Genomic DNA, 284,468 nt, shown 5'->3' with positions numbered 1-284,468 from the left:
AAGGAACCACAGGTACAAACATGTTTGTTTTTTTTTACCCCGTAGTCACAAGCAGTAGAAATGGAGTCTGTGCATGCTGTATCAGAGGGATGGGGGGATGACCAGTTGCAGCATGAAAGACACTTGGTATATCAGTGTTACCTACAGAAGCACTGCAGCACCCTGTGAGGCGGCTCCCTGGGAGCACAGCCTCTCCCCAGGGTGATGCTTTTGGCAATGTTTACCTTGTCAGGTACTACAGCAATCTGGGAGTGCAGATACAGCTGGAGCATATTGCTGTCTACTCATCTCAGGCTGCATGCAGTAGCAGGCAAAAATTGAGAGTACAGTCAGTGAGATAGTCCAGAAAGCACATTCATAAGTTAAAAAGGTTCCCGCTGCTACCTAAATTCCAAGCGTGATTAATAGTGTATCAAAAGGTGTGTGTGACCCCTCTCCCTCTAGACACTAAGGTAAGGCAAGCAGTATTGTGTCACTGGGGCATCAAACACTAAGATATACTAAAGAAGATTCCTATGCAGTATTATTATCCTTATTATTAAAAACCCACCCTATAGTTATTGTTAAAAAAAACAGTGAACCCACACCCCTGCACAGAGCAGGTTCTGCTCCGTGAGGCAGAAAAATCGGGGTGTTTGTGTGCTAAAAGCAAGGGTTTGCTTTTACACCTCTGAGCAGCAGTGACCCTGCAGGGCTCGGAGGGGCTGCTGCCCTCAGCCCTCCCCACAGCCTTCTCCTCAATGCTACCTGCAGCTGAAGGAGCTTTTGTATCTGATTTCCTTGTCTGGGGCTCAGGAAAAGGAAGCTGATGAGAACAGAAGAGGCTGACCTGTGATGGAGAGAGGATGGAGAGGATGTGGACATGAAGCTGTGGGTTGGCAAGAAAATGTTGGAGGCTCAGGGGTTCACTCAGCCTGAGCGTTCACATGATGGAGAAACAGAAATCCTTATCCTGGTCCTGGGCTTTTTAACATTCCCAATAAAATACTCACTGCTAAGGGTCTTTGTATGGGACAACTTTGGGTAAATTCCTTAGGAATTTCAGTTTCTCTTTTAAAACTTACATTTTAGTCTTAGCAATAATGTTGCTGTGACCATGGTGGTCTGATGATATCAGGAAAATGAGGTGTCCAATGGCTCCCTCTTGGGAAAAGTATGAGTGAAGGTGTTTTTCTTTTCTCTTGGGCAATTATCTGTAAGGGGAGCACTTGTATCTGAGGTGATGCTCTGGCTTCTCAGGTAGATTATACAAACTTTTTCTAAAAATTCACATAATTTAAAATCTTAAAAATCAATAAAAATGTAAAAATATACCTATTTATCCGTAAATAGCAATGACCCTGCAAAATTTATTTGGACCTATTAAGCAGCATTTGAAACAAAATGCATTTTTAGAAAATCTGATCTGTCACATAGTCTGTCTAAAGAAATAGAATGGCTTGTTTGAGCTGGGTGAGAGGTTTGGTTTTGGTAAGCTCCTTGACATTTTTTGCTCTAAAAATTGTTGTTAAGAAAATGGGTCAACAAGGAAATTCACATACAAAATCTGCATTTGAGTAACATTAAAGTCTCTTCCCAAATATTGGGAAATTTGACTTATGGCTGTTCCTCTGTCTCAGGGTCACATTATGAAAGGCCACCTTGCAACATCTCCAGCCACATCTCCTGTTCAGAGAACTCCTCAGACCACCTCAAATCACACTTCGACCTGAAGGACCAAAAAACTTCATGTCCCAGCCCCAGGCATTGCTCCATCCTGTGGGTGGGCCACTTGCAGGATTTCTTTCCAGACCTAGACCCAGATTATGGGAAAAAAAAAAAAAAAACCAAACCAGAAATTTTTTGGAGACCAGAGCTCAGGCTGTGGTCCAAGGTCATGGCTTCACATTCAGCACAGACACACCTGGAACCAGGCTTGGGCACAGAGCCCAGTGTGGCCATGGGCAGCCATGGAGCAGTTCAGGATGATCTGCTGGAAATTTGGCTTTCACATCTTCAGCTCTCTTTGGACTCCTCTGTCAACTCTTGGCACTGCCTAGAACTTGTTTCTATCCTCCAAAAAATACGGAGTAAGATTTGGGAGGAAGAGGGAAGCAAAGAGTAGCCCAAGAGAGGCTCAGCAGAGGGACAAAGTTTGCCTGCCCAGCCTTTTAAAGGTCTTTGTCATCAGGACTGCCTTATCAGCAACCCAAAACTGATTTATTTTCTTGCAGTCTGGTGGTTCTTGCAGGAGACTGCCACCAGGAATGTGTGGTACAGACATGGGGGAGCTGAGTGATTAAAGGGAAGACTTTTCACAGAGTATTGGACTGTGATTTAGGGGAAGAATGAAATTATTTATGTCAATAAGCAACAAGCAGGACCTGTCATTGTTTATGCAGTTTTAAATAATTTCATGGAAATTATGAGTGTTATTTGTAGCTAATTCTAGTGTAAATTAATCCCAAAATCCACAGGCTTTTGCCTGGATAAATGAGAGATGATGATTTATGGCATGTTTGAAGGTGTGTAAGAATTTCTTTGATAGCACGCTACAGAAAAATACTTCTCATACCTTCAAAGAAAAATTCTATGTGAAAGTGTATAAAACTAGTTTTTTGCAATCACTGATTACAGGACAAATCCAACAACTTTTCAAGATACGAGTCAAAAGATCTTTATAGATTCCAGTGCAGGAAGTTGAAGAGGAAAAACTCAATTTTTCCCATGCAACCCCTGAAGATGAGCTTTAAGGTCCCTTTCCACCCAAACTATTGTGATTCTGTGAATGAATGATTCTGTGATTCTCTCACTAAAGACCAGTCATGTACCTGTGCTGCAATAGGACTGCATGGCATCATCCTCATCCTCATCTGGCATTCCTGCCTCTATATCATAGCCTCTGTTCCAAATTTCTAGCAGGCCTTGAAAAGTAATTGCAAACAAATAAGAGAATAAATCTTTTTTATCTCTGACTTGGACAAAATCTGCAGTGAGCAGCTGGCTGGAGCAATGTCAATTTTTGCCTCACCAAATGCAATTTCCATTCTTGTGGTGGGTAGAAAGGCCACACATTTGATTTAGGACCTGCTGACACTTCTTGTTCTAGCAGAAAGGATCTCATTTTGGGATACACCAGAGGCAAATCTGCACAATTTACAGCCATTTGGCATTTAAAGTTGTCACTGTGTGGAAGTCAAGGGCATCGCTGCGTTAACTCTGCACAAAGGAATCTGGAGGAGGAGTTTTGGAGCACAAACAGAGAGGGGAAAACTGCAGAAGTTAATAAAAACATTGTTCAAGAGGGGAAAGAAAGGAACGAGCATGGCTGGAAGCCCATTTTCTCCTTAAGAACAAGGTTTTCCCCTCCTGAATGGTGAAAAATGGTAGGAAAAGTTGTGAAGATACTTCCCCCTTCCTCATTCCATGATAAGACCTGTGTGCTGGCCCTGGGCACTAGCAAAATAATGGTTTTATTTCTTGTCTGCAAGTTGTCAGACTTCACCCACATCTTCCCTAAGGCCAAAATTATCCTGGGTCTCCCCCAGTTGCTGTGTTTGGTCAAGCAAACAGGACGAGAGAAAAAGGCTGTGAGTCTCCCTTCACCCCAAGCAAATCAATGTCCAACCTCTCAAAGGCCACACAGAAATGAAGTTGTCACCTAAATAGCCTTAACAGGCTCTTGATATGACACAGGGAAAATGTGGAAAGACAGGGCTTGAAATCACAGCAGAAAACACGCGTGGGATTTGGGCTGTGGATGCACAGCAAGGCTCAGAGGCACAATGCCAGCCATGGTGTCCCAGCCCTGGAAACACATCCCAAACCAAACTTCTCCTGATCCATGCCCTTGCAAATAAAACCCCTACCAACTTATCCATGTAAAGGATCACTTTGTGGCTTTGTTTTGGTCCCAAAAGAAGCCTGGAGCATCACTTTTCCCCTTGCCTTCTCCCAGCTGAAGGAGCTGCTGAGGTTCCTGGTAATGACACAATGACCTTTCCAAGAGGAAGTGCTTCCACAATAAAATGGAGCAGACTGGGATTGGCACAACTTGCAGGCAAGCACGGGCAAGAGGCTTCTGAAAGACCATGAAGAAAGAAAGAAAGCAGAGCCTCTTAACTCAGCTTGAGGGATCCAAACAAACCAAAGGATGTCCCAAAAATGGGGGGGTGAGATTCTTGGCAGGGCAGAAGAAGAAAGGAAAGATTTTCACGGGCATAGTGTGTGCAATAAAGTGTTCAGGCACAATGCAAACCATAAGAAAAGTGCCCACTCTGACCAACAGGGCTTCCAGAGGATGGAGCTCAGCACTTCACTCACAGCAAGGCAGGGACCACAGCATCCTGCATGTCCACCCTCTCCCTTTGCCTGGTGGCTGCGCCTCCCAATTGCTCGCCATGAGAATGGCTTGGGATTATGGCAGCCCTCCAGAGGGGTTGCCTTTCGTTCATCTTTGCTTTCAAAGCACCCCCAAGTCCCTTGTCAGCAGAAGGAGAGATAATTAAATATAATACATGGTTAAAAATATAAAATTCCATCCCCATAGTGTCTCGTCCTCCTTTTCTGTGTCATTTCTCTGCCCTCTGGATTGTCCCTCTTCTTGCACTCAAGCTCATATTTTCTGAGTTTTTCCCAAGATGGGATAATTTCCAAATTGCTGTGGTTCAGAGCATTACCCCAGCAAGTCCCACTTAAGGCCATGTCTCCTGCTCATGGAAATATCCCAGCCATCATCCCTCTCCTCCAGGAATTTTCCATGTATTATATTGGAATTATGTCACCTTCCTGACAGCTAATGAGGAACCACAGAGTAACAACCCCTCACTATTACACATGCCCTGAAACCTAAGCCAGAAACAGACACATATTCTGTCTCTGACTCCAAAATACCTAAAGGTGTGATCAGCTCCTGCCGTTACATATCAATTCCCACCTAACACTTGTCAGCCACCAGTTAATGCGATCTACAAAAGCCTTGGCTGGGTGATTTATTCCTGCCCTGCGCTTCTGAAGATTCCCAAGAAATGCAAATTGCCTACTCTGCGCCATGGAAGTTTCACCTAATGATCTTAGAAAGAGAGTATGAAAGAAATCTGGACTTCACGGCTCCAGTTCGCTCATCACCGTGACCTCTTCCACAAGTGCAGGCTCGGACCTGCTTGTCCCCCCCAGAGTAAGCTGCAAGAAAGTATCTGCCAGCTAAGGGTGTCCTAGAAAGAGGAAAACCTTAGCTGCCAATCTCCTTGAGAAGTTCGACATGTGGGCAGCTGGAGCGGGCAGCTGCCAGCGCTGGGACGCGGCGCGGCGGCTGCAGGGAGGCTTCACTGCCGGGGGGTTGACCAGCCCATGTCACTGAAGGGTCCCTCGCCCGTGGCCGACCTCGGCGGGGGACCACAGGGCGTGCACAGGTCAGAGTCGGTGTCTGACTCCCCTTCTGCAATGTAGGGTCTGATTTTGGCCACGGCTGCATAGCAACCGTTGTTAAGGATGTCCAAATTCTCTTTGGACTGGGAGATGCTAAAGCCGCTGAAAGAGCGCTCCAGTTCCTCGTGGTCCACCGAGGGGATGGAGATGGACGTGTCGCTGTCTCTCATGGCACTCTCGTGGTGTTTGGTTGTAATGTCTTCGTTCCTCAGGTACTCCGCGCTGCTCGCCCGGTGCCCGCCGCTGTAGGCGGACAGGGAGCGCTCATGGGAGGGCGGAGGCGGGATCCGGACCAGCGAGCCGGGGTCCCCGATGGGAGAGGAGCCGTGGCTCTGCCGCTGGCACGACGTGGAGGGCGGGCAGGCGTTGCTCGGGGCTGGCGGGGCAGAGAAGTTCTTCTGACCCATGGAGCTGGTGGACCTGATGATCTTGATGATGCAGCCGTTCTTGTCGATGTGCTCCCGGCTGTCTTCGGGGCTGTGGTAGGGAGGGGCCGGGTCTGGTTCTTTGGACCCAAAGTAAGCCTCTGTCTCCGTTGGTGGGATGCCCATCCGCTGCATGTAGATGTTCACCAGGAAGTCCAGCTTCTTCTCCATGGACTGAACCTGCAAAAACACCACAGTTCCAGCACTATGTGCAAGCTGAGGCACATCAACATCCTGAGTATAAGCAACTTCCATCCAGGCACAAGTGTGGGACTGGGCTTCATAGATCACCTCTGCCTACAGTGACCCACAGCATCTCAAACTTTTAGAGTATTTAATTGTCCTGTTCTGAAGGGTTTAATTCTCCACCTTGTTACAGGATTTTCCTTATGCTCCTCTAATCTTTATGACAGGCACCAAGTTCTAGAAAAGCAGGAGAACACTTGCTCCTTCCAGCTCCTTCCTGCACTTTGCACTCGTCTGAGCTCAGAAGGCCATTGGGATTTCTGGGCCTTATGCTCTAGGAAGATTTTAAATCTTCAGCAAGGCCAGCAGCTCCAGCAGCCAGGCTCAGGGATTCATTTGAAAACTTGTCCAGTGTGGTGGCAAAGAAACCAATGTGCTGTTTTCAAAAAGAACACAGGCTTTTTACAAACTCACTAAACTATAATTAAGATGCCTGGTTTGAAAGTAGCACTTAGGCTTCCAAGGCATTTAGTGCCTTTTCGTAACATCCACCTTGCTTCTTTTTCAAAGTATTCAGGGGTCTCATTTTTTTTTAACTAAAAGGTAACATTCCACTGAAAGGAAAAAGCCAAGGAAAAACCAACACAATGCATGCAACACTCTCTGACAAGACCCCCCTCCTGACCCAAGATACCTGTTTTTCAACTTTTCCAAGCCTGCCCATCATGCTGGGGTCTTCGGGCAGCTCCCCTTCTGCCGGCCCTTTGGTCCGATCCTTGTCGGTCATGGAGGATCCTCTCCCAACAATCTGGTCAACTCTAGCGGGATCAGAAAATCCCCCCACCCCCGGAAAAGGACCTGGAGTCAGTTGGAGGCAGCAGGTGAGGAGGGCACTGCTTGTTGTGCCTCCACGGGACAAAGCAACAGCCTCTCTCCCAGCTAACACTCCAAATTACTCACAGACACGCAGTGGCACTGAAGTGTTAATTCAGATGCAAAATTCAGAGCGGTATTAGCGGAGTTTGAAATTATCCATTTCTGTTTATACAGATAAAACCTGGCACATTATGCACAGTAAATTTACCCACTGCAAAGAATTTCTTTAGCTGGCTTTCTCCCAAATCGATTAACTTCTTATTTGCGCTGAGAAATTATTGTTTTGGGGGAAGATCAAGTTTTCTGTCTAGCAAATATCAATGGGATTTTTTTCAGTCTTTGCAGCAGTTACCTCTCCTCCATGCAAATGTCCACGTGTAATTCTCATGTCCATGAAAATAAGCTGCTTGTCCTAAGATCCAGACAAACAGGTGCAGTGATTAGTGTTTTAGTGGAATTACATCAAGGCTGAATTTGGCCAGAACTCACCAAACATTACCAAACTGTTTTCATCTCAATGCAGTTTACACTTGTACTGCTAGATTTACTGTTTTTTATTAGCAGGGCTCCCAGCTGGAAGCAGCAGAGAAGGCTCCTGCCAAATCAGCTGGGAAAGGTTACCAGGCACATAATTTGGTACTGAATTCTTTACACACGTCACATTTGCACTTCCTTATTCCCAGTATGGAAACACCTGGCTTGATTAACAGCTCCATAGGCAGGGAAAGGAGGAGAGTAGAACCAGCCTGGAAGTTGGAATTCAATTTTATTAGAGGCATCAAATATAAATTTCTGCAGAGTAAACAATGGAGCTTTTTGATCCCTCCAAAGTCTGGGGAGCAACTCATTTTTGGAATAACTTCTTAATGGCAGCCAGGTTTATGGACTAATTCTGTGCTGGGCAAACTTTACTCTTGCATAATGCACCAAACGTAAGGGTGGCAGGGGGAAAGAAGGGTTAATTAATCTGACTGAAACCAAGTTGAGGAATCTTGAGCAAAAACTCAAAATGCTTCTTACACAGTTCTGCCGTGTGGGCCATGGGTCCATGCACCAGGAGGAGGAAAAGGAAGGAGCTGAACACAGACAGACAGGGGAAAATGAACAAACAAAAACCAAGGAAAGGAATGAGATGTGAGGCTATTTCCAACACAAGAGCCATCTGTTTGCTTCACATTGGACAGGGACTTCATACTGATGTTGGCTGTTGACACTGAGGGACAGGTACCAGTGGGAATGGACCAGCGTGGCTCCCTTAGCTTATATTAGAGCAACAGCACTTTACAGCACCAGATCTGGCTCAAAGAGATGAAGTGGATGAGCACATCATACCAAAGACAGAAAATATAAGCCAACAATTGTTTCAGAGTTTAGCTTTGATCCCAGAAGCTATTTGATTTGGGCAGGGATGTGACAGAATTCTGTTCTGCTTAAAAAGCCATGTTTGATCCTTTGCTTAGCAATATAAGCACAGGAGTACAAGGAGCACCAAGTGCTGGAATTACAAGTGTGAGGAATATGCATGCCTTATTTCTCTCTTGTAATGGGAGAAGGAAGTCACTGACATTTACAGGAACTCCCCACGAGGGATGCAGTTACTGACAGGACATACAGCACAAGAAATCCTGGGACAAAGTCGTTACCATGTAAGCAAAGAGCTGTTAAATTGGGTACCTCGGGCTACCTTGGTGGGGAATCACAAGCCAAGGCGTGGTACAGCCATTGTATGACCTCCTCTCCTGTATGCACAAGCAAGTAGACTGGTAAAAGAATGAACATGAGTTTAAAGAGGCCCAAAGTCTAAACGTTATTGAGTATTGCAGAAGGCCGAGAACAATCGGGGTGCTCTGTCCTCCTGTCGCATCCAGCAGCACAGTGACACTGAAATATGTCCACTCATGGAAATGAGACGTCCCTCAGGAGCTGTGGAGTGGAGCAGGGAGGCAGGACAGACTGTGACACAGAGAGGAAAACCCAACATTGCATCCTAACCCTAATTCTGACCTTGCAGAAATCAAGGCAGGACCTCTGCTGTCTTTCATATCTGTAGAGAAGAGCTATCCAGTGAGTGACCCTCACATGGCCCATTTCAGGGGCCAGCTGGCACTTCACTGCTGGAGTGATCACTAAGAAGAGCATTCAGTTGTTGCTCACTTTCAAATTGCCTTTAGACCTGCTGGGATTTAGGAGCAGGGCTGAAGCCCTTCCCAGAGCTCACCCGTAAAGCATTCAGAAGCTCTTTCCCATTATAGAACTGACACCAGAGCCCAGAATTCCTGCTTGATTCATTCCCTTTTTGTCTGTACCTGAACACAGCCCTGACTCCTGGGGTGGTTGTCTCCCACAGCTCTGAGGAAGCAGAGCCAGATCCCTCCCTGGAGGCAGAGCAGCACCAAGGGTGGTGCAGGGGGCAGCTCTGGGCCTCTGGCTTCAGTGCAGGGAGGGGAGAAGGTGAACCAAGTCCTCCTTACTTTATGGGAGAAACCAGTGTCAAGGTCTCCTACCCCTTTGCTGCCCATGGCACAAGCTGGAGCACAGGAGAGTGCTCCTACCCTCAGCAAAGCCCAGATTTCATTTGTGACTTATCTGATATAAGAGAAAAGAGGAAATTCCTTGTGAGCTCCCCAACCCACCTGTACCTAGCTCAGAACCACCAAGAGCAGGAGGTCCTTTTAGCCATTACAAGATTTTGAGATTTTGTCCCAGCTGGGCAACAAAGCTCAAAAGATGAAGAAGAAAGAAGATATTCCACTATAGGAAGCAGAAGGGGATAATTTATGTTCTTACTGCATGACAAAGGACCAAGAATCTTCTGGGGTGCCCACCCCACTTCTACACTACAGGCCATGGGGAGATTTGTGTCTTCTCAATACTTATTTTTGCTGTGCCAAATACACTTGTGCAGAGGGAAGAATTCAGCTGAAGCTTTGGAAGAGCCAGCCCCATGTTCTTCCTTTCCTGGCAGAAGAGGATTCAGAGATTTCTAAGGATGCACAACCAACTGTGCCATCTGCTGTCCCTGGTTGGCTCTGCTGGGCCTCACTTTGGGAGGGAGAAAGAAGAGGGGATTGCTCTTTAAAGTGGACTTTACTGTCTTTCCTTCTTTCTAATGATACAAAAAAAATGTAAATTCTTGCATCAGCCACAGTGCAGGTTTTCTCATGCTTCATTATGCTTCATGCTAACAGTGCATGCAAAGAGGTGTAATTTGTCACCCTCGGGCCAGAAGCAGACATCAAAAGGTCAAACGGCTCAAATGATATAAAAATGAAGTGTTTGGGAATAGATAGTCAAGTATTTTCCTTTTTTGTCCTTTATCTCTTATAAACTTTTGTAAACAATCCAGGCATTGAAGCCAAACCCCCTTCATCCTTGTCACAGGACTGGCTACTTACCCCTTCATTTGGCAATGAAGCTTGCTCTGGACAAATTTAGATCAACAACTGTTTTCTAAAAATTACAGCTGAGATTGCACCTATTCTAGGCTAAATATTATCCAAATTGTCTCTGTGCAGAGCATGGAGCAAACACCACCAGCCAAACCACAGCTGCGGGCACCTACCAGGATCCCCCTGACTTTGCTGGGAGCTTCTCGCAGAAAGATTTTGGCTGAACTGAGCAATCCATAGGGTGAAGACAGCTCATGGGACATCCCTCCCATGGCCTTTCTCTGGGCAGAATTTGGCTAAAACAGGGGGTGCAGACTGAAAAGGAGAGGCTGGAGCCATCCATGGGGATCTCACAGGACAAAGACCATGGCAGCAGCTGAGCCTGACCCAGGGTTTTTGGATCAGAGCTCTGACTCCCATCCATCAGCCCCTTGAGCACCTCACAAGTGCTGCTGGTGTCTGTGGGAGGATAAAACTGCCAAAAATTAAGTGTAGCACATGCCTTTTCATGGGTGGGAACAGAGATTTCAGCAGCCTTCTGTATCCTGCTGCTTTTTGCAGGCACGGCTTGATAAGGGGGAAATGAAAAAAAAAAAAAAAACCCACTGGAAAAAGGAGAAATTACATTAAAAAGTCTAAACATCCCAGGAGCCTTGTGGGCATGGGCAAAGATTTTTAAATCAGTATTAGAAACTGTATAAATGGTGGGGGGAAAGTCATTAGCATGAAGCTGATACAGCAACAGTCTTGGACTGAATAAAATAAATATTCCATTTTGAGGCCTCCTCCCCTCAGATCCATTAATCACCTTTGCTATGTGTGAGGCACAAGTTTTCACATGAAAATCTTGCTTTTAGTGAAGGCTTGTTGGACGTATCATCTTAAAGATTAAATACAACAAAATCCATTTGAATATGTATTTTTAAATTTAAATATAAATGTTTCTGCAGATAGCAAGGTCATTTTGTTTTCAAAGACTTCTTTTGCCAGGGAGGAAGAATGGGAAAAAATACTTTTCTGAAAGCATTTTTTTTCCAAGCATAAAGCTTTGGGCTTCTAAAAAATTCAATTTTTTTTAATGTTTGAGCTAGCTGAGTGGGAAAAGGTAAGCTTTCAATATTCTTTTTACTTACATTTCTCTAGTGAAGATTACTCAGAGCAGCTTAAATAAAAATCAAGAGATTTGTCACATATTAGCTCTTAGGGAGGCAAATATATTTAGGGAAAGAAAATATTTGAGGCTAAGCTTACTGCATTTAAAAATCACCTACTATTTCTGCATGGAAAATTACTTTCGGGCAAATATTTATACCTGCTTTGGGCTCTACTGGTCTCAGTACAAGGAGAAAATAAAGCCCAGCTCATGGCCTTGCTGCCCAGACCTCAGAATGCCCTAAATTGGGAATTTTTGGGAGAATATATTCCTCATTGCATGAGCTTCAGATATGATTTTACTTAGAGAGAACTTAATGACAACTATCTCGCTGTGTGACTGAGGGCTGGGTTTGACTCCTGCTCCTTTTGCTTGGAAAATCAAGACTGATTTCTTATTTTTCAGAATATGAGTCCCATGGTTGTAGTACTTCAACACAATTTTTTCCTCCATGGTCAGTAAAATGGCACCAGGAGGAAATAGAGATCACTGTGTTCATCAGCTACAAAACACTTCATTCTTACTCTGCCCACTGAAATAAATTCATTTAATTGTCCCAAGAGCTGCAGAGGCTCCTTTGCTTGTGTGTGGATGGTGTCATCCTTTAGGAAGTGGATTGTTCACTTTATATTGGCTTTGTGGGTAAATATTCCACCTTCTACGTTTGAAGACAGCCTGATAAAATATGAGATCATTTAAAAAGACACAATTTAGCTTTCTAACACCTCGAAGAAGACTGAAAATAGGAAATAGGCTTGCTGAAGGAATTGATGGTTATTGATGACTGAACGAACATCCCCTTTTTTGTTCCCCTCTGGCTTGAAGGCAAATCAGAGCACACCCAGAGCAGCAAGTGAGTGTTGATTTAGCAGGCTGCACTGCTAAGTGAGAAATGCCGTCATATAACTGGCATGAAGGGGGTTTGACATTAAGCAAATGAAAAAAAAATTCCGGAGAAAGCGGCATTTTGGTGAATCCTAACCTAGGCGAGTATTGGGGAGACTCTTTGGAAGAATACATGGGTCCTTTGGTTGGATACTTCTTATGCCGGGGAGTTGAAGGGGGTGGGGGACCCACAATCATATCTATCCTGGCAAAGTAAATAAGAGAAAAGACACCAGCAAAATGCATAATGAAGCAACACGTAGAGAAAAGTTGGTCAGAGAAAAGTCGCGGAAAGAAACAACTTACAAACAGAAGGACAGGGAGAGAAAGAGAGAGAAATTGAAAATATATTCCGCTGAAAACAGAAGGCTCTCGCCTACCACCTGGTTGTTGGTGAAAAACCAGAGTCTTACCCACCTCAGGGTAAGATTTGGGGATTTAGGCACCACTGCATCACCATTAGGAGCTCCCCCCGCCCCAGATATAACAGGCACCATGCTTTACCCTCTGGAATATATTTGCATATGTGTGGCAATATCCCATTGAGGTGGCTGGACATGAAACAACATATATTCATCCTCCTTTCAGTTCCAGTGCTAGAGAGCACATCCTCAGCTAGTTCAGGGAAGTATGAGCTGCTGGGAGTCGGCGAGGAACGCTGCAGGGCTGGATAACTCAATGAATGGGAGACATCCATGGTTGGCAAGGTGTCGGGATGGAACACGAGACAATGTGAACACAACACTGAAAAGAGCACATTGCAGACACAGTGACAGAGGCTTTACTGATTAAAGAGGAAAGTACATGTAAACACCCCAGAAATGTGCTTGGATGCAGCTTTAATCCACCACAGCCCTGGCTAGGGGAGGTCAGAGCTGAGCTGGGCCGGCAGGCAGAGCGCAGGGCTCTGATGAAGGAAAGGGACACTAAAATATCTGTTCTCCAAGGTGCCCCATGACTTCCTCTCTGGCATCCACCATATGGATTCAGGGTCCAACACTGGCCATGGCCTTGTCTACAGGGGGCCCTTACAGTTGTACTGGGCAGGTGCCCAGCCATGGGACATGTTGGTGCCGCCCAAAGGGTGGCCCCAAAGGGGTCTGCTCCCATCACCACCACTGATCTCCTGCTCAGTGGGGACAGTGAAACCAATGAAGCTGCCTGGCAGTCTTGGATCCCAAACCCAGGTGCTTCATGCATTTGAAGCAGCTCCTGGTCCTCCTGGCTTCCCTGTGAGAGGATGGGTGGTGGCCTTCTCCAGCCCCAGAGCCTCATCCTCACAGTCCTCCGACAGCTAAGAGAAGAATCCAGTTTGGTCTTCGAAAGCTGCAATTCCTTACCCCAACCTCCCCAAAAAAGCAGACAACCAAACTGCTTTGTCTCTGTAGCACATGTCCCTGAAGGACTGGGGAGATCTGGATGGGTGGTGAGGCAATCTGCCACAGCCCTCAGGGTGCTGGAGACTCAGGCATCCCACCTGGAGCCAGCAGAGGTGACAATCCAAATGCCCAGGACCCACTGCAGAGGCGGCCTCAAGGCCTCTTGGTTCAGGTTACTAAAGTTAGGAAATCTCAATCCCTTCCTCCTCTCTTCTCCCTCTATATTCAGCTACACATCTTAGATCTATGATCACTGAATTTGTTCAGAACAGGAGTGAGAGGCTCACACAGAGGAAATTCTCCAGGATATTTTGGTCTCCATTGCAAGGGAGAATGTTCCTTCTGGGAAAAGCAGAGTGTGCAGCAGGGCTGAGAAAGTTACCTCTGCGTCTTGAACATCAAAAATAGCAGAGTTAAAATGGTCTCTGAGAGATTCATGGCAGAACAGAGACTCCTCTTTTTCCCAAGACAATTTTCCTCTTTCATTCCTGAGGTTCATGTCAGCTGTTTGCATATACAAACATTTCTTTTTCCTTCATATTTGCTGACTCTACTGGGGACTTAAATGGGTCTGAAATTAAAGGAAAACTTCCTCAATGGCTTCTAGGGGAAACTGGGCTGCCACAGCCATCAAGGGAAGCAATTTCATTCTCCAAGTGTAAAAGCAAATGGTGTATTTTTTTGACTGGAGATTGCCCATGGCCAAGCCCTGACACAGTTCTGGGTGTCCTTCAAACTCTGCAGACCTGGAGCCACTTCTGCTGAGCCAACACAACCAGGGCTGTTGGAGGCTTGGGGTCTGCTTTTCCCATCAGGGCTGAGGGAAAAGTGGTCAGACTGAAAGATTAAACTTTGATCCTCTGTTCAAGGAATCAAATGTTTGAGGGGTTTTTTTCTTCCAGGAGAAACATGAAAAACATGGAACCTTCTCGGTTCCATTTGTCGCTTTTCCACATTTCTTCTCCTCTTAAAATGAGCACATCTTGCCCTAAAATCTGAGTACAGAAGCTGAAATGCAGCTCAGCTAAACCCCACCTACGTTGGTGGGCTTGGATGAGACACTCCCATCTGCATGGATTTTCAGCAGACTGTGCCATCTGAGGAGGGATTCCTCCTGAAGCAGCTCAGCACCCCAACGGTGGGAGGGAGCTGCTACCTCCTCCTCACTGCTCTCTGTGTCTGTGGCAGCAGGGCCACAGCCAGGACATCAAATTTCATCTTATTTCACTCCCAGAAAGGTACCAAGTGACCCACATCAGCCTTAAACCTGGGGCACCAAACCTTTGCACCCTGCCAGGAGGACCATGGAGATATACATATTGGGATAAACCATATTGCCAAAAGCTCCCCAAATAAAGCAGGAGGATGAGCCATGATTTCTGTATGTCCTGAGATGGGCAGTAAGGGAGTTTCAGGGCAGTCCCTGCCCTAAAGGCCTGCTTATCCCTGTGGGTGCCAGCCATTAGCACTGATGTTCCGTGGGGATTTGTCTTAAAAAGGAAAAGAATAAGCTGTAGCTGCAAAGAGAAGTGTCTCTCCTGAAAAGACCTCCACAGTGAACAAAATGCAGTAGAAAATGAAGCAAAGAGAGGGGTCTCTTGCCTGGCCTGAAGGTTTTTGATCCGGGAGAGCATGTCCAGGTGCCCAGCTGAGTACTGCTCGATGACGTCCATCACGTCGTAGGGCCGGAGGCTCTCCTTAAACTTGCGCTTGGAGACCAGAAACCTCATAATGCTGCAGGAGACAGACAGCAAAATCATCACACATCCCTGGGTGCAGCCTGACCTGCTTCATGGCGGGTAAAAAACACTGCAGGGAGCTGCTCTGGAGGGAAAATGGAATAAATCCCAACCCTGTGGGTTTGCGGGAGGATGCAGCAAGAGGAGAGAGGAAGGGGATTGCGGGGGCTGGTGGCTGAAGCCCTGTCTGCACCAGGGGGTCCCTGATGCCCCTTGGACCGTCATCTGTGCATGTGCTCTCTGCACCACTTTTAGAAATGTCAGCATTACGTTCAGAGCTGGTGAGAACTGTCATTTGGATGCATCCCTGCGGGGGATTTTCCTGTTTCTCCATTTATTCCTTCCCTAAGCAAAAATTGCCCTTCCTGGCAAAATTGTCTGTAAAGCAGGGCAGGCCACCCAGGGGAAAAGCAGCCTGCAGCACACACATGTCAGCATTTGCCAGCACTTCTCAGGCTTTACACTTCTCATTTTTCTCTATAATTTATTTTTCTGAACTGCTTCCCCCCTCTCCCTCTCTTACCACACGGCCCTGATGCTGACTTTCAGCCCTGGTGTCAAATCTTCTGTCACAAACTCGCAGTTGCAGCTTTTGTTCTCATCAGGAATGTCTTCTCCAGGGAGGCTTGCTTCTGGGTTTGGGACAGGGAAGGAGAAACACAACACGTTACTGTTCCCTGTGCCAGTGCTGCACAAGGAAAGATGAGGCAGATCACAAACAGCAACCCCAGGGGATGCAGCAGAGAAGCCTTTGCTGAGCATCCAGATGAGAGCATTTCCCAGGATGTGCTTAGGTGACATTCAGCAATGCCAAGTGCAGCTCTCACATATCCCTGTATCAGTGAATCCCAGTGAATACCATTTGGGTTGGAAAAGCCCGCTAAGATCAAGTCCAACCATTCCCCCAGCACAGCCAAGCCCAGCCACAAAACCATGCCCCCAGGTGCCACATCTAGATGTGTTTTAAATCCCTCCAAAAGGTGACTCCACCACTGCCCTGTGCAGCCTATTCCAGGGCTTGACCACCCTCTTAGTCAAGAAATTTTTCCTGATATCCAACCTAATCCTCCCCAGTGCACCTTGAGGTCATTTCCTCTTGTCCCAATACCTGACTCTTCCTTCTTTCCCCATCCTTATATACAGAAATACAAACATTATAATGGGTATTAGAAGGGGTTTCCTTGCCTCTTGTAATCATTATTGACAAGTTTGGGTTGGAAGGGACATTTTAAAGGCCCTGTAGCCCAATCCCCTGCAATGGGCAGGGAAATCTTCAACTTGATCAGGTTGCTCAGCCTACTCCCAGCTAAAGGACTGGGAGGAGAAGGAGAAGGAGAAGGAGAAGGAGAAGGAGAAGGAGAAGGAGAAGGAGAAGGAGAAGGAGAAGGAGAAGGAGAAGGAGAAGGAGAAGGAGAAGGAGAAGAACACCTTGGCTGGCAGCTCTGCCCTTCTTAGGTGGGGAGGGACAGGATGTTGGGGCCAGCTGGGAATTTAGGATCCAGCATGGCATCCCAAGCCCTCACCTTCCGAGTTCTGCCGCGACGCCGCTCCCTTGATGCGGAAGGCTTGCCGGGCTCGGCTGCGGTCTCCGAAGCTCCAGCTCTTGGGCACTTTGCTTGGGCTGTCCTCGATGCTCTGGTCAGCACTGGGGGACCTCCTGATGCCCTGAGCCTGTGGAGAGCCTTTCCCTTTGGTGCCAGCACCGCGGGGACTGGAGAAGACACGATCTTTCAAACTGACCTTCTGACTGTTCAGAGAAACACGTTGAAACAAAGACAAAAAGGAGACAGCAGGAGGAGTCATTCTGGAAACCACGCAGTCCTTCCCCACCAGCCATTAGAAACCAAGAGCACTTCCAAGCAGCAGTGACATGTAGCTTTGCTGTTGGCTTTTCTTTTTTTTTTTTTTTTTTTCTCCAATATGTATTTTTTATTTTTATTTTTGTTTTAAAGAAAGCATTGTAGAAATGTTTCCGTCATCATGAGTGAAATGGGAATGGTTTGTAAGAGAGAGAAAATAATGAGGACTTAAACAGCAGCCCCTCATGGGATGCCAGGGCTGGCGGGACAGAATGACATTAACAATGAGGTTATGATTCCTTAAATCACTGATCGGCTCCGATCACCAGTTAGGAAGCTTTTCTTTCACAACTGCCTTCCAAAACACTATGGCTAATAAGAAAATACCAAGTAAAATAACCCCAAACCACCACCTTAAAACTTTTGTGCAAACTTCACTTCTGGTGCTCAGATCTGTCCCTTCCCTTTCTTCAGCTCCTGTATTTCCTCCCTCTTAAAACATGATCTGACCCCTTTATATATTCCAAAGAATTATTCTTTATCCAGTAACATGTTGAAATATAAATACAAACACTGTGCCACTCCTTTGCATCCTACAAAAATCCCATCTAAAAGCTATCTGCCATCTCCTTCGAGGTCTGCTATGGCTGTCATAAATATGGAAAGCAAAATTTTAAAACTCCAGAATATGGCACTTTCATGCCTTTTTTCCTACATGAGTCTTTGCAATTATGGTTGGAAAAGGAGGTCTCTCCAGAAACAGAGATCTCACTGGGAAATAGTGACCACCCAGCTCTACTTAGTTTCCAAATTCTGAAATTTGCATTTAAAGCCTTTCACCCAAATGGAGATGTTGAATTTTTATCCAAAAATTTAAGAACAAAGAGATTTTGTAAATCTTTATGAAACCACAAACTTTATAGAGACAGCAATGAGGAAAGCAGACTGCAAATACTTTTGGATCATTTCATATTTTCTTAATAGCAATCAATGATTAAACTCCACTGATTAGAGGTTGGACAACCAGTGCAAGATAGCTGCACGAATAGCCAATATTTTATATATAGACATATCAAAACTGAGTGAAGACAGGGATTGAATTCCCAGCATTCTGTACCATTGCAGCAGCCACTTATCTTTCTGCTGCCAACTCTCTGCCGCAATTTGCGGGAAGAACATTTCAGAAATTTCAATTTCCACATCACCAACCAAAGACCTGCTTTTTTTTTTTTTTTTTTTTGCTTTGTCTTTCAGCAACACCAACTTAAAAGTCAGAGCCCCACGGCCCCTTCTTTGCCTTCAAAACTGGCACACGAGGTTCTTCAGTGAGAACTTGGCTGCTGGTTTTGAAGCGAAGCAAAGCGCGGCTCCCTTTTCCCAGCCGCCGGCTGTTCCCTGCTGACAGGAGCAGACACCAGCTCTGGCCAGCCAAGGAAGAAGATGTGACTCAAGGACACTCAGGGAGCAGATTTGTCGACTAAGAAGGTGCTATTTTTACAAAGTCACTTTACATTGCGAGACAACAAACATTTACAGGGAGAGAAAGGTGCTTAGGCAGCATTTTGCGGAGTTGTGTGGGGAGGGCATCCCCTGGGCTGCAGGGAAGGGGTGGCTGCGGCCACAAGCTCAGCAGCAATTTCACATTGAAAGATGGGTTGGAGAGAAAATAAAATTTGCTCATGACCGAATTAAAAAGGTGGAATTATTCTAATTAAAGATGAATTTTAATTCAGGTAAGTGCTGGGGATTGAATTTCCAGTGTGGTGCCCATCTGCAGGGTCTGTCTGAAGGCCATGGGATCAACAGAGCTGAAATCCAGGTCAGATATACAAATCCACACAGGAAGCTAGGAACAAGCACGTGCCTAAACACCTTTCTGGATGTAAGCCTTCATTACTACTGCCACCAAAACCATTGCACATAATGTGCCAAAGGTTTAAAGGAAATTCTCACTCTGAGTTTCTTGGATTAGAAACCAGATTGAAATTTCATCATTTGATTCTAAATATGCCAACTGGATCTTCTTTCTTTATTTTTATTGATTTTAAAGAATAATATTTTTGAATCCACTGTGTTTCAGTAGTACTATTACTTTGAATTACCTTTTTAAAAAGTAAGCTTTATAAAAATGCTTTAGCAACACAGCAATATTCAGGAATCAAAGTGATCTTTTGTGCCCTATCCTCTGCTGAGTTTCTCCCATCACCAATCCCAGTATAAAACCAGTTGCCTTTCACTGAGTATGGCAGCGCCTTTTTCTTGAGCCTCTTTTCCATTCCCACAACAAATGTGCTACAAATGTTTGCAGGAATCACAAAAAGCAAAAAATAAAGGGTTGAACTTGGTGAGGGATAAAAGCAAAGAGTTTTAATCCTGACAGCATGAGGAGCAACACATTAAAAAATCTCATAGAAATCTGATGAACAATTAAGATCTGGGTGGGTTTTGTTCCCAAGTACTCACTAAGGAAAAAAACCCAACACTTGATGTAACTTCTTTGTTTTAACATAGATGACACGAGACACCATGAACAACTTAGAGAATCTTTCCTTCTGTCATGCAATTCCTCATTGGAAATGACACCTGGAATCACATGCAAGTACAATCCTGCAGAGGAGGGTGCTGTTGGGGTCTGCAGGGGCTAGTAGGAAAAAAAATCCCAAAGAAATACAGACATACATAGGGATATATGTTGTCAGCTAATCCAAGATCATGTTCTCACTCAACCAGAAAGTCATGCAGAGGGACAGGGATGCAGAGTGCCCCAGAGAGGTGGTGTTGGGATGTCACTCCAGGATGGTAATGAGCCTCAGCTGGGTGGGAGGTGTTGGCAACACGAAGGTGGGGACAGCAGGGACAGAGGGACACTCACAGTGGTGACAGTGGTGCGAGCACGGGGCAGGAGCTCTGCTCGTGCCAGGGGGAGGAAGGGAAAGGGATCTGTGGCTGTGCAACCAGAGGCACAGGTTAGGGGAAGCCACAACAGCCTATCAGGTTTAAATCACAGGTTTAAATCAGATTGTGATTTCATTCTAGGTCCACTCCAAGTGGCATCTATGAAATCAGATTTGATAGCAAAAAATTACCTTTCCAGGCTGACTGTGGGGAAGGTCTATAAATATTCAGGTTTTGACTTCAATTTAACAAAGGATAGAAAATGAGTTGATTTTTCTCTGTTGCCAGTCAAAAAATGAGAGTCCATGCTGGAGAAACTGGATGATGTTCACTGCTTTAGTGGGCTTTGCATTTTGGTTAAGTCCCAGCACTCAGCAGAGGAAGGCACAAGTACTGACCTTCAAAATGAGCTGCCATCAGCCTCCTTAGGATGCCAGGGGTTTAAGCTCCTGTTTGAAATGCTCTGGTTTGGGGTTTATTCCAGTTCCCTATAGTACTAAATCAGCACTTTAAAAAAAATGTGGACTCATTACATTAGAAGTAATTCTAGATCAATAAAAAGTATCAGTTGTAAGGTCTTGCCATTGATTTTAAACTATGCTTCAGCCATTACTTCATTTTCTTCTCAGCTAGCCAGAATGAGTCGGACTAGCACAGACCCAGATCCATCTCTGCACCCAAACTCAACCAGTATCTGTGCTCATTCTGGCCAGGAGAAAAAGACTGTCTCCTGATGGTAAATGAGGGGCTTTTTTAAATCAAGAGTTTGTGTTGAGCTTGTGGCATGTGAGAACAACTGATTAAAACCAGGCAGGAGTGCCAGGAGTGAATGATGGCCTTTGTGACTATCACAGGGCTCCAGTCTGCTTGCTGCTGTGAGTAAGAGGCAGACAACAATTACTGGAGACATGAAGGAAAGGAAAATAAAATTGTGTATACAAAATTTACCACAACTAAAACAAAAACCAAGAGAGGGCCCGGCTCAAGCCTGGTTTGACTCCAGTGATTCCAGAAAAAAACATTGCTAAAATGTGAATTCAGCCTAGAGAACGCAGTTTCTAAAAACAGAAAAACCTGGGTATAAGGGAAACAAAACATCAGCCAGTGATCCTGTCATGGTGAGTAATCCCTCTCCTTTTCCTCATCCACAACCACAGTGCTAGACTTGGATGGGAGCCACTGCTGCTGTGATAGTGAGGATTGGAGTTGCAGCATCCCTGCAGCCACCACAGGAGCACAGGAAAGCACAGGGATGAGTGAAGGGACAGTGGAGCACATCTCTAACCTTGGCTGTCCTGCAGCATTCTGTTATAATCACCCATCTCTTCCTAATTCCCAGCCCTCTTCTCCCAGACTGGTGTTGAGTGCTGTCAGACACCACATCAGCCCCATCCTGCATCTTCTCCCAGCCCTTTGCTGTTTGCCAGCTCGGCTGTGCTGCATTTTGGGAGGAAAGCAAAGCAGCCAGGCTGCACTCTGAGCTGGCTGATCATTCCCAAAGCAGCCTTTAAGGAACCTGCTCCACCCAGAGAGCCACAGGCCAGTCAGGGCTCTGCAAACACCTTTCCTTCACTGCTCTGGGTGCTCTTCCCACTGTGAGGTGCCCTCCTCTCTGAGCGTGCTGGGAAAGTCTCTTACAAAGCAGAATACGATAGAGATGATAATCTGGCTTGGTGTAGTTACATTACCGTCTAAAAATGAATGTGTAATTGCATTTATTGACTAAAGATCATTGGTTTAGTACATTAAGAAACCACAGCTCCTAAGGAGTTTCCTATTAATTTACCTACATTGAGTTTTCCATGATTGCCTCATCGTGTGCTGTTATTTCGTTATGTGCATCCTAGATGAAGGCTTTTAGCACTCAGCCTGAGCTGCATCAAAGTGCTGTCATCTGCCCCAAGAGTTTGTGCAGTGGGGATTGGTGGCAGATACCCAAGGGTCCACAGAAACAAGACATCTGAATTATTTTTACATCCCTTAAAAATTAACCCACAGTTCTACTAAAGCACAGGGTGTATAACACTACATTCAGGATGGATGCAGGTAACAAAGATGCCCTTGTAGCTATTCCAAAGTCCAAGGCTCCTTTTTGACTGGAAGAACCACAGTCTGTCATCCTTCTTTTCAGACTCTCCAACAGATTAAGAAGATATTGAGGTAACACTTTGTTTCATCCTCCCTTTCCCTTGCAGAACTCAAGACATGGGAGATGAAATGAGGATCACAGTGGGAAGGAATTCAGTAGAAAACAGAAAAAAAATCACACTGGCTCTAGCAATCAAAAATCCATGCCTAGGAAGACATGCAAGGAAGACATTGAGATCAGAGTGGCTGATTTTCCAGAAAACAGAACTAGACACGAACAGATGAGAGGACAGATTATGAATAGCACTGCTCATTTTCATCTCTGCCAAAAAACAACCTCAGTGTTAAGCAACTGAGAGGAGGCTTTCTCTGGGGAGAACTCCCTGCTCACACTACACCTCCACACATAAAACAACCTCACCTGGCAAATGGGAACACCACAGAAGTCAGGTTCATTTTTTCCAGCTAGACTGTTGACCAAATCTTTGCCATTTGTCTTGAAATGCTGCCTGTGCAACTGATGATCACCCAATATTTACCCCCACTTTTCAAGGCTAACCTTCAAGGAAGACCATAGCACCACCAAATATGTAGCAGGAGGCTGACTCAGAGGTTCAGGCTATTTAACCAGATGTAAGGGATTTCCTACCATGGAGAAACTGCTTTTTATGAACTCTAGATCATGACCCATTCCTCTTTGTTACCCATTCAGAGATGGGATTTACCACTCTACTTCTGAGCACCTCAGCCATGAGTCCTACCCTCTAGACTGACAGAGAATAAAAAGAGCCAGCAGGTCAAAAAATAGCAAGAAAAGAAAAGATACAGGTTGAAACAATTAATGAAGAAAATCAGAGATACATATACTGTTAGAGCTGCAGTTTTACAACTTTCAAAGCTGTAGTTTGTTGGCTTTCTGAGGGATACAGAGACTGGTGATTTTGAGAATTAAAACGGACTCCAAAAAAGAGCATGCAAAAATCCGAGTTCACAAACATGCGGCATCACTCAGTGCCCTGCCACTCCTGGGCTGTCCACCTGCCTGGCTGTGGGGCAAGGAGCTGGGGGTCCCCTGCCAGCATTCACAGCATGCAAACTCTGGGCAGAGGGAGATCAAGAAGGTGCATGTTTGCTGCCGAGGAGCAGGGGTGGGGGCAGAGACTCTTCTAGTGCAGGTGTGGAAAGTATTTACGCACAAGTAAGAGAAGATCTATGTGTCTGTGTATATGGCCGTGGGTGCACTAAGGGATGCTGGTTGGGAAGCCCCTGAAAACACCTAGCGGTTGGTCAGCTGGATGAAAAAGATGCAAACCCTGCTCGTAGAAAGCCCTGAGCTAAAGCTGTCTGTCCCCCTGGGGGTCTAGAAACAGAACCATTCACAAGGCCAATGTCAACGCTCAGGGGAGCCCTGTCCCCTACGTCTGGCGGGACAGGCTGAGATTAGTCCTTCTCTAGCTGCGTAGTAGAGGTGCTAGATAGGCAAGCTGTGGCTTCCAAAGGCCACCAGGCTAGGAAAGGTCAATTTGTCACGGTCAGAGAGCCAAAGGAATGGTGACTGAGCAGAGGCAGGAAGCTGGTATTTCTCAGGCTACTAACTGGACATTGCTGTACAGTGTAAGTCAATTTGCAAGGATTCCCTGGACCTTGAGGAGGGATGGGGTGATAGGGAGGAAGGGATCTTTAAAAAAAAAAAAATTAAAATTTTTCATTTTGACTTTTTTTGAAAATTTTCCATGATTTGTTTAACTTCATTTCCTGGCCTCCTCCCTTGCTGAGCAGACACTGGCTTGGCTGGCCCAGCCCAAATTCCCCATCCTCATCCGTTCGCTTTGTGCGCTCTGCACAACAGGCAAGGCTCTAATTTCGGGGCGGGCAGCGGGGAGGCTCTTCCACCTTTTTTTTACTCATCTAGTACCTCTATTAAGCAGAGAAGTGATCAGAACAGGTGGTAGCAGGGTAGAGGGAGAATGAGCCGTGCAGCTTTTGATTAGTTTCGTGCGACGCATTTCCCGTGGTACCTAGAGTTTCCTGAGCAGCATCCGCATAGTGACTCTCTGCACGGTTTGCTTTTACTGGAAATGAGGGGAGAGTAAAAATTAGACCTGGAAGCAAATGCCAGACAGGAAACTTTTGATTATGGACTCTGGGTTTAAAAGACAGGTGTTTTGAGGGCCGGGTTCATGACAGGATTGTTCTGTTTGAGTGTTCAGTGAGGAAAAAATAAGTAAATCAAAAATCATGAGGGTTTCTGAAATTTGTTTCACTGTGGTCAGTAATTTTAATTATTAGACATGAGGCATTCTGCTCATTGAGTTGGTGGTGTTAGTTTATCTAAAATTAACTACAGAAAGATTCTTCATCTTTGTATCAGAAACAAAAAAATACTCTGTTCTTCCTCTAAAGATATTTTTTAAAAGTAAGATTTTTCAAATTGTGTAAACCATGGAAAGCCAAAACTTTAACATGTTTTGTCAAATAATATCCAAAAATCTCAAATTTCTTCTTTTTTTTTTTTTCCCAACAATAAACCCACTCACAAAAAGAGCTAGTTATTCTGTGAATTATTTGATATGGAAAATACCATTACATTAAGCCTGGCACTGAAAAAAACAAAAATAGATAAAAAACGGTGTGGTGCAGTCCCTTATGGGAAGGGAGTTGAACACCTGTGTTCACACGTTTGGTTTTTGTAATGATTTTCAGACAGGGCCTACCACTTCTGGGGAGTTGCTGACTTTGAGGAGGCACCACCACAGCTCCATCCCAAATGGCTGCTCAGGCACTGCCCTGCCAGGAGATCCCCACCAGGACCAGGGTCCTCCACGCCATGGAGCAGCCCTCTACCTGTGGAAGGGGAATGACATGGCCCCATCACCCCACCAGGCCACCAACCACCAGCAGGCAGCTCTTGCTGAATTCAGGGCCAGACTGCAAAGGCTGAAGGGCATCAAATCCCAGTCGTATTTTACATTGAGTGGGTAATCAGAGGAGCTGACGGGCACAGCATCCCATGCAAGCTCAGCTGACGCCACCCTCGGCATCCTGGGGACTCCTCAGGTGTCCACAATGGGATCCTGCATCCCCAGGTAGCCCCAGGGGCTGGTGGTGCTACCAGGGCTGTCCTGGAGCTGGCGTGGGAGTGGGACATTGAGCATGCAGAGCCTCAGGGAGACACATGGGTTTCTGTCCTCTCAGTCTCCTCTGCAGTCCCTCCAGAAAGATGCAGTTCCTTCCGTGCAAATAATCCGCTCCCCTAAAGGCAACTGATTATTTCCAGATTACTGTCAGTCCCAGCATGAGTCTCTGACACCAGATAAATTGGTTAGAAGGCCAAACACCAGCCCAGGCTCATGTGGCCCATGGGGTTCCCATGATTGACCCTGGTTTCCATGGGCAGTAGAGGTTTGGGACACCTTGGACATCCTTGGCTGGATGAGCAGGGGCCCACTGAGTCAACCAAAGGCATCCTCCAGTGCGTACAGAAGCCATAATCACACCCCTGAAGAGAGATCTTGGGGTAGTGTGTATCTCAGACAGACATATACACACACTGAGAGAGAGATATACACACAGATAAACACACACGGTACAAGGACCCAGCCCAGCATTCACCCAGAACACAGCCAAGGTCCTGCTGAGCTCACTGGGGTCAAGGACAAGCCACAGCTGAGAACAACCTTCCAAAAGGTTCCTCTCATCACCTACAGCACTGAACTCATGCTGGACAAAGTAATCTGAGTTTTAGCTTCCCACTTCCCTGGAATCCTTCTGTTTCTTTTTCTCTGATATGAATGTGTTATTATGATCATTTGGTTCATTAATTTTAAGCTTCTCACCCAATTGTATTTTGGAAAATGCAAGAGGAAGAAATGTGGTCGTGGATGCCTTCAGATGTTTCTCAAACCATCTGTTAAAGAGCACATTTCATACAGCAGCCTCCAAAGCCCTGGTGAACCATGTGTCTGTCTTTTTGACATTACAATCAAAGCAAAACAAACAGAAACGAGATGCCACAGCTAATTTTCAGCCTGATTAACAGAAGAGTAATCACCCCCCATTACCACTCTGATCTGCTGGCTCTCTGCAGCAGGAGGGGTGAGAAAAGCCCTAGTACAGAGCAGGCCCCCTTCCCTGGGGATAGGACGGACAGTGGATTTGTGTTTGGACCCTGCACGGCAGTGATGGGGTCTCAGAGGTGGGATGGGCAGCACAGCCAGCCTGGGGAGGGGCAGGGGGCAGTGCTTGGCTGGGGCAGGGTGGACACAACACCCAAAGTGATGGGCAACAGGAGGCTCTGAAAGCGTTTGTTTTTTTAAAGGGAGGAAAATAAAAAGGGGGAAAGGGGTACATGGCATGTAGGAAAAGGCCAGCATCTCTTCTGCTCATCACAGCCCAGGCTCCACCTCTGGGGGAGGTGAGCTCCCCAAGCGAGGCAGCACAGAGCGTTCTCAGCACTCGGATGGGGATGCAGACAAGCTCATGGTGGAAAAACAAAGCAGAAACCACAGAGAAAGGACATAACCTGTCTCTCAGATCAGCTGTCCCATTTTGTGCCAAGACTAAATCAAAAGCCGCCCAAGAGAAATTGCAGGTGACCCCGAGCCTCTGCCACACTGACCCCATCACCTCCTCCTGTACTCCCAGAAGCTCTGCCAGTGCTGTGTGGGCAGAAATCAGCACGGCCACAGCAGCACTGGGGGCAGAGGGCAGGACCCCAACAGCCACCCCTCTGCTCTGGCAGAATGCTTGGGATGCTCCCTGACCTTGCAAGACAATGTTTATCCTGCACAGCATAACCCCATGTGCCATGCCAGCATTCCTTCTCTAAATTGAAATACAATAAGGTGAAAAATAGTGAAAAAGCTCTTTCTGTTCCATTTGCTGCAGGGGGTTTGGGTGCATCAGTTATGGAAAGAAGGATGTAGGAAATCAGCCACTCCCTACAAATCACTCAAACAGGAGGAAGATCCAGCTCCCTCCAGGTGTAAGACTGTTTCCTTACAGCAATGGAAATGCAAAGGGGAAAATCCTTTCCCAAGCTGAAGCAGTAAAAGTGTAAAGCTGGGGTCTGCTAAGAGAGACAATTCAACCCCAGGAACTTCCTGAGTGAAGCATCAGCAGCAAGTGGGTGATTAACTGTCAGGTGGGCAGAGAAACAGGATGAGTTCTCTTTTCTAAGGGCAGGATGACACACTGAGCATCACCGAGAGGCTGCTGGAAATTCGAGTGGGTGGAAGATTTGGGATGTGAATGTAAAAGACACAGAAAATTTTATTGGGGGAAAATAGGCAATTTGGGCCCCCTTGAACACAAAAATCCTTCCTGAGGGCTGAAGAATTATCAGATGGAAGGAAAAGGACAGTGGGGACAGGTAGAATTGGTATTGCCCTAACAAATCAGAAGGAAGGAGCTTTGGTGCTGCCATGGCAGCAGAACTGAAGGATATGGAATAAACTTTAAAGCTCTGCACAGCAGCTGCAGACCCTCAGCTTCAGCCCTCCTTGGGCTGGGGTTTAGCAACAAAACCCTTCAGTGTCACAAGAGACAGATGCACCACAGGAGCAGGAAACAGCACTTGGAAATGGCACTGATGAAGGACCTATAAATAGTAAAAACTACTCTGAAAAAGCACAGGGAAGGACTATTTTTACTTCTTTCTGTGACATAAGGTTGAGAAAGTAGAAAATTATCAGGGAAAAACCTGCAACCTCTATGAAGAAATACTGTACTCAGCTTCAGGTGTCAAGTAAATAAATATGAACCCTGCAAGACAGGACCAAAATTCAAAAACAAAAAAATAGAAAAAATAAGGCTAGTGACTCAGAAATAAGATTGTGTAGTTTGATTAGATTGCAGGGATGCTGGCTCAGGAAAGGGTCTGTCAGACCTCAGATTTCCTTGGCTATGGAGCAGAATAGGGATTTTGTCTCATTGCACTGTAAGAAATGTGGATTTACCCTTTGATGCATCCAAAGTTTACTACTGGCTGAGGCAGGGCAGCAGAGCAGCCAGACTGTGGGATTAAATTCTGACCCTCCTGATGCCACAGGCAGGTGGCCAAGATTTCAGCCTTGGTCTGGTACCAGAGAGCTGTTCCCAAGTAATGCTCCCTGCTTTAATAATGCTGGATGGAGGCTGCCTTCGCTCAAGCTGCACTTAACAAAAAAAAAAAAAAAAAAAAAAAAAAAAAAAATCTGGATAGTTGAAACATGATCTTGGAGATTTGGGTTATTTGGCAGGAAAATAGATGGAGTGCTACAAAGGTTCTGCTTGCAAAGAAAAGCTCAAATGAATGACAGGGAAAAAAAAAGGGGGTGGGGAGAGGGAGAAGGAAGGAAGGAAAGATAAAATTTTCCACCCTTTAGTCAGCAGTATATCTACCCAGATATCTTTGGTTGGCTTTTATGCCAAGGAAAAATTAGCTTCTGGCCTCTTATAAGCTAAGAGGCATGGCAGAGAGGTACATCTGCAGAATGCCAGGCTCTAGCTGTACTTCTGAAAAATGTATTCATTGTTTACAAAATTCAGGCAGTAAGCTGTGTTTTGAGGAATGAGATGGAAGATCAGAAAGCCAAGCAGATGATCTCCACTGATCATCAGTTTGTGTCTCATCAGAAAAAAAAAAAAAAAAAAGAAAAAAAGATTCAGTTCCAGAACTATTCTTTAAAAGAACTGGAAAATACCGGATGAAAAAAATCCCAGAATTAAATACTTCTAATCTAAGTGGATGAAGAGTGTCCTAAAAGTATCCCAAACACCAGCCCTGCTGCTTTCCCTGGGGAGTTGTGAACGGAGAAAAGCTCTACCACAAGTGAGATTTGCAGCCGCCCTTGGAAGGTGCTCGCCACGACCCAGAGCTCGCTCTGCACCGTGGGCTGGAGGCGTGGAGGGAAGATGGAGCAGGGAATGTGCCTCCTCCCCAGCAGCGGGGAGGACCAAGGGTGTCTCTGCCATGCCACCCTGTGCCGTGCCACAGAGCCCTCCTGTGTCCCACGGAGAGCAGCAGGTCCAGGCCGTGCCCTGCAGCGAGAGGAGCTCAGCAGGAGTTGCCAAGGCGGCGACGCGGCGATGGCTTCGTGTCCCCCACGTCACCTCTGCCCAGCACGGGTGACAGAGACACAGGCAAAGCCTCACCTGCCCTGGGCACACGTTGAGCCTGTGTTACACCGAGTTACTCAGCTATAACCCCAGCACCAAAATAAAATAAAGAAGCGTAAACCAAAGCCCTGCTGTCACCCCCGTGAGTGTCTGCCAGCTCTGCCTGTGCTGCCACCAGTCTCCATTCCCCCCCAGCCTTGCTGCCCTGCTCCAGCCTGAGGCAGACTGGAGGGAAGATATGATTTAAGGTCCAGCACACACGTAGATAACATCGGACTGCACAGCACAGGAAAAGCACGGTAATACCTAGGAATGCTTCCCTCGATGGTGCCACGACATGGTACACACACTCACACACACAGAAATCTACAGGGAATGCATGGGGATGGCGTGTTGGCAGTGATACAGACCTTGGCGATGGTTCAGGCTGCTGCTCTTTCCTTTAAACAGAAGCAATAGTACATTAGCATGGTGTCAGGTGGCAAAAGATGTTGCTGCTTCACTGTTAAAACATAACGAAACGACAATACCAACAGTACAACTAAGTGGAAGTTGTGGACAGAAGAAAGGGAAAGGAGCACTTAATTCCTGGAGTTTCTGGCCTGGACAGAAGATCACTGGAGACTCACACAACCTCAGAGAAGACACATACAACGCACAGGGTTGAAGATTTCATCCCAACCCATCCTTGTGCCTACGCACCACTGAGACACCTGAGGGCTGTGTGATTTGTGTGAGCACAGGAGGACTTCTGTGGGCTCAGAGAGCAGCCCCCTTCCTTTGGAAATGCACTGCCCTCATGTTTTGCACAGGGGGAAGGGTTTGAATGGCTCCCATGACCTCGGTGCATTCACTTTTCCTCCCTGGCCTTGGGGACAGAGCTCATGTCAGATCTCTGAATGCACGGATTCACACCAGGTGCTGGGATTGGACATGGGTGGGAAGGAGCATGGACCCCTTCCCTGGCATCCTGACACCTCAGGTGGGGTTTGTGCCTCCAGACTCTTTGGCAGCTACTTTACCAAAGCAGTTGGCAAAGGCAGCATGGAGGGAGTGGGACACCACAGTCTGTGTTTGCAGTTTCGTATTGAGATCCGAAACTGGATTGCCCTGAGAAATCATTGAGGACAAAGTGAGCTGAATGCCTACAAAAGAGCAGCCAGGACACTGCAAGCCATGCTAAGGCCACACTGAAAAACACCCCTCACCTCCACTGAGCAGGCATTATGGTGGTATTTCCCTCCAGCAATGAGGAAAAGCTGCTCTGATTCACAACCCCTGCACTGGGGAATGGTGTTTGGTGGGGGCCCGACCAGTCCTGCCCCTGCAGCCCCCCAGAGAGGGAGCAGACAGTGTTTTCTCAGCAGATACAGCTCTGCCTCCCCTAACACAGGTGTCCTCTGAGTGTGATGCTGCACCAGCCCTGGCCCTGCTGCTGCTCAGCAGTGACCACTGAGACCTGCACAGAGCCCGACCCCTCTCCCTCAGCTAAAGGCAGCAGCCTGGAGACACTAACAAAAATCTCCTTCCCCCCACCTCTGCTTCTTGCTCAGAAAAGCCTGGAAGCCCAGCCTCAGTCACTAGCTCAAATACTCACGTTTAAACTGCTCAGGCTGACCCAGGGGTGGATTCTTTGTGGAGGGCAGGCTCCATCCCACACCCCCCCATCTGGCCCCGATGCCCACTGGCACCTCTCCATCCCTCCCAGGGTCTGCACACTCCCCATTCACCAACAGGGCAGCCTGGAGTGCTCAAAAACCCCAGGAATTTCCCCTCCCAAGCAGAGGGTGAAGGTGCAGGACTCCTGCCCCTCTGGGGGGTTCATGTAAACCCTTCCACAGCCAATTTAGCAAAAATGTCTCACTGCTGCACCCTTGCCTGCTGTCACTGGGGGGAACAGAGAATGAATTAACATGTCATGGGCCTGAGGGTCCTCTGAGTGTGGTGAGGAGCAGAAAGGTCAGAGGAAGACTGGGATCACTACCTCCATCAGCCCCTTTGAGAGTATGGCTTTGAGTTGTCAGTCAAGCACTGTGACATTGCTCCAGAGCCAAGTTAGGCTGAAGGAATTCATGTAGAGCACGGGAGAGGGGCAGGGAGGAGGTCACTGAGTGACCCATGTGGGACCAGCTGTCAAACCTCTTTCATCTTCAAGGATGTCCATATGCAAAAGGCAGGAAGGAAAAAAAGAAAAAAGGAAAAAAAAAAAAGAAAAAATACTGCAAAGTGTGTGCGTTCCAAACTCTCTTAACTCTGCTGCTAACCTGAATGTCAGTCCCGACTTGCTCTTCAGGTTCCTCAGGAGCTCCAGCTGGTTCAGAGGAGGGATGAGTCTAGAGGGAGAAAACAACAGGCATTAATATCCACTCAGAGCTGATTGCAGAACCTCCTGTCTCGGCAACTTCCCCTGCTGCCCCATCCTTTCAACCAGAACCAGCTCTGTGCCACCAACTGCAGCTGGGGGACAGCTCGGGAAGGATGGAGAGGGGTTTGGTGCCACTTCCAACAGTGTCCTGAGGCAGAGCAGTGGGGTAAGAGAGAGAAAGTGACAGCGAGAGAGAGAGAGAAACTTGTCTGCACCACTGGATTTTGAACCTCCCCAAAACCAAGCAGCTGCCAGGGTTCCTGGGCAGCCCGGTGGTGTTTTGGCAGAGCTGTAGTCTGGCAGGTTGGCATTGCTAAATGGAGAGAAACTCCAGCTTTGGGGGGAAATAGGAAAACTCAACCCTGCTGCTCTTGGGAATGTGGGAAGGCATGGGGAGGAGAAGCAAAGAAAACAAGGACCTGGAGAGCATCCCAGGAGAAAGAGCAGTGGGCTGCAATGCCCTACTCTCCATGTCAGGTTTTGCCCTAAAATGAGACAAAATCTTGTGTCACTGCCTTCCAGAAACCATAGGGCTTCCTTCCCTTATCAGTTAAAAAAAAAAAAAAAGAATCTGACAATGGGAATCCTGGTAAGAATTAAAAATCCAGAGAACATCCTTTGGCCTATCCTGCTTAAAAGCCATGGAATAAGTTCCACATCCATTTTGGAGTTCTTCCCTGAGAACCTGGGAATAAATGTTGCTTGGTCCATAAATATTTCATATTGATATTCCCAGCCACGTTTTCAACCAAGAGAAACATAGGATGGAGGTGTCAGGGAGGAGATTATAAGAAATGAGCTTCTAATAATATAAAGGGAGAGATATTCATGTTCACATTTTTTCAGTCATGATGAGACCAGTAGTTTCACACTTTAACTAAAAAAAAAATCCAACTCAACTGAAAAAGCCTCTTCTCTGCAGGCACAAAACTCTTCCTCAAAACCACAGTGGTTCAGCAGAGATTTTGTGTTCACAAGATTGAGGCAATCAGAAAATTTTCCAATTCTAAGTATGGAGAAAAGAATAAAAATAGGCCTGAAAAATTTTGGCTCAGCTCCTCAGTCGCTTCCATCCACAGAAAAGCACATCCTGATCTGCTGAATTAATGATCCTCTTCATTCCAGACATCAGGAAGAAGCTGACCTTGATGCAGTGGAGCTGTGCATGAGTGCTGGGCTGTCACCTCCCTTCAGCTGGGTTTGGAGATGCATTCCAGGTTGGCAGAGGTGGTGCATAAATCCATCACAGGGTGTACTCAGCAGCTAATGAAGGGTGCACGGCTCTTCTTTGGTGAATTAATTCCTCAGGGAGGTCCATAGCCCAGCAGAACACAGGAAAATCACCCCATTTTCTCCAGCTGGGATTACAAATCCCAGGCTCTCACTGGTGGAAGTCTCAGCTGAGGAGCTCAATAGCTCAAAAGATTGGAGGATTCAGGATTCCAAAAGGAATGACTTCTTTTGCATCAGCCCATGGTCTGCAGTGGCACCCACCTCTTGGGCCACCACAGATGCTTCCATGAGGAAGTACAGGCACACAACAAACACAGAAATTCACCATTTCTGTGGTTGGCTCATGGGCCTGGCACACATGAGGTGGAAACAATGAGTGTTTTAATGAAATAATTATTACTAAAAATGAGTGAAAACATATACTTGACCTGAAATTTAATCTCAACTAAGTGCTCAGCCTAACCTGTCACTGCAAGAGCAGCTTGAGTAACAGCTACTGCACCACACCATTTCTCCAGAACCTTAAAAAAAACACCAAAAAAAGGCAAAACTCTGCACAGCTCTTGAACTGAGCTTTGCTGTGGAATGCTGGGTGCACAGGGCACACAGGTGCCAGGTGCAGGAGGAACCTCTGGCTGGGGCTCCTCACGTTTTCTCTCTCTCCTCCCGCTCCGTGCGTCACTGGTTAGCGAGGGAAGCACGTTTGGTTAGGGGGGAGCTGGCTGAGGAATGTGCACACCACGGGACACACACAGCTCATGCCACCCACCACAGCAACACTTGTGAGCTGCTGCAGGTCCCCCCAGCTGCCTCCACCACCCCTCCCAGTACAGCACCAAGGCCACGCTAACTCCAGCTGCCGGCTCCCGCGTCCGCAAGGAACGGAGGATCCGCTGTTCCTGGGAGCACAGAGAACTGTTCAAGCATCAGGGGACAGGAGGGAGGCCATGCCTCGGGCCAGGACACCACCAGAACCCCACGACACGAGGAGGGCAGCAGCACACGACACGGTGGGAGCCACAGGGACACACCACGACACGCTCGCGGACGCCACGATGATTTTTTGGAACAGTCCCAGGATGAACAGTTAAGGAGATGGTGACAAGGAGAATGGTGCTGGAATGGGGTGGGAACCTAAATGAGCCTCCATGCAGTGCTGGAGTTTCTATGAGCAGGCAATTTTTGCCCTAACCAGGACTTTATGTCTCCAACTGAAGCTATTTTTCATGACTGAGAACATTTGTGGAGCTTATAAAATACTTCATTACGACAAATGGAACAGAAGTGGCACATTCTTATTCCTCTGCCAGTAGTAGAAAAATGTCTGATTCTCAAAACAGGCTGTTGTTCAGCACAACAGGAAAATATATTCTTAATATTATACTTGCAGTTCATTGATGCAATTTGCTATAAATTAAGCACATAGAGCAGTAAGTGTGATTTACTAAGGCTGTAAAACTTGCATCTGTGAAAAGTGGAACTGGGTTTCGAAATCAGGCACTAAATCACATCAGCTCTAGTGGCATTACAGCATCTAGGGAGGATTTAAACTGCTCTAAGAACAGAGCTTGTCCTGCAGTCTTGAAATGAAAGTCATTTATTCCCCATCTTAAAATATTAACTTGACTACACCTTCAGATACCCATCTCATATAAAATACTCCTGTGATTTGCAAATCTACTCCTTTCTGCAGAACCTGAGATAATATTATTTATCATAAATCTTACACAGCCATATCCAGGACTTTGCATTTGGATTGATCCCAAAAGGTTAAGTCCCAGATTGAATAACTGTGGCTAATAACTGCTTAGCTCTAGGTGGGTCTTGGAACTCAAAACTGAAATGGAAAAGTCCTACTGAGATGAAGCATTCTTTCACCAAAAAATCAGATTGGATTACTCGAAGAAATGAATGATCATATCAGTTTAACATTCCAGATCTTTCTCTTCTCCGGGTTTTACCCTTAAAAGCAGGCACAGCTGCTCTGGAGGTTTTATTCTGTGCTACCACTCATGTGCCCTGTGGTGCCACCACACCAGCAAACTCAAAGCCAGCATCACCAGGTGGGCACAACTCCTGCAGCTCAGAGCCAGATAAATGACAGAATGAAGGATGGGAGAAGAGGGCTGAGAGAGGGAACACAGGGGAGTGAGGGCAGAGGGCAATGGAAGATGAATGGGGATGTTTTCTTGTTAAGCGTTGCATGGATCGGGGAAGGTTGGAAAGACCATCAAGAAATCATCCTTAACAAAGCAAGCTTATCAAGCACGCTCCCCTTCTCCTTCCTGACATCATCATTTTGGCAGTTTCCCAACACTTGTGTGTACCAATAGCTAAGATGTACATGGAGGTGCAGGGTTAGTCTGTAGCAGCAGCAGGGCGTGTCTGCTTTGGGCTTTCACTCATTCCTTGGGGAAAAAACTCATCCTCAAAGGTTTCTGTCTCTTTTTGTTTGTTTGTTGTTTTGGCTTTTTTTTTAAATTCACTTTACAGTCCCAAATGAAGAACAAGGAGTGACATGACACACACTTTCAGAGTCACATGCACTTCATACCTGGAGGCACCATACGTTTGCGTTTGCGTGCTTTTCAAGTGTTTTCACCAAAGAAAACCAAAGGGGTGAGAGAAAGAAAAACAGGGGGGGAAGTTGGGGTGGAGGAGAGGGGGAAAGAAACAGAATAAAGAAAATTAGCATATGAACCAAGTGTGTCCCCAGGAGCAGATGCTGTGGCCAGGCTCACAGGTGGGCACAGGAGCAGGGGCTGAGCTGGCTCCTGCTGTGGCTGGCTCAGGAGCCATGGCATGCCCATGTCACCCTCGGGGACAGGCAGCTGGCACCTTGCTCTGAGAGCAAATGGGCACCACGGGGCAGGGAAAGTGTGGGGGCCTCCCAGAGACCTTCCATGGGACATCCTCAGCTCCACCAGTTGGGGACACCCTGGGCTGAGCTGCTGATGGGCAGGATGTTCCCATGGGTTTGATTATTTTAGTGAAGGCCAATATATGATAGCAGTTCAGAGCAAGGCTCTGCTGTCATGAGTGACAATAAGAGCATTTTTTTTTTTTTTTCCCAATAAATCCAGTGGCTGATGCAGAACTGGTTATTTATGATGTCTGGGTGCACCAACCCAAACCACACCTGCACACACAGAAGCCTTGTACATATTTCAGAATTTGGTCCTGCCACATTTTGGTTTTAAAGATGAAATCTGGGATTCTCTCAGAGGCCACCATATTTTCCCCCAAACAAATCAGAGTAGCTCTACTGCAGTGATTGGAGTGATGCTCTGGAGCCACATGAGCTCCTCCAAGGCACTTGTCATAATTTTCTCACATCAAGCAGCCAAGCCTTTTCAGAGATGCCTTGGGAAGAGAGATGAGCTAAAGGCACAGCCTCCTGCTATGAGGGATGAGCAGCTCAGTGCTGAGCAGAAAGGATGCCAAGGTAGTGGTGACTGCAGACCATCCCCAGGCACCTGAGAGGGGATTTTGTGTTCCTCTAGCCCACTTCCACACCACACTGTGCATTGCAGCCACATGTCAGCAGCCACAGCCTTAAGGGGCTGCTGGGCTTGATGTGCTGCTGTGGCTGCAGCAGGACCAGCAGCAGCACAGGGCTGCCAGTGCCTGCCCATGGCCTGGGGAAGTGGGGAGGCAGGAGAGATGGTCAGTGTGAGTGATGCAAGCTGCAGCCAGAACATACAGTTACTCCCTTTTTTAAAAGAAAAAAATCTACTTAATTTGACAGGATTCAAAATATAGTCGGGAGTTCACTGGTTTTTGGTAAAACAATTTCATTGAGGGCTGAATCCATTGGTGCACCCACAGCTCACTCGCCCAGGTGATGTTCACTTGATCTGAGCACAAACAGGAGCTGGGGTTTAAGGGAGAAGCTGAGAGCTCAGAGAAATCCATTTCTAAGGAAGCCCAGGGTGTGGGGCTGAGCAGCACCCACAGCAGCAGCCAGCAAAACTGCTACAACCCTGCTAAAAACCTCTCCTGACTTTTTACTCAAGATAAGCAGGCTCTCCAAACTACATTTTTTTTTCCTCTTTCTCCTCCCCAGAGTTTCTATTTAGCCTTTTCTGGAGATCTTTAGCTCAGATTTCTTCCTGCATATTAGCTCTGTGGAAATACAGGTTTTAACAAGGGGGTTGTGTAACAGGTAATCAAAAGGGTGTCACTGCATGTCTGGCTGCATGGTAAATTCAGTATTTCAAAGAGCAGTAAAATCTGGCAAAGTCCACTGAAAACAAGCCCTGAAAGCCTGCATTTTGCAGTGGATTTTGGGCCAAGCTCCATCCTCATCCTCTCCAGTAGCTGATCCCAGGCAGTGCTGCAAAGGTACAGCCAGGAGGTCAGGTACTGGGAGGGAGAGCTTCAATGGGTGGGTTTAATGCTATTGGAAAACAGCTTTGTTCTGTTCTGTTGGGTTGTTGTTGTTGTTGTTTTGGGTTTTTTAGATAAAACCTTCATGTTGGTTCATAAATTTCTAGGGGAAAAGCAACCAATCAGACACACACTGGGAATGAATCCAATGAGAACTTACTGACCACAACAATGGGACTTCCAACAGGTTTTTATGATGGGTTAAGAGGCTGGCTGCTGTGTATGAATTACAGGCTAAAGCTTACCCCAGGAAATACATCCAGGCTGTCTGCCTGAGGGCTAGAAGGCACCAGTAATATGGGAAATCAGGAAGGGATTATTCCTGCAGTGGCACAGCCCAGTGCTGGCCCACAGCCCTGAGTGGGAGCAGGGAGATGGGGCACAGGGAGCCCCATCACACCCAACAAAACCCCACAGAGCTACAGGAACATCTAACAAACATATCCAACCATTCTACAAACACAGAGAGTCATGGATAGGCTCCAAAAATACACCAGGAAGGGGCACATGGCCCTGCCCAGGATACAGGGAGGTGTGGGGTGAAAATGAGTACAACATTTTGTATTTTAGCTTCTGATGAAGCCACCAGGCCCAAAGGGAACATGAAGGATGCAGTGCTTCCCCATGTCCTGGAGGGCTGAGAGGCATGGCAGGGGACTCTGTCCCCAGCTCCATGGAGCTCCAAATCCCAGGAGGCTGTGAATTTCCACAGCACTGCTCTAACCTGAATGGTTTCACCATAAAAACCTGCCTGGTTTTACTGCAGGTAGAGCAAGGCAGGTGGGAACTGCTAGAACACTCTGGTGCTCAGCAGCCTCATCCATCATGGCTCCAATGTCATTCGCTGCTTGTGTCAACTCCCTGGGACGGATAAATGAGATACAAGAAATGGGAAAACGCTCCCTGAATCCCGAGTTAGTTTTCCTCCTCTTAGAGGTAAAAAAGGAAAAGAAAGGAAAGGAGGACCCAGGGAAAATGCACCTGGGAGAGGGCCAGGCTGGTCAAGGGTGGGAGAGAAGTTTGCTGAAAGGCAGAAGGACCATTAGAGACCAGTTGGACCAGCAAGGAGAGCCTGAGAGGGCACAAGGAGCTGCAGGTAGGGTGAGGGTGGTGTTTACCTATGATCCAGGGCAGCTTGGAGGGAAGTCTTCACACCTGGGCACGGCAACTGTCACAACACAATGCAACTACCAGCAGGCGTGGAGAAATAAAGGTGAAAAGAAGAGCATGTACACACACAAAGACATGGGAAGAAAAAAAAGAAAACACAAAGCAACACGGAAATTAAAATCAAGTCAAAAAAGAAAAACAATGAAAAAATACAAAGCAAATAAAACCACCAAAAGCAAAAGCATATACCAGCCCTTAGGAGCTCAAAATCAACTTTAAAAAAAAAATTAAATAAATAAGCAAAATTATATATTCAGATAACAAAAATAACTATGGAGACAGTGGCATCACGAGGAAGGCAGTGGAGGAGGAAGCTGGAGGAGGAGGTACCTGTACATGGGGACGGTGACGGTGCGTTCGTAGTACTGCCAGGTGGAGTGCAGGTCTGTCCGGGACAGGTTGGTGGCATAAAATCTCCAAGCCGCCTGTGCAGGAGAAAACCCAGTGGGATTGTGCACCCAGGTAGGGCCAGAACCACCCCTGGGTTTATAAACCTCAACCAACACCCAGTCCTATGGGATGGATCCAGCATTCTGCCTTCCCCTTGATTTGGTGACAAACGTGGGGTGGTGCCATGACACTCCTGACCATGTGTGCCCAGTTAAAAATGCTGCAGGTCCCAGGCATTCACTGCCAGGCTGAGGTAAGGATGGGTGTTGTTGGCCATTAAGAAGTGAAAAATACGGAGAGAGAGGAGCAGGGGAATGTAAAATGACTAATTTCAATTCTCCAAGACATACAACAAGGCAAGCCTTCTGCACGGACATCTGTTCTTGTGAAGAAAATGCTCCCAACTCTACCTTTATATCAGGATAAATATTCTCTTTGGGGAGAAAAAAGGGTGAAAACAGACTGTCCTAATGCATTTGTCCTGCTGAGCTGGCTGCTTGCTGAATTCCATCTCTTTTCTCTCTAGATTCCCTACCACATATGCTGTTTCCCCATAGCTGATTTCCTGGCATTTATTCCCAGACAAAACCAGTCACCGCCTGCTGTCTCACACCTTACACACATGGCCCCATTTGTCTCCTTCCCAACTTCTAAAAGTCTATGAAGCCCCCTAAAACCAGGATGGGGCCACCACAAGGCTCCTTGGACGTGACCCTCACCTGGATCAGGCCCGCTGCTGGGTTTCGCCTCTTCTCAAAGTGTTTTTGTCGATGCTGCTCTTGAACCTTCAGAGCAAATCCCGAACCCAAGATGCCCTTGGGAAGAGAACAACAGTTTGCCACTAGCAGGGGTTTAGTTAAGCTTCCACTTAAAAATTGTGGCCAGCTTTCCCTCTAAAGATTTTTTCCTGGCTCATTTTTTGATTCAAACTAGAGGAAGGAAAGAGCCTCCATCCTAGTAATCAATGGCATGCACTCTCCAAGGGGCAGCTGACTTTGCTGGCACTCACTGGAATTGCAAGTTTTCCCAAACTATCTCCAGTCAACTGATAAAATACAAAAGAACCCCAGTGTGCTGGCATTCAACAGATCATCCTCACAGGAATTCTGATCCCACAACACATTGAAATGCACTGCCAAAGGGACAGGGGGAATTTGCTGAAATGGTGTAATCACAGAATAGCAGACTGGTTTGGGTTGGAAGGGGCCTTAAAGCTCAATTCATTCCAACCCCCTGCCATGGGCAGGGACACCTTCCACTAGGTCAGGTTGCTCCAAGCCCAGTCCAGCCTGGCCTCGATGGGCAGCCATATCTGCTCTAGGCAACCTGTGCCAGTGTCTCTCCACTCTCATAGGAAAGTATTGCTTCATAACATCCAATCTAAACCTACCCTCTCTCATCTTAAAGCCATTAATTACCCCAAGGAACAGCCTTCTGGGGAAAAAAATTACTTTTTATTGCTTCCATAAATATTTGTGCAAAGCCAAATCTAGAGTCCCCATCCCATTTGCTCATGCACACAATTCCAAGTTGGGGATATTCAAATAGGCTTTCTATTTTTCTCCCCCGTTTTCTGACTCAAAAGCCATAGAGCATTACAGTCAGAAGGTCTCTGAGTGCATGACACTGTAGCTGTTAGAGTGTCCGCAGCACCAGGGGCTGGGGACAAGGCCCAGGTGAGCTCAGCACACACTTACAGCAGGAAGGGCGAAGAAGGAGACGCCGATGAGTGTGAAGGTCGCCGCCAGCAGCCGCCCGTTCCAGGTCTGTGGATACTTGTCCCCATAGCCAATGGTGGTGAGAGTGATCTGCAGGGAGGAGATCAGTGCCCAGCCCTTGGTCAGACAGCCTTAAAACTGAAACAACTCAGCCAAAACTCCCACAACAGCTGAGTGCCGCACAGAGGAGCTGGGTCACAGTGCAGCTTGGGGAGCTGGGGTACCAGCAGGGATGGGCAGCTCCACGGGATGCAGAGACACCCCAACACTCGCCCTGCTCACGTGCTGGTTTCACACCAGCTGGGAGCGTTTTGGTGCCTTTTGCTGTCACAGAGAGAGCTGCCATCTGGTGCAGAGGCTGGCGGCAGCTCGGAACCTCCCCCAGGAGGGGTTGTGCCTTCGGCAGGGGAAGCAAACCAGCTCTGTTCCCCCAAACTCTCTCTCAGCAGCTCAGGAAAGCTATTGGCATGCACAAAAATCTGCTGCTGTTTATTCCCAACCTTCCCAGCAGTGCCCATCAGCTGGTCTCCACTCCCCTATTTAACAACAGCCTGTTAGGCTGAGAGGATGAATTACAGCTCCTTCACACCACCTCATTTAGAGATAGGTTTTGTGTTATTGCAGTGCACCAGGAGAGAGCTGGCAAGATGCTGTCTGCATTTTAGGGAAGGACTTGAGAGATTTGTTGGAGATAGAGGCCCCTGAATTCCAGAATTCCAAATTCCAGAATTCCAAACTGCAAGGGAAGACACTTTTTCCCACTTCAGTCCATTGACACCACAAGTAGGAAATGCTGGCTAATCCCCCTAGGCTTCCAAGGGGATTTGGAGAGCCTGGGACTGGCAGGACAAAGCAGAGAGGAATGGTCTGATCAAAAATATCTTTGAGACTTCTGATCCCAAAGGCTGCCCCTGTCACACATGGACAGCACTGGCCCCAGAGATGGGAGATGACACCATGCTGATGTGGCATTGGAAACATGCATTCCATTTAGAACAAAAAATCACTTTTACACAAATGGAAGTAGGATCCCAAAGCGCCTTTTAATTTGGCTCACTAAAAGCCTTATCAATTAGATGGTATTTTGACCAAGTGGTTAAAAAATGCATCAATGTGGCTAATCCTTACTGAAACGCAGAGTCGGAGCAAGGCTCTCTCCATAATCACCGCAAAGCTGGTTTGCAATATCTTTGTAATTTCTATAGACAACAAGAAGTGTTGGATACACTAAGATCAACGAAGGGATGAGCTTCTGAACCTAAAATTCGGTTTGGCTCATCTCTCAACATCTGCCCATATTGGATCCATGAGCTGGACTCTGACAAAAACTGTTTATATTAATGAAGCTCAATTTTTTTTCTGAACTTCTCAGTGGCAAAACAGTCTCAGAAGCAGAAGGGATAAATCTGCCCATGGTTCTCCCCAGACTGATCTCTAATCTGGGCTGTCACTTTTCCTTCATTCTTTATTTTCTCGTTATGTCAAATTGGGCTTTGTTTTTATTTTTCTGTCCTAACTAAGGGGCTTGAAAAGCAATTTGCTGCCTCTTTCCCTTTGTTGGAATGGAGGAGCCGCTTGATCAGCTGATTCCTCCCCAAGCCTGTTATTGGGATTTGATCAGATCGGGGATTTTCATTACATGCTTTGTAATCAAGGCCAAACTAGTGATGGAGCAGAAGAACAATAACGCAAGAAGATTAGAATGTCATTAATTCTCTCTTTGTTAATCGGGTAATCCAATAATTCACATGCACACACACAGGCACAGCAAACCACAAATACTGCCCTTTCAGCAGAAATGTGATGGGGAGTGCTCACCCCACTGGAGCCTTTCAGCTACTTAGGCCCTATTAATTTTATGAAATTTATTCCAGCATATTCAACAGCGCCTTGCCCAAGTGCAATTTAAATAATTAAAGGGCAGCAATAGTTGTCAAAACAATGATCAAAGCACCCTGTGGTGTGGGATCTCTCTCTGACCTGCCTCTGTCACGACAGAGCTCAATCCCACGACTGAGAGCACACCAGTTCTCAGCTCCCCTGCAGCTCTAGCCAGTTCAGAAATGTGATCCCGCAACACTTTCTATGAGGTTTGTGTAAGAAAAAGAGCTAAATGGAACAGCCTGAGGCCATTTAATAAAAATGTTAACTAAGCACTGCCTAAGTCGATACCTCACGTAAGTGATAGAAGATGGAGGGTTAATGGACATTTTATTTTAATAACCAGCAGCTGCTCTATGGAAATTACTTACCAGACCCCACCAGAGTGCATCTGCGTATGTATCAAAGTGCTCATTTTCTCCCTTCTCAGCCAAGTACACCAGGAAAGAGGCCAGGATGAGGCACAGGAAGCCAATATACCAGGCAGTAATCAGCTCCTGTGAGATCATTAAAAGCAAGAAGAGAATAATTGCAGTCCTGGTGCGCATCTCCAAATGCTGAGTTTCTTCCTTGCTGCTGGGTCTGAACTTTCCCTGCAGTTGTTTAGGGTTTGGGGCTTTAGCTGGAGATCAGTGATGGCACTTTCTGTGACGGGACCATGGCTCTGCCAGGTATGAAGATCAAATCATCCAAACACACGCAGCAAATGGAGAATTGAGTGTTAAGAGCTCCATTATTGCAAGACCTGGAACTGAGACTTTAAAAACTCTGATAATTTCCCAGTTCACACAGGGAAGTGGAGCTGAAACTTAAATAGGAACCTCAAGATCTCTGGAGATTCTACTTAGGTCAGGTCCAATCCACTAAGGGAGGAACTGTGAAGTTGGGGTCTGGATGGACTATCCCCCAAATTTTAATTCAGAATTCACAGGAGTGATTATTTTTGGATTAGATTAGTGCAAGGGTGGAAAAGGAGACACACAAATTTCCTGTGATTTTCACACAGTGCTGGAGAAGCTGGCTAAGCTTCTCTGGGGAAAAGAAAGTGAATGAAGCAGGAGAAATGTTAAAATCATAAATATAGCATCAGGAAGCAAAAAACTACCAACAACCTCTTCCCAAACTGATGCCCTTACACTGGGGATTGGTTCCATGACTGGATTCTCTCTCTCCCTTCCCTTCTTGTCTGGTGGAGTACTCCGTCAAACCTTGTGTTGCTCCCCTGTGTTACCTACAGTGTCCTTCCAATCTCCCCAGGCCTGGAAGAGCTTTGTGATGGAGAGCTGAACCAAAGCAGTGTCCGTGGTGGGGAGAACACAAAGAGCAGCCCCACATCGCTGCCTGGGCCTTGCTCACCTTGCTGTGTGCGTAGACCACGGAGCCCAGGAGCTTCCAGGTGCCGCCGCGCCGGTCCATGCGGATCATGCGCAGGATCTGCAGGAACCTCAGACTCCTGAGGGCCGAGGTGGCAAAGACATTCCCCTGGGAGCCCGCTGCCAGCACGGCGATGGATGCAATCAGCACCATGATGTCTGTGGGAACACAAGCCAGGGAAAGGTGAGGAAGCGCTGCCAGGTCGGAAAACTGGCAACCCCGCAATGGAGGGAGGAATGATGAGGAGGACGCCATGGTATCAGAAGGCTCATTAATTACTTTTTTATACTATAATATTCTATTCTATATTACACTACATCTAAACTGCACAAACACTCAACTGAACAAAATCTCGTGACTGTCTGCTGACCAACAGTCTGGACACTGATAGGCCAAAGAAAGAAAACACCATCACTTTGGGTAAACAGTCTCCATATTGCATTCTGTTTTGGCACAACACAGGAGCAGGGAACAATGATGAGGAGGACTCCATGATATCAGAAGGCTAATTATTACTTTATTATACTGTATTATTCTATACTACATTACATTACATCTAAACTGAAACTGCAGAAACATCTAACTGAACAAAATCTTGTGATTGTCTGCTGACCAACAGTCTGCACACACACTTGGCCCTGATAGGCCAAGAAGACAAAATACTATTACTTTAGGCAAACAATCTCCACATTGCATTCTACTTTGGCACAACACAGGAGCAGCAAATGAGATAAGAATTGTTTTGATCATTCCCTTCTCTGCTTCTCTCACTGCTTCTCTCAGGTTCAGAGAATGTGAATCCCACACTGCCAGATCAATACTAAAGGGAATGGTGTTGCCACTGCCTTGGGCTGTGCGTGACAGGGGTCCCCTACACTTGTGTCCCCAGCTGGAAGGACACAGCACTAATCTGGAACTGGAGGAAAGCAGCCACTGCACACCTTGTGGGAACATCCTGGTTTCCTTCTCCATGGTCATCATTCCCATAGAAAATGGGTCAAATGCTGCAAATGGATTTTGATCTGACTCAGTGTTACCACTGGATTAAATCCTTGCCAAAGGCTCCTTCTTTTATTAGCCATAGCTGCCTGTTACACAGAGCATGGAATTCCCCCATCTAAATTGGGAATGAAAATCCATACATCCTCCATAGTAATCCTAAGGTGCTTAAGGACAAAGAAAGTCCAACAAATTTTCCAAGAAAAAAAGTCTTGCTCAATACATATCAAAGATCCCATAACCTTCCCTATTCTCTGATTTGCTACACAAATTTTATAGGAGTGTTTTTCTGTGGAATAAACTGAAATCCTGCATATGACCATTACCAGCTCCCAAAGGCAGCCTCCATAGTGAAGGGCATGGCCATTCTGTCCATTTCTAATCCCAGAAAATATCACTGCTGTGCCCAGATGGCCCCTCTCACAGGAGACTCGCTGAGTGCTTTACAAACAATAATTAATTAAGTCTCACAGCTCCCTTGTGAGGCAGCTCATCAGCACCAGGGAAGGCAGAGTGAGACACGGAGTCTCAATGACTTGGGAACAATTTGGTGTGGAGGTTGGATGCAGGATTGCACGATTCCAGTTCCTGTGCTCAGCTTCTCCTGGCTAAACCCAGTTTCTGTGGCTGTGGACATCTGTCAGTGGCACCTGAGGTATGCAGGGCACTGGGATGGCTCCCAGGTTAGCAGAAAACAGGGAGAGCCCTGTGACAAATAACAAAAAGCATTGCCATTGATTTTGACTTCTGCCTTTGGGGTTTTTTCCCTTTCTCAAGGTGACCATGAAGCAGCTGAAATTTAACCCCCAAAACACGTGCAAGACGCTGGAGCACCATGCAAGCCAGTGCTTGGAATGGCCACCCTGGGCTGGGGAATCTCAAGCAGGGGCTCAGCTCTTACCAATGACACAGAAAGGCTTGCGGGCAAATTTCAAGCGTCCCCTCCAGCCCCGGTAGCGGCAGCAGCAGCCGGCGGCCCAGATCCGCACAAAGTACTCCACCCCAAACACCACGATGGTGACAATTTCCTGCAAGGAGGACAGTGACATTAGCGGGGGGAAAACTAGCATGGAGAGCATGCTCTAGAATCCAGGATAAACCCACGGCCTCGGAAAAATGCACCTCAGAAAATGCAGCACTGAGCAGTGTGCGCCGCTCGACAGAGAGCCCAGGCTGGAGAGATCATCAGATCTCTGCTTCTGTGTCTTCCCTCCCCCTCCCCAGCGTGATGAGAGGTGCTGCACGTTGCAGTCATGAACTGGAGCTTTACACCTCCTCATATTGTGCTTGTTCCCCCATCACAGGACTGATGAACACCTCGATGTCTCCCTGCCACCAGTCTCCAGGACTCAACTCAGTTAATGCAGAGGGAAGAGCAGAGATGGGAATCACTGAACCTGATCCTAGAGGATGACAAAAGGGGATTTCAGCTTTTCTCCTATAAAACTGGCTGGTTGCCTGTGTGTGCTGGGAGATCTGGGGCAGGCATGCTGTAGATCCTCCATCCCTTGATGCCACACGAGCTCTTTCCATCTCCACCTGAATATCCTGTGCATGCTCCCTTCCCTCTGAGATCTTGTCTCACCTTTCTCATGTGTCAAACCCAGTGAAGCCCTAATTAGTCCGGAGCACCTTTTGACTTGATGTAGGGCAGAATTAGGGAAGAGAAAAACAGATGAAAGGAGAGGAGAGAGGTGAATCCAGCAACCTCGGATTTTTAAAAATTTTTTCCCCATTTCTGATCCACAGGCCTAAGTGGTCCCCTTCTCACAAGGGACAGCTTAAATTCTTGCCTCAAATACCTCCAGTCTCAGGGGTTTTTGTGGTTTTGACTTTATTTTAATACCTCACTGTCAGCCCCCACTTACCAGGATGTAAAGGGCGCCTTCTGAGCTGTTCTGGTACTCATCAATGGTGGAAAAGACAGACAGCACCAGGCAGGAGAACACTAGTAGAAAACTAAAGCAGACAAAAAGGGAGAGAGAGAGGAAGTCAGTCTTAATGGCAGTAAATTTTCATACTCATCCAACAAACTCAGAGAGCAATTTTGGATATATTTCTCTCTGAGTATTTACTGCACAGCTGCTACACCACCATGTAAAAAGGGTAAGTCAAGTTTTGCTAACTGGAAGGGTTATTTGTGGATGGACCCACTGGACTATCCCCAGTTTGGCCAGTGCCAATCCAGTTCCCCTTCCAGCTGGCTGCTCTGATCACTTCTGACGTTTTTTTCCCTAAGAAAGTGTCAGCTCTTTCATCAACACACATCCAAAAAGCACCCAAACGAGCAGGGGCATTTCTAACAGGGATAAGAGGGGAGCAGACTGGCTGAGGAGCAGGAGCATGGCCGGAGAGCATGGACTCTACTTATGCATTTACCGCCACAAACACTCACACAGAAGTGGTGCTGCGATTTTTGCCAGAATAGGACATTTTTGGGTGGATTTAATGTTCCTTTCTCAGCCAGGTACTCCACGTTAACTCCCCACTGCCTGGAAAGACTGGTGATTTTTTGGGTTTGCTGGAGCATCACCAGGAGGTGGGTGGTTGTTACTCTGCTCTTCTGTGGCCAGACATGGGTTTGATCCAGCCCAAGGGAAAGTGATCTTGGGGAGGGAGCTGGGCTGGTCTCTGTCCCAGCTCTCCAGGGACAAAAGAAGCCTCATCCTGCCATAAGCTGCAGGGATACAACCTTGATATCATCTCTCTCAGTCTCTAATTTACCACAGAATCAGGGAGATGCTCAAACCCCAGCTCTGTCACTCACTGCCTGCCCCCACCAAGGCTGCCCAGTGCTGGATGTGCTGATGCAAATCAAAGGGCACAGGATGAGTGACGGGAGCTCGGCTCTCTCCTGACACTCAGCGCCTGAATCCGCAGCTGCTGAGGTGTCCTGGCATCTGCTCAAGGATGGAGGCTGTCACCCCTGCCCACTGCTGGCTCCAACAAAAGCAGGGAAATTAATTTACTCAGGATCGATTTACTAATACAATAAAGTAGGCCAGTGCAAGGAGAAACTAAAAGCTGCATTCTTTAAGAGCATTAAATAATTCATCTGTCTGACTTTGTCTCACATTCCTACCAACTGCATTGTGAATATTTATAAGGGTTGGTTCTGCTGGTGGGGGCTGCTGCATTTTGGTGAATAAAGAAAAGGAGTTTCACACCACCAGGTCGTGCTTGTGGCTTTGCAGTGACCATTAATGTCACAGTAACAAGTAAAAATAGGGAGATTTGCAGTATTTATTTGAACCACAGGCTGAAACGTGGTGGTGAGGAAGAGCCTGCTGGAGGTGAGGGACCTTCAGAGCCATCTCAGCCAAGGCTGAGCTTTATCAGCCGCAAGATGAATCCAGCACCAAGCAGGTAATTGCCTGATTTCTCACTGCAAATTTCCCCTTTTTACATCAGATTTGGTGTGCAGACACTTGAAACCGCCTCAGGAGAGTAAGAAAACCTCACTTGCAATCCCACTCATGATGTCACTCAATGTCTTGTCTAGGTTCCACTTCAATATCTTTTCGCCCCAGGCTGGTCTCTTAAAACCCGTGCCATAAACAATCTCTGCAGTCAGATGGGCTCCATCCATCCATCCATCCATCCATCCATCCATCCATCCATCCATCCATCCATCCATCATGCCCCGGGAGCTGGAGAAGGTCCCCACTGCTGCCCACACCATGGCAGGGGGATCACAGTGCCACACTCCAGGAGGAGAGGAGCTGCAACTAGGCTGCTGCACTCCTGGAATGGCCCAGATTTTGCTGCAAACTTCTATGCTGAAGTGAGAAACAAATGAATAATCCATGAGAGAAGAAAGAGGGCAACAAACAAATAAATAAACAAAAAAACTGTAACGGAAAGGTATCAAGGGAAAAAAGAATTCTACAGTTTCTGATTAAAGAAGTAGAATGTGAGCTGCATTTATTTTTGTGACCAAACATCACTGTAAAGTGCCTGAGGAAGGGCTGAAAGCAAAATGTCAATATCAGGGCAGGCTTGTACACTGTGCTTACTCAGTTGATCACCTTGGATTGATCCAGAATAAAGCCAGTATCAATTCATGATTCCTGGCAGGGACACACACCACAAAAAAAAAAAAAAAAAAAAAAAAGGAGGAGGATTTCTGTATGTTAAGCTGACAGATATTAATGGGAGAGGGGGGAAAAAAAAAAGAATATAAATTGCTTTATCACTTCAAATCCGAAGGATGGATTGTGTGGATTGTGTGAGCCGTGGTTATGGGGAGAGCTAGGGCAGCTCCAGGTGCTACTGGAGCACTTGGACACCTGGGTGCTGCTTCTCCCCCTTCCAGCACATCCCTGCAGCCTCTTCCCCAGCCTCTCTGTGCTCCCCAGCTCCCCAGGGCCAGCTCAGAGCTGCTGCAATTTGCACTCTGGGCTCCCCAGGGCTTCCATTGCCAGGGAGACCTGATGCAGATCAGGCCGGCAGGGCCAGCATTAATTACAGCTCTGCCGAGCGCAGGAGGCAGCAGGGAATGCACCAGCTCCTCCAGCAGAGCGTGGGGGATCCATGGCCAAACCCCACAGGGACAAAACCTGCCCTGGCTCAGCCCCAACAGGTAAGGGATCTCCCTGTCCCAGCAGTGCTGCCAGCAAGGGATGCAGGCTCTGGATCAGCACGAGATCCCAAAATAGCTGCATGGTGTTGCAGCTCCTCTGCCTGAGCGTGTGGGTATCCTGTGCATGCTCCCTTCCCTCTGAGATCTTGCCTCACCTTTCTCATGTGTCAAACCCAGTGAAGCCCTAATTAGCCTGGATCACCTTTTGACTTGATGTAGGGCAGGAATGGGGAAGAGGAAAACAGATGAAAGGAGAGGAGACAGGTGAATCAGCAACCCCAGATTTTTAAAAAATTTTTTCCTATTTCTGACCCACAGGCCCAAGTGGTCCTCTTCTCACAAGGGAGAGCTTGCCTCAAACACCTCCAGTCTCAGGAGTTTTTGTGGTTTTGACCTTATTTCAATACCTCACTGTCAGCCCCCACTTACCAGGATGTGAAGGGCCCCTTCTGAGCTGTTCTGGTACTCAATCTCCCCACCAGCCTCTATGGGTCTGCAAAAGGAGACTCAGAGAATAGCATCTTTCTGCAAGGAAGCTATATTTGGGGGGCTGAGGTCTGTCTGGCTCCTGGGAGGCCTTGAGGGTCTGCTTTGAGGGAAGCTCAGAGGTACGTGCACATCGGGGCATGCATCCTCTGAGCTGTCACAGAGGCAGGGCACTGGGGAACAGGAAGCTGCACTCTGCTTTAATTCCACCTAATCTACCCAGACAGATCAGGAAAGGGCTTCAGATAATAATGGATAGCTAAGGAAAGGGAAATAAGCCAATAAATAGTGTAGCAATTGGGATGAATCTAATTTTTAAAGCTACATATCTAATGAAAGTAAATTACGTCTGCAGCCTGACTCTGGGAAATGTTAGTTTGCAATAGGGAACATTAATTAGGTCCCATCTAATGATTTTTACATTAAAGATGCCAATTCTGCTTGGAACATTGGAGGAGACACTGTCCTTCTCCTGAGCAGACAGACCCAATGCATGGATGGAGTCAGCAAGCACCAGCATCCCCAAAACTCAGGGCAGCTTCAGGGTGGTTTGGCACCACTGTCTCCTCCCCAGAGTGACAGGAGGGAGAAATCTGGACACCTCATGGCATTTTCTCACCCACCTCTCATTCCTGCAGGCCCCAGCACCTTCTGCTGCTCTGACATCCCCCACACCTGTTGCTGAGACCTTTAAGCTCAGCCAAGACTCAGCTGTGCAAATCTGACTGCTGCTAATGCCAGTAAATCCAAAGACCTCCAAAGTCTGACTTTACATCCAAAGGTTATGTTGACTTAAAACTCCCGTGCAAGCTTCTTATTACAATTTTTAAATCCCAGCACAAAATCTGCATATCCACATTTCATATCCACTGTGCTTCAGGTTAGCAACAGAAAAAGGAATGACTGAACTCCCCCTTGGAAATGAAAACACTTAAAATGCATGAAACACGAAAGATTGTCCTTCTCTTTTTTTTTTTTTTTTTGTTCTTCCTCAGTGAAAGCACATGATGGAATCATCATAAACCTTCTCAGGTTAATCATCTAATTTGCCTTCCAAAAGAAACCCCCTTGGAATCTACATGCCCATTTGCATAAGAATTTTAAAAAGGCCTCTAAATCTATTCCTGAAATACTCCTATTCAAATAACATTCACTGACATTCAGAAATGTTGGGGTTCCTCTGATGGAGCACCACTAATTACATCTGGGTTCCTGGATGTGATGGAGATGGATACAACACAAGGAGGTGACAGAAGCTTGCAAAAAGCCACTGTGCTTGTTGCCCACTTTAATGGCTTTCCCTGGAATTGGGAAAGGCCATTAATGATTTGTTTAATTAGAAAGGGCAAAGCTGGAAAGGAAGGAGCATTTCACTGCAGGCATTCAAGAGCTGCACGATGAAAAGCAACTTAAAACATTTAAAACACTGGAAAATTACTTTGGGGATGTAAACAAGGCATTGATAACTGTGCTGAAATAAAACTGATGTGCTTATGTGCAATCCCAGGAAATCCATTTGCTGTGGGCTCTGTAAAACCCTGCAGTTCAAGTACCTAAAACTTTGATGTAAATCAAAGGCCAGGAAAACACAGAAATGACAATAAGTGAAGGTGAAAGGGCATCCACAGCAAAGAGGAACAGAAGTTGGCAAATGTCTTTTAGGGCTCAGAGAGCCTCAAAATCAGAATGGGAGTATTTGCAGCTCAGTTTAAACCTCCATTGAGTCAGAAGCAAAATGCTGAGAAAGCTGTGACTTTTCCAGGGATAAAAACTTTGTTGTATGGCACCTACCCCTAGCCAGGAGCATCCATCATCTTTATTCATGTAAGCAATCCTGCTGTGACTTGCAACCTGGCTGCTCATTTCCAAGGCTGAATAGAAGCCTGAATACCTCACTCTGGGTTCCCACATCACTTGGTCTCAGCCAAAATCATCTCCCAAGGCAAATTCTGTCGCTAGAAGAGCTGGAAATAGAAGTGGAGACTCCCGCGTTTTGGAGGAGTCTCCACTTCTATGCCTTAATAAATGCTCTCCTTCTGCCCCAAAATAACTCCTGATGGCATCTCAATCCCCTCAGGTTTGGCCATGCCCAGCCCCGTCCTCTGTCCCGGAATTTTGCTCCTTGGATGAGCCTGGGGGATCCCTGAGCATCCATGTGGGTAGGAAACGTTGTTTGTGACGAGCACAGTGGCTGGCTCCAAGGCAGGGACTGTCATGGTTTATAAACTTTTTAATAAATCATTATCAAAGGCCTGTCTGGGATAACATTTACAGCTCCTGTGCATTCTGAGTGCACTCAGGTGATGCCTGAGCTGCCTTGATAGGAACCCCCTTGCTTTCCAAAGCCACAAAGAGCACTGAGGACTGTGGGGTGAGCTGTGGAATGGTCTGGGCTGAAAAGGACCTTAAAGATCATCTAATTCCAAGCCCCTGCCTTGGGGATGCCACCTTCCACTGGAGCAGGTGGTCTAAAAGGAGCACTGGAGCTTCTCCAGAGGACCAAGGCAGTGTTCCAGGGCAGGCTGTGGTGTGCACAGAGAGGCTTTAGGTGGTGTGCTGGGAGGTGAGAATTCATCAGGCCACAGAGAAACAGCTCTCAGGGATCCATGTTAAAGGGCTGGCCCTGGGATGGGAAGGAAAATCATGGAATGATTTAGGCTGAAAAAACCCTCCAGGATGTTTGAGTCCAACCCTTCCCCAGCACTGCCAAGGCCACCACTAAACAATGTCCCCAAATGCCAAATCTACAGATCACTGCAATCTTCCTGTAAGAGCATGGCAAAGTGGCACAACCCAGTCACAAGAAAACCTCTTGCCCTGCCTTCCTTCTATAGGAAGCACATTTCTCAGAAATAAAAGCAGGATTTAGGAAATTTTTCCTTCAATATCCACTACTTCTGAAATCACTTGTCACTCCAAAGGCTCCTCCAGCCTTTTGCCCTTGCTTGTAACAGAAGTGCCAGAGTCCTGACCCAAACTCATGAGCTGCAGGAATTTGATCTGAAATTTGGTTTCCATGAAATAATTTGTTCCAAGTCCAGCAAAGGATTGTGTATCCTCACACTTAGGAGCAAGAGTGAGCTTAAGAGCTTTTCTGGATTGAAGCCTCAAAGAACAAAAGCTGTCTGGAAATGCCAGGGAATGGAGATCAAGCTCTGAACCCTTACAGTGGGAAAAGGAGTTAAACGTAAGGAATTGCTTGGGATTTTTACAGGCTGGCTCCAATCATTTAACTCAGGCTGAATAAAAGCCTTATTAATAACAATGACTGCATGCAAAGTTCTAGCTCCAATGTTCTGCTTTGTCCTCACCCAGAATGAATCACTTGGAAATGCTTGTCTGCGTATTCTCCTCTCCCTGCACACGCAGCCTCAGAGGAGCCAGATGTCTGGGGGAAAACCCAAAGTATTAATCAAGCCTGTGCACCTGCCAGAAGAGTCTGTTCCTGCTGGGATCCAGCTCTGCTGGGCTGAGGCTTCCTTTCAAAAAATTTGGTGGGGGGAAATATATTCATGCAGCTGCAGAAATGGTTCATGGGAGAGAATCTTAAAGCCCACAGTGCAATTACAGTGCATTGGGAGGTAAATTAAGAGTATAAAATATTGGACATTTAAGTAATTCTTAAAATGTCTGTGCAGGCATTTATTCAGATCATGTTCATTGATTTCAATGTGAGGGAAAGTTGCTGTCTCATGCAATACCCACATTATTCAGATTGAAATCTGAGCACTGTCTCTCTTTCATCCCACAGGGTATTCCCCCAAAAGTGCCTCTGCTTCCTCCCCACCCTGGAAAAATCATTGCTAGTGAGCACAGAATACAAACCTTCCTGATCCAACCTTTATTTGAAGATCAAGATATTTCTGTTTCTTAAGCCTTGTTTTTCCACAACACCTCAAGGAAAATAAATCTCAGAAGCCAAGGAAATGCTGCATGGTCGGAGCATGCAGGAATTAAAATTTTTCTTGCTGAGGTCAAACTCCTCTGACTGACCTGGGCAAGTCACTCGATCTGAGGTGAGCTCTAGAACTGGGTTAAAAGAAAGCTGTCCCTATAAAATGTAATGCTGCATCTCATCTAAACATTCCTCGAGGGAATATGATATACAAAAATAGGCTCTGGTCTAATTGCAGATAGGAAGATAGTCTCCAATTGGGCTGGTTCCTGCAGCAGACAGGAATAGTAGCTGGTTTTTCAAGGGTCTGTCCCAGAAGCAGCAATTCAGCTGGAGCCTGAGGTTTCCTGCCCACAGAGGATGAGCTCCATCCCCCTGAGCTCCTGCAGGTTCCCTTCCCCATCTCTGACTCTGCACTGGTTCCACAGCACCACGAATTCCAGCACCTCAAATCCAAAACTCCTTGCTGAGAGCATCCTTGGGGAGCTGCTGCCACAGGGGCTCAGCAGCTCTCAGCACTCACCTGAACTGCCCCAGACCCACAGAAGGCAATTAAATGGCTCAAAATCCTTGTGCTGCCTTTAAAAACCTCCATTTCCCCATGGCTGAGGCCCTTGGCTTGTGCTGCTGTAAAAGCAGGACCCCAGAACTGCTGCTCTTGGGCTCCGTCCCAGCTAAGAGAGAAGGAGAATGGCTGAGATATTGGCAATTTTTAAGGCACTCAGATGCCCCAGTCACTTCCCAGGGCCCATCCCCAGCTTCATTCCTTGATAATTAGAAGACAAGGATGTGGTTTCTGAGAACCAGAGGCTAATGGATAACACCAAAGTGTAAAATGCAAGAATTACCAAAGCCCCGCTCATTTCATTTGTTCATTTGTTTGTTTAATTAACAGTGTCTTGGGGAAAATATGGAAATATTTGCAAACTGACCATATAAAATCTAAGAGTTGGTAATTTCAACACCTGTATAATTTTACCTCTTGTCCCAGGTAGTGAGCAGGCGTTCACAGCCAAGGCGCAAAAGAATTGGATTTCAGCCTTTTGATTTCAGTCCCCAAAAGACTGTGACCCCCAAACTGGATGAAAAAAATGTAACCTGAGGAATAACAGGAATGCCAAAATTATCAGGATTGATGTTCTCTTTTATCCATTCCAGCACAAATCAGGAATAATCCTTGAAATCCAAGGGGGCTGCACTGCCACAGGAGAGGCTCCAGCTCGGCTGGGTCCAAACCCTGCAATGCCCGAGTTTGGCAAAGAGAATGCAGGACTAGGTCCAACAGACAGAACTAAAGGGCCAGTGCTGGTTTTGGAGCTCTGCATCCCCTCCCCACATTGCCAGCATATCATGGTGCAACACAGCAGGGGCGGCAGAGCACAGCCCTGGTGTTCCCATGCCTGGGAAGCTGCTCCTGTCAGCATGGGGATGTTTTTTCCAAGAGAAGCATCTGGGCCATGCAGATAGGCAGCCCAGAGGAACTGCCCAGGGTGAAGGCACACAAAACAAACTTGGATCTTTGAAGAGATCAGCATTTAGAAGACAGAGCTCTTTAGCCCTAAAAAATTGCTGATCCATCCCAGTTATGCCGCAGGGAGAGGAGAACATCACACCAGCTGCCAGTCAAGCCCTGCTCAACTTCAGCACTAACAGAACTATTTTGAGTCTCCCAAAACTGCAAGTCTGAATTTAAAAGTCCTTTTCCACCTTTTCCTCTCCATCAGCAAAGTTTCCCTGAGCAGTTGGCAGATTTGTGCTCCCCATGGGGGAGCCATGAGGACATCACCATCCTGCCACCACCCACATGGGCACCTCCTTGGCACAGACCGTGCCAGCTCTGCCAGGGCACAGCCTCTCTCTGCACCTGACACAGGAATCCCCAGCACCAAAGGACAATTAAACACTTCTGTCACCTCTCACTTCTTCCCTGGTACAACCCAGGTACTGCAGGTGGGTGGCCAGGTGTGGCTGGGAGCAGGAGAGCACAGCTCACACACTGAGAACCTTCTGCAGAGGGAGAGGCTGCCCAGAGAGCTGAACCTGCAGAAAGGGGAGGGAAGGCATGGCCCTGCCACAGGAAATCAGGGTGACCTCAGTTAATGAGGGAGCCTCGTTTGAACTGAGCAGCTCTGGGGGCTGCTGCAGGCAGGGTTGGGTTGAGAGCCAGCACATTGAAGGCTTTTGTGCTCACCTGGATACTCACAAAAAAGGTGCCATTACCTCACCCAAAACCTCCATCAGTGGAAGAGGGGAGGAATGCATTTCCCCCCAGCTGTCCCTGCACTGCAGCAGTTCACAGGTCAGCACAATCCCTTCAGCTAAGGCTACATTACCCAGCCAGTTCCCAAACCCCACACCTGTCCCTCACTGCTGTTCATTGCTATGAACCACCCAGACATGGGCAGATGGGAATCAGGCTCAGACAGCACCAACCAGGTGGTGACCAAATAAATTTCTGACATCCCTGACAATGGATGAGCCTCACACAATCACCCTGTCTGCCTGCCTCCCTGTCTCTACCTAAAATTTGGACCTGCTGGCCGATTTTCATCAATTTTGCCACAGTGATGGGCAGCAGTGAGGGTAAGAACCTCTTCCCCCATTTCTGCCCCTCCAAGGAGGCTGCCACAGGAGCCCCATGGGGCTGGCACACCCCAGCCAGCCTGGGAAAGCCACGAGCTCCCAGAAAGCAGCTCCCCCATGTTCCCCCGCACAGCAAATGACAGGTTTGCTCCCTCTCCTTATTTCCCTGTGCCAGTAAACACAACAATAAATAGCAAGCTGCAGGAGGCAGATGATTGTGTGGTGAAAGGTGGAAAGCATCTAAAAATGATTTAAAGCAGGGAGGAGAATAGGAAGAGAGCTCTGTGGATTATAATCTCTGAGGAGGAGGAGCTGCTTGGCTGGAGAAAAGCAGCAAAGGCAAGGAATTTTCCTTACCACCCTCCAGCTCCTTGCTCTGGGTGATGCTCAGGTCTTTCTGTGCAGGTCCCTCTTTGCAAAGGTCCCCAGACCCAGCCCTGGCACCCCAGCAGCCCCAGCCCTGGGACAGGAGCAGGGGCAGCACTGCAGGGGCTGGAGCCTTTAAAAACTCCTAAGGACAAGGGACACATGGCATGGACAGAGAAAAGCTGAAGAGAGATTATCTAGCTGCCATTTCAACACGCTGGTAAATCAAAGTCGATGGAAGCCATATGCTCTGCTGGGAAGCATCCATCTCGTTGCCAGGGAAACATCCTTCCCGTTTAAAATGGCAGGCAAAGGCTTGCAAAAAACCTGCTTTTAACCCCCTTTTCTCAGGAATGATCATCCAAGTCCCCCAGCAGCTCCCCCAGCCCTGCGGCATCGCTGTGGTGCTGCTGCTGCCTGGAGAGCTGCTGCAGCCCAGCCTGGGAACAGGAGAGGAGATGCTGCTGCTCCCCTGGGCTCCAGAGGAAATCAGAGCCAGCCTGGCAGCAGTGAGATCCCACATCCAATTCCCAGCTTACTCCCCAGTCAGCTTTCACAGCCCATTCTCTGGAAAAGCAGGGAATCTCCCACCTGGGTCACATCCAGCAGCTCCGCTCGGGGATGCTGCAGGTGCCTGGTGCAGGCACACACAGATGTGCCCAGATGTGTGGCAAGGGAATGACCAACAGCAGGACCACAGCTGGGTTTGTGCTGCTCAAACCATCTCCTGCAGAGCTGCAGGTACCACCCATCCCTTCCAGGCAGCGAGCATGGTCTGACCTTGGGAATTACAGCAATCTGCAGCCAGGACTGCAGGCTCCAGGAGCCACAGGAAAGCAGCACTGAGCTCAGCAGCTGCAGCTGGCTCTGGGCCTCCTGCTCTGCATCTGCACCTTCTCCTTGCCCCCTCTAAGCCAGAGCTACAGCCCTGGGTCTAACACGGCCAGGCTGGTTTGCCAGGGCCACCGTCAGCTGCAGGAGGAGCTGATGGGGATGTGGGAACAGCACAATTTATAACCTGGCCCCGTGGAAGTCACAGCATTTGGAGTCACAGCATCCTCAGCCTGCTGCTAAAGCAGCAGCTCCACGCTGGTTGTGTAACCCAGCCTCGCAGGACCTTCCCCATAATGAGAGGGCCTTTCCCTGCAGTCCCATGGGGGCCATATGCTGCACTCCTGAAAGGATGCTCAGAGCTCAGCTTCCTCTCCAGCACCTATTTTCAGTCTTCCCTAGAAACAGCAAAGAGCAAGAGGAAGCAGGAAGGAGGGGGAAAGAAAAAAAGTTTAATTAATCTTAATTTAATTTCAGCTGTCTTTTAGCAAATGGAAAATAAGTGAGCAAGGCCTGTGCTTGATGCTGCAGCCCTGGGCTCGTCCAGAAGGGATGTACATCCCACTGCAGCCATCACAGGGTCAGGCTTGACTCCAGCCACTCTTCCCAACACATCCCACAGGGATGTGGCTGCAGGGCCTTCCCCAGAAACAGATGGGGAGGCAATTCATTACCTTCATGAATTTCTCTGTGATTTCCACCTCCCAACGGGGGAAGAGCAAGGCCAGAGAGGACTGAACTCCTCTTGGAGGTCCAGCCTGTTTACCTACAGCAGGCTGGGCTTTGGGCAGGTGCTCTCTGCCAAACACATACCCACAAAAGGCTGTCTGCAAAGAGGGGAACCAAAAATGGCAGGTTTGATGGAGATACTCCACAGGTACCCAAGTTCTTGCATATGGATGGGCCAAATCCAGGCAAAACCAAGCCCTGAATTATTAGTAGGTCTCCTAGGTTTGGCTATTCTAAATCTTGGGTGGAGACCCAAGGTTGGGATATGCCCCACATTCTTGTAGATGTTTACATCCCCAACACCTGCTAAAAACAGTAGGAGAGAAACAACTTTAGAGTCCCATTCATTTGTCTCATTCAGACACTTCCATTACCTTTTCCTATACTTACAACCCCAAATCATTCTCTCAATACTTAGACTGTTTAAAATCACTGCCAATTTAAAACCAAGTTTCATACCTACATGGTATTATCTAAACTAACAAAGGACAGGATTAGGTTAGATATTAGAAAGAAATTCTTCCTTATGAGGGTGCTGAGGGCCTGGCACAGGGTGCCCACAGAAGCTGTGGCTGCCCCATCCCTGGAAGAGTCAAGGCCAGGCTGCATGGGGCTTGGAGCAGCCTGGGATAGTGGAAGGTGTGGGATGAGATGGCAGGGGTGGAAAGAGATGAGATTTAAGATCCCATCTAATGCAATTCTATGATTCTATTTATCCCATTAATCTGCTGATCCTCACACCAAGCCTCAGCAGCTCTCTCTGTGTCATTTAATATGGCTTGAGGCGCTCCCACCACCCACAACAGCATCAGGAAGGGAGGGTGCAGCCTCTGGGTCTGGAGGGGCAGCTCAGAGAAAGTTTTAAATTACATCTGTTTTCTGTTGCAGAAAAGAAAAACATCATCAGCTACAAAAGGTCAGTGCAGAAATTCTTCCTATCCCTCATTAGCCAGCACAATAAGCAAGAAGCTGCTAATTAAGAATAGTATTAAAAACATCACAATGCTAAAAGAAGAAGAGGTGAAGAAGAAAAATTCAATACAAAATTCTGGTAAATTACAGAGAAAGAGCTCAGGAAATTCTCCTTCTGTCTAAGATTTTTCCCTTCCTTACAGGAATTGCCATAACTAAGAAAAAGACCATGCCAGAGATGTGCATCCCCTACCCACAAGAACCCAACCAGAGATCACATTAACCAAGTTTCTTTAGAGCTGATACGGATTAAATGCTCCATTCCCTCAGGCTGTGGAGACACAGCCCTCATGAAGTGCCAGCAATTGAGTTCAAGACATAATGACATGAGGACTTGTCCCTCTGGCTCAGGGTGATGCTTAATTGGGTGTGAAGTCAGCTTTTGGATGAGCACTGCCATGAGCAGGCTGGCTGCTGTGCAGGTGCCAGAGAGGTGCTACTCCTTCCCCCCCAAACCCATTGCAGGGCAGCTTCCTGCAGGCATGGGGAGTGTCTGGAAAGGCCCATCCTGGGGAAAAGGACACAACAAAATCCCTGCACTGGAATGTCTCAGAGGAACCCACCCAGGTTTGCCCATGGCACCTCCAGTCCCTGCTGTGATACCAACAGAGACTCACAGCCCCTCAACACCTCATCTCTGCTAAATAATGACAACCCCACTAATCAAAAAACCCAGCAGGACCAGCAGAGAAACCTCCGGGGAAAAAGAAAATGGTACAAATCCCACCTCCCCCTCAGCCATGAGCCAATGGACAGCAAGAGCTGCTCCTGGACAAGCACATGCAGCACACTCAAGTCCCCAGGAGCTGTCCCAGCATCTCCACACCCTGAGATGGACAAACATCCCATGCAAGCTCCTACCCATGCTCCAAACAGCCATGCCCCTGCAGCCAGGAGAGATGGGATCAGCAGCACGGATCTCCCAAAGGATGGAGCCAGTTTGAGGGTTGGCTTTGTTGCTCATTCAAGCCTGGAGTCTTTATATAGTGTCAGGGCAGGATCCAAAAGCGGAAGAGAGACACCCACTCCCAGGGAGTGTAACACACACACTGAAATAAATAGCTCCCTGCCTAAGGGGATGACTCAGGAATCTCACCAGTCCTTAAAGCACAAATCATCGCTAATAAACCCCAGAAAGCTTGGAGGAAGGCCTAGCAAGAGGTCAACTGGGCAAGACTTGGCATTTCCATCCTTGCCAGGCATAAAGGAAGAGGAAGGATGAATAACCACTGAAAAATAACAGTGTCCAACGTTGAGGCAATGGTCACACCAGCCCCAGCTCTTCCTGCAGTACACCTGCCTCAAGAGCACTGAGTAGTCCTTGTTATTGGGGAGAGGTTTTGTTTTTTGCTGCCCTTCCTGGAAGCACTCAGGCTTAACCACCATATGGCTTGAAGTGGCAGGAGGAAACAGAGCCTCACTCTCTGTTTGTCCAGCTAAATATACAGATATTTATATTTACCTATTTTGCTCTCCTCTTGAGTGAAAGATGGAGTGCTCTTCTATCCCTTATTACATTCTTCAGATCAGGTAACGAACCTCCCAGCAAGCATAAACCCAATTAATGGCCACTCTGAGACTGTGACTTGAGCACAAGCCCATAAACATGCAGGAGAACGTCTCCCAGAGCTGTCATTCCACTGCCACACACAACACCCCAACAGGAGAAAGTCAACAAGAGCCACTCGCAGCCCTCCCCGTGCTGCATCTGTAATGAACAGTGAGATCACAGCAAACTGTGCCTCTGAGGGTGACCCATGGCACTGGGAAGGTGCCACCTCCATCCTCCCAGCCCAGTGCCAGCCCTGCTGAGGCTCTCAGGCTGGCCAAAGCCACCCCCACCTTCCTTTGCAAGGAGCACAGACAGAAACCAAACCACCAATCCAAAAGCAAATCAGGTGACAGGAAATGCTGTTAAAAAGCAAAGTGGAGCAAAGATAACACTTACCAGCACTGCCCCAACAACTGGTTTATGCCTTTTCTGCGTCTTGGATGCTCAGTACACCAAGTCTTCCAGCAGGGATTGGCTCTTTTTGACTTGATAGGCAGAACAGATGCTAGTAGAATTCTCCTCCCCTTAGGGGTGCTTACACACTGCTGTAACACTAACAGAATAATATTTTTTCCCTTTCTATTCAATTTAATTATTCCTTGACTGATTTTTTTACTTTTTCCTTGCACCCCATATTAGTTTTTTCCACCACACCAAACCTTCAAGAAACAGGCACAGCAGGTACCCAGACACAACCTACTGCCCTCACACAGGAGACACACAAGGTGTCCACCAGTCACCCTTGAGCCAGGACTCCTGATAGCTTATTTTTATATTTTTTTCCTGGGCATCATGATAACTTCATGGGGAGTGACAGGCTGGCTGTGGAAGCCCTGTCAGGAGTGCCTGCCCTGCTGTGCTCATCCCTTGCAGTGCGTGACAGCAGCTCTGCTGCCACCCCAGCCCTAATTTGCTCCCACACTGTCACCTCCCCAGGGCTGGCAGAGCTCTAAACGAGAGAGCAGAACTGCCAGGCAGATCAGCGTTTGTTTACAAATGAGGAATTTGTGAATGCTTGGGAAAGACCCTCCGCAAGGCAAAATCTGTCCTGAAGAGACCAAGCACCAGCCATGATGGAGCTGCCAGGACGTGCAGACAGAGAGCAGTCGCCTCCTAACTCAGAACTTCCTTCTGCTTTTGCCTGTCCTCTTGTTTCTTTTCCCTGTCCCACCCTCCTAGGGGTGGCAGTAAGAAAAGGAGGATTTCTGAATGGAGATGGCAACTGGGCACTTAGGCTTGGTGGCTTCTGATTTTTCCCAGTCTTGCTTGCAGATCACAAGAGCTGCTCAGGGCTTGCTACACAGATTCCTTTCTCAAAACCACTTCTCAAAGATCTCAGAACCAGGTCATTCCATCTCAATGTGGATCAGCCTCATCTCTCCCTTTCACCTTACCTGGCTGGGGTGTCCACAGTGCAGCTCTGCCTTTGAGCACTCCAGTTCCCACAGGCTGCAGCAGGAGGTGGGAGATGCCTACTCTCACTCCTATTTTTCAGTTTAAAATCATGCAAAATCTCTCTTCCTGGCCTGCACTGGTGCCACCCAGCTCTCACTAAGGTCTGCAAGGTGAGTTAGGCTCCCTGTGCCACCAACAGAGGGAAATGGGCACCTGCAGAAGGCAAACCTGCCCACCTAACCCTGCACTGGGGCTGCTGTGGGATTTCCATGCAGAATCCAGGACACATCTGAGCATCACCAAATTCACAATGAAAGCTCACTGCATCTTAAACATCTGGACATTATAGATCCCAAGAGAAATCAAGTGACTACTCAGTCCCCCAGCAACCCCACTGACTCTGATGTGGCTCTAAATCACCTCCCTACATCAGCAAGAGAGAGAGGTGAGAAGATTCCAGAGGTTTTCTCGCTTCCTCTCTTGGAAAAGGCAGCTCTTTGACATCCGATCCACTCCAAAAAAAATCACCTTATGGATGCTTACCAACACCAAAACTTTTCCGCACATCTAAAAAGCACATTAAAAGGCTGGAGTGATGCCAAAGAGAGACCAGAGAGTTCTGCAGGAGCTCTCTGCTTTCCCTCATTGATTGGCAGCTGTAGAGCCAAGAAGCCCCGAGGCTGTAAGGAGGCAGCTCCTGCCACCCCAGCCAGTGCTTGGTGTGACACTCCCCACACAACAGCACTAGTAATTATTTCAGTGCCTCACAATGAATGCACAGGACGCCCCCAAGACACCTCTGCTGTCAGTGTCACAGGAGGCTGAGGTTGCAGCTTTGCCAGGAGAAGGCCACAGGAGCCACATGAGGAGCCCAGGTCACCAAAGCTTCAGCGAGCTGAGCAAGCTCACACAGCCTGCTCACCACACAGTGATGGTCTCAGTGCAAAACATTTTACATTGAAATATCTACTCCTGAAGTCCTGGGGGAGTCATCTTTCATCACAGGTGGCTGCCAGAAGAGCCCAAATCTTTTTGTCTTGCAGCCTGATTAGGAGCATTTAAATGTGTGGTGTGGAGAATCCTGCACCCCCTGTCCTTCTGCACCATCTGGTTGTGCCATCATGTGCTCACTAGTCAAGTACATCTAAATACACTCTAAATGCACTCTAAATACATTAATGAAACTCTGTCCAGGCCACCACAACAATCCGGTTTTGCAATGTAGTTCCTTTTGGACCATCAGGGATGAAAAATTATTGCATTATTCTAAAGAAATGTGTGTCCCAGTGCTAGAGACTCCTCTCTTTGATGTGCAGGGACATCACACCAACAGGGACATTAATCCTTGTAGGAACCACTCCCCACCTTCCTCAGCTCTACCATATCTGTTCCACAGGAGATTACATGGCAGGAAAAAGGACTGGCACAGCTCCCTGTCACCACAATTTAAAGAACAATCTGTTCCTCAGGAACTCAGAAACCAGTGAGCATTTGGGCTACCTTAAAAAGGGTTATGCAGGGCTAAGTGTTTGCTACTTAACTCTCAGAAGCTGAACACTAAATTTACATGCTTTATATCCTTGTGAGCAGCACTGATGCCTGGCAAACCCTGTGCTCTGCTCACCCTGGGCACAGTGTCTCACCCTGCCACCCCTTCCTTGTGCTGCAATGCAACCAAAAAATCAACAAACCTGATTTTTGTAACTATATCTCTTTGAGCTGTGCCCATCTTCCCTTTAGTAAAGAATTTGGAGCTTGCATTTTGGGTGATTCCTCCTTTAATACATCAAACCACAGCAAGACTCATCTGAGGTGTGTTGCAGCACAAAAAAAGGAGGTCACCCAGGGGATCAGCTTGTTTTTCATTTCCTTAATGTCAGTGTGGGGTGAATATGATGGCTGGAACGTGACACATTAAAGCAACTGCAATCAGGCTGCTCCCACCAAGCTCTGACTAAGCAGCTGGAGAGGAGCTCGTGAGGCGTCCCAGCAGGAAGGTGCCCGGGTCCCTGGGGTGGGCAGGACCCCAGAGCTCAGGGCAGAAGCCCCGGAGGGCAGAGCCCAGCAGGTTTATTAACCTGTGGGAGATCTGTCCTGGCCCCTTCATCCCCCTCAGCCTGGAGTGGGCAGGGAAACCCAAGAGAGGTCCCTGCACATCACTGATGGATGGGCTGGGTTGGGTGGCATCTTATCTGCCCACAACCACCCTGTGTGAGGGTGTTCACAGCGGTCTTAGGTTGAGGGAAGAGATGAGGATCTGACTCCATGTTTCAGAAGACTTGATTTATTATTTTATGATATATATTACATTAAAACTATACTAAAAGAATAGAAGAAAAGGTTTCATCTCAGAAGGCTAGCTAAGCTAAGAATAGAAAGAGAGTGATAACAAAGGCAGCTGTCCCAGACTCTCTGAGCCAGCTGACTGTGATTGGCCATTAATTACAAACAAGCACATGAGACTAATTACAGATGCACTTATTGCATTCCACAGCAGCAGATAATCAATGTTTACATTTGTTTCTGAGGCCTCTCAGCTTCTCAGGAGGAAAAACCATAAGGAAGGGATGTTCATAAAAAGATGTCTGTGACACCCTGTCTGGGGGCGAGGGCTCGCCATGAACTCCTCAGGGTTTGGGGATGGACAATTGACACTGCCATACCACATTCACCCTGAATTCTGGGTTAACAGATTATCTGGGAATGGATCTATGTGAAATAACTATCAGTTCCGAGGAGTGAAAGGAGTCACAAAAGAGGCCACATCTGCAAAGAGAAACCCTGGAACTCCAGGGAAACTCCTCACCCACCCTCTGTGCTCCCCCTGAGCCAGCCATGGCCATGCCAGCATGCAGGGCACTGGAGAGAGGGGCAGCTTGCCTGGGTGAAAAGGGAAGAACAAATGGGATGGGGATGGCACAAGGAAATTTGAATGGAATTAGACAGGGAGGAAATGTTCCTCCTTATTATAATTTAAGTCCATGCACTTGCTTAATTAACTAAATGTATGGTGCACAGTATGAAGACGAAAAATGCACCCAAACTATTTTTAACACAGTTAAAGAGATGCATCAGGGTTGTAAATTCTAAGTAGGAAATGCAAGAATTATGTTGGTTCCTGTGCACACAGCTTTAAAAGTGCCTGAATCCAGGCTGTTTCCTTGCCACTGTTCCAAATGCAGCCCCCCCATTCAGCTCAGGGACCAAAGCTGAGCAGCTCACCCAGGGATCAGCAAATGTGTCCCCAAACACCTCAGACCAGGGGGGTGCCCAGGGTGAGCACCCTGCTTAGGCTGGCACAGAACAGTGATGCCTCCTGAAATAAGATGGAAGGTAGGGACAAAAAAATCACATTCAAGTATTACAGCCCTTTCTGTGCACATGACAAGTGACAGAAAGCAAGTCAAAAGGACTAGAAGGAAAAAAAATTATTCAGAGTAATAAAATGGAAAACTTTTAGGAGCCAAATGCCCACCTGCACAGAGAACTAAATTGAGGTCTAAGTGCTGTTGCACCCCTCAAAAAGCCTGACCTGCTATTTAGATACAGCTCAACTTTTCAAGTTTCAGTTCAGCCTTGAACAGAATGAAGCCATATGCTGCAATGTAAAGAATCCGTCACAACAAAAAAAAAAAAAAAAAAAAAAGGAAAGGAAAAAAAAAGGTGGGGGAAAATAGAAAAGAAAGGTATTGACAGAAATATTGGGAGAAGGTGAGAAATAAAGCAGGCTCAGACTGCTGTGAGCCAGACAGCACCTCTATCTACACTCAAAAATGGGACCCCCAATGCTCAGTTGTCCATGGGGTTATCCAAAATATACATTATATATCATATATGTCATACCCACAGCTCCCAAGAGCAGGTCACCCAGTTGTGTCAATGTAGGAAGAGCTATTAAGTACAAAAATGAATCATAACACAGAAATATAAAACCCTGCTTTTGCTCACAGAGGTAACAGCTCTGCTTTTGGAGAGGCAACATCTGAGATGAGACCAGGGCTGGGGGAGTGAGAGATTCCCTGGTTTGAATTTCCCTGATTTCTTATGCATGAAATGGTGAGAAAGGGAATGATCGACAGCAGGAAGAGGTGGGGAATGAAATCAGATGGATTGGATCTAGGATGCAGCACTGGAAATAAATGCAACCTGCACAGGCTTCTCAAGGCAGAGCATCAGAACCAGCCTGGGCCTCTGCAGGCAGGAATTTAGCAGAGGTATTACCCAGAGGCACCTCTCATATTTATTAAAACATCTCCGTGCTGGCAGAGCCCTAATAGTTTTGTCTTGGCTTTGGGTGCAGGGAGCTGCCCGAGCAGCCCTGGAGCAGCTCCGTGCCTGCAAAGGCAGCTGGGTCTGCAAGCATCTGTGAGATAAAACCCAGTCTTGCAGCATCACAAACTCACTCACACGGGAAATAAATCTGCATGCCAGGAAGCCCCTGTGAGCAGCAGAGCAGGGAAATAGGGGTGCTGGCAATGGAGAGGGCTGGCTGGAGCCAGGACAGTGGCAGGACAGGGCACCCTCATGCACAGCCTTCTTCAGGACTCCCATTCCTGCAGGATGAGGGCTAAAGGTGCTTTTGTGCCCAAGGATTTGGCACAAAATGAGGTTTGGGGCATGAGGAGACAGAAGAACCCAAATAGCACACACAGGGCACTGCACTGGCCTTTGGGACATGGGAATGGCTCCAGCCCTTCCATACAAACTTTGTGACCTTGAGGCAGGCTGGTCATCCTCCCACACCTTTGAACAAGCTTTTTATCTGTCCTGTCTGTCTGCATTACTGACTTCCAGTTACAGAACCCATTCCAACAGCCCCAGAGCTGGCACAGGCCATGCCAGGCTCACCTGGGCAGCAAGGGGGGAAAACTGAGCCATGAGCTTATCCTGGCAGCTTTGTGTGAAGGTTCCCATATCCTTCAGCTCTTCCAAAGCTGTAACTGCAACCTGCCAAGGCTAAACCTGTCCTGGGTATAGTACAGAAAACTGCAGGCCATAGAACTTCCCAATACACTGTAAAAAAATTATGAGATCACCAACTCTTCACAGACATTGGTGCGATTACCACCTCAGCCCAGAATTCAGCCTCCATTTCCCAGCAGGTGCGTGAGGGGAGGGGGCAGAGCTGGTTTTACAGGCTCCCCGTGGTGCCACAGCAGATACAAGTGGAGTCACAAGCCCAGAACAAACGCAGCTGCTCGGGCTGGGGGGAGGCAGCTCCGGGGTGAGAGCCAAGGGGCACTGGGAGCAGGACAGTTTGGGGTGGCCCCGGGAGCACCCCTGGCTGCCCAAGCAAATGCAGAGAGCCAAACAGGTCAGAAGTTAAGACAGAGCAGCTGAAGAAGCCCAAGATGTTTGTAAAGCCCTCACAGCCAGAGCTACCCCTGCTGTTTGTCATTTGGCGTTCAGCCCCTTCCATCTTTGTCACTGTCACCCCAGTGTCCCCAGCTGGGGTCTCAGCTGTATTTAACAGCACACTGCAAACTGCATCCCCACCCTCAGTGCACACACAATAACCCAGCTCCCAGCATGGACACTTGGCCCCTCCACACCGTTCTGGAAGATTTTGTGACACAAACCACCCACAACTCCAGAGCATGGATGGGAGCATGAAAGGTGCTCAGGATGCCCAGTGCTGGACTTCACACTCCTCCTCGTAGCTGCAGCTGAGCTCCACAGATGCTCTCTCTTCTCCTCTCCCGTTTCCCAGGGGAAATGAGCTTCCCCAAGGACCCCAGCTCGCTGCAGTGCTCAGCAAACCTCCCCCTTGCACCCAGCAAGGATCTCCCCTCTCCCATGGTCCCACCAACACCTCCAAGGAAGGCCTCAATGTACAAAATGGCTGAGGAGCAGAAAGCACATCCCAACTCCTTATCTTACAGCAGCACAACAGCAAAAGGATGGAGGGGGAGGAAAAAAAACCGAAAAGGCCCCAAAAATCCTTTTGCCGTGGCTGACAGAGGCCCTGGCCATGAGGAAAAGCACAAAAACAAAACAAAAAAAGCATTGGCACCAAGGGTTGGAGCAGCTCAGCCCGAGCCCAGGCCTGCAGAAGAGCCCGGTGGGACTGTGGAAAGTCCCAGAGGGAAGGGAGTTGCAGTAACACCGAGATTTATCTTGACCCTCCCTTGGCGAGCCTGGGAACAACGGGAAGTCATCTGCACTCCTATGCAGCAATGCTTCAGGGATTCGGGGAATCCTGCTGCCAAACGCGGGTCAGCGGGGCCATTCCTGCCCAAAACCCGGGGAGGGGATGAGCACCCAGGGATGCTCCTTTGTTTACCGCTCGGCCGTACAGGCTGCGAGCCCCAGACACTGATTAGCATTTCTTTCTAGACACATCTCCCATTCAGACGCTTCCCACCGGGGACAAGAAATACCTCCAGAAGCCTGAGCAGAGCCCCAGAACCAACCCCGGCCCCAAACCTTTACCTGCAGCCACCCAGCAGGCAAAGATGGGGCCGGGGAGGGAAGGATGCTGGGGGGGTGGGGGGGAGGAGAGACGGTGCCTGAGCGGAGCTTTTTGTTCCTCTGCTCACAGCATTGCTATGGTGATTTCAAGCAAGACGGAGGAACAGTCGCTACCCATCACTCCCGCTGCACCGACCGCATGAGCAGCCCCTTCCCCCGCAAGCGGCAGCGGGCAGGGGGAGACAGGGGCTCGGTGACTCTCCTGGGAGCCTCCCCCCAGCTCTGCAGGGACAGCTCCTTCCCCGGATGGCCATCGCCGCCCCGATCCCGGGCACCGCCTGGGCTGGGGCGAGGGATGCGGGATGCGGGATGCAGCGGCGGTCCGGCCGGCCCGGCTGATCTCGGGGAGGATGAGGGGGAGCGGCTCAGCCTCCGCCCCCCGCAGCATCCCCCGGGGCTCCCCAGCCAGCCCTGGCACCCGGCATCCCTTCCCGCACCCGCTCTGCAGCTGGAGCATCCCCGCTCTCCGGCGCATTCGGGGGCTCAGGGGATGCAGGAGGGCACCTCGACCCAGGGAGGGGTCTCTGCCATCAGCTTTGCCCCCCACCCTTTTACTCACACGTATGCGTGGTAAATGAAAGCCCATCCCCGCGGTCTCTCCAGCACATTGTAGAGGAAATTCTGCAGCTTGCGGTAAAAAGCATTCCTTTTGGGGGGCTTCCCGCTGCCCGAGACCCCGGAGCGCGGCTTGCTGAGGATGCTGCCCCGCTTGGAGCTCTCGGAGCCGGCGATGAGCAGCGCTCCGTCCCGGCTGGAGTCCGGGGCGCCCGGGTCCAGCCCCACGAAGCCCACCTTGAGCTTCTTCTCGGCGGCGGGCCCCGGGTAGACGCCTCCGTTGCGGGATTTCTGCACCATGGTGGCGGCGGGGGGCGGCGGGGGGCTCCGGCGGGGGCTCCGCCCGCGCTCCCCGCCGCTGCTCCGCGCCCGGCGCAGCCGAAGCCGCAGGAGCCGCTGCAATCGGCTCCGCCAGCGCCGCCCCGCCGCCGCCCGCCCCCTTAACCCTTGGCATCCCCCGCCGGCAGCAGCCGCCCGCACCCCCCCTCCCCCCCCCCCCCACACACACACTCCTAAAAATCCGGGCTTGGCGTTCCTCACCCCCTCGAAATTTAAAAAAAGCCGCTCCGACCAAGAAAAGCAGTGTTTGGTACTGTTCCCCTAAATGTAGGTCCCCTCTAATGCAGGGGGGACATCCCACCTTCAAATCAAGATACAACATGTTCCTGCTGCCCACAGTGCAGCTCCCCAAACCAGGCTCTGGCACCCCCTCAAAACCCCCATGGAGGGGGCTCCTCCTGCCCCCGGGTAGGGCTGGGCAGTGCCCTGTGATGGGATGACATCTGTGTTCCTACTGGCAGAGGTTGCAGACACTGCCAGTGTCATAGGGGGACCCCATCTCCATGAGGCCACTCAGCAGCAGACCTGCTCAACCCCTCCACAAATCCCACTGTGCAAAGTCATTCCCTTCTCCACGCTTCCCAACCTCCTCCCAACCTATCCTCTCGGAAGACCAAATTCAGCTTCCATGCTGAAACTGCACCATGACATGGTCACCAAGCTGTTCAGAAGGTCCATCTCCAGATGTGCTGACACAAACCAGCTCTTTAATACCCCACTATTTATAGTCCAGCAGCAGCATTTTCCCCCCTTACACCGTTGGTGGATTCTGCACCAGGGAATATTTCCTGCTGACACACCTTCACTGGACTCAGGAGAAGACAGGCAGACTGCAGAAAACAGGACAGAGGTGCCTGCCCCACATAATTATCCTCCATGGAAAGGGTTCTTTGAAGTGCAATGGGAAGACCTGCAACCAAATAAAATCAAGCCCAACATCATCATCTCCTTCCCAGTGACATTTCTATCCCTTACAACCAAAAAATTCATAGGTGATCTGTGAACAGCACACCTCTGAGTGTTCTTTGTATGTAAAACAAGGCTTCAGGACAAAACTTTTTGTTTGTAAATTAAATAGCAAGCTCAGGTAAGCTGCGCCTTTCATCACAAATGCCTCAACACAATGTTAGTAGAGAAGCAGCAAAATGGTGGCCCTGAATTCTATGCCTGCAGGAGCCACCCAGGGCTGGGTTTTGCTGGAAAACCAATCTTACCACTCTGTATTGTTGCCAGCTTTCCCTGAAATTCATATTTAAAGGAGAAAATCAACATAACCTTTCAGAGTGCTCTTCTCAAGTCCTGGCTTTTTGGTCCTCTCCTAATTTCTCAGGAGGATCCCAGTGAGAGCTAATGGATAAGAGGAGCCCTGAGATTAAAGCTGCTGCCTCTCACTCCCCAAACCCTGTCATGCACGTTGAGAGAAGAGTGAGTGTGGAGCAGCCCTACATTTTTTATGAACAGAACGTTTCCTGTGACCCATATTCTCTCCAACACATGGCTGAAAGAGAATCCATCTCTGCAAGGCAGGCAGAAAACTAAAGCTGGGTTAAATACTGGAAAACCAGATCTGCAAGTATGTCGGTGAATAAATTGCTCAATTCAATGAGGGGCCATTCTATTCATTATTTGTGAACACTTGTAAGATCATTAGTGTTCTTTAATAGGGTGGCCAATTACAAATGTGCCTGGCACTAATGTACAAAGTGCATTATTATAGATTCAGTGACGCAGTCCCAAAGCAGGAAATATCCCCCTCCACAAAAAGGCCAACAACAAACAAAGGAAGCAATTTTCAATTAACAAATTCAAGATTACAAATAGTCTGTGAGCCCTAAAGAAGAATCTAAATTCAACACACTCCTCTTTGCCTAATTAGTTGGTCATTCTCAGTGCCATACTGCAGCACAGCTCTGGGTGCCCTGCATTTCTGAGACCACCAGAAATGGGGAGTGGGAAAGGCAAGGGGTGGGATCTCACCCTTTCCAAGTCATGGGCTGAGGAAAGGCACAGTGTGGTTGCAGGGACTGTCAGGGATTGTTGCTTCACTCAGAAGGGAGGCAAAACCTCAAAGACAAACAAGACCTTGAGAGCAAGTGCATCAAGGATTGCCTCTTTTTGTGAACAGGGTGCAGTGGAAAAGGCCTGAAATTGAGGGTGAAGACCTCTTCTAGCCTCATCCCTTTTCTCTTTTTACCATGGACTCTTAGGGCATCTGTAACTCATTTTTTATGGATTGGCACCACCAGATGCAGTTGAGTGCTCAGAAGCACATGGCTTCACCCTTTCCACCTCCACGTGTCACTCACAGCAGCTGTCCCTTGATCCAGTGTCCAGTGCCCGGCCAGTTTCAGCCCTGAGGAGCAGCAACTGGTTACAAGCACCGAGCTGTGATGTCCTGCACAGAGCCTGCAGCAGGTAATTTTGGAGATGAAGTCACTTGTGTGTCACTTGTGCTGGGTGGCACAAGACAAGACACAGCCATTAACACTGGGAATTAATGAGGTATATAAAAGCAGCAGTGGGAAGGTGCTTTTATCTGATCCAAGGACATTATGTCTCCACAAACAAACAGAATTACTGAGTCAGTCCTTTGCTTTCAACACTGGTGATGGCTTTAAAACACAAACACCATGGCAGATAGCTTAGACCCTGAAGGTAGGATGAAATCCATCAATCCATGTTAAGATACAGAAAGTCCATGCTCCGTCCCCTGGTGATTTTTGAGATGTAGTAAGAAATGACTGGTGTGAAATATCTAGAATGACTCCAGGGATAAATTTCTGCTTGAAACACTGAACGAGAGCCCTTTCTCCATCCCCACCCAGCTGGTGGCTTGTGTGAACTGTGCTACCCATAGCCTGGGTTTTGTCACTCACAGCTCTCTCCCAGAGCTATTTTCAAACCCTAAAGCAGATGGCTTTACCTCCCCTTGTACAGGATGCTGCAACATCCCAGCAACACCAACCTGCCAAGGGAAATACATGAACAGCTCGCTCTCTCTGCACCCCTTGTCCACCCATCTCACTCTGCTTCAGCTCCCCCTCACCTCCCACCACCCTCATCCTCTTCTCTGAGGAGAAAACAGCCCTCAAGAGCCCCTGCCCATTGATTATTCATGTCTCTTCCCTGCCTGACTCTTCCCAACATGCCAAATCAGTTTTGGCTTTGAAACCAGCAGCCCTGACCCAAGAGAGGTTGGTTCATACAAGGAACTTGACCTGGAAGGAGTTGCTTCCCCAACATAAGGTGGAGCCTTCAGGGGAAGAAAGCTGTAGGAAAGATAATTCATGCGCACAAATGGAGAAATCTATGTATTTCCAAAGGAGAAAGGCGAGTGGGACATTTCTGGCTGGGATAAAAGACAATGCTCAGACAAAGCTTCCACGTTTGGGATGAAGAGATGTGGTACAGCTGCAGAGGATGTGCAGGGTGGCGAGGGCACTGGTGCAAAACCTTGAGAGCAAGAGGGTTCAAACTGGCAGAGATCAAAGATTGCTTTTGGCACTCAGTCACAACCACAGCATCAGCACTGATTTTTTTAAACTTTTGTTTTTAATCACCTGAAACGAAGGTGCACCAGATGGTTTTCCAGTCCTGATCAAATCTGACAGTCATCTGTTTCAATGCTAATTAAGTTTCTATCCATTTTCATCAAAACTAGAAGCCCTGATAGACAGAGGCTCCCCAATGGTTCCTTCTCCCCCTTCAAAGGTGATTTTAAAGTGAATTCTCCTCTTTACCAGGCACAGGAAAAGGTGCCCATGAGGAGGCCACGCCTCCCAACCACTAAAAATCTTTAGATCAATCAGAATTTGCAAGCAACATGCTGATAAGAAGAAACCAGGCTCCCTTCATCCTGCTGCTGACAGAGCCGCTTATTTTATATTACATATTTATTGGATGCAAAATTTCTGTGCCACCATCCATCTTCCTGCCCTGTTCTTAGACAGCACCGACCTTATTGGAGGCTGCTCCAGAAAAAAGTCAGGACAAATCCTGCTGTATGAGATCAGCTTGAGCTGCAGCTGGAAGCGTCTGACTGTATGAACAGAAATCTCTCCAAGTTATGCTGAATTGACTTGGGAGATACACATGCTCCATTCTTAACTAGAAATTTATGTTCCTCCTTTCTAAGGGTGATTAAAATTGCTGAGGTCTAAATATTAATTTGTGCCGTGGAGGCCTGACTTTAAGGAAAACTGGTTTCTGGAAAGAACAGCTGCTTGGCTAGGCATGTGGAAGGAGAAACAAGTGGAAAAACACCCAAAATTAAAGAAAATTCTCTTGAATTAATAAATTGTGTTACTCTTGGAGCGCCCACGAAGCTGAAAGTCACAGAGGGATCAGCGCCCAGCCCAATTCCCTGTCACCTTTACACTGCTCTGCTTCTGCCCCACTCAGTGCACACAATCCTGGCAAATTCCCCACTGGCCAGGTCTCCTTCCCCATCTCCACTCTCCACCCTTCCATCATTGCCCTCCAGCTCCTTCTCCTGCCCTCGCCTCCTTTGGGACCACGTGTAATTTCTTTTCTTCATTTATGCCGTTACCTTGAAGGTATTTTTAGCCCGTGACCACAGTTGCCCCTGAGCCTTCCTTTTCCCAGACTCTGTAAATTTAGCTCTCTTAGTCATCCCTCACGTCTCCCAGTGCTCACATTGTTCCTCCTGACCTCCTTGGGTTTCCACCTCCTCCTCCTGCACCCACAAGGACCAAAGCCACACCGTCAGATTGCCATCACCTCAGTGCTCTTTGACCTCATCCCCCAGGACAAGGAGGCTCCAGGACCTCGTCCCACACCCTGATGGCCACCACAAGCTCCTTGGGGACGACCACTCAGAGATGGAGGAGCCTTGCCACCAAGAGCCCCCTCCCCAGTGTCTCCAAGCCAACGCTGTGCCCCTCACAATACACAGCTTACAGCAACAAAACCAAACTGGGTCTCACCTGGGAGCTCTTCCAGCCTTGCCTGGGTTCAGGAGCTTGGAATCCAGCTCAGGACTGGCTCTGGTCCCAGCAAAGCACCTCCCAGAACCATAACTGCATCCTGGCTCAGGCCCAGTCCCACAAAGCCCATTAGGTGCTTTGTTCCCATTCAAGCACCTGCCTCCCACTGACTTCAAAGCTGAATCAAAACCTGCATGAATATTTAGGGACTGGAGGTTGTCATCCGAAAGAAGCAAGCCCATACTGAAATAGCTGATTCTGACACATCATCTCTGCAAGGAGGGGCACATCAGATTGATCTGTGCTCTAGCCTGACATGGAAGGGAAAGCAGCTCAAATAAATATATTCCAGATGGTCCCAGGTGTCCTGGGTTAGGAGGGGAGCAGCATGAGGAGATGCTAAAGCCCTAAACCTGCATGGAGGAAAAAATAATTTTCTTTTTTGGATGCAAAAGCTTTTTTTCAATTCTTTTTCTTTCTTTCTGAAATGTCAAAATCTACAGAGTTGGAAAGTAAGAAAACCAAACACAATTACTAAAATACTGAAAGGCTTGAAAGCTAATTATTTTACCTCTTCATTGTTGAGAAAGATTTAAAAAAATCCTTCCAAATTAAAAAAAAAATCTGCATTACATTTTTTCCATGTAATTTTTTTCCATTTCAAAAATATTGAAGAAAGAATATTAGATTTTGATTTTAGTTGGGAGGGCTGCTTTTGATCCATGTTTCAGGTTTAAAAAAAATGGAAGTATTCTGCTGGGAAGCTGCCACGCAGACGTGGCTGTCTCCATGCTCCTGCCTCTGTCACAGCATACCATGTGTCATCTGCAAAGAAAAACTCTCAAAGTAACTACATTCATAGTTTCTATGCACCACGGGCTTTTGCTGCAGGCTTTCGTCAGTCTTTCAGCCTGGACACCTGGGAAATCAAAAGAACGTGAAAGGGCAAGGGTTTATGATTTATTTATCTTTAACCTGAGGTTTTAAGGAAAGCTGGTGTACGTGCATCTGCATCTCTCTTGCCTCCTTTAATAACTGCAGAGCTTTTGGGCATTTTTTATCTTCTTTATTAAAGATTGGGGGGACATTTCAGATTGCTTTGAGTGAGAGTATGTGATGAGAGAGAGGACAGAAATCTCCTCAGTGCAGGAACTGGTGATGCATGGACACGATAATAATGGGCATCAGAGAACCCACAGGCTATTATTAGAAACATAAAACCATGGGAAAATGGGCACCCCTGGTTCTACTGGTGATGAAATTCTCTCTTTGTGGGCTCACCTTGGATCCTGCATGGGAAGCACCTGCTGAACATCTGGGGTGTCAGGGCAAGATCAAGCACTTTGGGCATGTTTCCCCAGGTGAAAATGTGGGTGCTGTGCCTGCAGGGTGGCTTTTCCTCACTTCCAGCCTGATTTTCCTGCAACTCCTCTTTTGTTTTCCCAACTTCGCCTTGCTCATGCTGTCCCTGTCCTTGGGGACCCATCGATCACTGTCACCTCCTCCTGCCCTTTCTGGTCACCACAGTCCTTCAGGGTGGGATGGGGACAATTCCATGCTGTGTCCTCGGAGAGGATCCTCTCACTGCACTGATGTGAGGGGTGGCAGGGCTGGCACACACACTCCTGTGTCCCCTACACTCCCGGCTTACCAAAACCCAGCTCAGACACCCCAGGTGACTGCTGTCCCACCCATCACATCCCCACAAAGCTGACATTTGGGGATTGTCCTCTTCTCTTTGCCCTGCTTGTGTCCCCATCCCAAAGCCTGGCTGCTGCCAGACTCATCACTCTGAGTGCTGGGCTGTGGCTGGCCAGGACTGCAGAGAGCATTCAGCAGATAGCAGGCAAGAGAACAGTGCCAGACTCGGGGTGATTACAAATCATTTAGACTTAGCAAAACCAGGCCATCCTAAATTTGCAGGCAGCAAAGGAGTGTTTGTGAGCAGAGCTGAAGTGAGTTATTTGAAGATGCTGCAGTACCTCTACATAAAGCATCAGAGTGGTGGCTAAATGCTACCCGAGGCAGAAGGGACAGTCTGGCCCAGAGCTGCACCCTGGGCTGGGCTACAGCTCCAGTTTCTCTTCAGTTCAGCAATATTCCTGCACAGGGTAAAGCACAGGCCAAGAGGAGGATGGGACGTGCCAAGTGGTGCATTGCCCTGGCCAGAACTGCTGCTTTGTGCTCCCCTGGCTGCAGGTGCACCTGGATCTCAAACTGGGGAAATGCAGAGGGAGGTGGTCAAAGGAAATCAGTCAAAAACTCTCAGGTTTGGCCCTTAGAGAATGTTGGGGGAGAGCCTGGCTTCCCTCCCTCTTTTCTGAATTTATACCTCTGGGGCCAAGGGTGGCTGATGGATTTTGTGAAGGGGGTGTGATGGAAGCAGGATGGAGAGACGAGACCCCCCCAGCCATGGATGTTCCCTGCCCTGATCTGCCTTTCCCCAGCTTCTGGTCTGGCCCATCTGCTTCACAAAAAGGTTTAGTCTGAGGGATGTGTGTCCAGCCCCAAGGGCACGAAACCCAGGGAGAACTCCTCATCCCCAGGCAGTGCCCAGGCTGTGGGGATGGCCTCAGCCCCTTCTGCTCTGACCTGGGTGCCCAACATCGTGCAGATCTGCTCAGGAAAGAGGCCAAGCCCAGACACTTGGGCTGGGGAGCAGAGCAAAGGTGATTTACACCAGGGCTGGATGGAGAGCTGCCCAGGGCAGTGCAGCTCTGTAAGGGAAATGGGCTGTGCAACTGCCAAAGGAGAAGAGAAGCATCTGCTGGGGCACAAGGGAAGATATTGTTCAGGGATGAAGTCACTCTCTGAGGTCACACAGTCACTTTGTGCTGCATGTGCATCATTCCCACTGCTACCACAGATGATTCAGCATCTCCATCACCAGCAGTGATGGCAGGACTCCCTTGGGTGATGTCCTCTGGAAATTCTGAGCTGAACAGCACCTTGGCCTCCTTGGCAGTCAGTGGCATTGTCTTCTAAGGCAGCAAAACCAGGATGGGAGGTCAGGAGATCTTTGTTTGCTTTTTTCCCTCAGTGGGGTGTATTTTCAAATGCTGTGTAAATGCTTCAGTTGTCACCAAGACTTTTGAGTCAGCGTGACACAGGCAGGACCTCAGTGCCTGTGTGGGGTGAAGGTTCAGCAAAGTCTGGTGACAGATGAGGGAGCCATGGGAGAGGAGCTGCCCTGACTGGAGAGGTTTTCTGCATGCCAGTGATGTGTGCCCTGTGCTGGGTGTCTGCAGGGACCTGCCCAGGCTGACAAGGTGCTGTGCCTGATGCTTTAACTCCCCTCCAAGTGCAGAAGGGCAGCAGGCAGTTCAAATTCCCCCAGCTCAGCATATGCAGCCTGGATTCCACTTGCAATCTTGAAAAAGCCTTATACATTTTTTAGAGCAGCCCCAAACGCCTGCTGAGTCGGCCAATCAGCTCCAGTGGATTAAGAAAACTTACTTTAAATTATTAACAGCACCCAGCCAGACACGAGGGTAGAGGTGGGAAGGGAGAAGCGCTCATTCCTCATTCCAGTGGATGCCACCAGAGCAGTCAGCACCAGGTTCGGCAGAGGATGTCCATTCACACCTAAAGGATGGTGCCATCTATGGGATTTCCCTTCTCCACCAACAGTGCCATGCAGTGCACAGGGTGTGCTGCATGTGGAGATGATGTCCCTTTGGGAAAGCTGGTCACATCCAGCCCCCACACACCTCCCTCTCCTTCCCTCCTCTTCCAGGCCCTTTGGATTCTCGCCTCTTGAGGAGCTGATCCCCAGCTGTACAGCAGAGCCAGCCCTGATGGCTTCTGACTTTCCTACAACCTCAATTAATTTTCCCTCCGCCAGCTTCAAATTTCAGGAAATACAATGACATTTGCAAACTCTGGTCCCCAAAGAAACGGCAATAAGCACTTTGCACCTCCCGAGGCTATTCCTTTTGCTTTGGACGTCCCTGCCAGGATCGGGGATGCGGGTCTGGATTTCCTCTGCTCGGCATCTGTTCCTGGAGGATTTTGTCCCTGTTTCCACGAGATGGCACCGATGAGGCTGCCACGGGATGCAGCCACCGCGACGCCTTCAGGGAGGACCGCAATGGAAAATGACTCCAAAACAATAAAAGTTGCTATAAAAAAATGCCTCTGGTCTCCAGCTTGTAGTGTCCTAGCACACATCCTGGCCATGGCAAGGAGGAATTGGAGGAGAATTTGGTATTTTAAAATCCATCTCACCAACACAGCTCTGTCACCTGCCATGGGTCACACACACCCACCTGCTCCAACATGGTGCTGGTGGTTCCAGAATTAGCTTGAGCTCGCTGCAAGGTTTGCCAAAACCCACCTATGGTCCAGTTCAGGGGGCTGTTGGGTTGTTTATAATTTTGGTACGACCCCAAAGTGGATCATGTCAAACCAAGAGCATCACTGCTTGTGTTTCTGCAAGCCCTGTGGGTCCTGGCAGTGATTTGCACATGGTGGGTTGTTGATCCAATCCCAAAACACAGATCCACATGGATTCAAACCCAAGGTTTGGCTGGAGGCAGGTTGTGGCCTCATGGGTACTGTGTTGAGATGCCCAGAAATTCATAATATTTTTCTTTTCTTCATGCTTTGAAGTGGGTTTAAATAACAATATTTCTGTTAATTCTGTTTCACTAAAGATCCTGACCCAAACCTCCCAAAATGCTGCTGCTGCTGCTGAGATCTCACTGCAGGCACCATCTCCTCTTTCTGCTGCTGCAGATCACCTTGGGCACCAACCCACATTGAAATGAGGCTGAAAGCTTGGCCCTGCTCTGAGCCATGAGCAAGTCTGAGTTAAATCCTCTGGGGTTTATATTTTTGCTGTTCTGCAGTTCCATCATTAATTACCTCACCACTTGTGCAGTGCTACCAGAGTCTCTTTCACAGCTCCCCTGGCATATTTCTATGGAAACGAAGCCGTGGTTTTTGTCAGGCCTGTTTTTGCTTTTAAAATAGCAGGAGAGGTGCAGACTTTGCTCCTGCTCTTCTCTGTCCCCCAGGGTTGTCCCCACTGCCAGGGGTTGGCTTCCATGGGGCACAGGAGCTGGAGGTTCCTGAACAGTGTGGGAGGGATATTCCCACAGGAATTCCTGTTTCTGCTGCTTCTAAGGATGCAGGAAGATCGTGCACATGAGGATGTTCTCCTGCTTGGAAATACCCAGGAAGAGGCACAAGCTGTCTCAGGGAAAACATGCCTTGGGAGCTGGGAAATGCAGGAGGAGCTGGAAGATGAGATTAAACCATCAGTGGGATAACAGCCTTCTCTTGTGGCTGTGCTGTGCCTGCAGGGATCCCCAGATCCCCTTCCAATTTGTGGCATGCCAAGGACACGGCACTTCAGAGAGTCCAGGTACCGCAAAGACCTTGGGAATCAAATTGATTTCTGTGTTGGTGGATGTGGGGTGTGTGGTGAGGGATGATGAGCCTTGGTGGGCTGTGCAGAGTTTTGGGGATCTTGGCCCAGGGAGCCAGCCTGTGTCTGTCAGATGCAGAAATGGGATGGGAGAGTTTTGGGGAGCAGACAGGGTGAGATCATGCAGAGCTCTCTGTAATTCAGCTGCATGTCAACTCCTCGAGGCTCTGCCTGGGGACACTCAGCACTGCAGAGCATCAGATGCTAATTAGGATCATTAAGGGCTTTGTGACACAAACAGTGATGATGATGATGCTGGTGCCTCTGGAGCTCTCCTGGGCAGGGCCTCGCATGGTGCTGCCCTTCACAGAGGCTGTAGAGCATCTGTTCCCAGCACTGTCTCCTCCTTAAGGCCGAGTCATGGGCACAGACAAGCTCAGGATGCCCCAGCACGCTGCTAATGCCTCCTCCAGGGAGGAAATGTCCCTTGGAAACATCCCTGGAATGATGCAGTGGATGTACAACTCTCACACCGCCTCCCTCCTTCTCCCTGCCCCACTGCACCTCCTGCAGCTCCCACTCAGGCCCCTCACAGCTCCTGGCTGGGGCTTTTTGGTCAATCCCAACCACTCAGCAACCACAACCCTTTGGGCTGGGGGAGCTGCACTGGGTGGAGCTGGGAGAGATGCACACCTTGCCTGGGGCTGCAAGGTTGTGATGGGAGTCAAGACACTGCCCTGGGTGAAGACTATGAGTTTTGGGGCTTCTTGTGAGACCTGAGTCGTGTCTAGGCTTCAGTGAGGAAGAAATGTTTCTTTGTGTTGTTTGGAAAGGGCTGGGGATCCACAATGTGTGAGGCAGAGCAGGATGTGGGGAGAGAAGGCAGTCTCAGTCACTGCTCCCAAAATGATGGGGGATGACAAAGACCCAAAGTGATGCTGCTCACCCTTACAGAGACATGGGGTGCCCTATTTTCCTTTCTTTCAGTGGCATAACTGTAAGAGCTCAATTTAAGCCTGTTTTGCATGAATAAAATATAATAATGACCTTGGAAAATTATTTTAGAGGCTTGAACTGGTTAAGTAGATCCTCAAAACTGCTGTGAGAGCTGTTGCTGCTTCTGGCTGGGGGAATCACCTGGGCCAAGTGGTGGAGAAGGGCTGAGTGCAGGCTGACACCCTGAATATGGGCTCCCAACTGTCCTCTTTCCTCCTTATTTCCATCCCAGCCCCTCCTGTGCCCATCCCCACCATCTACTCTGAGTGAGACTACACAACCCCAGCCAACCCAGCCCCTCTCAGTAACAGACACACACACACAGCTCCACACCTTTTGGGTTGGTTTGGTTTTTTTTTGGGGAGGGAGGGGGGATTTGTCTGGTTTTGGTTTGTTTTTGTTTTTTTTTTCCACTGTGGATGTTGTACCAGTTTTATTGGTAAAATTAACATGAAGCCTCACAAACGCTGGAACATGCTTTTCCTTTTAAAGAATTTCCACTGGACCTTAATGGTGAGCATCCAGTCGTTGACATATAAACTCTTACAAGCTGATGTGCACACGTGCGCCCGGGGGAGTCGGTGGCAGCGTCCTGGTGTCAGGGATGGTTTCTGCGCGATGCACTGGGAGCCCACGATTCATTTGCCAGCCTTCTGGGCCTTCTGGGCAGACTTGGTGACCTTCCCAGCCCCACCACTCTTCTTCTCCACGTTCTTGATGACGCCCACGGCCACAGTCTGCCGCATGTCACGGACAGCGAAGCGGCCTGAGGGACAGACAGAGGAGGAATGCCAGTGAGACACCGAGGCTGGGCTCTCAGGGCTTGTCCCTGCAGGAATGCCAGTGAGACACCGAGGCTGGGCTCTTCGGGAGGGTGGTGGTGGGATCTACATCCTCCTACTCATGGTGCCATGTGCTATCCTTGCCCTTGGAGCAGGGACAAGCCCTGAGATATCAACCCTTGCTAGTCCTAATGCTCCCCTCTATTTAAATTACTGTTTTTAAACTTAAACCTAATTTCTTATTTGCAAGCTTCCATCACTGCTAAACTTCCAGATGTGCAACATCAGCCTGGTCTAGTTGGAGGTGTATCTGCCCATGGCATGGGGGTGGAACAAGATGGCCTTTAATGTCATTTCCAATACAGCCATCCTAGAACTCAAGTATGGCACTTCCCTGCATTAAAAGGTGGCCTCCACTGAGCAAACTTCCTTCTTTCTTCTCCTGACCAGTTGTTTTAGGGCAGAGAGGTGGAAATGTTTCTGTGCTCAGAAACTATCATGGTTTAGTAACCATAAAGGAAAAGTCTTGCTGCTCCCAGAGAGAAGCAACCCAGCCTTTGGAAGCCCAGCTCAGAAGCACATGGGGGAGCAAAAAACCATCCTCAGCTCCCTCCTCATCTAGCTGGGAGAAGCTCAGCATGCCTGGTGTGAGCTCTGCACCCACAGAGCCCTCACAATCCTCCACAGGAAACCTCCAAAGCGCCATTCCCTTACCAAGAGGTGGGTACTGGGAGAAGCTCTCCACACACATGGGCTTGCCAGGGATCATCTCCACGATGGCTGCATCACCCGACTTCAGGGACTTGGGGTTGTCCTCCAGCTTCTTGCCGGAGCGCCGGTCGATCTTCTCCTTCAGCTCGGCGAACTTGCAGGCGATGTGTGCGGTGTGGCAGTCGATGACGGGCGAGTAGCCAGCGCTGATCTGGCCAGGGTGGTTCAGGATGATCACCTGGGGGACAGAGCAGTGTCATGGCAAGGCTGGCTGTAGGAGCATCAGGGGTAGGATGGTGGGGATGGATGGAGATGAGAGATCTCTGAAGCCAGGTGGTGGAACTTGGGGTTTATTGCAAAGGGCCTGGGTGCAGGGCCCTGCTGGGAGCTGCCAGCCACAGCTCAGAGCAGGGTCGAGAGAAGAGAGGGGTAGAGAGGATGAGAGGATAAGAGTGTAAAAGGGAAAGAGAGCAAAAGTATAAGAGAGCAAAAGTATAAGAGAGTAAAAGGGGTAAGAGAGCAAAGTTCCCTTTACAATACAATAAATTGTCTTCTGTATTGAATATTCTGATTCTCACTAACCAATCTAGTACAATATACAAATTCTATAGCATTTACATACAGCCTATAAGAATCACTATATTACCATACTGTGCTACATTTTAAACCCTAAAAACTCCTCTTTGGGCCCCTTCTGCCAAGCTAGTGGGATCTGCTCTGACCCTTGGATCTGCCTGCAAGCAGAAGGAATTGTTTCATCAAAAGGGGATTACCTTCAGCTGGCCACACCTTTGTTTTCCCATTGTTCAGTAACTAAGGGATCTCAAAGCTTGCTTTCATTTCAATCTCACTTATAGTTTCCATATTCTCAAAATCTTTTGCCGCGCAATCATATTTATAAGGCTTTCCTGTTTCATCTTCCCCAACAGCGGGCAGCTGGGGGACAGCAGCAAGCCAGGCATGGTTGCACCACCAAGCCCTGCTCACCTGAGACGTGAACTGGGCAGCCTCCTGCGGCGGGTCGGACTTGCTGTCCCCGCAGACGTTGCCGCGGCGGATGTCCTTCACTGAGACGTTCTTCACGTTGAAGCCGACATTGTCACCGGGCAGAGCCTCGCTCAGGGCCTCGTGGTGCATCTCCACGGATTTCACCTCAGTGGTGATGTTCACAGGGGCAAAGGTGACCACCATGCCGGGCCGCAGGATGCCGGTCTCCACTCGGCCCACGGGAACGGTGCCAATGCCTGCAGAAACAGGGACAGAGTGCAGCAAAATTCAATCTGCTTGGTATATCCCTGGGCCAGAACCTGGGTTCAGCAAAAGTAAGATTTCTACACTGGTTGTCCCCAAAGAACATGTTTGATCCTTGCCAAAACCCCCATGTTTTCAGCAGATCAACACCAGGATCTTGATAATCACTATGAGTCCATCCTTCCTACTCAGAGGTTTTTTTTTTTTTAATAAGTAACCCTGAGCAATCTGCATGCTCCAAAAGTTCTCCTGGAGCAGCTGTGGCATCTCCTGCATGGAGGACTGGGACATCCCAGCATGTGTGCAACAACACTGTCCACATCCCTGATGGCCACACCACCAGCTGTGACAGAGAATGAGGGTAGCTCATTACATGACTGGGGTCTTTTGTACCCTGTGTCACCAGGAGACTTTGGGGAAATTCCCCTTTGAAGGCACATGAAGAATGATTGAGAAAAACAACATTGAAAAGAGATTGAAGAGGCTGGCTGGACCCATCTGCTCCTCCACATCCACCCAGCTGCCCCCATCTCCCCTCTTCCTACAGTGTTTCTCCTCCCCAAAGACCTGCCTCCCAGTAAAACCATATCCCTTTGCCCCAGCTGAGCTAGGGGAGGACACAGACCTGCTCACCACCTTTCATGTCCACTGCAAACAACAGCAGCCTGCATTAAAAACCCAGCTAAAATCCCACATTCGACCCCTGCAGTGCATGTGTCCTTGGAAAAGGGTGGGAAAGAGCTGGAAAAGTCTGTGCCGGCCTGATCCAGCAGCCAGGGAGTCAGCAGTGCTGTCCACTTATGCCAGCAGGTCAGAGAGCTCACAGAGGGGTATTTATAGCTGAGCGAAGTGTCCCCACCACCTCTGCAGAGGAAAGGGGACACGCGTCAGCCACGGTGCTCCCTACATGGCTGGCACAGCTCGGCAGGAGGAGGTGCCAGTGATGGACACCAGCATTTGGGAAGCCTGGGCAGGTCACAGCCAAGCTGCCATGCACCAGCCTCAGTGGCCCTCCCTGCTGGTCTTGTCTCTCACCTGGGTCACAGAATGTGTTTTGCTGCCTCCAGCTTGCCTGGCCAGCCATGACCTCTGGGGACACACAGATTTGCAGCCGTTTTGGCATCGTGTGTTGCCTGGGGGAGAGCTCACAAAGCTGCTGCTCCTCTCTGGTCCCTGGGCACCTTTGGGCATGTCCACCTCCACCCCAGACAGCCCAAGCTCAAATGGGGTTTTTGCCCTGGGACTACCACCCCTTTTCTCCAACATTATCTCTGGCTTGAAGAGTCAAATCCGTCCAGTTTCCCAACACCTGGAAATGTCATTCCCAAATTTCTGTGGAATGATGACTCAGTTAAGGCAGAGGAGGGGCAAGGCTCACCTCCAATCTTGTAGACATCCTGGAGGGGCAGGCGCAGGGGTTTGTCTGTGGGGCGGGTCGGGGGCAGGATGGTGTCCAGGGCCTCCAGCAGGGACACCCCGCTGGCGTTGCCTTCTTTGCGCTCCACCTTCCAGCCTTTGAACCAAGGCATCTGGGGAGAGAGCAGCCAGAGAACCATGGAATCACAGGATACTTTGGATTGGATGGGACCTTAACAACCATCTTTTTCCACCCCTCTGCCATGGGCAGGAACACCTTCCACGAGACCAAATTGCTCCAAGGCCCATCCAACCTGGCCTTCAACACTTCCAACATGCCCTGGGTGTGCCTGTCCTCAGCACCCAGATGTAAATGCAGAGAGCTGTCCCACCAGGACAACATCCACAAAGTCATTCCTCCCAAGTCCTGGCTTTATCAGGGTGCTGGGGAGCTCCTTCCACTCCACCATCCCTGCAGGTTTATCTGCTCCTCTTTGCTCAGTCTCCCTCTCTCTCTTCTAGAAAGCAACACATCACTAACAGGAGAAAAAGGATGGAAGTGGTTAAAGCCAGCAAACTCACAGCCCACTTCCAACACCAACCCCTGGGCACTGCACCAGCTGCCTGGATCCCACCCTCCAGGGATGCTGCCTTCAGCACAGGGACTGCAGGGTCTGCAGCCAAGCACCAGCTACAAAGTGCTCAACCAAGGTGCTCTCCAAGGCAAGCCCCAGAGAGATGCTTCTCCCCACCCTCTCCTGTTATCATCCCTCCAGGGTCTGGATTCTAAACCCTGGCTTAGGGAGGGTGCTGCAAACCCAGCTGCCAAGAGACAGCATTGCTTTTCACAGATGTTCCCTTCTCCTGCCTTAAAGTGGGTTTTGAAACTAAAATATTGCCCAGAAAAGAGGCAGAGAGGGGTGGAAATGGGCTCAGGTACCATGGTTGAATGCAGGGAACTACAGTGCTTTATTGGGGTGATGCTGCACATCTGGAAACTGTAGCAACACCTGGAGCTTGCTGGAATCAAAAATTTAGTCCTGGGTCTGAGGCAACCCTGACATAACAAACTGTAGCAACACCTGGAGCTTGCTGGAATCAAAAATTTAGTCCTGGGTCTGAGGCAACCCTGACACAACAAGCAGAGGTCAGAGTCTGCAAGGCCATTCCCTGCCTCTGCACAGAGAGGGTTAGACAGTATTTTCCCATTATAATGTCAAATGCTTCCTGTGTGTCCCAAATCCATCACACATTTTGTGGATGTGGCTTTTTTCCCCTAGCACCAGCACCAATGGCACAGAGCAGTGGGCATGGGGCTGGGGTGAAGCAAGACCCCAAAGTGCCCCCAGCTTCACAGGCATCCCTGCAGGATGTGGCTATGCCAAGTCTGGTTTCCTATCTTGCAATCTGCACCAGCTTTGGGAAGGAGAGAGGGAAAACATGCATCCAGGGAACTCAGCTTGCATCCAAAGCATTCAGGCCAGCCCCTTCAGAGGGTCACATCTGACACCACTTGTCTTTCCTGGTGGCAGTGACAGGAGGAGCCTGGGGACACTCTTGCAGTGGGATCTGCCCAGGGCACTGCAGGTCTTGCTGTGCAGCCAGACCCAGAGCCAGGCACAGCTTGGCAAAATGGGAGCTGCATCCAGGCACTGAGGGAGCCTCGTGCTGTGTGCAGGATGACTCAGAGCTTCCCCCACCCTGCTGGTGCACGGCCCAAATGCCAGGCAGGGCCCTGTGCCAGCAGCTGCTGGTGGCCACCTGCCCACAGGCTCTGCTCTCGAGGATGGTGACCACCAGGTACCCACAGCTCCTGTCCCTCTGCCCCGCACAGCTCTGGCACACAGGAGAATAACAATCTCTGCCCATGTCCCTCTCTCCAGGGGACTGCTGACCTGCCAAGAATCAGGTAAAGATGAACTTAGAGACCTTCTGGGAACAAATCTCTGCAAAACCTCAGCACAGCCTCAGGGTGAAAGGCATCTGCAAAACCTGGTTTGTGCTGCCTCCTATGGCCATCCAAATAAAACCTCTGTCATGAATTCCCCAAATCTACCCCCAAAGAGCAATTCCTACTCCATCACTCCTATGGCAAAAGCAGGATCTGACCAAATCCTGCAGGCAGAGAGGCTCCAGCTCCCCAGAATAACAGCTGAGCTCCAGCTCCTTAACACTCAAAGTTTATTTTACAGAGCAGTTGCCTTTCCCTGCTTTTCCCAGCCCATGAGCACCTCAACACCCCCACACACACACACTGCAGTGTTGAGGCTGCAGCCCCAGGCAACCACACCAGAGACTGGGAGTGTTTGGGTTGCAGCATCCCATGGGGTGAAAATCTCCCACACCACATTGGAATGGCCCAGTTCTGTCAGCTGGAGCATCACAAAGCTTCTTCACAGAATACCCCACTTCCCAAAAAGCTCTCAAATGCCAAACTTTGATGGAAGCACAGCCCAGCTGTCATGTTTTCAGTTGGCCTTGGGATTCTGTGCAACAGGGCTGTGGGCTGGAGTCTCCCACACAGAGCCAGCTCCACCACACCACCCTTGCTCAGAGGCAACAGGAGCTGCAGGGACATCATGGCTCTAATCCCCATTTTCTGATAAGTCCCCTGACAGACAGACAAGTCACTTGACTGCCTTGTGCTTCAGTGAAACCTGTCCAGGAATTACAAGTGAAAATAATCAGAGCTTTTTCAGGCGAGGAAAGAGAGAAGAGACATCTACACCAGGTTCCTGCTTAAGCTCTCACAGAGATGATGCAATATGAGGAGGAGGAGTCTGTACCCAACCCTCTCCAGAAGAGCTCATGCTCTTCCAGGCCAGGTTTTCTTCCCAATTCCCTAGGAGCCAGCTGGTTCCTTAGGACAAAGGAGAGAGTTGTTTCATGCCCTGGGAAGTTGTTTCATGCACATCACACTGGGAACCTGCCCTGAGACCCCTCTGGAGGAAGGGGGGGTCACAGAGCCCCTCCTGCTCCGTGCCTCCCCTCTGCTGCCTATTTATAGGAGAGTTGTTCAGGATCATCTTCCCAGCCCAGCAGCTGCTGACATTTAGAGCCTGCCTGATTTGAGGCACTCAAGAACCTCGGGGCTGGGTTTGGCATGGCCGTGGCTGACCTTTATCCCAGCTCTGCTCCTCAGGGAGCAGGAATCTCCCAAGCACCCCAATAATTCCTTCCTTCCAAGCCATCCCAAGTGAGCTGCCTTTCCTGTGCAGGGCAGGAGCTGTGTTTCACGGCTGTGTGAGTTTGCATTGCAGCACTCCCCTTCCTCACGACTGTGATCCCTGAGCTCCCTCAGTTGCTGCTGGACTCAAGGATTGCCTCACTCACCACAGAGCCCTGCCCTCACCCACAGGTGATGTCCTGAAGTCCCCCTAAGCATCAAATTTCCCATTGGTTTCACAAGAGATTCCTGGGGTGTCTGATCTGAGCAACTTGATCAAGGTCACACAGAAGTCACCAGGAGAGCAGGGACCTTCCCCTGGCCAGAACTTTCCAGCCCATCATTTCTTTAAAAGATTAACCTGAGGTAGGTTTTCTCCAACAAAAGCAGTGTCAGAATAGTTATGGGCAGCCTGTCTGCCAAAAAACTCCATCTTTCTTAAGCTGGTGTATGAAATGATGGCATGGGCACACCCAGAGCACCCTGCCTTTGTCTCCCCACCGTCCTCATCACAGAGGGAGTAAAAACCAACCGGAAAAGGAGCAGCCTCAAAGGGATACTGTAGGGAACTGTGGTTTTGGCATGGGAAACCTGGTAATTCCTGAAGAAAACATCACCTGTAGGTGGTTTTGGCATGGGAAACCTGGTACTTCCTGGAGAAAACACCACTTGTAGGAGTGAGATCCCAGCACTGGAAGAGGAGGTTTGGCCACTGCAGTGACACAGAGCATGGATGGAATAGGGGACCTGAGACCCAGCTGCACTGTGGGAGCTGCTCCAAGCCTGACGCCAGATTGTTTTACTCCCCCTCAGAAAACAATGCCCTAAAAAACACACCCTCTGCTCCTGCTGAGAGTGACAATTGCTGCTCTAATGTCACCATGAGCTCTGACAAGTGAAAACTTCAAATCCAGCAGAGCCAGGCAGATCATCTCCTGAAGATGCCCATGTTTAGCTGTTGGGTGCCTGGCCTGGGCACAGCACCCACGAACAGGGAGCCCATCCATCCTGCCCAGGGCCAAGCAGAGCTCCATGGCACATCACCTGCTGCCTTTGTGCACAACGGGTGCATGAAATGCTTGCAGAGCACAGAGCTCATCTTCAGCCCAGGTCAGGATCCTCAGGGTGGGGGGAGAAGTGCAACACAAGGCACACTTACATTGGGAGAGGGCTCCAGCATGTTGTCTCCATGCCAGCCCGAGATGGGCACGAAGGGAACTGTGGCCGGGTTGTAGCCGATCTTCTTGATGTAGGCGCTGACCTCCTTGACGATCTCGTCGTAGCGCTTCTCGCTGTAGGGGGGCTCTGTGGAATCCATCTTGTTGATGCCCACGATGAGCTGCTTCACCCCCAGGGTGTAAGCCAGCAGGGCGTGCTCGCGGGTCTGCCCGTTCTTGGAGATGCCAGCTTCAAATTCACCCACACCGGCAGCCACGATCAGCACAGCACAGTCAGCCTGGGGATGGAGAGCAAGAGAATTGCTGCACAGCCCTGGTGACACCCCAAGGGCTTTGAGCACCTGCCAGCTGCTGATCTGCCTTAAAACTGAGCCAGCTGTGCTATTTCAGACTTGCCAACCTCACACAGTTCTGCATTGTGGGTGGGAAACCAGTGTGGATCCCTCCTGGACTCTGACCAGGACCTCATCTTGATCATCTACAGACAAGGTTTTATTTAAAACCCTACTGAAGTCTTGCAAAAAACCTTCCTGGGTGATGGGTGTGACTCCAGGAATGGAAAGTGTTCCCTAGATTTGCTTTTGTACCAAAACACACAGCAGAAGCTGCCTGGGTTTGGCAGATAGCCATGCCCAGTCCAACTGGTACCTCACTGGAAATCTCAGTGGGCATGCAGTGGGGTTAACTCAGCACCCATCAGTGACAGGGAGATGCAGGAATGTCCCACAAAGCAATGAGGGGAAACCATCCTACTCAGGAAGGGTTGGCCATTGCGTTTGGCAATATAATATGGGACAAAGAACAGTTTGAGGAAAAGGAAGGAGAAAAGATCTGTGGAGCCTCCTTTATCCAATAAAACCTAGGGGATTGGTGGAATTTTCTTGTCTATCTCATCTGGCTGAGGCTAAAGTAGTGAGGAGATGCCCTCACACAAAGGGCTGTAGCTCGCAGCATCCCAGCCACCAGGCAGGCCACATTCATCCCACTTTCTCATGTGGGTGGAAATGGGGTGGAGAAACCACCTCTTTGTGCCCAAAGAACCCAGGGAGGTGCAGGACCGTGGTGTGCTGGGGCCCCTGGTGCCACCCAGTCTCTGGGGTGGACCCTGCTGAACACTCCTCCATGTCTGCTCTCTCAACTCCCCACCTCCCAAAGGACTCCAACAGCACCTGCACGACCCTGAGCTTGTGAACAGCCCCAGCCTCTCCCCTGCAGCAGCCCTGGGCCCCATCCCTCACCTGGGAGGTGCCGGTGATCATGTTCTTGATGAAGTCCCTGTGGCCAGGGGCGTCGATGATGGTGATGTAGTACTTGGTGGTCTCAAACTTCCACAGAGAGATGTCAATGGTGATGCCACGCTCGCGCTCGGCCTTCAGCTTGTCCAGCACCCAGGCGTATTTGAAGGATCCCTTCCCCATCTGGCCAACACAGAGGCAAGAAATAGTGAGAAATAGTGAGCCCACAGCACTGGTGATTGCCTCCCACTCTCCAGGGCACTTCCCAAGCTCACACAGCAAATATTTAAAGGTAAAATTGCCTAAATTCAAAATCTATTGGTGGTCTTTTTACTAAAAATTACAGCTGAAAGGATATACTGTTCTCAACATGTTCCTCAGCAGGATGCAGGAGAGGCTGGAAGAAGAGCCATGAGGTGAATTTGTGAGTGGGGCTGGATGGGCAGGATATAAAGGCAGCAGCCCATGAGGTCTCCTCCATGAAACACCCATCATGGTTCTGCACTGCTGCTGGGAAATCCTGTACAGAAACAAGGAAAGCTGCTTCTTGTCACACTAAATGTCTCTGAGAGGATATTTATATACTTATCCCATTTCCTAATGCTCATGGAGCTATTGAAAAATGGCTGTTTATGAGATTTATTTAATTTCCCCTCAAAGAGATGCATACACAGGAATGTGGTCTAGTGGTGGGTTTGCCAGTGCTGGTTGGACTCGATGATCTTAGAGGGATTTTCCAACCTAAATGATTCTCTGATTCTGTGATCTTAATCCATGACTGAGACCTGTGAGGCAGCTGGTTAGTGGGAAAGGGCATTGCTACATGAGTGAGCCCAAAACTGGCAGGGGGGGAATGGGTTAAAAGAAATGAGAGAGGGTTGCTACAAGCAGAATAGAAACGTGATTGATTTTTGCCACAGAGTGTGCAAATTCACAGGAAAAGCTTCTGTGAGCTGCAGCCAGACCAACTGTCGTTGCCAAATGGCCAAAATCTCAGCCAACATTGTAATGCAGGAAATCACGCTGGGGGAGATTAGCTCCAGTAAATCTTCATGCCCTGTGATAAAGCACATTCCCTGGTAAAACCACGGTGGCACTTCTGGAGGCCTTCTCCTTGGGGCTGGAGCCCTTTGACGTCACTGCACCAGGGAGAGCTGGATTTCCCTCCAGCCTGGAGGTCATGCTCCCAGTCTCAGCTGGGATCCTGACAAGGCGGAGATGGGGCAGGAGGAGCCCACCCTTGCTGACCACACTGTGAGCTTGGCCAAAGCAAGGGGTTAAAATGGGCTCCAGTCATCAGCTCTTGGCCTCAGATACAAGGAGGTTTTAAAGTAGAGAAAGGAATTTAGGCCATTTGCAGATGATTTAATGGTCTCCTATTGTTCTGCAAGGTCAGAGCTGTGATACCCTGCTTCCATCCATCCATCCATCCATCCATCCATCCATCCATCCATCCATCCATCCCCTGCAATCACAGTTTCTCCTGGCCCATTAGCAATTATGGACAGAGGGAAGCACTTCTCGATGGCAAGTACTGAACACTCCAGTGATGAGCCCCCCTCCCCGGAAAGAGCACAGCATCCCACCCACACCTGCCCTGCCCACACCCTGCCCAGGGGCTGGTCTGCTGCTCTGCTCCATCTCCCACACTCCAGCCCTGCTCCCAGCCAGCACAAGGAATTAATGGTGACAGCCTGTTTCGTAACAGCTGAGCGCTGCGATGACTTTGCAGCTTGCTCCGGAGGATTAAGGGCAAAATCCTAAAGCCAGGGGCAAGACTTCCCCTCCTCAGAGGGGAGGCCAGGTCGAGGAGGTGATGCCCCATCTCTGCTGGGAAGCTGTGAGCTCTCGCTGGCATGGAAAAATCCAGAATCAAGTCTCTGCTCCTGAGCATCCTCCTGACACTGGATTTAGCAAGGGGGTGGAGGAGGAGCTTGGAGGATTTTAGAATCGCCAAATAGTTTGGGGTGGAAAAGACCTCAAAGATCATCTCATTCCAATCCCTCTGCCATGGACAGGGGCACTTTCTACTAGACCAGGTTGCTCCAAATTCCATCCAGCTTGGCCTTGAACACTTCCAGGGACGGGGCCACGTTAACCCTTTCCAGCACTCACATCAAACTCCCCCTTCCCAGGAAACAGGGAGGAGTCATCAGAGTGTGCTCATTCACTGCTGGAAATGGAGGCACAGCAGGGAATGGTGCATTTGTGCATTGCATTAATAATGGGCTCTTCTCGGGCAGGAGGTCAATCTGCACATCCCACAGCCTCTCCCCCATCAGCAGCGTACTCCCTCCCTTCTGGATGGGGAAACTGAGGCACAGAGCAGAGCCCAGGATCTCCCACGGCAGCTGAGTGGGAATCAGCCCCTTCTTGCCATCAGCCATGTCCACATACCCATAACCATCTTCTCATCACGTGTGTGACCCCCCCAGAGCTCGGCACCACACGTAACATGAAGACAAACGAGATCCTTTATTTAGCAAACAGTTTCCCTCCTTTCACAGGGTGTATTCAGTTACCCAGGGCTAGTGTTGAAAAACCCAGGGTATTATCTAGCTCTGCACAATACCTTCCCTGTTCAGTGCCAGAAATAGCCTGAATTTCCCTCATCGAACCCCAGTGGAGGGACAGCTTTCTATTCGGAGGCCACAAATACTGATTATTTAATTTTTTAAAAAAACAGAACAACTCTTCGTTCAGAGATACTGTTACGTCTGCCCTTGAATCAAAAGGGAAAAAAATAAAGAGAGAAATCCTCGCTCTTTTCTCTTAAATAAAACAACAGACTCTGGGGATTTTTTGTTGGCCTTTTGGGTGCACGCAGGCCTCCATTTCCTGTGAATGCCACCTAATGGAAGCAAACCCTTCCCCAGCCCTGCATCAGAAAATGGAGTCTGTAAGCTCAGTCAATAGGCTATTAATAGCAGCCTCCGGTGCCCGCGGATCCTGGCAAGGCAGTGAAAGTGCCTGTTCAATTAAAATCACTGCAATCACATCGATAATATCCTCACCATGCCTTATCTGATCTTGTAGGTAAAGGGGGGGAATTCGTGGAAGGATATCAGCAATCATTTTAAACCAGGGGAGAGATATAATTCTGTATGGAGGAAGAGGCTCTTTGGCTTACGGATGCAAAAATAAAGGCTGAAAGTGAGGCAGGAAAATAGGGGATTAAGCTCAGATGCTATCGGAAAATGAAAAAGGTTAAGGCAGACAGACAGAAAAATGTGAAATCAAAAGTAGCAGCTCTGTAAATCTCTTTTTTTTTTCAATTAAATGTGAGATTTTGACCAGAAAAAAAATTGGAAAAAAAAAAAAAAAAAGGAGGGATATCTGCATTCCCAGAGCGATGACGACAAGCCATCTTCTGAGTGACAGGAGCTGCCCCATGGATAACACAGCCAGGCTGTTCCTGGCTCACCCACCTCTCTAGAATTTACCATCATCAATTTTCTAGCTCTCCCAATTGACATTTTTCTTCCCAAGACTGTTTTTTCCTCTTTAATCTTGGGGTTTGCCACATTACAGGTATCAGGTGCTGTTTTGCTGTATGACAGCTTCTAAATGCATGCACGATAAAATGGTTATAAATGCCACCATTGCAAGGGTCAAACAAAATAATTTAACTGCAATGTTTGGATTTCCAGCCAGTTTTCTGTATCACAGGCTGCCAATCACAGTTCACACCAGACCACCTGCCTGAGGAAAATGGGAATGAGGTTTTTCAACTGGATCAAATGAGTGGTCCAGCTGATGCTGCACCTTGCCCCCAGCAGGCGCTGGAAACTGATGCTTCAGAGTGAAATTCAGGCAGCCCTGACCCATGCAGGGAGGGATTATCAGGTTTTCCCCCCTCACACACCATATTTAGAAGGAATTTCATGCCTTGAAGCACCATGGTTTGTGGCTTTTCCAGAATCCTGGTGATTTCTGCATCTTGCAGACCTCGGCGTGCCCCTGCCCTCATTAACAGCCGGCAGCAGGGAGTCCCCCAGCTCCGGAAAAAGAGGGTGGCCAGCGCCCAAATGGCCTAATTTCCCAAGGCCACAGAAATTGGGAGGACCCAGAGGCACAGAGGGAGAAAAATAGATGCGAACAGAGGGAGAAATGGAATGCTAGAGAAGGGCAGCACCAGCAGAAGGGGAATATTGCCCGCGGGATGCCGGCGGGGATCAGCGCGGAGCATCCCCGCGGGTGGGAACGCGGGGCGGGGGCGGGCTCCTCACCTCGGCAGCCTCCTTCTCAAATTTCTCAATGGTCCGTTTGTCGATGCCCCCGCATTTGTAGATGAGGTGCCCGGTGGTGGTGGATTTCCCAGAGTCCACATGCCCGATGACGACGATGTTGATGTGCGTCTTCTCCTTCCCCATGCTGCTGCTGGGCTACGCGGGGCTGGCCGGGGCGGGCGGCGCTGGGGAGGGCGGTGGGAACGCAGCTGCCTTTTTTTGGGGGGGAGGGAGGCTGCGAGGGGAAAAGAGTCAGGAGAGTCAAAATGAGCCCCCTATGTGCCAGCACCCTCCCAAACCTTCGGGACAGGATGATCTCCCCTCGCCCCACCTTCCCGCTGGACCATGAGCCCGGGGGTGCCCGGCCTCGTCTGGCAGCTCTGGGTCAGAGCCAGCGTGCCCTGGAGGAGGCCAGCCGGGCTATTTCGGGCTGCCATGTCCAGCCTCCAAGTCTCGGCAAGACGCCGTGTGTTTATCGGCATCTTGCCCTCCGCCTCGGAGACCCCCAGCTCCCAGCGCTACGTCATCGATGCTTCGAAGGTGCCCTTCCCTCCTGGAAAACCTTCCCGACGCTCAGGGATGCTCTTCTCGCTCTTTCCAAACCCGAGGGCATCTCCTGCATGCCCTGGGAGGAGCCGAGGGTGCCCGTCCTCCTGGGCTGCCCCCACCGCTCCCCAGCTGGGCACAGTTCAGGTGACAACAGAGTGTCTGCAAAGCGGGGCGGACAAAAATAGCCCTCGCCTGCTGCCCCGAGCAGGGCTGGAACAGCGGGGCTGCCCAGGGCTCCTCTGAGCCTGCACTTGGGGGGGTTTATTATATTTTGCTGGATGGAACAGAGGGAGGAGGCTGAAAACGCAAACGGATATATCCGGGGAGCTGTCCTGGCATCTCCCGGCGTTGCCATGGCTCTGCAGCCGCACACAAACCGGGCACAATTAGGAGCTTTAATCTGACGTCTAAAAAAAATCCAATTTCACGAATCTGCCCGTAGAAGTAAAGGAGGTCAGGAGGAGTTTGCGGCTCTAATAGCGACTCAGTCATGCGGGTGGGAACATTCCCAGCGAGAAGCTTCCCCGGGCAGCAGGAGCGGCGGCTGCCCCGTCCCTGCTGCCCTTGAGCCCTGCCAGCCCCGATCTGGCCATTTTGCGGCTCCACTGAGATGCTCTGTCCCGGAGCTCCCAGTGCTGGGTGCGGGTCCCTCCCTGTCTGCCCTGCAGACCCCTGGCACACGGGGGGAGATGCAGGATCGCCTTGGGAATTGGGGAATTATTTTTTTTTTATTCCTTCCCCAAGGCGCTAAAGGCATCCCTGCCCATGGCCGGGGGGTTGGAAGGAGATGATCTTTAAGGTCCTTGCGACCCAAATCATTCGAGGATTCCGTGATTCTAAAGGCAGGGTGGGGGGAGGGGAGGGGAGGGGGGAGCTGAGGGGGGGGGGATTATCAGGTTTTCCTCCTCACGCACAACATTTAGAAGGATTTTCACGTCCCGAAGCACCACGGCTTGCGTGCTATTCCCCACCTGCGGCAAGGACGCACCTGCGGGATGAAGGAATGGTCCAGCCCCATCCTTTCCCTCCCGGGGGTACCTGAACAGCACCCACACAGGGGAGGGGGCACTGATGCCCCGCAGCCCCTGGGGCAGGGCACCCCCCCCGCATCCCCGCTGTCCCCCCCATCCCGCCGGGGTCCCGCAGCTCTTACCGGGGCGGCGGTCGGGGCGGCCAGAGGCTGCCGGCTTGGGCTCCGCCGGCTTTATCTCCGCGGGAGGGGCCCACCTATCGACGGCGGCAGCGCAATGCAGCGGCCCCCCCGCACTACGGCAATGCGGTACCGGGCGGGGGAGGAGGAGGAGGAGGAGGAGGAGGCGGCGGCGCGGGGGGGGGGGACGGGGGGAGGACGACGACGAAGAGGAGGAGGAGGAGGAGGAGAAGGAGGGAGAGGCGGGGAGGGAATGTGTAGGGATGGGAAGGAGGTGGAAGGATGGGAGATAAAGGGATGGAGGAAGATGGAGGGATGGGGAAAATGGAGAGGGATGGGAAGGTGGAAGGCCGAAGTCAGGGGGAGGCGGCAAGATGGAAGATGGAGAGATGGGAGGAAGGTGGAAGGAGGAAAGATGGAGAGACAGGAGATGTGGAAGGTGAAGGCTTGAGAGGGAGGTGGAGAGATTGGAGGCAGAAGGATGGAAGGATGGGGAAAATGGAGGAGAAATGGAGAGGTGGAGGGGTGGAAAATGGAGGGATGGGAAGATGGAGAGATGGAAGACTGAAATCAGAGGGTAACAGCAGGATGGAAGATAGAGGGAGGAGGAAAGATGGGAGGATAAAAGATGGAGAAACAGGAGAGAGGGATGATGAAGACATGAGAGGGAGATGGGATGGAGGAGATGGAGAGACTAGAAACAGAGGGATGGGAGGAAGACAGGTAGATGGAGGGAAGGATTTGTTTGGAAGACAGGGGAAATGATGGAAGTGCTGGCCCAGGGAGACTTGGACTCCCTGTGGGAACCTGGGAAGGGACAGGGCTGGCTTTGGAGGGGGCCACCAAACCCCACATCCCTTGCTGTGCCCCAGTGGTGAGAAGGGCTGTGCTCCCATCCGGGCTGGGAGGAGAGGGGTCCCTGCAGGGCACGACACGACCCTGGGCAGACCCTGAGCGCACTGCCCCTCATCTCTGTCTCATCAGTCCAGGAGCAAGTGACAGAGCAAGGGGCAAACACAGCAGAACAGATTTCTGCATCTGCAACATGTGTGGGGGCTGCTCAAGAATTTGTGATACAACAACAAAATCTCATTTTTAATTGGAAATGGGGTTCAAGTCCTAGGAGGACAAGGAAACCATAAACCTTCAGTAATATAATGACATTTTCTTTGCATAAAAAAATAATATGTAGTGGTCAGAATATTTATGTCTGTGTCAAGTGTGGATTTCCAAGGCCAATCCAAAATTTTCTGTGTCCCAAAGCCAAATATAGGTCAAAAGAAAGCTAATTTTGACTAAAGCTATGAAATAACCCAGAACAATTTTATGGCCCAGACCATCCTTCCAGTGAATTTAACAGCTAATTTAGATACTCTTATGAAAATACTCTTACCTTCCTAGGCTAATGGCTAAAAACTTACTCATTACGTGGATAAAAATGTTCCTAACTTCTCATTAGAGCTTAAAAGGAGGCCTTTTTTAATGAATATTATAGCTTATTGGTATTTTCTTAGAAATATGATAGTCAAGCTATCCTTTGTTTTTATGAAGCATTCCATGCACAACATAAAATGTACTGAGTGCCAGGAAAAATAAAAAAGAAACTTCCAAGGAGAAGCTCTAAGAGGATTTAAAGAGATTACCCCAACCTTGTTTTGGGACAGGGGTGGAAGATTTTCCACAGGTCTGGATGGGCTGGAGATGGACAGCAAGTGTGATAACGTGGAGAGGGAGAGGTTTATAACTCTCTTATTCTTTCTATCCATATTTTAGTGCTTTGCCCTTTTTTTACACAAAGGCTGAGGCAGCCTGGAAACAGTAGGGCAATGGCTGAGTTTAATAATGAAGATGGGATGGAGTAAATCCTGGTCACCTCTGCCAGGTGAGCATGGGATGGGCCTCTCCTGCCTCCTTTCCTTCTCCAGTAAATAGAATTTTTGTTTCTACCGCTTTTCCCAGGCAGGAAGAAGGGAGCTGGGCAGTGCCCTGTTCTGCACTGAAATAGAGCCTGACGGCCCATCAGCCTATAAATAGTGCAGGACCTGAGCAGGAGAGAGGGCTCTCAGACCTGGCTAATCCCGGCTCCCTTAAGCCACTTTACCCCAGCCTGGAGAGGCTTAAAGCCACAGCTGTGTGCCCAGGTTTGGGCACAAAAGGCTCTTCCTTAATGCCAGGTTTGGCTGGCACCCGGGGCAGAGGACTTCACTGAGCACATGTGGTCCTGGGGACCATCAAGCTCAACAGCCACGCCTAAATGGAATAATCTTCCCTCAGAAAAAATGGTGTGGATTTGCCCTTAAATGTTCAGCCGTGTGAAATTACAGAGACCCGAGGAAGTGAAATCCGAGGGTGGCTGAAGTTTAGCGCCTTGTCTGCCTCCATCTGGTGTCAGATCCAGGGCCCCCAAAACAATTCCCCTCCATCACACTGGGGCTTGATTCACCCTCCCTGTAAGCCACCACCAAATGATTTAGGGTGACTCAATAAAACAGAAATCCCCTTCCTCAGAAGGGATGGGTGTCGCAGACATCTTTTCATGAAAAATCCTTTCTTTAGGATTTTTCCTCTTGAGAAGCTGAGAGGCTTCAAGAACAAAATGTAAACATTTATTATCTGCTGCTGTGGAATGCAACAGGTGGATCTGTGATTGGTCTCATGTTGGTTATTTCTAATTAATGGCCAATCACAGCCCAGCTGGCTTGAGCTCTTTGTCCAAGCCACAAACTTTTGTTATCATTCTTTTCTATTCTTAGCTTAGCTAGCCTTCTAATGAAACTTTTTCTTCTATTCTTTTAGTATAGTTTTAATGTAATATATATAATAAAATAATAAATCAAGCCTTCTGGATTTATCTCACATGGAGTCAGATCCTCATCTCTTCCCTCAGCCTGAGACCCCTGTGAACACCATCACAGATGGGCAGCCTGCACATAAACATGGCAGGGACCTCTTTAATCATCATCACCTCCACCCCACCCAGCCCCACAGCCTCTGGGTTGAGATTTGGTGCTTTAAACTAAGCTAAAATTTCCATTTGCCCAGACATAACAACTGGAATTTATTTTTTCCCCCAAGAGGCCCTCACAGTGTAACTGGGAGAAGGAATAATCCGCAGTGCTGGTAATTTGTATGGATCTGGGATGTGAGCACCCCAGGCCGCCTGCCTGGATTTGCCTGGCTCTGGGGGTGTTCCTGCCCATGAATGTTCAGCTCACTGAGCAATTGTGTGTTTGTGGTTATAAAATGCAGCAGGTCGCCTCTGAAGGAGGGGGTTTGGGCAGGGCAGATGGCAGCCACGAGGAATGCCAGCCTGGATGTCACCCCAGGAGCTCTGGTCTCACAAGGGAGAAGTTGGGGCTGGACAGAGGGATGGCTGTAAATTGCTGCTTTCTTTCTATGCAAAGAAATAGAGTCCTTGAAAGGAGGAAGTGCAGCCTGGCCTCATGCAAGAGCCATTGGAAAAGCAGATCCAAGGTGGGTAGGGCAGTGGTTGTCCTTTAAAAGGCAGTTTGTGGACAGAGTGGAGGCTGTTAGGTTTCCTTCTTGCCATGTTCAGGCTTTCAGCTCCTTCCACACCAGCTTTGGAGGCTTTGCCAAGGTTTTGCACCCTGATATTTCAGCATTTACCATCTGCTGGGAGTGGACAAGCTCTAAACACCAAGGCACTGACCATCCTCTGCTCATGTACACATCCTGCATCCCATGGCAATCCTGACTGCTGGTGCACACAAACCAGGCATTCCCATTGCAGCTAAACCCAGATTAACTGGTGTTACAACAGGGTGGGATCTTCTGCTGTACATCCCAGGGGTTTCTAGAGCATGTTTACCTGGGGCTGGCTTTGGGGTCACACTTTCCAGGCCCCTGTGTTTACATGCCATGACCCTCCCAGTGTGTTTGCCTGGCAGCACTCCTGGCCCAGGGCACCAAACAGGAAAATATCATATGATTATAGAAACCCAGACTGCTTTGTGTTGGAAGGGATTTTAACCATCATCTCATTCCAACTCCACTGCCGTAGGCAGGGACATTTTCCACTGGACCAGTTTGTTCAAAGCCTCATCAAACTGGCCTTGAACACTTCCAGGGTTGGAGTAGATTTCATGAACTTTTAACATGAGCAGGTTTTTCAGCTCATGCTCGTGTTGTAAACCTGGAGAGGAGAGATAAAAACAGGATTTATGGGACAGAAAGGCAGGAGAAGGAGGAGAAAGGGAGTATTTTAAGGTCCTGCACTCAGCTCATGCTGCTGATACCTTTAAATTGGAGCCAGAGATTTAAAAATAAACTTTGGAAGTGATAACAAGACATCCAAGTCCTCCAGCCACTTGGCCATCTGGGGATGGAGTCTGGTGTCACCCCTGAAGGGACAGCAGAGTACCTAGGGCAGGGTGGCTGCTCCTCAGGACCCACCACAGTGCTCACATGGGTTTGATCACAGCCATTGGTGATCTGAGGTAGCAGTGCTGGAGGGACAATGCTTAAAGGCCTGGAAAACTGTCCCCATTCCTCCTGGGTGTCAGTGGTAGCACACAGCTCCAGGGATGCTCTTCCAGGAACCCCTTTTCCACCAAATATCTGAGTTATGGGGTTGAGGCTGTGGAGGATAAAGCTGCTCAGCCTGAGCTGCTGTCCATCTGGGAAGCAGCCAGGATGAACATTTCCATGCCCTGAAATATCTTTTAGCACCAGGGAAAGAGACAGGCACCATTTCATCCACATCTCATCAGGGACACTGTGACATTTCTGCTGCCTGGATGCAGCATCTGTGGGGGCTGCAGACTCTGATCCCTTAAATCTCCCTGTGAGCTGAGGATGGGGCAGAGCCCAATCTAGGTCAAGCCCAAATGAGATAAGGCACCTCTGCCCTGTGTTCAGTGCTGATTGCTGGATGCTGCCTTGCCCTGGACCATGCTAGGTTTTCAGCAGAGATGTCTGGTGCTGTGTCAAGCTGCACCAGATTGATGTGTTTGTTTTGGCAGCTGTGCACATCTCCCACTTAGGAAAAGCCTGATTAATCCCAGGGATGGCTTTTCCTATCAAACCACAGGCACTGAGTGAAAAGAGCCCTGGCTGCCCACATCTTCTGATGGCTTTAGTGGAAATGTTAAAGGAGATATCTGGATAACAGCATGAGCTTTGGGTGCATCCAAAGGGTGAAAAGAGGATCAGAGAATTTAATGAGAAATTTTTTTGCTGAACCAACCCCTGTAAAAGCCCTAGGATTTATATTGGTGAATAATTTGTTTTCATGTGAGGATAGTGACTGGTAGTGGCATCTCCCCTGATCCCACAAATGCGGGTCTGGGAGTTTTCTGCAGACATGGGTCCTGCTCAGTGTTGCTGCTGGTTTCTGCAAGATGATTTTCCAGTTTTTAGAGAGGAACAGATGAACCATAAGTCAGGAACTTGTGGAAGCAAGTTTACCACAAGCCTCTGGATTGCAGCAAGAGGCTGTATTCTCTCTTCACTGGCTTTTCCAAATTGGAGACATCCCTTTTGCACAGTAAATCAGACATGTTGTGACTCTATCTAACTCTCTCCACAATGTATTTTCAGATCAGACTCACAGCTCTGGGGGTCCTGATGCCAATTCCCTGTGCCCTTTGGGAACTCAGACTGCAGGTGAGCAGAGCTTCTCCCATCACCGTGGGGACAGTGATCCATGCCCTGATCTGACTTTGGTTTATTCTCCTGCCAAGGAGGCACTTGGGTCATTGCTGCACATGTCCCAGAAAGGCAGAGCACGAATTTCACATGACAGGTAAAATATGCTGCTCAAGCACCGCGCTTCAGGAAGGTCTTTCCCTGCATTTCCAGGACATTTCCCTTTCCAATTTAAACCATACAGGCAGGGGAAGATGTCCAGGCATTTCTGTCAGACAGAAGCATGGGCTGAGCATGGGCTTGGTGACACAGCCGCTCTGGCTCTGACAGAGACGGCCCCAGTGTGGCATCCAGGATGAATATTTTGGGTATGTTTTATCCATAGGTGGCAGCAGCTGCCTGCGCCGGGCGGACGCTGCCCTAATCCCAAACCTGGCACGGAGGAACAGGCAGGGGAGGAGGAGGAGGAGGAGCGAGAGGAGGAGGGGAAAAGGAGAACAAGCCTGAACGCAGGTCCTGCCTGCTCCCTCCTCTGCAGCAAGAGTGCCTCAACAGAGGGAGAATTAGGGAAACGCCTCCATGGGGCAGGACCAGGCTGAACAGCGCTGTGGAGAGCTCAAATCTGTCACTGACCAGACTGCCCAGAGAAGCTGTGGCTGCCCCATCCCTGGAAGTATTCAAGGTCAAGTTGGACAGGGCTTGGAGACCTCTGGGTTAGTGGGAGGTGTCCCTGCCCATGGCAGGGAGCAGGGATGAGATGGGCTTTAAGGTCCCTTCCAAGCCAGTCTGTGGTTCTGCTGCTGTGCCAGGATGAAGTGCTGCCTTCTTACCCAGGAAGAAAATTGCTGCATACTCTGGTGGGGAAGGGGCTGCTGGGCAACCTTTTATTGACCAAATTCCTGAAGCCACTGGGGTGTCACATCTGGTAACAGCATTGGGGTACCCCAAACACCCACTGATGCTGGCCCATGCATGCTGGTTCCTTCAGCAGTTCCTTCAGTTCTGGGGCTTTTGCTGGCTTCCAGAAATTTCTGCCAAGTTCAAAATTACACAAAAGCCTCTTGCTTAATGGCCCACACAAATGGCGGATAACAAAAGCTAGTTGCCAGAAGCTAAAAGCCAGATTAAAAAAAAAAAAAAAAAAAAAAAAAAAAAAAAAAAAAAAAAGAAAACACAGAAACCTTGCTAAAAAGCAAACTGGAGACACTTGCAGTCCTGTGCAGTCCTGGCCTCTAGCCTAGAGGCTCTAATGAGAGGAAAACCAAAGAGAAAAATCTATCCAAATCTTGTCATCTGCTCATTTTGAAAGTACAATTTCTTGATCAATATAAATGAAATGTATCTTCCTCTTTTCAACACACCTGATACGAACAGGCTTTGTCCTGGGAAACCAGACTGGCTGCTCAATCTCCCCTGACTGCTCTGTCCTACCCATGCTGCTCCTGCTGCATCATTAAAGGCAAAATGGAATTGATAGTGAGAGGAAAAGCAGAACAAGGCACGATTTTCTGGAGACGAATCCCCCTGAAGCAGCAAAGCCCCAGTTCACCCCTCATGGCTGTGGGGGCAGCATCACACCTCCAGTGTTATCTGCTTAATGAGGTGATCCTTTAAAAGCAGCCCCAAATGTGGATGTAAGTGGTGAAATTGCACAAAGGGACTGGGGCAGGTTTGTTCATTTCTGCTCTATCATTAATTAAAGCAATTAGCCTGTTCAGGCTCGGTGGGGTACACAATCATCCTGTACCTGCTGGGGAGAATATAATCCATTATGGAATATAATCTTTCTATCAATACACTCTAATTGCTCTGTACATTATTAGGGGGGTGGAGGATGCAGGAATTCATCTCTAGGGAGCTGAGGAGGAACCTGAGAGATGACACAGGCTACACTAAAACAAAAGTGACTTTTCATGTCTGAAGCACTGACTTTTTAGCCTTCTATCATTCCTTTCCAGGCCAGGAAAATCTCCAAGCCTGTGCCCTGGAACTCTCCATGCTGTGTACCCAGGCAGGACTGGGAGTGTCAGGACCCCGAAATCCAAGCAGTGCTCAAACCCAGTCACACAGCACAAAAGCAAAGCCTTATGCTGGGCATGAAAACAACCACGTGGCTGTTTAAACTGCCTGTTGGAATTTGTGTATTCAAAGTCCATCTCAACCTTTAGCCAAACCCTTCCCTGGAAAGCGCTGAGTCAGTATTATCAGTGGGGAAACTGAGGCACGGCTGGAGGAACTTGGTCCCCAGCTGGACCATGCATGTGCTTCTGTTGGCCCTTTAACCTCTGGGGTAAATTTTGTAAATAATCTATTTATTTACAGACTTTATTTACTTCATCTATTTATTTACTGCCAAGGCTTTCCCTGAAAGCTGTGCTGGCTGCTTTCCTCATGCAGTGTCCATGCCAGTGGCCATGGCAGTGGTCACTGTGGCCTTCTTCTTGGGTCAGCTGGGGACAGGGCTCACATGGAGTGTCCCCATGCTGGGGTGGTCATACCCCACTGAGAAACACACCCCTGAGGGCAGCTCGGCCTTTTTGCTGTCCCATGAGCTGTGCAGGGAGGTTGATGTCCTGGAGCAACCCAGGGCAGCCTCCCCTGGCACTGGGTCCTTGTCCTGAGGATTAAAGAATAACTCCAGATGAATAAGGAAAAAACCAGACTGGGGAGGAATGAAGCTCATTGCATGGGGAGTTTGTGACAGAACCACCGCAGGCTGGCATGTGGGCTCCCTTCTGCCTTCAATCCCTAAAACTGTTAAAGCATCACCCTCCAAAAATGTTCTTTTCCACAGCTGCACCAAAACTGCAAGGTTTTATCGCAGCCCTCAGCATGCTGGGCTGCAAAGCTCTGCTCTGGAGCATTGCTGAATTTTAGGGGAGAGAAAATGAGCAATATTTTAGGTATAACAAGTACCAAACTGCCTTTGTGGAGACACCTTAAGGCTCTGGCATCTCTTAGAGCATTTTGTGCTCAACCCCATTTCCATCCCAAACAGAAGGAAATTGTCTGTAGAGTTTCTGTTCCTCTTCAACACATCTGCTTCCTCTTGCACATCCATTGCCTTGGCTCCCCCAGCCTCACAAAAGCAGTGGTTCACGGAGCAGCAGCACCTGTACAGGATGCTACCCTGGTACCCAAACACAGCTCTGTGCTGTGGGTTGTACTTTGGCCTTGCCACAAGCTTTTTCTCTGAAATAAAGGGTTCTTTTCCAAAAGTCATAAAGCCCAGCCAGCTCAGAATCCTTCGAATCCCTATTTATTTAGTTTTCATGTTTACCCTCATTTGGAACGGAGCATTGTTTGAAAGGAGAAAGAAACTTCTCCAGCTAGGATCTGGAGCTGAACCACCTCAGAGATGAAGAGATGAGGGGTGGGCAGGATTTTTTGGGAGTATCATTACTGAAATTTAGAGGAGAAAAAATGAGGAACATTTTACGTATACCAAGTACCAAACTGCCTTTGTGGAGATACCTTAAAGCTCTGGCTTCTCTTAGAGCGTTTTGTGCTCAACCCCATTTCCATTCCAAACAGAAGGAAATTGTCTGTGGAGTTTCTGTTCCTCTTCAACACATCTGCTTCCTCTTGCACATCCATTGCCTTGGCTCCCCCAGCCTCACAAAAGCAGTGGTTCACGGAGCAGCAGCACCTGTACAGGATGCTACCCTGGTACCCAAACACAGCTCTGTGCTGTGGGTTGTACTTTGGCCTTGCCGCAAGCTTTTCCTCTGAAATAAAGAGTTCTTTCCAAAACTGATAGAGCCCCGTCGAATCCGTATTTATTTATTTTTCACGTTTACCCTCATTTTAAACGCAGCATTGCTTGAAAGGAGAAAGAAAGGAGAAAGAAACTTGTCCAGCTCGGAACTGGAGCTGAACCACCTCAAAGGAGAAGGATGTTTGGGCGGAACCCCCTCTCTCCGCGCTCCGGGCGCTGTTGCGCCGTCCCTCCAGCCCTCGGGGGTGTCCCCTGTCCCGGCCGCGACAGTCGCGCCCCGAGGCTGTCAGGGGCGTGTCGGGCGCGCCCCCGCTGCCATTGGCGGCGCGGTGCTGGGGCGTGCCCGGCGCGGATAAAGCCGCGGGGCGCGGGGGCGGCTCGGCAGCGCCGCGGCTCAGGCCGTGCGGTGCGAGCGATCCGCGGCCCCGCGCCGGACCCCGGCCCTCCCTGCCCTGCCCTCCCTGCCCTGCCCGAGCCCGCCGGACCCGCACACGGCCCAGGTGCGCTGCCGGGGAGGGGACGGGGGGCCCCGAGCCTTTGCTTTGCCAGGGGGTCGCTGTGGGGTGGAACTTCGCCGTGCCTCAGTTTCCCCGCTAAGGTTGATTCCCCCGCGTGTCCGGCAGCTGTTGGCAGCTGGCGCTGTGAGCCCTTGAGCGGTTTTTAGAGATTTCTTGGAGAACAAGGGGTCGGGCTGTGGGAAGAGTCAGCGGCTGGCAGGAAGGTGCTTTGTACCCGGAAGAGGGAAAGAACTGGAGCTCCAGTTCAGAAAGAATTTCTCCGGTTCAGAACTGGGGCTGGACCGCATCAAAGGTGAAGCGGGCGGGTTTATCCCGGCTCTGGCTGATGGGGAGGCTGCTGGGGACACGCTGGGGCTGGAGTTTCTTGCAGGAACACCCTCGGTGTGTGCCCCAGCTCAGCGTTTCTCTGTTTCTTATGCAACGTCCGCCTGGGATTTTGTAACTCCAGATGTTGATCTAAGGAGGGGAGCTGGATTCCTGCAAGAAAAACACCCGGGGAGGGGCTGCGGGGTCGGGAAGGGGCTGTGCCAGGCTGTGCTCTGCACAGGCAGTTGTGTAGGACGGAATTATTTTGGCTTTGCACGTAGCTCTTGGAGCTCTGTGGGTTTAATCCGTGTGCAGCGAGCCCCAGCCGCCGTTCCCAGTGCAGGGCTAGGAATGGAACTCTGTGAATGGTTCCATTTGCACCCCTGCAGCATTTGGGGGTGCAGGGCTGGGTCGGGGTGGGTGCTGACAGCTGCCTCCGTGCTCCCAGGTTCAGATCTGCACAAGAACCAAGATCAGGAACCATGGCATCCATCCCATCCAGCGGCTCGCTCATGGCCACGCACAACTATCGCAGAAGTAAGGGCAGGCTGGGGCTGGGGGTGCTGGGTGGGCACATGGGGGTCTCTGCCAGCTGTGGGGGGATGCAGCTCCAGCAGAGATGGAGCTGAGCTCGGGTCTGTGCTTTCAGCTGCATCCCCATGGGAGTGTTTGGTGAGGAAAGGGCACAGCCAGCAATGTCCCTGCTGCTGCCCACACCCTCCTTGGGCCCCCCAGCCCGTCTGTACCGGCTGCTGAGGGGACTCAAATCTCTTCATTTGTTACTAAGATTGTAGGGGATGGGGTGGATGGTTTCACCTTGCACTGTTGCTTCAGAAGTGAGCTCCAAAACCGGTCTGGGCAATGGTTGCTCCTGGTTCCTCATCCGGGAGAGAGTTTCTGGTTTAATGGATTGCTTAAACCAGAGGGAATTAAAGGATTCCCCCGAGATGAAAAAAGCAGCAGGCTTGGAGCTGTTGTACTAAAAGCACATGGATTATACACAGGAATTTGCATCCTCTTGGCCTCAAGTCATCTCTCAAGGCGACTAAATTTTATCCTTGGGGTTGCAGGTTTTTTCCTGCAGAGGTGTTAAGGTGTTTTTCTGCTCCCTATGATTGGAATGTCTGTTCCCTTCCTAGTGGTTTTTGCTGGCCTGGCACTAAACTGGGCACGCAGTGGAGTGAGTCAGTGATGAGGCTGAGCCGTATCATCCAGGCACAGCCTCACCAAGGCTATGTTTTCCTTCTCATGGCATGACCATGGGTCAGCAGTGGTTCTGATGGCCGTGATTTTTCCACAGGGCGCCTGAGCTCCACATCCAGCACCAGCTCCTGCAGCTCAGAGTACTCTGGGGAGGTCATCCCCCATGGCCCAGGTGAGTGTCACCTGTCCTGGCTCGTGGGAGCTCTTCCTGGAGGTGACCCAGCCCCTCCTGTGGGGTGAGGTTGGGGTGCCCAGGTTGCACTGACCTGGACTCTCCCTGCCATGCCCTGTTCCTGTTCCTCAGAACTGCCCAAGTCTGACCCTGGCCAGTGGTGGTCCAGCTTCTTCTTTGGGAAGACATCTCACCCAGCCATGAGAACGGTGTCAGAGTCCCAGGAGAGGTGAGTGCCTTGAGGTGACAGGGGTAGCAGCACCAGGGGCCATCCCTGCTGCATCCCCAGGGCGCATCCCGACCCCATGGACCACATCCATATAATCCAGGAATAAACGCAGGGCAGCAGTGCCACATGCGGGGGCTGGCACGGTGGCTGACTGTCCCTGTGCTGTGTGTTACAGCCTGGGAGCCCTGCGGGTGGCCGCAGCACCGATGGCCTGCGGGCTGGTGGCGGCCCCGGGCGCGGGACGGAGGCGCCACGCCAGCGAGTCGAGCATCACGGCCGCTCCCTCCCACCCGGCGGGCACGGCCCCTCCTCCCCTGTAGAACCCCGGCTGCTCCAAGCAAAACGCGCTGCTCTCTCGTGGAAAACCGCAGCAACCCCGACGATTCCGCTCCAGCCTTTTTTACTCTCTCCCGGTGTAACTAAGCCCTCTCGAAGCACATGCAGGAACACGTTTGTATTTTACCCTCAACTCGTACAATGGCAATGAATAAACTTGAGCAGCCTTTTAAGACGTTGTGGGTTGTTTTTTGTCCGCAAAGCGGTGCTGGGGGTGTTGGTGGGGCTGGACCAGGATGTGCTGGTGCCAATATCACGTGCCAGCCTGACTCTGTGTTTTGCACATGAGCAGGATCTGGCTGGGCCGTGCTGGTGTTGCAAACGCCTTCCCTCAGCCTCTTCTCTCCTTACTTGGCTACGCAGCCTGTCCCTGCTGGCAGGGAAGTTGTTTTGTTCCCTGAGCACACGGCTGCTCTGCGCTGCTTTGGTAGCTCCAGGGGCAGGAGCGAGTGCCAGGGCCTGAGCAGGTGTGGCTGGGGCTGGGGAAGGATTTGGGTAAACAGTGACCCCTCCATAATGAGGAGAGAGGTTAAACTTGCTCACGGCATGCATTTATGGACCTGGATATCAGGCTGGAGCTCATGGTGTGGATGGCTGCACTGGATTTGCAGCCCTGGATCCCAGCTGCCCCAGGTGCTGTTTCCCCTGATTTTTGTCTTCAATTATTCAATTTGGCTGTTTGATCTTTCTGTGACCAGCCCAATAGCTGGGAAAACAAGAGCCTGCATGAAGGGAGCGCCTTTGTTCCTGCTGGAGGCAAAAAAAACCACCTTGCAGAGTTTTATTTAAAGGTGCCAAATCTTCCTGTCTGCTGCCAGCCACAGCACGAGGTGTGGGGCTGTCCTGTGGGCACTGGGGGCTGCAGCTGAGGCCATGGGACCCCTGAGCTCTGCTTTGCCTCCTGGTGTCCCTTGCTGGCAGGACAAAGGGCAGGGAGCAGCTGGGGCCAAGTGGCTGCTCTGCTTTGTGGCTGCTTGCAGGGGCATCCAGGGTCATTCCAGTTCTGTTGTTTTTACGGCGGAAAGTGTTGAGTAAGCTTTTCCCTGAGCTCTGGTCCCTGTCAGGGCAGAGTGTCTGTGTTCCCTGTCCCTCCGGGGGGCCAGGGCAGCACTGGCACCTCTGCTGCCCCTGTGTCAGTGTGTGCACCCGAGGGGGATGGCTTCAGGGCTGTTCCAGCACTCTGGGCACTGCCAGCACCCTGAAGGTGACCCCCATGTCCATGGCAGCAACTGATCTGATGTGACTTCCAGCCAGGCAGAAAACTGCTGTTGTTGTTGTGGGGCTGCCTTTGAAATTCAAGAAACACAGGAAAATCACGATAAAATAAACCATTTCTGAGTAAGACAGGCAAGGTGGGCTGGCTGGCTGGGACGTGTGGTTGTGGCACTGCTTCAGGGTCTTCCCAGGGCCAGAAAAGCTCTTTGGGTGCTGCTCAACCCCAGGTGCCTCAGGGATCTCTTCTGCTGCTGGTTGCCAGCAAAAGCCACGTATTTTGGAGAGACAAATACTTTTTTTCAAGCCTGAGAATCAGTGTGGACACACAAAGGTAAAGTCAGTATTACTGTATTTGCTTGTTGGTCTTGTGATCATGGAGGGACAAATCCAGCAACTGTCCTCAGGCACCCAGGGGAGGCAGTGACAGGGCAAAGGCACCAATGCCACATCCCTGGCTTTCCTCTGGGCACGTTCCCCAGCCTGGTCCAGCTCTAAGTGAGCTGCTCTCTGATGCCATGAGCACATGGATGCTCCCCTATGCAGTGTTTGGATGCTGGATGAAGGTTAAGTTCATTCCCACATTGCTCCAAGGTGTTGGATTTACAGCAGGGACTGCAACACCTGTCAGTGTCTGCCCTTCTGCCCATGGTTCCCTGTCCAGTGAAGCAAAACTGCCTGGAAAACCCCTGCTGAATTAAAGGCTGTTTTTCTGAATGTCTGTGAAGTGTCACAGACTCAGACTCCTTCTCTGCTGGGAGTGGAGATACAGAGAGAGTCCAGATCCCCCAAAATGTGCTCCTAGGCAGCTTCATGGCATTTCTGAGAGCAAAGTCCTTGGCATTGCCTTTTATTGCTTGGGATTGAAAGGCTTTTAGGGCCTTTCTTATCCTTTCACAGCCTGCAGACATTTTGGAAAAGCATCTGACAGCCAAGCACATTTATTTTTGTTCTGTTTCTATCTCCACTGCTGTGGGTGTCTCTCTGCTCAAGTAACAAGTGATGAGAGAAAACTCTCATTTCACAATTCTATGGAGCAGGCTCAAATTGTGGCAGGAGAGGTTTAGGTTGGATATCAGGACAAATTTCCACACTGAAAGAGTTCCCAAGCATGGGAGTCCCCACCCCTGGAGAGTTTAAAAGCCCCATGGATGTGGCACTTGGGGCCATGGGTTAGTGGTGGGCTCAGCAGTGCTGGGGGAATGATTGTACTCAATGATCTTAGAGGGTTTTTCCAACCTACGATTCCAGCTGATTTCCTGTATCCTCATGTTGCTGCTGTGGTGGGATAGCAAGGGAAACACTGTGCAGTAGAAGATAATGAAAGGGGTTCCCCATACACTCCACACCTCCCTAATCCATCCCCTTCTTCCTGTAGGGAGGGACAAGCACCCACCTCCCATGGCATTCCACAGGGGCTGATGTCCCCCCCTCTGCCTCCTTGATGGTGTTTTAACTGTTGATTAATGCAGATATTTGCTAAAAACTCGTGCTGCTGTTTTCTGCTCACTCGTCCTTTGCAGCAGCCCTCGTGCCACCCCGCCGCCTCCAGTGAGAAATATTTCTTTTCATTCCCTGCCTCTTGCTGCTGGGGGCTGTTTTGGTTTGGTTTATTTCCCTCCAGCAGCTTTGCTTCCCCCTCACCCTTCAAACGCTGATGTGGGCCCTTAAAAATAGAAATGAGCTGTGCAGCTGAAATACATTGCGTTAGCCTGAGGCTGCTTCCAAATGCCACTGGGTCAAGGCTCCCATCCTTGAATCCTCACACGGGCACATGCCAGGCTGCAAGTGGAGCAGGAGGCACCTGTAACAACAGGATTTGCAGTGCCCTCTAACAGCAGGATCTGCAGGAGGTACCTGTGACAGGATTTGCAGTGCCCTCTAACAGCAGGATCTGCAGGAGGTACCTGTGACAGGATTTGCAGTGCCCTCTAACAGCAGGATCTGCAGGAGGTACCTGTGACAGGATTTGCAGTGCCCTCTAACAGCAGGATCTGCAGGAGGTTCCTGTGACAGGATTTGCAATGCCCTCTAACAGCAGGATCTGCAGGAGGTACCTGTGACAGGATTTGCAGAGCCCTCTAACAGCAGGATCTGCAGGAGGTACCTGTGACAGGATTTGCAATGCCCTCTAACAGCAGGATCTGCAGGAGGTTCCTGTGACAGGATTTGCAATGCCCTCTAACAGCAGGATCTGCAGGAGGTTCCTGTGACAGGATTTGCAGTGCCCTCTAACAGCAGGATCTGCAGTGCCCACTACGGAGCAGTGCTGGAGGGACTGGGACCCCAGCACTCCTGCCTTTGTGGAGTGGATTAAGGAAAAGCCTGGTGCAGATTTTCGGGGAAGGGTTGCAGTGCCCAGCTCAGGCTGAGATCCTGGGAGCAGATAGGAAAATTTGGGTTCCCCCCCTCACCACCAAGTTTATCTACTTTTAGAAAACAAGTAATGGCTCTGAGAAATGCCAAAACCCAGCAGACCGTGCTGGAGGGCACACCCAGGCTGTGGATTGGCTTTTCATGCAGCAGAGGAAGAGGAGGAGGAAGGAAAACTGCTGTGGACAGCACCGTGTCATTACATCCCCAAATTCCCTCTCCTCATCCCCAAGAGCTCACTGTGACTGCTGAGTGAGCTGTTTTGGGCCATGTGTGTGACAGGCTGGTGGCATCTCCAGGTACCCCACCATGGATGGCTGTGCCCCACACCAGCCCCGTCACCCCACGCTCTCCCCTCTCCTCCTGCTTATTTTTGAGCTCCATCTGGTGGCAGCCAGACCTGCAGATTTACTGTTTTATTGCCATTTGAGCAGCCTGCTCTAGGGAGGTGGAACAAGGCGAGCTTGAAGGTCCCTTCCAACCCAAACCGTTCTGTGATTCTGAGGTGCAGCAGCTCCCCACCGTGTTCCTGCCCTTCCTTAGTGTGCCACAGCCCTTCACCTGCTGGATGTGCCTTCAGTCTTTATTTTCCTGCAGGATAAGACTAGGGCTGGGCATAGCTGTGCTCTCTGCTCAGGTGTTTGATCAGGCTGCAAAATGTTTGTGCAAGGAGAGGATTTCCTCTTGCAACCATGTCCAAACACAACCTGTTGCTTTTTCCATCTGGGAATACTCCAACCAGGAGCTGCTGGGACAGGGACAGGAACAGAGCAGGCTTCATCCCACCCCTAAACCACATTCCTGCCTCCCCTTTCCAGGCCCCTTGTGTTTGGAGACTTGCTCAGCCAAGAGCCAGACTTGTTTCTGCTGCTCTGCACAGCATGGACACTGCCCAGGCGTGGGGAATGTTACATAAACTTTATTAACTTTATAAATTCCAACGTTGCTGTTGGCTCAGTCCCCCTGGTCACCTGCAAAGGGGCAATATGAGCTTGTCAGGAGGAATTCTAAACCTCTGCCAGTTGCCTTTCACCCACAGCCTGTCTGCTGCTGCTGCCACCACAATTGTGTTAGGGCTCTAACAGCCCCACTTGGGCTGCCCCTGCCTGCACCAGCCTGGAGCTTTGACATTGTTCCAATTCCTGCTTTTCCATGTGTCCTTCCACTGCTGCCAGGGACAGTCCAGCCTCTGGGAGTGTGCATGGGCAGGGGGCAACAGGAACTTGGTGCAGCAAACTCTGCCGTGGCTAGGGAGGGACAAGAGGCTCAAGGTCCCCCTGCAATGCCAGATCCTGGGATTAGGGAGGAGCTGGGGGTGGTGGGAGCATCTCTTGGCCTTCCCCATGGGTGGGATGAAGAGTAAAGTAGGGTGATGCAGGGTTTTACCTTTGCTGCCTGCACCTGGGATAAAGAGGCAGTCAATATTAGAACACAGAGATTCATTTTTCTTGGAATTACCACAGGATGGTGAGTGAGACAAGGATCCAGAGCAGAGCAGCCCAGTCAGGAGCTGACTCTGCAGAGTCCTCAGGGCCATGAGGGGAAAAGGGTGGCCGAGGCACACAGGGGTACTTGGGTGAATAGAGTCCAAAGAGACACAAGAATGGTTTTATCTGTGGTTGCAAGAGTGGGGCTGTTTGCAAATCAGTGCTTCCTTGAACCCATCCTTGGTGGGCTCTTTGAACCTATCCCTGGAAGTGTTCACACCCAGGTTGGACAGGGCTTGGAGCAATCTGCTCTACTGGAAGGTGTCCTGTCCTTGCCAGGAGGGTTGGAACAAGAGGAGCTTCAGGGCTGTGCCCACCCAAGCCATTCCATCATTCCTGGGAGGGAGTGGAGCAATGTGCTGAAGGAGGAGCATCCAGCAACGCCCTGTGGATGCACACATTTATTGATAAATACACCGAACACACACTACAAGATAAATCAAGCAGAGCCACAACTGAACATGAGCTGCAAACCTTCACGTCTGTGTGGGGAGCAGCAGGGGCCTCCCACCCTGCTGAGTGAACGAAGATGTAAACTTTGAGTGATGCCTCCATGGGGCTTCTCCAAACTGTTACACAGCCAAGCGCTGGCAACGAGTTCTGCACAACTTGTTGCTTTCTGCCTTGGCCACCTCCCTGCACCCTGGCTGTGAGGGACCACAGGCTGTTTTCTGGGGGAATGTGCTTTCCTTGTAGCCCTGTCAGAGGGCAAACCAGAAGGAAGGAACTTTTTGGCAAGAGCTGGCCTGGAGGGGCTTGTGCAGGAAGGATGGTGGGAAGGGGTCCCTCAGGAGAGGGAGCTGAGCAGCCGCCTGTAGATGAAGCCCAGCTTCTCCCTCAGGGCCAGGAAGGTGGGACGCTCCTCTGTGTTGCCATTCCAGCACTCCAGCATGATGCTGTAGATCTCAGGAGGGCAGGGGCTGGGCCGGGGCAGGCGGTAGCCCCTGGTGATTTGCCGTACGGTTTCTTGGTTTGTCATTCCTGCAAGGAAGGAGGAGAAACCCCTGAGTCTGATGTCCCCAAAGGATGCCCTGAAGGTACACCTGCAGTGGCCAAGATGTCACTGGTGATGCTGTGGTGTCTCTGTGCCAGAGGGGTGGTAGAAAAGAGGATCTGGGATATCCAGACCAACTTTCTGCCCCCAGCTCCTGCACACACTCTGCAACCACTGAATATCCCTCTAAGACATCCCTGAATGGACAATAACCTGCTCATGCTCCAGGAGCTGCTGCCATATCCCTTAGGGAAGGGACAATATCGCATTTCATGGAGTGGGGCAGCAGCCCTACCTTCATAGGGGATCTGTCCATATGTGAAGACCTCGTAGAGCAGAATCCCATAGGACCAGACATCGGACTTCAGGGAGTAGGTGCGGTAGTTGGCTGCCTCTGGGGCCGTCCACTTCACTGGGATTTTAGTGCTGCTGCTGGTGGAGTAAATGTCATCCTGAAAAGCAATGGCAGACAGGATATGAGGGATGGGGTGAACAGCACAGACACAGCTTTAAGGGATGGCAGGGATTGCCTCCATCACGGGACAGCTCTATGAGCTCGAGTGGTGGCAGAGAGGGACCAGAGCATCCCCTGAGCTGACCTTGAGGAGCCGGGCAAGTCCGAAATCAGCGATTTTGCAGGTGAGCTCCTCTCCAACCAGGATGTTTCTGGCTGCCAGATCCCGGTGGACAATGTGCTTCTCCTCCAGGTACCTCATCCCATCCGCCACTTGGCAGGAGATGTTGAGCAGGTGGGAGGTGCCCAGGGACTTCCCTTCAGGACCTGTTAATCCAGACAATCCAAGCATTGGGGGCAATCTACCAACACCTTTTTTGGTGTTTTGGTTTGGAAGGAGACCCTGTGCTGGCACTGTGGGACATGAGGATGATGTAAAACCTCAAATTTGTGCTCCTGTCTAACGATCCTTGTTGTACTGTGTGGGAAGTTCAGCACAGCCATGTGCTCCTCAGGCATGGGACAGGGGTGGGCTCTGAGGAGCACCAAGGTCACAGATATCCATGGCTTGTTCAAAGCCAAAGGTGACCTTCTGCCATACAAATCTCCCTGCAGGCCTCTCAGCCTGCTGTACCTGTGAGCTCCAGCTCTGCTGCTGGAACCTCAACCAGAAACAAGGTCAGTGTAGGTGGGAAGGGGAGCACCCTGTAGAAAAACAGGTCTTGGTGGGAGAGGTTTGTTTGGTTGTGCTGGGTCAGGGAAAAAAAGGCCAAGAAAATTAATCTGGGTGATGAGTGGTCCATGGCATGTTATGAGCTCTGCACATGCACCAACCCACGGGGAGGTTTGGCTGTTTCATTCCTAAAGAGGGTGGAGTTGTCCAAACAGAGCAGTGAGATTCTGTCCCCTGGTGGGAGTGGCAGACCATAGGGAGCTTGAGGAGGGATGAAGCTCCCTACCAACGGGATTGGGCTCCCAGGGGTTGATACAGACCCAGCCCACATGGACACCCAGAGGATCATGAGAGACTTCGTGTCCCAAGACCATCTCCACCCATCCATCTACCCATGGATTGCGCTGTGTTACCACTGATCAAACAGGGCAGAAACCAGGCTGGCACTCTGTTAGGGTCCCCATTCAGGTTCATAGGGCCCCTCTGAGGCACAGGAAGCAGTGACCCAGCACTCACTGTTGAGGTAGCTGTGGAGGTTGCCCTTGCGCATGAGCTCGGTGATGATGTACACGGGCTCCTCCAGGGAGCACACGGCGTGCAGCTGGATCAGCTTCTCATGCCTCAGGCGCTTCAGGTTCTGAATCTCCTTGGTGAAGTCTTCTGCTTTCATGTCAGCTGTGGGACAAAGCCAACACAGCCCTTGTGAGCCACTTTCTCATGTAGACATTGGGACTTCAGTGACTCCAATTGGGATGAGGACCTTTTTTACCTCCTCACAGCCCGTCCCTGCTCTCAAAGCTCTCAAAGCTCTGCACAACCTATGTTTCAGAGCCAAAGAGATGTTTTCCACCATGTGGCTTTGGGTCCCATTTTCAGGTTCATAGTCCCATCAGGACTTGATGTATCACAAACCCACTTGATTTGATGTGATGTCACTTGTCATACACTCAGTGGCTGGAGCCATTTATAGGGATACAGCCCAAAGTTAGGTTTGTGCACAGAAATATTCCAATGGCTCCTCACCAGGTCCTCCTGCCATTTGCATGATAAAACAGTCACCGTGGCCAAGAGGATGAGGAAATAAAGGAGGGTCTGTCACCCTGATTTTTAAGATTTTCTAAGCCTTCTGATGTTGACATTCTTGTAGTGAACTTTCTCACACACTTTCTGTAAATAACTCATTGTTTTGCATTCCTTTATAGAAGAGGAGAAAGTTGATAGACTGTCAGTTTGTCCAGTGTCATTGGAGAGGTGGCAGTCACCCTCCAATCCACTGTCACTTTTAGAAAACTATAAATGTTAGAGTCAGAAAATAAACTTCCCTTTTCTTCACCTTAAGAACAGCAGTGTGCGCTTGTGTTCTTTTGTGTCCTATAGCGACAAGGGTCAATGATAATGGCAGTGAACGAGAGACTCAGTTGGCTGCTGTTAACATTTGATTCTCCACGCACCTTTAATGATCTTGATGGCCACTGGCACGGTGTTCCTCCACAGCCCTTCCCATACCTCTCCAAAGTAGCCCTCTCCCAGCTTCCTCCGCAGGGTGAACTCCCAGCGCGGGCGCTCCCAGCCATCCCTCTCGGGGGGAGTCTGTCAGGTGGACATGGAATGGCACACTCGGACCAGCCAGACAGCCAGGACCTGCTGCTGGGGCCTGCAGCAACCCTTGGTGCCCACAGAGGAGCAGGACATGGTGCTCCACCAGCCAGGGCTGAGCCTGAGCACTGCCCTTCCCTCTGTGCTCACTGCGGGCACAGAACACACGGGGCATCCTCTGCATGAGCCCTGCTGGGACCCCAGCTGTGCAAGCAGGAGAGTTTGGAGACTACATGGAATACCAAGAGTTCAAGTCATGATTCACTCCTCATCAGACTTCAAAAGTGGCTTTTCTCCATCCCCACCAATAAATAAAAATTCGTGAATTAATATTACTGCATATTATGTCTGATTTAGATTTTAGTTCATTGAACATTTCTTTTGTCCCACACCTTTCAATTTCACTCTTGGATTATTCACATGGTTAATTGCTGTTTCCAAGTCATAATCAGTAGATGGAACTCTAATCAGGAAATGAGCTGGCAATTTGAGATTAATACTGTAATTAGACTTATGAGCACTGCACTAATTGGTATGAAAACTTTATAAAAGCCATGTGTTTTGTCTTATATTCTCAGGAAAAAATTGGAAGGGCAGGTATTTCCAGAATCTGTATTGAATGGAATTGTAACAACTTGGTTTCCAGTCTTTGAGACGGACAACACATTTCAGAAAATTCTGCTCAAACATACATATAAATGCCTTAACGTGGCTGATTAAAGTCAATGCTGGCAGCTATACTAATGGTGGGCTTTAAATTTAGTTTAATAAACTCAAAACCCAAAGGGACAGACTAATTATTTCTAGTTTCCCTTTCCCTTTTCCCACCCCGGGGAGAGCTGTGCCCGTACACACCGCGGGGCTGCAGGGCTGCAGCAGGGGGCTCTGGATGACCTTCCAGTGCTCCGTGTAGAAGGCGAGCAGCTCCTCCATGTTGGGGAAGGGGTGTCCCTTCTGGATGTAGAGGCTGCCCCGGGGGCTCTTGCAGATTCGGAAGTGGCTGACCTTGGCGTGGTTGCGCACTGCGGGGAAGCCCAGGTTGGGGAAAACTCAATTTGTGCAGAGATCAGTCCCTCCCCACCTCCCTGCTGGCTCCACCTTCTCTCCTTTAAAGATTCCAAGTCTTCTAATGAAGCTAAAGCAACACAACTCTCCCTTGGACTGCTTCATCTCACTCCCCACGTCCCTTCTGCTCCCACCTCCTGGCCCTCATTGTGAGCCAGGCTCCTTTGGACCACAGAGGTGATGCTTTATTATCAGGTGTAATTAATTAGCTTTATTGCTAGGAATAACTCCACCATGGACTGCTCAGACAACATCAGAGCTGCTCCAAGAGGATAAACCAGGAGTGGCTGTGACTCCCACAGCTCAGGGACTGATGGTGGGATGTAGAGTTTGCCATGAATTTTCCTAGGATTACTTTTATGGGGATTAAAACAAATTGTAATAGTACTGCCTGGTCCAAAACCCCCTGAATTCAGATTTCAGTATGTGGGAGCAGCCCAGGCCCTGGTAATCTGGAGTGGCAGCATATTTTTAAACAACCCTCAGATGACAAAAGCTGCTGGAATGAAATCCTGGGAGTTAGTGCCACGGAACCATAATTAAGCTGCAGTGAAATGTTTATGGCTTTCATACCCCAGACAGGAGCCATGCACTTTCCTTTGCCACAGTGATTCAACAATCCGTCCCTGCCCTGTAAACTTTCCCCTCACCCTCAGAAAGCAGACCATTCCCTTCAACAAGGTGCTGAAAAACGCTTTAAACTTATTCTTGTTTTCACCCCATGCTAAGCAAGCCAGGAGCTGTTCCTAAGGAGCAGTCTGCTTCCTTTCCTTGTGCTAATTATATCTGGATGATTGCCACAAGGTCACCTGAGAGAGAGTATTCGCCCTTGCTGCTCTCGCTGTCCCGGACGAGGAAGGAGCCGTGCTGGTTGGGAGGTGAGAGGAGGAGCTGCTCCGCTTCATTTCGGCTGATCTTGCTGAAGTACCAGCTGGGGAGCAGAGCAGAGGGGTCACAGCAGGGCAGGGGAATGCTGCACTGATGGGTCTGCATCCATTTCAGGGGATTTTGCACCCTCTGAGCTGGGGAGGGGGAGCAGCTGCTGGGATCCCACTGTTTGCTCATTCCTGCAGCCACCAAGCAAGTGGCACAGTGGCTAGGCTGTGTCACAAAACCTGTAGACCAAAGCTGTTTCCATTGGGTGGGCTTTACAGGCACTTGCTGCAGTTTATTGTAGCTCACTGCCTGCAGACCATTTCACAGAATCAGAGAATCCCAGAATGGTTTGGGTTGGGAGGGACCCTAAAACACCTCCTGCCGTGGGCAGGGACACCTTCCACTAGCCCAGGCTTCTCAAAGCCCCTTCCAGCCTGGTACTGAACACTGCCAGGGATGGGGCATGTCCTTCACCAGTCTCTGGACACTGCTGTCCGGGTCTCAGCTCCATCCCAAGCCCTGAGCTGAGGTTTATACTCTTGGGCTGACAGCCTGTGGTAAATAAAGCACTGAACGACCTGGCGCTGTGTGGAAAATACTCTGGAGAGGTTGTCCCTGTGTCCTGCCATGACACAGGGACATCTGCAGGCACAGGATTCCTTTGCCCTTCTTGACCTGCAGCTCATGGGCAGAACCAGCTCTGAGCCTGGGCATCAATGGAAACACCTCTGGCAATTGCCATTTGCTGCTCCAGCCTTGGCAGTGCTGGCTGGGATCTTCACAGCACCAAGCCAGGGGAGGACCCAGCCAAACCCCTTTTCTCTGTCACCTCACTGAGATTCCTCACTGAATTCCTGTGAGGAAAGGCAGGTTGGCTGGCTGGATCCCGACACAGCGGGATGCACATTAAGACGCAGCTCCATCCAGCCTAAGGCAGCCAGGACGTGAGAAGCCAAAAGTTTCATTAGCTGGGATCGCCAGCGTCTGAGAAGCCGCGCAGGAAATTATACGTGATGGGGTGAACAAATTACCGGGCAGCTGCGAGGCGGCTCCGCGCAGTCTGCCTGAGCGCTCACGGCTCGCTCGGGCGGGGAAGCCGCGCACGGTCCGGCCCTGCCCCGCCCCAGCATCGGCAACGTCCCGGTCCGCAGCACGGGGCTGGGCAGCGGCTGCGCACGGCTGCTGCTCACACGGGGACACACACACAGGTACACACAGGTACACACATATGTGCACACACACGTACACACACACAGGTACATACACACAAGTACACACACATATATACACACATATGTTACATACACATGTACACACACTGGTGTATACACACACAGGTACACACATATACACATGTACACATACACACACACAGGTACATACACACGCACAGGTATACACACACAAGCACACATGTACGCACACAGGTACACACATACACACGTGTACACAGGCACACGTACACACAGGTACACTCACGGGTACACACACACACATATGTACACACACAGGTATACACACACAAGCACACATGTACGCACACAGGTACACACATACACACGTGTACACAGGCACACGTACACACAGGTACACTCACGGGTACACACACACACATATGTACACACACAGGTACACACACATGAACACACACATGAACACACACATGAACACACACATGTACACACATATGTACACGCACAGGTACACACATATGTACATACACACAGATACACACAAGTCCACACACACGTACACACGTACACACACACAGGTACACACACGTGTACACACACAGGCACACACACACAGGTACATACATCTGTGTGTGTGCTACATGCTCCCCCGTAGCCTGTCCTACTCTTCCATGCCATGGGAATAAGGCAGGGAGGGAGCCGACCCCGCGGTCCACACCGGTGTGGTCCCAGCACAGCCCAGCCGGATGGATTTGCCTTCCTCAAAGGACACGCAGGGAGGGTCTCTCCTACCCCACCCGCACATCGGGGACCCTTCCCGGGCTTCTCTCGCTGCTCTCCTTCACCCCACCCAGCACAAGGCTGGCGCGGGGGCTCCCCGGGGTGCCGCAGCCCCGCGCTGCCCGCGCTCGGTGACTCAGGGCACGGAGGGAACAGCTGTGGCTCGGGGCGCTTCGCCCGACGTGTCGGGACCAGGTTGCCTTATGCAACGAGGAGCTGGGCTTTTCCCGGCTGCCAGAGGGCTGAGACATGCCCCGAGCTCCCGGCCGGCTGGGAGAGGCACCCACCGGGAGGAAACCCCCAGCCCTGGATAAGCAGGATGGCAGCAACAGCTGGCCCTGGGCTTCCTGGCAGGTGCCAACCCAAAAATGCTTCTTCTCGTGCTCTCAAGCCATTTGGAGCTGGCAGGGGTCAGGTACAAGCTCCCCAGCTCCCTCTCTTCCTGCTGGGTCCCCTTTAACAAGACGGAAAGCAGTAGAAACAAGCAGGAGCCTTTGCAACCCTGCCCAGAGCCAGCCCAGCCCGTGCCAGGGTGATGCAGCCAGGAAGGGACACCGGCATCTCTGGCGCATCCCCCAAATCTCTCTGCCTCTGCCAAACACCTCCACCCTCCTGCCACGACCTGCAGGAGCTGCAGGGGCTGCAGGGAATGCAGGGGTGCCCAGGGGATTCAGGGATGCTCAGGGAAAGACAAATCCCCGCTCAGTCCCTAATGACCAAAGCAGGGGACGGGGATCTGGTGCTCGTCGCCGCTGTGGAGGGTGAGCGCTGCCTCTCCCTGCCCGAGCCCAGCCTCCATCCATCCCCCGGTGCATCCAGAGCCGGGGATACTTACGGGCGGTGAGCAGAGGTGCCCTGGCTGAGGTTGGCCACGTAGGCAGCGGGGACGTAGCCCATGGCCGGCTCCCCCAGCAGCCGCCGGGCTAAGACATACTCGCCCTCCTCTCTGAGGACACGCAGTTTGTCCCCTGCGCTTATGCTCAGCTCCTCGGCGCTGCGGGCTGTGAAAGCGTACAAAGCGATACAGAGAGACGACTTGGGGATGAAGGAAATGGAAGTCGCCTCCGAGTTGAGCGAAACGGAATCAGAGCCAAGATACCCCAGCGAGCAGCTCTCCGTCACGGAGCGGGGACGGAGCTTGTTCCAGAAGGATGTCAGGAAGGTCAGGCGCTTCCTGACGAACTGCTCCATGCCCGGCGATGCTCTGGATGCGTGGGCTATGCCCACCGGGAGGCCGGGGGAAAGGGGGATGCGGAGCTCCTGCCGCCGGCCGCGGAGCTCATCCTGCCGGCCCGCGTTACCCGCACGCGTCTGGGCGCTCGCCGGCCCTTCCCGGCCAACTTCCTATTTCTGAAAGTGAAACTGGTTCGTCTGGTGCGACGAGTCTGCCGGCGGGACGAGTCTGCAGGCAGGAGTCCCACGCTCAGACCCACGGGCACATCTGGGAGACAGGCACAGCTGGAGCCGGGCTTGCTGCTCTCGAAGAAGGAGGAGAACCGGTGTTGTTTTATTTAATCATTATTTTAAAGTGTGCTCTTTGCTTCTTACCAAGGCACCATAAACACAGCTCTCTATTCTTCGAGCAGCTCTTGTCACAAGTGGCTGACTCCAGCTAATAGTCTTCATTTCACTTGTGTGGGAGGATATTTTTTTTCCATAGGACAATAATTGCACCCACAAATGTGGGAGAGTTAAAACAGAATTAAGGAAATAACCTTAGAAGAGATCTCAAGTGTTTGGATATTTCCTGGTTGGATATTAGGGGGCTTATAACACAAGATCCTTTGTTCCTTCAGTCTACAATGACCTCCCAGAGTGACCCCACTAAAGCATTTGCCTCCTCACATTAATTCCCTGTTGCAGAGGATTCCTAGGGAATTAGCATCTCAGATCCACCAGGATCTGGTGCTCACTCAGCTTCCACCAGAAACGGGTCCCTCTCAGAATCAGGAGATCTTTTCCTGATGCAGGGTCTGAACTAGCCTCAGGTGCTTGCAATGCATCCACAGCCAAGCCCTGGAATGCAACCCCCAGCTCTCAGTGTCAGCACAGCCCTGGTCACACTTGGGCACTGACATGCTCCAAACCCCCTCCCAAATCCCACCACCCACAGCCATCACCCAAAAGACCCATTACCCCCTCACATCTTTCATGTGACTTTAGGTCACCTAAAGATTGCTCTGGTGAGAAATCCCAACTCAAATCCCCCAGCCCCCACCTAAACTTTGTCATTTAACTGTTCCATCTAATTAGTGGGAGTTGTTCACCTGGCAACCCCACTCCTGGCCTTGAGCCCATTATTTTGATTCTCCTCTGCTTGCAGTTAGTCTGTGTAGCTCATTTTGGGCATGTAGTTGGGATTTGAAAGAGGCTACTTAAAAAGATATTTGAAAAATTAATTGTAGGGGTCTGGGCTGCCAACTGCAACCATGTGGGGTATGAGGAACAAGCTGGACCCACCCTTGGGTCAACAGCTCTAGACATGCTGTGTCCTGCATCCTGGGTGTCCCATGATGGCCAAAAAATTGCAAAAGGATTTCCTTGTCTGGGTTTTGGACTCAGCAATTTCCTCACCCTCTCCAGGCAGAGATGCCCAGGGCAGAGGGCAGGAGTACAGAGCGCTCCTCAGCGTGGCCTGTGCATTCCTGAACTGATGAGAACTGGGAAGAAAGGGAGTCTTTAATAAAATATTCTGCTCCCTCCTTACCCAAGCAGCACCTGAATACTTGGGTGAGTCCCCCAAGGTCTCAGCTCAAAGCCTTGCCCCCAGTGCCACACTGGGTGTGCAAAATCTCCGTGCATTTTCTGAGTAATGTCTCCGTGCATTCTCCCCACTGTGTAATGTCTCTAATGCGCATTTTTCTCACTTCACCATGAGGAGGGGAACTGAGGATGGAGCACAGAAGGGTTTGCAGACCAAAGGAAAGGGACACCCCCTCTGCTGTCTCTCTGCAGCCCTTGTGTGCTCCTCACATCACACTCCATCAGGAGCAAAAGGGGCTGCCTGGTTATGCCCTGAAAAAAAATCTGATCAGATGCAGCACAGAGAGCTTGTGCCTCACTGTTTTAAATGAGGTCTCACTGAACTTCTGGTGTGCAAAAGGAGACTGTGAACTGATTTACCTTTATTGACCTTTGCCAGATTAGATCCTCCAGTGGTACCAGCGATAGACGAGTGCAGCTGATTTCTAACAGCAAGGCTTTGGATCTTGATTTGCACCTAAATGAAAGAGTACTTTCAAATGACAAACATCCCTGAGGACTAAATACTGCCTCTGAGCTGAGCCTACCAGACATGCAGAGCACACACTCATCCCTGCAAACCTCTGTCTGCACAGGACACACACGCACAGCTCAGCCCCATGCCAGGAAAGAGATGATAAATCACAATCTTTTTCTAGTATCTTTTTTTATTATTATTTTCCTATTCAGTTCCAGGAGCATTCCTGCTGCTTTGAATCCCTTTTAGTACTATAAAACACCTAAAAAAAAAAAAAAAAGAAGAAAAAGCATGTTCGTAGAAGTTTCTGGTCCTTGTGCTGTGGGAAAGAAAGTGGGAGTATGCAGTAAAAGTGATAAAGATAAGGAAGGCACAGATATCTGATGGATCAAGTATTTCCTCTTCAGTCCCCGTGACCAGCTTACAAAGATATATTAAAAACCAATCTGTCCACAGATTTGGGGTTGTGGTGGGCACACAGGGACTTCAGTTCTAGCACCACTAAGGAGCACCTCCAAAGAGCACCCAAACCAGCAGAGCTGCCTGCACAGCCCTGGTTTGGCTGCAGAGCACCAGGGAGCCACAAACACAAACAGCATTTTGCATCCACCCAAAACCCACAGCGTGGCCTCCCAGCCTAATTGACAGAAACCAGCAGCTCCCCTCCACTAATGAGAGCACACATTACACCTAATTAGCTGAGGTTCTGTGCCAGGTCCTGTTACGTTTCCACTCAAAATACATCTTCCAGCAAAGAGCCTTCTTGGAGGAAAAAAAGGAAGAGGAGCATAATTCCAATTCAGCCTCTAAATGGGAAGAAAGTTGGAGAATGGAGGTCATGCTGAGGAAAATGGCTTTGAGGAATGGCAGGTGACTCTGGGGCCATGGGCTGTGCCACTTGTCACACACAGCTGGCAAAGCACAGCTGGAGATCCAGGGGGGCCACACCTGGCCCCCAACCCTGAGGTTCCTCTTGGTCTTTTTGTTGGCATCAGAAGATGGCTGGGGTTTCCTCTGGGCTTCATGTGTCTTTGTCTTTTATTTTTTAGTGATTTCTCCTGATGTTTCCTGGCACCACAATGCCCTTGAGGAAGGTTTAGCCTCTTAATGAATTGTTTTGGATGGGTGTCCAAGGGACAGCTTACACAAGGGCTGGTGGGTCATGACAGCAGTGCACGGGAAGAGGAGCAGAGTAGAACGGTGGCATCAAAGCAGCTGCAATTTGTCTCTGTTTCCTGGGGGCTGTGGAGGAAAGAGGCACCTTGGCAGACTCTGGGCTGTCCCCATCGAGGGCAGAGCCCATCCCTGGGAGGCTGACAAGGGCAGGAAGGGTCCAGGGGCTGAGGGGCTCGTGGACAGTCAGTGCAGAGGGTTCAATACAGGCAAAAGTACAGTGGTCCTGGGACAGGGGGTGGCACAGGAGATGTGAGAGCAGGCACAGCACCATGGTGGCTCTCTGAGCCCTGTAGGGGTGGCTTGGACTGGCTGGTGGAGAGCAGGAGTGCAGGTCACAGGGCACCTGAAATGGCACAAGAAAGCAGAAAAACTCTGTAAGAGCAGCTGCAGGCAGAGTGAGCTGTTTGTAGAGTGCCTGGCAGATCTGGGGCAGGGAAACCTTTAAACCCACAGTAATACTTTTCAGGGAACCTGTAAACCCAGGCCTCATCAAGGATCTGAAACGATGGCAAGGAAAAGCCAATTCATACATCATCCTGCACTCTGTCACATCTCTGAAGCAGAGTCTCTGTTTGAGTGGAAAATCTGTAAAGACCAGAACACCAACTCATGCTGATAAACAGCCTGGCCAGCCTCCAGGCTTTCCTTTTCTGCTTTTTCCTGTGTTTATCAGCACAGACCAGCCTTTGCTTGCCCCATCCTTTAATCTAACTCCCAGAGAATGAATGCTCCTCCTAGCACTGACTGCCTGGCAGAACTGCACTTCTCAAAACTCCTCTACTCCTGTCCCTGAAGTAATAATTTGCAACACATAAAACCCATTCACCTCCTTCTTCAGATTGGCAGGTGCCAGGGAGCTGTTCAGCCTCTCTGCAAGGCTGCAGGGATCTCTATGGGAAGCAGGAGAAGGGAGCTCAGGCTGTGTTCCCCATGCCCATGAGCACCTGGACTGGAGTTGTGGCCAGGCCTGTGTCACTGCTGAGAAGCAGGGGGAGTCCCCAGGCTGGCAAGGGCTGACAGGGACTCTACACAGGCACCTCACAGCTCTGCTGCCCTGGCTTGGGCTCAGCAAACAGAGCACTGGTGCCTTCAGGAGTGAGGAGCACAGTGACTCAGATGGGCAGGGGGAAATCTCTGCCAGTTTATAAGCAAATGATGGATTGCTCCATCTGCCCAGATGTCCTTGTTCCCCAGGGGAGGAACCAGTCCATCCACTCCATCACTGAGCTTTGTGATATCCCTCCCCACAAAGGTCCTTCCGAGGCTCTTGGATTTGGGGTTATGACATTAAATGTTGTTAGAATAAACCTACCCAGAGTCCCAGGAGAATAGGCCCAGGAGACGTCACCCAAACCACCTGGTCCATCCTATACTTATGTCTTTCCCCATCTTTGCCAAACCAGTTCCTAAAGGACCTCCAGGAATGGATACGCCACCACGTCCCCAGACAGCCCATTCCAGTGAGTCACTAATCATTGCCAGCAGAAACAAGTGTCTAACCTCCTCCATTTAAGGCTATTACCTCATGTCCCATTCATCCCCTCATTGCTCCATCCTCCCTGCATGGGAACACTGCTGAGGTGTCCCCCACACTGACCCTGTGGGGCCCCAGCCCCGAACAAACACACTGACCTTACACAAGGAGACAACATGGTCATCTTCTTCTCCATTTGTCCCCAATCTTCCTGCCCTGTCCACGTGTGCTGCTGCTCCTGTGGTGCCACCTCAGCTGGCTCTCTAGTGCATTCATCTGGGGGGGAGAAAACAGCAGCTCTGAGAGGAGTCTGCAAAACTGCACAGGTAATCTTTAACCTGTCCCAAATGCAGGGAGTCTGCACCACTGCACAGGTAATCTTTAACCTGTCCCAAATGCAAAGAGTTTGCACAGGTAATCTTTAACCTGCTACAAATACAAGGAGTCTTCACCACTGCATAGATAATCTTTAACCTGTCTCAAATACAAGGAGTCTGCACCACTGCACAGGTAATCTTTAATCTGCCCCAAATACAAGAAGAAAATGCTGGCTCAAGTTTTCTTTGCTGAGGTTCATGACGCCATGAAAGACAAACATTGGGGCACCAAGTGTTACCTGTTTCCGTAGGGAAGTGACTGTCTTCTCCAGTTCAGCCACAAGGGACTCGAGGTTCTCTCTGGAGGAAGAGCTTGGAGAGGGTGCCTCGTCTCTAGGGTCAGGGATAAAAAGTGAAAGGGGTTATGCAAACTGCAGCTTCCTAGGGGAGGGAATCATTTTGCCTTCTCCAACATCAGCCTCCAAGTGAGCATCAAAGGGAAGGGCCCAGCTGCCAAAGAGTCCCTCAGCCCAGGTGTGTACACATCAGAGCTGGGCTCTGCAATCAAGTGTGGAGGACTGGCTGAGCTCAGCACCTCTCTACTGACCCACCCCTGACCCCAGATCTCTGCAAAGAACCAGACTCAGAGGCGTGGATGGACTGAGTTATTGAAACTTCTGTTTCATAAACTGCAGGAAGAAGGGGTGATACTGCACCTGGGCAAGGCAGGCTGGTGCTTTGCAGGGTTTTCCTCTGGGTAGCTGAAGCCAGGAGACCTCTTGCTTCGGAAGCGCTGCGAAAGAGCCCTGAATTGCCCTCGTGTCCTGCAGTCTTGGGAAGGAAGGGAAAGTCTGCAGTGAGCACTGCTGTTTGAAACAGGACGGTGTGAGCTGCACAGCACAAGGCAGAGCTGCTCTCCTGCACCATCCACCCTGGACACATCTCTTGGGCCAGAGGGAAGGAGGCAACCAAGGTGTGCAAAAGGGTGTACATCACTCATGGATGACCATGTCTCAAATGGACATCTGAATCAGAATGCAGCCCAAGGGGATCATGGCAAGATCTGAGGTTTAATAGCAGAGATTTAGGTTCCCAAATGAATCTGTGAAGTGGCACGTGGTGGGGATCATGTCCTGTTTCAGTCTCTTCCTCAGTCAGAGACCGGAGCCCTCAGTGAGGTGGGCTTTCAGACAGATTAAATGAAGCTAACAAAGTTAACAGGCTTCCTAGAGAGGTGGCCAATGTCCTAAATCTCTCAGTTTGGATATAATAATAAGACATAATTAATAATTTGCTTTAACTTTTGATCAGCCCTGAATTGGTCAGGAGATTGGACAGGAGGATTGCTGCAGGTCCTTTACAGCTGAAATACTTTATTCCATTCCATTCCATTCCATTCCATTCCATTCCATTCCATTCCATTCCATTCCTATTTTCCATTCTCTTTGCACCCATTTGGTGACGAAGGGGTCTCATGGTACAGCCAGAAACCAGCTACAATTCCATAAAAGCTGCTGTGGCACATGACAAATGCCACCCAGAGTGGTGCCCACACCAGGCAGTGCCAGAGCATCCCCTCCTTACCCTCACAACAGTCCTGCCACAGGCGGAGGTCCACGGCAGGGATCTCCTCACAGCTGACCATGCCCTGCAGGTAGGATGGCATCTGGAACACGTCCCTCTGCAGCTGCTGGATGTGGTCACTGTTGTCACAGATGACACGAGCCAGGGATGCCTGTCTGATCTGAGTCAGCTGCGCCGGCGTGAACACTCCAGGGTTCTCATACCAAAATCTGCAGTGGGGTGTAATCACAGCATGACTCAGGATGGGAGAGGAGGGAGGGAGGGAGTGAGCGAGCGAGTGAGTGAGCGAGGCTGGGAGAGGAAGATGAGCTCCCTGACATCTGTGTAGCAGCACCCACACCCCTCAAAATGAGCGTCTGCTCTGGTGTCAGGTGGCTGCAAACACAGATGGCTTTTTCTGAACCACAAACCCCTGTGCTCCTGCCCTAAGTGCATCACCAGGCAAAGGTGTCTCGTTCACACAAGCAGCAAACAGGGAGAAAGAAGCTCCCGTGGACATTTTCTACAATTTTCTTGAGATACTGGGAACATCCTCAATGATTCCCAGTGTTTTGTAGTGAAATGAAAATCATTAAATCAGGAAAGGACACCTTGACAGTAACTGTGACAAGAGTTCTTGCAAATACACTGGACAGAGAACACTGTTCCTCATATCACAAGACAATAAATAAGAAAAAAAATACATATTCTGCTTTTTCCTGTAAGGCAAAAAACCTCCCAAAGAGAATACCAAAGGATTTGGGATGATTCCGATGGCAATACCTGTCTCCATCCCTCAGCCTTCTGAACTGAGTCGTTAACAGGCACATCAGTGTTGGTCCCACTCTGGTCCCAGGGACAAGATCCTCCACCATAAGTGCTGGAAACAGGTCAATATTTTTGGTAGTTCCATATAAACTGCAGGATAACAGATATTTTTAAAAAAAAGTTAAAAGGCTCTCAAAGAGTGGGGATAATATAAATCTGATACCAACATAGAAATTTGTATGTCAGGAACTCATCTGGACAATATTTTTAATGGTTTTATCTAAAAGACAATAGGATAAAGACCTGCCTTGGAAGAGGCAGATAGGACGCAGTTTAATCTGACTGGAAAATAGCTCCAAGGCTCAATCTGCTCCCAAACTACACCACAGCAGTGCCTGACAACATTCCACCCAAAACCAGACTGATCACTTGGAGAAACTTCATTTGTCTAACCTCATTGTTGAACCAGTTATTACCCTATCTTAACATCTGTGGGGGGCAATATCTGGGAAGGTTAATCCATGGGTGTACTGGAAGAAGCAGGAACTTTCAACTGACTGGTCTCCAGTAGTTTTGATCCTTCCACATCCAGGCTACAGTACCTCCTGAGCTTTTCTCTGATCTCCAAGTTCTTGATCTCATTTCGAAGGTCCTCAAATTCCTGTGCTGAGGAGAGGTTGCAGAAGACCCTGAAGTCGTTGTAGGGTGGGATGCCATGGTCTCGCCCTCTCTGGATGTTGATAGCAGCCAAGTCCAGTGACACAGAGTGTGCCATGGAGAAGAGTTTCTCTGTCAGCTCCATGTTGAGGAGTTCAGAGGGCACCCTCATTTTCCCAGGAACCCCAAACAGCCCACGGAGGAGGGGGTCGATCCCCCCTTCCTGCATGATCCTGAAAGGGGAGAAGAAGGCCTTGTGCAGGGGGATGTGGCCTTGTGGGATGGGCTGGAAGGTCTCGTTCAGCCGGTACAGGATGGGGTTGATCAAGGTGTGCCCAAAACGGAACGCGGCCGTGGCAAAGGCGTTGAGAATCCCCGCGTTGACGTTGGGGTTGTAGCCTTTGTACTCACCCAGCATCTTCATCCCAGCCTCCCCGAGGATCTTGGGCAGCCACTGGGCATAGGTGATGTGCTGCATCTGGGCACCCACAATCTTCCTCGCCTCGTGGTACAGGAGATCCCCGTCCCAGTGCGGGTTGAGGGCGGCCAGCTCGGCGGCAACGCGGTTGTGCTCCCTGAACCACAGCGTGTGCATGGCCGTGAGCCCCAGCTGCTCGTTGGCACGGTGGTCTCCTGCCAGGAAGCAGGGCACAGGGCTCTCATTCTCATCCCTCATGCACTCTGTGGGTGGCCCCACAGCAAAGGGAAGGAGGTGCTTCCCCGAGCTGGGCACAACTTGCCCTCTCTTCAGCAGCCCTCTCCGGCCGCTCAGATCCCGCAGCTCCCACGATTCCTGCTCCGTGCTGCCGTAAACGTTGGAGGCGTCAATGTAGGATGTCAGGTGGTTGATCTGCTCCCTGGCATAGACAGAGTTCATCAGCAGGGAGGTCATGCCGCTGCCACACACGGGGCTGGAGCGCACAAAGAACATGCAGCGCCCATTCCGGACGCGGGGGTCGTTGGCAGGGACGGTGATGGAGAAGCAGGGAGGGTCGTTGGTGCACACCTCGCTGCAAGGGGCTCCGTCTGAGAAACGGGACATGCTGATGGCTGCCACAGTCTGGTCCATGTCGTGGTCCAGGAACTGGCCCCACTGCATGAGCATGTGCGTGAACTGGTCATCAGGGGTGATGGTTTCAGTCCCAATCATGGCGGTGGAGACAAGGCGAGGTAGAGGAAGGGGCAGATCCCTGGCATCTTCTGCCAAGGAAAACCCTCGGGGCAGGTTAAATCCGTTCTGGTAGGCAGGTTTGAGGAGCCTCTGGAAGGCTGTGAGGGATGCACCCCACATGGGGTGCTGGAGGTTGTTACAAGAGCCGTCGTGGGTCCTGTACTTCTTGTGAAAGCAGATGTCGGAGCAGTTGGGCGTGCGGCGGTGCGCGGAGCAGCCCGACAGGTTGGCGATCATGGTCAGGTAGTGAGGGGACACCAGGTCATTGTAGCGATAGCCTGCAGAGGGAAGGGCAGAGCACCAGGTCAGGCATCACCTGCAGCCTCCTGATTCCCACTGTCTCATAGGAACAGCTCTGTGTGAAAACCCCTGTTGGGATGGGCATGGCACGGCTGGGTCTCTGAGCGTGGTGTTGCAAAGGAAGCACAGGATCACATCTGACCCACAAAGCAAAAAAGAAAGGGAAAAGAGTTTAACTGCACAGAGCTGGAAAACAGAAATGTGACTGGCAGAGCAAACTGTGGGGGTGGTCTTGGTCCCTATTCTAGGTTTATTTTATGGCTCCCTGGGTTTTTGCTGCCACCACGAGCTCTGTCACCCACCCAAGCTCTACGTGACGAGCAGCAGGAAGCCGTGGGTGACTGCCAGGGCACTGCTGGCCCATGTGAAAGCGCTGAATGATGCTGCATTGTGTGGATGCTGACAGGGCAATGAGGAGGAGAAGCTGGCAGTCCAACCAGCCCAGACCAGACCTGCTGCCTGGAGAGACATTCCTTGCACCCTGGAATACATCCAGGCAGGAAAAAATATTTACAGGCCCCAAACACACAATGCCTGCTACATGATGAATCACACGTACAGGTAGAAGCACACAGTGTACAAGAATGTTGGTTGTATATTAAGGAAGTGCCAGGTAGGAAGTTTTGGGGTCCAGCTGCTGCATGATTAGACCTCATTAGGTATTTTTGATGTTACACTGCTTTGTTGTTTGCTGTCTTACCTTGATAGAAGGAATCTGAGTTGCTGGGACTTACCTGGGTTTGTAGCTAAGAGGTCAAAGTAGTAGAGACAGAAAAGGGAATCCCACTTCCTCTGTAACAGCACCCAAATGCCTTAGAGTTCACAGCACTGTTCTCGTTGCCATTTGGAGGGCAGGAAACACCTCAGACTGTCTGTTGAGGGTCTGAACTTCAGACCCACAAAGATACTCCTTTATCAGTGAGATGGCTGATACTTTTTTAAAGAATAGAGCTTTTATAGCCATCTAAGAAACCTTTACCAAAACAGGAATTAAAATATTTTCCTGGGTATCAAATTGGTTCAGTGAACATAAGACCAGCCCTTCAGCTGTTAAAAAAAAACATGAGACATAGAAAGAATTGCCACCCAGACAACACATTTCTTGATAGAGCCAACATTTATCGGGATTTTTGATATACCACTGCACATTTTAAACTTCCTGGATGTCTACACATCATTGTTTTCATTTCATCCTGTGCACAAAACTAAGGGAAATAAAATCTCTCCTACCTGTGACATTCATGTCCACAATCAGCCCTTGCTGCACGTGCTCCTGAATCAGCTGCAGGGTCCTTTCAAAGATCTCCCCTGCCCTGGCTGTCTCGAGGGTGTAGGGGTCCCTCGGGTAGCGGAACAGAGCCAGGAGGTCATTGGGAGTCTTGGGGCGCCTGTTTCCAGGAATTAAAAGTGATGCAGGATCATTAAAATTAATCAACTCTGCCCAGGGCAGTGAGACCCTACAAGCAGCAGGAGTCAGGCTCTAAGCTGGTCTAGTGCTTGGCCCCCAAATTAGTGCATAAGACCAACATGGCTTGTCTGCACATTGCAGATGATTAAAGAAAGGATATTTTTCCCCAGGAAAATGTACATATTTAATTCCCTTAGTTTCTCTGGGTTTTTTTCTGTGATAGTAACTTATTTTTCACTTTTCAACAGCTGAAACCCAGAGGGTTTCTGGCTTAATACAAACTATCCATCCTTCCAATAAAAACATATATTGGGGTAGAAAAGGATTGAATCATATTCACTCGAGAATTTATTTTTTCTTGAGGAAATGGTTGGAATTTTTATATTATTATTTCTGTACACTCTCCACAAAGTCAGTTGCATTCATAAAATTACTCCTTTGATAATTTTCCTTTTTATTCACTATCTCCACAGCCAACTCCAGCTGACAAAATGCAGATAGAAGTGACATAAGAGATCATGCTTATGTATCTCACTTTTCCAGAATCCCAAATCTGTTGGGAAGCTCTATCACATCCTACAGGGTGCAGCTTCAACCTCCAGCACTTGAAAAAATCCTGTATCTTTGCTTTGCGGGCTGCCAGTGCTAAAATGAGCTTTGAGAAATCTTCATCTCTTGTGGGTTTTTATCACTTTTCTGCCTCAGGCCTCAGCTCCAGGCCCTTCCCACACTCACTTGCTGAAGAGCTCGGTCCGTGTGGAGTTGATGGCGTGGTCCACGCTGCTGATGGCCTCGCGCAGCGACGTGGCCACAAATGTGTCCCCGCTCCGCCCCACGTCCGTGGCTGCCCAAAGCACAGAGAAACAACAAAACAACCTCAATTTGCTTCCATATTAATGGGGCCTCCCAGCTCGTGAAAATCTGTGCAGCAGCACCAGCTCCAGGGACCGCGCTGCAGAACAAACAGCTTTTCTGTTTGTAATATAAACAACATGGGTTTATTTTATTTATTATGAAGAATGTGAACTGCCTGAAAAAGGAGGTGACTTTTTCAGGAGATATCTATGGGCACACATACAGAGTTTTCTTCTGTACAGCTTTCCAAAAAAAAGGTCTGTTTTGGTTAGTGGTTAAACTGCAAAAAATCACAATGGGTTAATCCAAAAGAATATATTTGCTTCCCACAAAGGTACTTGTCAAATTAATGAAATTAATTTAAATATTAAATTGGGCACCCACATATATTAATATATAATCATATATTAATTTTCTGTTTGTGGAAGGCTTTACTTATTAATTATTGCTAGTATTTAATAGATATTTATGATAATAATAGTCCAAACTTAGTGTTAACACATTTGCTACATCATTTTAGATAAAAATACCAAAGTTGTTGTTGGAATACCTTCAGAAGTACAGACATCACTTCTTTAAAATTACTACAGGATGCATTTTTAAGCCAGGGCCTTTGTCACAGCTGAACAAACCAGTTCCCAGTTGGCAACTGGTGTATGCTACAGCCAGCTGGTGAATGAGGCACCAATCAAGAACAAACCACAGAAATTATCTCAGGAACTATTTCAAACAACAAAGACGTTTCTGACTATTTTCAGCTCCTTGCTTACAGCCCCTGTATGGCATATGTTACTAAATTAATCTAATAGGCCACTCACTAGCCACTGTGGCTATTGCTGGAACAGCTCTTTACTTATATTTTAAACTTTTTGTTTGCCCTTGATTTCTTTTTTCCTTTGCCAGTTTTCTTACCCTCTAAAAGGTACAATTTCCACTCCTGAGCTCTGGTTTGACCAGCAGAGGAGAGCTACTCCTCCTTGTTCATTACACCTTCCCTAACGCACAGAGCAGGAGATGGAAAACCAGACCTAGTTCCCGTTCCCAAGAGTGGTGCACAGTCTAAGGCTGCACTTGATGATCCTGAAGGTCTTTTCCAGCCCCACTGATTCTGTGAGTCTATGATTCTGTGGCTGAGCAGACATTTACACCCCTGCATTTGCAGTGACAATATTGTTCTGCTCCTCCCTTCCCCGGTGTGTGAGGTTTTGGTCAGATGATGATTTGTGAGCACATTGGCACATTTTAATAAGTTTCTCCCTCCCAGCAGAGGCAATAACTACATGGACACTGACAGCTGGGCTTGCAGGAGGAGGTTTAAGACAACACCTTTGGCTTTGCAGGGAGCAACTGCAGCTCAGCTGAGCAAACAGCAAGGGGCAGCTGGGAGATGCGTGGGCTTTCTCAACAAGGTGACTCCAATCCAAAAGGACCTGTCTGCAAAGAAGCTGAAGAAATCATTTCTTACATAATTATCTGCTCAAAGAGTAGCTGTCAATAGAGCACAGCAGGTCCTTACAGGGGAGCCAGAGAAGGCTCAGGGGGAGATACAGTACCGGTGATAGTGAGCTGCATGGCACTCGAGGTGAAGCCAAAGGGGTTCCTTGCTATGCACTCGTATCTGCCCTGGTCAGCCACCCCCAGGTCCTGAATGGAGAGGGTCCCATCCTGGCTGATGTGGAACTTGCCGCTCTCTGTGATCTGGATGCCCTCCTGTTGCACCATCAAAAGACAGAAGCTGTGTCAGAGCACGGAAAGCTTCCGACCAGCCCGGCCTTCAGCCTGCTCAGCAAACCCAGGGATGGATGTGATGAGCAAATGTGGCCACCAGATGTTAGCATTGCACTTCCAGAGAAACCAGAGAGACGTCCAAACACACCTGTTCCTGATGGGAACTACAGTGAGGAGGTCCCTGCTCAGCTCCTTCCCCAGGTTTTCCCCACAGAACATCCCACACAGACACCCCACACTGCCAGGCTGGCTGGAACAAATCCCAGGCCCTCACGCCCCCACAGAAGTTTCATAGCACAGAATTAAGTTGAAATATTTTCAGTTTTAGGACAACCTGAAACTGATGGATTTTTGCTGGCCTTGACCTGCAAATCCCAGCTTTTGCTGGCTCTGACAGCATCACTCAAACCCAGCCTCTCAGCCTGGCTGGTGGCAGACGTGACTTCAGGTTTTACTTTTTTATTCTCCTACTTCTTACCATCTTTCTGCTGCCCTGCCACAACCTAAAGCTTGCTCTGCTGCCCTCTCAGGCCTTTCCTTCTGCTCCCACTGCTGGTTGAGTGATGTGAAATCACCACGTACCTTGACCCAGGTGATGGTGGGCCTTGGGTCTCCCTGGGCAGCGCAGGAAATGGAAACGTCCTGGCCTGTCTCTGCCACCAGGTCTTGGGGGGGATGGAGGAACACTGGGATCACTGTGCAAAACAGGGAAAAAAAGTCAATGGGGTGAAAAATGCACCAAGGAAAATAAAGAAATCTGTGTGTAAAAAAACATCTCAGCATGGGGAATGCTGAGCTGCTGCTCTTGCAAGGGCTCTCTAGAGGGGCAGCAGCAGCTCACCCTGTGCTCTCTGTCTCACTACCAAGCTCTCTGTTCATAAATTTATGTAATTTATGTTCATTATTTTCTGCTCCTCTGCATCTCTACTTGGGGCAATTACACAGGAATGTGCTGCACCATTTAAAATCCTTAATTCAAAGGCTTTCTAGAAAATATGCTCCTATTCTATTCTATTCTATTCTATTCTATTCTATTCTATTCTATTCTATTCTATTCTAAAACTATACTAAAGAAAGAGAAAGGATACATTAGAAAGCTAGAAAAGAATGATGATAAAAACCCATGACAGACTCAGAGAGTCCGACACAGCTGGCTGTGATTGGCCATTAATTATAAACAATTCACATGCTGGGTAAACAATTCTTCAAATCACATTTCAGAGGAGCAAAACATGGAGAAGCTGAGGCCTCTCATCTTGCCAGGAGAAGGAACCCTGGTGAAGGGATTTTTCATTAAATATCACAGTGACAGTAGGTCAAATGCAGTCTTCCCTCGCGGGTCTGTGCCTTTCAGCACAGGAAGTTTAACATTCTCAGCATCCAGGGTTCCAACAATTTACCGCAAAAGCAACGTCACGGCTCTGCCAGCCCAGCTCACCTCGCGGGGTCACGGAGAGCTGCACGGGGACGCTCGCGCCGCCGATGGCGCTGATGGCGTGGCACTCGTACTGCCCGTGGTCGTGCAGGGCCACGCGCCCCACGCGCAGCGTGCCCGTGGCCAGCACACTGTGCCGCCGGTCGCTCGGCAAGGGCCCACCTGGGGGACCAAACAGCTCGTTAATTCCCTCATCCCACTGATGACAAAATGATTTTTGCTTTGGTGTGGTTTTCGTATCTATCCGCGGCTCTGGAAGTGGTTGTTGGATTGTTATAAAGTTTCCTAACGCTAGCGCTTTTCCTATTACGCCAACAAATTTCTGAGGGCTGGTTCTGATCTTGCTTCTTATGGGAATCAAGGACAAGACACCTTCCCAAGGCACTTCCTTGTTTATTAGACATGAACAACTAGCAGGGATGGAGGCTTCACAAGGGGTTGAACCAAGAGGGTTACCTGTGTTTCTAACTAGGGATTCTTGTCAATTATGCAAATTTGCTGAATTTATAAAACTGTACTTGCCCCAAGTCACATGTGCTTTGACACGTGTGCATTTTCAGCACATTTTCACCGTGCAATTTGCCATATTTGCACCTGGATGTGTACAGTTAAAGACCTGCTTTTATATTACTTCCTATGTTAATATTGTCACAAAAGTGTTTTGTGTTGTTTCTAGATTCACTGTAGGGGTTTGTGTGATAGTCACACATTTCATTTCCTTCCCAGCATCAATTGCTCTGAAATACCACCTTTACACACTGAGTTGTCTTGTCTGATCAGCTGGGAAGAGCTGGAACCCTTTTTCTTTCTTCCTAAGTATTTTCTTAGTGCAACCTGTAGATTTTTTTGACCCTTGATGGATAGCAAATCACTCTTCAATTCTCCAAACTCTCTGTTTCATCAAATAAATGGTAACATTTGGCATTGTCTTTCTAAATTTTTTTGTCTGATTTTTTGGTCTGGAAACAATTGTTTCAATATTTTCTCTATTTCAGGAGAAAAGCTAAAAACTAAACTGCTTTAACAAACCCAAATAAAATTACCAAAATTTGTCAGGCTAGCAACTTTTTTTTTAATATACTCCATTTTCCTCCATTTATTCATACTCTAGTTGTTCATCCCAAATACCAAAACCCCCTATGTTCTCAAAAGTGGCTTTGAGATGAGCAATGCTCATCTTGTCTTGCTTTCAGCATGTGAAAGCACTGTAAAGCTCCATTGTTTTTTTATTTTTGGAGTGCCGAGTGCAAACCTGGTTACAATGCACTTATGAACCTCACTTCTTGTCACTGTGCTCCTTTCCATGTGCCTAGGATATATTTTCTGGGAAGTGGAGGAAAACAGGTTAAAGGAGATGGAGAACATGCTGGCAGAGCAGAATTTCAGCTGGTCCTTCTTAACTCTGCGTCAGGGCCATTGCTGTGGAAGCTGGAACACAATACCCACAAAATCTCCACAGCCCTAAACCATTAATTATGGCTTGTGAAGCATAAGGAAAAGTTGGAGGACCTCTGGGCCAAGCATTATTGGCTTCTGTCCCAGAAAGTGTTGGATGAGATCAGTTCAGTGGAGCCAGCATTAACAATTATTTGAGACTTTAAAAGTTCACCACCACCTGTTGTCCCAAAATCTTTTTTCCTAAGCTATGAGAAAACTCTGAGGTGTGCCAGTGAATGGTGCCCTTCTCCAACGTGCTCCACAAGGGCAGCAAATCAGGGACAATGACACAGAATTGGCACATGGTGGTACTGCAAAAGGAAGTGGTGGAATCATCCCCAGAAGTGTCAAAAAAAAAGTGCAGATTTGGCATTTAGGGACACGGTTTAGTGGTGAACATGGCAGTGTTGGGTTAAAGGCTGGAATTCATGGTCTTAGAGGTCTTTTCCTACTCAAACAATTCTGTGATTGACATCCATTGATTTGGAGGTTCCAGACCTTGCCTTTTCAGAGGAGGTGGGAAGCCACTGCAGGAAGAAGTGTAATGCTTTCCATGGGTTTCATGCTGATGAAAACCATCACACTCTTTCCTTGTGACAGAGACTCATGATGCTCCTTCCTCAGTGTTCAACACCATCCTTGGTGATCTACCACACACCTCCTAGTGGGACTGGGTCTCTGCTGGTCACAATTTGTCCTGTGCCACCACTGCAAGCCACCACCCTGGGCCAGCAGCTCAGCTGTTCCCACCCACACCCCGTGGATGATGGCATGGGAGAGAGAAGCCACAAATGAAGTAAGGCAGTACCTGCCCTTGTCCAGGTAATCACTGGGGGAGGGTGACCCTCAGCAGAGCAGGGGAAATCCACACTTTGTCCCTCAGTTACTGTCTGATCCGTGGGAATAACAAGAAACCTGGGAGAATCTGGAAGGGAAGGCAATGACTGAGGAGCAGGAAACACTCAGGGAGCTCATGGGAGCAGAATCGGCCACAAGACTCAAACACACCCCACTGACTAAACACAGTGTCCCAGAAATGTCCCAGAACCCTTCCAGGCTCAGCCTGGGAGCCCTGACCTTGCACTATGATCCTTGCTGTGGCCTGGATGGAGCCCTCAGAGTTGCTGGCATTGCAGTTGTACTGCCCCTGCTCCGAGAAGGTGACGTTCTGGATGAAGAGTCCTCCAGAGCTGGTGATGGTGAAACGGGAATCCTGTGGCAGAGGAGAGCCCGAGCCAAGAGTCCAGCTGATGCGGGGCTGGGGGTGCCCAGAGACCCCACACTCCAGGGTGACACTTTCCCCAACCAGCACTTCAGTGTTCTGGGGCTGTATCACAAATGTGGGCTTGGCTGGAAGGAAAGGAGAGCTTTAGGAGCCAGCTCTGCTGCTCACTGATGGGCAGAAGTTGCTTGGGCTGCTCTGCAACCCAGCAACCCACTCTGGTTCTACCCTGACATCCAAATCCTCACTCTGAGCAATGCCCCCAGCATCTTCCTACACCTCCTCACACCCACTCACCCAGTGCTGGAGCATCCCCACACCCCTGTGCTGCAGAATTGATCCCAGACTTCACACTCCCTCTCCAGTCCCAAATTACCTTCAATCCCTAAGTACCCCTTTTCCCACTCCAGTGGGAACCCCTGAAGTTCAGACCTGCCTCCACTCTCTCCCCCAGCACACCAAGAATAACTTGGCACATACAAAGCTGGGACTGGCTGATTCAGCTCCATTCCCATCCCCAGGTTGTAAAGGGGTGCACAAAGCTCAATTACATGGGGTGCCAAAATAGCGCAGCACGACCTCCTGTGTCTTGACCTCCCCAGCAATGTTCTTGGCCATGCACTGGTAGATGCCTTTGTCCGACTCCTTGGTGTTCTGGATCATCAAGGTCCCATCTTGCAGCAGGTTCAGGCGGTTGTCATCTTTCATGTCAATTTTATTACTGAAAAAACAACCACAAACAGGCAAAATCTGAAAGGAATAAAGACTGGTAGTCCCCCCTCTGGAGGGATCTGGGGGCTTTGCATTGCAGTAGGTTGGTGTTTCTTGGAGCTATTCTGAGACTTCATGAAATTTGCAGCAAGAATTCTGACTCACAGCACTGAAGTGCAGCTCCAGCTCTGATTTGCTCCCTGGGTGAGCTGCTTTTTCTCTCCCCACTGATTACACAGGACATTTACAGCCTATCAGGAGAGCACTCTGTTCCCGTGTCACAGCATTGCTGCCATTGTCAGGACATCCTGGCCCGGAAAGCCTGTTCCCCTTACTCACTAAGTGCAAATTTAAAAATGAGTTAATATTGTTCTTGTGTGCAGCCATTGCTATTCAAACTCCAGACTCAAAGGCCTGAGAGGAGCAAAAAGCTCTGAGAAGTCACCATGGGACCCCAACACAGCTTGGACTCCAACCCAGCCCGAGAGAGCTGTGAAACATCTTCCTTTTCTCTGCAGTGACCTGTGACTCCTGGATCCCAGCCCGTGGCAGAAGGTCCCAGTGCTGCATCCCATTTGTCCCAGCACGAAGGAATCTTGGATGGCTGCTGATGATGGAAAGGGAAGAAGAGACCTCTCTCCCCCTAGGACAAAGGCTGAACCCACTATGCAATCTAATCTGCTTGCTGGGCATTTATTTAATTCCCCTGGTGTCTCCTCTCTCCAGCCATATCTCGTTTGTTGAGCATTTATTATCATTATCCTTCTCACAATGCTGTCTTTGGGAGCTTGCCAGCATTTCCCTAACACAACCTTCCTTCCAAAGGGACTTAACTCAGCCATAAACTTTTGCTCTGGGCTGAAACTCTGCCTGGTGGGGGGTTTGCTGAAGAAGCACACATTGATCATTTTTAGTAATAACCAAGCCCTGCTCAGGCTTCACCAGACAAGAAGCTCATAAAGCAGCAAGGCAGCTTCACTTCCACAGTGGGCACAGAATATTTTATTGTGCAGCATTTCCCAGAACACTCTGGGATCTAGCACATAACCTTTACAAGAATTTGCAAATTCTGTCCTGCAGTGGAGCACAGCAATTTTTCCCTTTGGAAAGAAACCTCATACCTAGCACAACCAGCCTTTAGTGAGAAGCATCTCAGCAGTTAACAAATGGCAAGCATGGTGGCCAAAAGGAACATGAAACTCTAATTTTATTTTTTTCCTGATCAAAAGACAACTGCTTTCAGTCTGCAGAATGTGTTTATAGGAAAGTTATAAGCTCTTGGAATCCATTACAAACGCAGATGAAATATTTCAAATGCAGATGAAAACACCACTTGGATTACGTGGTCACCAGAGAATGCTGTTAAAAGGAAGGTAAATATAACCCATGAAATAACCATTTCTTTTTTTCTTCTTATTTTTTTTTTAATGTTGTGTGAAACAACTTTTGTAATTACAGGCAGGCACTGAAGAGCTCAGTGCTTGAAAACCTTTGCCACCCCAGGGCTCCTTGAATGTGACTTACTTGTTGTGCAGCCAGATGATGGCAGGCTTTGGGTTTCCTTCTGCCCTGCACGTGAAATAAACTGTGTTTCCCAGGAGCACATCCACGTCCTGGGGCTCTGAGGTTATTCGAGGCCTCTCTGCAAAACACAATTTGAACACAACCCAGTCCAAAGCAGCACAAAAATTCAGCCCAGCTGGGGTGTGGTGGGGCCAACAACACCTATCCTGCAGTGCCCCAAGGAACAGGCACAGCCTCAGGCACAGCAGCATCCACTCAGAGCCAACCCAAAATTCACTAACACCTGAAAATATCATGAAGGAGAAGCACCTGTAAAGGCCCTGGGGAATTGCTGCTGTTCCTATTCGCAGTAGCTGGGCAGTGGATGAGTTCCCACAGCCCTGACTGTACAGGGGTTCATTACAGAGCTGGTCCCTGCCTCCCCCTGAAGAAGCAAAGTCAGTAGCATCCTCACTTGGGTTGTTTTTCTGCCCTTGGCAGCCTGCAGCTTTCTGCTCCACCTGAGCACAGAGCCAGCTCCCTGCAAACCAAACCACTTCCTTCCCAACAGGATTTCATTCATTATGGCCCTAATTCATCATCCTGTCCCTATCCAGCCAAGCCTTTCACTGTGTTCTTCACTTTGAATATACTCAAGCACCAAGCAAGTTAAACATTGAAAGGATGTGCTAAAACAGGGAGGAATTTATGGACAAGCCTGGAGTGCCTGATCTTGATTCAAAAAGCCATTCAATTTCACAATCTGCATGCTCACCAGTGATCCAGTAAAACCAGCTGGATTATTGCTAAAATTGAGAACCTGTCACCCCCTCCAATGGAAGGTCAGTGTCCTCACTCCTCATACCACAAATTAATGGCTCAGAAAAAATCCCCAAAGGCAAGGCCAGCACAGCCCAAACCCAGCACAGCCCCACAGTACAAAACACTGACCCAGGGCAGATTTGCCCCTGTGGCTCACAGCTGCTCAAAGCCATGGGTTAATGGTACCAGCAGCTTTCAGACTGACTCGAATATCAGCCACCTGCATGGGTAGAGCTCTGTGCTGAACTCTGTATCATTTGTCTTCCCAGCTGGCACACCACCAGGGTGAAAGCCAAATGCCAGCAAAATCTTCCCACCAGGTGCTCTGGTAATTTGACAGACACCCCACTGTGTTTCCATGCCTAAACCAGAACAAATTTCACTAACAGCTGTACTGTGGCACTGGGAGTGTGTTGGGGAGAGCGTGCTGTGTGGCACAGCCACTCCATGTGTCCCCAGCTGCTTTCCCTAGGCCCTTCCTATCCTCCCTCCCCTGAGGTCACAGACCTGTTTGTGCCAACTCAACTCTTTCCATGGCTGTGCCCTAAATTAATCTGTGAAATGGTCAAATTTAAAAAAAAATTAATGAAATCATAAGAGAAAAGCTGGATTCAATGGAGAGCTCTTCAAAATCCAGCTGATCTCACACATTTGGCTCACAGCAGGGCCATGCACAGCTGGGCTGGCATATCCAGGGGGGATGCTAACAGCCAGCCCACGTGGGTGGGAATTTCTCAAACTGACTCTGCCAGCAGCAAAGCACCATGGAACTACAGCCAATGTTTGTACCAACCTCAACTTAAAAATCAGAGTTTTGTCTCACCTCCACTTAAAAGTCAGAGATTTGTCTTTTTCTATATGAAATAACTAATTTTAAGATTTTTTTTCAGAACAAAACCCAATTTAAAACTCTAAGTTTAAAGAATAACAGCCTAACAAAATCCAACAGTTACACCACAGTCAAACACAGCATTCAGCTCCATATCTACGATGCTCTCCCTCAGGTTTCCAGTTGTGTTTCCTGCCACTGCAGCTCTCCCAGTGTTCCCCTTCTGTTCAGCCTAATGTAGGGTGTTTCCTGGTTTAGCCACTGGTGCAGCAGATCCCTTACCAGGCATACTTTGTGCAAAAAGCCAAGACCTATATGAAATAACTAATTTTAAGTTTTTTTTTTTTTTTTTTTTTTTCAGAAAAAAAAATAATTTTAAACTCTAAGTTTAAAGAATAACAGCCTAACAAAATCCATCAGTTACACCACAGTCAAACACAGCATTCAGCTCTGTGTCTATGATGCTCTCCATCAGGCTTCCACTTGTGTTTCCTGCAGGCCTCCCAGTGTTCCCCTTCTACTCAGCCTAAGGTGGGGTATTTCCTGGTGCAGCAGATCCTTTACCAGCCCTACTCTGTGCAAAAAGCCAAGACAGCACCCACCAGCCAAAGCGGAGTGTCGCAGACATTTCTCCACAGAAATCCTTTCTTTCAGATTTCTGCGTCTTCTGGAGGCCAGAGGCCTCAGAAGACAAGGTAAACAATTATTATCAGCTGCTGGGGAATGCAACAGGGACACCTATTTTGATTGGTGATTGGTTCATGTTCCCATGTTTACAATTAAGGGCCAATCACAAGGAACAAGCTAGGGACTGAGTCCTTGGCCACAACTTTGTTTTAGATTTCTTTCTATCTATTCTTAGCCTAGCCTAGCTGCTCTGCAAACCTCTCTCTATATTCTATTAGTATAGTAATAATGTATTATATATAATATCTTAATAAATCAAGCCTTCTGATTCAAGAAACAAGATTCACCGTCTCTCTCTCACCAGCTGCGACCCACTCAGGCGCAGTAATAGTGGAGCTGCCTCCAACACCCCTGGGAATATCAGCTTCCTCCCGCAGCCCCACTGGGATTTCCCCATTCCAGCAGTGAAGGAGGGAGAAACCAGGATGCCAGCAGAGGGAAGAGGGAGGCAAAGGGCAGGAGGGAGGAATTGCCAGCCCAAAGCACAGCTGCAGGGCTGCGATCTGGCTCACCACAGTTGAACTCCTGGGCGGTCAGCGTGGCGATGGAGCGGCCGTGCAGGTCCCGCGGAGCCTCGCAGGTGGCGGCGCTCTGGATGCTGCCCTGCTCCGCGTGCTGCTTCAGCAGCTCTGCCAGCCACAGCAGCTCACAGTCACACACCAGGGAGTTGGAGTCCAGCCTCCTGCAACAGCAAAAGGCAGCTAGCTGAGTGCCCAGGCTGCAGCTGCTGGGCTGCCTCCTTCTCCAGGGGACACAGCCCTCCAGGGTCACCTGGGTGGTTTGCCCTGCATTTGGTTACATCCCAAGTGAAAATCTGAGATATTTCATTGCCACGATGGTTAGCTAGGATGCTTGACCAACACTAGAAACTATTCCAGTTTCAAATAGAAATTATTCAGTTAAACTGGATTATGCAGTTTTGGGATACTTGAGACACTGAAATGTTGGGGTTTATCCTGGGATGGAGATTTCAACTTTTACTGAATTCTGTAAGAACTGCCTCTGTTACAGCTTTCCTCTTTCATCTCCACCCCCCTCCCCCCATTTACTTATGTGTGGATGGGATCAGACCCTTCCTGTAACCAGCTGTGAGGAGCTGCAGCATTTCTGCATCACTGGAAGAACTTTTATTACTGCAACACAAGCCTGAACCACAGCAAATGGAGCTCCAGTGACCTCGCAGTGCCCCCATCTTCTTCCCTGCACTGACCTCATTCCTACAAGCAGTGCTCTCCAGAAGGATAAATGAGGACTACAGGGGTATTTAGTTTGTTACTGCTTCCCCACTGACAGTTTTACAGTCCACGGGTCTGAGCCATTGTCATGGTTTTCAAAACCAGGACAGCCATCCAAAAACAAAGTACAAAAAAAAAGCCTAAACAAACAAACAAGCAAAAAAGGAAGAAAAATCTAACACTTTCAGGGTCACATATTTGAGAATGCGAGATTTCACACAGGGCCATGACCGAGTATTTTATAGACATCCCATCTTTTTCTCTGGCACCTACAGAGAGCATTTCACAAGATATTCCCTCTTAAAGAGAAGTGAAGCATTTAACCTGCTTGCAGAAATCACTGAGGGCAGCAGTGAGAAATACATTACTTTACTGTACTTGAAAATCATGGCAGAACACCAAAATTCTTTACCTTTTGAATTTATTTTTTTCCTCCCAAACACGTCATAGAACTTATTCCCAGAGATCATAAAACCAAAGCAAGAAAGAAGTAAGCTGAAGAGACAGGCAGGCTATGTGGGAATGGCACTCTGGGGAATTCCTGCATGGAAAGGGAATCATGCCCCTTGGCACTCCTCTGACTAATTTCAATCTAGAAAACAAGCCTTTTCTTTTATGACTATGATTCTTCTAACCATGCTAGATACTGATCTACAAACATGTTCAAGGTCATATCCATGACCTGGACTTTCTACATTTTTCAAGGATGTTTTATGGGTTCAAAACCTTGTGAAGACCTTCCAGGAACGTTCATTCCTGTGGCATTATTAAGCTGTAAGCTGATTATAATTAGACACTAGCATAAAGAAACTTCTAACTGCTTAAATAAGCTTTCAGGTCAAATCAAAACTGTTTTATAAACTAAGCAGTGGCCTTAGAAGTGCAACAACTAAAAGCTTTGCCAACCAGGCACATTCTTCCTCTGGTCCTGCCCATCTGATTGAAGATAAACAAGTCCTCTTTGCAGGCAATATTTTTTACTTACAGCCGTTTGAGGGATTCCAGTTGAGAGAATGTCCCTGGATGAATCCTGGAAATCTTGTTGTTGTGCAAGAATCTGCAGTGGGAGAAGCCATGCCAGAACATTATTCAGTATTTGCACCGTGAGGATGATAACACCCCAGGTCACAACTCAGTTTCAATGCAAAGGCCACTCATCCAAACGGAGCTCAGTGTTTAAATTCCATGTTTGTTTCCATGAGCTGGAGGGATTTCATCCCTTGGTGGGTGTGACGTAACCTGCCAAAGGCGAGAGCGGGCGTGGGCTGCAAATTGTGACTCAGGATGGGATGCGACAGGTTGGAACTGGACCCTTCCAGTCTCCCTGTACAGGGAGGAGAAAGGGCACAAAATCCCCTCAGACTGGGCCCACCCTCTGTTTTCTGGGCCTGGGTCAGCTCCAGTTTAGAAGGGATCTTTTCCTTCCCCCGTGCAGATGATGTGACGATTCCACAAGGGCAGCCATTGGTGTTAGGCAACTCCTGCATTGGACTCCATGTAGTTATTAGCCCAAATCCATGAGCAAATCTAATTCAGACAACAGCCACGTGAACTGAGGCAAATTCTCACTTCCAGAATCTTAGCACACACATAAAACTCTCCAGTTGTTAGGGAGAAACCCTGCTTGCACTAAAATGCAAATATTAGTGGAGACCAAGAGGGGATCATTAACTCCCCATTCCCATAGTGGTGGGGGAATTTACTTGTGTTGGTTACATCTAAAACTCATAGGAGACCATTGATGAAAGAGATGAAGTAATTTTAGTAGGTGGTGGAACAGGAGAGCACACAAAAGCAGCACAGCTCCAGTGCAAATGTCTGCACACACACGTGTGCACCAGAGTCCAGCCTGGTTGCCCAGCTTGGAGGCTGAAAAACCTTCCTTTAAAATTTAAATCCAGAATTTTTGTTGGATCCAATACAGTGACTGAGATCAGCCATATGCTGATCCAGGTCTGAATTTTCCTAAGGGTGTGGGATCCCACAGTTTTATTTCTTTGGCATGTATGGATATAAGGCACATTTCCACACAACCCAGGAAAGTCTGCTGGTTTCTCCATGGGGTGGGAACCACACATGGACTGTTGTGCTGGTGGCTCCATTACTGCTAGAAGCAATCCTGGGGAGCAGGAGACTTCATTTCCTTACTTCTCTCAAGAAGGATGTGGTGTGTTTTTCTTGTTAGACTTTCTTCTGACTTTATCCCTTTTCCACCCCCTTTTTTTAGCTCACTCTGCCCAACAGTGACTAACGTTGCTGACCTTATGCTCAGAGTAAAATTTCACTTGGCTTGACCAGCTGTAGGACTTTCTGCAGATTTACTCCTATTTAGATGGAAACCTGAACATTACATAAAATGGGAAATTCCCTTCACATCCTCAGTCACCCTCCCCCTCGGCAATTATGTAAAATCTCTTTCTTTAAAAAAGTTTCTTTTTGCATTTTGGAGATCACACTCCATGCTAGCAAAACTGCTACACTAAATAAAGGGGTTTTTCCCCTTCTCCTCACCCTCTTAGTCCAAATAAATATCCCATTTTTACTCACAGCCTTTCAAGTTTAGGCAGGTCACTAAAAGTCTCCAGCTCCAGACTTTCCAGGTTGTTGAAATGCAGGTACCTGTGACAGAAATCACACACAGATTGAATTTAAGAGACAGAAGATCTTCCCAGATCAACCCACCAGTGCCCCCCAGGATGTCATCACTCATCTCAGGGCAGATGTGGAGAAGCCAGCATCCATGTTAGTGTCCCCAGTTTCCACAGGCAAACATAGAGGCCAACATGCTTTTCTGCTAATACAGACTAAAATTTGTAGTTCCACTAAAATCCAAAGTGTGACCTGCCACTCCAGAGGCCAAGGGGACCTCCTGCCCATCCCAGGTCACCCCTTGCCATCAAGAAAAGAAGTGTGGTGCCTGCAGAGCAACTCACCACAATACCTGAGCCTCCCTGTTGCCATGAGCTGTGACATTCACCAGCACAACTGACACATTCCTGACTTTCAGATGGATTTTTTTACAGTCCCCAAATTGCCTAAACTATTCCCCTTTATTTTACACAGGCATAAATTTCACAGCAGACACAGATTAATCACAGATCTACAAATACTCATTCTGCTATTGTAGCTGACTGCATTGAGAAATAATTGCCTAAGCCTCCACATGGCTGCTTGATTTGTAATGGAAAGATTCATGATAAATGGTGCAGTATCAGAGAGGGTGACTCAGATTCTGCACTGGAGGGTCACAGTGGGGAGGACAGGGACGTGCTCCAATCGCTCTCAGATGCCTGCTGAGATTGCTTTGGACCTTGAGGAAAGCATCTGATCCTGTCCATCACTTGGGTTACACTTTTTCTTGAAAAGCTGCCTTGTGGGGACAGGAAAACGGGGTAGGATTTGAGCAAAGCTATTTCTTCTGGAGTTAAGCCTGCCTTGATTGAAAACAGATGGGACTTTCAGCGGGTTGTTTGTTGGTTTTGTGGGTTTGTTGGTTTTGGTTTTTTTTCTTTTATTCGTGACATCAAGTCTGGAACACTCACTGCTGAAATATCCCTGTGGGCAGCTTCAGCTCTCTAAGCTCAGCTTAGAGCCAGTTTCAGCTTCCTAAATTTTCTCCGAGGCATCCTTGCTGAGTTGGCTGATGAAAAACCACATTGTACACAAGCTTGGTGGCACACCTATTGTTAGGATTGCCTGAAACTTCCAATTATGCTCTGTCCTCTTGTGCTGTCAACCTAGAGAACAAGCTGGATCTTATTCCTTTTACAGCAAAGTCCTTGGTCACATTCCAGCCCTATAAATGCTGCAGCTGGGAACAATTCAGGAATTAGACCAGTTTCACCTTTGGTCCCTGCTCTCCAATGATACAAGCAATTCCTGTATTTCAATTATTTAGGAAGAATAAGTCATTAGGAAGGAATTGTTCCCTGTGAGGGTGGAGGGTGCCCAGAGAAGCTGTGGCTGCTCCATCCCTGGAAGTGCCCAAGGGGTTGGATGGGGCTGGGAGCAACCTGGGATAGTGGAAGGTGTCCCTGCCCATGGCAGGGCATTGGAATGAAATGAGCTCCAAGATCCCTTCCAAATCAAACCATTCTGGTATCTGTGATTCAAATATCCAAGCTCACACTCTCTCCACCAGTCCCAAGTAAGAAAAATCCAGACCCAGTTTAGGAAGGCACTTCAGAAGAGTCAAACCTCAGTCTGCCCATCTCACCTCGAGAGTGGCGCACTAAGAGTCAAAAACCAAAACTTCTTTGAATAAACAGCAGAGTTTTGCCCTAGACAGAAAGGGAGCAAATGGGGACTGTTGGAGTGATGGACTCCAGCTGCCAGGAAAGCACAGGAGGCTCCCTCCAGCCCAGACTCAGCACAGAGTGCCACGAGGGAAGGTCAGGACTGTGTTTGTTTGGATCCTTCATCTTCCCCCACTGCAATTTCCAGATGCTTTGCAGCATGGGAGCAACCATCACCCTGGTAGCTCCCAGGAATACTTGGCAGCCCCAGCTCCCAGCTTGTACTGCATCCACTCATTTCCAGCAGAGCTCTGGATGAGAGAGAAACTCAACCAGCACCCCCAACTTAAGTAAAGGACCAGATCTGTCTCTCTGCTTAAAGAATCCCCAGACACAAACCCAGCAGAACATTCTGCTCCCAGCCCTCTCTCCTCCTTCATAAGGTCCTTGGAAATAAAGGCCATCAGAAGCACAGCTGGGTTCTTCTATGCTCCAGAGATTTGGGTGCAGGAGAAAACACACGGAACACCAGTAGGAAGAGAGCTCAGCTCTAACTAACCAAAACCAATACCCTGAACAGCTGGTTTGCAATGAACCCAGTGTAGTCTGGTGATCTGGATGAGGAAAGAGCAGCAGCTCCATCCTACCCCTTGCTAAATGCCTGCTGCTCCCCAAGCCTGGCAGCACAGCATGCAAACAAGGCTCATCTGTACTTACAGCTGCTCCAGGGAATGCAGCCCATGGAAGGCATGTTGCTGGATGCTCTGGATTTCATTTTTATAAAGGTAGCTTTCAAAAGGAGAGAAAGGAAATAGCATCAGGGGAACTGATCAGCAGTTGTGTTCTCAAAAGTCACAAGAAACAGCAATGACCCTCTACTCAAAGCAGAACTTGCTGCCTGGGTTCAAGGGCAATGTTTTATAGCTCTGACACTCAACTCCAAACAGTACATCCTTGACTGGCAAATATTAAAAGTGGGTAGCTAGATTTTGAAGAGATCAAGAAATTATTGAGCCACCAACTCACAGGTATTTCAGGTTCTCCAGATCTTCAAAGGATCTTCTCACAATTTGTTTTATCTGGTTGTTGTTCAGCAGCCTGTTCAAATCAAGAAAGAAAAACTCAGCTGGTGAAGTCAGCACGTGTGAGATTTGTGGCATTTCTGTTCTTGGATGCCCACTGAAAAATTCTGAGCCCAGGTGTCACAGAATTAAAGATTTAATGGGGTTAGCAAGTCAGGGTTTGGGTCCTCACACCAGCCAAGGCAGTGAGAAGGTTTCTCACCCAGAGGTGCCACTTCCAATATTGCAGTGTTCAAAGTATTTTCCTTATCTTTTGCCACAGTTTTCATCCCAAAGTGACAAATTCATCCAGGAAAGGGATGAGGGGATGGGAGACAGGCAGAAAGAAGCAGTGGGGAGTAAGATATTAAATCATTGCTGCCACTCTCGTACAACCACAGTGGGTTTTGGAGGTGCCTGGTTGTGTTCAACAAGTGAGCAGGGGAGTGCAGAGCCAGTTTTTAGAAGTAAAAATGCAGTTTAAAACACCAGTTCCCAGTGGAGTTATAGGAGCCACAAAATGCTAATAGCTTTGCTCTAATCACTTTGTAACTGATACCCACAAATAAGAAATAAATTCAACGTTGAGTCCTGAGGCTGCTCACAGACAACCTCTTTCGATCTCAGGAGCTTTGTGCCAGATTTTAATCCAAAACCTCTGGGCCACGTGGCACTGGAGAGCCGTGTGACACTGGTGTGTGCAGTTGCCATGGCTGTGTGTGCAGCTGAAGGCTGGTGCCAGTGACCAGGAAGAGCCCAGCTCTGCGAGAGCCACGCTGTGCAGCAGTGGAACCACAGAGCTGAGCCCTGCAGAGCTCTGCTGCAGCCCCTGCCAAGCCCAGCACTGAGAAAACACAATAAATCACTTATAAATAGCTCCCTAACACACAGAGTGAGCTGCTCCTCGTGGCTGCACTCCCACAGGTCCCTCGCTGTGGCTCTCACTGAGGTTCAGGTCTGGCAAAGCTCAGAGCTGGTGGAGTTTTTAGTGCTGAACAGCCCAGAGCAAGGATTTCAACAGGCACCACTCGTTTTTAAATTTCCTAAATGGAGCTGTGGGCAGAGAGGGAATTTGTGACTCTGTCCTGTAAAGATTTCTTTTTCAGGTGTTGCAGGAAAAACAGCAATTTCTGTGCAAGCAGCCAGACCTTACTGCATTGGGTCACATTAAATACATGTGCTGGATGTGCATTTTACAAGCTGATTTTTGCCATAGATCTGCTCCTCAGGAACAATCTGCCACCAGGCAGCAGGTGAGAAGACAGTTCAGCACTTTCCCTGCAGCAAAACCCAATTTTCTGCTTTTCTGGACAAAAAAGAGCAACCAAGCCTCTGTCATTACAAGCCAAGGTCTTTTCCTGGTCAAAACCAAGATTGTGTAGGTAAAGGATGGAGAGAAAAGACAAAGAGATGGGGAGAAAGGGTAAAAAACTTGTGGGAAAAGAAGATGAAGGTGAAATCAAACACCTCAAGGATCACAGAAGAGATAGAAGATGTCAGAAGCACACACACATGTGATGGCAGCTTCACAAGTTCTCTCCAGGCAGCTGATGGAGCTTTCCACCGCCTTTTTCTCAGGTGGAGAATTACACTGAGGGTCAGAAAAAGCATGTGAGAAACTCAAGAGCAAACAACTTTGTACATCAGGCAACGAGTGAGGGGTTGAGAAAAGCCTCATTGCCCTGGATTTGCCCATCCTGCCTGGAGCAGGGGTGTGGGTGCCACTGCCAGGGTGCACAGCCCAGGGCTGGGTTGAGGCAGAGGAGGCTGGAAAGCTCCTGCACAGCTGGAAGCAACAGCTCCACACACACAGCCGAGGTCAAACAGCCCGGGCTCACTCCTAAGGATGCAAAAATGATGTCAAGTCCTTGGAACACACCATCCTGCTTTGACAGCCAGCTATGCTGAGTGGAAATACAGTCCCTGAGCATCAACCCCAAAGCTTATTTGATGACTGAACACCCCAGGGCTGGCAGTGACTGCCTGAGGGCAGTGTGGGAGGGAGCTTTTGCCTATTTACCCACAAGACAAAGACAACCCAGGCACCAGCCCTGCTTCCCTCCCTGCCCCATCAGCTTCCATCTCTGGCCAGAGCAGGACCAGGCAGCTCCTGCTCTGTTATCGGAGCCCTGGCCCCAGTTCTGAGCATCATTGCCACAGATGTGAGCAGCTGGCACACACCTGCATTGGCCATTTGCCTGCCAGGGGACAGGTGGCACTGACCAGGTGAGCAGGGTCACACCAACAGCCTGAGCAGCCCCGTGCAGCAGCACAGCCTGCAGCCCTTTGCTGATTGTTGTCTTTAATGCTCAGAGTTCAGACCAGGACTGATCTCCATTGGGATTTCAAATTCCATCATGTTGTCTGGCTGTGTTTTGGGGCTATTTAAAAGCATTATCCCAGTCTGTTTTGTTGTCTTGGCTATTTTGTACAGTTCAAGGGAGTGTAATCACTGAGCCAGCCAAATTAGATGAATCCTGGAAGTTCAGATGGCAAGCAGCATGCAGGGCTCTTATCTCATCGTCTGATACTTAAAAACTTGTTCATTGCCTGATTTAGGAATAATAAGTGCATGGAAGAAGTCATCTCTGCTTCCTGTCTCAGGATTCCCCATTGTAATGGAAGGATAAGTCCTGGAAAACACTGGAAAGTGAGATAATGATGAAGTCCACAATAGCCCACTTATTCCAAACTGCTGCTTTCAGAGAAATCCATGGACAAAGCAGCACAGCTGGCTCCTAGAGAGAGTTTGGATGGCTCCTGCACAGCTGTCTGCTCCCTGACTCCTCTGCAATTCACCAGGCAGAGCAGTGTGCCAAATCCTGCCATGGCCTGGCTATTGTCCCAGCTGCCATCCACAGCAAAAATGCCCAAATTCCTGCTGCCCTTAGAGGGCTGAAAGCTGGGACCCAGATCTGCTGGGAATAAATGGCAGACCGAGGCTGGGAAGACAATTATCTCCCTCATTATCTTAACCACACCCTGTAGCAAACCAGGCTAAATTAAAGGTACCAGAAGCACATTTCCTGGCAATAGGATGGGGCATTTCCCTTCATGCCCCATGAACTGGACTCCACATGAGTAGGAGAACTCACACAGGTTTTATTCCTGCCAGACTCTTCTGGGATGTTTGAGATATACAAGCACCATGAGATCTGGCCCAGATTCACCAGGAGAACATTTTACATTCAGTTTCCTCTAGATTTTATGTGTGACTGCCTCTCCTTTCTCCTTCCCCACCCTCTCTCTAGGTTTCCAGGCACAGGCTTAAGTTCCATTAAATGAGTGGTTTTCTGTTTTGAAGAATGTATTAAATGATGTGACAGGACAGAATTCAGACTCAAACCATGTTCTCTTTCCTCCTTTCATTTGACAATCCACATGCTGCAGTCATTGTGACAAAACAGCCATTTTTTTCCTCACACCACTAATAGAAATCATCACGTAGTGTATTTAGAGGGGGAGAAAAACGGAGTTTTATGTTCAACCACACATTCCCCCTTGTTGACAGAATGATCTGGAATAGTTATTTCCCATATTTAAGGGAAGAACTTTTATTCTGAGATCCAGGCAGGCTCTGACATCCCCTCCTTGCTGGCAGGAGCACATTCTCTCAGCAGTTACTAGAGAGTAAAAGACAGAAACTCCACATTGCTGCTCTGTTCACTCTCAGACTCTTCACCAGCAGCAGCACCTAAAGCAGAGCTGCAGGACTCACCAGGAATGTTTTGCTCTCACCTGAGCAGAAAGAGAAACATGATGTGAGCAGTGGCAGGGCAAAGGGCCAGGCAGAGGCACAAGCAATGTGGTCTCCACAGAGTCCCTGTTCTCCAGGGTGCCTCAGGAATACCAAAATACACACTGGGGGTGTAAAGAAACTTTGGTCCCTGGCTTGGACACTTCTATGGGGGATGCTGGAGAGACCCAGGGAGCAGCAACCCTGTGAAAATACAGCAGGGAACCAAAGGGATTGACAGGGCAGCACTGACTCCCTGGGAAGTCAGGGCTGTCATCATCCATCCCCACCCAGAAATGACCTAAAGGAGCAGAAACTGGGAAGCAGGGAGAGGCTGTGCCTCACCATGGGCCCACAGCATTTCCTCTCTCTCCCACAGCACCTGCTCTGAGCTAATGCTGGCTTCAGCCATGCAGCAAGTGATGGCAAACTGCAGCTGGACCTGGGGGAGCTGGGGATGCCATACATGAGCGGTTTGCCTCACTCTCCCTGCTACTTTGGTTTTTTTTTGGTACCAAGGGGAAATATTAAGAGTTTAAAACTGCCCAGCACCGTCAGCACAGATGGGAACAGAGCAGAGCCAGCTGGAGGGGACAAGGAAATCTTACAACTCTCTGAGATGTTCAGCCCAAAAGAACTTCTCCACCTGCGCACAGGAAGTTCCCAGTGGTGCAGGATTTGGGTTAACTGCTCATTCATTCCCTGTGGTGCTGCACCAGGAGTGCCCACAGTGACTGTGACTCTTCCACACACAAAGCTCCTGTTTTTAATGCTAAAGTAGTGCTCTGTGATTTGTCAAATCTCCCACATCAGAAGAAAGCAGAGGGAAGGGTCTGAGCTGTTGAACAGCCCCACTGGACATCCACACAGGCTGCTCTCCTGTCAGCATCTCAACCCATCTCCCTGCATCCAACACAGGCTACAAAGGTTTCCTTTTCAGGGTGGTTTATAAACTGTCAAACTTGGACACAGAACAGCCACCCTGCCCTAAAGGAGATGGAGAACAGAAGCTTCACCAGAATCTGTTGCTCTTCCTCTGCCATTAGTGGGAGAAGCTCTTTTAAAAACATTTATTTGCTTATGGAAGATTTATTTAAATTCAATGGCAGAAAGCTGCAAGCTCAGATCTCTGCACATGGAACCTGAGCTATTTTATCTTCCAAACTTCTCACTCCAAATTTTCTGGACAAATTTTCCCAGGAAGTCTCTCAGGGATTTTAAAGGATTTATTCTCTTTATCACTTGAAACACTATCTAAGTCGTCAGGCAAAATTTACCATCTAAGAAACACCAGCAAATTCTTCAGCTCTTGTCAGTTTTGATGTGGGAATTGGACAAACCAAAGTTCCTGGAGAGAAATTTCCTTCAGGAGTGTGAGGTCCAATGTTCTGTCAGTCAGTTATCAAACTCCTCAGCTGTGGGAGTTTATTACAAGTGTGAGAATAACTGAGTGCTCCAGTCTGCTGGCCAGATAAGGAAATACAACTAAGCATAAGAAGTACTAAATGGAAAGGTTTCCTTGGCAAATCAGGTTGATTTTCAGAATGCAAGTATAAAAATGCGGTTTTGTTGGAGCAGTGTTTCACCTGGTCCAGTATTCCAGCTCTGACAATGGCCACAGGACACTGTTTAGGAAAAGCAGGAGTGTCTGCCCACCATCTGTGAAAACACGCTGTTCTTTCTGCCCTGGCATCCCAAATCATGAGCTCAGGGATGGCAGGGGTGCATTCTTGACTATTCCCTCTAATATCTGTTCATGACTTGCTGTCCTTGAGGTCTCAGTCCAGGAGACAGAAAGGAAAAAGAACTGGAGACATTTGTGGAGCACAAACAGGTGTTAGAGAGAGAGTCAGGTCCTTCTCCTCAGCCTGGCTCTGTCTGTATCTACTCTGCACAGAGTGGAGGAGTCAGAAGACAGAAGCAAAATCCTGCAGAGGTCTGAGAGCTGCCCAGTCCAAGGAGCTGGCAGGGCAGGAATTGGGACCCTTACAGAGCTCAGCAGGCTGGGTGGAGCCCCTGTCCCAGTGAAGCCCTGCCAGCATCCTCCTTTTCCCCAGGGCTCTGCTGGAACTCGCCCGGTGGTCCTGGGAGCTGCTGCCAAACATCTGCCTGCAGCACACTGATCTGACATCAGCTGGAACCCTCTGTTTCCTCACTCAGGAGAGCTCCAGGGGTGGAAGAGCAGGGCTGGAGATCAAGAGGCCTCAGCAGAGCTTGGTGATAAGACAAAACCCTGCAGATTTGGACTCTATTATCTCTCTAGATAGTGTTCTCTCATTTCTCGCTGTATCTGACCCTATCTCAAATGACAGAAATCCATCCAAACCATCCTTTCTTCTCTATTATTTTTGGCAACTAAGTGCCACACACTGTTGTTTGAGAGACTAACCTGGGCTGTTCTGGATGAACAGCACCAGTGGCAGTAAAGTTTTTGAGCAGTCCATTTGAGCCACAGCCAGGGTACTCTGAGCATCCTGCACTCATGGCTTGGCCACTCAGCCCCAGACACAGATTGCAAGGATCTTGGGCAAATGCTGATTTTTCAAGGATAACACTTCAGCAGGTCTCAATAATAAAGTCCTGCTGTAATCCCAAATCCCATTTTTCCTACAACTGCTTCGTGTTGACTGAATGCCTTATTGCCCAGGTCTGCCACCTTCACAGGATCAGGGACTTCAGATCACTCAAGGCCAGAGAGAAAAAGACAACCTGAATTTCTGCTACCATTTGAGATCATGGATGTATGAACATCTGCCAGGTTCCCAAAGGAGCTGCTTTGCCTCACTGAGGAATTTCAGCCTGGACCTGGAAATCCTGTGGCTGTTAGCACCACGTCACAGCGCGAGTAATTACATCTGAGCCCCAACATCCCAACTGCATCCAGCACAGTGCAGTGCTGACACAGCTGCTGGTTCTGATCTGGGAGCTGGGGTGTTTGCAGCTCCTTGGCTATGGGGTGCAGATGCTCTCAGATCTGTCTCCAAGCCCTCAGCCCTGCAGCAGCCAGAAGGAGCAGAGAATCCCAGGGTTTCCCTTGGGAAGAGTGAGAAGCTGGTTAGGGCAGCAGTGTGAGCAGTGATGAGAGTGTGATACAAGGCTGGAGGGGCAGCTTTGCACCCCCATTCCTACCTGGATAGGGCAGATGTAGGCACCTCTTCTAGGGAAAAGGGAAAGATGGCATTTGAAGGATGCTCAGTGGAACTCACACAGAGCAACTGATGTGGTTCATGAGTTAGAGGAGACCATGGAAAGGAAGATGATTTTAATCCACCCCTCCACTGTCTTGATACCAGATGAGAACTTCTTTTATGGGCTACTCTAAGGCCATACCTGCTCAAACATCTTCTGTCAGCGCTAGAGCTCATTATATTTTATTTTTAAGCAGAGAACTTAATTGTGAATAATGAAAGTTATTAAACACCACATTTTTTAAAAAAAGAAACATGACACAGGGTGGAACAGAGGGAATTTTAAAGCTTTGGCTGGATATGCACGACTTGACTGAAATAAATAAAATCCCAAGGCCACCTTCAAGCCACGTTAGGGGACAGTACTAACACAAGTAATAAATGGATATCCTTGAAGTGCAACTTACAGTGTGTTGAGGTTCTTCAGTCTTCTGAAGGCTCCAGGTTGTATCTCCTTGATGTGGTTGAAGCGTAAATCTCTAAAAGCAGAGGATATAAACAAGCCATTAGAGCAGGGAAGGGAGTGGAGAAGGATAAGGGACAATGGTTGGGGTCTGCTCTTGTCTGTAGAGTCAGGCAAAAGCTGGGACAAGCCTATAGTGCTAAAATTCTTTATTCTGATTCCACAGAAAACCAGACACTAAAAGGAGTCAAGGAATCATTCCCATGAGAAAAGAGTCTGCAGCAAAACACCCCAAGTTCACATGCAATTACTCTTGCATCTCATCCTGATTTATAGAGAAACACACATCATCAAGTGGATGATTTAGCTCCCTACTAAAACTGTCTCTGCCTTACAATGGTTAAATCTGCTCAAATAACCTCATATAACAAGAATTTCCCATTTTGCTCTGCAATGCTCCAAGACTTACAACAGCTTATCTCTGCCTGCATTTCAGATCTGTGCCAACTGCAATTAGAATTACTGGAGTCCAGGGGATTCTGGCAAATTTCAAGGGCTGCCCATGGAACTACATCAGCTTGGAACCCAAAACCATGGGGTTTGGCTTGCTAATGGGATAATGAAATAAGAGCTAAGTGGTTTAACCTGGTTAACCAAGGATAAACACATCTATAGGGAACGTGGTGCATTGATTTGGCACCTTGCATGGCCCAGTGTATTATAACAAATCACAAAAGCTGACAAATGGGGATTGCTGCAAGTTTCTGTCCAAAGCACACACTGAAGTGTATTTTTTTTTCTCCTGCACTGCTTGATCTATCACATTTAGGGAATACACAGATATTTTTCCATGTTAAGGCAGCCTTTTAAGGGCATTTTCTTTAAGACGAAAAAAGCAGTTTGCAAAACGTAGTCATTCTATGCTAAAAAAAATCATTATAAATTTTCTTACTTTTTAGGCAGAAAATGTTGGGTTTAACTTGCGTTGCTTCAAATGTGCATTTCTTGCCCCTTTTTTCTCAGAGGGAGTTCTGCATCTTTCTTCCCTGTCAATGTGAATTTGAGGGTATCTTTATGGATTTTTCAGGCAACGGCTGCCACCACGAAGCCAGACACAATTAAACCCTGGCAGCAGTGACAGCTCACTGTGCTGCCTCTTCTCCATGGCCTCGTTAAAAGGAAACGAGGAAAGACCAGGAGAAAAGGTGAAGAAAGGCAAATTTGATTTACAGCCTGCAATGCACAAACACCAACCGTGCTGCTCTGGGGGGGTGTAAAGGGCCCTGTAATTAGTGCAGGCTGCAGGTAACAGGGAACATTATAAATACATGGGAGGAACACACAGGGGTCAGGGCTGCAGCTGGCCATGCTCAGGGAAGGCAGTGAAATGGAAAATCCAATTTTGGGTCACAGGCTGCAGGTGGGGACATAAAGCCTCAGACAACTGCAGTCCTTTAAACCACACAGAACTACCGTTCTTTTTAAACTACACCACCCCCAAGGAGCATGTAATAAAGCTTAGCTCATTGTTTTAATGAAATATTTTAATTTTTCTTCTGTTTTATGTTCCAGGTAAAGCCTTTAGAGGATTCTCTGGACCTCAGCTATCTTTCAGTCCTTTGGCAAGTTCTTTTGGGTTTGCTTTCCATCACAAAGGCAACAGCTTTCCCCACAGACAAAAATGGAACAGAAACACTGCATCCCTTCTCTGAGCACTTCATTTCAAGGAATGATGTGAAATAACTGGAGAGAGTCCAAAATAAAGCAATGGGAATGATATGAAGTTTAGAAAACACGACAATGAAAAGAACTGAAATTGCTTATTTAACCATAGATAAAATAACTATGGCAGGAAATTGCTACAAATAGAAAGGGCAAATAGTCACTGACTGAAACTGCAGATTCAAGGGTTTTTTTAAAATATCTGAATTAGCAAGGCTCATAAAACACCCAGTGCACTTTAGGTGAGACAGGCATTAGCCACACATGGTTTAGGAAGGTGGATTCTGCCCTGGAGCATGGACCAGGCTATTCTGCCCCTGTACCCCAGACAGCATCAAAAGGTACCAGTGTTGATGTCCCTGGGCATGCAGAGGAACCTGCATATTCCTCTTTACTATATAATAACTCCAATACTTTGGCTCATCCTTGGCATTTTCACTCCAGACCTTGCCTCAGCCTAAAGCATCGCCAGCGGCAAAGGGCTGCACTGGGAATCCCTGGCTTGAACGTGTTTGATTGAGAGCATTCCCCACTGAGTTTGTCTCCTCTCCCACAGAAACACTTGTTCCTCTCTATTCCCAGGGCACTCACTCTGGAAGTTCACGTTTCTGCTCAGGAACAAATGTGTTTTTTACAGGGACTCACCACAGAGCCCCTCCCAGGGCAGCTGCCCCACACCACAGCAGCTGGGCTCCCTCCCTCCTGCCCACTGCTTTCCACCCGGGAATTCGAAAAATGGGGGGGAAAAATAATCCCCCGTGATTTAACTCTCCCCTATGATTTCAAGGGTGGCAGTCTGGGATTACAAACGACCTTCCCACAAGGAACAGCTGCTGCTAAAGGATTCTGGATGCTCATCTGCCTTCACACAGAGAGGAGGCCTGGGACAGCAGCATCACCCAACACAGATCCCTCTGGACAACACCAGTTTGACTGGCTCTGCTTTAAATCCCACCAAGCCCTCATGCTCTGACAGGGAAGTGACCTGGGATGTGTGGATAATCCTGGATCTGCTATAGAAATCAGCCACCTTTTCTGAATTTGGGGAATTATTGACAGAGACTACAAAAAATGCCAGAATTTGCACATGGATGGGGAAATGGATCTTTACAGAATTACACAGTGTGAGCCTCTCAGCTGCTATCAGAACAATCATCCCTGCAAGCCTTCTGTTAAATAATTATCAGTGATTAGCACATAAAGCAATCAATGGCTTTTACAAGAAACTTCCACTTCTGTTTAATCTATTTAGGCTTTCACAGACTCATGTATTACTATGTTAACTAAGCAGATAATTAGCTACAAGAGGCGTTTTACTGCAGTTCTGTGGAAATTACTGGGTTTTTGTGTCATTGAAGAATCCTTTGTGCTCCCAGCGCTGTGCACAGCAGTGATGCTGACAGTTCTGCCCAGAACTGGTTGGAAAGTGGCAGCCACACAATCACCACCAACAATGACACAGAGAGTAAAGGTGCTTTTACAGAGATTATTAGGTGTTGAAGTTCCTCCCAGTGTTTCCAGAGGAAGGGAGGGCGTGAAAGACATCCTATAAAAATATCCTATAGGACAAGTTTCCACCGTACAAGAAGAGCCAGGACATTTATCAGAAAGATGCTCGTTCCTCACATTTATCTGCACAACATCAGAGTCAGCTCTGCAGGTTCCCCAGTCCTGCCAAACCACTCCAGTCCTGGCAGGAAGGGAAAACTGCCTTGCTTAGATGGAAATGAAGAGCTCCAGACTCACTGTCATCAGCTCCCCAGCTCAGGAATGTTCCTGTCCCACACGAGTCCCCAAGTGGCTTCAATAAATGACAGCCTTCATCCCAGAGCCCCTTACATGGACAGCTGAGCCCTGCCAGCCCTGAGAGGCAGATGAGGAGGCCATGGGGAGGCTCAGGGCTGGGGATTCTCCAAGTCCTGGCTATTTTGGGCCTTACCAGCTCAAGACATCAAGATCTGGCTGTTCAAAGAGCGAAGAGGAAGGAAAATATGTTGAGCATGGAGATACAAGGAAATGAAATGATGGGATCATGGCTGAAACAGTGGAGAGCGAGCAGCTGCAGGGAGCCTCACGCTGCAGAACAGGCTGTGGTTCCCTGCTGCACTGCCACACCACTTATTCTGAAGATTCAGAAACACTAGAGTTTAATTAAGAAAATTACCACAGGCATTCCTGAACCCAGATTTTTAAGATTCCAGCTCCCACAAACAGGAGTCAGGTTTTGTAAAGGGCTCCCTCTGCGTCAGCTGGGGCAGGAACTTGACCAAAATCCAGCAGCCAGTGTACCGAGCTGGTTTGATCTCACTTTTTCTGTCCATGTAAGCTGCTGGGAATGCTATGCTGGAAAGGGCAGTGCCAGGGCAGGAGGGATCTGCTGGTGCCTCATTCCTGGTGGGATCATTTCAAATACCACCTGGCATCCCTTTAGCTCTTTCCAGGAAGGGTAGGGCCAAGGATTACCTCCAAAACACAGTTTTGGTCCTAAACATGTATTCAAGTTGGAAGATGACAAAAAAAGATGCTGAATTCATCAGTGTTAGATAATTTGAGCTATTATTTATTAACAGTGATGAAGAGTAGGGTCTGATCCTACCCAAAGCAGCTGAGTCTGTTCTTGGGCATTCATAGCAGTATGATTCTCTTAACCTAATGCATAATTCCTTTGCACCATTTATCCAAGATACATCAAAGGAAGAAAACTTTCCCTCCTCCTGAAGTGTGTTCTGACCCTGATTCAGAGGAAGTAAAATAAACACTTTAATATTGAGTCTCATGTAGCTAAAGTGTCAGTCTTCCACTTTTTTACGAGCATAATCATTAAAGTTTTTACCCAGAATACATACACATTCTTTCACCAAAAAAATACTGACTTCTCCTTAAAGAGAACAGGAAAGAGTCCTGGTATCCCTACAGGGAGAGGGATGTGTTGAGGGCAACAAAAGTACAAATACTCAAGTGGGAACCAGATGTTGAAGCACTGGAAGTTCAGTAAAAGCAGAATTTTAAACACTTAAGGTAGTTACAATCACAAGACTTAGAATGCTTCCATCAAAAGATGCTGGAATGTTTCTAGAAAGAAAATGTATTTGAAATACCTTCCCTCCCCATTTTCTTGCCAATGAAGAGACTTCTAAAAATAGAACATTAAGTTCTTGGTCACCTCTAGAAGGTTTAATAAGGATTAAACACTACAGTGAAAGAAGTCAGAAAGAGATTCTACCTGGCACATGCAGAATGTGTGGGTGTGCATTTAATGGCTGTATATAAGATTATCACAGAAGAGGAAATGAGTAATCCCTTCTTCAACCCAAAACACACGACAGAGACCACAAACAGAGCAGCATTTCCAAGAACCCATTTGCTCAGTAAACCTTTCCCCAACAAACGTATAAAATTCCTTCTCAAAATGTGCTTATTAATAGACCAAGAGAGCTACACCCTATCTTACTCCAGCCTTCCTTCTGCAGGAGGAAGAGAGGAGCTGAGCAGGCACCAAAAGCAGCACAACAAGGAAGGAAAAGAAAACTTGTCCAGCTGGCCAGGCTTACACTGCCCAATTAGCAACCAGGTCTGTGCACAACTGGGTCACCTTCAGTTCATGCCAGCCATGTGCTCAGATCCCAGATCCTGCCCCGTGCCCTCAGCTATGTTTCTCCAGCAGTACTCATTCATTATGTGCCCTGCATAATGCAGAAAGAAGAATAAACCCATGGATAATTGGATTGCAATCCATTAGCTGCCAGCCAGAGGGGAACTTCTTTCCATGGATTTCTTCTACTCATGTCCACACGTTTGGAAGTTTATTGTTTTAAATGTCACACTGCAGAACAAATGGCAGCGGAGGTTAAAGACCTATTGAAATTTTCAGAGTGTATGTTCCACAGCTGTTCCCTTCCCTGGGCTGCTGGCTGGAAGAACTGCCTGAATCCCAGCAGTAACCAGCAGATCACATCTGGATAATCGTGTTCCAGTTGAACAGACACCAGCCAAAATACGTTTGCAGCTCTACACCATGAATTTTTATGGCTTATCTGTACGCGTGTAGTCGTTCCTGCCATCCCATTCTCTGCTCAGGATTAAGCAAGCAGTCTCCATTACCAAGGATAAATAGTCTACTGCTAAAACCAGACTTTGGGCCAGATCCTCAGCTGTACCCAGCTGGGATTGGGAAGGGAGGAGGGAAATGGCGACCCAAGAGGAGCCAGTAACAGCTCATCAATCCTGGAGCTGGTTCCGTGCCAAGCCCAGCATCGCTCAGGGAAGGCGATGGGCGGCTCCAGTGCCGCCAGCTGGCTGCAGACCCAGGGGCCATCTGCCAATGGCGAAGCACAGCCTGTGCCAGCCAGGAGACTTCCCACTCTTCCAGGATTCTTAGAGAGGGTGGCACGGAGTCACGGAGGTCAGAAAGTCCCAAACTCCCAACTTCAAAGCAAATTCCACCTGGAAGCTGCAGCTGTTCTTCGAGGGAACCGAGCTGGAGCCTGGGATCGGTGCTGGGAGCTGCAGTCACAGACTCAGCCCTGTTCACACCAAAGAATAACTGTGGAAAATATCCCAATCCCACATTTTCTGCTCAGAATAACTCCGTGATCAAGCCTATTCTTGCTATAATTCCAAATGTTCAGTCTGACACAAGGGTTCTCCCAGGAGAAACACTAACATACCAAAAAGCTGGAGGAGTCAGGGCTTGGTTAAGAAGCATTCCTTGATCTTCCACAATTCAAAAAAAGTTTAATTACTCAAATGCTATTTATAACAAATACAAATGGGATACTGGCTGGGAAATGCATTTGCATATATTAGATCTTCAAGATAGCCAGACAGTCAGGATTTTTGCTTGCCACACAAAGGCCCATGATCTGCCAACAGAGAGCACTCACCAGGCTCATCTCTCTTTATGTCTATGATCACCAATATGTGGTTTGCTTATAATTATGCAGACAGCAGTAAAAGAGGATAAAATGGATAAATAATCTTAAAAATAGTGGTTCATGAAGAGTCATCTTTCTTTGTAATATTGTGAGATATAAAAATCTCACATCTGTACTATTTCTTTAATGCTTTGAAAGCCAGTTTCCCATTCAAGGTGGTGCAGAGAATGAAGTGTGCTGCTGCCAGAGGGAGCACACCATTCCAGAACTGGGAAAGAGTTGGTGAGACAGTAAACTTCCCTCCCTCTGCACTCCAGGAATCTCGAGCAGAAACTCAGGCTCCACTGTGACAGCAAACATTGCCTCATTGCAAATAGAGAACAGGAATTAAGCTTCAATGATCTCAGAAATACCTCAGTTCAGCCAATGGAACAAACCTTTCCCTCAATAAAATCTAAGTTTAAACAAGGAGCAACAAGTTACTTTGCTAAAATCAGTGTCAGGGTACTTTAAATATTTTAATATTACAAAATGCAGGGGAATAAGTGGGAGAAAAAGGTTGGTAAGAGTGTGAAGAGAGATGCTGCAAATCACTGTCAGAGCATTTAAGACTGCCCAGTGAGCAGGTACAGAGCAGGGTCACACTGCAAATAATCATCCCAGCACCAGCCCAGGCAGTGAGAAAGCTCTGGCAGCTGTAGCAAGGGTAGAGCTCATCCTGTGGGCCACCAATGCAAGAACCTCTGTGGTCTCCACCCACCGCAGCAGACCTGGATGGCAGCAGCCCAGTGCCAGCATCCTGCTCACAGCATGTTCCTCTGGCTGCCAGCAGAGAAAGTGCATTACAATATCAGTGAGATGTTCAAGGGAGAAATGCTGGTATGGATGTGCCAGCTGAGATTAAATTGAACTTGTTACAAGCAAAGGGAAAAGGCTCAAACTCATGTTGGAGAAGTTTTGCAACAGGCAGCAGTTGAAGGAAGATGAGCATTAAGATTCATTTTTGACAAGTCTTTCCAGCTACTTACAAAAAAAAGGTCATCCAAGACAAGGGATCAGATAAGAGTATCACAGAGGGAAGGATTTTGTCACGTGTCACTGCATCTTAAAGCCACCTTTAAATTTAGGATTAGTTTAGAATCACAGGGAAATGCTCTTCTGTGCCTATCAAAAAGAGCTCTTGAAGATTGTCCAAGAATTCAATGTCCTTTTCCTCCACCTTTTCTGTTTGAATGGATTCAGCCACCAGCTCCCTCATCTTCTTATTTCTGCAGTATTCTGTGAGTTGCCACAGCTGTTACTTTCCAAATAAACCTCAGCTTTGATTTGAACAGTTCAAGTAGAAAGTGGAAAACCAGTACTTAGAAATTCAGTACTGAAATGGTGTTGTATATATAAGGGAAGTGTTTGTGTCACTGGAGACAAAAGCCTGAGCTGCTCTATTTCCTCTCTCCCCTACACCCATACAAAAAGCCTTCTAAAATGCAAACTATGCTCCTTTCCATAAGCTCAGTTTAACATTTTTGACCTTTGATTCCCCAAAACTGTCTTCCAGAGCTTGCTTGGAATTACTCTCATTAAATTTTTCAATTCCTTGATTGTCCCATTAGCAATTAACTGATGCCAGAAGCAGCAGTTTCTGTTTTAAAAGCACAAAACAGTTCTTGAGGATTACAATTCTGTGGGGGGGAAAAACGGATAAAAAGTATGCCTTTGGCCTTTTTGCCTTCTTTCTCCTTTTTTTTTAAAGACCGGCCAGGTAAGAAAGGCAGGAAAATGAAGTGGTTACTCACAGAATGTTTGTCTGGGGCGGGATCTCGGGGATGGTTTCCAACATCAGATGCATGCATCTCACTGTAGTCCTGAAGCACAGGCAGCGGCTGGGGCAGGAGCACGAGAAACCAGGCAGGAGGAGAAAACACAAAAAGCCCCCAAGAACTGAAGGTTTGAGCAGCATGGTGTTTGCTGGAGCGTATTTGCCTCAATTCTGAGCTGCAGGGAGCTGACAAAAAAAAAAAAAAAAGTTTCCCAGCCCTGAGGTCCAGGAGGAGGGGACTCATCAGCATGTGTTTGCAATTAAATTAAGGCAGTTTGACAGTCCAGCCGCCCACCCTCTCTGCCATTCTGTACATCACTGGAGATCACACTGTCCCCACCCCTCTCTGATTGTGGCGCTGAAATACAAACTCGTCTATTTTCGCCTTGTTGCTTCTTTTAAACAGTAAGTTAACTCCTCATCTTCTCCTCAGGCATCTCTGAAAGCACAGTGCACCTCCATGAACAGTGACCGAAACACGACCTCGTGGTCCAGGGCTGAGCTGGGATGCAAAAGATCCAGGGCCAAGGTTTTTATGTCAATTTTTTTTTTTGCCCTAGCACAGTCTGCAAACTAAAGAGAGAGATTTATCTAACAGCCTGCCAAATGTATGGTGCTGTAAGGCTTTCAGGATGGAGGCTGGCTCCTATTACATGTAGCTACAACATCAAGCAAAAATATGCCTCCAACCATTGAGTGGGCATGGGATGTAACAGATAAGGGATTTTAAAAGGGAGATCACTAACAGAGATAAATAAACTGCAAATAAAGACTAAACCCCACCCAGGAGTCTGTAAAGTTACTCAGGCAGAGTAAAAGCTGATTGATTTCAAAGGTCTTTGACCAAGTATAATTTCTTTCAACAAGGATGTAATTTGGAAAAATGTTTTTGAGAAATTCAAGGCAATTCAGGGGTGAAGAGGGGTAAAAAATATGAAATCAGCTGAGTTTGAACTGTAGGGAATGCAGTCCTCCATTTGTTTCTCCCCACTGGAAGATAAAATTGTGATGCAAAAGGCAGAATTTGTTTCCAGTTGAATTAATCACCTTTATAAAGAAGCTGCAGTGAAACCAGCTTATCTTTAGGTTTCAAGCTATTACTACACAATATCCTAAATGTATGTGTTGAGAACAAGGGAGGCATTAACATATATTAGGATTTTTACTGAGGAATTTCCAACACAGCAGCATCCCACATAACCTGGCAGCTCAAATGAAAGCTTCCCATCAACCTGCACATCTGCTTTGTACTGTACACTACAAAATAATTATATGGCAAAGAAGACAAGAGTGACATTTAAACCTTCCTGGTTCAGATTCTCTGTCACTTGAGCATTTGGAGACTGTTTGTGACAAGTCTTTCCAACTGCTTACAAAAACGGGTCATCCAAGACAAGGGATCAGATAAGAGTAGCACGAAGGGAAGGAATTTCATGGCATGGAAGGTAAAAGATGTATTGGTTTGTCCAGCTATAGAAGAGAATTATCCTGCAGGCTTTCTGCACTCAGCCCTCAGGCAATCGCCTGTTTGCCCTGCCATCACTTGGAAATCTAAGCAAGTTCACTGAACTCATGGTTTTGGGCAGAGTGTCCTCTAGCGGCCACCCAACCCAACCCAGGCCAACCCTGCTCACAAAACCAGGTTGTAAAAAGCCAAATTATCATCTTCAGCCTTCACACAACAACTGGCAGCTGAAACCAGACTGCTCTGGTGAATAGCACAGCTTTTAATTCCGGAGGCACTGAGTGCTTTAGAAGCACATCCTCCATGTACATCAGGCAGGGTGTGTTATGTGAAAATCCTCCTGAATGAAGTTCTCTGTCTGTGGAACTGCATTTCAAGTCTGGCTGTGCTGTAGGGGAGCAGCTTTGGGATGGATTGAGGGGCGTTTGCCCATTGCTTTGTAGGAATGGGATCTTGAGCCAAGGCAGCAGAGTCAACAGAGCATGGGGAATCCTTTCGGTGCAAGGCAAGTTCTGCAGCCCACACATTTTCTGGACAGATCTTCACCACTCCTCTCCTGCCTTGCTCGTCTCCCCCCAGGATAAATGGGATGTTGGTGAGGGTTAAGGAACACCAGCAATCCCAGGCCCCTTACTTTCACATTAATGTGTCTTATTTTCCATTAACATGACAAATTCTTTCAAAAGGAGTGTGCATCTCTGAGCAAGAACCAAAACTTGTCTCCTGAACAGCAGGAATGATGTCAACCCTTGTGTCCCATGCTCCAGCATTTCCAGCCTCTGCTACACAGGCTTTTCACACCTGTAGAAATCAAGAAAGTTGGGGGGGTCCCTCAGGTGGGTTTTTTTCCCCTTCACCCTTTGTATTTTTTATTTTTAATTCTCCCTTCTATCCCTTTTTCTTCAGCAGAAAGACTTCCCTCAGGGGACCTGCTCCCTCTCTACACCCCAAGGGACTGTGATGCTCTATGTTTTACAATGAAGTGAACATAAACATCATCTGACAAATTTAATTTCATCAATACCATTTGTATGACACATCCATGGCTTTGCAAAGCAGAAAAGGATTTTCTTTCAGCACGCACCATGTGAAGGAAAACATTAACGTTGAACTAATCTCGTGTTATAGCTGGGAAAAGGACATTTATCATACACACAGATGACAGGAAGAAACAGACAGGCAATTATCCTATGGAATAAAGGTTAACAGATTCATTTAATTAGCAGCAGCTGTATTTGCTATTATGATTAGATTCCTATCACAGCTGAAACCAAAATATTGTTCTCAATACTGGAGAAATGAAAGCCTTGAACACCCGCTCTCAAAAATCCACGTTAATTGAACAATTCAGACAGAGCCCAGGGGACAAGAGGGGAGCTGCAGTTCAGAATGCACAGAACAAACTCCTGACACCTTTGGCTTAGGCAACTCCTTGAAGTACAGAAATGGATGAAATCACCTTTTGATATCTGTTGTTTATAGTCAAACAGGCAGGAAATTAGGCCCACTCTTTAACCATTCTGACGTATTAAATCTACATCAGTGCTGTGTGTGCTGATTCCAAAATTCATCCTGCACAGCTGCATAACCTCAAGGTTTGGAACTCATCATCTGGGCAGGTTTGAGACATCACATTCTGAGGAGTTCATCTAAAACTATGCACCTGCACCATATTGTTAAACACTTTTTCTGCTGTTTTTGTGTCTTGACCTCCACTTATGGAAATAAGCACTCACCTACAAAGTATTCTAACCACAACATAATGCAAAGCCATGTTAAGAAGGCTAAAAAGTTTTTACTGAGTTTATTGATACAGAAACACTTATTAATAAAGTTCAAATTGCATAACACTTCTGCATGCCTCAGGCCAACTGAACTCTTGTTTCTATACAGAGATTTTTCAGCTTACACACTCATGACTAAAGCAGTTTGAAGTTCAGCTCTCTTTGCAAATTTGCTGCAGGATCAAAACCTAAAAGGAGTCACATACAAAAAAAAAGTGACAACTACTGAGAACACAAAAAGAAACAAAGCAGGTACAATTCCTGGACAGCTCATAGATCCATATAAACCCAACTCTGTCTCCATCCCTCTGCTAGAAATGCTTACAAAACTACAGTGCAAGTGCTTGTGCACAGGGAAAATGTATTTACAATTCCCCTTTATTTACAGGCTATAAGCAATACTATTTCACAGTTATATTATACATAGAATTTCTACTATCTGTTTAGATCTGTAGGGTTTTTTGCACAAGAGGACAATGACAACCTAGAACATAAATTTCCTGTGTGTGTATATATATATATTTATTTATTCATCCTTATCCAGGAAAAAATAGCAGTATTTATGCATCTTATAGAAAGTTACAAAAATCTAGCAAATGTAATAAAAAAGGCAAATCTGGTGAAAAAAATCTGATAAAATACCTTTTACAACTGGGGCTGGGATGGGGATAAAAACCAAACAAGGGATAAATGAAAGATAATCCTCCCTCAACTGGTCAGCTTTAACAGAATCTCTGCAAGGCTTACTAACAGGAACCTGAAGTTTAATGTCATTTTTAAAGGGACTCCTTTAAAATGTTGTGATTAAACTGAAGGTTGACCTGGTAGCCAAGAGCAGGAAGCATCCTGGACTATGCAGGGGTGTGGAAATTGTGCCACAATCCAGAAAGGCACATACTTGGCATGACACCCATTAAACAGACTTTTCCAAAAAATAAATAAGCCACAGCCTGTAGGGAAGCACAGAATAATTACACACAGATTCTATAAACCCTCTATTTACCACCATATTCAGGATTTACATTTTTAGAAAGAAATTCATGGGAGTTGCCAGAATCCAGTGATGGGGATGTGCATCTTTACAGGAAACATCAGCTCAGTGACCACAGAACTGCCTCACTGCAAATAAAGAAATCAAAATCCAAGATAACTTGGGGTACCATTGAGACCAGAAGTGGAGACATGAAACCAGAGGCAAAACCCAGCCTATGCCTGTGTTACATGCCAGCAACCACATGATACAGGATTATCAGTCAATATTCCCTAAGAGACACAAAAATCCTGTTAAGCAAGGAAAGTTCTCCACTTCAGGCTTAGACATGTATGTTATTCATTTATTTTCAAAGCCACACAGAACTTTGAAACTATTTTTCATGAAGCAAGTTGTGCAACTCAGGACCATTTGGCAATACAGTCTTCACTCACTCCTCCTCAGAAAATGAGGAGACAGCACACATTAAAAAACCAAAAGATATCAAAGTGACACCAACTCAGGTGTTTCTGATGGGGCAATGCCTTAACACAGTTTCATAACCTGCTGAAAGAGAGCTTTTCATGCCCCCTAGCTTTAGGACTATTTCACATCAACACAAACTCCAGAGTTTCTTTCCAGCCTTTTACCAGTTCAGGTACATTTCCCAAACAGTATCAACCAAGTAAATCTCTTCTAAACACAGTATTTTATCATCCACAGACACTGTGGACTCCTCATTCCTGGAAATACCCAAGGCCAGGCTGGATGGGGCTGGGAGCAACCTGGCCTAGTGGAAGGTGCCCCTGTACATGGCAGGGGGTTGGAACAAGATGGTCTTTAAGGTCCCTTCCAACCCAAACCATTCTGTGATCCTGTGATTCCATGGCATTCCCTTCCATCACCATGACAGAGAGATCTGGGAATAAAAATGACAGCTCACATCCACAGAACTGCAGAGTGACAAGTCTTTCCATCTGAACCTGTTAACATTTCTAATTCATTGCTGCAGGAATAAAATCACCTACCCAGCTGAGCAGCTCCTCTCCACTGGGGAGCACTTGTGAACGAGTTTTATTCTGCCCACCTTGCCACAGCAGGGACACACACACAGGAACACCTGAGAACTGCATCAGTTTGGCTCCCTAGGCTGCTCTCAGGTTCTGCAGATCCCCCACAAAACTCTGTTTGGCTGATTTACTGCTCAGGCTGGTGCTCTGCACCTCACTCTGCTCAGCCCAGACAATCTGAATTATCTCACATGACAGCAAAACCCACGGATACTGCTTCCAGCTTGCACAAGCTCACTGCTCTGCAGCTCTTCTCTACCCTTTTCCCCTCTCAGAATTACTCTGTAAACATTTTCAGAGACAGCAGTCCCAACCCTGACTACCTTGCATCCTGTCAAAGTTAAACAGCTTTGCAATTCCTCACTTGCCTCCATAGCTTTGAAAGAACCACAGAAACCTAACAACTCATTCTCTAGAACAGGGGTTTCCCCTTAAAAAAACCAGTATTTTGTAAAACTTTTTACTAAAAAATTATATATAATTTACAAGCAAAGCAGACCAGCCAAAGGGGAGCTGATGCTTTCCTTCTCATTCAAAGCCTGGACGCCACAAGGGTAATGTCAAAAATTCTTTCCTTTCTGAAGAAGTTGTGCTTTTCAGATTACTGGAAGAAACATGGTTTACCAGGTCAGGTTTTAACTAATTATCTCCATCCTCCATTAAACACACACCATGGCAAATACATGGCAGGTTTAGTGGGAGAGAGCACAGACAGGAAAGAAAGGTCTTTGGGGAGCTGCTCAGGAGTTTTTCCCAACTGGTATTCGGTAGAGCAGCCATGAGATTTTTAGGGATATCTCCTGCAGTTAGTTTCAAGGGAATTAAATCCTCCTTTCCCTAAGCAGCTGAGCATTTCACCAACTTGCTTCCTAAGGAATCCCTGCTGTAGAATAAAACTATAGCACACAACTGAGAAGAAAGAAAGAACTCAAAAAAGCTATAATGTCAAAGTTTACAGCAGCCACATTCCCCAGCCAGCCTACTGCCTCGGGTGTCACATTGGCAGGCAAGCAAGTGGGACACGTTTGTCAAGCCCTAAGGAATACTTTATTCTCTGCCTACTTCCCACTTCCTAAAAGAAGAAAAACTACTTTTCCCTGTAATAAAGCAAGTAATACTTCAAGGGATCAGGCAACGGCAGGCTCAAGACCTTTTCTCTCAAAAAGTTCACGGGAGGCTCTGGCTTTAGTTCAGAGGGTTTGGATTCCTCCTCCTCCTCCAGCCTCTCCTCCTCCATGTCCTCGCAGTTGTTGTTGTCGTCGGAGGGGCTGGAGATGCGGCTGGCGAACACCTCCTTGTCCAGGAACACGATGGTCTCCATGCGCCGGCGCCGCAGCCGCCTCCTCTTGAACCTGGGGGGGCTCTTGAGGCCGTCCCCAGCCCTGCCCAGGGCCTCCTGGTGGATGATCTTCTTGATGGTGCCTCGGATGGCGATGCGAGCCAGGTCCTGCAGGCTGCGGACGGCCACGGGCGCTGCGAGCAAAGAAACCTGGTGAGTACAGACAGAGAAACTTCCCCCCCAGAGGTACTCCCAGGAAAAGTTCTGTTTGCTCACAGTAAATCAGGCCATTTGAATTCCCTGCTGGGATTACACAAACAGCTCTATTCAGCTCCTGTCAACCCGGATAAACTGTGTAGCAACTTTCCGAATGAAAATTAATTGCGCGTTTCTCTCATTAAAAAATGTCCTGCCTTGATTTCAAGTTCTCAATTATTCTAAGATGCACATCTTAAAGATTGTTTGAATGCAGACTTAGTGATGGGAGCTGTGATTGTTTCATGGCTTAGAATCAGGTATTTTCCTCTGGTAGATAACTAAACCTGAAGTCTGTTTAATTCTTCCATAAAATAATTTTTCTATTGCTCAGCTCCTTCAGCTTTGCCAAGTTCTGCACTTATAAAACACAAGTACTATTTATGCTCTTCAAAAACTGCTTCAGACTTAGTGAGTGAAGACAGGCTGGAAACCATTTTGTAGAGGTAATTATAGCAACTTCACAGTAAGTTACTGTATTAAAATGCCTCCCACATTAATGGCTTGGAAGACTATTCTGTCTCCTGCACTTCTTTGCTGCCAATTTAGAAATGCAGAAAAAAAATTTAAAAATGTATAGATGCACACAGATCCATGAACTAAAATAAATTAAAACTGACACAAAAAGTCTCTGTCCTCTGCCAACAAGTGAACTTTCCTGGGACCTAAGTGAAAAAAGTAAAAAATAACTACATAGAATTTATGGGCAGGTCTCACTACAAAGTGAGAACATGCTGAAACAGGCACTTGTTGGATTTCCTAGCATGCTGTAGACTGTTCCCTGAGCTCCTGTCATGCAGACACCTTTCCAGGTTAAGACCAAAGCCTGACTAATCTCTTTATGAAAGTACCTCTGTCTTCATGTGTTCTTAAGAGGCCTCTTGACACTGAAGTCCTAATCGAAAGATTGGGGCCACTGATACGACCTGCATTTCAAACAGCTAACCAAGAACTGCACAACTTGTATCCCTCGAGCATTCCAGGTTCAGGATAACTCTGGATTGCTGGGGGTGAGTGTCTTTGAGTAGATACAACATTTGTTCACAGGTAGTGCTTGTTTATTTCCCTCTCCTTGTGGCACAGTGCCTGAGAACCATGACAGGATTCAATCACTCAGGACCGGAACAGAATGTGCAAAAACAAGGACAAAACACCCTGCAAAGGTTCAGGTACAACTTCACAAGAAATAATTTGTGTTTAGAATGATGGCCCAGTAGAAGGTGTCCCTGTCCCCAGCAGGGATATTGGAATTAGATGATCTTTAAGGTCACTTCCAACACAGGCCATTCTGTGAGTCTGTGATTAAAATCTATTAAAATCTATCAACTCCAATGCTTGCACAAGACAGACAGCTGTTCAAAAAAAGGAAAGACTTGGAGTAATTTTCCTGGAAAGGATTCCCAGGGATGTTAGAGCTCACAGCCAAGCAGAAGGAAGTTCCCCAAGCTCAGGAATGTCTGTACTCACGCAAGTGAACGAGCCTTGGTTTTCCTGAATCTGTGCGGTTTGGCTGAATCAAGGGAGCAAAGGAAACAGCAAGAATCTTCTTGGTCTCCCAGGCAGAAGGACCAGTCCGAGTTATCTTAGTCAACTGAAGCAAAACAAGGAGATTATTGTCCATTGTGGGAACTACAGTGAGATTTTTGAACAAAAAAAATGAATAAATGAATTTTCTGCCTGAACAATTTGAAGTAATGGAAGCTGCAACAGAAAATGAGAAACAACACTGGTGTGTTGAAAAAAAATTGTGAACTCCTTGCAGGACTAGCCCCAAGTAAATTCCATCTATTCCAGGGCATGGGGTCTGGTAATTTGGGTCACTCTGCTTGCCCAGATCTCCCTCCAGGCTGGAGCAGAGCAGCTGTGCCTGACCTCTGGGAAAACTCCTGAGTCACCACGAGCACTGGCTCCTGAAAAGGTCACAGATCAAATCTCCTGCCCCAACCCACTGCACAGCCTCTCACTGGGAAGAAACCCTGCACCCTGCTCCTCACATTCCCTGACAGTGGTAAAAGGTCAGTCACTTGACCCAGTTTTCACTAAAAGAATCCACTGACACTTGTAAATAGAGACATCCTGCACACTCCTTCAAGAGCCAGACAGGGAGCAAAAAGTTGTGTTTTGCCATTAAGCACGACACTAAATTATATAATTAAACAAAGCTTTGCTCACATTTTCTGCAGCGTGGAAGTAAAATTGCAATTAACAACAGGTTGTAATTTATGGAAGACTGCAAAACTACAAATTTCTTAAATATTAGGAATGTGCAGAGTTCAGTTTTCAGTCATTGTGAAAACCAGTGCACTTAATTCTTTCTTCAGCGTGCTACACGGGCAAGATAAAAGAACAGCTACTGACCAAACCATGATCAGAATTAAGAATAACTGAAATATGAGTAAAAAGGCACTCAACCTTCTCTTCTAGAGGCATGACAAGAATTCCCCCAACTTTCAACAGGTTCTTCATGTAGTCCTCGTGCTCCTTCTGGACTCCAGCACCACAGTAAACACGGTCATACTGAGTGCAGTCTGGAGAAATCTCTAAACAATTGCCAATGACAAAGGATGGCTCACAAAATTCAAACCTGAAAGTGAAAAAGACTTGTATTAGACAAGAATAAAATGATTTATCAAAACTAATTATTTTCACAATTCTGGAAAAATTGAACTATGGAAAACACTTGAAAAAAACTCCACAGTTCTACAGGATTTCTCCTCCAAAGCCCATCTATTCTGGACATTATTGTAATAAACCACAGCTATAAGTCTCAAAAGCACAGAAAAATGAGGTCAGAATTCATGGATTAAAATCTCCAAAGGATAAAGATGTATAATTTCATACTTGAGCTGCAGGTAACTCTTCAGAACAAGCTATTTTTAGTCACCTGATGCTGACTCAGTTATAAAATGCAAATACAAATACTAGACCTGCACTCCCAAATGTCAGTCTTTTAAGGACTGCACCTGGGTTTATTTTTGCATTTTCAAAGCTTTTAACTGCTTTTCAGATGTGGGGAATTACCACCTGATGATACAGAAGTAAGCTGTGCTGAAGCCAATGGAAGTCTTGCCATCAGCTTCAAAGAACTGTGATTTTACCCTTCATAAAACAGACTTTTTGCCTACAGTATTTCTGACTTGGTTTAAAAGAAGAATGAGTGATTCTCTGATGCCTGTGGTTTTCTTACAAGCTCCAAAACTCCCTAAGTTTTAAGCCCTATGTTTAAAGGCTGATTTTGGTAGAAGTTGCTCAACACATCCATTCTTTTACTGGTATCTTGAGTGGCAGCTCAACATAGCACCTATTTATTCCTAATGCTTCCTGGAGCTTTCTGGGTTTGCAAAGAGGGCTGGACATTCAGAGCAGCCAGAGAACAGTTCCTGCACACGCTGTTCCAGGAGCACAACCCAGCAGACATCACTCAGCAAAGCCAATTTTCCAGGCATGGTAATTTCTGAATTTAGCTTGCTTTTGCTCCATTGCTATATTTGTCTGGAGAGAGAAGAAAGTCTTCCTTAAAACAGCTCCTCAAACAACAGCAACATGACTGAAAAAACCCCTGTTGAGAACCAGAAATTTTCAGTCTTCTGCCAAAATGCAGAAAATACAACACAACCCCCTCGCCAGCAGCTTCCCAGAGCAAAAGGCTGAGTAGCCTAAAATCCTGCATGCCATGATTTTCATTTTCTTCCTCCCAGGAGAGGAGCATATCAGGTTTTCACAGATGCTTTGCTTCCCTGTTTGAACAGACTGTGAAACAGATCCAAAAATGTGACAGCCACAACTTTTACTGCTGAGGTTACTATTGGCAGTGGTTATCTAGCTGGGAAGTTATTACTTGTGACAGCAGCAGAATGGAGGGTCTAAGGAAGAACATAAATCAAATCCCAGGCAGTTTTAGTACCAACTTAATCATCATGAAACTATCTTCATATTTTAAAATGCCATTTTTCCTTCTTCTCAGATAAAACATATTAAGCCACTACAAAAACCAGTTCATAATCTCATCACTATGCAGGCTCTCAGATCACAGGCACAACCAAGTACTGCTACTTGCAAGTTTTAAGGTGTTACTACAAGTGCATTTAAAAATAAACAAACTTCCTCAGCTCCCTCTAAGCCCTGCAACATCAGCACTGCTATTAAAAACTCTGCAAACATTTCTGAAGCTCCCTCACGACATACACAGGCTTCGAAGGTCACACACTGCAGCTCAGCAAGCCTAAGGAGCCTGAATCCTCAGATTACCCTGAATCCAGAGGGGCCACATGGGAGCTAGAACTGCCCTGAGTAAAGCCAAAAGCACACAATTAATCCCAACAGGCATTTTGCATTCTTACTTGTCAAAGCTGTCGCTTGTTTTAATGAAAAAGTCCAATTTCTGCTTGGCGTACTCAATCACGTCAGAGTGAAGCTCCACACCGTGGTTAACCCCAAAAGGACCTGCAAGGGCACAACACCAGGGGATGGCAACAGCAACAACACCAAATCCAGCAGCATTAACACACTTTGGGCTCCTTCCTCCAGCAGATTGTTCCATGAGTGTCAGAGTCGGTGTTTGTGTGGGGTCAGCTCTCTCACTGCTACAATGAGATTTGCAACCCTATACCTGCAATTTCTGGCAGCAATTGAGCCTCTTGTGCACAGCTGATTCTGAATCATTTGCTCTGAACTATGCAGGAAACTTCTCTATGGGAGGAAAACACTGATGCCATTGCTGTGAAAGTGACCAATGGCCTGCATAGGCCTGCATGGCCTACAAATTTTATTCTAAGTAATGTCAACAAAACTAGGAGAAAATCACAAATGGGAAATGAGACTTCATCCTGAGAATAAATATCCCAGCAGTTAAAGTTCTGGAGACTCCCCCAAATTTTACCCTATAGCCACTTGCTATCTATCCTGGCAGCACAACTCTGACTGAAACACTGCAGGGGGAATTTAAATTGTCCAATTCCACTTGGATAATTTGCTTTGTGCCGCTGTAGATGTGGTCACAAAATCAGTTCTGCTGCACTAAAGTGTCTTCCAGAGAATATTCCCATCTGTGTGCTGAGGAGTTAAGAGTTGAAAATGAATCTCAAACCTGTCTCAGACAGGGCTGTGAACACAAACCAGGCACAGAGCAGTCACAGCTTTTTGTGGACTTGCTCAGCCCCAGTTTCAACTCTGCACTCCTGATCCTGACCTGGGGTCTTGCTTAAGGGGAAACAAACACAGGTTTATGCCCAGACCTGCAGGAATCCATTACAGCCACCTTTGGAACTACATTGCTGCCTGTTCTGATCTGCCACAGAAATCTGGATCCCATCCAGTTCCAGAGAAGGCTGTGAGAATCCTGATAAATTGCCGAGCAGGATTAATGCATTCTTTCCTTTCCCAGCTACCTTTTTAGCTCCATTAGTGGAGGAATACCTCATCCCTGATTTCAAAACCTGCTTTTAAAGCTCTAATACAAGCAGTTAATGTGACTGAAGCGGTATTTACCCAGGATGAGTCCCACCATGGAACTCAGATAACCAGTGCCACTGCCAAGGTTCAGAAACGACAGCCCTGGTTGCAGGTCCAAAGCTTCCATCACCTCTGAGTAAATGCACGGTGCTGAGAGATGAATATTTCCGTGCTTCCATGCCAAATCCTTGTAGGCATTGTCTTTGAACTCCTCCAGGTAGTAATCTGCCCTATCAATGGCTCTGAATGCCTGTTCCACCAGCTCTGTCCTGATGTACTGGGCCTCCTTCAGGTTATCAATTAATTCATCGTTGTCTTCTCCTGCACTCACTGCACCTCCCATCTTCAGCAGCCTCCTATAAACACTGGAAGGGAAATAACAACAAAGCAAGGTGAGGTACAGAACATGCTCTCCAACACCAAATTATGCTGCTGTACATGGAGTGCTTTGAGAGAGACCTTTACCTACTCCAAGCTCCAGAAAAACCTCACCCAGTGCTCTCCCCACCCATCCCAACAATGGAAAGCTAAATGCAGCAGATCTGGCATCCAGTACCTGACACCAGTAGGGAAAAAAACAATCACAATAGGCAATTTCAATGTGCAAGGCCTGTCTTCAAACCCTCCAACTGTTTTACCAGCACATCAGCTTTTCCACTGAACCCTTTTATAGAAAGGATTATTCCAGCTCCTGCGCTTAGGGGTCATTTTTCACTGCAAGCCCAAACAACAGGGCAAGTTTGGGCTGTTTGTCAGAGCTCCTGTCACACACAAACTTTCCACCTCTAACAGCACCTGACAAGACTAAGAAATAGGCAGAAAATCCAGAAAAATCTCAAATTGCATTTCCTTTGAACATGCATCGGGATGTTGACTGCACAGAGGTTCAGAAAACCCAACAAAACTCTGACCTGTCAACCTTGCTTACTTTGGTAATGCACTTTGGCAAATGCACTTTCACACAGCTCATCTCCAGAGCCTGAGCCAGCACCATTAGTAAAGCACTTAATGACACAGACAGCAGCTCCACAGAGAATTCCCACTGCAGCCTACAGGTTTTAAAGGAAAATGTACAGGGGAACAAAACCACTCAGAATTAACCCGGCTTCTTCTCCCCTTCTCAAATACTAAGGGGAAAAATCCTTTCCAGAAAGCACAACATGATTTTAAGCCGTGTTTGTTTACAATGCCCTTCCCTGCTCACAGTAACAACCACAAAGCAGCAGCTTTGGAGTTCATTCCTGGGACCAGGAGATCTGCCTACAGCGAAATTGTTGGGGTCTGTTTGTTACATTCAGCCAGAGCAAATTATAAACTTTCATTTTCTGAGGAAACAAAGCAAAGCTACAGGACTACAAGGAGATTTCACAGTTGTTCAAATAACACACTGTTCTGATTACCTGTAGAGGCAAACAAAACAGGATATACTTAGGCAGGGAACTCGAGCCAGTTCTTAATCCATTCATGTCTCAAACACATTATTCCAGTTCAAGACCATTAATAACACTTGAAATAAAACATCACCCCTCTCCTTTCCACAGTTACTCCTTCATTTTCTCTACAAAAAAATGACTCTGTTTTATTACTTCACAGTGGGAACACATCAGTTTGAAGGTTCAGGTGGGTTAATGTACCAATTATATTTTCCCCCTCCCCTTACATACACAAAACCTCACTGCATTTGCAACACAGGGCTGCCTGTATCTTTTATTTAACATTCCACATTAAAATACTCTCTTCACCAAGAATCTTGATTCCCTTGACTTTCCTTTATATATTTTTGTTCCTAAGCTTCCTTTATTCTTCCACTCCTTTTGCTATTAAAAAAATAAATAGAAATCTACATTTTTAGATTTAAAGCAAGAAGTTGTGCCTTTAACAGGGCTCCACTTTGGATCCCAAACAAATTCCTGCTGATGTACGCAAGCCCCACTGGGACAACTGGTCTGACCTGGTTTCAGCTCAGCTCCATGGACAAGTGCTCTTCCATGTTCTACACCACGGAAAACAACAACAAACACAGCTGGCTGAGACATTTTCATAATGGGAGCAGGGATATCTGCCCTGTGACAGGTGTCAGTCACTTCTGAAATCATCACTTTCCCTGCATATTAACCTACTTCCACTAAAATGTGTGTTTTTTAAAACTCTGACATTCAAAGTTCTCTCCTCATGTGATTCCACACCTTTGTTTATTTTGGTGGGAAATGAGAACCCACTAGGGCTTATTGTTATTAAATTTTTCTAAACAAAACCCTCTCCCCCCGCAGCAAACCCCGGGTGCATTTTCCTCGCTTCTAAGGCAAAGCAGAGATTTCCCCAAATCTGAGCAGGGACAAAGTCCACAGGCAGAAACCCGGACCGCTGCCCAAAACAGAGCCACCAAAGGGGGCAAAACAGAGACACCAAAGGGGGCAAAACAGAGACACCAAAGGGGGCAAAACAGAGCCACCAAAGGGGGCAGAGACACCAAAGGGGGCAAAACAGAGACACCAAAGGGGGCAAAACAGAGACACCAAAGGGGGCAAAACAGAGACACCAAAGGGGGCAGAGACACCAAAGGGGGCAAAACAGAGCCACCAAAGGGGGCAAAACAGAGCCACCAAAGGGGGCAAAACAGAGCCACCAAAGGGGGCAAAACAGAGCCATCAAAGGTGGAAGGAAAACAAACCCGAAGGCGAACCGGGACCCTGCGGCCGCAACCCCGGCACAGCAGCACCGCTCGGGGAGGGCTCAGAGCAATGCCCGAGGCACAGAACCGCGGCTGCTCGCCCCCGGCAGGTCTCCAGGGCAGACCCTGCCCCGGCACGGCACCGGGAGAGGCACAGGGGAGGTTATTCCCGGATTTCAGACAAAAGCGGTACCTCAACGGATGGCTCGGCTCCGTTCGGTTCTGTTCGGCTCGGCTCCGTTCGCTTCGTCCCGTTTCGGTTCGCCTCGGCTGCGTTCGGTTCGGTTGGCCTCGGCTCGGTTCGGCTCTTTTCGGCTCAGCCAAGGCCGGCGCGCTCGGGCCGTAAACACTGCCCAGCTGAGCTCCGCTCGCGGCACTGCGCATGCGCGGAGCGCACGATCGCCGCGGGCGCGGGGGAGGGGGGAGGGGAAGGGAGGGGAGGAGGGGAAGGGAGCGGGGAAGGGGGGCAGGACTGTACCACGGCTGGTTCCGTGAGGGGAGTCCCGGGCATGGAGCCGGCTGGAATTGGCTCCATGAGATCGGGGAAAACTTCCAGCAGCTTCTCCCAAATCCACCCCACTAGCCAAACCTTGCCGTGCACACTCAGTGTAACATACCAGGACCAGACACAGGCTGCCACTCTTGTTTTTCCCATCGCAAAGCTCCTGGGCACATCTCCCCATGGCAGCCTGGGTTCCCTTCCCCATTCCCGGACTCTCTGCCCTTCCCGAAGTTCGTGTTCCCATCACGAGGCTCCATCTCCACACCTGCTCCTCCAGCTCATGGCCAAGGCTCCATCTCCACACCTGCTCCTCCAGCTCATGGCCAAGGCTCCATCTCCACACTTGCTCAGTTGTCCCAGCTGTCCCAGGCCTGGTGCCCTGAAATGGTGCTGTCACAGCACCTTGTGGGATTGGGGCATCCCGGTGATGCCTCAGGTTTAGCTTTTATGTTTTTCAGATTCTGTGCTACTTTCTGAGCTTCATATTAGGAGATAGGAAGCTCTCTTCACAGAGTAGCCAGACAAAATTCCTTCTCTAGCTGGGGACCAAGGACAAATGATCCAAATCTCAGGCCCAAGAGCACAAGCAGCGTGGGCTGAAGAGAAAATAACAACCAGGATGGGACTTCGTAACCTAAATCTATAACTGGAAAATTAACTCCAGCATGCAAATGGAGAAAAACTTATAAAAGTGAGAGACCCTATGTCCAGTTGTGCATTTTGTGACCATTTTGGTTCATCTTGAGTGCAGCCCTGGCTGGGCTCTTGTGTTGCCCAAGGTGCATCCGTGGAGGCATTTTAATAAATCCCTACTTTATTCTTTAACTCCATCCAGCCTCTGTTCTGGGTCAGCCTGCTCAAGGCATCCCAGCATGCAGGAGTGAGGGGCTGGGGGATACCTGTGAGCTGCTGGCACAGACACAAATCCAAACCTCCTGAGTGAGTGAAGCCTGGCCAGCACCAGATATTCTGGTATAATTCTGGTATCATTAGTCAGGCTTGGGAAAAAATCATGGGAACTTAGGGGAAAAAAATAATTGTGGTGGGAACTGGTTGATATTCTTAATTTTGAGCTGATGAACATCCAAATTTAGTCACATGATCAGATTTATTTTTTTTTTTTCCTGCAGGCATGAATGCCACATGTGAATTTACTGATGGATAAATAAGTCAGATGCAGATTCACCTGATTCCAGGGGCTTGAAGGAAATATGGAATATTGTTAAACTTCACAACATCTGACATGCCATTCATTTTGTGTGGGATCCCTGTCCTATAACTGAGTGTTGGAGCACAAATTTAAATTTTACACACCTGTGTGAGCTCCTTCAATGACCTGGGGAAAAGGTGTCTCCTGTCACCTAAGACAGAGAAATTATCCTCTAAAAGTGTGTGTTTGTTTTCATGTGTAAGTGTCCCACTGAGCACTGGCTGATGCTGCAGATTTGATAAAATTGTCTGGCCTGGCCTTGGATCTAGGACATCATATGGCTCCAAAATGAGAAGGAATACCTGCAACAAGACAAGAGGCCTCTTAATTCAAGTTCTCTGGAGATGAATTGTCAAAAAAAAAAAGCTGTCTTGGCAGACACAACAAGCCTGCAGCAGGAAAAAAATAAGAATTACCCTGGTAAATGAGACTCAAATAGGAGAAAGTGAATCAGCATCCGAGATTTATTTATGCTTTAAGGTGATTATCTCAGCTCCCTTCATTAACGTGATAACAGCAGACCCTGCAAACAGCAGCAGGGTAATACTGTAGATGTCTGCACTTTCATTTTGCAGGAGACAGCTGCCTGGGAGAATGGGATTATTCGTGGAGAGCCAGCTCTGAAACTCCTCCTTGCTGATTCAACTGAAACAGGCCGTGGTGATTGCACTCTCCTCATCTTTCACATGGAGAATGCTCGGGGATAATGGCAACCCACTGGAAACTGCAAACCCAGGACACACAAACTCCCTGCACGTGTGGTTCCATTCAGCATCTGCTCCCTTTGCTGCTGGAATCACTTGAAAAATAGCAGGTGGGTTTGGGGTTTTTGGGGGTTTTTTAAGTGCAAAAATTGTTCAAATAAAAGCTGTCCCCAAATGTCCCTTACCCCAATTCCCGCTGTCTGGCACTTGTGCACAGCCTGGGGCATGGTGGCCCGGGGGAGGTTGATGAGGGACACGAGCCCCGTGGAGCAGAGCCCTGATGCCACCTGTGCCAGGTCCTGGGGCGGCGTCCCCTTGGGGACAGTGCCAGTGGGGAGCCACCGCACACAGAAACCTGCACTGGGGACATTGGGGACACCATTGAGGACATTGGGGATATTTGGGGACATTGGGGACACCATTGAGGACATTGGGGACACCATTGGGGACATTGGGGATATTTGGGGACATTGGGGACACCACTGGGGACATTGGGGACACCATTGGGGTTGGGGATATTGGGGACATTGGGGCTATGGCTTCGTGTCCTTCAAGGACCCCAACGACTACGTCAGGGCCATGCTTGAGATGAACGGTGACAGGGGACACCCAGGGGACATTGGAGACATCTGAGGGTATTGGGGACATTGAGGGGATCGGGGACATTGGGGTACATCAGGGCCATGTGCAAGATGAACGGTGAGGGGACAACAAAGGGGACACCCAGGGGACATTGGGGACACCCAGGGGACATTGAGGACATCCAGGGGATTGTAGACATTGGGGATATTGGGGGTGTTGGGAACATTGGGGGCATTGGGGACACTGGGGACATTGAGGGTATTGGAGACATCGGGGATATTTGGGGACATTTGGAGACATTGGGGCCATGGTGAGAACCTTGGGTACCCCCAAACTCCCAGCCCCTCCCAGTACATCCCAGTTCCCTCCTAGTTTGTCCCAGTTGGGGTTATCTCAGTCCCAGTCCCCCCCAGTCCCCTCCCAGTCCCTCCCAGTGCTCCCAGTAACACCAGTTTGGTTCCCTCCAGGGAAGTACGTGTGCAAGTACACCTCAAGGTCCGGCAGAGGAGAGATGCAGAAGGATACATGCAAAACTGGGGATTTATGCCAGAAAAAACACCAAAAAAAAAACCCCAAAAAACCCCAAACAAACAAACAAAAAAAAACACCCAAAAAAACCCACCCTAAAAAAAGTCCTGAAATCCCCCCCCCAAAAAGAAACTAAAAAAAAAACTGAAATCCCCAAAACCCCAGTAATCAAAAAAAAAAAAAAAAACCACTCAGGTTTTTTCCCTTCCCCTCAGGCTCGGGGGTCCCCTCAGGCCCATGGAAACATTGGAATTTAGAGCCAGAAAAAAACCACACAAATTTTATAAAAACCCTAAAAAGTCCTGGAAATTCCATTAAAAAAAAAAAAAAAAAAACCAACAAAATTCCCAAAAAAATTCTCGAGGTTTTTTCCCTTTGCTTCAGGCTTGGGGTCCTCTCAAAATTCCCCACAAAAATTCCCAAAACTCCCAAATTTCTTCAAAAAATTCCCCCCAAAATTCCCCTAAAAATCCCCAAAATTCCCTCAAAAAATGCCCAAAAGGGCGCTGCAGTATTCGCCTGCTGTGGTGCCATGCATAGACCCGGGTACTGGTTATACTGGTTTATACTGGTTTGTACTGGGAACACTGGTTTTGGGTTCTTTTACTGGGTTTTTGTGGTTTATATATTTATTTATAGAATTATTGTATAATCATAAGAAGAATAATGAGAAACTATGTGAGAAGTTTAAGGGGAGGGAGGCTACGAGGAGCCCATGCTCGGCTGAAATCTATGAATACAATAAAACAATATAAATTTAATAATTACCATGAAAGTTATATAACGATAGAACATAAAAACACGTTCATCCCAAAGGCATGTCGGAGTCAGATTTGGTTTGGTAGCCCCTGACACCCAGAGCTCTTTAATAAAACCACCTGCATATAATAATTTTTGTGATTTGTATTTCTGAACGCTAACGAGTCCGCGTGGAGTGGAATCGGCGGTGCAATGAGACCATGCAGCAACTGCGCATGCGTGCTTATCCCGAGAGCAGCGCTGTGGTTGTATGAGGCACGGATATCGCTGCTACGGGGCTTTTATCCACTGCGCATGCGTAGGTTGCGTCACTAGAGCAGCATGAGCCAGCCATGATGGCGGCCGGCCGGCCCCGCGGTGTCGGCAAAGGGGGCGAGGGGGACTTGGGGGGACGGCAGCAGCGGCCACACTCGCGGGGAGCGGCATGGCCGCAACAGAGGCCGGTGGGTGGGCTCGTAGTGGCGGGATTGAGGGGTGGGGCCTGCGGTAGCAGGGACCAACGGGATGGCAAAGGCAGGGCTAGCAGGAGCGGTGGGAGGGGGCGGGGCGGCACGGGTGAGCAGAACCGCGGTTGCCAGAGCCGTGCGGTCCTAAGGGGAGGTGGGGTGCGTGTCCTGCTGGAGACTCATAGCGGCGGCAAGGGGCAGAGTCGCAGCATGAGCGGAGCTCAGGATGGGGGCTGCTGCAAGCATCCCCCTTTCAGCAAATAGCTGAAGCAGCGCCCTGCAAACTGGGACTGCGTCCGCAGCAGCCATGGCCCGGCAGGAGATACGAATAAAGTGCTTTAAAAAAACCTATGTCCCAAAAGTGTCTGGTAAAGGCTGCTGAACGGCTGTCGCGCTTTACAGCCCTGCCCCTTTTACGTCAGTCTCGCTTTACCGCCCCGCCCCTTTACTGCAGTAGCGCATTACGGCACTGCCCCTTTTACGACAGACGTGATTTACGACAGTTTTGCGACAGTCACGCTTTACGGCACCTTTTACGACAGACGCGCTTTACGGCAGTTTTGCGACAGTTGCGCTTTACGGCACCCTTTACGACAGTCGCGTTTTACAGCACCTTTACGACAGTCGCGCTTTACGGCACTTTTGCGACAGTCGCACTTTATGGCAGTTTCGCAACAGTCGCACTTTACGACACCTTTTACGACAGTAGCGTTTTACGGCAGTTTCGCGACAGTCGTGCTTTACGGCAGTTTTGCGACAGTTGCGCTTTACGGCACCCTTTACGACAGTCGCGTTTTACAGCACCTTTACGGCAGTCACGCTTTACGGCACTTTTGTGACACTCGCGCTTTACGGCACCTTTTATGACAGTCGCGCTTTACGACCTTCAGAGCTTGGCTGGGGGTGGGGCGAGGGGCGGGGGTCACAAATGGCAGTGAGCTAACAGGGGCAGAGGAGAGCCGTGCTTGTGCTTCTTTCTGGCAGCAACAAGTCCTCAGGAAGCCCAGTAAGAATCTGAGGGGTGTTTTAGGAATTCCCAAGTACTCTGTGCCCTCATGGGTGTATTCATGACTCCTCGCAGCCTTAAACTGTCAAGATCAGTGAAGCTTGCAGCTTCTTTTTCCAGCCAGAGAATTACAGGAATTAGCCAGGAGAAACACACACAAGGAAGATATTTAGCCACTGCAGGTCCCCACCTCATTGCCTGCACCTCAAACCTGTCAGGAGCCCAGCCATGGGAGGGAGCAGCTGAAAGGACTCATCATCCCCCAGGGACAGGTTGTTTTCTGCATCTCTGACTCTCTGTTGCACATGTCCCAAATCTCTGGTGCCACACTGTGCCCAGACAGCCCCACTGTCACTGCTCCATGGGCTCATCCCCATCATCCCACTGGTTCTCCTCCCCTGGCAGCTTTTTCCCATTTCATTTCTTCAAGAATGTTGCTGTGGCTGAAAACACCTCCGTGGGTGTCAGAGCATGGGGGATACCAAAAATTGCCTGATAATATTGCAAAAATCCCCACATTTAGAAAAAAAACACAGTTGGGAGTTTCATCATTCCACGGATCTCTAGCTGCTGATTCTCTGTGTTTCTTCTTTCTCTGCTCTTTACAAATTCCTTCCTCTCCTCCTTACACTGGGGCTTTGTGAGCCAGGAGTTACAGTCAGCAATAATCTCCCCTGCCTACAAACCCCTGTGGGCAGCTGCCCCTGGCTTGGAGAGACCCAGCATCCCTGGGAGTAGAAAAAGACGAGCAGGATTAGGAAAGCAGAGCCTGGTGGCACTTCAGTGGCAGCGTTTGTGTCCCAGCCCTTTCACCACAAGGTGTCCCCCTCAGTGCAGGCATTGCCTCAGGGCTCTGAGGTGGCACCTCAGCATCTCCCGGGCTGGGGCAGGATCCCTCACAGGCACAAGTCCCTGCTCTCACCACCACAGTCTCACCAGGGAGTATCAGTCTCCATCCTTCATTAGCTGAGATAATTGCTGAGAGCGAGCAATTTTCACAAGGCCAAGCTGAAGCCAAGATTTTTCTTGTCTTTATTTCCCCCTGTTTTACAGTTTCAAAATTATTTTTTTAAAGCCAATTTCTTTAATAAATATTTTCAAAACAACCGTCAGCTTGTATTAACTTCTGATCTCTTAGTGATATTGACTTAAAATGAGATGATTTCTTTTTTTTGGAAGATCAAGCAGCAGAAATGCATTTTAGCCCCCAAACCAGGGCCCAGCAGACTGAGCTGACCTGCAGCCTGGCGATACAGATGGTTGGTTAAGTCAGCAGGGTAATTAGTGAGTGACAGGAGGACTCACATAAATTAAGAGCTGGGGGAGCATTAAATCATAGGGGTATATTTTCACCATATTTTTTTCATTTTGTAAAATATGCTGTGTTGCCTTTTCTGTGGTCAGTTTGGCTCTATACCACTTTCATATGCAAATATTCTATATATGCACACACATGCATATATGCAAATACATGCAGACAAATGCACTTAAACTAGAATTCATATTAACACACTGACAGCAAATCACTTGAGATCGTCTTGCCCATGCAAAGGATTTCTATATTTATATAAATGTGTGTGTGTGTGTGTCCTCTTGCTTCACTTCATCTCAGGGCCCTGTGAGTAATTGCTGAAGCAAGAGGAAGAACATATGTCTTGATTTCCACTGGATTGCACTGCACATAACCAGTGCCACATGGAAAAGGACTCCTAAAGCCCTGGATTCATCTCACTTAAGTGTGTCATCGAAGGAAGGCAGCCAGGAGATGCTGCAGCCTGGCTGAGAGTGGGAGGAGGTGTCACCAGGCATCCCTGACAGTGGGGACATGGAGCAGACAGGTGTTTCATCTCTTCTTGGTACTGCCAGGAGCACCAGTGAGCCCAGCTCTCTGTCCTGTCCCTCTGCTGTCTTGTTGTGGCCCATCTGCCATGATTTAGGAGGCAGCTCCCAAATAAAAATCTCAGGAATCAAGCTTTTCATATTGATGCAGCAAGAAAAGCATTCCTGGATCTTTCAAGTGATTTGTGGATTAAATAAAATCAATGGGTTTCATGGGTTTATAAATAATAAAAATGCCATCAGATGGAGTGCCATATCACACTCCCCTCCTTTGCCTTTGGCAGTCCTCCGTGTCCCACCGTCAGACTCACTGGTGGGGCTGAGCCAGCCACATTTGTCCCCTCAAGGACCACAAGGGTTCATCCATCCTGCTCAGAAAGCCCTTCCAAAACTTCCCTTCTCCAGCAATAGGAAAACATTTTCAAATATCCAGTGGAAATTTATTCCTGGCCAAGATGTGCCTTATTTGATCTCCCACCTGTATTATCTTCTAACATAAATCATTCTCCTTCCTCCCACCCTGAATGTATTTATGAAAAGTAATCATATCCCCTCTTAACCTTTGTTTTTCTAGGCTAAACAAGCCAAGCTCTTTTAATCTCCTCTCCTAAGACAGGATCTCAGTTCTGCTAATCACTCTGCCAGTCCTTCTCTGCACCTGTTCAAGGATAAATTAATCTTTTCTTTTTCCAAAGAGAGACCCCAGAATTACACACAATATCCCACACGAGGTCGTACCAATACTGGTATTTCTCTGTGTCTGCCAAATAAATGGTTTGTTGCATGAGACTTTCTGCAGAACAAATGGAAAATAGATGCAAATCCATAAATTAATAACCATAACAAAACCTTAAACATAACAGAACCTTGCTCAAGGAGATCACTGTTACTTGGACTTGCATTCTGCTCCTTTGCATTTGTGGGTGCAGGTCCTTAACAGGCCTCAATCGGTGAGTTTCCATATTTCATTTACCCTGGATGAGCACCAGGACCTAGTATTAAAGGAGGCAGTGAGGAAAGTCTTTTCTTTTTATTTTCCCAGTATTTCCCTCAGCCTTTTCTGTGGCAAAACACCCTTTGAAATCACGGCTGACTGCAGAGATGCAAAGTCAAATGATGAAAAACATTTTGCATTCATCTCTTCTCTTTTCAAAATGATTTTCCAGTTTTACTTGGGGTTTAATTAAATTTCTGTGACCCAGGCAGGGAGCTCAGCCTTTCTTGATTAATGCTCTTTTAGGTGGCTCTGCTGATAAGAATTTAGCATCAACAATTGAGCTAACAAGCCCCAGTGAACAGTTTATAGCAGGAGACTAATTCTATTAACACTTTGCAATGTCAGGACTTCACTTTGAGCTAAGAGCTGAGAGTAGAGATGGGGGAGAGGGAGCAAATGTAAAATTTGGGAACTAAATCACCAAGATTCAGCTTTTTTGTGGGCAGAGCTCATCTAAAAACTATTTTAGCTGACAAAATCAGAATTTCACCTGTTCTTTTTTTTTTTTTCCTCCTGACTGATGTTCTGCACTTTTTTGGCTCGTTGTGATAAGGACTGGAAATAAGGAGCGGAACTGAATGGCAGCATTGATAAGAGAAATGAAAGGGTAATGCGATGACATGATACTGGAGTGGGGCCTCTGCAGTTAGCCCTGCCTGTGCTGGATGTGTACTGCAGTGCAGGATGGTCAGGACAAAGATACTTGTGCTGACAGTTTCAAATTAGTCTGTTGTGACAGAAAAATTGAGGTGAATGCTCTGCAGAAACCTTCCTGTTACTTTTTGGGTAGACAGTAGAAATATCTTTCAGGTCTGTTGTGATTCACAAGAATTTTCTCTCTCTTTCCTTTTCCTCCCTACCCTGCTGAAAATACCCCTAAAATCTCATTCCGTGGTACAAAGTTTTGGCCAAGATATTGCAGTTGTCCCATTCACCCAGAGCTCCTCATCTCCAGTACCTGGACACCCAGGTTTGGACTTGTCTGTTTTGAGCTGCCCACAAACCTCATGCAAGAACCTTCTTTGTGGGAGCCTCAGAAGCCAGAGCATTATTTTACAGCTGCTGTTTTCCTGGACAGCACAGATGCATTTCTCCATCCCTGGCCACCATCTCTGCTGTTGACCTTTCTTACTTCCTCAAGGAAGGATTCCCATTCATTGCTGCTTTGTCTGGGATCAGTTCTGTGGTTCTGCAGGACTGGAGGAGGATCGGGATGCCCATGGACAACGGGGCTCTTCTGAGGCTGGTGGCTGAGCTCTGTCCCAGCAGGAGCCCCCCAGAACCCTTCAGGACTCCCTGAGCTGTTTCCCTGCCCTTCTCAGGAACAGGGGTGGACAGGTGGACACTAAGTGCTGCTGGCAGGTCACCAATGATGGCTGCACCCCTGTGTTCACCCATGCTGTGGTTGATGTTCACAGGCTGAGCCTAGTTTTAGTTTATTTATTTTAAAAACAGGCTAATGATTCGATTCAATTATTTAGGGAATTTTTTTTTGCTGTCAGTGCAGTCATGGGGAGGATTAGCAGTGTTTCAGCCCCTCATCAGCAGTGATGTCCCACCTCATACACTGCTCCTGCTCAAACCCCACTCCCTCAGCTGGCAGCCCTTTGCTGTCCCTGGATGAAACCGATGACAAAACATGCCGAGGGCTCACAGCCACCCTCCCTCCCTCTCCCCCCATGACTTTTGCTACAGCATCACTGCAAATTGTAGCTGTCAGCAGGGGAGCGCACTCATCGGGGGACTCCAGCCATAATCATTGCAAAGCGGATGCGTGGATCTAAGTCCTGGATGCTCCCCAATATCAAATCACAGCAGGGACACAGCTAATACCCTTGTTCCCTCTCCTGAAAATGTGAAGACCCACTGAGAAATCCTTGATGAGGGAGGCTCAGACAGCACTCCCGACCTCTCAGGGCAAGAAGCAGCCAAAGCTTTGGTCCCCAAAGGCACCTGCACTGGCAATGCTGCCAAGGCTGTGCTCACCATGGGAGCCACATCCTGAGCATGGTCAGAGATCCTCCTGCCTCCATCTCTACAGCTGTTGGAAGTGGCCTCTGCACAAAGGGCAGTGTCCTCATTAAATCCCGTGGAGGGTTGCCATGTGGCCAGCAGAAATTTTGTTTTGTTTTATTTTGGGAAGCAGCACAGTAATATATTCACCACCTCCGAACGTAATGGAGTGACAGATGGGAGCTGGGCCCTGGTTTTCATGGGAAAGGCTCCACTCAGCAGGGAAGCAGTAAGTTTCCCACCTAATCTTCTGCAACCTTCAGACTCCTAACAACTGTAAGAAGCAAAGCAATGGGTAGTTATTGAATGAATGACTTCATCCTCAAGATGGTAATAAATATTTTATAGTTTTATCTCTCCACCCTGTAGAATGCTCCAGACAGACCAGACTGTTTATTAATCTAGCTTATGGATTTATGTTCTTTAATTGCTAAACAGCCTCAGCATGGTTAGGCTGGATTATTAAATGTTGGAGCCTGAGTGGGAGTCCTCTAACAAATGGCAAAACCAGAGGAGCTTGATTTTGGACTTGGCTTATCAAAACCAACTTTCCTGCAGTGCTAATCCCAGGTTAGCCCCTGTTTGAGTAGAAACCATTCCACTATTGCCTCATGCTCAGTGTAGGTGGACTTTGAGACTTCTTGTGAGTAAGGAAGAAGTAAGGAAAAGTTCTGGCACATCCTGGTTTCAATAAGGATGTGCTGGTGTTAACCTGCAGTGGGCAGGATGCTACGAGGGCATCTTAGCATAGACAGGTCCTTCTGGGGAAGCTCAGGCAGAGTGTGTGTCCTTGTTCTACCCCTTTGTGGCTTTTTGGGTCATCACAGATAGTCCCTGTCATTTAAACAAAAGAGCACTGCAGTCATAGATATGAAAGCAGGCTTTAGAGGTTCATATACTTCCTTGTTGACAGGGTGAAAAATGTCTTCAAAACAGATACTACCATTTCTACAATAGTTACTGATTTCTTCATCCCACTGAGGGATGGGGATGAAGGCAGCTGGAATGACAAGAGCTATTTGTCTGAAGAATGCATCATCCTCATGCTTTTTCAAAGCCTCAATCCCACAAGCCCTTCTGTACAAAGCAGGAGGTCATTTCAGGATATGTCTTCTCATAAAGCGTAGGAGAAGTGAGTGTGCTAACAAGTGCAGGCCAGAGCCTTTGAATCCAACCAAGCTGTGCTGGAGCAATTTCCTGCTCAGGGCTGCCCTATTGGCTGCAGTGTCATCTCCAGCCCATCCCACTGCTCCCCAGCCTCACAATGTCTTTCTGAGGTCCAGAAGGGATGAATTTGATGCTAAATGGCATCTCTGAAGGGAAAAGTTGGTTTCTCTCCCCAAGTAGCCTGATGGGAATGAGGCAACCCCTTCCTGACCACGCAACTGTGTGTTCTTCAGGACCCCTTGGTTGTGGGAGCAGGATTCGAGCCTTCACTCAGAGAAGCTGTAGGGGAAGGGGAACAAAAATCAGAAAAATGCACGAGGCTGGGAAAGACCCCCCCCCCCCCCCCCCTTTCTGCTTACAGCTGAAAGCCATGGCTGGAATGCCTTTCTGGGAGAGATCAGGTCAATGCTGACAAGTGGAAGGTACCACTGGAGGAATAGGTCATTAGCAGCTTTTAACAATTAACAGCAGCATGAGTGAGGCCAAATGACTCTCATTGGTCAATGGTTTATCGATGTGTTTAGACGCAACCATATGCTGACGAGTATCTTTTCCCTGGCATCCTTGAAGCCGAAGGCCCGCTCTGCTCTGACATTCCTCTCTCACCCTACGCCCTGTTGGAGGAGGCTTAAAAGCTCTCCTAAGCACACCTATAAACTGACAGTGTACCATCTTAAACCAATTCAATTCCCTTCCCTGCGATAAAGGACGCCAGTTCCGAGAAGATAACATCTCCCAGTGATGGCTCCCCGAGCTGCAATTTAGCACAAATCTGAGCGCTCTATTATCCAGCTCAGCCAATTCGTTAAGGAAGGACAGGCAAGCACGTCTATTAGCTCGATCATCATAATCAAATATTGGCACAAGGAACTGCTCAGCGCTGCAAAGTCGAGTGAAACCCCCATAAAACAATTATGTGCCCTTCAGGAAAACAGCGTGCCAGCCGCTGAGGTGAACATGAGTCCAACTGCTTTTCCTCCTGTGAGAAGAGGACAAAATCTCATCAACTCCAAGTTAAGTCCAGCAAAGCCTCAAAGGGACTTTGTTCTTGGGGCTCCTGGGCAAGCTGGGCTCCATCTCCAGCAGTCCTCGTTGTTGAGGGTGTTTAATCTCAGGGACCACTGGCTAAGGGATCCTAAGCCTGTCCTAAGCTTCTGCTGGTTGTTCTGCATCAGAACACCTTGCAGACAGTAAATGAAGGCAGAAAAATCTTCCAGTGAACACCCATGGCCATGCATATGCTCAAGGAAAGGCTTTAGGAAATCTTCCATCTACCCAAACTTTTCTCCACATTTTTTTTCTATAGTTCTTGCCTTTTCAGCTGGATTTTACTCTATCCCTTCACTTTCATGCATGTGGTAGGGCCACCTCCTTCTGCTGTAACCCAACAGTGCTTGTGCTTCTGTGCAGAGACAGACAGAGAAGTTCAGTTCAGTTAATCAGACAATTTAATTTCTTGGTGATGAACCTGCCTGAAATTCCCATTTGATCCAATTCACACAGCTCCAAATGGCCTTAACACAATTTGCATTATTTCACCTCTGCTACAGCAGAGCAAAACTGAATTTTGGCAACTTTAGAAATTATCCAACACAGAGATCCGTGAAAAATTCTCTTCATTGCCACAGCTTCAAAACATAATCTCTTACCAGAGAAAAGGCTCCGTTCTTCCAAGAGGGCAATCTGTGAACATCACAGTTGAGTTGATGCAACTGAGCAAATCTTGTTGACAAAAATCAGTTTTTGAAGTTTTTTTTTGAAATCCAGGAAGGAAAAGTGTCCATCTCTGTGTTGCATCCCAGGGCTGGCATCTCCTGTACTGCTTCCAATGGCATCTCCTCTGCTCACACACCACCTGTGGAAGCACAGAACCACAAGATCATGGAATCCTAGAATGGTTTGGGTCGGAAGGAACCCCAAGGATCATCTCATTCCAAAGCCCTGCCATGGGCAGGGACATCTTCCACAGATCAAGCTGCTCCAAGCCATATCCAACCTGGCCTTGGACACTGCCAGGGATGGGGCAACCACAGCTTCTCTGGGCACCCTGTGCCAGGGCCTCAGCATCCTCACAGGGTGAGGAATTCCTTCCCAATATCCCATCTAACCCTGCCCTCTGGCAGTGTGAATCCAATCCCCCTTATCTTGTCCCTCCACACCCTTGCCCCAAGTCCCTCTCTATCTCTCTTAGGCATCCTTCAGACACTGGAAGAGGCTCTTCTCTTCTCTTCTCCAGGCTGAACACCCCCAGGTCTCTCAGCCTGTCTCCACAGCAGAGGTGCTCCTGCACTCCTGGGGGTGCAGGGGGAAAGCCCTGCCCAGAGGAATTCTGCCTCCAGCCTTCCTGGGCCTTAGAATTCCCATCACAGCACTAGCAGGATTTAAGCACCTGCTTGGTTGGATGGGGGCAGCTCCTTCTTCTCCAAAGCCTTCAGATATACCAAACCTAAATTCCCCTGAAATCTCCCACCTTAGGAGGTGGGAAAAGCCAGGTGGGAGGTGCACAATCCTGGCTAGAGCTGCAGGGGAGCAGGGACACACTGACCACCCCCAAACCACGGTGCAGGACAAGGACAAAGCCCAGTAGGGACACAGCTTGAAGAAAGACCATAGGAACTAAAGTCACAAACAGAACTGGGTTTTATTATGAAATAACCCTGCCAGTACATAAGGAAGTTCTGTCTGCAAAATACATTTCCTGAGGAAAGTAGATCACAGTATTCGTTTTCACAGAATAACATGTAGCCTGCTATAACTTTCAATGTGACTCTTTATTATTTAAATATTAACAGTATTCCTTCACATAAACAAGTACTCAGTCATCACATAACCAACACACAAACAACAAAATAAATATACAACAAGAGCACAGTTCATTTTTTTTCCCGACTTAAATATTAAATAAATAATAAATACAGAATTTTCATTTCCTGTTATCAGTGCCTGAAACAATATGAATGAAAAAAAAAAAGAAAAACTGAAAAAGTCTCTCTTGCCCCCAGTGCCCCTGCCCCCACAAAAAAAACAAACCAAAAAATTATCAAAATGTCTCAGTTATAAAATATCTTTTAAAAAATTCCCATCATTAAAAGAATAAATAACAAAATATATAAAAAATAACTTGGTTGCATCAAAATTACAAGTAGGAGTTGTAGATAGGGTTTTTTTCTTTTTTTTTCTTTTTTTTGGAATATCATTTTTACGGTCAAAAGTTTTAATTTTTAACTTTTTTTTTGCTTCTTTTATCTTCATTTCTATGGTGCAGTGTCCAGTTTAAAATAAGTATAAAATTAATAAATAAAAAAGTTAAATAAATAGCAAAAAGTTAACATAAGGTGTTGTAAATATAAATTACATACATCTTGCCAAAATTAAATCATTTACAGCATAATTAAACTAACTACTTTTTTTTCTTCTCTTTCTTCCAGTAAGTGCAATTTCTCTACCTTTAAATACTAACTGAATTGCAGTCACAATCAATTTGGACTCTATTTACATGTTAAGAACGTTGTGTTTTTAACACCTCAAATTTCATACTTTTTTCCCTTTTTTTTTTTTTTTTTTTTTTTGTATTTTTGCACTTGGAATGGGTTCTAAAATAAGTGAACTCATGGAGTCTGATCCTGCAAACACTTAAGTATGGGAGCAAGCCTACCCAGGCCAACTGCCGTATGGAACTCAACACAGGGAACAACTCCAACCAAGCCACTCATGGGCTTCCAGGCCACATCCAGTGGCCATGGTAGCCACTGGGAATTTCCACTGACTTCCCCAAATCGGGAATTATACCCTAAATATCTGCAGGATTTGGCTCGAAACAACACCACACTCTTGCCTTTTGTTGGGGTCAACAAGATCCTCCCCAGCTCCGCCTGCCCCATGGCTGGGAGTGACGCAGGATATGGGATGTGGGATATGGGATGCCCCAGGCTGGGGCCCCTCAGGGGGTTCTGCCCCACTGAAGTGTTTGGAGAAGGAAGTGAGCTCCAGGTGGGAGCGAAGGTGGGGAGCAGCCCCGTGGGGTGACAGCTGGCCCTGGAGCAGTGCTGCAGAGCAGTGCCCCAAAGATATTCACAGAGTTGTTCTCTAAGTGCACAGAGGGCTGCATGTACCCAGCTGCTTACAACTGCTTCTTTGGAAGAATTCCCAATACCTGAATCCTCTTTTACTTTTCCTTTTTTCCCCTTTTTCTTTGTTGCAGAATGGCGCTCTCGCTGTGATTTCGCACAAATCCTAGAACACCAAACCAAACCATCTTCATTGCCCTGTGGGTACGTGTAAGGAATCAACTCCTGGTTCACAGTACATAAGCACTTTTCTGGCCATCAATTAACATCTCTCTTTTTGTTGGTTTTTGCTTCTTTTGGATTGGATTTGTTTTGTTTTGTTCATCACAATCTCAACCGTTCTCTGGCATTGATGTATGATCTCTGGACTGGCAGTACTGCGCCACTGTAGGGATGATCACAATAATGAAAAGAACCAGAACTGTCATCAAACAGGTTTCCAAAAATCATATACACCGGACCATGACACATTAAAGAAATTCTTCTGTTTGAAATATCTGGAATTGGCCTATTCATAATAGCTACTCTTATATTTAAGACAGACAAAGGAATACTGTAGTTGCAAACTCCAAAAGCTTCCCTGAGAACCTTTTTTCCATTGCGCTTTCCACTGGAGATCCAGAACTGCTCTTCAGATTTCTTTCAGAAAATAAAAATAAGCTACTTTATAATACTTCAGAGTTCCCATGCCCAGTGGATATCTGAACACTTCAGGGTTGGGAGGCCCAGCACAGGTTCAGATTTACAGGTAGCTTGCAGCTCCAGCACTTGTAGCAACATAGAACATAACTCATGTGTGAGTAGGTGATCTGGACATACGACCATAGACAACATGAGGGTTTAAGCCAGTCATACACTAGTCTTGGATCAGACAAGACCCTGTTCTTGTAACATTTTAACCCTTGGATCTATTCTGCAAGAACAAGCAACTCATGGAAGATGCCTGCTCTTCACCTGCTACCAAGCCCCACAGCCAACTGGAGAATTTAACCTTCCATCCTGATCTACCTCGTAGTCAAGGTGGAAAAAAATCCCACTTTTCTCAAGAAGGTCCAAAGTTAAGTAAACGAGAACATTGAGTTTGATCAGTTCCATGTCTCAGAAATGGCGTCTTGGTTACATTTTGGTCCTTTTTTTTTTTTTCTTTTTTTTCATTCATTAAACAAGTTTTCTAACTTGTAAACCTGAATACTTGGAGGGGAAGTTCCATCTTACAGTCTGTTTACTTGCTGCTCTCCATCCCGCAGCGCTACACCTGGATGCCCTTGACAGCTTGCTTGATGCTCTCCAGCAGGTCCTTGTTCTCCGGGTTCTGGTAGCACTCCTGGTTGGTGTACATGTCTGTCAGTGTGTTCACATAGGCATCAAAGTTCTGCTCACTAATTGGATCCTGCAGCCAAAAAAAAAATAAAATAAAAGCATTAGTAATGGAGCAGGATGAGGATGAGAGTCTTTGCAATAAATCACCTGCGTATTTTAGTGCCCAGAGAAGTTGTGGATTCCTAAAAGTGCTCAAGGCCAGGCTTGGAGAAACCTGGTCTAGGGGAAGTTGTCCTTACCCATGGCAGAGGGCATGAAAAGTGTGAGTTTTGAAGTCCCTTCTGACCCAAACCATTCCATGTTTCTCTGTATGTACAGCCAAAGGTCTCCACATCAAAGCCTTTTTGTGTGCGGTGCTGCATCTACAGGAATCTCATCATTGCCCTAATCCCACTGGATCTTAACCAGGTCCTTAATTTTATGCGCTGGCCTTGTGGAGCTATTAACAGCATCAGGTAAAGTGTGTGCAGGCAGCCTGACAGGCTGGAGGCTGAATTAAGGCATGGAAATGAAGGGTTGGAGGACAACAGGACTGCTGAAACATCACGGAGGGAACCAAAGGCAAAGTCAGGTCACCTTGGGCTCACAGCTGCCCAGCCCAGCTCTCTGCTGCAGTACAGCTTCTGCTTTCGAGGGGCATTGCAAGCATCTAACTTGGGCTTAATGGGGGAAAAAAGAGAGGGAGAAGGAAGAAAAAGAACAGGAATAAAATGAGCATAAAAGTCTCATGGGCATCATTTAATTAGAGTTGCCTGAAACCTTGAAAAAATATTTGCTGAACAGTTTATTTGACCTTTATGTGTCAAATACTTTACAAAAAAGCTCTCAGTGAGTGGTTTCCTGCCAGTTAGGCAGCTGGGTGAATACTGTCCAAAACTGCTCTGCTGGAGGATGGCTTCTCTCCAACCAGTCTGAATTTAAATACAAACCCCAATGAAAAGGATTCTCAGAAAGAAAAAAAAAAAAAAAAGGATGGAAGAAAAAATAAATCAAAAGCTCATTCCTCTGATCATTGCAATGGTCTTTATGAGTTGTAAGAGGACAGCTTCCTCAACAACACGAGCCCCACCTCCACACACCTGGTTTTGACAACAGTAATTACATTCCTGGGAATAGAGAGAAGGTAATTAATAGCCTTTTGTGGTTTTACTATTTTAATGCAGTCTTTTCATTTCTCAGTAACTCTGTGGTAACATGCTGTGGGCTGTTAGACCTTGTTAAATTAAACAAAATACACTCTTTTTAAGAATGCTATTCTTTAGCTGCCAGCTATTCAAAACTGAATTGAAACTACCTGCATTGTAATAGGAGCTCTAAGATCTTTCTGACGTTGAAATCCAATCCCTCCTGATCTCGGCTTGTGCTGTCTTAGCCTAAAAGGCACTGGGTGCCCTTGATAAAGTTTCCCATTTTGTGATAGTGCTCCCAGATGTAATGAGACAGAACAATAGATAAAAAGGGAGATCAGCAGAAAATGACAACAAAAGGGAGATACAATGCAAGCTTCAGAGATAAGGGAAAAGTACTGATCTTATAAAGGACACATAGGTGTATGGAAAGAAATTCTCCCACTCTTTAATTGTGAAAAAGCCTTATCATGTATTGGGTTTGGCACAGCTCCCTCGATGATGCTGGATTGGGCTGAGCACTGTCAAAGTTTCTTACCATGTGCGGAAGGCGGATGTTGGCAAGACTTTGGATAAGAGCCTGGCTCAACCCTGAGAGCTCCAGGAACAGGGCTTCGTTTTGCTCCTCTATGATTTTGTTTTCCTCCTCAATGTTCTTCAGGTTCTTCTCCATGGTGGAGATCTGTGGAGCAAGGAGCACGGCAGGGTCACCAACCCTCACCAATGGCACCCACCAACACCCATCACCCCTGGGCTTGAATGCATGGCCAAGGACACATACCTGGGACTGGAGTTTTACCATGGCTGCTTCCATCTCTGAGTTGGACTCGTTCAGCTCACTGATCTCCTTGTTCAGCTGCTTGATCTCCTCATCATTCTCCAGAACTGCAGGAGGGAAGGTCATGGGCAGTCAACAAATGCTCTTGGGAAAAGCAAAATTGTTGGGCTTTCTGCTGAGCCTATCCCGCTGCACCGTCCTTACCTTGTCTTTTACATCCTTGAAACAGGATGTACCTCTCACCTGCCTTTTTCTTTCTATTTTTTTTATAATTAATATTTTTATTATCACAGGTCAATGATACTTGAACAGGTCAATATGTAAATGCAAAAGCAAAGGACAGCAGAGCAGTTGGAGTCCAACACATCCCCACACCCAGCAAGGTTGATTGTCCTGAACAGTCAGGTCACTCTCTCCAATCCTGAGTTTGGAATGATGTCATTTAAAAAACTAATGCATATCTTGATGAGAAATTACGAGGTCCATAAAATAAAGCAATATTTCTAGAGGAGTGCAGGTATTTATAGGTTCCAAGCTATCAAGTTCAATGCTTGAACCTTGTCAAATACCACAGAAAGCTCAGTAATAGCACTGGAAATGCAAAGTGCCATAGCTAACAAAATTCCAGGTCCAGAAATATCTCAGTATTAAAAGCCCTGAATAGGTGGAAATCGCTGAGTGACTGCAAGGGATTTGTAAAAATGCCAGTGAATATATGAAAAAAAAAATCTGAATTTCAGCATTACTTCTTTTGCCTTTTTTATTGTTGCTCCCTCAAAATGTGTGACTCAACGAGTGAGACTGGTACCATGCCGGCCCAGACACCCAGAATACACGAGGAATGTGTCTTCAGAGTACATGATGTCCTTGAAATCTGTGCCCAGATTTTAGGTTAAACCTCCCCAGTCCAAAAAGAAAAAGATCTGTGGGCCAAACACCCTGACACACCTGCAAGGCAAAGGAGTGAAAAATCTTACCATCGCTGGTCTTGAACTTTGTATTGAGAATTTCATCCCCTGAGAGTTTTCCTTTCTTCCCAGCAAAAGTAGCTCTTGGACACCCTGACAAACTGAAAAACAAGTAAAAATGGGTTTCATAAACTCTCAGTATTTATAGGTGCTTATGTTCCCAACATAAGAACATGTGCCATTTGGTGGAATTCAAGCTGCGAGACAGTTCTCTTAAAAGCTTTTTATGGTACAGAGGAAATTGCTTTATGAATAATGCCACAAAATGCCCCATTTATGAAGCGAGAGTGATTTTCTTTAAGCAAATATTAAAAACACATTGCTTCCTAAAAGAGAAGGTGTGCTAGGTGAGGAGGGTGAGATGAATCTGGTTGTCTTGGGCACCAAGCTCCTATTTGTGGTGCTCAAATTCTTTTCCAGCATGCAAATAAGGATTTGGATTTGAGGTTAGGAATAAATTCTTCCCTGTGAGGGTGGTGAGGCCAGAGCTGCCTAAGATTGCTGTGGAAGATTGCTGGAAGTATCCAGTGCCAGGTTGGACAGGGCTTGGAGCAATCTGGGATAGTGGAAGGCGTCCCTGCCTGTGGCAGGGGGTAGGAATGAGATGATCTTTAAGGTCCCTTCCAACCCAAACCATTCTGTGATTCTCTGACTCTTAAAACAACCACACATTTTCTCCATTCAGTAAACTTCAACTGACTCAACTCAGCATCAAAATCGCCAATTCTTGAGCCTGGCATGAGAAGCTGAACGCTGCTCAAGCAGCATCTTGGGGCAGGTACGTTTCTCTACAGCAAAACCATCACACTCACACTTACACAAACCCCAGTATTTACCTTCTGTGAGTGAGGAAGCTCCCGTTGGCGTGGCCAGAACCGTCACAGCCTGGGGTGGGGCAGGTTGGACCTTCATTCTTCAAGGACTTCCAGGAGAAGGAGGAGCCGTTGAGCGATCCCTCCTTCTGCCTGCGGGCGGCCAGGGGGCAGCCGGAGGCGCTCCGGTGGGACGCGTACTTGCCACTGATGTGTCCCAGCCCGACACAGCCCGGAACGGGACACCTGGGCACGGGGAATCACCCAAAGTCACATCAAGGGCAAGGAGCAGAAGGAAGGAATAAAGAAAGGGAGGAAATTATTGGTGAGCAGCAATGAGGAAGCCTGGGAAGAGAGTGTTTGTATTTGGGTCTCGTCTGGAGTTTTAGAGGGGAGATGTTTGGTTGATGGAAATAGCAGATGGGATATTAAGAGCTACGAGTGCTCCTTCAAAAGAGCCAAAGGGAATCAAGGACAATTCTGCAGGAGGGAAGTCTGTGGAGGTCACATCACGTGCAGCAAAAGTAGGTCCCAGTGGCGTCAGAAACCAGGTGTTTGGTGCCTCACTGGGGATAAAAATAGCAGGTTGGACTGCCAACAGGGGTTCCTGGTGTACCTCAATACTGACATCACACTGAACCATCCCACACGTACTGCTGGCTCTGCCCTGTGTCACTGCTGATGAACCCAGGCTCATCTCTTATCACCCTGCCCACAGAGCATAGGAGCCCTGTCTGTGCTCTTGGGCACACAGCCCTCCCCAGGAGCCAGTCCCTGAGCCAGGAGCTGTTCAGGCTGTGCACAAAGAGCTGCAGACCTGTTCCTGCCAGGAGGGCATCCGAGGGGTTACTGAGCCTGCACCCCATCAAACAGGACAAATCACTGAACCACCCCTCACCCTGCAGCCACAGCCTGGCCTCACTTGCCTCCTCCTCCTCCTCCTGGTTCACATCCTGCCTCTCTGGGGAGATCAACCCACGCTCTCAAGGGGATAAAGTGGGAGTTATCATCAGGGCAGCACAGGAACCCTGCCCTTACCAGACTTCTCCCTCTTTTTGGCCAGTTGAAACACACAGGAACTGTGAGAAGCCTTGTGAAGCACCAACACAACTTGTGCTACTGCCAAGCACACGAGTGGCTCTCTAAAAGGCTCCTCTTTCCTCCCTCCTCACCTAATGGCATTCTCCCTAAATCCTGCCATCCTACAAGCCCAGTGTATCTATCAGGGTTTCTGCTGTGGTTTGCATTTGTTTTAAAAATGCTTGTCAATTATAAATACAGTTAAAAGTTTATTACTCAAGGGAGGTTACTCAAAAATAGAGGAGGTGGAAGGAGGCAAGAAATGACAAAAATAGCCCCCATGTCCTTAGTTTGGAAGCAATTAGGGACTTTGAGGCTCTCCAGCAAAAGCATTCGCAGAGCTGCTCCTGAAAATCACAAGCTGCGTTTCACCGCAGAAATTATTGCCCTGATTGTTTACATTCCACACAAAAGGGAGATGACAGCAAAAGGGGGGGCCCTACACCCAGCCTTTTCCCAAGATAATTTGAAAAATGCTGATCTCGATTTTAATCAGCTGCAAATGCAGCACAATTCACTTATAATATCCCTGCCAGCAGGATCCTCAGTAAATTCATAACATCATTGCTTTTATATGATCACGAGCAAATTACTGAATCCTCAGGAGGAAAAGGAGAAGGGGGAGAGGGGGGAAGAGCAAGAGAGACAGAGACAAACCCCAGCATTTCGTATGCAGCCGTTACAGCCCAACCATTACATATTTTACACCGTTAATTTAACTTTTATTACATTTTCATTGTTAAAAAATAAACCAGAGCCTTATTGTGCAAAACAGCTGTCTTGGACATATTTTAAAATTTTTTTTAACATTATTATTATTTAATGGGAGCACCAGTAGCATTTGATCAATTAGACACCTGTGGATGCTTCCACTGTATGGGCTGGGCTGAAGGTTGAGGTGATCTGTTCAATCACATCTGCAGCAAATTACTTGAAGGATGAACAGCACAAACAACAGGGACTAAATGACTTTCTCCTCGGTGATGATGTGCAAAACTCGGCCGGGTTCCAAGTGGAGTTCAGTGCAGACAGAGGAAGGATTTAGAGCCAAAGCTCCTTAAGATAAACCCACACCAGGCACACCTTGCCGTGGGTGGTGGGACAAACACAGCCACGGGCTGGGGGGAGGCACCAGGCAGGGATTGTTGTGCCACGTTGTTTTGCACGTCTCAGAGGAGCTTCTGCTCCTCCTGGGTGTACTGGAAGAGGGGGGGGTTGCTGTCTGGGCCATGGGATGTTAGGGAATGCCTCCTTCTCCTGCTGCTGCAGAGACCCTCACATTTCACGTTTCCTGCACCCATATCCATGGTTCCACCAAGACCTGTCTGGGGGAGGATGGCACCAGCCTTGCAGGAGTCAGAAAATCCAGCCCCATTTGAAGCCTGGAACCTAGAGAATCTATGGATGCCCCACCCCTGGAATTGTCCAAGGCCAGACTGGATGGGACTTTGGGAAATCTGGTCTAGTGGAAGGTGTCCCACCCCATGGCAGAGGACTGGAATGAGGTGAGATTTAAATCCCTTCCAACCCAAACAATTAAATGATTTCTTGCAACTTTATCTTCCCAGTTTGCATCTTTAGGGTGGACTAGGAGAAACCGACCCCCTGGTGAGGATGCTGGTGGGGGCCCTCACTCTGCTGTGGGTCACCCCATGTTCCCCACAACAGAACAGACACATAAAAACTCCTTTTTCCTTGCACTGGGAAGTGACTTCTGTGCAGAGAAACCACACTGGGGAAACTGCTCTGTCCTGCCCTGAGTGGGGAAGGCACAAATGAGCAAAACCACAGCTTGCCCAGCCCCACAGGTCATATATTCCTGGAGAAACCATGGAGAGGGGTGACCTCCCACCTGGGGTCTCCAACCATGGTGAGAGCAAAGGTACAGCCAGCAGCTGCACATCACCAATTTGCTGCCCTTTCATTCTCTGTGTCACTGGTTAATGGCACAGCTTTGCAACACCACCAGCAATTCAGTGTATTTGAGCCAAAAGAGGCTTTTTTCCTACAGATTCTCTAGTAGGTTGCTTAATTTTTAATAAACTCTGCAAACTCCTGCTAATTATCACATGGCTCATTTAACTGAGAGGCTTTCCTTCCTGTAGACTGAGGAGGAAGAACAGAGCAGATGGCTCAAATATCATCTTTTTCTGAAAGGTCCTTTCCCCCCAGCAGGCACATCCCAGCTTCCCACAGCCCCTGCAGGGTTCCTCCACCCCCGCTGGGTCCTGCTTTGGCTCAGCCTCTGCTCCAGGCCAAAACGTGGGCACATGGAGATACCCACCTCTGCTCCTCTGGAGGGCAAGACCTGCCCTGGGAGTGAAATATTTTTTTTTTAAAAATCTCCATTTGGAGACAGTCTGCTGAGCCAAAGGGGTTTGGACAGATATGCCAGCACTCATGGGCAACTAGAAACCCTTGGAAGTGGTTGATAATTTTTTCCGTGTTTCTTTTTGCCCCCTTCCACCTGCACTTGCTGGGTGAGTGTACAAGGCTTCAGAAAGGATGGAGATGCTCTGAGGTAATAAAAAAAAAGTAAAAACAAAAACGATCCTGGAGTCAGTGCTGCCTTTCATGTCCTGTAGCTGTGTAAGGAGATACAGATCCCAGACCCCACATGCTGAGCCTGTGATGTTCAGACTTGCTAAAAGTCAGGACAAAAGGATTTCACAGCTCATGAAAACTCCTGAGGTGGACTAAGCAATTTCAAATCTCTATTCCCCACAGGAATAAACCCCCTGGGATGTTTTGAAAACTTCAGCCTGAGGCAGCAGAGAGAGCTTTTTTTCCAGTTCACTTAGAATTTTCTGCCCTGGAAAAGAATATTCAGGGTTGCCAGATCCTGACCCAACTCAATATTGGGTAGTTTCTACTCCATCAGCCCTTGCCTGCCCATTGCTTCCCAAAAACCTTCAATGTCTGACTTGGCTGTGGGGTTTTACCTTCATTTATAGCACTGCTGTGGTTTTCCAGAAATTACATAAAACACAGCTAGCAGAGAAACTGTTTGTGAACCTACCAATCTACCTTTCACATCTGCAAGAAAAAGACACCACTACCTCCCCACCACTCCATTTTTCCATCAAATATCAAAACTGCAACACCAAAACACAGCAAAGGATGCTCAAAGCAGCGTGAGCAAGGGCGGATGTGGGGTGGATGCTGAGTGACCCCCCACATAAATCTGTGTGAGGTGAAGTGGAGGGAGTGACAAGCTCTGCTCAGGAGTTATTCCCAGACTTACTTCATCAGCTCTGGGTCTTCTTTATCATCCTTTGTCGGGGTGATCTTGATCCCACTTTTCTTGGCACGAGGGCAGCCTGACAGACTGTGGTTAAAAAGAGAAGAAAGGCCTGTCTCACTGGCAGAATCTCTGCATTTGCTATTCCCCCGCTTCAGTCATCTTTCCCTTGAATTTGGCACAGTGTTTTTGATCTCTCTCGTTTTGCAGCTTCACATCACGAGGAGAAGTCAGAAGGAAAAAAAATAGTAAAAAATTGAGGGAGATGGACAGTAATTAATGGTGTCTAGATAAGAAGATATCTGCTAACAGCCTGCAATGTTTAATGGAATTGTTGAAACAGAAGGCTCAGATCTGTGCTATTAATGTTCTAAAGTGATAATAGAAGTCATAAATAGGTAGCAATATTAACAGGAACATTGCATCAGCTAAAATCTGACCCTTTGTCTTTTATTCTGTTGAAAGGAGCTTCTAATCAGATTCTGAAAACAGCAGAAAAAAAAAAGAAGTCAGATTAAAGAGATGAAAATAGGCTTCAGTTGTCAGTAACATTAATGTTTTATTCAGAACTTTACAACTCTGCCCACTGCAGGGAAAAAAAAAAAAAAAAAGAAAGAGAAAGCAACACAGAAAGAGACTAGAGAGAAAATAATTCAAGGGAGATCTTACCTTCTATGTGATGCATAATTTCCTGTTATGTGACCAGAGCCATCACAACCAGGAGTAGGGCACCTGCAGAGGCAAGGGAGGCTCAGATTAGCCTGGGGATGTGAGCAGGGGATCAACACTTTGTGACAGCTCTTCTCAAACAGAAATCTGGGCGCTGTCAGCATGAGCAGGTTTTTCCTTCCTGCCCCTTCCCCCTCTGTAAGGACAAGATTTGGTCTGTAATATCCGTGGTACTGATTTCAATGCACCACTGCATGATGCGACATTGGAGAGGAACATCTCTGGGATGTTGGGAGCACAGTGAGGAGCTGCTCTCCCATGAGAGGATGCGGGTCCCAGCCTGTGTCCCCACCCTCATGAAGGGGACAGTTCAGAAGCTGATAATAATTAAAATGCCCCTCCAGGACAGTGTTTGTCAAGTTTCGGAAGGCATTAAGGAGACATCAAGGGCCATCCAGGGCCAGCAGGATGGACCCAGGATGAGAGCAGAAACCAGAAAAACAGCTGACAGCTCTGGACAGCAGGGCCACCACGGCCACCACCAACAGAAGGCTTTGGCTCAGTTCTGGGTGACTCAGCGAGCATAATCTCAGTGAGGGCAAGTGGGCAGCCCGTGGCAGGAGGGTCTGCGGAGTGCAAAAACACTGGCCAATGCTTCTGATGACAAATGATGGAGAAACAGGAGGAAAAAGGTTAGCTTAGCCCTAGGACCCCTCCTTCCACAACACCGTGGCCAGGGGACAGGGAGTCAGCAGGGGACAGCCTGTGAGGGTCCTTGGGCTGGGGACCCCCGGGTCACCACAGACAGTGCCCTTTCTGCAGACTCTGCCCCTCAGCTGCTGCCTTACAAAACTGGCACGCCACCAGCTTGCTGCCAGCCCTTTCCTTCTCTGTGTCACTGGCTAATGGCACAGCTTTACAATTCAGTGTATTTGAGCCAAGCCAAAAAGAGGCTTTTTTCCTGCAGATTCTCGAGTAGGTGCATCCGCAGCCGTGAGTTTCCAGGTGAGCATCCAGAGGTCTCCATTGGAGGCTGGAGGTCACTGCTGTGATCACCCAGAGGCTGGAGGTCGCTGCTGTGATCACCCAAAGGTGCACAAACGCTGGAGGTCACTGCTGTGATCACCCAAAGCTGGCAGGGAATGGCCTGAGCTCAGCAGCGCATCATTAATGGTGAGGGATGGAAAGGAGCACAAAGATCTGCTCCCTGTGCTGTAGGTGACATAAAAGTTGTCATGGGGACAAGGGAGAGAGGTGAGCAGTGTTTGCAGAGGATGTGCAGGCTGGCCTGCCAATTAGCCAGGGCTTTTTGAGTCAAGTAATTAAGGCCAGGGGAGGGGGTGTGTCACCATGATATTTTCTGAAAAAGCCCTTCACCGGGATTTCTTCTCCTGGGAAGCTTCAGCTTCTCCCTGTTTTGCTGCTTTGGAATGTGATTTGGAGGTTGTTTATCCAGCATGTGAATTGTTTTAATTTAATGACCAATGGTGGTCCAGCTGTGTGGAGACTCTGAGGAGTCACGGGTTTTTCTTTATCATTCTTGTTAGCCTTCTGATGTATCCTTTCTCTCTTTCTTTTAGTATAGTTTTAGTATACCATTTTTTAATATAATATCAGAAAATAATAAATCAGCCTTCTGAGAACGTGGAGACAAATTCTCATCTCTCACCTCGTCCTGGGGACCCTCACAAACACCACAGAGGAAATGCAGGGTGCTGCTGCAGGACCAGGGGGAGATGCTCACTGCTCCTTCTGAGCAAAGCTCGGGGAGCTTTGCAGAGCACCCTTTCTCCTTGTGGGTGGGGTTTTTGGTGTCCCCACTTTCTCCAGCCCTGTTTTTAAACCACCAATGCCTGGTGTGGGTGGCTGGGTGGCACCTGCAGCAGGGCAGGGTTGGTGTCTCCAGGACATGGCAGGGAAATGATGGTGATGCCCGGGCATCCCTGAGCTCAGAGCTCTTTGGAAAGGCAGGATGCTTTCCCTAAAGCTGGACAGGGCTCTGAGCAGCCTGATGTAGCTGAAGATGTCCTTGCTCACTGCAGGGGTTTTGGCCTTTAAGGCCCTTTCCAATCCAAACTATTCTGTGATTCTGCACTGCTGCTCTGCCCCCTGAGAGCCAGTGGAGCAGCGGTTTCCACAGGTGACTTTCATTTGGCAGCTTGGAAAACAGCTGTTTTTAAAAAGTCTTCCCATTTTGTATAGAAAATACCAAAATTCTCCTCTTTGCAGCAGCTCTGAGGGAGATTTTGGTGTTTGCACATCACTGAATAATCTCCATTGGCAAAAAAATATTGGTACCTCACGTTGGGTAAGAGAGCAGGGACATGGCCTGGTCCTAGAGGGGCAACAGGGAGGCTCAGAGCCAGGAAAACATAAATGCACAGGGTCTGGTGCAGTAAGGGCAGGACACATCCAGCAGGACCTCAATGAGGGTGCAAATTCCTCAACTTGTTTAGAAATTACAGGTTTGGGAGATGACTGGGATATTTCCCAGCTCTACACTGTTACAGTGAAAAGCAAAACTATTTCTCTGTTGTTTTAGCTTCAGGGTGGGAGGAAATTATGAAAACACTAACACCAAACTCTTTCTTCCTTTCAGGATTTTTAAAGAGGAGAGAGAAGTAATTTGATTTTTATTTTTAATTATCTGGAGACAAATCATACCAACAGAGACCTTTTATTGCATGTTCCAGCCTGGAGCTATTTTTTTTATATCAGGGATATTAACCCCTAAAATAGAATTTATAATAGAAACACTGACATGGTCTTATCTGGAGTTCTGAAAAGCTGTGACTGTGCAATCTGTAATATCTCAAAATCCCTTCCTCCCTCCTTTGCTCCCATCCTCACCAGGACATAGAAAAAAAAAAGTGTTATTTGAGGAAATAATATTAACAAGCTTTTTTGGGGGCCAGAAGTCTCCTTTTTTACGCAGTATTTTGATAAAAAGCACTGACATTGATGCTAGAGGGGAACACAGCAAGGCTGGACACGATGCTCAGTCCCAGGGATGAGCCTTTTGCTTTTTGTCTGGCCCTTCCTGGGAATGGCCACTGCTCCTGAGAGCTTTTAATATCTTTAACGCTAATTGTCTGATCACTTGGCTGTTCTTTCAAACTGTTGGAGAAACACCAGATCAGCAGAGCTCTTTGAAGAGCTCCTTTCAGAATGTGTATGGTCTATAGTGTGTGATTAAGTGTACTTAGCACTAATCACAGCAGTCCTTGCCATCCACCAGCAAATTCTATTAATATCAGCTAATCCTGCCACTTTGTCCACCTCTGTGATAAGGAGCAGGTGGTTAACTAACACCTTTCCTGGCACCAGCTCCACACTGGTGGTGGGGCACAGAGAAGTCCAGGAGCCACCACAAAGGGATTTGGGACTTTTCCAATGGCCTTAGTGACCAGTGGGAATAGCACTGGCTCAGCTCCAGAAACCCCTGATGGCACACAGGGCACAGCACTCTTGGGTTTTTTCATGATGACCCTGTGCAATGTAAAGCCTTTCATGAGGTTTTATTCTCAGTGGAGGCTCCTCGGTTAGGTCAGGGTCTAAATGGTCCAAAAACTGAATTCAGCAAGGCTGGGAACTCAGAGGAGACTCAGCCTGCAAGGATAGGGTGGGCCCATGAAAGAGATGATGAAAAAAATTCTCAATGGACTTTACACCAGAGATGCAGATTGGGTGGAGAGGGTTGGGATCTCCCCAGTGTTCCCAACCAAACACAATTTCACCTTCCTTTAGGGAAGGCAACCTAAGAGAGCGTTTGGGAAACCCACCTGGGAAGAATAAGCTCCTACTGAAAAGGAGGAGTTTGGAGAAGACAGCAAAGCTGAATATGGGATTCAGAGGAAGATACCTGAATGAAAATGTCAAAACCAGGTTCCTCCCTTCAGAAACATCAATGGGAATGGGAAGTTTGGGTTTCTGTGAGCCCTTGACCACTGGCTCAGGATCTGACCTCACCAAGCATTTGGTTACTCCTTCTTTCATTCCCTCACAAATCATGGAAATGAAGAGGAACCTCTCTCACTACATCCCAAACAGCCCCTAAAAAGTAGCATAAAAATAGCATCCCAGGTTCTCCAAAAGAGTTGGCTTTGATTGTGCTGGCAGTGAGCTCTCAGCCATGTCTATACCCAAAAATAAATCCAGGCTCTGGATTATTTGAGATGGACAAAAATATGAAATTAAATGGGTTCTGGCCCAAACTAGGCAACAAGAGCTTGGTAAAAGATGCCAAGTGAAAAGGAAAATAACATGTCTACAATGCCCAGAGGAAACCTGCCAGGCATCCAGGTTATTTCCAATCATTGCCATGAGCCCCCTCCCCAAAATTATCCTTCCTCCATGCCATTGCCTCTTCAGCGCAGCAGCTGGAAGCTGGACTCCACCAGAGATCCTTGCAGACAGGTTTTGATCAGCTCTTTGAAAGGAGAAGGGAGGGGATGGAAAAGCAAAAGCAGAGCAAGAGGTGTGGGGGCAGGAAGGGAGAAGAGAGAAAAAAAGGGTGGAAATAAAGAAAAAAAAGGAGTTCCAAGTTGAGCGCAAACATACTTGAGGTCAGCAGAGTGGGCAGCCATGAGGTTTCTGAGGCTCTTGTCAGCAAGAGGACAACCAGAAAGGCTGAAAGAGAAGAGATGGAATATCTGGATAAGCAAAAAAAAAAAAAAAAAAAAAAAAAAAAAAAAAAAAAAAAAAAAAGAATAAGAAATAAGAAAAAGGAAAAAGAAAAAGGGTTGAAGGGTTGGGGCATGGGGAGGGAGAGGGGCAACAGAAGGGGGAAGGAAACAGAACCAAACTATCCATATGGTCACAAACTATACCAAAAGAAAATAAAAGTTGTTTTTAAAGTTCAAACCACGTAGAAAATGTCGACCCACCTGCGGTGAGAGGCATAGTTCCCCGTTATGTGTCCACTGCCATCACAGCCTGGGGTTGGGCAACTGGGCAACAACAACAACAAAGAGCATAAGTGTGGGAAAGGAAGGGATTCCCCAGGATCCACGGGTGGGCAGAGCCAGCAGAGCCCCCTCAGGGTCTGTCTGGGGTGTCTCGGTCCAGCCCTGCTGCCAGACCCTGACACCAGCCCCATCCATCAGATCTTGGTGTGTGTTTCTGTGTTTGCATGGATATAAACCAGCTGTTCCCCTTCCAGCTCCCCTTCCTCCCTTTTTCCTTCTAAAAGATCATAAGGATCCTAAAAACAATTAGGAAAAAAAAAAAAAAAAGAGAGAGAGAAAAATGTGGCAAAGGCAAAGAAAGTGTTTAAAACCCTTAGTTAATAGGAGGGCTTGGTGGCAGTGTGGGACTGGCACAACCTGATGGGTGGCACAGCCTGACAGATGTGGCCACCCCTGGCTGCTGCTGCCAGGTTGGATCATTCCTGCCATGCTGAAGCTCTGGCTGCAGGAATCATCTTGCTCAGATTTCAGATAAGGTGCTTCAGATTGCTGAAATGATCTTTTTTTTTCTCCCAGCCCTTAAAGCTGCAAAGACAAGCTTGCAATCACTGTTTGCTGCTCAAAGGGAATGACAGTAAGCTCTGGGGGTGATGGGCAGATACAGGTGAGGGGCACCTGCCTGGAAATGGCACAAGAGCAGCACCCAGACGCAGAGCATCAGACACAGCAGGCCAGTCTGCTCCTGAGTTAACTACAGCTAATTCATTACAGCCCCTGGGCCAGAGAGGAACAAGGATATTAAATGGAGAGGGAAGGCTCAGGGCTGCCCATGACACCATTTATTTATTCCAGGTTTTTTTCCATTCAGGAAATTTCTCTATCATCACAATAAAATTAAAGCACAGGAGGACTTCAGGGCTCTAGTTCAGAAACTGCTGTTCACATCACTGGTGGGCTTTAAAAAACCCTTTAGAGCTTTGTGTAGGGCAGCTGATCTGAGCTTTGCTCATTTAGGGAAGATGCTGCTGCTGCTCTGCCCCCACAGATCTCCTCCCTGCCTGGCTGCAGATAACGAGTGGGTTGGATGAGATCAGCAAAACGGTGCCCACCAACTCCCTGTGAGATGTGTGGGAGGGTCAGATGCACAGGAAAGAAGCCAGGAACAGCTGGGATGCCTGGGAGGGGAAATCTCCCCATCACAACCTCCAGGCTGATCCTGACGTGCTGTTAGACCAGAGCCAGGTCCAAGCTGCCACGTTTGGCTCAAACCCTTAAACATTAACCATTCCTGTGGGTGTTGGCGTGGATGCAGAGCCATACTCCATCCAATAGGGCAGCTCTGGGTCTGTGCTTCCACCCACACTACGGACAGACAGATGTGAGCTGGGTCAAGGTCTCTCTCCAATGCAAAATGCATCACAACAGCAAACGCGCTGCAGCCTCAGGTCACATTTTGTGTTCCTGCAGTTTCACAGTGCTGGGACCCCTTGCACTAAGCCAACAAATCCTGTCTTCTGAATGAGACATCTTGTGTTCAACACCCTCTTCAAGAAGGTGTTGAGTTCCTTTGGGTGCTCCACAACATCAGCCAGTGTCCCAAAACAGGGGATTAGGACATTGGGTAGGTGCCATCACCATGCCAGAAACACTCTAACAGGAAAATAACAGGAAACCTGAAAGGATTTTCCCATTTTCCCACAACCTGTCCATGAATCCAGAGCACAAAGCTCTCAGGTTCCCTTCATCACTGCAAAGTAATGTAGGAACATATTTCTCCTCATTGATCAGCAGTTGTAGGAGGATGAGTAAGATCAATCACAGTAGGAAAGGGAGCTACAGTTCTTATTTCTATAATGTATTTTCTAATTTTGTTTCCAACCATCCTGGCTAAGCACATATTAATAGATTTTGGAGGAAGAGACAAGAAGGCAGGACTTACGTGAGCAGCTCTTTCTTGATGTCCTTGGAGAGGAATTTCAGCTTGAAGTTGGTTAAAGTAACTTCACCTGGGTATTTTCTCTCTTCAAAGTTCTCCTCTGACACTTCTTGCTCATCAGCTTCCGAGGAGGCAAAAGAGTGAGCAGCAGGCTCTGACTGCAAGGAAAGGGACAGAGTTGTGCTGTGGTCATTGCTGCTGAGCTGTGGTGGGAAAGGATCCCAAGTTCATCAAAGCTAAGGGTTAGTGCAGCATTGCCAGCACACCTGAGCTCCCTGCAAGTACCTCACAGCACCCAGCCTAAATCCAAGAGCCTGTGATTTCCTGGGGTTTTAGGAGAGTTGTGTAAACCACGTCTGTAAAGGGATTTACGCGTGGTTTTCTCAAGGTCTTGAAGGAATGAAGATCAGTACAGCCCCCTCACACTCTTCCTCAGCAGCCTTCCTGTGGGCAGAGCGGCAGGTGATGCTCTCAGAGCAGAACCCCCACCCCATCTGGGTGTCATGGCTGGATTCCCCACCTGCAGGATTAATGTCAGTGCCATGCAGGGCTGTAGCTGCTAATGGCAGATATAAATCATCCTGAAAAACATCACCAGGAGCAGCACTGCTGCAATGGGCTGACATGATTTACAATGAAGAAAACACTGCAGACCCAGGACAAGTGAAATGGTGGTTCTTCCTTTGCAAGGGCATCCCAACAGATCCAAAAGCAAGATCCTGCCTGGTTGATATCTGATAGCACTGACAAATTCAGGAATATTTCTTTCCTTGGCTCAACAGACAAACTGGGGCTTCTGGGCAAAACAGGACAACTGTGCAGGCAAACAGGGCATTCAATGTCCCCTGAGCTGTTATTCAAGCATGAAGAGGCACTGCTCACCTCCTCTGGCTCCTCCTCCCGCTGGCGGTTTGGTTTCGTGTAGTCAATGGGCCCATCCCATTCGTCCTGGCGGGAGGTCTGGCTGGACTGGGGGGAGGTCATGGTGCTGCTCGTGGCACTGGTGCTGTTTTGGCGCTGGGACACGTCTGGGGACTTCATGCTGGGACTACTGCTGCAGCTGCTGCTGCTGGGGAAGGTGCTCTCCCGCTTGCGGTGCTTGTTCATACTCAAGTCCAGAGTCCCATTTTCATCCACCTCAATGTCCATGGACTGGAAGGTTGGAAACACAACCAATGTTAGCAGCTGACAGAAGCTGAAGATCCCATGGGGATCTTGCCCCTGTTTGTCTTTTTCAGTGCAGTGGGCAGGTATTCATGTCCCATCCTCTCCACAGTCAGGTAGGAGGAACTGAATAAATATTTCAGGAACATGTCATGCAAAGGCACCCCTCTACTAGAATGGTTTGGGTTGGAGAGGACCTTAAAGCTCAATTCATTCCAACCTCCCTGCCATGAACAGGAACACCTTCCACTATCCCAGGTTGCTCCAAGTCCCATCCAACCAACCAAACCTTGGCCTTTTGACTCAGCTGATTGAACACAGGCATCTAGTGGTTGAGAGTGCTTTGTGGGACTTTGAGAAAACCTGTGTTTTTCTGTAAAACAGCTGGAGATCAGACTGGACACAACTGGGGAACTTCAAATGGCATCAGATACAGATCAGGGAATGACTGAAACCAGCTCTGAGAATCATGGAATTACAGCATTGTTTGGGTAGGAAAAGCTCTTAGAGACCATCAAGTCCAAACATTCACCCAGCACTGCCAAGCCCACCACTAAATCATGTCCCCAAGTGCCACATCCACATGTCCTTTAAATCCCTCCAGGGATGGTGACTCCACCACTGCCCTGGACAGCCAGGGCTCGGCCATCATAAATCATAAATATTTAGTAATATCCAGCCTCAGCCCAAGACCCGGAATTGATGCTCATCTCACATGGGAAATTTCAACCACGGGGCACCTCCACATCACTCAAAAAGCCAAGATTCCCTTCTCCAAATGCAAAGTGAGGAGCCAAAAGTGTGATTTTGGGTGAATGCCTGCATTGCCTCTGTATTTAAAAAAACAAACTTAAAGGAAGGGTAAACCAAGGTGCCTCTCCCATCCTGAATTCCAAGTTTGGCCCCTGGGCAGTGGCTCCTGGCCACATCCACCCACCTTGCCAGGGGCCTCTTGCTGCTTGGTGCTGAGATTCTCAGGCATCTCCCAGCAGCGGGTGGAGAGGTTGAGGATGGCAGTGGCCGCCATGTGCGCAGCCTCAGCGTCGTGGGAGTAGTCGAAGCCTGTGGAGGAAGATGAAGTGCTCTTCACGTAACTGCTGGAGGGGCTGTGGCTGGGGGAAGAGGCCTTTGGAAAAGGTTTGGCTGGAATAAAAAAGAGAAGGAACAACACAAGGCTAATGTATAAGCGGCATGAGCAGCAGGGGAAGGTTAAGTCAGTGTGACACGGTTAATGTATGCACAGTTCCTGGGGTTATTCCCAATCCAGGGGCTGGTTTGTTGCCTGGGACGTGCAACAGGAGCAGTGCTGGCTGCAGCTCGTGCTTGGTGTGAAAGGTTAATTCATTAACTGACTCTGCCATAAATACCCAAAACACAAGTGCTTTTCTTCATTAGAGTTGCTCCTCGATGGAAGCAGTTAAAGGAGAAAGCTTAGAGAAGCTTCCTGACTCATTTTTTATTGTTCTCTCTCTGTCCATAACTTATCTGCAGGGCTGCCTTGCAGGGAGATTTCTAGTACTGTGTTTGAAAATTTTAAATTTATAAAATTACATTAATAGAAAACACATGGTCATAAAATATGAGCTTCCAAGGATGACACTGGTGAAATATGGATTTTCTGACAGCTGACATATCATTTAAATATGCCAGAGTAACAGGATTTATTGCACAGCTGCACATAGCCACGCTGCTGCTCTGCTCCTGTGTGTCACAGCAGCAGCAACCAGCCTAGAGATGCAATTTCTCTTCATAATCTGTGAAATGAAAATATTTCTCAGGGTGGACTCACAATAAAACTTTCCCTAATAATAACAACTAATAATCCCCTATTAATAAAACTTGAAGCTGATCCTATTTAGGGGCCCTCAGTAGTTTCAGTGGGTGCAAACAGGAGATCATCTGATTTAGAACAGCCACAGGACTGTATTCTGAATCAATTATCAAAATTTTCAAATTCTTAATTTATTCCACCTTGCTCTTTCTGGGGGAAACCATCCCCACTTTAGTGGGAGGCTCACCCAGGGAAGACTCATAAGCTTTGGCCTGATCATGGCAAAACAAAGCCAACCTCAGCTGATGCAGCTACGGAGCAAAGTGATTTCATTATTCCCATTACAAACTTGTAATATAAGACACTATAAAATGCTAATCTTCCCCAGCCCTGCTTTCTTCCTCGTTGCGCGCGTATATAATGCATATTGACATTAATGGGAGTTACGCACACACATGCGGGGGAATATAAATCCCTCTGGATGAAGATCTCTTTAAAATAAGTTCTCAGTGAAAGGAGCAGATTTCCCTGCTATGATTGGCAATCATATTCATCCTGTCGCTTTGATTAACTCATTGGAGGCTTGCCCACATGCTTATTCTTGTGTCTGGCTGCTTGTTTTCCTGTCCGGTTTAATCCACGTCTTCGAGGCGGGGTGCGAGTATTTGCCAACCCAACCTGACAATATCCAGGATCGGGAGATGCCAATTTCAATTTCACACCGTAGGCTCAGCGATGCTTTTCCATTTCATAAGTATTTCTAGCACTAATAGACTCGCAATCAGCAAATTAGTGAAATAAGCGATGAGAAAAAATAGAAAGGATTATCCTAGTGGGTCTGCTGGAATTATTTTTGTCAGTACAATTACCCTGAAAATTCTTTGCTAATATTGCAAATAACACAATCTATTCAGCGAGAGAATCACTTGTACTGGGAAACAAATTACTTTTCCATCAGCCCTAACCCAGGATGACAGTGGCAGTTGTGCTCTCTGGCCTCCATCCAATTTCATTGTCTGATCCTGTACAGATTTAGTACTGTAATAAAGAGCGCTCCCATTGTAGTGCAACAACCGGGATGCTTTCAAGTACGAGCACTTTTTAGAGAGCAGCTGCATCAGGATTAAACAGGATTGTGGAAGTGGGATTAGCCAGACAGAAAGCCCTCTTGAGGCCACTGACTTCTACAAAATGGGCTCCTAAATATTTTCTTTTTCCCCTCAAAAAAAATGTCTTGAGGTGCACAGTTCATGTCAAGTACCACATTTGCAAGGGCTGTGTCCCCATGCAGTGTCCCTCCTGCCTTTGGCAGCCTGACCCCTCAGGGTTTATTCAGCCATTTAATTTTCACTCAGAGTTATAGCCAGTGCAAAGTCCTCAGAACAGAGCAGAGGTGGGTGGCTACGATAGGAAAGAGCTGGAAGATAGAGGTGGGTGATCGATAGGTAGAGCTGGAGAGCAGAGCACGGCAGGGAAGACAAATGGGGGGAGTGGGTCATATATAAGATGGAAGAGAAGAAAACTGTAATCCATTTAGCTAGATGAGGAAAGCCAGATCAATAGATATGAGCTGCAAAGCAATGGGGACCAACTGAGGACAACTGTGCAACTTATCCTACCTCGAGACATCACTCAGATTAATGTTCCCACCACAGTTCTTCCCAAAGCCAAAGAGAGTCTCTTCCAAACAAAGCTTTCCCAGCAGCCATGGACTCCCCTCACTGTCAAAGGTGCCCACCTTGGGACCCACCTCACCCTCCCCATCCCAGGAGGGTCCAGCAGCTCAGCCCCAAGAGTCTCCCATCACCCCAAACCACAATCCCAAGAGCCTCACAATAGGCTGAGAAAGGCAGAAAATGCAAAAACTGAGTCCATCCCTGCTCCCAACTTACATTTAAAGGCTTTAGGTGAGGTTTCGCTAGTCTGAATCTTTGGGGCAAGCATGCGTTTGCCAAAAACCTGAGCATCAAAACTTGCATAATCGAAGGTGACCTTGGAGTACTTCTCCAGCTCCTTGGCCAAGTTGGCCCGGGGGGTTGCTGGGACCATGTTGGGCCTGTAGCTTCCATACTGAGGGATCTCCAGTTGCTTCACAAAGCACATAGGCCTGAGGATGAAACAACAAACAGCAATTATTTCTCTTTACCTTGACGAGGTGACTGTTGACAGGGGACCAGACACAATGGGGGCACAGCTGCACCTTGTTCCTAAAGGCTTCCTGGGGACGAGGAGGCAGTGAGAGCCCTTTTGCTCTCCCTCAGCAAATCTACATCTGAGTTGGATGTCTCAGACTCCAGTTTCATTTTTTCTATCCTTTGTTACCTTAATTGTTTTTTCCCTCTTTTTAAGCCAAACATCGAATTTTCAACCTCATCCAGCACAATGCTCTTGCAGGCTGTCATGGTGTGGCAGCATATTTTCCAGAAGAGAGCAAACTTGGGCAATAACTCCTTCATGGGACCCATGATACAGGGTGGCACACAAAGGCACGAGGACCCCAGTTCAGCTCAGCTCCATGCTGCAGGTTCACTGTAGAGGCACCAGGGCCTCTGCCCAGCCTCAGCCCCTCCTAGAGACCCGCTGCTACGGGGCTGCCTATCGTGAATCAATTTGTCTTGCATATAAATTGTATATAAATGGCCTATTGTTATTCTCCTTCCCGTGACCTCTTTCCACCAGAGAGTCCTCGGAGCAGGAGCTCCTTGGAGCATGGACCGTCCTCGTGATGCACTCAGAGCGCTCTGTGCGGGCTCCACTGCAAATAAATAAGTAATCGCTCTAAATGGCCTTTCCAAAGTAGCGAGAGCTGGAGCACCAGGGTGCTCAGCAGTCCTGGGGAGCAAATAAATAAATGAATCAGAGCTCGTTGCCTTTGTGGGAGGGCTACTCGGGGCTCGCACCGCGGTTTTTATCCCCCTCTCGTTGCAAAATAACCAACCATATTCTAATCCATCTGTAGCCTCCTGAATCACATCAGCTACGGAAGCCAGCATCTATCAGGGACATCCTTAATGGGAGACAGCCCATTCTCTTGGGAAGAGAGAGATGGGCAAAGTATAAAAATTAATGTGACTGGTTAGGAAACGAGCAGCAGGTTCCTCTCCTCTGAAAACTGCAGGCTAAGGAAGAAAAGCAGGTGGACTTGAATGCACAACTGCCATGGAGTGATTTGTGTGTAGCCTAAATCTCCTCCTTCTTCTCCTCCCCCCTCCCCAAGCCCACCCTTCTTATAATGCTGATATAATAACCAGCCCTGGCTGGCAGTTTGTGCTGTGGAGCAATCGGCACAAGTGCCTTCTGCTGCACTGCTAAAAACCCTTTGGCCTGTAGCCTCAGCATTAATTGATGCTACAGAAGCAATTCATTGTCCTCAATGCTCTCCCTGGGATCATCAATTAAATATCTCCCCCACCTTGGCGAGACCTATGCTCATAATGACAGGACTCAGCAGTATCAAAATACAGCTGGAGCTGTGGCTGCTGTTCCTGGGAGCGTGGCGGGGCAGGGAGGGCTGGGGCAGGGTGGGGGCATGGAGCTGAGCCTTCCTGTCCCCCTCACCTGAGTATCCGGTCAGAATTGGAGCTGGTCTTCGCAGGATCACCAGACTGGGTTTGTTGCTTTTCATGTGATTTGGCTAATTTCTCAGCAGCAGCAATGGGGCACCCAGATAAACTGTGGGAGTTGGTTGGGGTTGTTTTTTTTTTTTTTTTTGAAGGAGAAGAAAAAGAGAGAATGAAACCAAGCATGAAGAATGAGCACAGACACCTTCATTTCACGGACCCAGAACTACACTAAGCCTGTGAGAAAAGTATTTGCTACTTCCACACTGAGCAAGTTCAATAAAAAGACAAATTCACCTTGCACCTCATCAACACAGAATCATTAAATGATATAGAATGGTTTGGGATGGAAAGGACCTTAAAGCTCAATTCATTCCAACCCCCTGCCATGGGCAGAGACACCTCCCACTATCCCAGGTTGCTCCAAGCCCCATCCAACCCAGCCCTGAACACTTCCAGGGAAGCAGCAACCTGTGCCAGGGCCTCACCACTCTCATAGGGAAGAATTTCTTCAATCTACCCCTGTCCTGTGTCGTTTTGAAGCCATTCCCCCACCCTGTCAGCCCGTGGCTGTGACAGAAGAAGCCAAAGCCGGTACCTCCTGTGCGTGTTGCGGTTGCTGTTGACGTGACCCTGTCCTGTGCACCCGGGCGTGGGGCATTTCAACACGTTCTCGTGCATCGCCAGGACTTGGGAGCAAGAAGGGGAAGGGGAGAAGGGAAGGGAAAGAAAAACAACTTAATAAAAATCAGAGAGGAAGAAAAGAAAAAGAGAAAATCATCAAGCCTTGTACGCTGGTTTCCTAGAAATCAGGGAATGTGAAATGCTGTAATTAGAGTTTGCAGAGGAAAAAAGAAAATATTTGCAAGGCAGCAGAGCCCAGGTCAGCACTAGGTTAGCATCTCTGCAAACAGCCTGGGCTTTCTCCCCATTTTCTGATTGCAATCCAGTTTCCCCCACCCAGCCCCTCCTCCCCACACCAGTTTTGGAACCAAGTCTCCAGTTTCAGGTAGTTTTAAATGATTGAAGTTGTAGCTCTGCTTTTATCCTTAGGACTAGTCTTTGTTTCAGTTTTTTTTAAATTTTTAATCTTCAGGATTATTGCTTCCTGCAGCGCTGACCTTAAAAGTAAAGAAAATAATTTGATCTGCAAGCTTTTGTAAAGCCCACAGCTTGTGTTAGTTATTTATTAATATTTTTGCTTGCATTCCAGCCTGTGAAGATAACTGTCCTTTCTCCTAGTTTCTTCCAGTTCTGTGTTTATGTCAGGTCTGCAACCTTTGAAATTACTGATAAGGAAGGGTTCTTCTTTCTTTTGGTCTATTATGCCATTATCATAAACATACAACATTGATTTTTATGTATCTATACAGGGAAAGCTATTTAGGATGCTGGTAGAGAGGTGGAAATACAATCTCTCTCTCTGTGCATATGTATATACAAAAATCTGTTATGAGGATGATAAATATTTTCTGTAGAATAGGTGAATCTTGGTATAGCCCTTAGGAAATTATTGAGAGATTAGGGCATAGGAGACTCAGCACATCCTGAATCACTCATCACTTCTCTTCTTTCCTGCATGGCAACATGTTTGCACATCAAGGTAGAACAATATCCTTTTTTCCCATCATGATGTCCCAGGTAGGGAAAAATATGCAACTTCCAGTGTAAAGATGGGCACTGCTTAACACACCTCTGGAGATGGGCAAATGTTTTTAAAGCCCCTCTTTGATTTTCAGAGAAGGGATCTCATTCTCCACAGGATGGTGCTAAAAATCCTTTAAGAAGGACGGGACTTCCAAGTAAATCCCCATCATGTTTCCTGTGATTAGCAATAACACTTTGGTGGATAACGGCATCCAGGATCAACTTGGAAAAGCACCATCCCACACCAAAAACTCCTGTTATACTCCAAGGAATAACATCAGACTTGATGTCGTAAAGTTCATATCATTTGAGAAATTCCCCCAAGAAAATTAGACTCCAGACCAATTGAAGCAGCCCTTGGTATGGCACCATGTACTCACTCTCAGGGGGGATCCTGTCTTTGTGCGGACAGCCAGAGAGGCTGCGGTGGTGCGGGTAAAGTCCCGTGACGTGTCCAGTCCCATCGCAGCCAGGAGTTGGACATTTGATTTCTCTCTTCTCAGGTCTTGAAGGATCTAAGGATTGTGGGGAAAGGGCAGAGGGAAGGAGGTTAGTGGGTTTGGAGGGGAAGAAGTGGAAAGTGCTGAGGATGCTTCTCACTGCCTTTACAGTCAAGCAGGGGGAAACTTTTGGGTTTGGAGGTTTGTTCCCTGTAGTTGGAAGTATCACACTAGAAGTTTCAAAAATTGAAATCGGCAAAGTGATTTTAGGAGCTGACACAGCTCACAGCATGAAGACACTCACAGTGACTGAGCAGGCAGCCTGGCTCAGAGCTAGGGGATGCTGAAGTCCCTGCTCTCATGTTTCTATGGCCAGACTCCTGCCACTACTTTAAAACCCACTTGGATTTTAAATCAGGCTTCTGCTCAGGCTGAAATTTTCAAGGTTAACTGACAATTTAGCCAAGCAATTCCTCTACTCAGAGGGAGGAACCCTCGTGACAGTGTAGAGGACACCATCATTTTCTGCATTCACTGTTGAACTCAAGGATGTCCCCATCCCTTTGGACATTGAGGATTTGTGGTTGAATTCCCCCTGTGGGCTGTGAACTCCTCCCACATCAGCCTAATGGTCCGTGCTGAGCAGACAAGTTCAGCTCTTCCACCAGGGATGGGAAGGAGAGAGATACACAAAGGTGTGTCCCGTACCTTTGCCGTAGTAGCTTTTCCGGATGCTGTCCAGAGGTTTGTTCTGTTTGTCCTCCACCTGGAAGTGCTTCACGTGCTCTCCTGGCAGCCGGCTGGGCTCCCGCACGATTTTCACCTGCTCGGCTTTCAGGGCAATGGCTTGTTCCAGCAGCCCCAGGTTGCCCCTGGTCATCATGTCGTACATCTCCGACTCATCGGTCACGGCTGATTTCTGGGAGCGGGCGTCGTCGTCCTTGTCGTCATCCGAGCGCACCTCCACGATGACCGAGTACTCGGGCTTGGGGCTGAACTGCCCTTCACAGTGGCTTTTCTGGGGGTCCTGAGAAGTGTGAGGAGCTTCCTCGCAGATCACTTCAGGAGCCATCTCCTCCTCCTCTTCCTCCTCCTCTTCTTCCTCTTCCTCCTCCTCCTCATCATCCTCTTCCTCCTCTTCCTCCTCCTCGTCATCCTCCTCATCATCATCCTCCTCATCCTCTTCTTCTGCTTCAACCTTTTCCAGTTTGCAGGACTCCTCTCCGTTCGTGTCGTCCCGTGGCTCCGGACACAACTCGCTGCTGCGCTCGCTGGTGACCTCGATGACCTCCTCAGCGTCCTCCGTCTGGATGATGATCTCCTTGTCGCACTCCTCCTCCACCAACTCCTCTCCTGCATCCTCATGGACCAAATGCACAACGTTGGATGCTGGCTTGGAGCCCTGCAGCTCCGCTTCAGGCAGCTGCCCTTCGATGGCGAGGGTTTCCTCTGCTATTTGGCCTAAGTTTAGGAGGGAGTTGGCGATTATTTCTTGGTAGCTGCTGTAGTTGGCCTTGCTGGGCCCAGATGTACTTGTTGCTGTGTTTTGTCCGTAGTGGGTTGATTTTGCTGGGCTTCTCTCTGAAGGGGGGAAGGAAGGAATAGAAAGAAGAAGGGGGAAAATAAAGAAAATATGGAAAAGAACAAAAAAAGGAGTGGAGAAATGAGAAAAGGAGGAAAAGGAGAAAGGAGTAAAGGAGAAAAGGAGGGTGAAGAGAAAAGAAGAGGCAATAAAAAAGGAGGCAAAGAAAGTAATTATATAAACTCATAAAATACAACTTTGTTTTGCTTAAACTTAATTGAAACCAGAGCCTGGAAGTTCCACCTCTGGAGCATACTAATTTATTGGATTTGGGGATGGCAGGTGGAAAGTGGAATTCCACATGGGACTCTGATGCATCATCTTCCCACTGCCACCCCTGCTGCCTGTGCTCCCCAGGCCACGACTCCAAACCAGTGAGCAAGGCAGTGTCAACCCCAGCTGAAAATCCACATCCTTCTCCATGTCCTTTTACTGCCACTTCTCTGCTCTTGGATAGTGGCCAGATTTGTCCAGGGAGGATGATCCTGCTGAGCCTCTCATGGCACCTGTGTGGGACCCCCATCACACAGCAAGCTCCTCTGTGTTTTCCATGTGTCCTTCCCTCAGGAGCATCCCTGAAGGAAAAGCTCTCATTATTAAAACACTGGAGGCACTGTGCCTTCTCATCTTAACCCAAGCATTGCCATCGTGCTTTTACCCAACAATGCGTCCCCCCAGTAACTGGGGCACCCATCCCGTACATAATCCAGAGGAGCTATAACTCCTGGCTGTTAACCCTTCCTGCCCTTTCTTCATCTGCAGAACACAGCTCTGCCATCAGTAATGATGAAGCACCTTCTGCTGCCTCGGGGCTGTGGTTCTCCTCCTGCTCCATGGCCTCTGCCTCGTCCTCCTCCAGCATCCCCTCAGACTCATCGGAGCCAGACTCCTCCTTGGCCTCGGCCTCCTCGCTGCCGTCGCTGTCGACATTGTAGCCTTCATCCAAGGCCAGCTTGAGCGGGTGGGATTTCCTCTTGGACACCAGATGTTCGGCCTCAGCATCCTGAAGCTTCCTCTTCTTGGCTAGAGGGCAGCTTTGTAAACTGCAGATGGGATCAAGGAGCAGAGAGGGGGCATTGCTGAGTGAGAGAGGCCTGGCTTCCTCATCCCAACTGGTTAGGATAACATAAGTGGGACAATTACACAAATACTACCCAAAAAATCATCCAGCACCCCAGATTTTTAGCTGGTTTAACCTCTCTGGCCACCACATGTGCTCTTAGACCTTGACTTTGTGGAACTACATCAACTTTTTTTCAGGAAATCAGCACACAAAAGCTGGGATGTGGCATCCCAGGACTAATGTTGGTGATGAAACCAGGCATAGGGTGCAGAACCAGCCCCAACTGCTCCAATTTCATGATTCATGGGGTGATGTAAACCCTCAGTTAAGGCTTGCATGACCTCCAATGTAGCCAATGTGTTCTCATGTGCCTTCCCCATCCATAGAGGCACCAGGCAGACCAAAATTTCTGCCCATCAGCAGCTCCCACCAACCCCAGACAGTTGAATCAGGTACTTCTGGCTGATTTTGGGGTCTCTAGGAAGGCTGCTATGAGTCTGGAGAAGCAGATCCCCCCCAGGATCCCTTGGGGACTGATGGAGAGCCAGAAACAAGAAGATTTGGGGCAGACAACTTAGATTGCTGCTCTGAACCAGACTTTCTCCTGTCTTTGGCTCTGTTGCTCACATTTTTCCATCCCCTCTACCTTGAACCCCACCTCACCTTCTGTGTCTCGCATACTTCCCACGGATATGTCCTGAGCCATTGCAGCCTGGGGTTGGACAGCTGGGGAGGGAAACAAACCACCATCAGAAACAGCAAGAGAATTAATGAGGATTGTATCACCTACAGTCAGTTAAACAGGTCCTGTGCCTGAGGAACAAGCTCACTGCAAGCAGGAAGTTAATTTCCTTCAAATGGTTCTGTTTGTCCCTTTGAATTCCAAGGGAGGAGGGCAGGAGAGCAGCCTTGCAGTTTGCTAAAAATTAATGAAATTACTCACCCCATTTAATTAGATAAACAGTTTGCTATAGTTTTATGAGTGTGTTTAATTAAAGATTTGCATGTGTGAGAGCAAGCTTTTAAAGGCAGGCAGATACTGCACTCTGCCTCCCTGCTGCTACTCTCCAGTTTTCTTTTTCTCAGGAGGAAAACATGGGATTTTCCCTTATCTGGTGGCTTGTCAGGGAACTGGGGCCACTTACAGTAAGAAATGTGTGTGTTTTGGGGAAGAGCAGGCTGGGACTTTATCAAGGAGGTTTTAGCCAGACACGTTACATGGAGATCCCCAGGACTAAAATCCTCGCTTTTAGGGGGAATGGATGGGATTTAGGTGATGAGATCTCCCAAGTCCCTGTAATTTTTTCTTGCTTCTCTGCAGAAGAGGATGAGTTAAAGGCTTGCAGGGAGCTCTGAGCCTGCTCACAGCCACTGCTGCCTTCACTTGAGCATCCCTCACACGGGACCACAAGCCTCCCCTGCAGGGGTAATTAGTCCCAGCTTCAGGAGCTGTAAGGGCTCCAGATAAGGAGCATTAAAGCAAACATTTTCTGGCAAAACCAGATTATGGCATTGATTATAGGATGCCCAAGTGACTTGCCTGATGTCTGAGGAATTCTGGAGTCGTGTAGGATTAATAACCTCATTTAGCACTGTATCACCCTCAGCCTGGGAAGCTGGAAGCACTAATGAAATCTCTTGATGACAGTGCAAAGGGAGAAGGCATCACCAGCCCAGAGGGGATCTGGCCAGCCTGTTATTCTCAGAGTAAAAGACATGGGACAATATTAAATAGTACCAAGTGCCAAGTCAGGCTTTGGGGACTCAGAGTTTTGCTCTCAGCAGAGCTCAGCCCTTGCAGAAAGCTGAGGACACAGAGGGTCTGGCTGCACTAATGGGTGCAGCAGCTCTTGGAGCACTGGTGGGTTATTAATGGTTCAGCTCCCTAGAATAAAAGTCAGATCTTTGTGTTCAAAAACCACAATTCAACCCAAAACCGGGGCAGGACAGCGCTGCTGAGCTGTCAGGAGAGTAGGAATCCTTCCTTCAGGGAGACTGACTGGCTTTAGGTTAGCAAAGCAAATGCTGAGAGGGTGAATTGGTGGCACCACATCCCCTAAGGGGTCACAGTGCTCTGGGGAGGTGGAAGCTGTCCCTCATGGCTCATCCAGATAAATCCCCACTCCCTGCTGTCCCCTTTGCTTGTGACCTGGCTTGAACCCGTGCTGCTGCACATCCTCCTGTGGCATGGCTCCCAGCTCTTCTGGCATCCACACACAGCCCCAGCCCCACCACACCTGGGTCTGGCCTGCCAGCACAGTGTCCCTTCTCCAGCAGGACACTCGAGGTCATAGAGAAGAAGATCTCATCCCACTAACATGTGCAACTGGGAGAGGGAGCTTCCCTCTTTGCTGCTCATGATCTAAAAGTCTATTTAATTGTAATTGTCCTCAGGCCTGACTGAGGCTGCTCTGTCCCAAGCAGCCCCAGCCACACTTTCAGTGACTGCACACCAAAAGACAGAGCAGTGTTTATGTCACCAGTGACTTGCCTGAAAAAGGCCTTATTCAATGGCAAACAGGAGCAGCTCTGATGAAGATGTTACAGGCTTTTATAAGTTTTCCTGTATCAATTAAAGCAGATTACCCATCACCCCATTTTTAATGTGGTCTAATGAAGCCTGCAATAAAAAGTATGTAGGAAAGACACAAGTGGTTCAGCATCGAGGTTTGCTGAAGCAGGTGTCGATTTCGGATGTTTCTGGCTTCACTTTATTGATTTAATGCCTTTAAAAAGCACCAGCACAAAGGTGATGCTCTACATGCTCTGGGCAAGCCTTTCCCTCCCCACTCCCCTTTGGGGAGTTTTAGCGTATTTTGGCACGAGTCCCGAAAGGGGGAACGGGCTTGGAGGTCTATTAAAGCTGCTCTCCATCCCTCAAGAGCCACCACACCGAACAGCTCCCCCCTCTCCGCTGCCTTCATCTGCTTGACAAAAGGGCTTCTTATTGTTATGCAGACGATGCCCTGCTTCCAATTAGTCGATTAATCGTCCAGTTATTCAGGCAATTAGGTGACAGCTGCAGAGATGGCTTTGTGGAGCACTCTGTCCTGCCCCTCAGATATGTCACCTGCTCCAATTACCACCTCCACTCAAGTGTTCAGCAATAAAAGTTGGAGAAGGGGCATGCCCAGCGCTGGCTCCTCCCGGCTCTCCAGAGTAATCCCAGAGTGGAGGAGCAAAACGCTCTGAAATTGGGTTGGTTTAGGTGCAATTACTCTTTGACACACGCGGGAGGCTGCAAGGAGAGGCAGCCCCTGTTCAGGTTAAAGACTTCCACCTCTGGCAAAGCCCCTGCGCAAGGTTTAGGGGGAGTTTGCAGGTGGGGGAGGCTGTTACATCTAATGAGAAGCTCTGGAGGCTGCACAGGCTCTGCTCCTGCCCTTTTGGCGGCTGCTGTTGGCATCCCAGCACTGCTAAATGAGTGACAACAGGAGCACCGTGACTGAGCAGAGGACAGGGGGGTGAAGGAGCATCCAGCACCAGAAGTGATGCGACAAATATGTGGAAAAAACCTCTGGTTAGTAGGATGGTGTCCCTAATGATGCTGAAACACAAACTGTGGGCATTTGTTTTGGCTGGGGTTTAGAGCTGGGGTGGGACAGAGGATGGCTGCAGGGTCTCCAGTGTAATGTCATTCATCCAGAGCTGCAGCTTATTTCTTTAACTCTTGTGATTCCCCTGATGAGTTGTCCCTGAGGACTTGGACACAACCACCAATATAAGACCCCATTAGTCCCATGGGTTTGCTGCCCTTACCCAGGTTTCCCAGCTGAAGGGCTTCTCTCAAGCCAGTCCCACCATGTGCCCCCCTCCATCCCTCCCATGGCCAAGGAGGAGCAGGGTCCTTACCTCACCTCCTGGCCGATGAGCTCCGTGGGCACTGGGCAAGGGGCAGGATGCAGCAATGGAAACAAACACAAGGTCAGAAACAAACCAGAGGTGCCTGACCCCCCCGAGACTGAAGCTCTCCTGCCAGCAGCTGGGTTTCTATTTCCTCCCATTTGGATAAGAAAGGGCCAATTTATCCTGTTGTCCTTTGTTGCATGCCAGCCTGTAGCAAATTATAATCCTGCCTTGTAAATCCTCATGCCTGTGCTGATTTTCAGGCAGGTGAGTGCACACTGGCAGCATCAGGGACTGCCTCTGTTCTTTGAATCCGTGATGACTTTGAAGTCAATGGAACTGTTCTGACATGCATGAATGTAACTCAAACACTTCTAAATAAAGACTGAATTATCTAATGCCTTCATCTCTCTTTTTGCCCTTTAAAGCTGCTCATCAATTTCTTCTTTTACGCTTCACAACTGTTTTCCTGCAATGGCCACATTCACCTCTATAACACCAGCATCTTTCTCCTCTCCCTGTCCCATCAGACTGATGCCAATGCTCAGACATACGGTGGAGATTTGTTACTTGGGGTATAGGATAAACAAGAGTTTGTAGGATTTTTAGGGATGATTCCCCTCTTGTCAATAAGAGGGCTTCTCACAGCTCACAACAAGAACACACAACAACCTCACATCACAGCTGAAACCTTACATCCAGCCAGGAATCTAAATAATCAAGAGGAAAAAGAAAAACAAATCCCTCAGCACAAGTCTAAATTTGCCCAGGCTAAAAACCATAACACGTTTGCTCAATTTGTTTGAGCTAATTGGGTTTCCTGGGATCCAGCTCCCAGTGGGATGACTCACAAGCTTCAACAAACTGGAGGCAGTGACGAGTCCCAGGGTGCAGGCAATAAATTACCTTTTCACATCGAGAAACCCAGATTCAAGTGTGGAAAAGGCAGGGTGTGAGAAAATAAATAGAATCAGGGCGGTCTCATTTGCAACCCGAACGAGCACCTTTGTGTGTGTGCAACAAAGCAATGAAATCCAAATATTCGAGCTCAGCTCAACACAGCTGGCAACATCTGGGTTTGGTTTTGTTTTTAAAAGGTGCAGATGCTGTAAAGAGCAAGGAGCAAGGAAGGTAAGGACAAAAAGAAGGTGGCCCAGCCCAGCTGTAGGATGAAGCTGCAGTCCCTCATGCCATCACACCTTTCCAACCTTGTTGGTTCCTCACTTCCAGCCACCTTTGTCACTCGTCACATCTACAGCCACAAAAATGAGCCAAAAAATAGAGAGGTTGGTCTGTAACCATCACCCATGGCTATGGGACTACCTGAGGTGACACCCTGGGCTCTGTCAGAGCCTCTTGCCTTCTCCCAGAGAGAAAACATGCACAGAATTTCAGTTCTTTTTTTTTTTTTTTTTTTAATCCAGAAATAAATCACAATCAATCTCAATTAACCAGTTGTTTGTCCTCCCATCCCTGCCGGGGCATGGCCCATTTGCTTCTGCAGCATGAGCTACTTCTGCCAGCCACTCTCAGATGTGTGACTTCAAAGCCGCTGGCAGAATGAGCCTGATGAAAGCCCTGGGAGCTGATCTGAAGCTCCAGTGATTGCCATCCCCTACAGCAAAGCAGGCACGGGGGCTTTTTTCCCTTATTTGCTTGTTGTTTTCCTTCAGCTGAGTGTAGTGGATGAGGGTTAAATATCATAAGGACCTATAAAGTTTTGTGGTTGGGACTTTTGCAGGTTTTTTTAGACAAATTTCAGTGGGGTTAGAGCAGGGGTAGTGACCAGTTAAGAGTTAAGCCTGGATTTGAAAAACCAAAGCCTTTTTGGAGCAAGGGAAGTGCAGGGAGCTGAGCTCTGCACAGCCCAGTGGTCCCACTCACCTCGGACAGACTTGGATCGCGTGCGTGCTCTCTTATCATCATTTTCTAAACTCATCTGCAACAGAAAGAAAAAAATCATTACTGAAAGATAGCCAGAAAAACATCATTAAAGGACAAGCTCGTGTGTGGTTGTGGCTTTGTGGGTGGCTGGGAAAGCTTTTCCGTGTTTTTGAGATGGAGGCTGCTTACCTTGATGGTGTTGTTCAACCCACAGTGCCCAGATTTGGCAATTTTAAATTAATTTCCACATCCTGGGACACAGGAAGGACTTTGTCTGTTGAGTAGCACAGAGGAACAAACACCCAGATGCGCTGGCTGTGCATGTGATAGCCCTTGTTAAGAGCAGAGCTGATTTCTCTGGATTTACAGCACAGAACTGCTGTGAGCACCTGGGTGGAATGCCAACACAGAATCAGAAATCTCTGAATAAGTGTCTGAGATGATCTCCTGCCTGAAAAAGGGCAATTTTTCACAAGTGCCCTAAAGAACAACCTCTCCTCTCTGCTTAAATTTGCCGCAAAGATGACTGCATCTAAATAACTCACAACATGGACATCAAACACGAGGTCTGCAGGGAACACGGCCATGAATAAGTAACATCGGGGACTTCAAAGTTCTGGATATTAATTAAACATCACCACATGCCACAAGGTAGCAGAAGTCTGAAGTGCAGCCACCTCTGGGATACAGCACCTTTGAAAGCAGGCAGTGCCTGGAGGTGGGAGCAGGAAAGCAGGGACCTCCATGGCATGGCTGGAATGATATAAATGGGATTTCATTAAAGTTGTCAGAGGAGCTGCTGAAGTGGTCAAAGAGCTGCTTTCTGTCTCACCCTTGACACAGATGCTCTCTCTGCAGGCAGGAGTGTTTGGCTGGAAATGCCAAGGGGGAATGGCAAGATCAGGGTGTGAGCAGGGCAGAGGGTCAGAGCCTGGTAGGCTGGGAAGACAATTTAGGTTTTACTGCAGCATTACCATGAGATTACAAGGAGAGAGAAAAGGAGGTGAAAGAACCATTTGCAAGTGGGATTAGACATAATAAAACCCAACTCTCTCTAGAATATCCTCTACAGGCCCAGTTAGAGAAGGAACAAACCAGCTCCTGTATTATTCCTAAATGAGGAGGTCCCATGGCTCCAGCACCCCTGACAGGGCAGGGACACCACCTCTGCTCTGTCTGGTCCTGGGGCAGGAAGGGACATGCACGTGGAGCATGTGCTGCTCCACTGGCAGTAGGGATGGTGCAGGTATGGTGTGTGCTGCTGAATCCCCCCATGCACCCTAAAAACATCTTGGTGAATGCTGCTCCCAGTTCCCAGGGGCTCCTCACCCTCAAAGGAGACACTGCTTGGGGCTTTCCCTGAGGTTTGGGAGCAGCGAAGAGGGAAGGAGGCTGTTGGGGCAGGCAGGGAAAGGGAGCCAAGGTCTCCAGCCCCTGGGGCATCACAGCTAAAAACCCCTGAGAGGAGGGAGGAAGTTTTCCCCAGGCACCTCTCTCCTTCACACTGCCACCTTCCAGAAATTCAATGTGAACATGCAATGATTTGTTAGATGGGGGGGTTGGAGAGGAAAAATGAAAAAAAAAAAAAAAAAAGAAGGGGGCGGGGGTGAGGGGAATCAAAACCTGGAGCAATTTACGCACCCTGTCAGCATTCAGCTCATGGCACGGCGGTGTTGTGCTCCACGTTTATTACAATCTTCCCAATAACACAGCAGACAATTACTATAATTTGTATTTTTAAAGCCCCAGCTCCCTGTGGACCAATGGCTCTGGTTTAAAGAGTGGAGAGGAGCAGGTGTCACAGGGACTTCATTACATTTATGAGCCTTCCAACACCAGCGTGCGCTGAGCTCGCTCCCTAATGCCGCCGCACACCGCGGCACCTTGCACTGCTGGGAGCCTCCACCAACAGCAATGCCAGAGAGGGCTTTTTCTCTCTTTTTCCTCTCTCTTTTTTTCCTTTTTGGACTATTCTTACAGGGAATTGGTGTGTGTTAGGGCAGTATGGGTTTCCTGCAGATCAAAGGGGCAGAGGAGGTCAAGCTGTGGGAAGGGTGATGGGCAGAGCCTGTGAAGGGCCAGGACCCACAGACAGCATGGAAAAGCAAAGCAAAATTTCATTTTTCTTAGCCAGACAGGTGGGATGGGCTCAAGATGCTTGTCTATAAATAGGAGAGATCCCATTTCAGGTCACATTTGTCTTTGGGAGTTAAATATCATGTGAGCTGGCATGCAGGCTCCTCACTACACCACAGCACCTCAGAGCAGTTCCTCCCATTGCCTCCCATTCTTCTTTGAAGGCAGGATCAAACACCGTGGGAAGGCAGCAGCAGATTCAGTCACCACATGGGCAAAGGGGACAGGAGCCACCTAAGGCAGGGACAGACCCACAGGGTCACAGAATTCTCAGGGCTGGAAGGGACATCTGGTGACCCAACCTTGCTTAGGACTAAAAAATGGAAAAGCCAAATAGGCTGCCTTGTTTGGCCTATTCTACAAAAAACAAACAAACAAACAAACACACACAAAACAAAATAAAACAAACAAAAAAAAAAAAAAAAAAACAGAAAAAAACCCCACCAACAACAACCCAAAACAACCCAACTCCAAATTTCTAGATTTTTGGGAATTTTCCCCACAGGGAAAAACCCATTGCTTGTTTAGAGACCCTGACACATACACTGCTGTGTTTTTATAATGTTTCATTTATATCACTGTTGGGATGGGGTGTGCTCTGTGCTCCCAGATTCTCTTTTCTACCATCAAGCTCCTTTTTTCAGCTTAAACCAGCATCAGGATCATCCTCAAAAATCCTCATTTCCCTCCAAAGTGCAGAAACACCAGGAATAAGATCGTTTATGGAGCTCAGCCCCTGCTCCTCCCAGGCAACCTAAACAACTGGCAGAGCCCTGACTGTGCTTCTGGAGCCTCTGTGATATCAGGCTCAGATGCAGGAAGGTTACATGAAACCATTGTCCTTTATTGCTGCCTTCTCAGCCAGAAGCCCTCTAGACAGATCGTTTTAATGTGAAATTTCAGGTCACACAGTGCATGTTTGCAGTCCTGGAGACCGACAGGCTATTTTCATTAGCTCTCTCTCTTGTTCACATAACAGCCAGGCTGAGGAGCTGTCTGGATTTCAGTCTTATTGCTTTAACTCTGAATGAAAACAAAGCAGCCCAAAAGGAAACCTGCAAATAAATTATTGCTGCCAGATGCCAGTCACAAGCACATTAGTCTGGCTGGAAAAGACAGAGATTTATTCCGCACCTCCTCACCTTATGCATGGGTTATCTTTAAGATTAAACCAAAATCACCATCCACCAAGTTTCCTAACCCAACACTACAGGAGAGGACCCTATGCTGGGTCTCAGGGTGCTCCCTTCAGGATTCAGATCAGTGGTAGTCAGGGTACCCTTGGGAATGTGGCTGTATCTCTGTGTTCCCCTTTTCCTCCTTTTTTCTCTCTAAGAGTAAGAAATGTCCCCTATCCTGTTTCCCCTCACTAAGGAGCTCCCTGACATGAACAGAATACAAGTTTTAATGATAATTTGTCAATGCTGCAGACTTAAATCAATGATGTTCAGACAGATAAACTTGAAAAAGAGTTTAACCTGAGCACAGTGTGAATTTCAACAGCCAGATTCTGTAGCCCAGGTCTTGTTCTGCTGCCAAGACAGCAATACAGCACGGATCTGAAGTTTCATTTTATGGAGTACCTACAGGGTTGACATTTTCTTCTTTCTTCTTGTCTTAATACACATTTCCTTTTCATTGGAAGCCCGAGGAACATAACAGAACACAAACCCACTGGGAGCCCAGCACGTGCTGATGCCCAGGTGTGCCTGGGCTTCGACAGCTCTATGCAAATCTGCCATTAAAGGCCCTGCTGAAATTCCCCCCGGTCAGCAGTAATACTTTATATGTATTCAAGAGCACTACAGAGCTCAGAGAAAATAAACATGCTGAAAAACCCTTCAGCTGGACAAAGGGAGGTGAGGATTCAGCAGGAATATTTATTTTACACTGAAAGCAGCAGAGTTTCCATCAGTGCTCATTTGTAGATGTAGCAAAATGCCAATTGCAAGAAACAGCATCTGAGCTTTAGAGGGACAGACAGACACACAGTGCCTCTATTTTTAGTTTTTAAAACCCCCCCAACTTATGTTTGCCTAGCAGCAGAAGGAAAATGCCAGAAGAAATGACATTTTTTCCTACAGAATTGTTGAAAAGGGGCTTTCTGCTTGGTTCTTCCCCTCTTGAAGATCCAAAGAGTCCCTTCTTTAGCTCCTCAAGGGAAAAGGCAGCAAAACTGCCTCTCAGTGAGAATGGGTTTGAATGGCCTATCCTGATTTCTCCTCCCTTGTTTTTTATGAGGAATTCCTCCTTGGCTCTTGAAGGCTGAACACAGGTGGAGAGACCTGGATCTGGGTCTCTAAATTTCTCATCTTTCCTCACCATAAAGTGCCATGGCATTTTTGTTCATTGCAGAAAATGAGGAGGACTTTGTCCTGCTGGACCTTCTCTAGCTGTGAATTTTTAAAATAAATAAATAAGGGGTGAAGGAAGAAGAAATACTCTTGATCAACAGTGTGCCTCTACTTTTTAAAAAAGGCTCAGTAGTAGCTCTCATTTTATAACCACACTGAGATTAGAGGGATTTTTTTTTCCCTCTCCTTCCTTTAGGCTCTTCCTAGCTGCTTGATTTAAATCCTCCTGACGTTCCACCTATTGTGAGTCCTGTTCTCAGCTGAATAAGCTCCCGTCTGCCTTTTGCTCTGACTGCTTCCAGGAAAGGACACCCTGCACGGTGTTCCCGGCTCCGAGCCGGGGAGGGGCGAGGATTTTGCCTTGGCATGTCGAGATGCGAACCCACAGCTTGTACCCACCTCGAATCTGACACTCCAGCTGTGTCACAAACATCCTCCTGAAGCCGTGCTGTCACTTTGCATTTGCAGAAAGGGTCCAGCCCCCCCCCCCCCCCCCAGAATCACCCAGTGCTGAGAGTGAAGCGCTTCCCGAGCGCTGCCACGATGGCAGCAGCATCCTCCACACTCGGGGGAAGCGGAGCAGAAAAGCTGCTCCTGAGCATCACATCTGACACAGGCGCAGCTGCACCGCTGCCTCCACGGCTCTGACAGCCCAGCATTAGGCTGGCTGATTGCAGGGGCCGTGGTTGGAGTTGACACACACCTTCCTCTCCACTCCTGCGAAGCGCTGCAGCGCGCAATCCCAATGCCGGCGAGACCCGAGTGGCTCCGTACGTGCCCATGGCTCTCGTGCCAGAAGAGGAGGGGTAGGGAAGAGAGAGGAGGAAATAATTGTAGTTCCTCAATCTCATTGTTTTCCAGCTCTGTGATAAGCCAGCTGCCTTTTCCATGAGATTATCCTTGGGTGGCACAATGTGGGGGGGATTGATGAGATCTCGGTGAAGGGGACAATAGGGATGGGCTCTGGTGGCCCCACCACCATCCACCCTACCTGTCCTGACAGCAGTCAGCCCTCACCAACAACCCGCCTGCTACTCAGCTGCCTCCCAGCTGGGTCCCAATGGCACAGGAAAATAGAGATTTGGGAGGCAAAAGTTCCTTTTTGCCACCAGACACCATGGTCCAGGATGAGCCCTGGCAGCAGTGTCTGGGCTCAGCTGGCTCCATGCAGAGATCAGCTCTCCCCAGCACTGCAGAGATCTCATTTCAAACCTGTCATGGGAAATTTTATCCCATGCCTGGACTTCTTTAGAGGCAAAAATAAATAAGTAAATGTGCCCCACATCCCATTGTCCTTCACTGCTGTGCATCCTGTGGATTACGAGCTGTGACTGGCATGAAAAACTGCTTTTAAATACAATATATATTTATGAGCACACAGAGAAGTGCAAGCATGTGCACACAATGCAGATCCAAAGGTTAGAGAGTGATCAGGACCTCTCCCCCCATGAGGTAAGAGGGCTGCACAATATCCAGGCTCCCTTCAGACTCCCCCTCCCCATTTCCTCCTCTCACCCCTGAGCCAGGCACTCAGATAAAACACAGATAAGCAGAGCTGAGGATTGCAAGAAATGGTTAAATATTCGTGATGTGCTTGTTAGAGACAGAGCACCAGATGAGTGCCAGGTACTGGGAATGTTACCTTTTGTAATCATTACTTTATTAACATACGACAATCTTATTAAATCTAACCTAAGTGCTTATTTGGCAGGTTCAATAGAAAAGCCTTAATTGAGCTCATTTTAAATATAGCAACAACTGCTTACTCTGCTTTCTAAGAAGGTGTGAGCTTTCCTGGCGACACCTGCGTGCAGCTGACAGCTTGTTAGGGAAGAAGGATGTTTTTAAGTGTGGATTTTTGCTGGTCTGGAATTTTCCCAGGGTTTATTTTATCTAGGGATACAGGAAAAGTTGGTAACATCAGTCACCTAAGGAAGCTTCCTCATCACCCAGGTGGGTCCATCCACTCACTGGAGAGGGTGCCTGACTACTGAGAGGCCAAAATAGGACAGGAAGCACCATTTGTGCAGTGAACAGCCCAGCTCTCTGCTTAATTAAAGCTTCCTAATCTGCTGGCAGTGAATCTGCCGGGAGGTTTGACAGCCTTGGCTGTACCTCTTTCATCAGCCACAGCTGCAGCAGTAAATGAGTGGCTGTGTTGAGCCCCGGGAGCTGTCCAGGGTCCCGGTGGGGGATGAATGACTCGCTTGTCCCCTCCAAAGGCACCACAGCTTCACCTGGTGTTCGAGGGGCTCCTTCCGACCAGCCGGCGCCTTGGAGAAAGAGCCTCTTTTAACAGGGCTGGGAGTGACCTAAGTACCCAGATCTGAGCCACCCTTGAAGGATGGCACCGGAGAGGAAGGCAAGGATTTCAATATCTGGACTCCAAGCCAAACTTTGACAGCTGGAAGCCCTCCCCGCCCGGATTCACTGCACAGGAGGTTTGGCTGGAGCGAGGACGCAGAGATTTCCCAGAGCTGCCCATCACTTTGTGGGCACCGGAAAGGCTCCGTTCCCCCAGGAGCAGCTGGTCCAGAAGGAGCTGGAGCACATGTGGCCCTTGTCCCACGGCCAGCTCATGGGATGGAGGGGTCACTGTCCTAAAATTGTCCTTGCTTGTGCGCCCACCTTGATGCGTGTGCTGTGCAGGCCAGCGGCTCCCTCGCAGCTGCTGATCTTCTCTCCACAGGTCCACCTCTGGCTCAGCAGCTCACCCCGAAACTCATTTTCTGGGCAGGGAAAGAGGAAAACAGGGTCAGGACCCAGAGTCAGTCCAGCCCCCCTCAGCAGCACCCACCAGAGGCAGAAATGCAGTGTTTACTCCGTGCTTGATTTCTTTAATGGCCATACAGATCCTGAGGGTCTCCAAGCCCTGAGCAGGACCCCAGGGTGCTGTGCCAATGCTAAGAGCCCAAACCATAAAGAATTTCCACCCTCAGCCTACCCCAAACACTGCAGCTCTGCTCAGCTCGGTCCTCAGTTGGAAAACACACTGTTAACAGTTGAAAATTAACATTGAAACACTGAGATAATTCAATCTTAGGGTGATGTACATCAAAAATTGTTCTTAAGATAGGTGGCTGTCAGTCCCCTTTATGTATTTGTCCTAAAACAGCTGTTCTGAAGCCAAGATGGCAGCTGGGGGGACTTCTCTAGGTGTCACAGGAGAATCATTTGTGTTAGAAACTCCAAACCATGTTTGAAGCACTTTTCTCTGGCCTGGACCTTCAGAAAAGGCTCAAGGCTTGCAGAAAAAATCCAAGAGTTGCTGAAACATTATTCTGCTTTGGAGAAGCTCTGAGGAAAGAGAGTGGGGAGGCACAGATGGCCAAGCAGATGACGAAAACTAAAGAAAAAGAGGGAAATAAGCTAGAAATGGACAGAAGAAAGGAGAACAGAGGGGGGAAATATCAAATAAGAAGAAATAAAGATGTTTCAATAGCACATTCATAGGTCAGCACTGCCTGCCTGCTTATCTAAAGGATTTCCCTCAGCATCCTTCATCCATCTGCACCTTTTAAAACAGCAGCATCCTCTATGGGATGCAGTAGGGGCAGGAGCAAAGGGAGGGTTAAACTGTACAAACAATGGATCCTGGATAACCTGAAAGATAGCTTAGAAGAATTTTGAAAGGATGAGATGTCATGAGACTCGACCACAAGGAGGAAAAATTAGCAGCCCGTGCAGATTCATCCTCTCTGGGCCTGTTTTCTTGGGTGAATCCTGGAAGCTGCTGGGGCTAAATCTGACTCACAGTGCCATCTTATCTTTGCCAAAGGTCCCATTCTCATGTTCCACGCCTTCATCCCTTTAAGAAAGAGGTGAGAAAGAACTGAGTATTGGAGCCTTGGCCTGGCTGAGGGTGTGCTGGCCACAGCAGCCCAGAGCTTCCATCCTGCTCCAGCCCCTCTGCCCAGCCCAGTTGGAATGGCCAAGACAGCTCTGTCAACACTGGAATCAGATTTCCCCCATTCCATGCTGCTTAAATGCATCTGATCTCCAGGGAGGATCAGCTTGCATTGCTGGCTCTGCCCTTCCCACCTCCCTCTGGATCCTGGCTTCAGCAGAAACGAAGCTCTCTGGTTGTGTGAAGGACATGTCTGTTAACCCCTGCCTGGGCCACCCATGAGCAGCTGTGGGATAATGTTTTAAATATGTTTTTCAGCCCATGGGAAGCAGATCCCAGAGGAAATGGCACACTCTGGGGTCCCCTCCTGGCACTGAGGTTGGACAGTGATAGCTCAGAGCCCGCAGCACGTGCATCCACACCCTCTTGGAAAATTGCTGATATGCTCAGCTGGTCTGGTGGATCAATCCCAAAGGAAACCAGCAGCTTTCCCCCACCACCTCCCTCCTCAGTGCCATCCACCCAGGCAGGACTGGAGCACACACTGGAGTCTTAGGCTGCTTTTCTCCATCAACATTCATGACAAGCCACCACCATGCTCTGCCAAATGAGTTTCTTCCCAAACCTTGAATCTATCTGTCCCCCTCTGGGATATCTACAGCTGTGAAACAAAGCATTGCAAGTTGTGTGGAATCCTGGTACAAAAGAACAAGTTCCTTGAAATTCTTGAGTCACCACATCCAACCCCAAACAAGATGATGTGGAACCTTGGGAGGGACACCACAGCAATTTGGAGTGTAATCATGTGTGTTTTACTTCACATTTCCAAAGAGAGAAGAAAGCATTAATTTGGCAGGAAAAAAAAATTAACCCTCTAAGGAATCACAGAAAATTCCCCCAAAAATAAACATAACAAACCTCATAGGAAGTTTTGGGGAGAGGATGAATAGAAAATGAGGAGGGGGTGCCTGGTGGCCATCAGCTCTCACAGATGAGCTCACAGCGCCAGGAGAGCCCCAGCTGCATCTCCACCCCATCCCCAAATCTCTGCAGAGGTTACACCTGCTATAACAAAGTGATGGGTGAGGGGAAGGTTCTGTACAGAAAACACAGGGGTGAAGGCTTCCTTTCCTTGTAAGATGCATCACTGCATATTCAAACTGAAAGACTAGAGGAAAAACATATCAATCTTCATTTGTTCCTCTAAGAGTAAGAAAAGAAAAAAGAAGGGAGGAAAATTTTTCTTCATTTTTGTTCAGGCACATTTTTTCACGGGAAAGGTGAATCCTGAGTTAAGGAGGCAGCAGCATGCTGAGAGCAGGCTGATCCTTCAGCATCCCACCAGACAATGTGGGCCCTCTCCTCAGAGCAGACACTGCAGCAGTGTAAGGGATCAGAGGGAGAATTTCATGGCCCCAAATTTTATGTGAATTTTTAAAAAAATCTCAAAACCAAATTTTGCATCTTCTCTAATCTGGAGAAGGCACTCCTGGGCTGCTGCATCCCTCTGCAGTGCTGGCTGCCTGACACCCCTGCATTTTACACAAAACAGGGAGAGCAACTTTTTACATGGGTAAATAGTGATGGGATAAGGAGCAACAGCTTAAAACTAAACCAGAGATTTAGGTTCACTGTTAGGAAATTCTTTATTCGGAGGGTGGGGAGGCCCTGGCACAGGCTGCCCAGAGGAGCTGTGGCTGCCCCTGGATGCCTGGACATTGGTTGGGCAGGGCTTGGAACAAGCTGCAGTCATGGAAGGTGTCCCTGACTGGGGAGAACTGGAACAAGGTGATCTTTAAGGTCCCAACCCAGGCCATTCTGTGTTCCTGTGATTTTGCAGTTTGTCGCCCACACACACAGCTCTGGAGAACACCAATAAGTGAATTTACTGCCCTGCATGGCCCCAAACACTTGGTGCAATTAGAGCTTTCCTGCTGGCAGGTAACATGAGCCTTACCTTTGATTTAAGGCCTCAGTCTCAGCTCCAAACTGCAGCACTGAACACCCTCACACAGCCCCAGGACTCAGCACAATTAATTGCCCCACACTCCTGCCCAGCATTTACCAAGTACAAACCCCTCTGAACCAGCACCCCACGCACCTCAACCTTCCCACTTGCAGGAACAGCAGCTCTGCATCAGGGTGCTTTTTTCCAAAGGAAAGGAATTAAAACCTCTGTAGGAATCAAAATACACTGAACAAGTAGAACCCAGCTCCTCCAGCAATTCTCCTCCATTCATCTCCAATGCCAGGAAAGTTGGTTTAGCCCCCTCTCAGGGCACAGGAATGCTGCCTATTCCAGGCAATTATCTCTGTTTACTGCAGCAGGGCTGTGTTCAGTGTTGCAAATTGAGCTTCCCAAACACGCATTTAATTTAAGATCTAATACCGGATGTTAATTGTATATTGCACAGTAAACGACTGATCATTAAAACATATTAATTGAGGTTTAACAGCTGTGTAATAGATATTACATCTCATACTTATCAGCAAATATGATTTAATAATTAGTTAAGATGGGATGTATGGATGGGAGATCTAGCATGGCTGGCTGGATTGTGGATTACTTTGTTCATTTGCTAAACTGGAGATAGTTTTCTTTATCACGTTTAGAAAGGAGCTGGGCAATCACCAGGGAGATCATCAAATGCTTTGGGTTGGAAAGGACAAAGTTCATCTCATTCCAACCCTGTGCCATGGGCAGGGACACCTTCCACTTTCCCAGGTTGCTCCAAGCCCCATCCAACCTAACCTTGGACACTTCCAGGGATGGGGATGTTGAGCTTTGACATTCTCCCCTGCAAGAAGTCCCAATGTGTTTGTAATCTCTATAAAAAGAAAAATTAAGGGGTCATGTGCAGTTTCCTTCTTAAAGCTGGGGCTGAGCTGTGGTGACCCAACCCTGTCACTGTGTTTGCAGAGCTCAGAGTTTGCTCATGTACTCTCTGTCCCTCAGCCCTGCATCATTCCCAGCTGTGGCTCCTCTCAGGGCAGCACAGAGCCAGAGGGTGCCTTGCAGCACTACATGACTGTCCAGACACCCAACAACTCACTGCACCAGTGAACTGCATTTGTGACTCCACCGCCCCAGCAAACACACAGGGCTGGCTTAGCCTACCCTGCCACCAAACCACATGCTGTGACGTCATGAAATCTGTGATGCACACTCTGACCTTTTATTTATTATAAGGAAGGGTTTCATTTCAGTAGGAACAAGCCTTTCTAGTGCTTTCCCTGCCAAGCAGCCCCCTGCAGCTTGTGCCTTGCTGACACACTGAGCCACTGGCTCAGCACCAGCACAGCTCCGAGGTGTTCAGTGCTGACAGCCAAGAACAGCCTGCTCAGCTCTGCGGGTCCTGAGGCACAGGACACAGGAGGGGAGCACCAGACTGTGCCAAGGGAAAGAGGACAGGTCACCACCAGCACCCTGCTGCTGCTGCTTCCCCATTTCCAGTCACAAGAACCTGCCACTCTCCTTCCAGCCATTCCTGCAGCCCCTGCCTGGCTCTCTCCTCCAGCACTGCCTGAAGCACAAGTGACTCACATCCTCCTTCCCAGCCCCTGCCACCTCACCTCTGGGCTCATCCTGCTTCTGATGCTGGCAGCTGTGTCAGCCCTGTCCTCACCTCAGCCCTACAAGCTCATGCTTTGTCCTGTCATACCTGGAACCTTTGCATGCTCTTGAACTCTTTGTCAGGTCCTTGATGGGAACAGGGAATCAGAAAATCACCCCTTCCCTACAGCTTCAGAACAGTGAGAAATTAGTTCAATCACAAAATGATTCAGATTTCCCAAACACAAAAACATGTTGCAATGGGAAGAAGCATGGAAAACTGCTCCTTGGAGAGGAGCAAAACCCTCAGTGCTGGGGCTCATTAACAAGCTCAAAATCCACCAGGAGCAGGGTACAGACATCACCCTGCCATGGGGCCTGCTGTCCCCAGACCCTGCTGATGGCTGTGCCACCCTTCATCTGGGGTCCTTTTTCAACCTCTGCACAGCAAGTTGTGCTCTAGGGAAGGACCAACATTCCCTCCTGTTCCTCTGTGTCACCCAGGGCTGCAGGAGCTGAAGCCCTGTGCACCTACAATGCAAGGGAAGCAAATGAGGCTGTGGTGTCTCCTCATTAGGAGCAATATTCATGCTCCAGTGTTCACGGCCAGTTAATAAGAGTTTTTTATTAGAGCCTTTTTTCTTTTCCTAGCAAGTGGCAGCAGCACAGCACACAGCAGCAGGACACAGCAGAAGGTATAAAAGGAGGTGTTTTTCACTTTCCATCCTTGAACCACTTGTGTACTCTTCAGAGAGGAACAAAAGCCGCGTGCCCACAGCTCCGCTGCTGTCTGCACCGTGTTCTTAAGTATTGATCAAAAAGATTAAAGAGCGAACATTGTTCAACATCCCATTTTCCCCCAGCTCCGTGGGGGAGCTGTCAGAGCACAAAGCTGCTCAGAGTGTGGCAAGGGAGGCCACCAACAAGAGGGGAAGCAAAGCAATGGGGTTCTCCACCAGAGAATCCTTTTGGTGTTTCCAAGGCCCAGGGCAGCAGCAGGGCCTGGAAAATCCCTCAGCCAATGTGGATCCCTTCAAGGCAAGAGCAAGACCTGAGCTGTGGATTTCTCTGCCTCCTGCCTTTGCCCTGCCAGCCACAAACTGAATGTTCCTAGAGTAATTGAAGGAAACTCATTGAGATGGCTGGTAATTCCTTCCCAGACATACCTGAGCCTGATGAAAATAGAAAAAAACAATATTTAAAAAAAAAAAAACCAACATGCAAACCCCAGCATATCCCTTCCAAATGATGAGCACCATCATTCTCCCTTCTGCCAGGCTTATTCACAGCAGGGACCCCTCCCCAGCATCCCTCCTTTTGTACAAGCTAAGGGAGCCCCTCTCAGCCACGCTCATCCACGCGTGCCCAGCGCGTGTGCAAGCAGGCGTGTGAGGTGTCAGGCATGCAGGAGAGCATCTCTCAGAAACAGGATGTTGCTTCTTTCTTCTTGCACATTTCCCTCATTATTTTGTTCTAATTTGCCTTTCCTGGTACCTTCTCTATTCAACAAAAGCCAAATGCAAACGGCGTCCCTTAATCTCCAGAACAGCAGCTCACTGCTGAGAAAATAATATAGATGTAACTTCCAGCATCACACACTTTCTTTTCCATTTATATGCAAATGCCGACCTTTCACCCAAGCTGTCTCAAAGAAGTATTTCCTTAAAAATGCAAATAGCATGTTGCAGGCAGTTACTCTGGCTGAGTCTTTCTTGTATTATTATTATTATTTCTTTTAACCTTACCAGCACTGTAAAACACAACAGCTAAACTGCACCCTGGCAATAATTACTTTTCATACCAAATTGAAAGCCTCTGTGGAGCCAACGTGTCGAAACACCAGCAGGAGAATTCAGTGGGGATAAATTCTTGGAGATGCTTTTGGACAAGCACGTCTTGGACCAGTGGGAAGGAAGCAGCCCCCAGACAGTTTCTGCTGAAGGAAACCACCTGATGGCTCAGGGTGAGGTGACAAGGGTCTTGTAAAACCCTTCCCATGGTGCTGCTGATGAGGAGCCCTCGGGAGTGGGAAAACAACTTGTGTAAGCCAGGGTGAGAACGGGAACAAGGAGTGTGTCACTGGCAGTGCAGGTGTTGGGCAAGGATGTCCAACCTGAGGAGGTCTGGGATGACCTTCAGGGCTCTCTGTGCTGTACAGAGGGGCTCCAGGGCAGCATTAGGGCTGTGGGCCTGAAGATGAACAGGGAGAAGGGTGGTTGGAGCAGGGGATGGTGAGGAAGGAGCCACAAGGATTCAGAGGAACAAATGAGTCAGGGATTTCAGCTCCAAGACCCCCCTAATTCAGCTCTTTTTCTCCCAGCTGTTGGGACACCTCTGGTGGAAAGCAGCTTCCACCTCCACCACGACAGCAGTCACAGCACCAGCCCCTGTGCATCTCCTCACCTGTGGGCAGGGGACAGGGCTGTCCCCAAACTGGCAACACAAGCCCACCCCACAGGTTGGGGGGGTGAAAGAAGGCATCAGAAACTGCTGAAACCAAAGTTCCCTTCCCACAGCTGCTGTAAGCCTGCACAGGGAAGGACTCCCAGCATGGATGGACGTCAAACAGACTGAGCTGGAGGTCTGTTTGATCCAGCTCGAGTGTCTGACACGCTGCAGCCAAACCACTCCATCATCACTTTGGAAACCATGGGATGGGAGAAGAGAGAGCCCGAGCATGGAGCTTGCACAAGGCTGAGCACTAAGGGGAAGCCAAATGTAAAAAGCCAGCTACAGACAACCTCCCTGGGATGAGGCAGCACAGGCTCAGCACCTGCTTCTGAGCAGCAATTACAAATACAGATTTCCCCAGTGTGTAGGGAAAGAGTAGAAGAAAGGGAAAATATGAACTGGTCTTTCCTCTGCCACTTCAACCATCCACAGATTTATCTGTCAATGATTTTTGGCTTCCTTCTGAGCTCCAAACCTCCTGGGATGCCCCAGTGCTGATTGTCACAGCCCAAGTTATTTTGGATCTGCTGTGACACTTTACCCTCAGCCCTGTAGTTTCTGGACAAAAACAACTGCAAAACCCCAAAAGCTTAAACAAAACCCCCACATTGTTTCTGCCCAAATTTAGCCCAAGCTGGGCACACAGATGTGTTTGTGGAACACAAACTGCCTTTTCCCCAGCATGGGACTGTGGTTGCTCAGGGAGGTGTTTTCCTGACAGGGATTTGTAGCGCATGTGACACCAGGTCAGGCAGAGGAGGGAGAAGCTGCCTGGCAGAGCCAGGGAAGGGGCTGGCAGTGCCTCTGACGCAAAGGTAGATGACTAAATGGGCGACTTCCCAGCTGCCAGCTTGTCTTTACAATATTAAGCCTTTTCTCTCTGCTGCCATATAAGAAGTGAAAAGTTGACACGTAAGCGTGTGTCATATGGAGTCAGGGAGACAGAAGCAATAAGGCATAAAAGGAGGTGAGATCATCGTGCAGCAACAACTCCCCAGGGGTACAAGGCAGCTCTGCTCAGTGCCTGCTGGCTCTCAGCCCCCACCAGCATCCCCCTCCTGGCCTTGGCACACTCAAACCAAACCATTCCCTCAGCAGAACCCCCAGACCAGGGGCAGGCACAGGGTGCCACACTGCCCACCACGAAATGAGGCAATTAATGCCTTCTGAAGGGTCAGCTCATTAAACAGCAGTCACCACTGCAGCATGAGTGTCACAGCCCCCCAGGATTATTGCTGCTGAATGGGGCGGCTGCTGTGCACCATTTGCCTGAAAAAAAAGGAGAATCATCAGATATGTGGAGTTTATAGCCCTGCTGGCACTGCTCTGAGCTCTCCTGCGGGCTCTGTGTAATTGAAATTAAACAGAGGCGAGTGATACCTTTCTGTCCTTCCTGCAGCCTTCGCTTGCTTGGGAATGAAACACGGGGACAGCAAGGAGGAGAGTGAGGCTGGAGCAGCTTTCACTCCCACTTCCAGCCTCTTTCACAGGCTGAGCCCTCTGTGCTGCACCAGTTTTGCCCCAAAACTGAGCCAGGAGAAGGGTAACCCACAGTCCCCAGCAGGGCAGTCACCCCCAGGCTCCACAGCCAAGCTCCAGCTCACATCCCACAAGTTGGAAGTTTCTCTCCTCTCCAAATGATTTTGTCCCAATCCCCCCTTTCTGGCAGGGTGTCCTTGCAGGGTGGGTGAGTGCAGCAGGAGCAGCCAGCCTGCCTCCCTGGGACCAGGAAAGCTGCTCCATGATGAGAGGGAGATGAAAGTTTCCAGGGAATGTGGGACAGGAGATGACAACTGTGCTCTGCTGAGACACCACAGGCAGAGTTAACCATTTCAAATGTCATTTTTCTAAAGCAACAACATTGCTCCCAGGCACTATTTTTTTCCTTTTTTATTAAATAAAAAATGGAGCAGCTCTCTCCAGAAGGCTATTAATCCTCTCCTGTCACTTGTGTTCTTGGAGAGCGCGTTTCTCTGGGCAAAAGCAGTGAGTTGCTCACTGACTAATTACATCAAAATATTGAGGGCAACAAACAAACCTTTAACTCCACTTGCCAGAAGCTTGCTAGATGCAAAGCTTCATAATTATGGGAGAGAAATGTATGCAAAAGCAGGAGAAGCTGGGACTCCAGACGTGCTTGTGGCCACATCAGCTTTTAGAGGGGTGAATCCTTTCCTCTCTGCAGAGCCACTCAAGTTGGGCTAACTTCACCCAACCTAGCTTCACCCAGAATCTCACCCACCCGAAGATTTTGATTTCCTACAAACAAAGAATATTTTTTCCTTTGCTGGAGAAGTGAATTCATTTCTTTTCCTCTCATTCTCACACGGGCATTTGGGAGCAAGGACCAGACACATGTCCCTCAGGAAGGCTCAATTTAGGCTTCAAGCCCCACTAGAATTCAGTTTTAGGCTGAAATCAGACAACTTCTCTCAAAGCCCACCTGACACCTTCACTTATCCCAGCAGCTCACCAGAGCAGCCTTTCTTTGGGACACAGTATTGCAGATTTAACCCTTCCCTGCCATAAAGCTTTTGCCAAACATTCAGCCAGCAGCACTTTGGCGCTGATTTAATTCCCATTCCATCACCCTTCATTGCCCACACAGCCACAATGGGAAGAGCCAGTGCTAAAAGGAAAGCCTATTTCTGCATTTAGGTGCTAAACCTGATGCGCTTCCAGAGGGTTTGAATGTCCAAGATCTGAAATAGGTGACTGCAATGCAAGCTTTGGCTCCAGACCCATGGCTACCAGAGAGCCACTGCCTTCCAACCCCCAGACTGCAGAAACACCAGGAGCAGGGAAAGGCTCCAGCTCTGAAATGTGGGTTAACCAAAGGCAGCTGCTGGGGAGCTTTCTCTGCACTCTGTAGGTGTTCAGGTGCTCACCACAAATCTCAACCAGACACTCTCAGGGAGCCCAGTGACAAGCACAAGTTGTTCAATATCAAATTGTTTGTTTCAAGGGATTGTTTAAAAGAAGAGAGATTTTCAAAAGTCCTCAGACTGTCACCTATAGATTTTGCCAGCAATAACTAGCATTTTAAGTACTGTGTGCATGAAAGCTCCCCTGAGCTCTCTTGTACCTTACAATAATATTCACCAAGGGAATCCTCCTAATGCTGGGTTTGAGCCCTTTGCTGCTGAACACACCCAACCCTGGGCTTGCAGAGAGGGCTCAGATAAACGAGCCTGGCAGCTGCTGCTCAGAGAGAAATCACAGCCCCCAGCATTGATCAGAGAGGTTCTGATTGCACCCACAAGGAGCAAGAGGCTTCCCCAAAACTGGCACCAGCCTCGCTTGCAGATGCTGTCCTAAGGAGAGCCACATGCTTGCCAAACAATTTCAAGCAGAGGAACGAAGAAAGGCGAGTCTCTGCTGCAGTTTATATTTAATTAGAGGGAAGGCAGCTTACGCAGCACTTTCAGAAACATATTGTCTTACAGCATATTGGATATTTGTATCTTAACAGCTCAACATCGATTTCTTTTATGTAAAGGAAGAGGGGGGAAGAGCACAGCGTGCCCTAAGTTGTGTAAGCTCCAAAGAGACTCCTGCACCACTTGGACTAATGTTTGGAGTAATCAAAGGCGTGAACTCATGTATTATGGATGGGAACGAGAGTTTTCAGGCTTCTGCAAAAAGGAATCTCCAGCGTTTGGTATTTTGTTAGCAGCCTGGCACCATATGGCTCTCCCCTGCTGATATTCTTTCACACCAGAACTTTATGTTCAGATGCTTTAGTTAATATTTTACCCAGCAAGCATAAACAAGATGCAAAGATTGCAGTCGACAGCAACCTTCTCTTAAACCATACATGCACGTTAATGCTGAAGGCTTCTTTCAGCGAGTGCTTTACCCAACACATGCTTGGCTTTATTTTTTCCTTAGGGGTCCAAGCCAGGCCATTTACTTTAACTGCCTTCCCATTCAGCAAAACACAAGCAGCAAGCCCATGAAGGACATTTTCACTCCCTCTCCACTCTGCTTCCTGTCTAGTCCAAAGCAGCACTGGGTGAGTGCAGGTGACACACACACACGCCAGTTTTCTTTGTGTACAATTTAAGACTGCATCTCTGCTTCTGCACCATTTCAGCCTAAATTTTATCTTGGAAAGGCAGAGTTTCTCCTTCTCCACTCCCTAAACAAGGATGGCAAATCTCCCAGCCCAAAGGGAAGGCTCACACAAGCACCATCAGCCTAAATCAATCACAAACAACAACATAGAGCATCCAAAGTCCAAGATTTGTGTTTTCCTCTGCCCTGCACCAAGTTAGACTCAAAATCACTTTGGAAAACTGCAGATCTGAAATTTGGCTCTAAATATTACACTTAAACTCCCCCACACACACACCCCCACTCTCCAATATTCTTATTAGCCTTTAATATTCTTAAAACAAATAAGACCTAACAGATGTCTTTTTAGCCTGCACTCTTATTAATGAGAATATTGTAAGAATGGAAATCAGGTCACAAATGTTTAATACTTTGTTTAAAAAGTCTGCAGCTTCTTTAAAGAGTTCCACTAATCCCAACATGACAGATGTACAAGGCAGTTTTGCTTGGGGCAGATTAAAATTCTCGCTCTGATTTGCTCTTTCATTTGGTCTGATTAAAATAACATTGCGATTTTTTTTTTCTTTTTAACGTGCTGACTTCAAAATAAAAAAGGAAAGAATAAAAAGTGACCAGTAAAGGCCAGCATGATCACAATAAAAGCAAAGTTATTGTTGTTAAGATTAAAAAAAAAAAGCGAGGGAAAAGGAATGGGGGAACAGCCTACTCAAACTCCGGTTAGCATTAAAGCTCTGTGTTAAAGATGAAAGGGGAACCTTTCCAAACTATGTTTTTCCATTTGAAAGTGTTTATTAATCTATTCTCTCTGAAGCAAAAAGTTCAATGAAAGACAAAGATCAAAAGTATTTTAATTTAGGTGGAAATTTTTTTTCCTTTTCTTTCCTACACCAAACCAAACTGAAAATCAGAGGATTGCAGAGCACAGCACTTCAGTATTCTGCTCTAAGACTGACATTTGTGGGAACAGCCCAACTGCAGAACAAGGCGATCCCAGCCACTTTTTCCTCAACCAAACTGTGCCTGGGAATTCCTTATTTCCCTTTCCTGACGTCCAGACCAACCTTCCCTGGGCAAACTTTCCCAGGTAATTAATTTCCTTGCTGCTACAAAACACACCTGGCATCAGCCACACATCAGTGTGTGTGTGGCAATGGGCACCCAGGATGCTCTGATGGGAGCAGCAGAGGAGCAGGGCAGTGGGATGAAGCCCAAACCCATATCCTGTCCCTAAAATCCACATCTGCCTTTTCCCTCTTGGGTCTGCCCAAAACCAGCCACAGCTCCCACTGGGTGAATTCAGGGCACTGCTGGATCAGTTTCCTACAGGCATTGCCCCCCCAAAGGCTGCTGTAGCATGGAGGGGTGCATGGTTTTAAAAAGCAGCCAGAGCTGTTCAAAATGCAGCTTCTCAAAGGGGAAACTCCTGCTTCAAGAGACCAACATTTCACAGAAAGTGCCCAGCGTGTTTGTCTGGACCTCTCCAGCCCAGAAATCTTCTCTGTCCCCCCACCCAGTCCCACAAACCCACAGCAAGGGTCATTGCAGGAATGAATAACCTCAACAATAGAAAACCATTCATTTTGGGATGTGTATTTGCCATTTTTCCTTAAAACTCCAACTTGTGCCTTCTATGAAACAGTCATTAGAAAATCCACAGTGCTTAAAGTTTTTGAGGATCTGCTCCACTCTGGTGATTTTTAATGTTTACAGACATTAAACACAATTGTTCAATACATGTTTATGCCCCTGAGACGTCCTCACCTCAGTGCCCAACTTCAGCTATTCCCAAATCAGAAATAACCTCCCTTCCAGGCAAGATGCTGTGGGAAAGCAGCTCAGGGAAGCCAAGGGATGCCCTCCTGTGCTGCTGCTCCCAGGGCACCTGCATGGCCAGGAGAAACTGCTCTTCACCTTCTGCGTGTCAGCCCCATCCCAAAGGGCAAAGGCACCTCCCAGCTGCTCCCAGAGAAGCAGCTCCTGAGCTCTGCAAGGGCAAACACTGCACTTCCAGAAATCCCCTTTGACAGATTAACCTGCCAAGAGGGGAAACTCCAAATATAAACCCACAAAGCCCTTTTCTCCTTGGTGAAAATATTGGTGGGGAGTGGGAGGGGACAGATTTCCCTCCCAGCTCTGAAGGGAGCAGAAGGGATGTCCCAGCCCTGCTCTCTGCCATTACTCAAGAGCTGGGTCCCAGATTCCAGAGAAGAAACTGTCACATCATTTCATTTCATTCTCAGAACAAAGTCTTTGGGGCCTTTCTCCACTCCAGAAACTTTTCTCTCCACTTCTCTATTCACACCATGATTCTCCTCTCTAAGGCCTGGGCTATGGATCAAACTTCTATTTTGCAAAGCTAAACAACCCCAGAAGTGATAAAAAATATTTTAACATGAGAAGTTTCACACAATCCCACCTTGAGGGTGTCAGAGACACCAGTGGCCTCTGCACCACACACCCATGTTCAGCATGGGAGCATGGGTGGAATTATTCTGTGTTGAAACCAATAAACAACAAACCAAAACACAGGTGAGAGAAGGAAAAGGCAGAAAAAAAGGTGGAAAAAAGTTTACTTGACAGCAATTTCCACCTTGCCAGAACTCCAGAAATACCTGGGAACTGTGTGGCAGTTAACCCCAGGCTGATAATCCTTTCATGGCTGCTGCAGGACAGTAAAGTCAAATAAATCTGGGGACACCTCACCCTCCCTCCTTGTCCACACAGCCAGGGAGCAAACAGCATCTGCACAATAAATAACCCAAAAGGGATTTGTTGGGGAAAGAGGAGTAACACACAGTGGCACAGTAACACAGCTCTGGAAGCCTGAAGTGTGGATCCTCCATGCTCAGCTCCCCTCTATGAGAAAGTGGAACAGCTATAAAGTGAGGAAACGCACTTTGTCATTAAGGGAAGGGCTCTAACAACGCAGTTTACAGCTGGAAAAATAAGCTCTTCCATTTACAAACTCACAAAGCAAAGGAAAGAACGGGTCCTGTGCCCCACTAAAGTTCCACATCTGACTTCCCCGTGGTGAGGCGATGCTTCCCCGCCTCTCCCTCCCCTTCACACGCCTCATTTCGTGTCTTCTGGGAAGCCCAGCCCAGCCCTGCCTCCAGCCTTTACTGTAAATCCTCCCCTTCCCTGCCACGCTCTGCTCTCGGGGAGCAGAGGGTCCCGGTGCCCCCAGCCCTTGATTTGGGGACAGGAGCATCCCTGGCAAAATCAGCCCCCCGAGGCTGCAAATGAGGGCTCTGCTTCTGGCTGGGCACGGAGGGAGAGACCAATTTGCATTACAAAATTGATTTTGGGGGTTCAGGAGTCTAACCTCCTCAAGCCCTGATGCAAAACTGCGGTGGGATTTCAGGAAGGGGAAAGAGTTTCTGTTTCCTGAGCTCTAAAGCTGTGTCATTCAGCCTATCCTGATAGTGCTGCTGGCTTCGGGTGCACTGCCGCCCCCAAAGCCCACCAAGAGCAGCGTGTCCCATCCAGAAGCCAAGTTTGGAGGCAGCACCCCAAAGCCGAGCCTTCCGGGGGGGCGGAGAGGGGGTTTAGTACTGTCTGCTAAAATGGCAGCTGCTCTGACGCCGAGCTACGTCTTGCGAAGTCAGCCCTGCCCTCATCATCATCATCCTCCTCATCATCATCTGACTGCCGGGAACTGCTCCGGCTCCCGGGGCTCTGCGGGACGGGGCGGGGGAGGCGCAGAACAGGGGGGGTTCGGCTGTCCCTGCGCACCCCGGCCCCCCGTTTGTCACTTCGGGCTGCTGGGGACAGTCCGGCCCCGCGGGGCAGCCACAGGACAGAAGGTGCCTGTGCCGCCCTTCTCTCCCAGCCACTCCAAAACATGGAATGGGAAATGCAGGGGTGCCACCGCCCCGACCCCTGGCTGCTGTCCCCTGCTTGGTGTCTCCCTGCCTCGGGACGAGGATGTTCCTGGGGGCAAAGGGACCGAGGAGATCAGACAGACAGCGAGTGGAGGTGGTGGAGGGACAATGAGGGAGTTCGGGGATCTTCAGGGAAGGGGATTCTCGCCCACTTCCAGCCCAGGATTTGCCAAAAGGGAAGGGAGCACCCCGGTCCCAAAGTCACCAAGGCCACCCTTGGCAGTGACCTTAAGTTCCATCCCTCCTGCCGGGCCAAGTCCCAGCACTCCCAGCGGGAGGAATTTCTGTCTCTGACAGCTCGAGGTGCCCCCGCTGCCCCCCGACTCCCCGAGAGCTGCCCGGGACAGCGGTGACCCTGCGGGCAAAGGGATGCCCGCTCCTCGTGGGGACCGAGCGGGGGACAAGCGGCGCTGCCAGCCCAGACCCCTCCCCGACGGGACCCCCGGGACATGGCCAGCCCCGAGCGCGGCCAGCCGGCCCGGGGGAGCCGGGACAGCTCGGTGACAGCACCCGGGACAGAGCCGGACCCGCCGCTCCGGACCCCAACTCCAGCGGGACACAGGACAGCTCCCGTCCGCTTTCTGGGAAGGGAAAATCCCAACTTTCCAGAGTTTTCCTACTCTTTGTGCGGCGGGGATTCCAGAGATCCATAACATCATTTGAAGAAAAAAAAAAAAAAAAAAAAACCAAGAATCACAAAAAGAAAATAAAAAATGAAAACAAGGGGAAAAAAAGGAAAACCAAGTTCTCCTTGTTCTTCCCGAAGCAGGTGAAGGAGGGGACAGAAGGGGGGAGGGCAGGCAGGTTTGAAAGAGCCGAAGGGGACAAGTTGTGCCCGGGTTTCCCGGCGGTAGCAGCCGGCGCTGGTTTGTGCTTTGCAACACGCGCCTGCTCCAATCTGCGCCGCTCGGGAACAATAAACAGGATCATACAAAGAAGTGGAAAGGCGGCATCTTTGCTTCTGGTTTCTATGACAGCATCAGAGAGAGACAAACCAACTATAAACTCTAATTCCTAGATTCCTCTCCCCCCACCCCCCCCCTCCCCGCAAACTCCCTTTTGTCTGCCATTAATTAAAGTGGCCATATGGAAAAGGCTGATAATAACAGCAGATGAGCCAACGAGAGAGAGGGAAAGGGGAAGAAAGAAAAAAAGAATAACTAAAAGTAGCGGCAGGGCGATGGCGAGGGTTTAGCCCGGGCTTTTCGCACTTGTTTTCAGCGGCTGCTCCAAGCCAGGGGGCTCAATAATAACGGGAGGAGAGCGGCTGCCCGGCCGGATCGAGGAGGGCAACGTGCCCCCTTTGCCCTGCCCAGCTCTGGGGAGCCTGGCATGCCCCAAGGCTCTTGCTCCGGCAGCTCTGATCCCCCCGACCTGCCCCTTTGTGCCTCCGAGGGTGCCGACCCCGCTTTGGGGCCGCCTCCCCCAGGAGGGTCCGTCCTACCCGGACCCCAAACTCAAACTCAGCCCGAGTGGCCGGGGTGGATGGCAGCGCAAGCACAGCCTCGGACAGCACTCCCCTGCCCCTCGCTCCCTCTGCAAATCACCCACAGAACAAGCGCCACAACAAACTTTGCTAAAATTGATAAAGAGATTAGCCAAGCAAAGCCTCTTCCGAGCAAGCTAAAAATAAGAACACGCAGATTTCTGTCTTGGTCAACGTATAGAGAGAAATCCACAAACATGGCACACTTCCCTTGCGCCTCGCTGCTATAAATAGAGAGCTCTAAAGTAGGCAATAATCGGAAAGGAGGGGGGGGGGGGGGGAAGGGAAAGAAAAAAAAAGGAGAAAAAGAAAAGTGTGGCGGTGGCAGGAGGGAGCAGCCGCCAGCCCTCCCTCCGCACCCGCGTCCCCGGGCGAGGGGCCCGCGGAGCTGCCCAGGAGTGCGGAGCGCGGACTCGGGACGGAGTTGTGGCAGGAAGGGGCCTGGGGTGAGGGGAGCGCGGCGAGGGACGCGCGGGGCCCCGGTCCCGCCCGGATCAGCACCTCCGAGAGCTCCGCGGCCGCGGGGCCGCCGCCGCCGGCGCAAACTCCTCCCGGCGCCCGGGAGCGTCTTCTGCTAACACCTCCCTCCGGATAAACATCCACCGATCCCGCGGTTCACCAACCCGGCAAGCATCCTCTTCCAGAAATATTCAGAAAGTTTCCCGGTTGAATGCGACGTTGTGCCTCTCTTTTTTTTTTTTTAATAAATCTCCTCCTTTCTCATCTTATCCAACCTCTTTCCAGTCAGAAGCATAACATGTCCACTAGCGTCTCGCAGCCGGCGAGAGAGCGAGCGAGCAAAGATGGACCTAGGAGCATGATGATCATCATAAAAATCCCCTCGGTTCTCCAGTGCAATTTTCAAAACAACAACCCAGCCTTCGTGCTGTAAAGGCGAAACGCCTGCGTCTGTTTACATCAACTGTGTGCTCCGAAAGCCTTTCCCCTCTGTCTCAATCCAAGGGAGGGGAGGGGAGGGAGGGAAAAAAAAAAAAAAAAAAAAAAAAAAAAAAGAAGAGGGAAAAAAAAAGAAAGAAAAAAAAAAAAAAAAGAAAAAAAAGCCAGCATTATCTGCCTTTGTCAGCGAAAGAACATAATATTGACTTACCTTTCCCCACAGCTATTGTCTGCCCCTTTACAAAATGACATCACGGAAACCAATCATGAAATTTGCATGGGGGAGGTTGTGGGGGGAGAGTTCTTGGAGGGCAGCCCACTTCCCTACACCAGTAACACGCGTGTAAGACGGGTTGTTGGTTTCAATTAAATATCTGATACTCCTTAGTGTGTGAACTCTTAAGCCTGCTAAAGGCAATGTCTCATTTACTTAATGACCGCTCTCATTAATGGAAATGGCACAGAGGGGGCTTGCTGCGCCTTCCCTTTGTAAATACACTACCCATGAACCCTTGGGGTTGCAATATATCTGTTTACTCTCTGAGGTGAAATAAATTTACAGTATAGCATCAAAGAGAGCGAGCGAGAGAGATGGAGCGGCTGCCTTGAGTGCACCGAGAGTTGGGGCTCTCCCGGCCCCGCCGGCCCCTCTCTCCTGGCGCTCCCCCCTCCCCGAGACCCAGCAGAAGGTGAATGATTTTACCCGAGCTGATTCATAATTAATATGCACGAGGCTCGGGGCTCCTCTGACAGCAGCAACACAAAAGGACGGCGAGCGCGACGAGCGCCGTTCCGTGTCCCCCCCGCGCATCCCGGCGCGTGGTACGGCCCAATAATTCCTAATAGCAGCAAGCAGCGAGTGACAGATGCCCTGGGTTAGCACAGCTCCAGCGAAAGTACTTTACAATATTTATTGGTGGTTAGGAAGATGACCTATCACCATAAAGAACAGACCGGGAAATTTATCGCCTCTATGAACCTGGAAGTATTGCATATTAGCTGATATACATATTCAAAAGGCGGTGGTTAAAAGGTGTATAAATATTTTAATTTTTTTTTTTTTTGCCTTCTCTTAAAAGCAAAAAAAAAAAAAAAAAAAAAAAAAAAAAGAAAAACAAAAATGAAAAAAAAAGAAAGACACAATATGTTCCTGGTGGAAAACTTCTCACCCCGGAGAAGGTGGTTTACATTTTACATTATAGATGCTGCAATGGGAAGAACAACATAAGGAAAAGTCCTAAAAGAAAACGGTGACTAAAACGTTTAGGGGTTGTTTTAAGTGATAAAAATGCACGGTTTTGCATTATGCATCTTTTCCTCCCAGAAAGAGCCATACTTCCCAGGCGTTAGCATCGCCTTTCCTTGGAAATGCTTGTTTCGTGGCGGTCCGGCCACCCCGGGAGGAGAAAGTCCCGAACTGGAGGGAGGGAGGGAGGGAGGGAGGCTCTGGGGAGAGCCCCCGGCACGGAGCGGCAGGAAGGGCATTAGCACATCCCATCCCTGCCGCTGCCAGACGGGAGCATTAGCACTTGCATCGCAACTTTTCGGAAATAGCGAGGGAAAACACAGCCAGGCTGCAGCCCCACGGGCTGGGAGAGGAGAGGGGGAGCAACGCTTTTCTACCCAGCGCTTTTCCTGCACCCTCGTGCCATCCCCAGCATCGCCGAGACAATTAAGACTTCCCTGTCATCTTAATGAAGATTTCCAAAAAGATGCGGGAGCTCACAAATGGACAGAAACCCCAGGAGTCCTCAGAGAGCTGAGGCAGAGCCTGGCAGGGAAAGCTGAATCCTGCTGAGGATGCACTCTCCTGTGGGAAACTCCAGCTCCAGAGCCGCAGGGGCCCCGGGCTCCTCTCCTGCTCACCCCCATCCTGAATGGGTTCTGTGCAGGCAGGAGTGGGAAAAGCCTCTCAGACTGCCCAAAACCTGGCAAAATTAGCTTGGGTGGATACTGCCGGCAGCCCTGTGTCACTCAGGCCATTGCAGGGCACACAGCAGGAAGGAAGGATTCGGTTTCCCCCATCTCAGGATTTTATTGATGAGAGGGTGGCAGAAATACTAATTTTAAACTGTTGAGGCCTCTTTGGAGGTTGTTAGGACGCCCATTTCCTTGCCTTGCCAGCCTGGTGTGCTCCTAAACCATTAACATAAAGGAGATATTCAGCAGAGAGTACTCCTGAAAAGCTGTTTTCTATCTCCTTTGGACACACCACGAAGACAGGGATATTTTACATCCTAAACCTTTGGCATTCAGAAATTCTATTAAACTCTTATCTGCAGGCAGCAGGCCTGGTGCTACACTGCATCTCCATTGTTCTGCACCCGCGATAGAATCAAAGGGAGGGCTGGGTGGACTCGGCTCCCCTCCGCTCACAATGCTGCCTGCTCCTCTCCACCGCTGCTTCATTTAGAGCCCTAATGCTAAAACTTGAGAAACAAAAGCACAATAGATTCGGCCGGCAGGCAGCAGGGAAATGTGTTTACTTGCGTGTGCTCCCCCATAAATCGGAGCACACGCTGCCTGCATGGATATGAGCACACACACACATGTGCCTCCCCGAGCGTTAAGAGAGGGATTTTATTACTGCTGCTGTTGCATTTATTAACACGCGACGCACCTACGAGCCCTAAGGCAGCTGACAGCTCTGATAGCATCCGGCTGAGCTCTGGGCTGCCAGAGGGTGTTTGGCTTTTCTTTGTTCCCAAACTCGCCAGACTTTCCCTCTGCTCTCCTCCCAAAACGCTGCAGAGGAGCGGCGCCTCTCCCGGAGTTTCTCACTGCTACCAACTTTAGCAGCGGCAGGAATTCCCATCTCGCAGCCCCAAAATCCCTTCCTACCCCCAGAAAATCTCCGGCTTGGGCCAAAAGCCCCACAGCCCACGCTGGAGGAGCCCGCGGGGGAAGGCAAAGGCCACGCGTGGGCTGCAGGCGGCGGCGGGTCAGCACCACGGACAGCTCCGCCCGCTCCCTCCCGCCCGTTTGCGCCTTTTAAAGTGTTTTTCAGCCATTTTTTAAAATAATGTTTCTCCCCCATGTACTCCCTAAACCTCTCCAGAGTCACTCCACAGCTGTTTTCAGGGAGGTGATAATCATCGCGCGTTTCCAGGTCTCAAAGAGCAGGCGCTTCCCTAAAGGGAGCCGTGCAGCAAGGAGGTCTAAAATAGATGTTCGTGTATTTTCATCTTCAGGGGGTTTAAGACGGGGCCTCCGAGAGTCCCTGCCTGCAGGGTGCCTGCAGAGCCGAATCCAGAGAGGATTTTTAAAAGCAGATTCCCTCCACGCCCCTCCCCTGCTCTCCATGCCATTTTTTCCCCCTCGTGTTTTCAGATCAAGCTCTTCAAGTTCGAAATTATTTAAAATAAAACTCCACTTGCTTGTGTAAACACAGCCATAAACCCACCGCACTGTGTTCCACTGGCTTCTTTGAGTCTGCTTCAAAGAAAATTAGATCTCAAACTTTACGCATTTGTAATTGGCACCAACTTCTCCGGTTACCAGCTGGGGGTGAAAGATTTTTTTTTTTCCTTGTTTCTTTCTGAAAGCTTCTATGCAGATGGGCTGGCTGCCTTAATGCCTCAGACTACAATTAGTGCTGTTGTATGCCGAATAGAAATGGCCAGCATTAATATTGTATATGGAACAGCTGAAGGGTTGCGAAGAAACCTGCCCACTACAGGCCCCTGGCAGATGGAACAACACGCACAGGCACAAAAAAAAACTTTTAATAACCCTTTGCTCGCTCTCCAGCGCTCCCCTTCGCTCCGATTTGGGCGGGTCCTTCCCGAAGAGGCAATGCCTTTGTCTAAGCCAAATCTAGAGCTCTTTTCTCCCTGAAGAACAATAATTGGAGCAATCACCATCTTTTGCAAAAGGCACCTCGCATTATCCCTAAACTTCCTCCTTTGTGCCTCGGGTAATGCAGGCGCTGAAGCACACACTCAGCTGAACGGGCACGAACTAACTTTTTATTTAATAACATCGCCCTCACCCCTTTATTATCCAGCAATGTGCAAGAGGAGTGGGGAAAAGCGCATAAAGCCAAACCAACCCAACCACCACCCCCTCGCCCAGCAGAACTGCCACCAGAAGCCGCAGAAAACAGGATTTTCGCCTCGTCCCCCTCCCCTGCGCTCCTCGTGCTTTGCAATGAGGTGAAGCCCGCGGCAGAGGGGACAAAGCCCCGGCGGTGCCCCGGAGCAGCAGCACCAGGGGCCGCGCACCCCCCGCACCTGAGCCCGGAGCACTGCGGGGAGGGGCGGGAGTGACACCGGCACCCCAATCGGGAAAGGCAAACCCGGGAGCCCTGAGCCCCGAAATGTACTCGGGAACCTCTTTCTACCGCCTAACAGAGGGGAAATACTATAAAACAAGGAAAATGCTATAAAGCAAACTATCCAGCGGGATAATTTGCGGGTCCGTATTCCTCCACCCTCGGCCACCGAGCCCCTTTGCCAAGGCGTGACTCCGGCAGAATTGCGAAACTCAAGAGTTTTAGAGGAGAAACGAGGGAGACGCACTAAGGACTACCCTCCCTACACTCCCACCGCGCCCCCCGCATCCGCCGGCGAACGGCTACGAACCGAGGAAAGTCCCGCAGAGCTTCATCCTTGCCGGGTGGCGGTGGCTGCCGGGCCCGGGGTGGCGGGGGCAGCGGCCGCGGAGCCGCCCGGGGTTACTCCATCATCCCTGGCAAAAGTTCCCGTCCGGAGCAAAAACTTATGGGCGGCGGCGGCCAATGGGGCCGCGCGGCAAAATCCTCGCAGCGCACTCGGCGGCCAATCCGCTCCCCCCGGGCCGGGGATGCGCGCCCCCCTCCCGGCCCCTCCCGACCCCTCCCGGCTCTCCCGGCCCTTCCCGGCCCCTCCCGGCTCTCCCGGGCTGGCGGCGGGGGGAGCAGGGCAAGGGGACTCGTCCTCCCCGCGGGCGGGGGCTCCGCGCATCCCTCCTGCCCGTAATTAGGGGACAGCAGTGACAGCGGGCACAGCCCAGCGCAGGGGGGTGGTGGGGCAGGCGCACAACCCCGGGAGAAGCATCCCCAGGGAACCCAGCCGCGGGATGGTTTGGGTTGGAAGGGAGATTAAAGATAATCTCATTCCAACCCCGTGCCACGGGCAGGGACACCTTCCATAGACCAGGTTGCTCCAAGCCCCATCCAGCCTGGCCTTGGACACTTCCAGGGGTCCAGAGACAGCCAACAGCTTCTCTGGGCACCCTGTGCACACCTGAGCCCAAAGCTGGACAGGGACACACGCCACTGTCCTGGGGGCAACCCACAGGGCTCTGCACAGCCAACAGCCACTGGACTCGCACATACCCAAGTCAATTTTGAAATGCACAAGTCTAATGATGGTCACACAGAGCTTGTTGGACGCTTTGGTCGAGTCCAGGGTGTACTGGGGAAGGGAAAGGGGGGATTGGTTCTGGGAGAGATCCAGAATGGAAAAGCATGTCCCCCTGCCTCAAAGGACAGATGGCAACATTGGACTGAACTGATCCCAGCTGGAGAAAACTGGATACAGGCCAGCAAGCAATACTCTGATTGGCCTCCCAGATGGAAAAGCAGGGAAATAGTTACCAGGAAATAATAATAATAATAATAATAATAATAATAATAATAATAATAATAATAATAATAATAATAATAATAATAGTAGTAGTAGTAGTAGTAGTAGTAGTAGCCAGGGACAGCACTGAACTTTGATATCCCATTGCCTTAGAGGGCAAAGTGCTGTCTCTAGGTTTTCGCTCCCTGCTCCCAGCTCATCACCTGAGGTTAAAAAAAAGCCAGCTCTTTCCATGGATCAGCCCTGGCCTGAAGAGAAGGAAAAGTGTCATTTCTGGAAATGAGAGAGAGAAGGGATTTCCTGGCGAAAATTGATTGTCAGTGTAAAAACTCAGCACCTTCACCTGGATGGACAAATAAGTGCATTTACAAAAAGAGAAAAAACTTTTGGGAAAGGGGAAAAACCTGAGCTTGGAGGGACAGTTGGCAGCAGTAATAAGGAAGATGGGACAGAGCTGATGTTAACTGAGGGAGATTTGAAAGCAATTCATCTCAGCAGGACATGCCTGCATATTTGGATTTTTTTTATCAGCATAGTGGGGGATGCAGTTGGAATAAAGGTTGATAAAGTGTGCAGAAAAAGATGAGAATTCACTCTTTGAGGCAAGACCCTGGGCCGAACTCTTTGTTGAATACATCTGACTCCTTAATTCTGATTTCTTTGCAGGCAGAGGGCTGGAAGAGAGAACAGGCAGGGACAACTTTGATGGGGGCTGTGAATATCAAAGTGCACCTTTTCTTCTGTGCATCCATCATGGTCTTCTGCTGGTCTCAGGGAGGGCTGAGAAAAATAAGGATCACAATAATCATTATCATTGCCATTGGATTGAAAGTCAGGAGTTTGAATCAAATTAAAAATCTAACTGTTGAATAGGGAGAGGTCCTCATTTTTAACAGGGCCTGGGTGAGGCAGCTGGGTGGAAATGGTTTGGGAAAGGAGCTGGAGCTGGGCCCCTTGTACAGCTCCATCTGACTGCAGAAAGGGTGTGACACAGCCCGTTTGGGGACTGGCACCTCTTCCCTCTTTGAATTAGCAGCTCTGCCTTTGCAGAATATTCTGTGCTTTATTGTCCCTTCAATCCCCACCTTGGAAGATGAGAGGTGACATTGCGGAGAGCTCTGCGCTTGGAAAATGACTTTCAGAATTACGTTCTGGCAATTTGAAACTTCCGCTCTCTCATCTTCAGCCTCTTGGGGCTTTAATGGGAGACAGCAAAGTGCCTCTTCCTCCTCCCCTCTTTTCTTTTCCTCCCCTGTTCTCCAGCAGCTGCAGCAGCCGGGATTCAGCAAGGTCACTTAACTCCATTGCTTCCTGCATGCAGGAGTTCTCAAATTAAGGGGTGTTGGGAGCAGCCTGTTGAGATGAAACAGCCTTCACTCAGCTCCAGCAAGCAAGGAAACAAAACCCCTTCACAGTGGCTCCAGACTGGCTCACCTTCCCTGAGCATTAGCTGGGGGAAAAGGTAAAGGCATGGAGGAGCAAAAAGCGGGATAAAAAGAGTCTGCAAAGCTCTGTCTTTTGTCTAGCAGAGCAAGCCCCAAAATTTTATTTTTTATAGAGGCCATGTGGCTGCAGCTGCCTCATCCACTCCCAGGTGTTTTCATCAGCATCTCACCTTGGTTCCTTTTTTTTCCCCAAAATTCCTGCAGCTGCCTGTCCTTTCCCCAGTTCAGCAGCAGGGCAGAGTTGGCCCCATCCATCCCCCAGTCTTGGAGCACAGTGCAGAGATGGGAGCTCATTCCTGTGAGCTGTGAGCTTGCCAGCAGTGTGATTCTCTTCCCAGGTGCCACTGGTCTCAGTCCTGTGCAGGCATTAAGGGGAGCAGAGGAGAACACAAATGGGAATGGAGAAGAATCACAGAAACTCCACTCATATCTGGGTGGTTCCCTGCTGAGGGGCCTGGGAAGCCATGTGGCTCACACAGAAAAAGACCAAAGGAAATTCCGTCCCTTTGTAGTCTGATTTCTGTTGATGCACTGCCAGACTGGGAGGGGGTTATTGTTCCATGTGTGCAGTTTTGCATCTGAAATAAATAAAATCACCAAGATATTTCTCTGTGTACCCCGGCGTCATCTCAACAACAGCCTAAATATCTCCCCTGGCCAATGGCAACCCTGGCTTTTCCACAAAGGAGGGGATAGCTCCAATTATCTGTTGACTGTTTTATTCTGCCTTAAATCCCTTTCATGGCTGCGTGAGGGAAAGCTGGAGAAGCCGTATGCAGATATTGTCAGGCTCAACTTGATAGGTACTGTCAAAACTGCCAGAGTGTGGTGACAATAAACATTTTAGCTGGCTAACAATTTGCTGCAAAAAGGGTTGACCCTGAAATCAAGTTCTGCTGTAATGAACACTTTGTCTCTAAATATTTGCATTTTTGCTGACAAGGTTCACTCTCCAGGAGATTTCCTCCGCCCGTGAACAATCTGCCTTCACACGAGATGCAGGATGGATGCAGTTTCCTGAGCCAGTTGCTTCTCTGGCATGAAGGAAGGATGAGCACACTCCCAAAATCAGCAGAGCCACCGTGGATGGGGGATGCCCAACCAGGGGCATTGCTCAGTTCCAGGGTGCTGATCCCCCTCTCTTTTTTGTCAGTCTCTGCATGGCAGTGCAGCACTGACAGCCCAAGGCTGGAATCAAGGCTTGTCCCTGCTTAACAGATGGGGAAATTGAGGCACGTGGTGATCCTGGATCGTATTTGGAATCTCTTTGCTGAGCTGGAGATAGAGCAGCCAAAAAAGAGGCAGCCAAAGCAGACTGCCTGTTATCCATGGCTGCCCCAAAGCAGCCGAGAAGGAGGAGAAGGAGGAGGAGGAGGAGGATGAAGCCATGCTGGAACTCTCAGCAGTTCCATTTTGGTGCCCACCTGCTCCATTCCTTCAAGCACGTGGAAAGCTGGGGCTGCCCACCCTCAGGAGCTGCTGCACTGAACCTTCCTCCATCCTCCTCAGGGTGATCTGACCAAAGTTACACAGAGGGCTCAGGCAGAGCTCAGTGCCAAGAATCTTCCTTAGCCCCAAAGCCAAAAATCTAAGGAATCTAAGGAAAGGATAAGGAATCATCTTCCTCAGCCCCAAGGCCAATAACCAGGCTGGCTCCACTGTGTCAGAGATGAGGCTCAGAGCACCCTTGCTGCAAAAGTTTGTATGTTTGAGGGTTAAATTTCCCAGGTTTATGTGTTGGAGAGTTAAATATCCCAGGATAACTCTGTCTTGGCAGCCAAGGGCTGATAACCACCTTGGTGTTTTTGTCTGTTCCCATTGATGATGGGCTAACCACTCTGCCTAATTCCCCAGGGACAAGGTGAGGTGGGGATTTACCTGCTCAGGGCATCTCCCTGGGATGAATGTCCTCCAGGGAGTCAAGAACCTCCTGTTCTCTGCACCTGTAGAGGGAAAAGCTGCAGAGTTTGGTCCCACAACATCCAAGAAGCAGCATGTGAGAATGTTGTTGGCAGTGAACAAGTGGGTCAGTGCATGGCCTCATGCCTCCCATGTGACATTTGTCCCAAAGTTGAGCATGGGACAGAGAAATAGTCAGGAGAAGTTGCTGGTTTCTTGCTCAGGACTTCAGTATCCCAGCTCCACTGCTGCATTTAATCCATAATATTGGGGGGAAAGTCCCCCACTGCACAGATTTTCCCACAGAGGGAGATGTGAATTTAATTTCTACTCCTTGCACTGATTTTTGGGGAGGTGGCTTTGGGAAAAGGGTCTTCATCCATTTTCCCTCCAACACCTGGGTTCTCTATTTCAAATCAAAGGTGCTCAGGGCACATCCTGCCTCTTACTACAACTATTAGCTGTGCTTACCAGGCTGGGGCTGTGATTTGCTTGAGACCCCTAAATTACTACACAAGTGCACAGTAAATTGTAATAAATTGTATTAAAACTTTTCAGTTTTGCAGGAAACTGTGGTGGTGCGGGAAACACAGAAAGAATCCTTATAGGTTTGCAAAAAAAGACATAAAGGGGAGGAAAGCGCAGCTTATTTCGTTTGTATCTCCCTTTCCCCTCCCTGCTGCAAGGAAAGGCAATTTTCACTAACACAGTGTTGTCATTTTGCCGAAGAAAAATTCACAGTTTTGGCCAGAGAGGAGTATTTTCTTTGATTTTTTTTTTTTTCCCCACTCTGTTGGTGTCAGAGAGCTGTTGCATTTCTGGCAGTGGCAGTGGCTCTGTGCCTTGGAAGGCAGCCAGGCTCCTGCCTCGATGCTCTCTGGCTCTGCCATCCCACATGGTGCCTCCTCCCTGGGCTCAGCACGGCCTTCACCTCCCAGAGCAGCTCCCTTTGGCCAGGGCAGCACTGGAATGAGGAACATTTCAGAGCATCAGCCCTAGCTGGGTAATTTTGGCACCGAAACACAGCAAAGTGTAACTGTGCTGGCGTGAGGGGGCAGAGTTAAACACAGAATTTTTCATTTAAAATGGTCAGCGAAATGCAAGGTCCTAAATGAGTAAACCAGGCATGAGCAGGGTAATTAACACCAGAGAGAGAACCAATGCCTGCTCTGCCCGTGTGAGCCCTGTGAGGAAACATGAGTGATCCCCAAAAAACAAAACTTGCTGCAGTTGCCCATATAAACACTCACAGAGGAAGAGGTGTACCCAAATCCTTGAAATCTCCTCCTTCTGGCCCCTCTCAAGAGCTTTATTGTGATTTTTTTTTTTCTCATGCTTCTTGTTACAAGGGAGTAGCTCTGCACGGGCAAACATCATCATCATCCTCACAGCCTTCCTGGGTTTCTCCCTCTCCTGGTGGACAGTGTAAAGTTATTCCTATTTTTCTCCTCTGTTATAAACTCTGGGAGCCACTGGGAAGAAAGTACCCTGCTTAAAGGCTGCAGGCTGAGTTCTTCCATTCTCCATTGAGTACAGGGCACAATTTTCTCCTTTTCCTCTTCTTGCTGGTCTCATTCCCTGCTCTCAGGCACAGGAAAATTCCCACAGCTCTGAGACACACACCCTGAGCCCCTTTGCCAGCTGAGCTGTTTCACCCTGTCCTCGTCACCAGCCGTGCTGGGAAGCCCAGGAAGCACAAGGGAAGGGTAATTACCAGTCCCAGCACTGCAAGGATAATTAATACCCTGCTAAAAGGAGCATTTGTCAGGTCAGGAAGCAGAGGGAGGGCCGGGAAAACAAACAGGTAAAAATCAAACCTGAGCAAAGGTTTGCTCTGAGGAAGGGGCTGGGACAGGGGCAGGAGGAGCTGTGGGGTTCAGAGGGAGGGGTGATTACTGGGGATGGGGCCTGCAGAGCAGAGAAGGTGTTCCACCCCATCAGTGACTGTCAGGGAGATCTCCCATGTCACATCCCATCCTCCCTTCATCACTAATGGGCTGAGAGCCAGGAAAATCCTGCAGCCAGCAGCACTCCAAGCCATCCTGGAGCACAGCATCCTCACCCCACTGTAGGAAAGTGAGGAGGCTTGTGGGGAAATTCCACCAATTTTTGCTGGTTCAGTCCCACAGGGAGGCTGAGCCTCCAGTCTTGGGGCTCCCTGCCAGCTCCTGGTGCAGTTCTCTGAATTTAAGACTGATTTCACCATTTGGGGATGTCAGAGTCCACCTTTTAACTGAGGTTGTAGAAGGAAATACCAAAGAAATATAAATAACTCCGTGGAAGCAATGGGAGATGTTGAAACCTAAACTTCATAAATCTAAACTCGATAAATCTCAATAAGCCAAAGGGAAGCATAAGAGAAATGAGGATGCCAGCCAGAGAAATGTGAGCTTGGAGATCTCCTGGAGGAGAGACTTCTGGACAGCTTTGGGCAAACAGGTTTGTTCTTTATTCCCTCTGTCCCATCACCTGAATGATCAGTAAAATTCCTCTGTACATGCAGAGTTCTGGCCCTTTTGAAACTGAGTTAAAGCAAAAGACAACCCAGAACCATGGCAGGGGGTGAGAGAAACAGAGGAGCGCTGGCAAGGGAGAACAATATGTTTCCAGACTAGATTTAAAAAGAAATGTTATGTTAATACGAGTTTGGCGTCACACTGTCACAACACCATCAAAATGACATGCTGCCACCACTAATACGGCTGTTTGGGGAATATGCAACATGAACAAAAAAGCAATTTGCTCAGAAACAAACTGGGATGAGTCTATACTGTAAGAAAACAGAGAAATGCTGCAATCCAAGGGAGGACCAGACAAATGCTCTGTGATTTCTGGTGACTGTGGCACAGGCAGTGACAGAATCTCTGAGCAGAACTTGCTCCTTGTTTTCCACAGCCTCTCAGCCTTTGCTGGGATAATCTGTTCATAAGAGAGAAACAGTTTAGGGACAGCTGTTCTGGCATTAATTAAAGGGCCCTACAGTTCTTTCCTAATAAAATCACTTCTCTTCTAAGGTCTTCTTGCCCAATTTGTTTTAATACCTGTCCCTAATTAAGTCCAGTGAGAGGAATTCACCACTTCAAATGAGTTAAAAACGGATGTTCTCAAGGCACCTGCATCTGAAGAAACTTATTTTTGAAGTCCATGAATTAAATTAAGAGGGGACATTTTCAAGCTGATCACTCTCTTTTGATTAGCACAAACGAGCTGCTCCACCAGCGCTGTGTTAAAAATTGTCTCACTTGCTTTTCCGGCTAATTTGGAAAGAGTTCAGCTGTTAGGGTGCTAAATAGTCCCATTAAGCACTACAGACTTGCAGCGCATTTAGGCTGAGTCCTTTAAAAAGGAGATTGAGGATCCCATCACCTGAGGATGCCCCTCTCCACGGATAGCTATGGAAACACGCTGCCCACAGCGCTGACAGTGACTTGTTGACCAACAAAACGCTGGCACAAGCCCCGTGTATCAGCCATGGCAACGGGGCTGGGAGCGTGGCAATGGCAGCTGCTAAGCACAGAACAGCGCTCTTAAAAATATCACGGCTGAAACCCATTAAAGAAAACAAAAATAGAAAATACGCAAGAAAGCGAGGCTGTGTGTGAACAGATACCGGCAAGGAGGCTCGCTGCATTTATAGCTACAGCCTGCCCCAAATTTTCCTGGACTTTTAACCCAATGCTTCTTCACTGTGAGCAACCCAAATGTTATTTTTTTTTTTTTAATCAGAAAATGTCAAACTTTCTGCTGTTTATTTTTCTTTTTTTTATTCTTGCTAATGTCATCAAATCTGAGAGCTGACCTGTATCAGGCTAAAAGCAGAACACTGGTATCTGCTCATCTCCCAGACCTGGTTCACAGCACAGCTTCCCCTCTGTGTCATCCCTTTAACCCCAGCCAGCTCCATGGGCTGCACAGGACAGGGTGTGAAGGGAGAAGCTCATTGCCTCCCTCCTCCCAACAGAGTGTAAATCTGACAGAAAACGGCTCAGAGCCTGTCTGAAGGGCATCTTTAATGATAATTTCCTACCTCTTGTCAGAGTCTGCAATAAAAGTGATCAATCAGTGTGGGGTGATATGCTGGGACAGAGCCCAAGCCCTTTGAAAGCCACCCCAGCTCCAGCTGAGCCTCAGGAGAGCCAAATCCATTGGTGGTGTCAGCCCAGCCAAGCACAGAGCTCTGCAGGGAAGGTTTGGGCTCTGCTGGCCCCTTACGTCAGGGAGCTGCAGAGATTGCAACCAAGAATTTCCTCACGGAAGAATGAAAAACTGCCCTGTTCCATCTCTCCCTTCCCACCTGCTGGGCTTCAGCTCTTAAAACCTGAAAAAACAAGGCAGAAAGATTGGCTCTGAGAGCTTTGACCCATGAGTTGGTTTTCCCATAATTCTAAAAGCTGAGCATTCAAAAATATAAAAAGCAAAAAGAGACCAGCCCAGCCCTTGCCATCCAGGATGAATTCCCTGTGTTCCAGCAGATCTGCACAGTGGTAGCCTGGTTCCTGCTGGAGCTGGGTGTTTGCCATGCTTTCCTAGAAAAGCTCTCTGCCACTCTCCGCGCAACATTAATTCTGAACAACAGAGATGGAATGAAATGTAGAATTGAAAGCAATCCACGAGGCAGGGAGCAATATTTAGCTTTCCTCTCCCAGAGGTCTCACCTGTGTTGGCAGTGGTTTAAAGATGTTGGTGCGGGATTAAGGGGCTAAATCAGATATTTTATTAGTTACAGGAGCCCATTTTCCTTGTTAAATAATTGAATGCATGTGCTCAAGGCAAAGGTCTGGGCTGGCTGGTGACTCCAGGCCAAGCTCTCACAGAGCATCAGCTGGAGTTGGCAGCACCAGGGTCTCTCTGAAGATATCTGCATTTCCTTTTGTCTGGAGTAGACACTGAGTGTTGCTCTGAACATCGATTCCTGGAACATTTCTGAAAAGGATTTACATGAGGAGATACAAAGGTTCAAAATTCCTTTAAAGGAAATAATGTTTTTTTCTAAATAAGAGCTATAAGGGAGCGGAAGTTGTGTCCTCTTAAGGGTTTTTTGTTTGTTTTCCAAATCTTTGCCCAGGATGAAAACTCAAAGGCCTGATTAGGTTCAGACCTTTATAAGGCATTGGCCAGTCCAGGAAAAGAAAAAGCTGAGAAATTTGCAGCAAAACCATTTTTATTAATTTTTCAACTGTTCTGCAGATTTAATAAATTAAAATACCTCTGCACATACTTTGAAGCTTTTTCATCTCTAATAAGATTTGGTTCCTTATCATTTCTAACTGTGCTACAGAGAAAAACACATTATTATGGATTTTGTGGTAGATCCTCCAATTTATCAACCTAAAAAGATTTCCAAGCAATAGAGGCTTTCTGTGTAAGTTAATATGCCACAGGCCATCTATCACCCAGGGTCTGCTGAGTCTGCATTCCTAATCAATGACTTGACACCTTGAGTTAGTGAACACTTAAAGGTTATATCCGTGCCAAGTGATGTGACCAGAGCATTCCAGCCTCCAGCAGGGGACATGGGCACCTTGATCCTTCTGGGTGTGCACCACAACTTCCTCACCTGAGCAACCCTGAGCAACAGAAGGGGACACTGAAAGACCCCAGGACTCAATGGATGGGGGAAAACCTCAAATTTCCAGGCTACATAACTTCATCCTGCCTCCTTGCCCTCTCTCTGGGGCTGAGGTGGAGGTGCCTGTCCTTGCAGGCATCCATCACATCCCACCCCAGCAGGGCTGTGCTGGCTTCCTGGCCATCTGCCACGCTCTGGGTGAATGATGGTGGCAGATACGGGGTGCTGTGGGCTCTGGGAGGCTTCACATCGCTAAATAAATGTAATGAATATATATGATTTCATTTCCCCCCTCGCTAGATGCATTTCTGCACTTTGGTCTTGTTGATGTACTGAGGCTTCACTCTGCATAATCCACACGAGCTCCACATGGAGCTGGGAGATCTGTGAGGTCAGAGCTTCAGGTGAGAGAGACCTTGGCACCACACAGACATGGATATGAGCTGGAAATGTCATATATCCCACTGTATTCCTGGCCTGAAAGTTACAGGGGATGCAGCTTCCATCCCGTCCCATCCCATCCCATCCCATCCCATCCCATCCCATCCCATCCCATCCCATCCCATCCCATCCCATCCCACCCACCCATCACCTGAGCACCGCAGAGCACGTGAGTTCACGCTGGTGTACGTTTCCTGCAGACCTGGAAATGGGAGAGCAGGGCAGGCTTTGCAGACACAGGGCAGACTCTGGGGAGGGTCAGGGGTGCCAGTAGGCAGGCGCTGCCTCTGCCTCAGTGGAGGAAATGTGTCTTTCAGCCCGTGACAGATTTACTCCTGTGACCCAGCGAGCAGAGGTCAGAAGGCCTTGACAGGAAACAAACGAGAAATGGCATCTTCCAGAAATTCCTGCAGTAGTTTCTTTCCCCTCTGCCCGCTGCATTTCTCCCACCATGCACATCCATGGGGGACAGGCCAGGCAGAGAGACCCTTTCCAGCCTGGTTGCCAACCAAGATGTCTCCTCAGGGCCTTTCAGTTCTTGTTTTTAGTAATATCCTCCCTGCTACAGCCTGGAGTGCTCCACAAACTTTACACACTGGTGAGACAATGATTTGCAGAACCACCTGCCAGCATCCCCCATTGCTCCTGCTTTGCTTCCTTACAGCTCCTGCCTGTGTCTGAAATAAACAAGATCCATTCAGAAAAACTTTGTCCAGAAGCAGAGACATGGTGAAACTTTGCACACTCTTCTTCATCTCCCTCTGTCAAAGCCCCTGTCCCTTGAAGCCACCAGTCTCAGTGAGTTGTTACACATCCTTGTACCAAAGTTTGGCTTGGGAACCCTTAGCATGAGACAGCACATGCATGGGTACAAATCCTTGCCACAGGGAAAGCACTGAATCCTTTTCCCCCTAACCCCTCCTATTTTCTTTCTAAAGTGTCACCAGTTACGAGGGGTGAACATTACATTTAAGTAATTTATTTTATCCACTTATGACAAAGACGGTAAACCGTCAGTCAGAAAACACAGAAAGAGATGAATTAACTGAGTGAATTTCTTCACTGCTTAATTGTTCCAGAGAGGCAGAGCTCTGGGGAAGATGATGAATCATTGTTTAGGAAATATTTCTTCCAAGAAGACAATTTGAAAAAATACATTTATAATTTATTGCAACCTCTTGCTTTGTCAGGGAACAGCAGCCAAAGGCAGAAAGTTCCTCCCTCCCCCGTCCTCCCTCTCACAGTTCATTATCACTATAATCTTATCTCCTGCACCCTCTCCTCACCCTTTGAATATTACATCTCCTCCCGCCTGCGTGCGGAGGTGTAGCCATGTGCGGGGAGAGGGGGGGAAGCCGTCAGGGAGGGAGGGGGAGACTGGGAAAAATCGTCACATATTTCAGGCTGGCTCTATTTAAATGAGTTTGGGATTGTGCTTCTCTGGAGCAGATGGCCCTGGAGATAATGATGCCTGAGCAGCGGAGGCTGGAGCCCCTCTCTCCTGTTGCCATGGTAGGCCACGGGGCTGAAATGGATTCTGCTTATTAAATTTGCGAGCTCTTGTGTACTCAGGATGAATGGCGTTCAGTCATAAAGAGGCCCATCCTCCTAATGTGGCTGGATAGTTTTATCTTGGAAAGCCAGGCACTCTAACTCCCAGACGAGGGGCTCATTAACCTATTAACAGCACCGTGGAGGAGCTCAGCCCACAGGGGCTCCGAGAGGGCTTTTCCAGGAACGTGCCCAACGCCGGCGCCCTCGTGGCGTCAAACCCGGCTCAGGGCACCCAGCCATCGGCTCAGGAACAGGAGAGTTTCACTCAGCACAGTTTGTGTGGATCTTACACCAAAGAGCCCATCAGAGCTGATCTTGGCTCCTGTAGGAATAGCAATGAGAGGTTGGGATTGTCCAGGCCAGAAAGGAGTTACTGCCCAGCCTCTGATTTACAACACAACCTCTGCTTTTCAAATCAAGATTACACAGAAATATGTGCAATGCACCTTGGAGCCACAGCAAGCACTTGGTAGGACAGAGATCACGCTTTGTGATAGAAACTGAAGGAGAAAATGGAAAGATGTGAGGTTTAGAGGACAAGTTTCTTTAAAAATATAAAGAAACAAAATAATCAAAGAAAGGATTGGTGCTTTCTTCTCTGACTTTCCTGTAGGACCAACCTTGGCTAATGCTCAAAGTGATAATGCTCCTCTGAGAGACTCAAAACACTGCAGATTAAATAGAGCAAGCTGAAAGGCTTTACCTGAAAACATTCTTTCTTTCTACAGAAAACTGTGGGTTTGATTCAAGTAAATATTTGTATGTCTGTTCCAGCCACACAGACAAACCTGGCTATTTCCAGAGCACTGGAAACAGGTGTGTCCTTCCAGTAACACAATACTTTCCCCCAGGTTTGCCTCAGATCATGTGGTGAGACTGAAAGAATTACAACTATTTTTTAATCATGTAAAAGCAAGTTTAGTCATGATTTGAAGTGTAGTATCACTGGGACTTTGTCTTTATATAGAGCCACGTCAATGGTTTGGAGGAACGGCAATTTGATATGCAGTGAGACAACGTCTGTTACATTATAATGCTGTTAACTTTGATTAACCAGAGGTTGGTAAAATAGCACTGCACTATATTTAGTTTCATGGCACATTTTTTTACATGTTATTATGCAAATTTTCACATGAGCTTTATTTCAAATGCATCCCAGCTCTGTTTTCTTCCCCTGCAATCCTGCATGGCCAACCAGAGCCACCTGCCTGAGCTGTGCTGAGTGGTTTCATTGCCCTGGCAGCTTCCACCAACCTTGTGATATGAAATAATCACACCAAAAATTGTCAGCACTGGGCTTTTTTCCCCAGGATTTACACAGAGGTGAGGACTGTGTGCTTTGGTGCAAGTCTTCCCACTCCAAGAGAAGGGGTCAGAGACCAAACACTGTCATACTTACCAACGTGATTGTGAGTGTAGAAGCAAAAGTTGTAAAAAAAGTATTTAGATACACAATAATATTTTAAATTTTTTTAAAGATGGGTATTTGGTAATATTTGTTAGTTACAGTTGTAAACTTTGTAATTTTTGAGGGTTTATAATGATATTTCCCTGACCTAGTGATGAGCTTGGTGTGGAGCTGTGAAGCTGCTGGAAGAATTTCTAAACATTGTACATTTTACTTCCCAGAAACATTTTACTTCCCAGAACTGGATAATGTAGGCTGGAAAAGGGAGAATTCATGGAATAGAAATTGGTGTGGTAGCTTTTCCTTCTTCCACAAAAGGTAAGCAGGCAGCTTGCCCTCTGTGAATCTAAGAGCAACTTGGCAGGTAACTCCAGAGTCACACAGAAGGAGCTGGAAATGGTTCAAAAAAATCCTCCTCAGCTTCCAAATCCCTCATCCCAACTGTGTAAAAGTGTCCACAGTGCACATGGCTGGGGTAAATAATCACCCACAGTGTGGGAAGATCATTGTGGCCTCTGTAAATGAGGCACAGAAGTCAAACCCAGCCAAATTTCTTGGCATTCAATCCTTCTGCTTTCAGGACAGACCTCGAGGTTAATTCTCCTAATGAAATAGCAGCAAAAGGGATGTTCTCAAGAGTTGTGCTTGCTTGGCAAAGCCAGCTGAGCATTTAGCTTGAACACTCCATTTCTGGGAGAGCTGAGGCTCTGCATCCTGCAGCTGACTTTGAACATCGTGTCTCATCCAGGGACCCTGGACATTCCCCCGTCAGCTGCTGGCTACAGCAGCTCCTGCAGCATGTGCATCATCCAGCTGACATGACATGAAACACAATCCTCACTCAATATCAGCTCTTTGGAAAGCTCTGCAGACCAGAGGAGCACAAACCTGCCCAGATTTCCACAGAGCTCTCAAAACAACCCCGGCAATACCGAGCAGAGGCAATTTGAGTTGTAACAGGCTGCTTGGAAGGGCTGCTAAGGTGTTTATGTATTTATTCCTGTCCAGCAGTGTCCCCCAGCAGGTCTCCTGGCCTGGGCTGGCCACCAGAGCCAGGGCTGGGCTGGGGGCCAGGCTCATGGGTGGATCAGGTGTCCGCATGCGTAAGCCTGCCCTGGTGCCCGGTGGGTGCAGCCTGCAGGACTTATCCAGGGTCACCTTGAGTGGCTGTGTGTGAGCAGAGACTGCAGCCAGGTCCCTGCATGACAGGTCTGCTCTCCCAGCCCTGACCCACGGCCCTCTCTTTGTTCTGAAATCCCCTCCAACAGCGAGGGTGGATGGAGGAGAGGACGGGCAAACGCTCCCGGGGCAGCTGCCTACGAGTGCAGGCCATAGAAAAGGGATTAGCTCTGTCTTCAAAATGCAAATCCCCTCGACACACGCCAGGCTCACGGCACTCCTGAGCCGTTTGGCCAGTCCTGACTCACAGTTTTTACACAGACACGAGCTTGCCAACTTAATGTCGGAGGTACGGACACCGGTGAATGAAAATGGAGCCACAAATGAAAAGCTGATTAGCAGATATTAGAAGGATATTGAGATGGAGGGGCCACAGCGGTGGGAAAGGCTCCCGGCCCTCACTTTGGTTTGTAACACAATCTCCTTCCTGACTTCTGCAGCTCCTTTGCCATGTCTTAATCCCCTTGCACAGGGATTAAATGATCTCAGAGGAAAGAGGGGCTTCTATTGACTCTCCGTGTCAAAATCCAGGCCCCAAATTATGCAGAGCAAGAAGGAATGAGCAACAGCAGGCTCCTTGCTCCCCAGTCACCACCCCTTAGGCAAGGTGACAGGAACCAGGTGATCTTTAAGGTCCCTTGCAACTTAAACTATTCTATGATTCCATAGCAAGGTGACTGTGCAGCAAAGTGGTTCTCTATTGCCATTAGGGAAAAAATCCAAGCTTTTATGGAGAACTGTGACTGAGAGGATTTCACGTGTGCTGGACATGCAGGTGCTGTTAAGCAGAGCACCTGGAAAGTTTGTCCAAGCAGTCAGAAAAGCTACATTTTAGCCCTGGCCTTCATATTTCTATTCTGCAATCAGCATTTACCCACATTTTCCCTAAACTGGACACTCATTAAACTGCAACACTTGGGCTTCCAAACCATTGTTTGTCAGGACCTCACTACTCTAAACAGAGTAAGCTGCTGCAAAGGGTGGTCTTGGCCCAAGCTGGCAAGAGTCAGGGTCACTAAAGAGCTCCCCAAAAACCACAGCTGTCCCAGCAGTGGACACAAAGACAAACAAGAGAAGAAAATCCCTTTTTCTGCTCCAACAGAACTTCAAATGGACCAAAAAGACAATTGTGGGGTTTGGGAAGGGAAAGACTTGGTTTATTCCAGTTCTGTCTCCATCCTATCTCGATGGCACACTGCTCAGGGGAGGCTGCCACAAGCTGGGCACAGGAATCCTCATCCACATGGGCTGGTGTCAGCACAGGAACAGCAGGAACGAGCAGGAGATGCTGAAAGAGGTGATCGAAGATCCCTGTGAATATCCTGACAGTCAGTTTTACACCTTAGGATTTTTCCAGTAAACAGGGAAAAGACACTTTAGAAACGCTGGCAAAGGCAAGTTGAGAACACAGGATGAAGATTCGTCTTTTCCCTTCATTACCAAACACCCACTTTGGAACCTGAGATTCTCTTGCTTGTGAATGCTTCTTGTGTCTTCCCAAACTGGGACATACCCACAAGCAATTTTACAAATTGAAGACAAACACTTCAGTCACGAAGCCAGCTTAACTTCACAGGCAAAACAAGAACAGCATTAACCCAGCATTCTTGAAGTAACATTTTAGATTTTCTGTTAAAAAATAAATTACTGACTGCAGGAGGAAGAAAGGAATCATTTTGCTGTGATAATTGCAAAGCACACAAAAAAGGTAATTTTTTGCCTGACTTACATTCAGAAATGTCTCAGCTTTTACCAAACAGTCTTGGTTACTAACAGAAAGAAAGCACTGAAATATGCAAATATTTAAAAACTAGCAAGCAAATCCCTGGAGAAGAAGGAACAAAAAAGAAGTGGGGGAAGGGGTGCCTGTGAATATAGAGATGTCACAGGCTGGGAGCTGCTTTTCTGAAGCCTCTTGGAAGTTCTCACCAGGGACAGCCCAGGGAAGCAATGTCATGAGGACATCCTCGAGGTCCAGCTCTCAAGCACACTTGAACCTGAAAAGCAAATCATGTCTGTGCAGGCTGTGATGCTTGCAGCAGCCTCAGCCTGCCCTCACACACACTCAGAGCAGGATATTTAAATGTTATTTAGGCTCCTTTAGTGGCACTACAAAGCAGGGACAGCTCTTTCCCAGCCTGGATGAAGACCAGATATTCCAGCTCGATTTTACACCCAGATATTAAAGATAATGTTGCAAATCATGATACCTAGAGATTTGACCTTCTTAATCAAATCAAGACCTCTATTCCAGATCTTTCACCCCAGTAACTTTGCCCTTGGTCTGTGACAAGTGACTAGTCACCCTCAGCCCAAGGAAGGACCATCTGTGACATGGCCTTGCTCAGGCCAAGCAGTTGGGTGGGGTTTTTCCCACTTTCCTTGCAATTGCCAGTAGTTTCAATAAACACGTGCTGCCAGTCACACCAAAGTGTTCCCATTTCTACCGTGCTTTATTGGCACTTCAGGTTTTATTCTGCTGGGTAGTGACTTGCATTGGAAATGGGCATGGAACGGGACATGTTTGGGTTTAAAAAGTAGCAAGCCCGGGCAGGCTGCAAGTTCAAAAGAGGCAGAAGGAAAGAAGATTCCTTTGTGAATTATTTGTAGGGCTGGGACAGAATCCAGAAAATAACTACAGAAAACACCCCTCCAAACCAACTTTGAGCACATGCAGGATTTCCTGGAGCCCCAAACCGCCGTGCTCGGGTGAAGGAATGATTCCCTGTGCTGCTCTGGGCTGCACAGCCGGTCCCTGCAGGAGCAGCTGGAGGTTCTGCAATGCCGGGAGCATCTCCCGCAGCCCATCCAAGGTGTCCCCTCGGTGCCGGTGACACCGGGGAGCCCTGGCTGCGGTCGGTGGGTGGCAGAGGCGGGTCCCTGCGAGCCCCAGTCGCTGGGTACATTTTCTTCCCTGCGCGCTGACACGGCTCCGCTTTTGTTTCCTGAGTAAATAGAAAAGCCACGGTGGCAGGAAGGAGAAAGGCAAGGCAGGGCTCGGCAAGCAGCGCCTGTTTACAATGACAAAGGGCTCTGCCACACTTAGGGGAGGAAATTTTCCTTCCAGACTTCAGGGCTCATTAAGTGAGTGGGCATAGCTAATAGGCTTTGTGTGCGAACGGCCCCAGCCTTGCAAGGTCCAGCTGTCACTGGGGCGAATGTCAAAAATAACAGCGGGCTCAGCCATTCTCCACCCCGCTCGGCCTTTAAAATTTATCTTTAAAAGGGGGAGGAGCAGGCAATGAAAAGTGGCAAGCAATTAATAGTAGACAAAAGCAAATGGACCCGCCGGGGCTGATTGAGGGAGGAAGGGAAAAAGTCCCCCGGAGCTGGGCTGGAGGCTTGGTGGGGAAGGAATAGAAAAGCCCAGGAACCCTCCTGTCGAGCAGAAACTCGTCGCGGTGATAAAGGCGCGGGGCAGGGCTGGGTTGGGAGGATGCTCAGGAATTGAGGTCCCTGTTCATCCTGGGCAGATGCAGCCGTGTCCCTGCCACGCGTCTCCGCTGCCCGGCATCTCCCTCGCAGATGGTGACTCCCGAACAGCGAGCACACGTCTTCCCTCGGATAATCCCGGGGTCAGGCTCCTCCGAAGTTTAGTCTCTCGCTGCCGGCAGAAAGCTGACAAAATTATGCAGAAATAAATATGCTTCCATGTTTAACTTTTCTCTTTCACCCCATCCAATCTCAGCCTGCCCTGAGATAATATTTGCATGCGTTTGGTTTATCCCCCTGTCAGCTCCGTCTGGAGAGAGACGCACAAATGGCTCGTTTGAGGGTATTTGTGATTCATGTGATGCATCAATGGGGGAAAAAAAAAAAAGGATTTAAAATCTCCAGAACTTTTAATAGCTCACAGAGTCTTGGCACCCACAGTCCCACAGAACGTGCCTACTGTATTTTTAGCTAACCTCGAGCTGACTTTGATTTCAGACAGCAACATCCCACACTCCAGAGATTTTCTTTGTTTTAAAGAATGCACCCTTTCTGCACACCAAGTCACCCACGTTTTTAAAACACAAGGGTACACCCCTTCACTTTTCCTGCTGAAAACTCTTTTTCCATGAATCTTGCAGCTGCTGGGTCCCTGCACCAATGTGAGATTGTGCTTGCTCAGCCTGAACTCATGACATTTACCCAGTGCTTCTGGGTAGAAGATACGAGCTGTGAGAAGTGGGTTCTGTACATCAGATGATTTAAGGGTCAAACTATGGTTTTCAGACCAAAATGTTCTGTAGTTGTGAGACTCCTCTTGATCCCATGTCTGGAAAATGAGCTTCCTGAAACAAAGGCACCTGCAAGTGTTGGCCGTAGCACAAGGGTTTAACCAAATGGTTTAACATCAGTTTTGGCAATGAGAAGCTCAACCCACAGCACTCCCAGCACTGCACAAGTACAGGTGGGGCCTTCCCTACCTCCAAGGCCAGGCAGAGCTCCAGGCTGCTGGGAAGGGCTGGGATGACCTCACAGTGCTGTGAGGCCAAGGCAAAGATGCCTGTGAGGAAGCATTCCCAGAGGAATTCAGGCCAGACAGCCTTGCAGAGGAGATGCTGGCACATCTGATGACATTCTGCCTTAAACAACAGCAGCACATCTTTTCCATTCCCCATTGTATTCCCTGTTTTCTCATGTGCAGATCCACTGCGATAAAAGACAAAACCCTTAGGAAGTTTTGGGTTGGTTTGATCCTCAAAATGTGGCCACAGAAGAGGTGAATCATGCCTGGAAATCCTTGAGGGTGCCTGAGAACAGCACAGAAATGTTGCCTGAATGAGTCACGCCGGGGAGAGTTTGAGCTCTCAAAAGACACAACAATACACCTTGATGGGAAGGAAGCGGAGAGAGGGAGCCTACTCCAAACACATCTGCTCAGATCCAGGGTTCAGCTTGTTGCACTTGTATGGGGAAATCTGTGCAAACAAACAGTTATTGAATGGGTCAACTGAGCAGAGCGGCTGAAGGAGCAGAACAATGGGGTGGTTTATTCACTTAATGTATGCCAAGGCCATTCACCAGGCAAGCACCTCTCAAGGAGCCACGTGACAAACAGACTCAATTTGCTGTTTGCCGAGGTCATGCGTTTGGGGTGACACGGACGGTATTTGTTAATGGGAGTGACAAGGACAGCGAGGGAGTGGCCTCGTCTCCAGCACCTCCACGGTGGTGGGGTTTTGTTCTCTTTAATTGCATGTGTGGAGGAGAGGGGTTTTCTGAGCTCCTCCTCACTACGATGTGATGCTTGTATCTACTTATTTTTTACCTCTCTGAGACCTTTGGAAAGCTTGGGAAGGCAATCCCTGCTGCTGCACCATTGTGTCCCTCTGTCACCAATCCCTCCATCACCAGCGTCATGTCAGGTGGGATCCGGAGTCCAGCAGCAAAGGCAACTTGGAGCCATTGGCATCTGGGGAAGAGAACACAAAAAAGAGGGAATGAATTCAGAGTTTCATTCATAGCCAGCCTCGGCCTTCTGGATGCTGCAAAACACTCAGAGATTCAGCTGTACAAACAGTGGGTTAGACAAATTCATCCTCCACTTCTGCCCAAGGACCCTTCATGGCCACTCACAGCTTCCCTGCATTTATTTGCTGTTCAAACAGATTTGATGGATAACTTTTCTTTAAAGTAAGTTGATGGACCATGGCAGTCTCCAGTTGGAGTCTCTCTGCTCAGTAGAGGTGAAGGGATCATAGTCTGCAGTTGGTGGAGAGTTTGTTCAACTCTCCTTAACTTGCAAAATCCACTACTGGTGGTCACCTTTGATATAGGATGGGACTCGAGGAGTAAGGGTGGTGGGACAGGGTTTGAGACCATTTGCACAGTCATGTGGGGGGCAAGACAGCAGAGCAGTCAGACAGCTGGTGAGCAGGATCTAAACATCTCTTTGAGCCATTACCCGAGAATTTCAGCATAAGACAACAGCAGGGGGATACAGGAGAACAGGCTGATGGAGATGGGAAGAGGAGGAATGAGAGAAGTGGCAGGAAAGAGAGAGAGGATGAACAGACAAGGCAGGATGTGCTGCACTGGGGGGAACACCCGCACCCCAGGCTTGCAGGGCTGGAGGCTGGGCCAGCCTGGCTGATGAGCCCCATTCTGCCCGAAGAAGGTGGAGGTTTGGGGGGCACACACTGTGCAGCCTCACCTCCCTTCCCCTTCCCCCTCGGGCCGGGACTGACAGGATTCCCGGCGCATCTGTATGCAAATGGCACCGGGAGAGGAGGCACTTTGTTCCGAGCATCCCCGGCACAGCTGCTCCGCTTCCCGGGGCCGGGCCGGGCCCCTCGGGCCAGGCACACCGCGGGGCAGGGACACGGGCACACCCACTAAAGCATGGCACAAACTCAGGCAAAGATTCCGTGTGCCATGAAGTGCTGAAGGGTCTTGGATAGGGACAGGGAAAAATCAAGCTGCCTTTATAAAGTATCAGGGTCTTTGGGAAAGCAGAAGGTGATGATGCCTTGTTAGAAGACCAAACCAGAGTATTTTTTGTATTAATGTGGTTTCTCTTGTCCAGCCCAGTGCCTGGCTGGGAAGCTCCTGGGCTGGAAGACAATTTCTTGCAGCTGAGACTTGGTGGCAGAGCTTCAGTTCCCTCCAGCCCAAAACACAAAGCACAGCCCCCCCCAGATAGATACCTTTGGATTTCTTCAGTGTCTCAGCCAAACCACTCCTCCTTCTGCCTTCTCTTTAGATTGTTGGGGTTTTTTTCATTTAGAAACCCATCACATTCTGGGGGGGAAAAAACCCCAACAGTGTCTATTGTCTCAAAAACCTGTTTATTTTCAGCAAGAAGTGTTTACAGGGCCCTGGTGAGTTCCCAGCCATCTCTGCAAACAGAGAAACCTGAGACACTCTGGGAGGTGATTTTTCAATCGACCAAGACAGGAGCACTAGAAATCCCTGCTGATGCTGAAACGAGCCATTGCTCCCCAAAACAGAGACCAAGGTTTGAGCTGCTGGTCCTGAGCAGCTGTGTGTGACTGATGGGATGGGCAACCTGGGCAGCCACCACCTCCTTTCCTCAGTACTGGAAATTACAGCAAATTTGGGGGGGGGGGGGGCAATGGGAAAAACCCCCAATTAAGGTGTGTGGTGCTTATGGGATACACAAAAACAATCCCCAAAGGTGGCTTTTTAACAGTGTCTGGTTTATGGTTTGGCTCCATCTGTGGCCAGGGTGACCAACCTGTGTGCAAACCCCTCGTGCCTCTCTGGTGCATCTTCCACCCCAGTTGTCATTTGCAGCTCAAACAGCCGGTGCCTCGGGGGATCTGTTTATTTTCCTCTTTCTGCTGGACGAGATTCTCTGGCTCAACACTTTATAAAAGCAGATTTTATTTTTCCCTTCATCCCATGCGACACAGATGCAAATGGGGAACAGTAGGATGCCAGCTTATCTTTTATTTGTGCTTTTAGGTTATAATTGCAGTCTGAATCACTGACTTTTAAGTTACGCTACATTCTGCCTCAGCAGAGAAAGGGAGAGGAGCGGAAACAGGGAACGATCCCTTGAAGTTCAGCAACACCAAGCAGCTTTTCTTTCAGACAAAAAGGCATTTGCAAGTGTTCCTCCCATTCGTTAAAGGCACAAACTATTGCCATGGTGGAATAATAAAGAGAGTTAATTGAGATGGGGGGGCCGGGGTGGGGGACTGAACAAGAAAGGCTGTTTCTGCTCCTATGTGACCATCGTGGTATCCATTTTCTAGCTCTGATTTCGGGGAGTTCAGACTGTTTTACCTCACCCCAAAAATCAGCGTTTCGGTGCAAAGCTGAGCTCTCCGGCCACACGAACCGCATCTCCTGGTGCAGGTGAGGGAATGTCACTGCCGCCTGTGTGCTGTCCCCGCATCCCAGCCGGGCCCTGACCTGCATTAACACCTCCCGCAGGAGCCGCAGACAGCGGAGGCAATAAAGCCATCCCAGCCCTGCTCCGGCAGCGTGCGAGACACCTGGAGAGCCCGGCCATCCGCTCCCTCCTCCCTTCCCTCCGCTGGGATGGAGAGTGTGGAGTTATAAATCCCCGAACAACACGGGCTTAGCCACGGAAAGGGTATTTGCACTCAATGCCGAGTCCTAATTTCCCTTTGAAGGCTCTACATGTTTGATTAGCCAACTTCAGCAGCCCCGTAGCATCAGGTCAGGGTAATTAGAGACCGCGTGTTAATGAGTAAACAATGACTCAAAAGCCTAATTGACACTTCCAAGCCCGTGCCTGTTGCTAATTGCCAGAGCCAGACCCAGGGCCCCGGTGCTAACCCGTGTAAAACCCTCCCCATGAATAAGAGTTATCCCTTCCATTGGCAGCGCTGGGAAATCCCGGCAGCGGGGCAGGGAAGGGATGGGCGCTGCCGCACGGCAAGTGCTGGAATGGGCTCGCTGTGCCTTTCTCCCTGTCCCGAGGCTCCCGAGCACGCAAAGCCGCCTTGCCCTGCCCTGCTGCCCCCGGCAATGACCCCCAGGACCACCGTGCTCGGAGGGCAAGGGCCGGCGGCCGCCCCGCTCCGCAGCCTCTCCATCTTCCCGCACAAAGCCTGTCCTGCCCGGGGCGGCAGGGGCAGCGCTGTCTGGTGGGAAGTGTCAAGGCTGGGTCGCTCTGCAGAGCCCCGCAGGAGCGGGGGTGAAAGGGCAGCGCTGCCCTCCCACCAGCCGCCCTCGCCGCCGCCCCTCCTGCCCTTTGCTCCCCCAGGCTGGCCTCGGAACGAGGGAAATCCCAGCACAATTCAGGGAGTGTTTATCGCCCGGATAATTTACGGACACAGCATCTGCCAGACATGGGGTGGACGCTGGACTTAAACTCAGCTTTCACACCCTCTAGCCTTGCTCACAGTCAATTTGGGTGTTATTCAGGCAGTTGGACTAGATGATCATTGCAGGTCCATTTCAACTGAAATATTCTATTCCATTCTATTCCATTCTATTCTATTCTATTCTATTCCATTCCATTCCATTCTATTCTATACCATTCTATTATATTCTATTCTATCCCATCCCATCCCATCCCATCCCATCCCATCCCATCCCATCCCATCCCATCCCATCCCATCCCATCCCATCCTACTCCATTCCGTTCTATTCCATTCCACTCCATCCTATTCTATTCTATCCCATTCCATTCCATTCCATTCTCTCTTTTTTTTTTTTTTTGCCGAAAAATAACCCCCAAAATAACTAAAAGTGCCTCTTTGTCTGATCCCAGTTGCAGATCTAGCACAGCTCATCCAGGCAAGCTGCACTGACAAACTCAGCCCAAGGATCATGCCTCATCCCATGGGAGCTCAGCCTCGGCTAGGGTGTGATGGA

At 48.4% G+C, this 284,468-nt stretch overlaps 7 protein-coding genes across 13 annotated transcripts; 1 reads left to right on the top strand and 6 right to left on the bottom strand.

Annotated features, from left to right (window-relative positions):
- Positions 1-5,303: 5,303 nt before the first annotated feature.
- On the bottom strand, positions 5,304-69,554 carry KCNQ2 (potassium voltage-gated channel subfamily Q member 2). Of its 7 annotated transcripts, XM_058814595.1 has the most exons (18): positions 69,259-69,554; positions 46,706-46,796; positions 45,739-45,865; positions 43,821-43,996; positions 42,836-42,961; positions 40,563-40,673; positions 39,585-39,680; positions 38,806-38,900; positions 35,471-35,500; positions 31,583-31,651; positions 29,729-29,758; positions 24,239-24,292; positions 16,962-17,185; positions 15,962-16,070; positions 15,302-15,433; positions 12,418-12,525; positions 6,712-6,835; positions 5,304-6,011 (listed from the first exon to the last, which is right to left on the bottom strand). In XM_058814595.1, exons 1-18 carry the CDS (start codon positions 69,552-69,554, stop codon positions 5,304-5,306), a joined length of 2,706 nt encoding a protein of 901 aa, XP_058670578.1. The 7 variants fall into 7 exon arrangements, with proteins under 7 accessions (XP_058670578.1, XP_058670580.1, XP_058670579.1 ...); XM_058814597.1 differs by lacking the exon at positions 12,418-12,525; XM_058814596.1 differs by lacking the exon at positions 24,239-24,292.
- An 11,768-nt stretch (positions 69,555-81,322) lies between these two features.
- Positions 81,323-96,726, bottom strand: EEF1A2 (eukaryotic translation elongation factor 1 alpha 2). Its single transcript, XM_058814638.1, has 8 exons — positions 96,517-96,726; positions 94,815-95,049; positions 90,589-90,768; positions 89,332-89,628; positions 85,029-85,179; positions 83,387-83,643; positions 82,403-82,637; positions 81,323-81,672 (listed from the first exon to the last, which is right to left on the bottom strand). The coding sequence occupies exons 2-8, from the start codon at positions 94,956-94,958 to the stop codon at positions 81,545-81,547; spliced, it is 1,392 nt and encodes a 463-aa protein (XP_058670621.1). The 5' UTR covers positions 94,959-95,049; positions 96,517-96,726; the 3' UTR covers positions 81,323-81,544.
- Positions 96,727-106,192: 9,466 nt separating this feature from the next.
- PPDPF (pancreatic progenitor cell differentiation and proliferation factor) lies at positions 106,193-108,775 on the top strand. Its single transcript, XM_058814856.1, has 5 exons — positions 106,193-106,338; positions 107,111-107,199; positions 107,963-108,037; positions 108,170-108,266; positions 108,442-108,775. Exons 2-5 carry the CDS (start codon positions 107,145-107,147, stop codon positions 108,584-108,586), a joined length of 372 nt encoding a protein of 123 aa, XP_058670839.1. The 5' UTR covers positions 106,193-106,338; positions 107,111-107,144; the 3' UTR covers positions 108,587-108,775.
- Positions 108,776-114,229: 5,454 nt separating this feature from the next.
- Positions 114,230-122,496, bottom strand: LOC131564349 (tyrosine-protein kinase Srms-like). The gene is made up of 8 exons (XM_058814759.1): positions 122,141-122,496; positions 119,266-119,387; positions 118,247-118,413; positions 117,247-117,385; positions 116,312-116,470; positions 115,268-115,449; positions 114,964-115,120; positions 114,230-114,655 (listed from the first exon to the last, which is right to left on the bottom strand). The coding sequence occupies exons 1-8, from the start codon at positions 122,494-122,496 to the stop codon at positions 114,462-114,464; spliced, it is 1,476 nt and encodes a 491-aa protein (XP_058670742.1). The 3' UTR covers positions 114,230-114,461.
- Positions 122,497-125,003: 2,507 nt separating this feature from the next.
- Positions 125,004-166,999, bottom strand: LOC131564362 (peroxidasin homolog). The gene is made up of 23 exons (XM_058814780.1): positions 166,836-166,999; positions 158,451-158,522; positions 151,085-151,156; positions 150,776-150,847; positions 148,371-148,442; positions 146,809-146,880; positions 145,101-145,270; positions 142,272-142,389; positions 140,588-140,757; positions 139,892-140,164; positions 139,623-139,739; positions 137,381-137,539; positions 136,525-136,637; positions 135,768-135,924; positions 134,095-134,203; positions 133,182-133,339; positions 130,426-131,929; positions 129,839-129,973; positions 129,077-129,285; positions 128,209-128,323; positions 127,792-127,885; positions 127,334-127,451; positions 125,004-126,044 (listed from the first exon to the last, which is right to left on the bottom strand). The coding sequence occupies exons 1-22, from the start codon at positions 166,997-166,999 to the stop codon at positions 127,356-127,358; spliced, it is 4,221 nt and encodes a 1,406-aa protein (XP_058670763.1). The 3' UTR covers positions 125,004-126,044; positions 127,334-127,355.
- Positions 167,000-170,098: 3,099 nt separating this feature from the next.
- Positions 170,099-182,162, bottom strand: PCMTD2 (protein-L-isoaspartate (D-aspartate) O-methyltransferase domain containing 2). The gene is made up of 6 exons (XM_058814489.1): positions 181,997-182,162; positions 179,169-179,497; positions 178,022-178,124; positions 176,094-176,265; positions 175,149-175,272; positions 170,099-173,620 (listed from the first exon to the last, which is right to left on the bottom strand). Exons 2-6 carry the CDS (start codon positions 179,473-179,475, stop codon positions 173,235-173,237), a joined length of 1,092 nt encoding a protein of 363 aa, XP_058670472.1. The 5' UTR covers positions 179,476-179,497; positions 181,997-182,162; the 3' UTR covers positions 170,099-173,234.
- A 16,658-nt stretch (positions 182,163-198,820) lies between these two features.
- MYT1 (myelin transcription factor 1) lies at positions 198,821-231,473 on the bottom strand. The gene is made up of 21 exons (XM_058814609.1): positions 231,419-231,473; positions 229,541-229,571; positions 226,352-226,414; positions 225,419-225,668; positions 223,752-224,622; positions 222,984-223,118; positions 221,555-221,645; positions 220,955-221,068; positions 219,289-219,503; positions 216,563-216,687; positions 215,344-215,613; positions 214,465-214,619; positions 212,505-212,567; positions 212,179-212,247; positions 207,619-207,681; positions 206,953-207,036; positions 202,653-202,874; positions 201,826-201,917; positions 200,852-200,955; positions 200,609-200,752; positions 198,821-199,013 (listed from the first exon to the last, which is right to left on the bottom strand). Exons 1-21 carry the CDS (start codon positions 231,471-231,473, stop codon positions 198,873-198,875), a joined length of 3,357 nt encoding a protein of 1,118 aa, XP_058670592.1. The 3' UTR covers positions 198,821-198,872.
- Between the last annotated feature and the right edge of the window lie 52,995 nt (positions 231,474-284,468).

This window comes from Ammospiza caudacuta, chromosome 15, assembly GCF_027887145.1.
Source record: "Ammospiza caudacuta isolate bAmmCau1 chromosome 15, bAmmCau1.pri, whole genome shotgun sequence".
Lineage (NCBI taxonomy): Eukaryota > Metazoa > Chordata > Aves > Passeriformes > Passerellidae > Ammospiza > Ammospiza caudacuta.
Note: the sequence above shows the minus strand (reverse complement) of the source record. Positions and strands in the feature narration are given on the sequence as shown.

Excerpts from the sequence above, each read along its gene's own strand:
- LOC131564349 (XM_058814759.1), bottom strand. The coding sequence starts at position 122,496 with ATGGAGCAGTTCGTCAGGAAGCGCCTGACCTTCCTGACATCCTTCTGG. Across the intron at positions 118,414-119,265 it reads GGGCGAATACTCTCTCTCAG|TGCGCAACCACGCCAAGGTC; the intron begins GTGACCTTGTGG and ends GCTTCCCCGCAG. Across the intron at positions 114,656-114,963 it reads TGGACAGATCCCCTATGAAG|GAATGACAAACCAAGAAACC; the intron begins GTAGGGCTGCTG and ends CCTTCCTTGCAG.
- PCMTD2 (XM_058814489.1), bottom strand. The coding sequence starts at position 179,475 with ATGGGAGGTGCAGTGAGTGCAGGAGAAGACAACGATGAATTAATTGAT. Across the intron at positions 176,266-178,021 it reads ACAAGCGACAGCTTTGACAA|GTTTGAATTTTGTGAGCCAT; the intron begins GTAAGAATGCAA and ends TTTCACTTTCAG. Across the intron at positions 173,621-175,148 it reads ACCAAGGCTCGTTCACTTGC|CGCCCGTGGCCGTCCGCAGC; the intron begins GTGAGTACAGAC and ends CTTTGCTCGCAG.
- MYT1 (XM_058814609.1), bottom strand. The coding sequence starts at position 231,473 with ATGAGTTTAGAAAATGATGATAAGAGAGCACGCACGCGATCCAAGTCT. Across the intron at positions 221,646-222,983 it reads AGACAGGATCCCCCCTGAGA|TCCTGGCGATGCACGAGAAC; the intron begins GTGAGTACATGG and ends CTTGCTCCCAAG. Across the intron at positions 200,956-201,825 it reads AAAGTTCAAGACCAGCGATG|TTCTGGAGAATGATGAGGAG; the intron begins GTAAGATTTTTC and ends TCCCTCCTGCAG.
- EEF1A2 (XM_058814638.1), bottom strand. The coding sequence starts at position 94,958 with ATGGGGAAGGAGAAGACGCACATCAACATCGTCGTCATCGGGCATGTG. Across the intron at positions 90,769-94,814 it reads TTGAGAAGGAGGCTGCCGAG|ATGGGGAAGGGATCCTTCAA; the intron begins GTGAGGAGCCCG and ends TGTGTTGGCCAG. Across the intron at positions 81,673-82,402 it reads CTCCCAGTACCCACCTCTTG|GCCGCTTCGCTGTCCGTGAC; the intron begins GTAAGGGAATGG and ends TCTGTCCCTCAG.
- KCNQ2 (XM_058814595.1), bottom strand. The coding sequence starts at position 69,554 with ATGGTGCAGAAATCCCGCAACGGAGGCGTCTACCCGGGGCCCGCCGCC. Across the intron at positions 40,674-42,835 it reads ATGCACTCTGGTGGGGTCTG|ATCACTCTCACCACCATTGG; the intron begins GTAAGTAATTTC and ends TCCTCCCTGCAG. Across the intron at positions 6,012-6,711 it reads TTGGAAAAGTTGAAAAACAG|GTTCAGTCCATGGAGAAGAA; the intron begins GTATCTTGGGTC and ends GTGTTTTTGCAG.
- LOC131564362 (XM_058814780.1), bottom strand. The coding sequence starts at position 166,999 with ATGCTGCTCAAACCTTCAGTTCTTGGGGGCTTTTTGTGTTTTCTCCTC. Across the intron at positions 145,271-146,808 it reads CTGGAATCCCTCAAACGGCT|GAGGCTGGACTCCAACTCCC; the intron begins GTAAGTAAAAAA and ends TTGCTGTTGCAG. Across the intron at positions 134,204-135,767 it reads CATGCAGCTCACTATCACCG|CCACGGACGTGGGGCGGAGC; the intron begins GTACTGTATCTC and ends TGCTTTGGGCAG.
- PPDPF (XM_058814856.1), top strand. The coding sequence starts at position 107,145 with ATGGCATCCATCCCATCCAGCGGCTCGCTCATGGCCACGCACAACTAT. Across the intron at positions 108,038-108,169 it reads GGTCATCCCCCATGGCCCAG|AACTGCCCAAGTCTGACCCT; the intron begins GTGAGTGTCACC and ends CCTGTTCCTCAG. Across the intron at positions 108,267-108,441 it reads GTGTCAGAGTCCCAGGAGAG|CCTGGGAGCCCTGCGGGTGG; the intron begins GTGAGTGCCTTG and ends TGTGTGTTACAG.